The sequence below is a fragment of the Desmodus rotundus genome, chromosome 5 (assembly GCF_022682495.2).
Source record: "Desmodus rotundus isolate HL8 chromosome 5, HLdesRot8A.1, whole genome shotgun sequence".
Taxonomy (NCBI): domain Eukaryota; kingdom Metazoa; phylum Chordata; class Mammalia; order Chiroptera; family Phyllostomidae; genus Desmodus; species Desmodus rotundus.
Window position 1 is genome coordinate 126,134,678 of NC_071391.1, and position 288,358 is coordinate 126,423,035.

Sequence of the window (288,358 nt, forward strand, 5' to 3'; positions counted from 1 at the left end):
ATTTCTCTCTCTCTCTTTCTTTCCTTTCCTCTCTCTCTCTCTAAAGTCATTAAATTTAAAAAAGTTTAAATAAAAATTTGAAGGACAAATAAAGAGCTTCCAAGACAAGAAAAAGCTAAAGGAGTTTATTACCACCAAACCAATAATACAAGAACAGTTAAAGGATCTTGAAGAAGAAACACAGAAACACAGTTAAAAGAGTAAAATAGCAATAAATATGTAACTATCGTTAATAACTTTAAATGTAAATGGCTTAAGTGCTCCAATCAAAAGACATAGGGTAGCTGAATGGATAAGAAGACATGACTCATATATATGCTGTCTACAAGACACCCACCTCAGAATGAAAGATACAGACTAAAAGTAAAGGGATGGAAAAAGATATTTCATGCAAATGGAAATGAAAAGAGAAGCTGAAATAGTAATAGTTACATCTGACAAAACAGACTTTAAAACAAAGGCTATAGTAAGACGTGAAGAAGGACAATATATAATGATAAAAGGAACAATCCAACAAGAGGATATAACCCTTGTAAACATTTATGCACCTAACATAGGAGGACCAAAATACATAAAGCAAATCTTGATGGACATAAAGGGAGGGATCAGCAGTGTTACAGTCATAGCTGAGGATTTAACATCCCATTGACATCAGTGGATAGATCTTCCAGGCAGAAAATCAGAAAAATCATTTACGGCAGGAAACAACAGCCGTAAATGACACACTAGATCAGATGGATTTACTTGATATCTTCAGAGAATTTCATCCTGAAGCAGCAGAATATACATTCTTTTCAAGTGCACATGCAACATTTTCTAGGATAGACCACATTAGGATAAAACAAGTCTCAATAAATTTAAGAAGGTTAAGATCACATCAGGCATCTTCTTTGACCATAATAATATGAAACTAGAAATCAATCACAAGAAAAAAAAGCTGAAAAACACACAAAGTCATAAAGACTAAATAACATGCTACTAAACAATGAATGGGTTAACAATGACATCAAGAAAGAAATCAAAATATACCTTGTAACAAATGAAAATGAGAACACAACAACCCAAAATGTAAGGGACACAGCAAAAGCAGTCCTGAGAGGGAAATTTATAGCATTACAGGCCTACCTCAAAACACAAGAAAAATCTCAAATAAACAATCTAACTTTACACTTAAAGGAACTAGAAAAAGAACAACAATCAAAGCCCAAAGTGAGTAGAGGAAAGGAGATAATAAAGATCAGAGCAGAAATGAATGAAATAGAGTCTAAAAAACACAAAAGATCAATGAAACCAAAAACTGGTCCTTGGAAAAAATAAACAAGATTGACAAACATTTATCCATATTCATGAAGAGAAAAAGAGAGCCCCGGCCAGATAGCTCAGTTGGTTAGAGCATCGTCCTGATACATCAAGGTTGTGAGTTTGCTCTCCGGTCAGGGCAGGTACAAGAAGCAACCAATGAATGCATAAGTGGAACAACAAATTGTTATTTCTCTCTCTCTCCCTTCCTCTCTTTATCTAATAATCAATTTTTTAAAAAGGAAAAAAAATACAGGAACCAAAAAAATAAAATCAGAAATAAGAGAAGTAACAACAGACTCCACAGAAATACAAAGGATGGTAAAAAAAAAAACAAAACCCCAAAACATTACTCACAACTATACGCCAACACATTGGACAGTCTGGACGAAGTCGATACATTCCTAGAAAGACACCATCTTCCAAATGCAATCAGGAAGAAGCAGAAGTTCTGAGTAGACTGAGTACAACTAATCAAATTGAAGCAGTGATTTAAAATCTCCAAGAAACAAAAGTCCTGAACTGGATGATTACACAGGTGAATTTTGCCAAACATTCAAAGAACTAACATCTATCTTTCTCAAACTATTACAAAAAAAATTCAAGAGGAAGGAAGACGCCCAAGCTCATTTTATGAGGCCAACATTATCCTAATTCCAAAACCAGATAAAGACACTACAAAGAAAGAAAATTATAGGCCCATAACCTTGATGAACACCGATGCTAAAATCCTCAACAAAATTTTAGGAAACCAGATCCAGCAATACATTTAAAAGATTACACATACTACCCCCCCCAAATAAATAAAAGATTATACATCATGATCAAGTGGGCTTAATTACAAGCATGCAAAGTTGGTATAATATCTGCATATCAATACATGTGACATGCCATATAAATAAAGTGAAGGATAAAAATCACACACATAATCAAATCAAGAGATGCAGAAAAAGCATTTGATATAAGCCAGTATCCATTTATGATAAAAACTCTCAGCAGTGGGAACAGAGGGAACATATCTCAACATAATAAAGGCCATATATGACACACCCAAAGCAAATATCATACTCAAGAGACAAAAACTAAAAGCATTTCGCCTTAAAATCAGGAACAAGTAATATTCAACATAGTATTGGAAGTCCTAGCCACAGCGACCAGACAATAAGAAGAAATAAAAGGTGTCTAAATTGGAAAGGAAGAAGTAAAACGGTCTTTATTTGCAGATGACAGGATGCTGTAGCTAGTGAACCCTCCAGGTTTCACCAAAAACCACTAGAACAATTATATGAATCCAGTAAAGTAGCAGGATACAAAATAGATATCCAGAAATCAGTTGCATTTTTATACACCAGTGATGAACTGTCAGGGAAACCAAGAGAACAATCCCATTTACAATTACATCAAATAAAAAACAAATCTAGGAATCAATTTAACCAAGTATGTAAAAGACTTCCTCGGTGCCTCAGATAGGCTCTGGCAGCTGTCACAGGCACTGTGACCGTGAGTGACACTGCTCAAGGACACACGGTGATTAGGTGGAAGGTGGCACCATCGGCGGGAACATATGCTTTTTAATTATCTACAGATCGCAACTGCAGAAATGATACTTACGTTCTGTCAAAGGTAAGGGATGATTAATATTTCTCTTTTTACTTGGCAGAACAGTGCTCAAATTTGTGGTAATAACAGTACCTTGTCTTCATATGCGCTCTCCTTCCAGAGATGGCTCCAATTTATCTTTCAACTTGGCTGCAAGAAGGGAAAAGTTGTGATGGTGGGCAAAATCAACACACCCCATTCGACAGAGGGTTAAACGGAGATCAGAGACAGAAAGTCATCAAAAGTCCAACACTTACCCAGTGGTCAAGCCAGAGAGATTCTAATTGCCCTTCGAAGACTCTGCTTGTTAACGTAATAACTCTGAGCTGTCATAATGGACTTTTCCATGTCTGAACCCAGTGAAATCTACTTGCTCCTTGTGTCCCATGATGAGGACCAGGGAGCCACCATGGCTCATCCCTCCACACAGCATCTCAGGATCCCAGAGTGCCCCACCAGGTGGCTCCAACAAGTGCCTGGAGGCCTGCTGCCCCTCCACATTCAGCGGGCAATGAGCACAAAGCAAGGGCGTGCAGGACAGGTGGATGGACGGTATCAGAAAGGCCAGGGAGGAGCCGCTCACAGCTGGTCCCACCTCTGCCCAGAGAGGCTCAGAAATGCAGAACAGCACGAACAGAGTGTGTCTCGAACCCGGGACAGCACAGCCACCCTCCTGTCCCCATATCTGTGCAGCCGACTCCACCCCCCTCCTTCAGGGAGAATATCCAGAGGGAAGAATAAAACAAAATCGCTCATGCCAACAACATAGCACTTCAAAGGACTGTGAGTAGAGAAAACACTGTCCACTGATTCCTAAAGAAAGTTTACTTGCTGTTCAGACTCACTTCCTTCCTTCCTTCCTTTTTTAGTTCTTAAAGAAAGAAAATGCGTCGTTCTGGATCCACCAAGCTGGAGCAGGTCCATGGCCAGGTAGCCCCCACTGATGACAACCGCGAGCTCAGGACAGAAGAGAGAAGCCGGTGTCCGCAGATTCTGGAAGGAAGCAGCGATGGACAGACTGGAGGTGGAAGTCAGAACTGGACGAATGACCAGCATGGCGGTGACCTGATTGGTCTTCCCACCTTGATCTCAGCTCTGTCCTGAAGACGGTGAGGCTCAGCACAGCTCCATGGGCAGGCGGGGAATGATGCAGAGAGGACTGGACTAGGGGCCCTGCTGCTACCCTGAAGCTGCAGCCATGGCCGGGATGTAAGCTCCTAAAATGCTGAGGAAAAATGTATCTCTGGCGAAGATCTGGGGAAATGGGCCCCTGTACTTCACAATTTGGGGGTGATTCTGCTTATTTTTTCTGTTTTTTATCTCTTGCCAGTTTGCCCTGAAAACCACCCAGTTATGGAAGCTTCAACACAGTGCATGGGGGGAGAGGAGATTCTGAGAGAAACCAGAGCTTCTAGCCAAAGGACCGGGAAGGTGGCAGAGACTCCAGGAGAAGCCGGGCTGAGAGTGCAGCTGAGCCCACAAGGAGCACAGCCAGGAACGAGCATCGGCTCTGGTCACACTGGTGCTGAGGTCACCCCCACAGACGCTGAGACAGAACTGCGGTCTGACCTTACCGTTCTCACAGACTGAAACTGGTCTCTCAACCTCTGCCATGCAGTGTTGGGAAGACAGGCTATGGAGCGCCATTCAGTAAGGAGTAAAGACAGCCATCGCTAGCTTCATCTGAAGTTTGGAGGGACAAAGTAATTGATTGAATTTGAATAGGCAAGGGGGGGGGGTGGCCAGAGCTCCGGAGCCCCAGCCCGCAGACCCAGCACGCTCTAGATTTTAGTTCTGAGAACGAGTTAATTTTTCGCAAATATACCTGTTTTTCTTTTGCATTTTCAGTTTTTCCCTATGTTTTCTGTGTTAAAGACTGAATTTCTTGTCTGAAAGGTGAACCTAAGTAAAGAGCAGCCCGCAGCCCTCAGCGTGTGGAGTGGGGGTGGGAATGCTAATTCAGCGTGAGTTCCATTGCGGGCACAGGCCCAGCCGGACCTCAGAGTCCCCGGGACACCAGGCTTGGTTTTGTGCCTTTAACTGGGTGTGTCAGGAGGGTCTGCCTGTGCCCGCTGATGGCCCACCAGTCCTCCCGGTTCAGATGGTAAATGTGGCCATGCTGTGACCCATCCATGCCCCCACAATATAATCAGGCTGTGGCATCCTGCTTTTCAGCCACATGGGCTTCACTTAACTCATCCCTGTCAGTACTTCTGAGAGGCTTAAGCAGAAAAGTAAGTTAATCTAACTTATGTTTATAATCACTTAGGTTTTTTTTTTAAGATTTCAAACTACTGAAAAGTAGAGAAAATAGTCAAATGAACACCCATGCACTAATACCCATACTCAACAGCTAACAAGTTTTTGTCTGTCATCAGTCTCTTTCTTTGGTTTGCTGACGTCGTGTTCTTTTACTCCTACAGACTTCCATGTGCATCTCCAAAAATGTGGTCGTTTTTACAATAACATGATGTCATTATTTCACCTGTATTAAAGGCAAGAGTGCTCTCCCTTGGTATCACAGAACAGCGAGTTTGTCATAAAATTTCCTGGATGGTCTGAAACATGTTTGTTTAACATCTAATGTGTTTTAATCGGGATCCAGAGAAGATGTAGTCAATAGATTTGGTTATTCTGTGACTTACATGTAAAACAATGAACTTAACCACCATGTTGAGAATAGACTGCAGCAGGACGAGGCAGGGCCAGAAAACCAATTCCAAGGTCATAGCTCTGATCCAGTTGAGAGATGGTGGGACTTGGACCAGCATAGCAGAGGAGGTGGTGAAACATGGTGGATTCTGTGTATGTGTTAAAGATGATGCTCACAGCGTTTGCTGATGGATCAGATTTGTAGCATGAGAGCGAGGGATCCCAGCTTGGGCATAAAGATGATTTTAAAGTGCGAACATTTGAAATCTTGTCTGAATTTCCCTTAACTTACTAGAGCAGATAAAAAGACCAAGGTCTGCCGCAGGAAGGGACACCAAAGCCTCTGTGAGGGTCCTCAGGGCCACAGGGATTGAGGCTGGAAGACCCTCTGGATCCAGACAGGCTCGTGCAGCAGTGCGCTTTGGGAACAATGGGGACACGCGTTACTGAGATTTCATAGTGGACAGAGCTCAGCCAGGGAGGCCCGCGTGGGGTGCTGTGAGGTGGGGGCCCGCAGCCGTGGGCAAGCCCTGTTGGTCTGCGGGACTGCCCTCAACAGCAGCACTGAGTAGCATTTGTAATCACCTGAGACACAGAAGCCTCTAGAGGAAGATAATGGATTTTCTGCTAATAAGGGAAAGTGAGAACTGGAAAGATTGATTTGAAAACCAGAGTCAATCAAGGAGATGTAATCGTATTTGCACCTCGCCCTTATGAACAGATCACATAGGTTTCAAAAGAGTCTGAAGATGACATATGAGGGACGGTCTCATTCACCACAGCCCCAAGGTCAGCATCTCCTGAAAATTACAATCAATTTTAAATAATCTCCAAACAAGCCTCTCTTTTCCCTCCCTGACCATCTTCAGGGTGTTGCCTCCGTCCATCACTTTCCCGCAATCTTGTTCAGCATTCCAGGTGGAGTCTCTTCAGGCACAGCCAGGGTTGCAAACAGGCACAGAATGACCATTCTGGACCAGACTCTGCCATGCCTGCCCCCCTAAGCAATCTAATCACCTTAGGTCTGTGAGTTTGGAAGCGTTAGGGAAGGTCTCAGAGACACCAGATGAATGAGGCATATTAAACCTGTTTGGTCTCTGGAGACAGAAACCTGCTCTGAACAGTAAATGCATGGACCTGTCAGTCTCACAGGCATCCTGAGACCGGGAAACATGCAGCCAGAAAGCCCTCCTGGGCCCTGGTACAGGGACATTAGGAACCAAGGCTTTCCCCTCCATCCCCCAGGGAGCCATGTGGACTTGGAGAGCCTGCACCATCCTTTGGCTCTCTGCTTTCTGTGGTTTCTCTGCTCCTCATTGACTTCACATTGCTGTGACTTTGACATCCCATAAACTGTGAGTGGGAACAGCTCCAAGGAAGAGGCATGAGCTGGGTGATCACCTTTCTGCAGTGGGAAACTCTGTACCCGCAGGCAGGTTCTCTAGGGTAAGTAATCTGGATTGGGGACAGGTTCTGTGCCAGCTCCCAGCTGGTAGTCTTCTGCATGTATTTTGAGGGCACTTGGGAACTCCCTCCTCCAGAAATTCTACAATTAGAGCCTCTTTTGTGTTAAGCCTTCTACAGGCAAGGCCTTGGTGCAAGGAAGGAGCAGAGATGGACAGGAAACCCTCCTGAGGAACAGCAATGAAAGGAATGTTTTTTTAAATTTTATTTACTTTTAGAGAGAGGAGAAGGGAGGGAGATAGGGAGCAAAACCTCAATTAGTTGCCCCCTCATACGCCCCCAACTGGAGGCCTAGCCCACAACCCAAGCATGTGCCCTGATGAAGAATCAAACTGGAGACCCTTCAGTTTGCAAGCCAACACCCAATCCACTGAGCCACACCAGTCAGGGCAGGTATTGTGTGATAATTCACATAAGAGGATCTCACTCTGTAAAAGTGTTTGTTGGAGGGAGATGAATTGACAAGTGTCCGAACTATGATGAGCGCCATCTGAAGTGTAGGCTGACTAAAAGCTGTGGCCCTGGGCTAGAGAGGTCAGAGTAAGTCGAGTTCCTGGAAGAAGTTGAACTAGAGCTTGCAGGTCAATGAGGAGGAGACTTGGATATGCCTAGGGAGAAAGGGGGGCACTGAAGAGGGGAACTGACCCCCATGGCATTTAACACCCAGCTTCAAAACAAGATTTAAAGATTTAAGAACAAGATTAATTCCAATATAAAAAAGGACATGTGCTAAAGATTTTTTACTCTATTTTTTAATGATGAAAGAAGTAAGATGTTAAGGCAGAGAGGGGCAGGAGATGGGTGTGGCTATAAAGAGGCAAAATGAGGAATTTCGGGAGTGGTGGATCTGTTCTGCATCGTGATTGTATCAGTGTCGATATCCTGGCTGCGACAGAGCACTGCAGTTTTGCAGGAAGTTACCTTTAGGGGAAACCGGGTAAAGAGTATATAGAATCATTATTATTTCTTACAATAGCATGTGAATCTACAGTTATCTCCATATGAAGTTGGGCATTTATAGACAATTTAATAAATGTTATATATGAAAATTGGTTAATGTCCTGTGGGGCAATAAATAATAACCTTTGTGGTTATTTTTGCTCCTGTATGTAAATCATATGCACAAACCTTCAGGTTACTATGCAACTTCATAGACTATGGGCCCTTAATGAGTAGTAAATAGCAAAGCCAGACAATGGCATATTCCCCTTAAAAATTAATCTTTAAAAGAACATGTTACCATCAGGGATGAAAACCTTTTCTTAGGAAAACTCTTCAGGGGACTGTGAGTTAAACTGGGAAATGGCACATTTAGAAGAAAAAAGACATTTTCATGTATGTATGTGGGAGTTCATAAAAAAATGACTCAGAAGGTTCTAAGGACTTGGGCTTATATACCATCTTAATAGGGGAAGTGAGTGAGGAAAAAGGGCCTAATGGGAAAACAAATGACTTTTAGGAAAGATAAATAGGCCCACAAGGGAATAGATAGGCGATATGAAAGCTTTGCGACAATGACTGTCTCGGGGATTTCTTGTCCCTGATCACAGAACTCCTGGAGGAGGGGATTTATAACAGCTGAATTATTTTGAGAGCCTCTGCTTTTAGGCAGATAAGGGGAGTTCAGAAAAAAATAACTTCACAGTCATCTTCTTGGCCTTATATAACTTTAGAATAATATATATGGTCTTCCCAGAAGGTATCCAGCCATGTAATATGAAAAATAGAGATATTTATTGAAGAAGAGAAAAGATACAAAAACACTGTACATAGGACGATGACGTCTCAGTCCCCTTCAAAGTAGACATCTTGGGACCTCACACAGTTCTCCCAATTGCCATCAGCTGCCCTGTTGTATTTTCCGGAATCTCATTGACAGTCTGAAAAATCTCTTCCGTTTCAAAAGTGATTTTAGTTTTTGGAAAAGCAAAAAGCTTCAGGGTGCCAAATCTGGGCTGTGGGAGAGCTGAGTCACCTGGGTGATTTGATGTTTCACAAAAAAACTCTGCACGAGATGTGATGCATGAGTGGGCGTGTTGTCGTGATGAAGCTGCCAATCACCAGTTGCCCATAGCTGCGGCCTTCTGAATCATCTGAATAATCTCTGCAGAGGAATGTTCAAGCTCAATGCAAAATTTGATAGAGATTCATTGCTCTACTTGCTCAGTTATTTTGAATGTGATGGCCACACAGCACACATGCTCACTCAATGGCATCACTGCTCCCCACTGACTAGTACAGTGAAGTCATCATTGTTCACACATGTGCATTCCAGTCCGCGCTCCTTGGCTGCCAGGTTACATCGATGTTGCACAAACCGTTCTTGTTATATTAACAATGGTTGGACTTTTTTTGGACAAAACTCATATACACACACACATACATATACACATATATACAGCAGTCCCCCTTGTCCATGGTTTCAGCTACCCAAGATCCAAAAATATTAAATGGAAAGTTCCTGAAATAGTCTGTAAGTTTTAAATTGTGGGCCACTTTGAGTCGCCTTATGAAATCTTCAGCCATTCTCTCCACCCCACCTGCGATGTGAATCATCCCTTTGTCCAGCGTATCCACGCTGCACACTGTCCCTGCCCCGGGGTCACTTAGCAGCCATCTCGGTTATCAGATTATGAATATCAAGGTACTGCAGTGCGCTGTCGCAGAAAGAAACCAAGAGAAAAGAATCCCATTTACTACAGCAACAAAAATAAACAAAGTACCTAGGAATAAACTTAACCGAGAAGGTAAAAGACCTGTACTTGGAAAACTACAGAACACTGAAGAAAGAAATTGAGGAAGACACAAATAAATGGAAGCACCTACCGTGTTCAGGGACTGAAAGACTTAACAACATTAAAATGTCCATACGACCCAAAGCAAACCATAGATTCAATGCAATTCCTATTAAAATACCAATGGCTATTTCTCAGATCCAGAACAAATAGTTCAGAAATTTGTATGGAACCAAAAAGGATCCCGACTAGCCACAGTAATCTGGAGAAAAAAGAACAAAGTTGTAGGGAACACAATACCTGATATCAAACCTTATTACAAGTCCACTGTAATCAAAACAGTCTGGTACTGGCATAAAAACAGACACAGATCAATGGAACAGAACAGAGAGCCCAGAAATAAACCCATGTCTGTGTGATCAGTTAATATTTGACAAAGAGGGCATGAACATACAATGGAGTAAAAATAGCCTCTTCAATAAATGGTGCTGGGAGAACTGGACTGGTACATGCGAAAAAATGAAACTAGACACCAACTTACACCGTACACCAGAAGAAACTCAAAATGGACAAGAGACTTAAACACAGCCATGACACCATAAAAGTCCTAGAGGAGAATATAGGCAGGAAAATTTCAGATATCCCATGTAGCAATATTTTTAATGAAATATCTCCTAGGGCAAGGGAAATAAAGGGAAAAAAATAAACAAATTGAACTACATCAAATTAAGAAGCTTCTGCAAGGCTAAAGAAACAATCATCAAAATGAAAAGGGAACTGACTCTATGGGAGAACATACTTGCCAATGATACCTCGGACAAGGGTTTGATCCAGAAGAACTCACACAACTCAACACCAGGAAGACAAACAATCCAATCAAAAAATGAGCAGAGGGCCTGAATAGACACCTCTTCAAGGAGGACATACAGAGGGCCCACAGACAGGAAAAAATGCTCGACATCACTAGCCATCATAGAGATGGAAATCAAAACCACGGTGATACAGCACCTCATACCAGTCAAAATGACTGTCATCAATAAATCAACAAATAACAAGTGCTGGCAAGGATGGGGACAAAAGGGGACCTTAGTGCACTGTTGGTGGGAATGCAGGCTGGTGCAGCCACTGTGGAAAACAGTATGGAATTTCCTCAAAAAATTAAAAATGGAACTGCCTTATGACCCAGCGATTCCACTGCTAGGATTACACCCTAAGAATCTCAAAACACCGATTCAAAAGAACTAACCCACTCGGATGTTTATAGCAGCACATTTACAATAGCCAAGTGCTGAAAACAGCCTAAGGGCCCAACAGTAGATGAGTGGATTAAAAAACTGATTCATCTGCACAGTGGGATACTATACAGCAGAAAGAAAGAAGGAATTCCTACCCTTTGCAAGAGCATGGATGGACTGAAGACTGTTATGCTAGGTGAAATAAGCCAGTCAGTGAAAGACAAATACCATGTGATCTCACTTATAAGAGGAATCTAATGAACAAAATAAACTAATAAGCAGAACAGAACCAGAGACATGGAAACAGGGAACAGACTGACAGCTGCCTGAAGAAAGGGGGTGGTGGGGAGGGAATGGTGATAAAAAGGGAAGGGACTAGTCAAAAAACCTGAATGAGTGACCCATGGCCATGGAAAATGGGGTGGGGATGGACTGTGGGAGCAGGGAATGGAGCCGGATGGAGGAGGGCAAAGGGGAGAAAATTGGGACAACTGTAATAGAATAAACAAGAATAAAACAAAAAAAGGTATCACAGTGACTGTATTCAAGTAACTCTCATTTTACTTAATAATGGCCCCAAAGTACAAAAGTAGTAATACTGGAAATTTGGACATGCCAAGGAGAAGCCATAAAGTATATGTCTGTATAGGAAACAACATAGCATATATATGCATATATATATATATATACACATATATATATATATGTGTGTGTGTGTGTGTGTGTGTATATATATATATAGTTCAGTATTACCTGCAGTTCTAGGCAACCACTGGGGTTGTTGGAACATATCACTTCAGATAAGTGCATTTGGGTTTCCTAGAATTCCAACTTCCAGGACCACCAACCTCCCTCACAAGCCTAGTTATTCTAGATCTACCCCTGGCCCCCATGATGTCCAGCACTCCCTCCCACCCGCATTCATCACGCTGCTATAATGTTCTCCCTGAGTTCAACTGAGGAGGGTTCAACAGGCAACCCTCCTCAGTTGAACTGTATCTGGTGGTGGGACTGGGTACCAACAGTCCTCTCTACACACATCTTGTATGCTTGGGAAAGAGAAACTGAAACCCTTTTCACTTAGTCTCTCAAAAGGAAAGTAATACCAATCCAGCAAGATATCATGCATTGCTCAACTCCCATTGGGAAAATTACTACATAGAAATCATTCCCTCATTTCACTCCCTCCCTTCCTTCCTCCCACCCTCCCTCCCTGCCTCCCTTGACCTCTCAGGAAAGCCTGCTAGGCTCTCCATCCTGCCCTGCGTGACCCTGGGATCCTCACCACTTCTTCCCAGGATTGCCCACACAGTCAGCTCTCCCCAGCATCTAAGTCAGAGCCCACTCACTGGCTTCTGGGCATCCCAGCCTTGAAATCAAAGAGAATCTGTTAGAAAAATTAATGTGTCCAATAACTGCTGCCTGTATTTTTATTAGAACAAACTCACTCAGAAGTGGGGAAGCTGTCCCTGCGGGCAGCTTTTCCAGACAAGCATACTGTCTTCGTCTTGTTTCTGAGATTAAAGTGACTTCTTTATTAGAAAGACGTGCCCTGGCTGGTGTTGCTCAGTGAGTTGATCACTGGCTTATGAACTGGTAGGTTGCTGGTTCAATTCCTGGTCAGGGCACATACCCAGGTTGTGGGCCAGGTCCCCAGTTGGAGGCAAGCAAGAGACAACCAAGTGGCAACCGATCGATGTTTCTCTCCCTCTCTTTTTCTCCCCCTTTCCCTCTCTTTAAAAATTAAGTAAATAATTTTTTTTTAAAGAAGTGATTCCAGTAGAGGATTTTCTTCCTCTGGCACTACTGATATCCAAAAGGCCTCAGTTTCCCCACATCTGACCCTCTCCGACTTTGGAAGGAAAAGAGGGCTTGGATGGGAGGTTCAATGGCTGGCCTCCTTCTGGCTACATTCTGGGGGACTGGCCTGGGTTCCGTGCATTCAGGGGCACAGCATCCTCCCTGGAGGCAAAGAGCAAAGTCCCTTTATCTCCTTGGTCTTATTTCACCTTCTGGGAAATGTGGCAGCTGGATGAGAGGGTCTCAGAGATGGGGCTCTCATATTCAGTGATTGGGACAGAAGCAGAGGCAGGAACTAAAATGACAAAGCAGAAATCCAAGTGACCTTTTGGAGCACTCAAAGGTAGACCAGTGAGCAGGAATTACTGCTGGCCTGGTGACAGGCACCATCATGTGGCTGGGGAAGGTTGGGTGCTCAGATGAGGGACCTAATTTCTGCACTGCCCTGGAAGAGATGAGAAAGCCCATCCTCTCCTACCACCTCCATATCCAGCTCCTCACCAGCATGCAGCGGTGTAGCGCAGACAAGTCCTTTTCCTTGCTTTAACGATCTAGTTTACTGCAGAAGTATAAAATATTCATGCTGAGAAAGGCCCGGGAAGCATCAGCAAATGCTTCCCAGGGGGTTATTTGTGCCAGGGGCTTGAATTTATGGGGAAAATTAACTGCATTTTCCTCTGAGAAGCAATGCTGGGAGAAGCAGGACATGACTCTCAAGAGGACACAATGCCCAAGAGAACTTCGAAGCAGTGGAAGCCCTAAGGAAGGGCTTGGGGAGGGGCCAGCTGAGGGCCAGAGGGTGGGGCTGTGGCCCCAGTAGACAGGTCTTCTGAGATCACATTTTGTAGTAACTTGGAGGATCCAGGACATAAGTGGGAGGTTGCTGCCCCTAAAGGGGTTAACCTGCCAGCTGAACCAGAAGGAGGCAAGAATTAAGTAATTAATTTAATTTAATTTAATTTAAGGTGTCCCTTCTTTGCTGGTGTCCACCCCTCAGCGCCCCCACCTGGAGAAGGAGCAATGGGGAGGAACAGAATCCAGCTAGTTCACTGCTTTTACAACATGTCATGGAAATACCACTGATGGAGCTTCTAAGGGCACTGGCCAGACTCAGAGTAGATCCCTTGTAGAATTTACCAACTGTGGTCAGTGCCACAAAAGCTGCTGGAACCTACCTTTTTTTTTTCTTTCATTTTAAAAATGCAGGTGTAATTTGCATATAGTAAAATTCACTCCTTTTAATGTATAGTGTTGTGAGTTTGGGCTACAGTCATTCACCACAATCAAAATATAGAATAGTTTCATCAGCCACAAAACGTTCACTGTTTCCCTTCTCAGCCAGCCAGTCCCTGGCAACCACTGATCTGTTTCTGTTCCTATGCTTTTGCCTTTTCCCAAATGTCACATAAGTGGAAGCCTCCTGTATGTAGCCTTAACCCGGCCTCTTTCACCAACACAAGGCAACTGAGATTCAGCCATGCCGTTCCATACATCAATCGTTCACTCCTTTTTATTGCTGAATAGCATTTCATTGTATGGATGCACCCATTTTACTCATTTACGCGCCTCTTGAGCGGCCCTTGGGTTGTCTCCAGTTTCTAGCAATTATGAATAAAGCTGTTATAAACAGATTTCCATTTCTCTTGGGTAAATACCTGTGAGTGGGTTTTTCGGGTAGTATGATAAAATGTTTAACTTTCTACAAAACTGCCAAATTGTTTTCTGCAAAGGCTGTGTTATTTGGCCTGCCCACCGGCAGTGTAGGAGAGTTTCGGTTGCTTTGCATCCCCACCAGAACTTGGGTTTGTTGGGCTTTTAATTTTAGTCACTCTAGTAGGTGTAGCGGATCTCGTTGTGGTTTAAAATTTCATTTCCCTAATGACTAATTATGTTAAACATTTTTGCATGGTTTTTTTTTTTTTTGCCATTCATGTATCATCTTTGGGGAAGTGTCTGTTCAAATACTTTACCCATTTTTAAAAGTTGAGTTGACTGGGTTTTTAAAAATTGTTATTGAGTTTTATGAGTTCTTTATATATTCTAGATTCAAGTCTTTTATCAGATATGTTTTGCAAACATTCTCTCCCAGCTTGTAGACTGTCTTTTTATTCTTTTAACAGTGTCTTTTGAAGAACAGAAGTTATTAATTTTTATAAAGTCTAGGTTATTAATTTTTTCTTTTATCAATTATGCTTTTAGTGTCATATGCAAGAAATCCCAGCCTAACCCAAGGCCACCATGTTTTCTCCTAGTTTTACAGTTTTGTTTTACATTTATGCCTAGAACCACCTTGAGCTCATTTTTACAGGCTACAGAGTATGGATAGAGGGTTATTTTTTTCCATGTGGATATCTAATTGTTCTGGCACCACTTCTTGAAAAGCCCACATTTTCTCTGTTGAACTATCTCTGCATCTTTGCCAAAGTCAATAGACCATCCACATGTGCATCCGCTTCTGGACTCCCATCCGCACCTGCGTGACTCTCCTTTCTCCGTGCCACCCTGTCCTGACCACTACGGCTTCTGGTGAACCCGGAAAGCAGGTAGTGTCCGTTCTCCAGTGTTGCTCTTTGTCAACATTGTTGGGCTGTTTTCTTTCACCTTTCCATATAACTTTAAAATCAGCTTGTAAACACCACTTTTCTCTGAGGAACCCACAGGTTTGCAGGGGCTGCCTGGTCCGGATCCACACCACTGTTCATGATTTATCAGGACATGGTTCTGCCCTGGCTGCAGTGGCTCAGTGGCTGAGCGCTGGCCTGAGAACCAGAGGTCACCGGTTCCATTCCCAGTCGGGGCACTTGCCTGAGTCGTGGGCTAGGTCCCCAGTTGGTGGCACACGAGAGGCAACCAATCAATGTTTCTTTCACATATCAATGTTTCTCTCCCTGTCTTTCTCCCTCTCTCTAAAAAATAAGATCTTCGGGAAAAGACATAGTCCTAGTGTAGGGTGACGGTTTGTGTAAGACCCTGAGACCAGACTGCTCAGATTCTAGCTCCAGTGCTTGCTAGAACGTGGGAAGTTTACTTGACATCCCTGTGCTTCAATTTTCTTTTCTATAAAAACGGAGAAAATGGTGATACCTACTTCATAGGGTTTTTTTGTGAGGGCCATGCTAACATGTGGAAAACAGAACAGTACCCAGCACACAGTAAGCCCTTGGTAAGTGTTAGCTATTATTTATTAGTTTTACTTATCTCAATCTTTCCCCTTCTCTCCACACTCCCACTAACACTCCACAACCACTGAAGTACTGATTTTTCTTTCAAGGGTCCTTCTCAAGCTTTTGAGCCTTTTGATAGCCAGCTTCTCACATGGCCATGGCCCTCTGGAAGTTCAGTGTATAGATCCTCTTTGATGTTTCCTCTCATTATGACATTCTGCAGGAAGTCTGCTTTGTGAGCCCTGCACTTTGGCTAGGAGTAAAAGGCCAGGCTGAGCTCTGCTTACTGTGTCCCAGGCCACCCAGACTAAAGGCCAAGCCAGTTATGATCCCCACCATGGCCAGCAAGCAAGGCCCGTGCCTCCCCTACTGCACTGGTTCCATTCTTCCTCCATCAGCCTGGCATATCCCCAAGGGCAGGAACTTGATCTGTCTGGTTCCATCAGGGCCTTCACAACAGTGGAAATGGCTTCCCCCATAGGACCAGGAGTTGCTGGAGGTAAAATCTCAGTGTCCCTGAACTATCACAGACCCCCCCTGCAGGGTATACATACCTTTCCCACTGGAACGGGGTGGCTGAAGGCGGGGAGGGGGGGTATATTGATTTCTATGCTGAATACCTTTTTTACTAAATATTTTAATGATTTTTACAATCATAGTTGTAAAATAGATTGCCTTCTTTAACAGAACTTAACTTAACTTTTTCTTGATAATTCAAAGCCAAAAGCATGTGCACCGACGACTGTGCAGTGATGTCCTCACTGGGGCCGTTTAAGGCGCGCAGGCTGCTTACACCCTGCCCTGTGTCTCCCGTGCATTCCTATGGATTAAGGGCATGGGCTTCCTCCTCTGTCAACACTTACCTGTTTCAAGGCCCACTCCTTTCTTTCTTGAAGCTGAGAAATGAGCCTGAATACTAGCACGATTCCATTATTAATGGCAATAACAATGAGAAAGAGAAAAACAGCCCCTGAGAGCCAAGCACTGGCCTGAGCTAGGCAGTGGAGGTCTGCTGTTGAACAGAACACTCTCACAGAATATCCAATCGGACCAGACCACTCTGTGAGCTGAGTCGGGGCTTGACAACCCACGAGACTGCCATCCACCTGCAATCATGTCTAAACATGGACCACACAAGGGTATGGTCCAAACCACAAAAACATCCTTCCTGTTTGTCTGGTACAAATGACTGTTACTTCTTTGCCAATTATAGCTTTTACTTCACTTCATTCCTCCCATTTTCTAGGTGAGAAATGTTAGGCTTCCCAATGACAGAATTACCTCCACTCTCTGATACTATCTTATTCAGAGCAAAGCCTGCTTCTCTGAACACTCCTTAAAGCCATCTAACACAAATCCTTAATAAGCCTTTAGGAGACAGTACTACAAGGTGTGAGACACACTGCCTTACTTCAAAGAGGTGGATCCCAGTAGAATTCCAAGAATGACAGCAGGGCCATTAGGAAGCTTTCTGTGTCCCTCATGTCCCAACCCTTCCTAGAAACCTGGTTATTTGTGAATCTGTATATAGTTTGGATCAACACAAAATCAGTTAGGAACATGATCACTCCCTCTTGTGCCCCGCCCCCCCCCCCCCCCCCCCCCCGCTCCAGATTATCCTGAAAGAGGGATATGCTCAGTTCTTCTTATTGCATTAAGAACAAAGAAATTAAGTGTTCAAAAAATTATTGGTAGAACAATGTCTGCCAGCAGAAACTGTTTCAATAACAGCCCAGATAGAGTGCACAGACAAAGCGGTTGAGACGTCTACAGGTTTAGCTTCAGCAAGTGCTCCTAGCTATTTAGAAGACATAAAAATGATCTTTGCAATGAGCAAACAGTGTTTTATTTCCATAGGGGGAGTATTTCTCATTTAAATCATTTCATTTCCTTTATGAAACAGGAAGCAGATGTCTCACACTTTTGGAAGGTCATAGCCATTCAAAAATACATCTCAGTGTAAATGCAAGGCTATTCGGTTCATTATAGTTAAAAGTTTGAAATTTGGGCTCATGTGTTAAATCTAAGAAAAGAGAATTGATAGTCCAGACGATGTGCTTCCTTCCAGTTTTCTGTTCCGAGGGTCGTCCAGACTGTGTACTTAGGGCTCTTTCAAGCAGAAAAGAAGTATGCATTTCATGCCGAGTTGCAGATGGGAGTAAGCCAGGACCTCCAGCAGGGGGCGCTGCCCGCTCTTCCTTCCCTTACTGTCTGAGGACCTCGGTGGGTCAGGAAGAAGCCCAAACTGAAGCCCAGGGGAATTTTCCATTCTCCTACAGGCTGTATTCCTAACTGCTATCCTTTAATGCCCCGCATCTGTCTGTGAGAGGAGGAAATAACTATCTTCTCCTATATGGCAGTGTTTTCTTTTTCATTCTTTATTGAGCTATCATTAAGTTATGGTATTCTGTGGGGAAATTACTTTAATCTCTTCGGAGGTGTCTTACAAGCCCCTGAAGGTGATTCAAGTACATCCAGGCAATAATTTCACTACTGAATCAGAGAATAAGCTGCTGGGGAAAACTCATTTGCTGTTTCACTTGAGTGTCCCTCTCTCCAGAGGCTGCCCTCAGCTGAAAGGCCCGGCCGACAGGCGCGGCCTCCTGCTGCGTCCCAACAGCTGCATCCGCATTGTGCTTCCACTGGCTGACTCCTAATTCCTGCCACGGTCTTAACCGCCGGCCGCCCAAGGCTCTGGAGGACCGCAGGGGAGCGTGAGACCCCCTTCAGGGGGTTCTGCAATTAAAGACAAAAGAAAATCCTTCAAGAATTAAAGTGGAAAAATATCTTTTATTTTCTGCCCTTCTAGGTTTTCTGCTGGGTCTTTGTAACAAAAGACAGCTTAACAAGAGAAAAGCACACGCATTTATTTAGTGTAAATTTTAAGAGACAAAGGAGTCTTCCTAAGGCAATAAAGACCTGAAATAACAGTCAATTTGCGTTTTTATGCTAGGTTCGAGGTAGAGTTGAAAGTCAAGGAAAGCCCTGGTTGGTGTGGCTAGGTAGGGTGAGTGCTGGTCTGGAAGACAAAAGGTTGCGGGTTCAATTCCCATTCAGGGCACATGCCTGTGTTGAGGGCCAGATCCCTCTGTGAGAGTGCGTGAGAGGCAACCGATGTTTCTTTCCCCATCTCCCTCCCTCCTCCCCTCTAAAAAAATTAATTTAAAAATCTATTTTAAAAATGCCATTGGAAAATAGGATAGGACAAAGGTAGGACCTAAGAGTAGTAAACTGGAGATAAGGGTTTGGAGGTAATGATTTGGAGATAAGGCCTGCCCTGCTCTGGAGATAAGGATGCCCCTTGTTTCCAGGTAGAGGGAGGGTACCTCTCTCAGGAGGGTTTTATGTCCTGCTTCATGGAAGGTCAGAGAGTCCCTCCTGCAGTTGCTAATTCTTAGATTCCACCAGCTTAAAATATTCAATATACCAAAGTGCCATATTTTGGGGTGTCCTGAACCCCATCAGGATTGCAGGCAGTGAGGCCGATACTCTGCAGCAGGAGAGACCGCTCCAGGCATCAGCGCAGTCTCCCTCACTCTCTCATTTTGGTTTGCTTTCCTGCTTCCAGTCCTGGTGAGCTCAGCCTTAACTTTCTGCATACACAAAGCTGCCACACTCTTTTTTGCAGGTTTTCCACCCATCCGACCTTCCAGAAATTTCTCCCACACAGATGTTGGCTGAACAGAACTGCTGGAAACACAGGGCTTCCTACTACAGATTCTGCCGGCAGCTGGACTCTTGTCTTCAGGACTTTTCCTAGTCTCAGTTTCCCCATCTGTGAAATGGAAACAATCAATCACATGGTGGGCTAGCCTGTCGTCCTTGCAGTCCTGAAGGGAGCCAGGATATTTCCAAAAGGTGGGCAAAGACTCTTTGTAAACTTTTTCCTTGAGGCCTGAGAATTTAACCATATACTCCTGGAAATAATGATTCATGTACTCTATTTTCCCATTTTTTGAATGAATGAATGGATGGATGGTAAGTGGCCTAAGGTCAAACTATGGAGTCTCTGCTTCATTAACCTGACCCAGTCGAATCTCAGATCATGAGAGCTGGAAGAGAACTCAAGGACCATATAGTCCAGAGATTCTCAACTGCTCTCACAATCCTTTACTGAGCTTTTAAAAAGTACGGTGCCTGGGCCCCACCCCCAAACTAATTATATCGGGCTCTTTGCTGGGAGAGCCACAGCTGCCTTTTGTCAAAGTTCCCCAGGTGACGTCACTGTCCTCCCAGAATCAAGCACCAATGGTCTGGTCCAACATGCTCTAAACATGGATAAGACGAGCTGTGGAGGTGATGTGAGTCCAACCGAAGCCTCACAGGAATGGGATTGTGTGGCTTGTGGCCGCCAGGCAGAGGCTAGGGGCACACCGGGAGTAGAACAGAGAACTGCAGGAGGTCAGTTTGTCAACCAGTTCTTTGTTTTTTAAATCCTCACCCGAGGACATTTTCTCATTGTTTTTAAAGACAGAGGGAGAGAGAGAAGCATGGATGTCAGAGAGAAACATCGATCAGTTGCCTCCCGCACACTCCAGACAGGGGATCAAACCTGCAACCCAGGCATGCGCCCTGGCAGGGGACGCTACTGGTTACAGGACATCACTCCAACCGACTGAGCCACCCCAGCCAGGCAGTCAATCAGTTTTGAATACCTGGTGTACCAAGCTCTGGACTAAGTACTAGGGTTAAAAGAACCCAAAAATAAATTCCTTTTACTTCTCCCAAGGAGCAGCGTGTTTGTGGATGGACTTGACAACACATCCATCGCTGGAGAAAGGGGGAAGTGGGCCTTATGCTCAAAAACGTTCATTGGAGGATTATTCACAATAGTGAAAACCTGAAAATGGTGGTCTGGTTGTAGAATTCTTAAGTAAAAACTAGGTTTTATCTACTTGATGGAAGTTTAAAGCCATGAAGTAAAGCTTAGTTTTCCCAGGAGATTTATTATCACAAGGAAATGTCCTCATTATAAGTGGAAAGTCTGTATAAGATATGCCCTCGTACATAGGCTATGGTCACAGGCTATATGTGTAAGTGAAAGCCTAGAGGGAAACATTCCAAATGTTAACAGGTATCGAGAACAGGGTACTTCCTCTTTCTTACTTTTTCCTTCCTTTTCAATCATTTTTAAATGAGCCAGGCCACGGAGTTGGAACTCCCTGGCTGGGTGAACAGTGGGGACCATTCCTTGCCTCTGGCCCTTCAGAGTGCCCTGCAGTTTGAATGACATTAACCCAGGGATCCTCACCTGCAGGCATGGGAGCAGAGAGACCTCCCAGGGACCTCCCAGTGGGTTAACTGGAAAGTCAGCTGTTAAAAAACAGAACCCAAGTCTCTGTTCTGTTTATTCTACTCTGGATTTTGGTGGATTTGCACAGTCTGAACACCTTGGCAGACCTGGTACAAGGGAGGCTGTGCTGATGGGTTCTGCACGTTCTGGGGAGCTGGGCCTGCCCTGGAGGCCTGAAGCTTGCTCCCCATCCTCCTCAGCCCGTCACGCAGGAATGGAGACCCATGAACAACCAACCTTACTAACCACTGCTGGCTTGGTGTTGCCCAATCAAATCCATTTTATTCAAATAAATTAAAATTTTTTAACATGCCTCATTTTATTTTTTAACAGTTTGAAACCTCAACAGTTTACTACCCAAGACTTTTCAAAATCGTTGCCTTCAAATCCTAGCCATGCTGTACCCATCATTTCTAAACTATTACAATGCAATCCTCACTCAATTCTAATCGAGTCCTCACATAGAAATACCCACCTCACCCAGCCTTTGCCCTCCCTCCTCCATGCTCCTAAGACTCTGGCAGTGTTCTGTCTCCCCACAGTGAGAACAAACTTAATTTGGTATTCAAGATCATTTTTGTGTAGAAGCCTTCCATGGCTGGGAGCTGGAGGAAAACTTTTGTAGGAAAAGGTGGAAGCAAACTAAGGAAATTATTGATTGGCTAGGGCTGTTGGTTGGTTGTTCTTAGGTTCCCATTCCACACCTTGAGGCATTTACAGGCTTAGATTTTGGTTTGATTACGCAGGCTTCCTCAGTATTAGAACCACCTCAGTCTAATGGCTTCCTTGTTTATTTATTCGACTTAACACTATTGAAGAGTTGAACAGTGTGATGTCCATTTAAATCAGAGTTCCTCCACCTCAGCACTTTGACATTTGGGGCTGCCCTGTGCAATGTAGGATATTTAACATCATTCCTGGCCTCTACTCACCAGATGCTAAAAGCCCTCCCCACCCACAGTCATGAAAACCAAAAATGTCTCTTGCATTGCTAAATGTCTCCTGGGGGATATTTAAATTTAAATGACTCTTTCAGGAAGTTCTTAGCATCAACAATAAAGTTATTTGCAACTTTTATCCTCCTTGGCTAGAGTTTCCTGTAACAGTAAAGGCTGATAAAGACAGTGGAAGAGTAAACTCATGTTAGTGTAGACTGTAAGTCTAGGGGTGTAGAGGGTTTGACTTCTGACCCCTAACCTCCAGCCTCTTGCATTCTCCTGTTTGTTTACAGTCAGCTTTTAGCTAGAAGATATTACATCTGTAGAGTCAAGAATCGGTGGCACGTAAGGAATGAAGAGAAAACATGCCAAGGTTTATTGAGCCCTTACCTGAACACCGGAGATTTCACTTTATCCCATGAAGTGCCATTACCCATTTTGTAGACTGAAAAACTGAGGCTCGGAAAAGTGAAAAGAATTGCTCCTGTCACTCAGTGAATGGTGAGGTTGGAATCTGAGTGCAAGGGTCTGCCTCTAAACCTAGTTGCCGGATTGAATTAAACTTTGTGTGGGACAAGGGGCTGGCCGCTGACCTGTTGGGAGGAGCACAGGCCAGGAGTCGAGGGAGCGTTGCCAAGAGAGGAGGTGGGGTGAAGCCCGGCCGCGATGTCTCTGGTTTGAGCGCCTGGAGAGCAGTGACCCCTGGTGGCCGCGCGGCACGCTGCAGCCACAGCCAGTCCAGCCGCTGCACTAGAACAGGGCTTCAGGGGCGAACATTTGTTCTCAGTTCTGATACTTACCCAAGAACAGACAGGGGTCCTACCAGGGACTGAGGGAAGGAAGCATGAAGGCGAGCCAGGATCAGAGCCACCGAGGCGCTTTTTCAAGCATATAGTTGCACTGGAAGTCCATTCTCGGGCTGCGTCAGACACTTTATCGCCCCCAGGCGGCTGATCTGCAAAGAGCAGATCCTGAAGCCCCTTAAACTTAGAGGACCAAAGGAAGGACTGCTGAAATCTGTGCCTTCCTGTCCTCTGCTTCTCCACCGGGCTTCCTGGCTCCTCTGCCCACTCCAACGAGTGGGGAGTCAAATCCAAACTGAGGGGGGCACTAGAGGGAAATTCCTTATTAAAATCAGCAGAAGCCCTGGCTAGTTTGGCGCAGTGGTTTGAGTGCTGGCCTGAAAACCAAAGGCTCGCGGGTTTGATTCCCAGTCAGGGCACATGCCTGGATTGCAGGCCAGGTCCCCAGTAGGGAGTGCGTGAGAGGAACCACACATTGATGTTTCTCTCCTTTTTTCTCCCTTCCCTTCTCTCTAAAAATAAATGAATAAATAAAATCTGTTTAAAAAATCAGCAGAAGTGTGTGCCTAGGGTGGAGTCCTATAATTACCTTTGTGTGAATCTGCTTTTTTAGATTTCTTTAGTGTCATACAGACTCCACATGTCCCCTTGGGGGACTCATTCCTACCCCAGACTTCCTCTGCGCCCTACGCCGTGCCAGGATATGTCAGTGCTGAGGGCTGCCAACGATCCACTTGCCGCCTGCTTTCCCGGGTGACGAAGAGACAAGACTGAACACCCAGCCACACAGCAGGTGTGTCTTCCACCCCGAGCCCCAAGGAGACCTCCCTGCTGGCCATTTCCTCTGAGAGATGCAGAGGCCAGAATGACTTGGGAAGGTGTTGAGGTGTCTCCCTAGGGGCCCCTTTCACATTCTTTGGAAAATAGGGATGCCCATTATACATGGGTAGTACTAATTCTGTATCTATCTAAATAGATACAGAATTAATTTTTTTAAGTTCTTTTATTTATGCTTATGTGTTAAAAGTGTAACTCTAGAAAGCAATAACAATATCCGTATGCAGAATAATATCCTTTATGATGCAAAAAACAAGCATCTAAATATAAATAAATAATTTAATTTAAAAATTAAAAGATTTTTTTCCTGACAGTTTGAGCCAAAAGCATGGGTGCGCATTATACATGGCAAAATATAGTACATGGTCAAGCAATTTATAGCCATCCAGTAAATTCTATCTTCTCTAAACCAAGGACACTTAAAGGTAAATGTACACTTCTCCCCAACCAGAGGGTAAATAACTTAAATCACCCTATTCAGGGAGATAGACAGCAGAAATCCAGTTAGTGCCATTTGTGCTAACCATAGCCAAGGACGGATGGAGTTCAGGGAATAAATCTCATTTTTGGCACATCAGCATAAAACTAATGAGTATCCTATTGAGATCTTCCCCTAAGACCTCCCTAAACACCCAGACTTTAAAAACCCAACACAACAACAACCAAAAAAAAAGGAAGAACCCAAAGCTCCCCCCTCTCTCTCTCTTTCACGCTCAGGGCTTTCTCTTCCCTCACAGATGTATGTCTCCTAAATCCTAAGGGTCTCCACAAGACTTGCAACCAGGGGAGCAATGGGCGGTGATAGCTCGTCCTGCGCTAACCCCCTGAACCTATCTCCAAGGCCCCCTTTTCTCTGACTTCTCAGAGAGCCAAATCAGCCCAGCCTAGACTCTCTCCTGCTGCTTCTTCTCTCCTCGGCCTCTCCTCGTGTCATTGTCCCCAGCTTTAATCTCACCTGGACTTGTGTAAGAACCCACACACTCCCAGCTGGCCTTAGGGAGACCTGCTAAGGGCCAGGTCCCCTTTCCAGTAACAGCCCAGAACTCATCCTGCACTCATTTATGGCCCAGGCTCTACAGGACTTAGGAGAGCCCACACTCAGTGCCTCACTGCCTGTTTTTCTCCCTCCCTCCATATTCCCTTTCCATCCTGCCCTGTGCATGGGGCTGACGGCTTCACCAGGCCTCCCTTGTCCTCTGGCTGCAGATTGGGTTCAGCCAGAGGGGTAAGAGGGTTGCTCCCCACATCCTCACTGCTGGTCTGAGGGTTGGTAGGGGCTGTGTTTCTGCACCTGAGGCCACAACTTTATGGAAAACCTCTCCTACAGCCACAATCTCCCCCAGTTCTGGTACGGGCTCTTTTCCTTGCCCTTTCAGGGCTAAGGGGTAAAGTAAGGAGAGGGTGCTTAGTTAACCAGTAACCAGGAGAGAACAATGAGCCTTTTTAAAATGCCTTACTTCGAAAAACCATGGGGGCAGTCACGTTTATCTTCCAGAGCTTCAACACTAAAGATCAGTGATTATAGAAAACAGTGCCTGTTCTTTCTACATCCTGATAAAAATCACCTCAGAGTAATTTAATTATTTCCAAACCCTATCCCCAGACTCCCCGACGCCAGGGGGCACAACGACCCAACCTTATCTTCCCTATACATTTACTGTAAAACTGCTCACTGTTGCACCATATGTACCTTAATGGAAACTTCTAACGCACCAGATGTACAGGGGCTGGCAGAAGGAAGGCTTTTTTGAGTGTGGTTGGTAGGGTATGTGAATGTCTCACATGAGATGAACAGCAGTTTGAACATTTCACTTAAAATGTCACATGGTGTGCTTGAGTGTGATATTGTTATGTTACAGAATTACATGCTTATGATTTGGTAATAAAAGATTTTGTAATAAAAAACCAGCATTGTTTGTGCTGGACCCTGTATATTAGGTTTACTTCTCTGCCTCTGCAAGCACCCCAACTTTTCCGAAAGTGGAGCCACTATTTCAAGTTTTCTTGAAACTCTGCTCTCGGGCTATAGTTGTCAGGTGCCAAAAAAACCTTTCTACTATTTTCAGAGATTCGGGTTCTTTTTGTTGACAGAGGGTAGTGGCTCGAGAAGAAACTTTTCCTCCACCCTCTTATGTTAAGTTCCTGAGGGCTTGCAAATTAAATTTGAAAAAGACAGGAAAACAGTCACACAATTTGTGTTAATATTTATAGGCACAGAAGTTCACAGAAAAGAAACATGTGGGGTTCAGAACAAGCCACCCAAACATGTGCTTCTGTGGTCTGGATTGTTTTGAGCTAACGGCAATTTTAGTTTCAGGCTGAAGAGAACTTGAATTTGACCTAGAAGAACTTGAATGCCTTACCCATAATAAGGAATCATTAGAAATAACCTTTTTTATCTGCCTATATGACAGGGGAAACTCATCTGCTCTCCTTAGCATCACTCTATGGCCCTTTGAAGTCCCCAAGGCAATTTACCTCATCCCTAGCTCAGAATGTCTCACATCCCTAGATCCTCCTTCCTGTTGGGAACCGCCCTGCCTGGTTTCAGAAGCTATAACTCCCCATGGTTAAGGCTGAGTTAGAGTTGGGAGCATAAGCCACTAGGAGACAAAGCTTATCTCCCTGGCAGGTGTGCCATCTCTGCCCACTTCACCCTCCTTGGCCTTGAGCTTGACCAGTTAACCAATGATGGGTAACATTCCTCAAGGGAAGATCAACCTCAGATAGGCATTGGTCACCAGGAATAAGCCCACAGGGAAGGAATCAGGGGGCTATAGAAAAAGGGGGTGATGGACCCTAGCCCCTCGGCTTTGAAATAGCCTGAGTCCTCATTCTGCCTGCAAGAAGTCTCCTAATCTCTTGGCTGCCTTACTTCCCCTGCCTGACTTAAGCCTGAAGCAGTAACAGAGGGCAGTGCAGTCCTGTGCTGGGAGGGGCAGATTCCCTGGGGAATCAGGCCTAAGAAAAAATGCATACAGTCCTGTGAAACCTACTTAATTTATACCCATACCCTCAGCTTAAAAGATAAGGGTCCAGACCTGAGATGAGTCTGGCGCCCAAAGTTTTATAGCCCTTTAACTAATTGACCGTAACTCAGAATAAGCCCTCAAAGTTCTCTGTAAGTTATGTATTGTTTGACCCTTACTGCCTGACAATGATTGATGAGCTTTATCTGTTGTATTCCTGTGCAAAATGAAGCTAATAAAAGCCCATGGAGGGAAAGGCTCCGGGCCCTTCTCCCTTGAGAGATCGGCCACCTCTCCTCCCCAAGCAGATCATGTCTTGGTAGACTTATTCTTCATCCGTGGCGGACACGGGGCTCAGAAATAAAGCTCCGCGACACCTTCCTACCCCTGAACCTCTCCAGCACGTCTCTGACTCGCATTCACATATGTGAGATTTCCATACACATATAAGTATTAAATTTGGTTATTTTCTCTTGCTAATCTGTCTCATATCTGTGTGAGTATTAGACCAACCAGAGAGAACCTTGAGGGTAGAAGAAAGTGTGTTTCTCCCCCACAAACAAAACTCAAAGAAGTGTTCAACTCAGGGTCTTATACACCATTTTAACAAAGGAAAGAGGACTTGGGCCTGAAGGGATGATGAAGTATGGGAAAGTGACTAGGAAATATGTGGGGGAAACTAGTAGAAGATAAGGGCTATTTTAGTAGGTTTTGTTTAATGAGAATTCATCTTAGTGCTAACTCCCTGTCTCTGGGGATAAGAGTCTCTTTTCCCGGTGCCAGACGGGGGACACCTTCACAAGGAGTATGTGTAGCCTTTCAGGCAGATGAGAGCAGGGCAGACAACTCTTTCTGTACCTGTGGATGTTCAACTGCCTTCAGCTCAAAATAATCCTTATGCTCACGTGGTATATTTTGGGATGGCACGTCCTGATGACCCTTCACTTCTCACTGTGGCTTGCCCTTGTGTGCTCTGTCATCGTCCATTGTTGATTTCGATTAACCCAGACCGTGGTGAATGTTGTAAATAGTCTCTTGTTTGTCTTATTAGACTGGTAGAGTGCCAAGGCCAGTCTGTGATTTCCAGCCCTGCTCCCCTCTTCACATGCAGGCCCGAGGATGTGCTGGCATACAGTAGGAAACGCGGGATGATAAGACCCTCAAGGCCTCTCAGCCTAGAGCAGCAGAGAGACCAGAACAGGTCGGTAGGCTATGGTGGGAGCTTGCAGAGCCAGCCACCCAGCCCGGCCTGGAGCATCAAGGGGGCTTCCTGAAGACAAGGCGGGCGAGCTGAACGGAGGAAAGCAGACAATGCAGGGGACAGCGGCAGCATACACGTGAGTGCAGAGATGTCACGTGAGGGGCACTGAAGTTTTGTAACCCCCAAATATGCCTTTTGGGATATTGATTTTAAGCTGGTTATTTTTAAGAAATAAGAGACTCAGAAAGAACCCATGACCTTCCCTCTTACCCGACTATAGGAATTCGAATAGGAAAACCTGCTTAAATGAAGGGAGCACCATCACCTTAGTGTCAGAATACAAACCAAATGCAGCAGACAGGGGGAGGTCAGCAGAGCCTGTTTGTTGGGCTCCCCTCTGTGTTCCACTGTTTCTGGGTAGCATGGCAAGAATTTGTTTGCCACGTGCTTACTCCCTCATCTATCTGTAAAGTACCTGCATTCCCTTGGAAATCCCAGATCCCTGCCTCTCTCTTTGTCCAGAATGGTATATGAGCTTCAATGCATCCTCCGTCTCCTATTCTTAGGGCACCCCCACGTGATGTCTGCAATCAATCTTAGACATTTTCTCCTGTTAATCTGTCCACGTTAACTTGATTATTAGCCCAGTCAGAAGAACTTAGAAAGGCAGGGGGGAAATTGTTTTTTTGACTCCCACACATTCCTTAGGCACCGAAATGAAGGTGCCTGAATGCAGGGTGATTGTTTGGCATGCCCCGAGCTGACGGTGTGCCCTTCCGAGTCCTGCTCTCTGGCACCTCTGGTCTGGCTGAGGAACAGCAGCATCCATGACAGAAGGGCCCGTCTTGGAAGGACCCGAGTGACCCCCAGGCAGTCAGTGCCGAGGATGTGTGTGCTGTGTGTGCTGGCGGGCAGGCTCGGCCGTGCCCGTTCTCCCACCTTCCAGTGCTGTACAGGTGAGTTTCTTCTCCCACCTTTGTTCTCTGGGGACCAGCAGAAAGGTGTCCTTTCCGTCTTAGCATCTGAGCAGACTTGAAAGGCCGCCCTCATGAGACTGTGGCTGGTTTTCGATCGGGGCCAGGCTGGCTGCCTGGAGAATGGCTGAGGAGGAGGAAGGCCAGAGGCTGGCTCAGGCCAGGTGGACCCCTCTCACAAGCCCTCCCTCAGCTTCCCACTGGCCTCCCTCTCAGGGGGCTTGGAGAAAGCACCAGGGCCATCTCCCCTACTGGAGGCCCGGGGCTGGGCAAATCCCACCCATGCCTCCCTCTCTCCTCTTCTCCCAGCCTGATGAAATCCTGTCAGAGCCTCACAGAGAGCAGCTTAAAAAGGCAAAGGGAGCCCTGGCTGGTGTGGTTCAGTGGACTGAGTGCCAGCCAGTGAACCAAAAGTTTGCTGCTGGTTCAATTTCCAGTCGGGTCACATGCCTGGGTTTCGGCCAGGTCCCCAGTTGGGGCGTGTGAGAGGCAACTGATTGATGTATCTTTCCCTCTCTTTCTCCCTCCCTTCCCCTCTCTCTAATAATAAGTAAGTAAAATCTTTATTTTTTTTTTTAAAGGGAAAGACAGGTGTAGAGGGAAGGCAGGGAGGGATCTGCTCCCTACTTTGCCCTCTAGCTCGAGGCAGGACCCCAGACCACTTCAGGGGAGTGTGGTGGGCAGAACGTCCCACACCCTGTGTTATGTCCCCCCTTGAGTGTGGGCAGAGCCTGTGAACGTGACAGAACATCACTCCTGTGATTAGGTTGCTGCTCAGCTGACTTTGAATTAGCCAGAAGGAAGACCACCCATGATGGGCATGACCTAATCAGGTGAGCCCTTTTACAGAAAGCAACAGGTCAGAGACACATTCTCTTGCTGGCCTCAAGAAGGAAGCAAGCTGCCAGGTGTGAGAGGGTCTATGGAGGGGGCATGTGGCGAGGACCCGGGGCAGCCGCTAGGAGCTAAGAGTGAGCCCTGGCCAACAGCCAGCAAGAAGGCAGGGACTTCAGTCCTACTACTGTGGGAACTGAATTCTGCCAACAATCTGCGCTTGGAAGGGGACCCTGAATTACAGGTGGGATCACAGCCCTGGCTGACACCTTGCCCTCAGAGGCAGAGCCCCTGCCCAGAGGAGACAGCTAACCGACCTAGGCTCTTCACAGAGACCGTGAGATAATAAGTTTGTGTTTTTTTAAAGCTGCTAAGTGTGTGGTAATTTGTTATGCAGCAACAGGGAAGTCGTACAGGCAGTGTCTACAGGCCTTACCATCATCCTGGGTACCTCCATTTTGGAACATTCCCACTAACCCTTGGCTTTCTTCTTAACCAGAAAGAACAAGAGAGCTAACAACCCACAGAAAGCTCCCCCCTCACATGGCACGTGCTAAAAGGGAGATCCCTGCAGCCCCAGAAATCTCCCGTGTCTCTTGCCTTGCTCTAGTACCAAATATTCACCAGCACTCATGCAGCCAACAAATATTCATGGAGTTATCTATTGTCACAGTAATGCTGTATAATATAATAAATTATACAAAAAAGTTAGTGAGCTAAAGGAATTACTAGTTATTGTTATTTGAGAGTCTATAGGCTGGCTTTTTGGTTCTTCGATCTCGGGGGGCTTATTTATGAGCCCAAAGGCAGCTGTGGGTCAGGTGAGTGGCTCTGCTGCTCTTGGCGGGCTCCCTTGCACATCTGAGGGGCAGCTGGCTGTGGATGGCCTCTGCCAGGCTGACTCGGATCTTCTCTGCATTCCTCTCACATCCCTTCAGCACAGACAGCGGGGCGTATTGTCATGGCAATGGCAGGAGCCAAGAAAGAATAAGCCCAATTGTTCAGGAGAGCAAGGGGGAGTGCCTGTGTGCTTTCCAAACCTCTGCTTGCAGTCCTGTTTGCTAATACCCATTGGCCAAAGCCAGGCACACGGCGATCCCTGAAACAAAGCGCGAGGGGCCTATACACTTTCCAGAAGAAAGGAGGCGCTGATGCAATCAACTTGCCACAAGGGCCAGATCACACAGACATTGTTCTGGGCTCTGCAATGGGAAAGAGGCTTTGAACATGGCTGCAGTATGGTGAGCAAGGAAAGGGGGGGGCAGGAAATGAGATTGGAGAAGTGGCAGGACCAGCGATAGGAAATGGGGGTTGTATTCCAAGTGTGATTGGGAATCCACATGCAGCCAACAAATATTCATGGAGTTATCTATTGTCACAGTAGAAAAGTGAGGAAAGTGGTAATGGGGGTGAGGGTGACAACATGATCTGATTGTGATTGTGCTTTTTAAAAGGTCACTTTGACTGTTACATAGAGAATCCATGAATATTGGGGAGATAAGTTAGCAGGGGGATACTAGGAGTAGTAGAGAGAAGGGAGAGGACAGTTTTGAGCTTTGTTTGGGGTGGAGCTGGCAGAAATTGCTGAGGCTTTGGTTGTGGAGAGTAAGTGAGGAGGAGGTATCAAAGTTTCTGGTTTGAGCATCTTGGGACCAGAGAGGTACCACTTACAAGGGTAGAGAAGAGGCAGAGGACAGGCTGGGAGGAGGGGTCAGGAGTTCAGCTTTGAATATACAGCCATGCGCAGCCTAAAGACGTTTCAGTCAACAGCGGACCACATGTGACACTGGTCCCACACGATTCTAAGGGAGCTGGAGAATTCCTATCACGTGTTCATGGCAATCCTGGCGTAAACCAACCTGCCGTGCTGCCAGCTCTGTAACAGCAGAACACATACCATTATGAACAGTATGTAATACCTGATAATGATAATAAATGTTACTGGTTTATGTATTTATATACTATACTTTTTTATAGTGTGCGCTCTACTTATTAAAAAACGTTTGTCATAAACCAGTATGCCGTATTTGGCCGGCAGCAGCCTCACATACCTCACTTTTACCATGTTTCTTGATTGCATCATTTTCTCTTGTGCCTGGTGTAAACTTGTGTTGCTTTGTACAGTAACACGCTATATGGGCTTGTAGCCTAGGAGCAAGAGGATATACCATGTGGCCCAGGTGTGTAGTGGGCTGTACCTTCTAGTCTGTGATGTCCGCACAATGATGAAATAGCCGAGCGATACATTTCTTAGAATGTATCCCAAGTGTTGAGCGACATATGACTGTATGAAGTGTGAGATGCTCGTGAGACACCCAGGCTATTGGGCATTTGGGTCTAGAACTGCAGAAGGAAGACTTGCCCTGAGGTTGGGTCTTGCAAGAGAGAACACTGGTTGGGTGGAGAGGAATTTCTCACTTAACGGATTGTGGGTGCTGGAGGCAGGGGTCTTGAAAGTCTCCATGAGCAAGCTGTCATCTCGGTAAGTCAACTGCTTAGTTAATTTACAATCTTGTCTTTTTAGGAGCTGACAATTCCTGGAGCAAGCAGCTAAATTATTTCTGCTTGGCCCTAGTATTATTTAACACAGGGGCAGGAAAGTATGTTCACTCAGTTCTCATCATTCACTGAGAGGCCTCAGGCAAGTGACTTTAAAAAAAAAAATAGGTAACTATTCTGCCGGGCAGTTCTGAGTGCTTTAGGGCTATTAACTCGTTTAATTTTTACAAGTCCCCCACGAGACAGGTACTGTTATTTGTGAGACAGGTACTGTTGTTTGCCTTGTGTTACAGAAGTGCCTCTCTCAGGCACAGACTAAGTAGCCTGTCTGAGGTCACACAGCTGGCGAATGGTAATAAATCTAGTCCCCGGCCTCCAAACTCTTAATCTTCCTCTTGTTTAGCTGCTTAACTTCTCAGCTTTCCCTTACAGACAATGAGAGGGTTGGCCTAGATGATAAAGGCTGGGAGTTGGGGGGAGGGGGAGATAGTAAAGCAAGAATCATTCACGACACTTTTTGAAGATGGTAAGACAGACTTTATTCAAGAGGGGCTATTACAATGGGGTTTTGTAGTAGGCGAGAGAGATTGTGCTCGAATGTGAACACAATAAGAAAAAGTAAGGATTTATAGCCCAGGCTTAGGAGGGTCCGCGGGGTCAGTGGATAGAAAATTACCAAGAGGCAGGGTAATTCTTTGTTAAAATGACCTAACAGGATTTTTGCTGAAGGCAAGCCAGAGTGAAAAGATATCAGGGGTGGTCGGACGACAGCGTGTGTGTGTTTGCGTGTGTGTTGGGGTGGGGGGTTCACTAAACTAACGCATTAGGATTCTTGGCAAAAGTGGAAAGTGGACAATGCAGAGATAAACTGGAAACCCCAAAGTCGAGGCCTAGTAAAGAAGAGAGTTCAGAGGAGTCTGACTGAGTCTGCTCAAGGAAAGAATCTTTGTTAGGAGGACCTCTTCCTCTACCATCTTTAGAGAGTGGGGCCAGTGGCTGCCTGGCAGTCAGCTCACAACCCCCCCCCCAAAAAAAAAGATAGGGAGTGGGCTGCTACCTCCTTGCTTAAATGAAAGTGATGTTGAGTTGAATTTTGAAGATGAAGACGCAATAGAGAACTCTGGGCTTGCAGGAAGATGAAGAGCATGGAACCATTCAGAAATAAAGATCTCAGATTTCCCTAAAGATGGACTAAAAACTGAAGCAGAGGCAAAAGTAAATGCATATGAAGACTATCTTTCTGGAATTCCCTTATATATACGGAATAAATTTCAAGAGTTGCATAAAAAACACTCTGTCCCTGACTGGTATGCTCAGTTGGTTGGCTCAGTTGAGTCGTCCTATAAAGCAAAAGGTCGATGGTTTGATTTCCAATCAGGACATGTGCTTGGGTTGCACGTAGGAGAGGCAACAGAATGATATTTCTCTCCCTCCCTTTCTCTCTCCCTTCCCCTCTCTCTAAAAATAGTAAATAAAATCTTAAAAACACTCTGAATGTCAAGATTTGCACAGGAAAAAAAAAAAGAAGAAGAAAATGCTCCAGAAAAGGTAAACTGAAGAATGAAGAATAATCTCATAGTGAACAGTCAGTCCTCAAGTGAAACCTAGTGAAAGGAACTTTTTCAGTATTCTGAAGTCAATGACAGGTTTGAATGCCCCGTTAAAAAGAAGAAAAAAAAAATGAGAACTTGGGCCTTGAAAAGAGCATAAACCAGGCTGTGGAAGAGTGGAATATCTAGCTACCCAAGAGCTTGGTATAAAAATCACCAAAGCGATTGCTGCGGTAACTTTGTAAAAGCCAAAACGGAAGCTGAAAATTCACAGGTTGCTCAGAAAAAGAAGAAACTTGCATGGGGATTTGAAGCAAAGAAGAGATGAGAAACCCAAGGCAACATGGGATATATGTAACTTGCCAGAGTTCTTCAAGATATTTGCATCATTACTTGAGTTTTTACTTGAGTCTTCAATTGCTCAATTTACTGAAAAGATTTTCCTGCTTATGTTACATATGTTGGTGGGGGAAAAAAGCATAAAATCTGGGAGTTGGTTATCAAATCTTTTCAATCTTTTTCTAAAGAATTCATCTTATTAACATGAATAAAATGAAGTGTTCTGTTATTTGTACAAGGAATCTAAGCATACATACAGAGAAAAAAGATGGGATTCTATTTATTTATTTATTCATACAGTGTGGGGTAAAAGGCTTATAGCTATTTATATGGAAAATAATAAAATAATTAATAAGTAATACAAGAATAAAATGTTTCATGTATTTACAACTATAAACCTACTTTTGTCCCACCCTGTATAGATCTGCAATATAAAATCAATTTTACATTTTTAATTTTTTTAATTATTGATTGTTAGTGAGAAAGAGGAAGGGAGAAAGGAAGAGGGAGAAAGAAACATCGATTTGTTGTTCCACTTATTTATGCACTCATTGGTTGATTCTTGATTTTATTTATTTATTTTTTGAGAGAGTGGAAAGGAGTGAGAGAGAGGAAGAGAAATATTGATGTGAGAGACACACCAATCTGTTGCCTCTCACACGCCCACAACTGGGGGCCTGGCTGGCAATGCAGACCTGTGCCCTGACTGGGACTGGGAATTGACCTTTTGGTTTTCAGGATGACGCCCAACCCACAGAGCCACACCAGCCAGGGCCATTGGTTAATTCTTGTTTGTACCCTGACCAGACCCAAACCTGCAACCGCAGTGTATCAGGATGACACTATAACCAACTGAGCTACCTGGCCAGGGCCTGGAATTGTGTTTTTAAGACTGACATTTGTCCGTAACAGATTAGTCGTCATTGCTTAGCCTTTTGGCTACGATGAAGTGTAATGGATTAGGCATAGTGCAAGAAAATCTCAATCAACATTGGCTTCGCAAATGACTTTATTTTAATGTTATAAAAGTAATTTTTGGTTCTTTATGGGATGCAATGGAGTCAATACAGTCACATAATAAAAGTAACTGATTAATTTTTGTGTACCTTCAGATAAAAATATTACAGTAAAAAAGGGAAGGAGAGAGAATGAGGCCTGCAAATTAAACTGACAAAAAACAGATCAGCAAGAGAAGAGACAGTTTATTTATAGGTGGATCACACATGCCCGTGGGAGTGCTCGTCTGACTTAGGGGGCTTATCTAACTGAGCAGGGAAAGGGGAGGGGAGACCCCTTCCTATGGGAAGAGCAGATAGGTTTCTTCAGGGAAGACAAGCAGGTTTGGGGAGAACAAAAGGGAGATAAGAATGTTTGGGATAATGTTTGTTTATGTAGGCACATGTGGTCTCTCCATCTTCAGAGCCATAAAATATCCTTTGACAGAGGATTTATGGTACATTTGCTCTTGGTTTTTCTCCTGGGAGCAGGCCCACCCCAAAAGAAGGAATTTATGACAGTCCTCACTTGTCAGAAGTTTCTGGTTTTAGTTAGATAAGAGAAGCTTTGAGAAGGCATCTATCTGCTTCTGTCGAATCTCAAATGTCTTCAGCTTAAAATAATCTTTATACCAATTCTGAGGTTCCAGGGTGAGTTTCCATAGGGCTGATCCAGTTCCATCATTCTTTGGTTTACAGTGAAATGGCAAATGACAACCTGTGACATGTCACAAGGATCAAATGCATGCCACAGCTGCTGGGGCCACAGCTATCACCCCATAGCTTGGGGTCTGTGACCTGAAGAGCTGTTCTCTGAGACTGTCCTGATGAGAGGGAATTGCGTGTTCGTGGTGCGGGGAAGTGAGTGAGAGCTTTGCAAGGGCAGAAACAGCATAGGGAGGGAAGGGATTTATGTGTATTGGGCACACATTATATGCTTTCCATCCTGCTGATAATTGTGGTACCAGTTCAAAGATCATGCATCTGATGCTTCAAAAGGCCAAAACTCAAAATGTCAGAGTTTGGAATAGGGAAAGTTTTTTGATCAAGAAGGCGCCAACTGAGAAGATTGGAGCCCTCATTCTCAAATCCATCTTAAGAAAGTATAGAGTTCAGGCTTCTCTTATGTCAAGGGAAGGAAAAATGGGAAGGGCGGTTTTGTGAAAACTCAAACTTCAAACAGAATTCCTCTAATGATTAGCACATCTAAAGAAGGAGCTAATAGCCTGATGGCCATGGGAACAGTGCAGGCCTGAGTACAATGGAGTCAGAGAGGCTGAGCCTTTCACTCTGTTCGCAGCACTGTGAGGTAGGTATGTATTAGTTCATCGCCGTTTATCAGATTGGGCAACCAAGGTGCAAGTGCAAGTAATTTACCCAGGTTGCCAGAATTTGTAGGTGAGGACGTCAGGATTGAAACCAGGTCTGTATGGCTTCAAGGTAGGGATGATCCCAGTACGGTGAAGGTAAAAGGCAGGAATGCAGTTGGGAAGAGAGCCTGAAGCCAGACCTTGGAGATTAGAGGCTGAGACCATATTCCACATGAAAGGGCTACTCTAGTAATTAGAAAAGCACCTGGCAGTTCTACGCAGGATGTCTCTGGAAGCCAGAGAAATGCTGGTGCTAGCTCTCTCTATACTGGTGCTGATTATGGTCGGGGATAATGTGGAAATTTCCAAGAAAGCTAGCTACAAGTCAGAGAGGAAGGCTGGGAGTCTGGGAGGGGAGTCCCTCCAGCCTGTGGAAGCCCGCTGGCCTATCTCGCCTCCCTCCAGGTAGTCTAGGCCCCGTGGGTTCCCAGAGTCACTCAGAGCCCCCACCACACCTTGAGCACTTGGCAGGGTACACAGGCCCCTTTGACTTCTGTCCTTTTGCTGCTGGAAAGACAGGCTGTGGCTGGCATCTCCTACCTGGCTGCCACACAGTCCCTCCCCTCCTTATTTCTCAGGACTGAGAAAGTAAAAATTAGCAAGGAGTGAAAAGTTAAAAATGTGCCCTGCCATTCACTGGGCTGAGATAACAAAGATAAAGCCAGCTGCAATGTAAAACAGGAAACACTATTTTCTCCCAAGGACAAGCTGCAGCTGCAAAGTGGTATCAGCATCAGAAACCTGCAAGAAATTTTATGAGTTTATTTGAGCCAAACTGATAATTGCTGGGAAGCAAAACCTCAACAGATTGAGAAAATGCTCCAGAAAATGGTGGTTCTGCACCTTATTTTATACATTTCAATCAAAAAAGAAGATGTAAGTGGGTTACATGAAATCCATTGGTGATAGATTAGACAAGCAGGAGAAAGCAAAAATGGGGGACCTCTGACACTGGATAAAAAGTAAAATGATAGACATGTGCTTCTTTTACATGGGCAGGTACAGCATAGTTAACAGTCAACAATTAACACAGTACCAATAACAACCAGGGGATGTGTGGTCTCCCTTTGGGGTGGTGCTTGTGCCCAATGGGGTCTGGGAAAAGGAAACTACCCTGATATTCCAAAGGTATGTTATCTAGATGCAAAAAGACAGCAGACAGGCTCAATCAAGGTAATGACTGACTTTTGTCAGGGAAGATTCTGGTCTGGGACTTGACTGACCACCAGGATCTGCTTTTCGTTAGAAAGTTTTCAACTGCGGACCATCGGATGTGGTTACTTTAGGTCTGTCTCTGAGCTTGTCAAGGCCGCCACGCAGGCCTCCCCTGAGCTTGTCAGGTTTAGTGTGTGGCCCCTTTTCATCCACATAGGTCTGAGGACTACTGCTTTCTTTCTTTCTTTAATTTACATTTTTATTAAATTTATTGGGGTGACATTTGTTAATAAAATTATATAGGTTTCAAGTGTGTAATTCTATAATACATCGTCCGTATATTATATTGTGAGTTTACCTCCTACTGCTTTCTTTACTGAGAAATCTGGTTCTCTAAAATCATAGACAAACAAAAACTTTGCTGTTTGAAACTGTATTAGCAGTAATGAAATAACCCACTACCCTACTCTTGCTTGGAGCCCCTAACTCACTTTACACAGAGAAGCAGCTTTGAATTACGACGCAGGCGGACAAACAGTAGATAAGGGATTTTTGGACACTCCATTCCACACCCATCTTAACTTTGCGGTTTCTCAGGAAATGGGGCCTTGGGTTCACTTTGCGATCTAGATTTGACTACACACAGCTTTGCTTTGAACCCTGTCCCAAAGCACATAGCAGCCTTTTCTTTTGTTTTTCTTTGTTCGGTTTTCCTTTGTTTGGATAGATGCCCCATGGTTCCTCCTGTGCTACCGAGTCTGCTTCCTTGCAACTGGCCAAAAAAACCTGACTTTGTCAGACAGTAAGCTTCTCCCTGGTGATTAAAGGCTGTTTGGGCTAGGACAGGACCCTCATAAAACGCCTTTTTCCAGACTTGACTTTATCTCCCAAGGCCCAAGAAAAAGGCAAAGATTGTTGTGTCAGCCTGTTCCCTGGACGGATGGAGGAGTGCCGAGCGCTGCATACTTCTGGACACCTGCAGAGTTTTCTTTATATAACTCTGTTCCATTTATCTGGTGTTCGTGGTGGGGCAGGCATTGGGCTGAGGCTTTACAATGCCATTTCACTCAATCCTCATCACAGCTAGGTGAAGAAACTGAGGCACAAGGAGGGGTTAAAAATCTTGCCCAACAGTCATGCAGTTAGGAAGCAGCTCAGCTGGGATTTCAACACATGAAGTCCGGGTACAGAGTTTGAGGACAGAATCTGAGTACAGAGCTCTTAACCACTAGGCCAGAGGCTCCTAAACCTAAACCTCTGGTGCTCTTAATCTTACAGAACTTTCTTCACTAAACTCCAGGCCAAAAGGAATACTTCTCAGTTCCATTTAAGTTTTACATCCATATAGCTTAACAAGCATTTATGTCCTAATAATTTACTGTCTGGAAAAAAATACATATAAATTAAAACAAAAATATAGTATCTTTATTCCATTCTTAAATATCCCATCCAGAGTGTCAGCTGATGGTCATTGATACCAATTCAATGCCAACAGGAATCTCTGATTTGGGGTGCGGTAAAGAAGGAAACTTCATCCAGTGAAAACAGCTCAATTGTGATATAGCTTGGCTGTGGAACAGCACTGTGAGGTTGCCCTGGGGCAAGGTGGCCCTGCTCTGCTGTGCTTCACCTGCTTCAGTAAGCTGTTCTGCCCTGTTCCACACCCGTCTGTCTGCTCTGGTCTGCTGAGGCTTCTTTGGTGTTTCAGCTCCAGCAGGGGAAACACAGTTTTCTATCCTTGGTGGAAAGGGAAAGTGCACACTCCCTGAGCCAAGGGGAAGCTGATGTATGTAGACAGAATGCTGCCTCTGGCCCCTGATTGGTCCATTCTCATTTAAATGAGGACTCCTAATCCTTGAAGTGTGATGGGTCCAAAAAGCACTGTCCTGATTGGTCAGCACGGAATAGCTCTGATTGGTCAGTACAGATGCTGGTGGGTCTTTTATAAGGGCTAACTCAGGTGGCAGGAACATAGTACAGGCAGGCAGTTTACTGCAGGCTTCTCCCTAAAGCATGAATCACGTGAGACACCCCTCTTTAAAAATGCTGCTAGGCTCTTTTAGAACAAAGTTAGCCACCAGGAACCCTTCTATCTTCTTTCTCAGCATTCATAATAGTAATGGGATGTGTGTGCTGATTGGGCACTGCCAACTTCTCAAACTTTGGACTCTTTTGGATACCACCACCTTCATTCCATATTAAGTTTTCTCATGGTACTTGCTTTTTATCACAGAAAACACCAAAAGTTCAGCTTCATAAGGATTGTTTTGTGGGGACCCATTCAGAACCCTAGAGTTTGTATAGAGATTATTTTAATCTGAAGACATTTAAGATTTAACAGAGCTTCCTTTATTTGACTAAAAGCAGCAACTCTGAGAAATGAGGATGCCATAAATTCCCTCTCTAGAGGAGTTTCATGATCCCAAAGAAGATAGAAAGTCCATTCATACCTGCATAAATAATTATCACAAACTGTTCTCCTAAAAACCCATTTGTCTTTCCTTTAAAAGAAAAAGATTTATTTATTTTTAGAGATAGAGGAAGGGAGGGAGAAAGAGAGGGAGAGAAAACTGATGTGTGACAGACACAGAGCGGTTGCCTCTCGCATGTCCGCAACCAGGAACCTGACCCGCAACCCAGGCATGTGCCCTGACCTGGAATCCAACTGGCAACCTTTGGGTTTGCAGTCCAGTGTTCAACCCACCAAGCCACACCAGCCAGGGCCACTTGTCTTTCCTAAAGAAACCTATTCATCCTTCCAATAGCAGCCTTTTCTTCCCCATCTCTTCCGTGCACTAAGTCGGATATAGAGGCCCCAAATTCTAACCATCCCTTTGAGTTACCCATCACTGGGCACTCCTGCATGTACTGGTGTTGCATTCCAAAATAAACGTCCTTTTCTTTCACTAATCTCTCTTTTGTCAGTTTAAATTGTGAACTCCCCAAAGTGAACCTAAGCGGGTAGACGAAATGCTTTTTCCTCCTCATCAATGTCATCAACACTGTGAACGACCTTTCATTAATAGTTTTCCCACAAATGTTGATGAGTTTCCCTTGAAATGTAAATATACCCTATAGTGCCTCTGTGAATTTACTCTAGTTCACTGGAGTGCCTTGGTGCTCAGTTTGGAAACCAAGGTACTAGCCTCAATCCCGTCAAAGTGATGTAACTTAATCTGTGGGCTTGCTGGGACGGGCATACCTTAACTGCGTCTTTTATCAGCAGTCTCCGTCTTCTCTGGACGTGCCTGTCTGGTTCATGGCTGTGTCCCCTGTGCCAACATCAGGGCCTGGCACAACTAAGAACTCAGTTGAAGGAGGTGTCACCTGAGCTTAGGGAGCACAGGTGCTGCTCACACATTGTTAACTCCTGAGGGATAGTTCACCCTCCCCCACTCAGGGGTCATCCCAGAGTAAGTGTGTCCAGACCTTTGGATATAGATACTACTATTTCCTGATCTTCTGGCTCTTTTTCCCTAGACCTTATGGAGACCATATTCACCCTATTTCCTCACTCTTTCTTTTATGTAGCGAACAATACAGCTGCATTAGGTTACTGTTTATTATACTACAGTCTGTTCTTAACACAACAGTCTGCATTAGATTAGGTCACACTTCTGCTCAAAACTTGCAACTGCTCCCCAGCTTACTCCGAGTCAAAGCTAAAAGTCCATAAGGGCTCGGATGACCTGACCTTGACTTTATTCTCTGAACTCCTGTCCTGCTGCTCCCCCCAGCTCATCCTCTTGCAGCCATTTGGGCCTTCCTGCAGTTCTCAAACCCAGGATGTTTGCTCTTCACTTAGGAGTTGTTTCCTCTGCCTGGAAGGCTCTTCCCTCAGACATGTGGAAATGGTTAGGACCACCCAAATGGGACAAGCAAAGGCCAATTACTCAGAGCATGCTACAGCAAGGGAGTCAGCCACCATCATTTGTGTTTGGCGGTGACTCAAAGGCATTGCTGCAGGGGTTGCTGTTTGGTTCCCTGGATGGGTTGCTACAGATATGGCTGACTTCCTGAGCTGGTTGCTGCAAACTGAAGCCAAAGCACCTAGCAGCAACCAGTCCAGAAATAACTGGTCAATGACTGGTCAGCTCGGCTTCTCTATTTTTTGATCCCACTTGAAACTCAGAACCAATCAGAGAAAGCTAAATATGCTCCCCAAGCCAATCACAGAATATGTTCTGCTTCTAGTTAGCCCACCTCCACCTTTTCCATGCCAACTACCTCCAATTAGGGCACACCTGAAGCCTTCCCTTTGTTCACTATGAAGCTTACCCGCTCCTCTGCCTGCCTTTAAGTCTCTGCCAAATGCAAATGATAGTAGCTGACTCCCTTGCTGTAGCAAGCCTTAAATAAGTATCTTGTTCTGTTCATTCTTATGTGGGTGTTCTTCACGTGTACCTATACTCAGTACATACCTTCTGGAGATGGCTGGGTGTTCCCGTCTACCAAGGGGTTGGGTGTTTGATGTGTTAACCGAAGAAGAGGGTCAGGCTGTAATAAAGAACAAAAAGCATTTATTTGAGCAAAAGGATTGCAACCTGAGAAATGCCAACTCAGGTGGCAACCTGTGGGGTAACTCAGGATGTGGCCCCTCCACAACCTCAGAGAACAGGTGGCTGCCTGGCCAGCAGCCATAAAGAATGAGGAAAACAGTCTGTATCTGCATGGAACAGCCCCTGCATCTCAAGGCTCCTGTGTTTACCACAAAAGTGTAGAATTTTCACCTGCGACTCCCTCCCTAACCCTGTAAGTAACATCAAAGCTGAAGGCAGCGTGCAGTCGTTTTTCTCCCACCGATATGTGCACTCCCTGTAACGTAAGTAATAAACAGCGCGTCCGCATATGCTGGTCCTCTGGGTGGTTTTTTCGGAATATCACGAACACCAGTACAGCTCCCCGGTTTGGAACTCCTGCGTTATACAACCTAAACAGCATTCTGGAGAGGACAAAGAAAGGCAGGGTTTATAAAGCCCAAACCCACAAAATGTAATTCTTTCATGCAAAAAAAAAAAAAAAAAAAAAAAAAAAAACCCAAACCGGATAGCAGGGCCCTGGCTGGCTTGTGAACTGAAAGGTTTTCCGTTGGATTCCTGGTCAGGCCAGGTCCCCGGTTGGGGGCATGAGAGAGGCAGCCAATTGATGTTTCTCTCACACATCGATGTTTCTCTCCCTCTTTTTCTCTCCCTTCCCTTGTGTCTAAAAATAAGTAAATAAAATCTAACAACAACAACAAAAAAGGATAGCAGGGGTTGGTTAGTCCCAATATACAAATGAAGAGGGGCTCCAACTATAGGGAAGAAAGTAAAGTCCACATATGTCCACCGACAGTTGTTCCAGGATGTTCACGCATTTGAGCTAAGTTTAGCAACAGAAATAGCAACTTAATGGCAGTGCTGAGAACTGAGGCACATGGGTGTGCACGGGCCCTGCTTCTCAAATAGCTTCCTGACTATTTTAAGTGATTCCCTTAGCAATGTTTATCCATTTTATTTTCTGCATTATCAGATGATGCTAAGATGTGTAACTTGTTACTTGTCTAATTCTTTAATAAGGTACGTCAGGGGCATCTGTCAACAGAAGAAAAGTTCAAATCTGTAACAATTTTTATGAGTTTATTTGAGCCAAACTGACAATTGCCCGAAGCAAACCTCTACATATTGAGAACATGCTCCGGAGTGGCAGTTTTGCACCTTATTTTATACATACAATCAAAGGAGGAGGCATAAGGGGGTTCCATGAAATTAATTAGCGATAGATTAGGGAGGTGGGAGAAAGTGAAGTGGGGAATCTTTGGGATGGATAAGAAGTAAAACAAATAGACACATCCTTCTTTTACATAGGCAGTTATAAAGTAGTTAACAGTTGACAATTAACATGATAGCAATCATAATGAGGGGCTCTGCTCTCTCCTGCTTTGGTGAGAGATTGTGCCCTTCCGGGTCTGGAAAAAGGAAATTACCCTGACATTCCAAAGGTATGTTATCTAGATGCAAAAAGACAACAGACAGGCTCAGTTAAGGTAAAGACTGACCTTTGCCAAAAAAGATACCCATCCAGGACATGACTACCTGCCATACTTGCTTTTAATTAGAAAGTTTCAAATTTAGATCATCCCACGTGGTTACTTTCAGCCTCTGAGTTTGTGAGGCCGCCATGCAGGCCTCCCCTGAGCTTGTCAGGTTTAGTATGTGGCCCCTTTTTCGTTCACACATCTAACTATAGCCTTCAAAATCTGGCCCAAGGTTGGTATTGTCCTTATGACTGATGAGGGAAAAAAGGTTCAAAGAAGAAAAATTACTAGGTTATCTGGCTGGTGGGGTGGGATTAGGACCTAGGCCCCCATTACCCCAAAACACGGGCTTGCAACCTTTGTCCTATAACTGGCTTATTCCCTCAGAGCCTCCATTTCCTTTTTGTAAAACAAGAATATCATATTAAGTTGAACCAAATGAAATAGTAATTTTGCATTTCAGAAAAGGTTCCATATTGGCAATTTCATGCAGTTCAACCTAATTCATGAAGCTTAAATAAAATGATGTGAAATAAAAGGAAATCTAACATTTGTCAGTAACACAGGACTTCAGGAACAGTGTCCCAGAATTTACTGCTAAATTCCCTACACCATCATTTACTAGCTGATCTTGGGCAAATTACTTGAGCCATCTGTGCCAACAATTCCTAATCTGTAATTCTGAAACCCAAAAAGCTCCAAAAACCTAAAGTTTTGTGGCAGACTCACTTGGCAGCAAATTTTGACCTGAGCTGACCTGAACCTAATCATAATCTATATTGTTAAAAAGGAACTACAACCTCAAAATGCAATCACTTGTGTTAAGCTCCACTTAAGCATACCAAGGCTTAATACCTAACCTAATTTCAGCCTTCCCCAGGAATGTAATTTTAACACACTAGTCTGGAATCTCCTGGTCAGCAAAATGAGGTAATCCTCCTAATAGACCCTATTGTTCCCCAAAGAAGGTAAATAATCCTCAACTTCATTAATGATTTCTTTTTCTCACTGCCTCTGTGCCCTTAAAAACCTTCCCCTTTCTGTAGCCCTCTGGAGCTTTCTGCTTGCTAGGAGGCATGCTGCTCAATGTATGAATCATTCAATAAAGCCAATTAAATCTTTAAAATGTACTCAGTTGAATTCTTGTTACCAGTATTTATTCCATTTAGTGTGAATAAGCATGTTTTGCTGCAGCGATGTTTGACTTCAGAGTGTTGCCCAGACTCTTGGAGTGTCATATATATACCTTTCAAATATATCTTTCAAATACATTTGAAACAAACCTGATCTTATTATTTGCTTAACAAAAGAAAAGCGTGTGACAGAACACGGCTTCTCCTAACAAACTGAAGAGCTGATCTTATACAGGTAATTACCAAAATACAGCTGTTGCTGACTGGGGCTGGTTTCCAGGATTCTGGATTCCATAGTTATTTACTTACAACTTGGAATTAGGGCCAAAGGATGGCCAGCCTTCTAATTTCCTTTTACGCACACCCTGTTATTCTTCTAAAATCGGAAAAAATCCTTCATTCTGACGCCCAAAAGGTTCAAATAAGCCTATGGGCTTCAGCCCTGGCTGGTGTGGCTCAGTGGATCAAGCTCCGGCCTGCGAACTGAAAGGTGGTGGGTTTGATTTCCCGTGGGGCACTTGTCTAGGTTGAGGGACAGGGCCCTGGTTGGGGGTCTCCGAGGGTTAGTCAACTGATGTTTCTCTCTCCCTTCCCCTCTCTGGAAATAGATAAAATCTTTAAAAAAAGACTGTCGACCTAAGTATTTACCTCTTATGTTGAGAGGATTTAATTAATCTATATAAAATGATTGAATTATTGCCTGGCGAAGGGTAGTTGGCAGGTTTTTATCATAAACTCGTGAAGGACCTGCCACTTAACATTCATTCAGCACATATTTGTCAAGTGCCTCTGTGCAACGCTTTGGGAATACAACGTGAACAGGAGACCTGATCTCCTGCAGACAAAAGTTTGGGTCCATAATTTTTAGATTCCTTGGCAGAAGGTGTCCAACCGCAGGATTTTTCCAGCAGGCGCTGGCTGGAAGGCATTTCCCTGCAGGGGTCTCCATCCGCGGCTCTTCGGTTTGTCTCTAGGACCACAGACACTCACGCCTCCACGCGGTGCAACCACTCAGCACACAGGTCCCGCCCCGCGCTCGCAGTCACTACGACCACCCTCTCCCCTTTCGGAGCCCGAGCGCTTTTCCGGACCCGCAGCGCCGCAGCTGCGCCCGGCTTCCGGCCGAGGAGTTCCGGTCCCGACAAGCCCCCCGCATCTGCGCACCAAGCCCACGGCTGTTCCCGCCAGGGGGGCAGCCCCGACGGCCGCACGGCTCCGCGGCCCGACCCCTCCCCTTCCCCAGGCCGCCGGGATCCTGGGGGGCGGGGCCGGGCGCGCGCGGCTGAGACACCGCCCGCGCACTTCGAGGGGCCTGCCGATTGGCGGCCGGGCCAGTATTCCTCCGGCGCGTCGCGCGCCTCCCCCCAGATTTCCCGCCAGCGGGCGCCGCGCGGTCGGTCCTGTGCTGCTGGTCGCTCGGTCCGATAGAGCGGTTGGGCCTTGCCGCCTGTCGCTATGTCGCGACAGAGCACGCTGTACAGCTTCTTCCCCAAGTCTCCAGCGGCGCTGAATAATACCAACAAGGCCCGGGTCAAGGCCTCAGGTGAAGGCGGCGCTGCCGCTGCCACCAGGGCCTCCCCTTCCCCCAGCGGGGATGCGGCCTGGAGCGAGGACGGACCCGGGCCCGGGCCGTTGGCGAGCTCAGCGTCGCCGCCCGAGGCGAGGGACCTCAACGGAGGGCTACAGAGGTCGACTGCATCTGCGGTCCCCTCCAGGTAGCGGGGTGGGGTGTGGGGGTCAAAGGCAGGAGCACGGCGGCGGGACGCACGGAGCCCGAGGCACAGAGGCTTGTCTCGGGGGACTGGAGTGTGTGCGGCCAGGCCCTGGGCTTGGAGGAGCTGGGTTGCACACTTGGCTTGAAAGAATGTCGGGGCTGAGTTTATAGCATTGGGGGTGTAGACTGTAAACAACGCAGGAGGAAATAGACTGCAGGAGGAAGGGGGGAGGGGAGACTCGCAGAGTTGGGAGGAAGAGGAGATGCATTTTGCTAGGTTGGAGGGCTGGGTGGAGGAGAGAAAGTGCAAGCCGCTCGCGGTTCGTTCGGGGAAGAAAGGGGAGATGAGAGCACTGTGGATGGGGCGGAGAGAAAGGAGATTTGCTCGATTCTTGCGGGGTGCGTACCCAGGGAGGGGGAGGGGTGGCGGGAAAAAGTGCCTGCGGGAGGATGAACGCTGGCATCCTGGTGGGTGTGGGTGCGCGGCTTCCCAGGATGCCAGAAGAATGGGTGCCAGGAGAAGGTTCCTCCTTGAAAGCCGAGATAGTGAGTTAGGGCTCCAGTAGACGTTCGGGAAACTTTGGATATGAAGCTCCAACGCCGAGTCGCTTTGGGGGGCGGTGGGCCCTCGGCCTAGGTTTTGCGTTCTGCAGTTGGGAGTGGGGTGGACCTCTGACTGAGAGCGCCGGGGAGTGTGTCACCCCGCTAGACGTGCGGGCCTGATTGGTCCCAGTGAGGATTGCGAGTTGCAGGGGCGGGGTTGGGGGGGGCGTTGCAGAAAGTGCTGGGACCTCCTGGGTCATCCCCCAGGTTGATAGCTGTACACCAAAACAAGTGAAAAATTGGGAATCTTTTGATTTTGATAAGTGGAAGTTTGTGTCGAGTTGAATAAAATGTCATTTCATGGAAAACACCATTTCTGACGGTTCCACAGGAGAGTGGAGCATCCTAATTTTTCCGGAGTGGAGAGTGAGTCCTCTAAGTGCTTGATGCGACTCTGGGCAGGGATATAAAAACGCAGTTGTGGGGAAGCCTGCCTGCACGTGTACTGTTTTCCGGGCAATTTTTGCTATTCCAGTGCTTAGCTGCCTTTTTGTCCGAGTAGAGATGAGATTTTGAAAAGCTAGCATTTACTGTATTGTCGCGGAACTTTATCTCCGCGCCCCGCGTCCTCCCTGGATGAAGAATAAGTCTACCAAGACTTGGTCTGCTTGGGGAGGAGAGGTGGCCGAGCTCCCAAAGGAGAAGGGCCGGGAGCCTTTTCCTCCATGGGCTTTTATTAGCTTCATTTTGCACAGGAATACAACAGATAAAGCTCATCAATCATTGTCAGGCAGCAAGGGTCAAACAATACATAATTTACAGAGAACTTTGAGGGCTTATTCTGAGTTACGGTCAATTAGTTAAAGGGCTATAAAACTTTGGGCGCCAGACTTATCTCAGGTCTGGACCCTTATCTTTTAAGCTGAGGGTATGGGTATAAATTAAGTAGGTTTCACAGGACTGTATGCATTTTTTCTTAGGCCTGATTCCCCAGGGAATCTGCCCCTCCCAGCACAGGACTGCACTGCCCTCTGTTACTGCTTCAGGCTTAAGTCAGGCAGGGGAAGTAAGGCAGCCAAGATATTAGGAGACTTCTTGCAGACAGAATGAGGACTCAGGCTATTTCAAAGCCGAGGGGCGAGGGTCCGTCACCCCCTTTTTTATAGCCCCCTGAGTCCTTCCCTGTGGGCCTTAATCCTGGTGACCAATGCTTGTCTTAGGTCATCCCTCCCTTGAGGAATCTTACCCGTCATTGGCTAACTGGTCAAGCTCAAGGCCAAGGAGGGTGAAGTGGGCAGAGATGGCACACCTGCCAGGGAGATAAGCTTTGTCTCCTTAGTGGCTTAAGGTCCCAACTCTGACTCAGCCTCAACCGTGGGGGGGTTACAGCTTCTGAAACCAGGCAGGGCGGTTCCCAACACTGTATCCCAGGTGTTGAATTGGGCACAGTGTGTAAGGGTAGCTGTGTGAAAGGATGAAGAAATAGAGGTTCAGAAAATACAGAGAACTCCCAAGATCAGAGAGTTGGTTAGTGGTTCTGAGTAGTTGATTTGAAATGTCCTGTGTTATAGGTGTTCTACAGATTTTTCAAGTCCAAGTGCAATTATAATGTTACCCTCGTTTAAGCGACCTTCTAAGGCTGTTTATATAGTTGTGTGAAGAGTAGCAGGATGTGCCTACCCAGAATATGCCTCTTCGGCATAAAGATTATTTTGAGCTGAGAAATTATTTTTGAGAAACAGCTGACGAAATAGAAACTCTTAACACTGTAGTAGTTATCTTCTGTATAGGAAATACACATTTGTAAAGGAAATCTCCATTTGTAAGGGTGTCTCCCTCTCTGTATCACAAAGAGAGGGATGACTCTTAAACTACAAGAAATGTATTAATGGAGAAGGTACTGACCTAAATCTGCACAACAACCACACCGTTGGTAACTTTTCTTTTCCTGGTAACTTCCCCTCCATCTTTCTTCTGTCTTTAGCTGCAGGTGATATTTAAGGTGATGGTGACTTAGGCTGTCTCAGGGAGCTACTCAGTTTTCCTTAGTATGTCCCATGTGTACAGGAGGTATGCTTGTTAATAGGCTTTTGTTTGCTTTTTTTCTTATTAATCTTTTATTACAGAAGGTCTCAGCCAAGAACTGAGAGGGGTAGAGGGAAAAATCCCCCCCCCCCCCCATGCATCTTCCCTAACAGACTTTTTATGGTGAGAGATAAGTACATGGTGTTATAATGTGTACTTGAACGTGGGTTGATTTTTCCTGCATCTATGCTAAACAGACACATTTGTTGTATGGTTGTGCTTTGTATTGAGTAGGGAGCATATGCTATTTTTTTTTCAAATTATAAGAGAAAGTTTATTTACAAAGTTAACAGGTAGTGAGTAAGCTGGGCTGTATAGGCCCAGGTAGCACATTTCAGAGGCAGAAGAAGGGTCCTTGGAGTTTAGGAGAAAGGCAGAGGTAACATGCCTGAGGGGAAGAAGAGAGGGAAGGGAAAGGCATGGGCTTATAACCCAGAGGGAGAAAGCCTATTTGTTTTTTTGAGGTTTGACCTCAGGAGACCTGTAAAAGCATAGCATTATTTACACATGACCTACTATGGGGACCATTTCCAGAGTATTCGAGAAAGATGGGCATTTCATACTAGGCTTCTTTGTTTATTTTTAAAATTGATTTGAGAGAGAGAGAAACATCAATTTGTTGTTCCACTTGTTTTATACATTCATTGGTTGATTTTTTAAAGAGATTTTATTTATTTTTAAACAGAGGGGAACGGGAAGGAAAGAAACATTAATGTGTGGTTGCCTCTTGCAGGCCCACTGGGGGCCTGGCCCGCAACCCAGGCATGTGCTGATTGGGAATCGAACCAGCGACCTTTTGGTTCGCAGGTCCAAGCTCAATCCACTGAGCTACACCAGCCAGACATTTTTAGATTTTTGTGTGTGCCCTGACTGGGGATCAAACCCACGATCTTGGCCTGTCAGGAGGATGCTCTAACCAGCTGACCTACCCAGCCAGGGCCTAGCTCAGTCGGTTAGTTAGAGCGTCCTCCGCGGTGCTTCATTTTGATACTAGGCTTCTAAAGAAACTCTTCAGCACCTGTGTATTGAGCCTTGATTCATCCTTCATTCAGCAAATGTTCACATACCTGTTCTGCCAGGTACAGTGTTAGGCATTGTGGGTCCTGGATATGATAGTGAACAGGGCAAGCAAAAAGGCAGTAATAGAGCAGGAGCAGAGTGTATGAGTTCTGTGTGCTTTGGGACTAGGAGGGGGCATGTATTGATCAGGGTAGCCTTTCAGCCCTCTACGCTGAGACTCAGAGGATGTATAAGAGTTAGCCAGTTACAGTGCTCATGAGGGTGAGGGAGGGGATATTAGGAAGTCAATTTAGGAAGAGGAAGGTCCTGCAAGTTGTGGCTAGAGAGGAAAGACGGTGGAAGCCATGGAGAAGGTATGCAGGGATGCAGTTGTGAACAGGCTGATGGGCCACAAAGACATTTTGACTTCTGAGGGTCAGATGAAAGCGGTAAAAGGCATTGAGGCCCTGGCTGGTGTGGCTCAGTGGATTGAGCATCAGCCTGTGAACCAAAAGGTCACTGGTTCGATTCCTAGTCAGGACACATGCCTGGGTTTCGGGCCAGGTCCCTAGTTGGGGGCATGTGAGAGGCAGAAACGGTCTATGCTGCTCTCACACACAGATGTTTCTCTACCCCTCTATCCCTCCATTCCCCTCTCTCTAAAAATAAATAAATAAAATCTTTTAAAAAATGACATTGAGCATTGTTTTTTTCCCTCCATTTTATTTTTTCAAATTTATTTTTCAGAAATTGAACATCTTAATATTTAGGTTTCCTCTTGTGCTCAAGTGTTAAGTGTTTTGCCTGTTTTTTCCTAATTCTTTGTCAGTCCTGTGAGATGCAAAAAGTCTTTCTCCATCCTGGGTTGTCTTTTTGTTCAGGTTATGAGATCTTTTGAAATGAAGTTACTGATTGTCATGTTGAATTTGTCAGCCTTGTTCTCTATGGCTAATGCTTCTGTAGATTTTATTAAGAAATTCATAGGGCAGACCGATGCTTTAGAACCAAGTGTGGTGTTTGGTGGGGGAGACCACTCAGGAGCCTGCCGTGGAAACGGAGAGCAGATGGGGGTGAGGGCAGTGGGGATAGAGAGGATTTAGAAGAGGCTGAAAGAGGCCCACGTGGTAGAGGAGGCAGGTGTTGATGAAAATTTGGAGTAGGGCAGATGAAAGCAAGAGGAGTCAAGATGAGGTCAGTTTGAAGTAAATGTGCCCTGGGCCTGCTTTTCAGAATTTGTTTTTTCTGTCATTTATGAAGATCATGATCGACAAAGCTGTGAGCAAGACTTCTGACTACTTAAATCTGGCTTTTAAAAACAAATCACGGCCAGTTCCTTTTTCATAACCTCATTCTGATAACTGCTGATTGTGGGTAATGACATTCATAGATCAGAAGTGCCACGGCAGACCTGACAAGTTTTGAGTCTTTAGTTAAGGTAACTCTCTGCCCTAGCTGTAGGTGCAGTTCCTGAGAATTTTCAGAGTTAAACATTTATAGCAATATTTTGTTCCAAGTTCTATTACGCTAATATAGGTACTTGTAAGAGAAAAGCATTCAAGCTTTTAAAAAAGTATGATTGTGAACTCATAGTTTCACAGACCTAACTCATTTTAATTGATATAATTAAAACAGGTATTTTAAAAAGATGCTTAACTTATAATTGGGTCAGTGGGAGCCTTTTTTAAGTTGGCTTGTAGGACTTTTTAATATTTACTACCTTAGAACTTTTGAAAACGTTCTTTTATTCTGATGACAGTTCTCAATTTTCCCAGCTTCAAGGCATGGACTTAAGCTGTTCTCCAAAGAACCCTGGTTGCTAATACTGTTTAGGAAATACAGTATTAGAGGCTAGTTTGGTTAATTATTTTAATAGTCACCTTAGATCTAGTGTATAAGTGATGGGAAACACTACTTAGGGATGAAGCTGAAGCTTTGAAAGCAGGGTATAGGGGCAGAGACAGGTAGGTGGATGGGTATGATGGGAGCCTTGGAGTTACTCGCTCTGATGACTTCTCTCTTTTTTTCGTTAGTACTGAATTTAGTTAGTGGAGGGTAGGGGAAGTCTGCTCTAGTGGTCCACCTTGAAAGGTGTAAGTAAGCACAGACATTGGTAGTTTGGTTTGAAGAGTGTTTGTGTATCTGTGGTGACTCAGTGTTTACATACACTAGTTTTTGTTGGACAAACCCAGTTTATCTTTTATTGTTTAGAAGCAAATTGTAGCAATGATTCTGGTATCTATTGATTATTTTTTAAAAAGTAGGTAGCTAAAAATGTTGATTATAAATTTGGGCACAATAAGTAATGGACACCAAGGTTATAGAAAAGAGAAAAAATAATATGATTTTTAAAGCAAAACTTGATAGTCTCAATGCATGTTTAGCTTTACTGAGTCACTTATTTTTGGTTGTATGAAGCCTTTTACATTTGTTTTTCTGAGCTGTCAGATTTTATTTTTTTTCACTGTCTTTAAAATCCCAATATGTCAGACATTTAGGGTATATTAAAGTTTTAAAACACTTGCAAAGACATAATTGAATAAATAAAGATATCATGATACAAGTCCAATATTTATTTTGCCATTTCAGCTTGAGCTTTAGGGAAGAGCCAATGTATTTTACATTATAATTAATATAATACTTAGATGTATTATATTAATACATCTTTTTGGCCCAGATACATACACGTTTTTAAGATTTCATTTATTTATAGAGGGGAAGGGAGGGAAAAGGGAGGGAAACATTGATGTGCCAGAGAAAAAACTCATAGGTTGCCTCTCTTATGAGCTGCGTCCTGGTTGATCCTGTAACCCTGGCGTGTGCCCTGGCTGCCCTGACCGGGAATCCAACCGGCCACCTTTGGCTTTGCCAGACGATGCTCAACCAACTGAGCTGCACAGGCCAGGGCAGGCCCAGATATTTTCGAATTGGATTTCCATTTACATGGGGCTAGATGCTCCTCATCAATATTAACACGTTTCTTAGTTATATGAAGAATGAAATATGTTAAGATTGTCAGGAAATGTAGCCAAATATTAAAATACAGTGAAGTTAATATGACGGTTAAAAGAAAGCTTGATGTAGAGCCAGTTGTATATGTCATGTTATTTTATGATTGTTTCGCTTTTACAAAGACCAATGTATGAAAGATGGAAGATAATTATAGCACATTCCAACTGTCATTCCACGCTTACATTATATTTGCATATTTTAAAATACAGTAGCGTTGGCAGAAAAAGTTTGGAATTGTTGCATGGATGTATTTATTCCTTTTACTTTGGCCTTTGGAAACTGCACAACTACTAGAGATAAAATTTTAAAATTACCTTTAAAGAATTAGAGTTTGCACACAAAAATTAATAAGTTGAAAAAGTTTTTTGTTAGCATTAAGTGAAGAAAAATTTTAATGAGAAATGCTCACAATTTTTAGTTGCTCAGTTCTCTTTGTGGCTTGAAACCAGTGTTTTCTAGGCCAGAATTTTTAGCTACTTTTTCTTAAAGCCTTTTAGCATTGGAGGGAAACCATGTCTAAATTTTTTAGTCTCCGCATTTTATAGTATACTGCCAATTCTTAACAGCAGAGAAGTTCAGTTATGTGGGAGACTCTGTAAGTGTAAGGTTGTATTTAGGGTAAGGTGGTGTTGAAAAATAATTTTTGTTAAAACAGTTCAGTTTATAACATTTTAGTTTTACAGATGAATTTATTTTAAAACTAAAATGATTGTAATTAGCTTTTTACAATTTTTTTTCCCCTCTCGTGATCATGCACATTTGCCTTTCAAATAAATTTAAAGACATTAAAATTTAAAGTTGGTTGTTTGGAAAGGGATGTCTTTTAATCATTTGTAAGACCTTTGAACAGTGTTTTACAATTTGTACTATATTTGTAGAAATGACAAGTTTTAACGTAACAGCAGTCTTAGAAAGCTCGAGTTTTTTCCTTTGGGATAAAACTAGGATGATTAACTTACTCGTGTTAAAACTACTATTTTATTACATGGTACAGTTAGAGATAGAAAACAAAGAATATCTCCCCCATGTGTCTTCCGGATCTCAGAAACTTGAGTTACTGTTAAATGAGCACAGAGAGGGACTTCAGGAGGCACGTGTGGCTTGCTGACATTTGTTTGCTCAAGAATTTCTATCTATTCGTTTAATTTCCCTGGGAGCCTCTAAAACAACTTAGACTCTTGTAAATGCTCTGTTGCCTCCTACCAGCCAAAATAGTGTTTCACTGGGTTTGGGGCATCTTGCTCCCTTGAACTTCAGATAATGGCACCAACCTGTGCCTTCTTATCAAAGTCTCTGATGCAGTAACTCCATTCTTGAGAATCTGTAACCTCTGTGGACATAGATGTAATGAAATGCCTGGTGTCCAGTTGAGCCCTTCTTTGTTCTTTCAATCTGTATAACTCAGCTTACACAGACAAGAAAAAGTTACCTTCAGTTGTACAAACCAAGACCACTTTGTCAATCCCCATACTGGCTAGCATCTAGAGAGATTAATAATTTCAATACACGGGGAGGAACTGTCCCAAACTGGCCAGTGATGGCGTTAGAGCGTCACTGAACACACCAAAACCTTACTTGAGTCTCCATCTCAAGGGATTTAATTGCCTTAAAGAAGGGCAGCCAGGCTCGACATATGAGTTTGTTTCTCTACCTGTCCCCCTTCACAAAGATCTGCCTTGGCCAACACACAGTTTGAAGCCTGATGTCTCAAGACTATATAGCCAGAAATATGCTTCCTTAACTTTGTGTGTATTTGCTCTGTTTAGCCAAATTCCAAAAGTTCAGACTCAGAACATATAGTATGTTTATGTAAATAAAGGTTATTTCCCTCCTTTAGTAACAGAAGTAAAAAAGTAACAGCTTTAGGGGTGCTCTCAGCTACTTAAGTACAGACAAAACTTGTGGTTTTCTGAGACCAGTGTGATAGGCTTTGTGGCTACTTGGCTAGTGCCCGAGTTTAAGGGAAAGCCTGCTTGACAGTAGGGAGGCTTGTAAACACACCATTCTGCACAGTGATGCACAGCGATAGGGGTCTTTGTCTCTTGTTAATTAATGGGTCTGTTAGTAAGGAAGAAGCTGTGGTAAGAAGTTTGAATTGTGCAGACAGAGCTTTCTGTTTGAAGATGACCTTCACCGTGAGCTTGGCTGCAGTGTTTCCAAATTTGTAAAGGTTACTGTAGATTTCTGTTAAGTCCAGAAAGACTGTAATTAACCATAAAGGCCCTTGAGACAAACACCAGCCAAAGTCACACTCTGGTTCTTGTTTCTTTTGTAATTGTCTAGGCTAGGGGTTTCTACCTCACATATTTTGAAGAAAGGAATGCTTTAATTTCATGATTAGGTCTGAATAAAATGGCCTCATTTGACTAATAATGATCACTTTTCTAAAATGCCTAAAATATTGTTTGTAATGTACTTATTTTGGTAGTTATTCACTGAAAAAACCTCTAAGCAGGCTTTAAAATCATGCTATATGGTACCCACACAGGGTGTATCAGCTTTGTGGACTCTTCTGTAGTCTGTTAGCTAGATTCTTCTACCCTTGCCCTTCCCCTCCCCTTTTCTCCTCTCCCTTTCTCAGGAGGCCTGCAGGGCTAAACCAGGTTTTGTGAAGATTGAATCTGTTTTGATTCTGTAGGCATATGCACTCGTACTTGGTATTTTTCGGGGGGGCACTTACCTGTTGACATGAAGTTTTTCATGAAACCAGATTTTTAGGAGCAGGGGAGTAGTAGTGGGCTAGGCAGCTTTAGTAGTGTTTGGAATGTAGAGGGGCTTAACTGGAGAGCACAAGCAAAGTCTAATGAGGTAATATTTAATATAATTAGCAAGTTACATAGTTGCTATATTTGCTATTTTACTAATAAGTACTGTGGTTAGAGCCACTTCCCGATATGTACAGTGTTGGAGTACAGGCGTGATTTGTAACTTGGAGAGCAGTGTGCAAGCCTGTACCTTTATCTGCAATCAGTCTTCTACCAGAATTTTGCCATATTTTTTAAGCTTTGAAAGATTCTGAGAAAGTTTCTCACCTTAATACTAGAATTCATTATATTTGTTAGTTTACATGTTGTGATATCTGCTTATGTCTAAAAAATAACTGGAAAATCTGGTTTAAAAAAATCATCAATTCTGGAATGTGCTTGGAAACTTCAGAGGGGTCTTAACACCTTCGTTGGAATTGTTTATTCATAGGTAATTACCTTCAATGCAGCTTAACGGAGTATTAACCAAGTTGTGTTTCCTTTTGGCAACAGTTCTTGTGACTTCTCACCAGGTGATTTGGTTTGGGCCAAGATGGAGGGTTACCCCTGGTGGCCTTGCCTGGTTTACAACCACCCTTTTGATGGAACATTCATCCGTGAGAAAGGGAAGTCTGCCCGGGTTCATGTACAATTTTTTGATGACAGCCCAACCAGGGGCTGGGTTAGCAGAAGGCTATTAAAGCCATATACAGGTAAGAGCCACTTCCCAGGAGTGGGTGGGTAGAGTGTGTGTGTGTGTGTGTGTGTGTGTATGCACGAGAATGAGAGCCTGCACACTTGTGCATAAGTGTCAGCGTTTTCCATGCAGTGAAATTAAGTGTATTTACTTCACCAGGTTGCAGGAGTGGTAGGGTGAAAGTTTTAGTGTGGATAAAGGATAAGGTAGGTGCGTCTAGTCTTTAATTAGTTTCTTGTGTAGAGTGGAATTTTTGTGTCCTCTGAGTGACTTACAGCAATATCATGCCCTAAAAGGAAAAATGATTTCATAATTTGATTTTACGACTTAGACCAAAATACCAAATTCAGACATGAAAAGGGTCAATTAAACAGTGTGCCCATCTTAGAGGATCGAAAAGAAGTGCAGCGCCACCAGGATGCGTAGCATGCAGATGAGCAGCGTTCTCCAGGGCAGTTAGAGATGTGTACTTAGCTGGCCTTCAGAATCCTCACCTACGAGCACATCCGAGTTCACTTTCATAGCAGACTTGTGGAACTTTAACTGTCTCTTCCCAGGTGCAGCTGTATTTATCGCAGCGGACTACAGTAATATGTGTAGCTTCACTTAGGGGAGGTGCGCACACCCTGTTAATCTCTTGAATTCTGTAGAGCATGTACAGTATGGTTGCGTAATACAGTGACTGTATACACTCAAGCATGACCATGTCCATATACGTCATCCTCAGACTTTTCAAGCTAGGACATGATTGAACTCAGTGTTTTAGAATCAGCACAAAGGGTCATTTTCTCAGGAATATCTGGGACTCATGCCTTTTGGTCTTAGTGTTTATCCTGCAGGGTGGGGGTGGGGGAGGGCTCACTGAAGAAAATTAAGTCTACATGGAAACCTAAAGTGCAAGAAGGGAAGATAATCAGGAAATTTGGTTCTGTCTTCTCTACCATTTTGCTGTGTGATCTTGGCCAAAGTAATTTATTTCTGATGTTTACTCACATAAAACGAGTGAGTTGGACTAGATGATGAATGAGGTCTTTTTCCATGAGTAATTTTGAGATTCTAAACACAGCTTTGGCAAAATGACTTCAAAAAGAGATCAAAAAGCTTCTGTGTGTATTATTTTCTAAAGTCATTCCTGTGCATATAGCTCTTTTCCTTTAAATTTCCAAATTGTTGCAAAACATACGTGTGAGTAAATCAGAGAGGCATGAATAAAATAAAGTCCTTTTTGTGTGGGGGGGCTGTCCTTAGAATTGTATAGTAGAGGATTGCATTGCAGTCTGTTGGGAATGATTTTGGTTGTTGTAATTTGTTGCAGCTTTTTAGAGAAATGGGAAATGGCAGCCTTATTTTAGGCAGTCCATAAAAGTTGCTAAGTCCTTGGAAACTTAGGACGTCCTGTTAGTTTCAGTATACAGAAGGAGGAAATAATGTGAAGTTTGGATTGGTTCAATTTAGGCAGATTCAGGTTTGCTTTCCAATTACAGTTATATCTGGGCAGAAGAAAACAGACATTTCTAGTTGTAACTCCTGGAAAAGAACTAAACAATTTTGTAGCATTAGACTAGTGATCTTCTGCATCTACTTTTTTGCTCAGTGGATAGAAGTGTCATAATATTATAGCTTTTTAATATATTTTATTTATTTTTAGAGAGGGGAAAGGAGGGAGAAGAGGAGGGAGAGACACATCGATGTGTGAGAGAAACATTGATGGTTGCCTCTCACATGCCAACTGGGGACCTGGCCTGCAACCCAGGCATGTGCCCTGGCTGGGAATTAAAGTGGCAACCTTTTTTAGTCCACAGGCTGGCACTCAACCCCCTGTGCCACACAGCCAGGGCTATTACAGTTTTTTAAACTGAAACAAATAAAGGAAGAGTTTTACTTTAAAGCAGAGCTACTGTTTTGAAAAAAAATGAACACATTCAAAGTCTGAACTGGGTTACCCTCACAAAATGTTAGGGTCCCTTACTTTAGAGTTATTTTTTAATATAACCTTACTGCCTTGGGGCCATTAGATATTTCTAATATCATAGCTTCATTTAACCGACAGTATAGTCCCGAAGTAGTTTTTTTGAAAAAAAGGATCTGAAAACAAACCCCTTGACATCTCACGCCTCACCCCCAAGAGGTATATGCCTTACCTGTTTGTTTAGGGCTACAGTCCCTGGTCATCAGAAGAAGAGAGACGGTGGTTCAAGGAGGTAAAATAGGTAATTTCAGTTACACTGGTTGTTTTACCCTGAAGGTTCCTTCCTTATGGGCTTTATTGATCTATCCATATGAATTTAATACTTGATTGTTGCCATTCTTGTTCATTTGGGCAAGTGCTGTAGTTGAACCAACTATCCAGCCAGTGGTTCTTATTTATAAGTGTGTATTTTTAGGTTCAAAATCAAAGGAAGCCCAGAAAGGAGGTCATTTTTACAGTGCGAAGCCTGAAATTCTCAGAGCAATGCAACGTGCAGATGAAGCCTTGAATAAAGACAAGACTAAGAGGCTTGAATTGGCAGTGTGTGATGAGCCCTCAGAACCAGAGGAGGAAGAAATGGAGGTGAGACATTGCAAACAGTTATTTCTGCTAGTAAAGTGATGGAAAAAAAGGGAGGGGGCATGTTAAAGTGATATTCTCGTTTTACATCTGTATATACTTTGGTATACTCATACACATGTGCTTTTTGTTTTGTTTTTTAATTTTTATAAGAGTTATATAACCTTGAAATGTTAATGGTCATTATTTGAGTGAATTAAGTCCTGTTAAGGAAGTGAACAAATAATTTGTTCATTTTAAAACAGTTTGTCCATTTAAAACATTTTCTAATAGAGGAAATTAATGAGGTATATGCTTAACAGATTCATGTATAAGCTTGGTTTTATGTTTTATTTTATTGTCTTATAAATGAGGGAAAAAGTGAGTTAATGTAATGGGTATTTTAAGAGAAATGAAAGAAAAAAGATTTTAATTTTAATTTTGAGGTTGTGACCAAGGGGGTCATGACATTAATCAGGCTTAGAACTGGATGGTAACTACAGTGATTATGTAGCCTTCACACGTGAGAGAGGCCCATGATAAGTAGATGTGCCTTGTCCAAGAAGATACAGTTGGTTTGTGAAAGATCAAGAACTAGAATTGGTAAAGATTAACTTACAGCTTTATTATACTGAAGAATATAAAAAATGGTAAACTTAGTAAATGTGTTTTCTGTAGAAGAGGTACCCTGGAAGATAACAGAGGGAGATTTAAAGGTTTTATTTCTACAGCTGTAATAATGAATACATCACCTATGTGTATTTGTGGTATGTGGTAATGCTTCATCTCTATTGGATAGGATAGAACTGTCAGGACAGAATTACTAATCTTTAATGTGATACTTGTTTTAATGTTAGGTGAAACTGAAATTGATACGCCTTGAGAAAAAGTCATTTCTCATTTTTGAAGGTTGATTTTTCTTTCAGTATATGAAGTCTCAGCATACTGAGAGGTATTCCAGAGCAATACTGTAAATTTCCGAATTTTGCTTTGTTTTTAAATGCTCTTTCCTTGCCTGACAGGTAGGTGCAACTTATGCATCAGATAAGAGTGAAGAAGACAATGAAATTGAGAGTGAAGAGGAAGTACCACCTAAGGTGCACGGATCTAGGCGAAGCAGCCGTCAAATTAAAAAACGAAGAGTCATTTCAGACTCTGAGAGCGACATCAGTGGCTCTGATGTGGAATTCAAGCCAGATACTAAGGAAGAAGGAAGCAGTGATGAAATAAGCAGTGGATTGGGGGATAGTGACAGTGAAAGCCTACACAGCTCTGTCAAAGTTGCTGCAAAGCGGAAGAGAATGGTGACTGGAAATGGTTCCCTCAAAAGGAAAAGTGCAAGGAAGGAAATGCCCCCAGTCACCAAACGAGCAACTAGCATTTCATCTGAAACCAAGAGTGCTTTGTGTGCTTTCTCTGCCCCTCAAAATTCTGAATCCCAAGCCCACATTAGTGGAGGATGTGATGATAGTAGTCGTCCCACTGTCTGGTATCACGAAACTTTAGAATGGCTTAAGGAGGAAAAGAGAAGAGATGTGCACAGGAGGCGACCCGATCATCCTGATTTTGATGCATCTACACTCTATGTGCCTGAGGATTTCCTTAATTCCTGTACTCCTGGGATGAGGAAGTGGTGGCAGATTAAGTCTCAGAACTTTGATCTTGTCATATTTTATAAGGTGGGGAAGTTTTATGAGCTGTATCACATGGATGCTCTTACTGGAGTCAATGAATTGGGGCTGGTATTCATGAAAGGCAACTGGGCCCATTCTGGTTTCCCTGAAATTGCATTTGGCCGATACTCAGATTCTCTGGTCCAGAAGGGCTATAAAGTAGCACGAGTGGAACAGACTGAAACCCCGGAAATGATGGAGGCAAGATGCCGAAAGATGGCGCATATATGTAAGCATGATAAAGTGGTGAGGAGAGAGATTTGTAGGGTCATTACTAAGGGCACACAGACATACAGTGTGCTGGAAGGTGATCCCTCTGAGAACTACAGTAAATACCTTCTTAGCCTCAAAGAAAAAGAGGATGATAGTTCTGGCCACACTCGAGTGTATGGTGTATGCTTTGTTGATGCCTCACTGGGGAAGTTTTTCATAGGCCAGTTTTCAGATGATCGCCATTGTTCCAGGTTTAGGACACTAGTGGCACATTACCCTCCAGTACAAGTCTTGTTTGAGAAAGGAAATCTCTCAACAGAAACTAAGATGATTCTGAAGGGTTCATTATCTTCTTCTCTTCAGGAAGCTCTGATACCAGGCTCCCAGTTTTGGGATGCAGCCAAAACTTTGAGAACTCTCCTTGAAGAACGATATTTTACAGAAAAGTTAAATGAGGACAGTGGGGTGATGTTACCCCAGGTGCTTAAGGGTATGACTTCAGAGTCTGATTCTATTGGGTTGACACCAGGAGAGAAGAGTGAATTGGCCCTCTCTGCTCTAGGTGGCTGTGTCTTCTACCTCAAAAAATGCCTTATCGATCAGGAGCTTTTATCAATGGCTAATTTTGAAGAATATATTCCCTTGGATTCGGACCTGGTCAATGCTACAAGACCTGGTGCTGTTTTTTCTAAAGCCAGTCAACGAATGGTGCTAGATTCTGTGACATTAAACAACTTGGAGATTTTTCTGAATGGAACAAACGGTTCTACTGAAGGTACTCTGCTAGAGAAGATTGACACTTGCCATACTCCATTTGGTAAGCGGCTCCTAAAGCAATGGCTGTGTGCCCCACTGTGTAACCCTTTTGCTATCAATGATCGTCTGGACGCTATTGAAGATCTAATGGTTGTGCCTGACAAAATCCCTGAGCTTGCAGACCTTCTAAAGAAGCTTCCAGACCTTGAGAGACTACTGAGTAAAATTCATAATGTTGGCTCTCCCTTGAAGAGCCAGAACCACCCAGATAGCAGGGCTATAATGTACGAAGAAACTACATACAGCAAAAAAAAGATTATTGATTTTCTTTCTGCTCTGGAAGGATTCAAAGTAATATGTAAAATTATAGCGATTATGGAAGAAGTCATTGATGACTTTAAGTCTAAAATCCTTAAGCAGGTCATTACTCTGCAGACGAAAAATCCTGAAGGCCGTTTTCCAGATTTAACTGTAGAACTGAACCGATGGGATACAGCCTTTGACCATGAAAAGGCTCGAAAGACTGGACTGATTACTCCCAAAGCAGGATTTGACTCTGATTATGACCAAGCTCTTGCTGACATAAAAGAAAATGAGCAGAGCCTCTTGGAATACTTGGAGAAACAGCGCAGTCGAATTGGCTGTAGGACCATAGTCTACTGGGGAATTGGTAGGAACCGTTACCAGTTGGAAATTCCAGAGAATTTCATCACCCATAATTTGCCAGAAGAATATGAACTGAAGTCCACCAAGAAGGGCTGTAAACGATACTGGACCAAAACTATTGAGAAGAAGCTGGCTAATCTGATAAATGCTGAAGAACGGAGAGATGTATCACTGAAGGATTGCATGAGGCGACTATTCTATAACTTTGATAAAAATTACAAGAACTGGCAGGCTGCTGTAGAGTGCATTGCAGTGTTGGGTAAGATTTTCAACAAGCTTGCTCCTAAGGCTTTGGTTAGTAATGTCCTGTGTTCCAGTTGTGCATATCCCTTAACACAAGTAACAGGGTTATGTGTGTTTTGACAAGTATGGAATATACTTGCCGCCTCATGAGGCAAAATAAAATGAATAGGTTGCCCATAGTCATGTAAGTCATTCACTGGAAACGTCATTGTTAGTAAGTAGCCTTCTGGCCTTCCTTCAGTCTTAAATAATTGAATAAAAGATTAATAAAAATAAGAACTTTAAATGAGACAAATTCCAAATGAATTTTTAGTATTTGAAGAATACAGTTTTTGATATCCCATTTTTTTGTTTAAAAAAAGGGACCCGTCACTTGAGGTTTTTACATAACTTGTATAACCTCTGTAGTTTTTATATTTCAGTGAATCTTTACATGCCTGTTTCAAGATATTTTAAATTTTCCCTTACTTTTAGCTGAAATTGTCACTTTCATCCCTGCAATTGATTTCTAAGAGCCCTGATTTATGTATTTGTAATTTATAACCTTTTCAGTTTCATTAATTTTTCTTTATATTTCAAGGCTGTTTTACAGCTTAGGGTTTTGTGGGGGTTTTTTGTTTGTTTAATATTTTATTTACAGAGAGAGGGGAAGGGAAGGAGAGAGGGAGAGAAACATCAATGTGTGGTTGCCTTTCACACACCCCCTACTGGGGACCTGGCCTGCAACCCAGGCATGTGCCCTGACCGGGAATTGAACCAGTGACCCCTTGGTTCCTAGGCCAGCGCTCATTCAACTGAGCCACACCAGCCAGGGCCTTTTTTTTTTTTTTTTTTTTTTTTTTTAAATGTAGCTACCACAGTTTACCCAACATTTGTAACCCAAATCGTGCTATCCAAATTTGTAACATAATTGTGGTCTGAACCTCAACTGTCCAGAAAAGCATCTTTATGTATTGTGAGTGCCACATTTTTTGCTTAAGCCAGTACAGCAAACAATTTGGTGGGTATATTAAAATCCTCCCTCAGCAGTGTTCAAAACTGGTGAATTTATTTTCCTCTTAAGCTTGTGTCTATTGTCAGAATGTTCTGCTTCTCCCAGGAAGTGTTAGTTAGCTTCAGAATTATGTTGTATAATGAAACCACATATAACACTTAGGGCTAATGACTCATTTACAGTTAATGAAAGCACTGTATTTTGCAATTAATGATAATGTCACTAATTAAAATGCCTACTGTATCTGTCAAAAAAGGAAGAACACCACACCACCTCCACTTAAAAAGCATTTTTGGAAAAGATTTTATAGAAGTTGGGTCTTTGAGATTATTAAGAAACTTCAAAAATGATGAAACCTCACTTTTTTTCTTCTCTTTAACAGATGTCTTATTGTGCTTGGCTAACTACAGTCGAGGGGGTGATGGTCCTATGTGTCGTCCAGTAATTCTGTTACCAAAAGACGACGCTCCTGTCTTCTTAGACCTTAAAGGATCACGCCATCCCTGCATCACAAAGACTTTTTTTGGAGCAGAGTTTATTCCCAATGACATTGTAATAGGCTGTGAGGAAGAAGAGGAGGAAAATGGCAACGCTTATTGTGTGCTTGTTACTGGACCTAATATGGGGGGCAAGTCTACACTCATGAGACAGGTAAACTCTAAAAGCTTTGTTACAGAAAGTCACTTGTAATAGTTTAAGAGTGAATGTTTTATGCATTTAGACCATCCTTTTCCAAACAGCACATGAACTATACAGGATACAGTCTGTCACTTAAGGAATGAAAGGGAACTCTTAAATTTATAAAATTGGTAATTGTATTTTTCTAATCAAGTATCTGTCTGGTGTTAAGGGAGGAATATGTTAAAAAGGCAAGGAAGGTTTCAGGTCATGATTTCTTTTCTTTTTTTTTTTTTGAAGATTTTATTTTAGAGAGGAAGGGGGGAAGGTAGAGAAACAGCAGTGTGTGGTTGCTGTTTGCACGCCCCCTACTGGGGACCTGGCCTGCAACTCAGGTATGTGCCCTGACTGGGAATCAGTTGGTGGCCTTTTGGTTTGCAGGCTGGCACTCAATCCACTGAGCCACACCTGCTAGGGCTCATGATTTCCTTACAAGCTTTTTGACTTCATACTCTGAAGGCAGATATATTCATAACAAAAATAATGTAAATGTTGCAGGTTGTCTTTCAATTAGGCTCATTTGTAGGAACTCTTACACAAAAGAGCTATGGCAGAGTTATTCATCTGGAAAAGCAAAATCCATGATCTCCAGGAACTGTTGACAACTGCTTTTAGGGAAGACAATGAATGTATTTTGTGTTCTCTTTATACCAGAAATTGGTCTATGTGAGTTTTACATTTTTAATGGGTTGTAGGAAAAAAGGCCAGTCATGTGAGAAAGACATTGAGCCATTGACAGAAATGTTGGCTGACTCTCCCACACTTCTGTACTATATATTATACAAAGTTCACCAGATTTACTAACTAGAGAGAGGCAGCATAATGCAGTATTATGGCTCTCAACTTACAAAAATATGGAATGCTTCATGAATTTGCATGTCATTCTTGTGTAAGGGCCATGCTTAAGCTTCGCTGTATTGTTCCAATGTTAGTATCTGTGTTGTTAAAATCACCTACAGAGCTCAACAAAAATGTAGAATGGCATTCTCTGAAATGAATCCATTTGGACTGGAATTGGATCTAGGCACCCAAATGATTTTACTGTATAGCCAGGGTTGAGAATCAGTAGTGTAATGGGTTAGTACACAGGCTGAGATTTTAAAACAAGTTAGGGCCTAAGTCTCTTGCCTTCTAAACCTCCCTTTTCCTACTTAGGATTGTGAAGGTTTTTTTTAAAGTGTCTGATTGTACCTACATAATGGTTCTTAAGAAAGATTAATGTTTGGCTTAGGTTATTGTCTGTCTTCTGTATGTATATGTATCTATGATATTCTTTAACACCAGTCATAAAAGACTTTTTCATCCCTTATCACACAGGCCGGCCTATTAGCTGTATTGGCCCAGATGGGTTGTTATGTACCTGCGGAAGTGTGCAGGCTCACACCAATTGATAGAGTGTTTACTAGACTTGGTGCCTCAGACAGAATAATGTCAGGTGAGGCTTTTTTTTCTGCATTAGGCTTTATTATTTGATTTTTCGGTGTTATGTGAAGCAAAATGCTCTCAGGCATTTGAAAACACTAGGAAATTCTTAAAGTATTATAAGTATCTCTGTAATGACATTTAACCTTTTGTACAACTGGGCAGCTCATGATAAATGCAAATAATAGGAACCTATAAGATGAATTTACTGTTGTAATAGGATTCTTTAAATGACTGCCCATTTGTGATTTTTTTTTTTTAAGGTGAAAGTACATTTTTTGTTGAATTGAGTGAAACTGCCAGTATACTTACACATGCAACAGCACATTCTCTGGTGCTTGTGGATGAATTAGGTAAGACAGTAAAATTTCCATTTGAAGGCTATCTTTAGAACAAATTATTAAAAAGAGAATATGAATAGACTCAACTTTGTGCCATAGACCCACAGTTGGTAATAATGTGAAAAGTGTTTGATTACTAAATTTCTTAATCCTATTCAAATTTGGTTGCTATAATGTGGGGATGATGAGTACCTAGGGAGAATAGGAAGTGCTGAAGATCAGTGGTACTTGAGCAGTAGTCTTAAAAAGGAATGTACCCCCACTCCTATTTGACTAAATGACCTAATTTTTATCTTGAGGACATACCCATTGATTTTAGAGAAGGGGAAAAGGGAGGGAAAGACAGGAAACACCAGATTAGTTGCATACAGACCAGGGACTGAACCTGCAAGCTAAGTAAGTTATGTGCCCTGACCAGGAATTGAACCCACAACTTTTTGGTTTGTGGGACAATGCTCCAACTGGACCACACTGGCCAGGGCCAGAGAATACTTGTAACTGATGTTGTATCCTGTTTTTTGAGCAAGGTGTACATCCTTTTTAGGGAGATACTAATTTATTCATGTTTTATTACTTTCACAGGAAGAGGTACTGCAACATTTGATGGGACAGCAATAGCAAGTGCAGTTGTTAAAGAACTTGCTGAGAATATCAAGTGTCGTACATTGTTTTCTACCCACTACCATTCGTTAGTTGATGACTATTCTCAAAATGTTGCAGTGCGCCTGGGACACATGGTATGTGCAGATTGCTCATTCGGAAGTTGGTTAGGTTTTTGAGATAATCAAATTGGGTACTTGCAGAGTTAGCACATGAATATAACTAATATTTCTCATTTTTAGGCATGCATGGTAGAAAATGAATGTGAGGATCCCAGTCAAGAGACTATTACTTTCCTTTATAAATTCATTAAGGGAGCGTGTCCTAAAAGCTACGGCTTTAATGCAGCAAGGCTTGCTAATCTTCCAGAGGAGGTTATTCAAAAGGGACATAGAAAAGCAAGAGAATTTGAGAAGATAACTAATTCACTGCGATTATTTCGGTAATTATAAATGGTTTTGTCATGCAGCTGACCTTATTTAAAAGAGTAAAGTGGGATAGATGATGCACTTTGAAAAACGTGAACTAAAACTCTTTTTTTTTTTTTTTTTTTTTTAATTTTAAGGGAAGTTTGCCTGGCTAGTGAAAGGTCGACTGTAGATGCTGAAGCTGTCCATAAGTTGTTGACTATGATTGAGGAATTATAGACTACATCAGAAGCCTTGTTTTTGACAAAGGTGGTAAATTCAGACAACATTATGATCTAATAAACTTTATTTTTTAAAAATGACCATTTTTCCATTTTCTTTCTAGGAAATTAAACCCTTTTAATTCTTATCTACCTTCTACATAATGGTTATTGAATACTTCACAATATATTAAGTCTAGATGTTATGGTACATGCATACACTTTCAGGCTGTTTTATACCCACTGTCACCAATACACATAAATGGGGGAGGGAAGCTATGAAACTGTATAGGGCTGTATATATACTTGTCTCAGCTTAATGCAGGAAATTGTTTTAATTTCCAGCAGTTTATCTAAACTGTTCAAAAAAAAACTTATGAACAGAGTTCAAATACAGGACTGTTTTGAAGAGACTTTCTAAAGTGTACTTTAAAACATAGTAGTTTTTACCTTTCACAAAACTGAGTTACAAGAATACTTTTGTTTTACAGTGCATCCCTTCCTAGGAAGTCTCATTAAAACACTCACTTTTCTAGGGGTGATTCTGAACGCTGCACAGGGAAGGGAAGGAAATAATAGTCTTAACTTTTCTTAAAGGATACCAGAAACATTGCTGGATATAATTTAAGGTTAGTGTTTTCTCTTTCATAGAAAGAACGTACATCCTGGGACATGAGTACATTACAGCGAGTCTAGGTGTGCTAACAAAACAGGGCACGTTCAAGTACAGTAAGATTCTGCTTGAAATTAAAAAAAAAACAAACTACATGAGATTAAAGCATTAAAATCATATTTCTCAATCTGAATACATGTTAAAAAAATCAAAAGAAATGCAGAAGTGCTAGCTCACATTTTTACCATATTACAAAAAGCAATTGGTACCCATGTCCATAAAGGCAGCAACAAAGCTGCTTGTTGTCTATTGAAGAGTTCTACTGCAAATTGGACTGCATTCAATGCTAGCTGTAAAAACACCAGCTTTTTTTCAGAAGTTGGTATCTGTACAAAATTGCAGCTTATTTTTTCTTCACTTCTGTCCCTTCAAGTCTTTACACAGTAATGCTAAAACACCCAGCTTTGAGATCCTGAGTCAATATATTGCCACTTTCTTTTTGGTAGCTTCAGCTTCATAGTGTCAACTGACCTCGTGTATCCATTTTTAATACAGTCTCTTCCTGTAGCATGGGCAAATATTTTAAATCTTCTTCCAAAAATGTTTTAAGTTATGTTAAATGGCAGAACTTTTTCTTTAGGTAAGGAATTCAGTTGTGCTGCAATGTATTAGATTCTATAGGTGGAGCAGAGTCATATAGTGTATCTGTATCATGTGTAGGCTCACCAGCTAATGTACAAGGATTAGACAGTGTTCCAGCACCACAGTCACAGAAAAACCTGAAGCAAAATGAAAACCCAAAAATTAGAAAGGGAAGGGATAATTGGGCAATAGAGCAGACAAGAAGGGGGGGGTGTGGGGGGGTAGTAATTGGGTAATTGAGCAGGCACGTATGCTACATACCTATCATGTCTAATAAATTCTACATCATGTCCCTGATGGCACTTCTTAATGCAGTTCACACATATGGCATTTCGATCTGTGGTGTTACAAGTGTGACATCTAAAAAGCAAAAGTTTATATTATTTTTCTTGAACATGTTATTCAAAGTAACTATTTTACTATCAAGCATTACTAAAACAATTATGGGGAGAGGAGAGCCAAAACTTAGTAACTGGGATGTATGGGAATACATCAGTGTCTTGTACTTTCCCCCCATATTTATCATCTCAAACACAGGATCCTCCAGTAGACTGATCATAGAACTACATGTGGACAAATTATAAAATTTTGTCTTTCCACTGGCAAATACCCAATTTACTGTCTTACCTTACACATGCAAGGGGTGGGGGTGGGGGGGGCGGGAATCTAAAAGCTGTAGCCAGTATAGGGGGAAAAAAACATCTCCCCCTTTTTCCAGACTCAAATAAATTAGAAATATACCTGTAGAAATCATGCATGGGGTAGCTGGTATAGCTTGATATTTTATATAAACATTGACCTCTACTAACAGCCTTTTCTATGGCATCTTGATTGTTCATTATTTTGTTATCTGCAATTAAAAAAAAGTAAAATTCTAGAGGAGAAAAACATAGGGTTATTCTAACATAAGAGGCTAACCAATGAAGTAAATAAGGATAGAAATGGGTTTTCCTTCTGTTGTGAGGTAACCCAATTAGAACTGAAGTCAAAACAAAACTGAAAATAATTCTTGAGTTCTTGCTTAACTTTGTAGAGTGACAGAAGAAAACAAGTTACCTAAAGAGCAGTGGCTTTTGATTATCTTTTCATAGCACATTTTGTGTGTTTATGGGCAAAATGTAGGCGCCAACATACCTTTCATTGTCACATTAACACCAGATGCTAAAAATAAGCCTCCAAACCGGTTGTTAAAAATCTGATTGCCTTCTAGTGTTGCAGTCGCATGATTTGTAATTTCAATACCTAAAATAAAATTGAAAGCAGATATATCACTTCATACAGTTTCTTAAATGAAACTTGAAATAAAGTGAACTACTTCTTTTATATCAAATGTATATTAACTAGGGAATAAAGTGCAAATGTTGACTTGAATGACTAACTTTCACTTCCACTGTTAATCCACTATACTGGCATGATACAAGATGGTTCATAGTTTACTACTATTATATTTCTTTGCAAACTAAGAAGAGGATAGTGCCTAGAAACATGTTTAGGTAACAGCTGGTTTATATATTGAAAAGGAGCTACATGATTATTTGGAATATTAAAAGTAATTGTCTTCATTAGCAAAAAAAGGTAAAATGTATATGCATGATACTTGGATTTCACTTAAGATTTTAAAAAATGTGTGTATGAGGCCAGAGGCTTGAATTTATCTGTATTCCTAATGATAGTAGTACAAAGCCTGCATTTTATTCTATCCCAGTTAATGTTTCGTAAGTTTTTCTTAGAGTGGAAGAATCCATAACTTGGATTAAATACTCGTAACTATTAATAGGCATTCAGCCACTTTTGCAGCACACATGGCACCTTTAGTTATTAAGCAAAACAGAATATACTAAAACCCAACAACCTATAAATAACAAAATACAAACCTGCAGCAAATCCGTCAAATATTCTGTTTTTCCTTAAGACTGGATGACTGTTGGTGCTGATGAGAACACCTGCTTGAGCATTCCTGAAAATATCATTTTCTTCAAGGAGACCTATAATAAAATATTTCCTTAGATGAAGGCTAATGCATATAACAATTTGGGGTGGTATTGAAGTGTTTTTTTTTTTTTTTTAAAGTTTCTTATTCAGTTGCATTGTGAAATTCAAAGGATTAATTTTTCAGCTGCAAAGGAAGTTCATTAGCAATTCAGGTATTTAAAATAGGGGAATTAGTCAAAAATTGCAGGTGACCATTCTAACCAATAAACTGAAGTTTCATGGTTACAGGGACCATATCTAGTTTACCCTCCATTGTATCCCCTGTGCCTGGCATATAGTTGATTCCCACTGAACAATGCTGAATTAATTCCTTTGAAACATTTTTAGAACCTTTGTATCCTACCCTCAAGTTTTACTTGAAGTCCTGATTATGTCTGGCCATTATTACTATAATGATTCCTTGATCAATTTCCTTTACTCCAGTCTCTCAACTCTTACCATATCCCTTCTCTGCTAAAGAAACTTTCATAATAACATTTTAAATTAACATGCAATCTAAAGCCTTTCAAAATATTCCACAAGGTACTTCGTTGTCTCATTACATTTACCTATACTCTTAGTATTTTTATTCTTAATGTGTTGATTTTATTTCTTCTTCCTGGAATGTCCTGTACTCTTTCTTCCTCACGTCATTTCCTCTGGGAAGTTTTCAGTTTCCCTCCATCAAATGTATTATTCTTTCTTCTGGCAGTTTACTACTAAAAGTCAGCCAAGGAATCAGACTTTGGGCCTTCCAATACTGACTCTCACTAGCACTGAGTGGGCAAATAACTTACCTTGTCATTGTCTCAGTTTCCTTATCTATAAACTGGCATATCACCTACCACATACAGTTACTGTGAGAATTAAGTCAATGTATGTAAAAGTACATAGCAGTAAATAAGTATTAGCTAATATCAATACTATAAAACTTACTCATGTACGGTGAATTATAGTTAGTTGTTAACTAGTGTTTCTCTGCTCTGTGAAGATGTGAAACATGTTTTTGTTTTTGTAGGGATTTGATCCATCTGGTATTTCACAGTACTGACCACTAACCTCCTCAAGTACTTTTGCTAAGGTCTAGTCCAAACTCCATATACTACACACAGAAAGCCTCTTATGTATGATTAGGGCCCTGCTCCTTCTCCAGCCTGAACTTCAGTACCTCTTGCCTTACTAAACCACTTTGTTTCATTTAGACTTGCTTACAATGTGCCATTCCATTAGACTAAACTTTCTGGATGCAGTACTGTTTTACTCACCATTGTATCTTTAGCACCTGTATCAGTGGTTGGTACAGAGGTGTTCAATTAGTAGTAAAAAATTAAAGAGTGAAAGAATTATGCTTTCTACACCTAGAATGGCCTGCTTCCCCCATGTTCTCCACTCCCATTTTCCAGTGAATACTCATTTTTCAAGACAGCTTAAGAATGATTTTACTCCATGAATCTTTTCTCAATACCTTACAAATAAAACTGCCATTTTGTATTGTTTCCTCATTATATCTTGTAAAGATTCCTATCAGAGATATGTTCATTGAATTACTAGATTATTACATAAACTACTGGAGACTATGTCATTAATAGAATCATGATTGCTTGGTTGCAGTAGTGAAGTTTGTTGATTAAATCTTGGTATGTTAGAGTAATAACTAGCTATCCTTCCATTCCATATAAGATAAGTACACAATGTTGGGTTACTGACATTTCAGGAATGGTGATAAATTTGCACTAGTCATTCTTTCCCATTCTCTCTTTATGAACATTAATTTGCAAAGGGCAGGGACTGTGGAACTTTTGCCTCATTACAAAGTGTGTTGACCTTTATGGATACCAAACCCAGCACACCTTAGCTTCATCTATTCCATTCTCCAACAAACAGTTCTAAACAGGTACAAAGCAATACTTAGCTATTACAGACATTTTAATATATTTACAGACCAATTTTTTACACCTAGTTCTACAACTTGACTTTGAAGTTTATTATATCACTCTTCTGAATAACGAAAAGTCCAGAGAGGCTAAACAAACTCTGCTACCTTAAAAAAGTCTTACAACAGGCACAATCAAGGTGGCTACAGAAGGAAAAGAAAAATTCAGTGAACATCTGTATACTTTAACTTTAGGCACTAATCATCTAAACCATCTTGAAGACTTTATAAAAAAAACATTGAGATTTAGTCATTTATAACATGTTAATCGGCAATGTCATTGACTGTTAAAGATATGGAAGAAGAATAATGGAAAACTGGGGTTTTGACTAATGCAAAATTAACAACAATACCTCGACCCCCATTAAATATACAGATGCCACCATCTCTTCCATCATGGATTTTATTTCTTCTTAGTGTAGGGTTACTATCTGTTTTAATCCAGACTCCAGCCATTGCATTGTCAAATATTTCATTGTCTTCTATACAGCCTAGACCTGTAAGTGCAAAAATTTAGGTTATGTTATTTAGAAAGTATGTTACTAAAAGACAATTAGCACTGAGAAAAAGATGATAGATTACACATACCAGAATTATAAACTAGGATTCCACCATTCTGTCCTCCCCAGATTTTGTTGCGCCTAATTTTGGGGTTGCTTCCAGTCCTATGGGTAGAATAGAAAACAATGCCATTTTAAGTGTTTCCACTTCCACATCCCATGTTAGATTAGGTACCAGTGGAAAAATCCACATTAATCATTGTAACAAGGACATAATGGAGTCCTTCAAAATGCTCTATATTAAACCAATCAATAAACTGGTTTAATAGAGCTTAATTCTATTCCCCACAGAACAGTTATGTTATTACTACATTTTCTTAACATGTAAACTAAATGGAGGGGGTAAGATTAAATTACTGTTATGTACTTGTCTCATGTAAAATGAAGGGTTGAATTGAATTATATGATTAGGACTACTAGAGTTCCAAAAACTTATAATACAGGAAACGGGGGTGTGAAAAACTCTTAATTTTACAGAAATAGCATAAAAACATGAGCTCCCATTTATGGGTGCCTACAATATGCCAGGCACAGCTCACAAATATTTTTATATAGCTTTCTACTATCCCAGTATGGTCGAGTACATTGAATGTTATCCTCAGCTAGTCCAAAAAAAGTTATAGTCTGACAATTTAAACCAAGAGTATGATAGAGTGTGAATATATATACAAAAAAAGATTGAACATTGAATAACGAGAATTTCGCCTACATACCCTACATATTGCCTACTCCCTCCCAAAAGAAAGCCAAATGTGAAAACATTTACCTTATTTGAACCCCTGAATACATATGATTATAGATATCATTGTCTTCTAGCACTCCATGTCCATTGTCATAAAAATAAACACCAACCTAAAATTTAAAAAAAAAATTTTTTTTCAAATGACAAAAGTGTTTACAAAACAATTATTCCCATACAGGAGTCCAAGCAAATCTTACCTGCTTGCCACTGTGTATCCTGTTTCTTCTCAGTACTGGAGTGCTGCCAGTTGTTACCCACACCCCAGCCAGAGTATTACTATAAACTTCATTCTCTTCTATTACACCTTGGCCTTTCTCGTGCTAAATAAAAGTTACACTGATTACAATATATATTTTACATAAGAAGTTTATAGTACATTCCCCTCTCTAAAGACAGTTTTAACAACAAAAAAAAATTTAATTTTTGTTCTTCACGTGGGACAAGGACACAATGATACATTTTTATGTGGCCTCTAAGTTTAGGTCCCCAAAGTTTTTATACTATTCTTTATGTGGTTTTGTACTTCTAAGTCTACTATAGTAAGAGTAGTATCATGCAATTTTTTTAACAAAAGAATTTATTTCTTTCTAAGATAATACAGCAAACTAAAGATCTCTCATTTAGTAAGTTAATATTTATTTCAAACTTTTCACTGGTAAAAATCACTTCAAAATGACATGGTCTCAGATTGCTAAAATTTTTATTTTTACCAGAAGATTTAAGACAAGAATATTTCCAGAACTGCAAATAAAAATTAGAGTCACATCTGTCATTACCTAGAGCTTTCAGAAATTAGGATCCTATTATTTTCTTATATGAACCAGTTGTAACAGTTTCAGATACCATGGTAACAGAAGATATATGTAGGTTTTAAAATTTTGTAAGGTGCTGAATTATGTTTCAACATAAATTCATGTGAAAATTGTTTTTTTCCTCTGGAAAATTTCAGAGATTCATCTAGTAGTCACACTGGCAAAATTCCAGTGCAACAAATACGACTCAGACTGACAATCAGTTGTTGTTATAAGCTTAGCCAATGTTGCCAATTATAATTAAAAACTTTAATAAAAAGATTCATCTCATGCCTAGATTTAGTCCATTGATAGACTAATCAATAATTTTTATTGTGTATAGACTAATTTTATAGAACTCCATACACACAATAAAATTAAACATCATTTATATATACTGGCAGGGAAAACAAGAGTCTTATTCACTGTCTAAATAGTAAAGACAGTCACAAATTCATACTCCAAAAAATTGGCCTACCTCAAGCTAGACATAATTCTGCTCCCTCCCTCATTCTCCCCTGGTTTTGATGTATGAGATTCCAGAACTGTATTTATTAACTTACCACATAAATCCCACCATGTTGGCCATCATGAATTTTGTTATGTCGAACAATTGGACAACTGTTTGTCCTAATCTGAATTCCTGCTAATGCATTTCCTATTTAAAAGTAAAAGTTACATTGTCAACATATGGAACCTAGTGAAACATAGTAAAGTTTCACATTATGTAGTAATTAAAATTCCTACTAGAATTTAATAAAAGCACAAATCTGTGAAATATGTAATATTTAGAAAGATACTTCTGGGAACTAAGTGTAAAAAGATGCAAAAGACTGTAGGCAGTATAGGTTATAGTGGTTAAGGGTAGAGACTCTTGGCCAGGCTGCATAGTTTTAAGTCCCAGGAAATTCTACCTAATTCCTGTGTGACTCTGAGTAAGTTATTTAACCTCTCTATACCTTTGTTTCCTGATCACTAAGTGGGGATATTTAATAGTACCTACTTCACAGGGCTGATATGAATATTATATGACTTAATTTAGGTAAGGTGCTCAGAATAGTACCCAGCACTGAGTTTTATATAATTACTGTCAGGTGTTAGCAAACGAGAGTCTAGGAATGTATTAGTGTCTAGCACATAGAAATCCAATAGGTTGCTGAATTAATACCTCGAAAGTTTTAATGAGGATTAAGTATTTTCCCTTTTTCTAGTTAGTATCAAACTACCATGGGGATAATTGTTAAACAATGGAGTGAATTTAAGGGAATAGTAGATGATCCTTGAGATTATTTATCTACCTTATTTATATTTTCATTCCTGGTATCTGGCATAGTATCAGGTACATAGTAGGTATTTAGTAAATGTTAAGTGATTATTACAGAATAATCTTTAATGAGAATTAAAAAGTGACTCAGTTGTACTTAGTTTCAAACTGTTCTATTTTGCTAATGTGAGGAAGACAGGTCAAACTCAAAAATTTTATGGAACAAAACCACATGCTTACCATAAATGTCATTTCCTTCAATAAGGCCTCGTCCATCACCAAAGATGTAAACTCCTCCTTGATTTCCATTAAATATAGAATTTCCCCTATAATTAAGTAAAATAATAAAAATAAGCAGCTATTCAGCAAAGTTTACTTGTTTTATCCAATTAATTGTAAAACCACTCATGGTGGTATGATCTTGGGAAATTATTTAACTTCTATGGTCCTCAGTTTCCTAATCCATCAAATGAGAGACTCAGGGCCCTCCCTGGCTGCTGTGGCTCAGTGGATTGAGTGCCAGCCTGTGAACCAAAAGATCACTGGTTTGATTGCCAGCCAGGGCACATGCCTGGCTTGTGGGCTAGGTCCCCAGTTGGGGGCATGCGAGGGGCAACCACACACTGACATTTCCCTCCCTCTCTCTTTCCCTTCCCCTCCCTCTCTAAAAATAAATACAATAACCTTAAAAAAAAATAAAACTCCTCTCAAAACAGTTCACACATGCCAAAAAAACTTTTTTAAAGCTGATCTAGACACATTTGCTGAATATTAACAAGATGGAAAATCCATACTCTAATAAAACCAATGGAAATAAAATTTGACAATTAAAAATACTTCATGGTCTTTAGTTAAATTACAATAGTTCTAGTCAACATTCTTAAGCAATGCCTTTAAGACTGGATCTGTCTGTTTCCTCATTGTGGCCAGAGGGAGAGGCAGAAACTTTAAAAAAAAAAAACAACATTTCAGGTATTTATTTTTAGAGAGAGGTGAAGGGAGGGAGAAAGACATGGAAAGAAACATCAATGTGAAAAATATTGATTGGTAGCCTCTTGCACGCACCCCGATGGGGAACTGAACCTGCAACCCAGGCACACGCCCCTACCAGGAATCTAACCAGCGACTGAATTCAAACAGCCACCTTGACCTTTCACTTTGTGGGACAATGCCCAACTAACTGAGCCACACTGGTCAGGGGTCTGGGTGAGTGGCAGAAACTATTAAAGAAAAAGTCACAGCTTGAAGTTTTGACTTTTTTTGTTATTCTTGGTCTGTCTGTTCAAGAATCTTTGAAATAGTTTGCTGAGTTATTCTATTGGCTGGACTCTCAGGGAAAAAAGAGATAGGTCATTCTGGTTCCAGACCTTTTACTCATCTATAATGCATTTTGATGAATTTAAAGTTAAAATCTCGTAACTGTAACAGAATAAACAATTAAAAAAATTAAAAAATAAAGTCAAAACCACAGCATTTAGAATGTCCATAAAGTAATACTGACGATGGCTCAGATCATTAATAAAAAATGAACTGAACACACACACAAAATAAATGCAATAGCTATGTTCATTCAGATACAGACTTTTTATTAGGAAATGTTATTTTATAGCAGTTAGGTACCTAGGAAAACCAGGAAGAGTTAAAGCTAAGTATTCTGACTTTTCTTTTTTTATTTGAGTCTTCACTTGAGGATATGACCATTGATTTTAGAGAGAATAAAGAGTGGGGAGGGAGAGGGAGAAACATCAATAGGTTGCCATCTGTACATGCCCCGACCTGGGATTGAACCCACAACCTAGGTATATGCCCTGACCGGGGATCAAACCTGCAACCCTTTGGTGCACAGGATGATGCTCCAACCAACCAAGCCACCATCCAGCCAGGGCTTGACTTTTTTTTATAACATAAAACAAAAAAAGTAATTTCTATTCATAATATACATAAATACCTTATTGTTGGGTCACTATTTGAGGTAATCCATACACCTGCAAAGTTGTTTGCATAGATTTTATTCTCTATGAATTGTCCTCTTCCTTTTTCGTGGACATATATTCCTCCTGTCTGCCCATGATGAATTTCACATCGAACCACTGTGGGATTAGCATAGGCTTTTACCTCAAAGCCTGCTATCCTGTTTCTGTGTATGTTGCAACTTTCAAAGTAACCCTGAAAAATACAGAAATCAAACCTGTAGCTAAGACTACTTTCCAAAAAGAAAACACTAAAAAACTTTTTAATGTACACCTCAAAATTAAGAATCAGAGATGTTTAAGAGTAAGAATAAAACAGATATACACTAAATTTCAAATGACAAACATGGAAGGAAATGTTTTAATTTTAGTACAACAGAACTACATACAAATCCCCTAATTAGTCTCAACATATTCAATGCCAGGAAAACAAAAATACAGAAAGATTTATTCAATAAATGCAAATAAATACCATTACCTAAAAAGTATATATATTCTTCAACAAAATATTTGTGAATATTAAAAAAAATAAATCCTTGTAACCTCAAAAATGTCCCAAGAAACCAGCTTCTAAAAAAGTTGATCTAGGAATATAATTAGAGACTACAGAAAGACAAAAAACCAAACAAACAAACAAAACACCCCAACCTAATAGTGAACTGGCTACAAAAATTGTTTTCGAAGACTATGCTCATGGTATAAATACTATTACGTTAAATGAAAAGAACAGTATATACTTCAAGGTAGTGTACATTAAGTATGATCTCAATTTTATTCAAAGAAAACAACTTGAAGGATTAAATAAAAATATGAGGGCATTATCATCTGAGTAGTGGCATTATGGATGATTTTTGTATCCTTTGTACTTCTCTGAAGTTCTTAAATTTTCTATAGTGGACATGTTTTGCTCATTTTATAATAAGAATAAAAGTACTCTAATACTGACGTTTTAAGTCTAAGACTCAATCAAGGTTAAATATTAAAAGAAAAAAGATACTGTGGCACTCAGTAGCCAAATTGTGACATCCATCCATCCATCCATGCTCACTTCTTGCTAAAACTTCCACGTACCGACCTATATTATTTATATGTCTTATCTGTTCATACGTGATCATAATCTCCTGAAGAGAAGAACTATCCAACTATACAAGACTTTGTACATAGCAAGCACTCAAGTAGGATTTGACAAATCTTTTGCCATAGAAATCTAGCAGTTTAAAACAGGATGTAATTCTGAATACTCTAGTATACTGCATGTTTAACTCTTTAAGAACATGGACCTCTGATCATTAACAATCAGAAGTAGTTTTCAGGTTTCATTTTCCAGAGGTAAGGTGGAAATTATCTATCATTTACCACTTTACATTTGCATTATAATATTATTCGTTTTTTTTTTTTAAATTGGGAGTTTCTTCATAAAAATTTTTCCTTCTCTGATTTATACCAAATAAATGGACACTGGATGAATTTATACCAACTATTATGGCAAAACAGAGCACCAAAGAAACAAAAACCAATTTAAAGAGGCAAAACTAAAAGAACTCAATGTTCTATTGAAGTAATTAAACATTCTTTTCTGCTGCATTTATCACTGAGAAGGGAGCTCAACTAGTCTCTCAGTCTCTCTCTGCCTAAAGTTAAATGACAAACCTGACTGGTAAACCTGGGAAAGAATAAACAGGGTATGCTCAATTCAGCTTCACCCTTTTCCTCATGGAAGTGAGCTACCCTTAGGTAGTGAGCCTTCTGCAGCTACTCAAATACTGTGTCTGTGACTAAGTGTGTAAGCCTATTTAACTTTGGGGTTCAGGTGAACAAACTCAGTTTGGTTCTCATTCTAAGTTACACCTTCCAACTTAACCTTTAAGAGTAACAAAGATAATTATGTCAGCCTCCTCTTGCTACTTCATGGCTTTATTTCTTAATTGGTTCACAATGTGACAAAGAAAGGTGAGCTCTTTTGGGGGCTTTCATGGAAAATTCCAATTAACAGGCCACTGTCATGTCCTGACTATCCTAGCTAAACATACAGTAGTACCACAAGTATACTTTGCTATATATTGACCAAACGTTATCAAATGTGAGAATGCTTTTTCTCTATTTTCTTTAGGTTTTAATTTTGTACAATAAGAGAGTCAACTAGATCAACAAGTTTATTTAGGCAAACAGCTGACCACTCTTTATTTTCCCTTACCCAGAGGCCTATACTTGAAATTCTCTTAGCGGACTTGTTGATCTACCTCCATATTTTAAAATAAAGACTTATATTGCTGTATCTTGAGTTTTTAGATTTAGGTATTATCTACTGAATTCCTGTTATGGAAGATGAGAATTTAACTCTCCTACATTTCTATCTCTCATCATACACATTCACATACTGTATTTTTCCCATGTACTAACGTCATCATTTGGGTTAGATTAGTGTGCTATTCAGAGCTGAACAACTTTTAATTTTCCCTGAAGTTAGTTATCATCTTGTTCTTTTTCTTTGCTTAAATCTCGTGATAATCTATCCTAAACTTGCTACCAGTTGTTTAAATTACCTCTTCTTTACATTAGATTTATCAATTTATCTTCCTAAATATAAGCAGGTTTTATCATCTGCTCTAATCTGGACTGGTTGCCCTGGTCATAGGCACAAGGTCATTTATCATATTTAATTCAGATTATGCTTAAAAACGTCCCCTAGTTCTGTCAACGATGGAGTCTGTAATCTCTATCTTTTGTTTTAAGGTAACTTTCAAGAGAAGAATGCAGCAAAAAAAAATTTTTCCTTCATGTATTAAAACCAGAATTCTCTACAATACTACAACTGTGATTTTATTACATTTAGAAAGAACTAACAAACTTACAGTTTTATAATTTTACAAGGATACATCTCTTTAGTATTATTCTGGGTTAAAGGGCTCACTTAATATAAATCTGCCTTAAAATACATTTTAACGAAATCTATCTGTTTTTGTTGGGGTGCCTTTAGTGCAAAATGGTCTAATATAGAACTGTAGGTAGAATTTAGACAGAATTCTACTTTGCCTTTTAAATGCAAACCACAGAAGTTCCAACATCTATGCAAAACTCCAAAGACTTAAATTTTACCCCATATTATGTGATTTATGTCCCTACTAGAAGAAACTAGATTGCTAATGGCTTCTTTGTATGTAAAATAAAAGCTCATTAACTTCTTGGCACAAGCATTTCTAAATTTTTGCTACACACATTACTTAAAATTATCATTCTATCAAGTTAAAAACACTGATATAAAAATAAAAGATGAGACTAAGCACTTTTTATTTAAAAATTTTTTGAAAAAGTATTCTTTATGAAACGACAGTAAAAGGCACTCAAGTGTTTCTCTTAAAACTCTCCACACCCAAACAAAGAAAAAAAAAAGGAGGAAGAAAAAATATGCTATCTTCGCTGAAATAAACTTCTATAACCCCAAAATATCATCTATAAAAACGCTTGCTAAATACTGTGAAATCTGGATAAGGAAGAGCAAGGTGCTAAGAGCACAAATGTTACCTTAAAAACCTTCAGCAAGGTAGTTTCTCCTAAGTAACTGAAGGTTCTAATAAGCCTACCTAATGATCTACTAAAGTGATGAAATCTAGTGGCATGAACAGAACACAGGAGAAGGAAACAGAGAATTATTTTCATAGAAATAGGCACAAGAAGTAAATCTGAAGAAGAAAACCCACTACATCATATGCAATTTCTGTCCTATAAAACTTAAGTTTCCTATCTAAGGAAGACTATCCAAAGTAAAGTGAGAGGAGAGAGGACAGCCAGGTTTTAGCATAGAGAATCTGTCATCTGTCCATGTGTCATAAGTTAAATTCATAAATTTAGAATGTCTCAAAAATTTTATACTAATTTGGTGTTATGTCATTTTAATTTTATTGAATAAAATAACACTCTGTAATATATTTAATATTAAACAGAGATAATTAGAGAACTGTGAACATTGACAGAAAAATTATTTTCAGTAGTGAGATTGGCATTGTGATTATGTGAAACATAGAAAAAAGAAAGAATCCTTATCTTTTAAAGATACATGTTAAAATATTTACAGATGGGATAATGATGTCAGGATTTACTTAAAAATAATCCAGAGAATAAAGAGGAGAATTAAAGAGTGAGGAGGTACTGATGAAACAAAGTTGGCCATGAATTGATGATAGTTGTTGAAGGTGGAGGATGGGCACGTGGGGATTCATTATGTACATTAGGAGGATTCCATAAAACAAAAATACATTTAAAAATTACAGACAAAAACCAACTGGAAACAAAACAGAAAAAGAGACAAAGGTATGGAGACAGTGAAGAACACAGATTTAAAGAAATCATACAAATCTTAAAGGAAAAGAACAACAATTTAAGTAATAGGAAAGAAAGTAACATATGGAACAGAAATAAAAGAACATACTTATTTTTAAAAAGTTTTTATTTATTTTTAGAGAGAGGGGAAGGGAGGGTGAAAGAGATGGAGAGAAACATTAATGCGCAAGAGAAACTTCAATCAATTGCCGCTCACACACTCCCAACTTTAGAGCATGTGCCCTGACCAGGAATCAAACTGGTGAACTTTCAGTTCACAGGCTGGCACTTAATCCACTGAGCCACACCAGCCAGGGTGTAGACAGTCTTCTATAATTAATTCTTATGAATAAGGAAATTGAAATTCTAAGTATGTCATAGACAAGGAAAAACTATTTCAGAACAAAAAAATTATATAATTAAATAGGATATATTGGAAGAGGACAATACAAAAAATAGTTCAACTGTTTATTTTGTTATTCTCTGAAGTTCTATAGAAAAGTCAAATTTTAAAAAAGGTTATCTTTAGTGGTGTCATCCTACCAAACATGGGCTGCAACACAAAGACAAGCAAAAAAATATAATTAAGTCCTCACTTAAAGTGGTTGGTTGATGGGTTCTTGGAAACTTCAATTTTAAACAAAACAATGCACAAAGGAACCAATTTAACCATCAGATACTTGAAATAAGCAAGTTACTGTATTTTGTGATGTATAATGCACACTTTTTTGTGCAAATTTTTGAGGGAAAAAATAGGATGAGCATTATACATAGCAAAATATGGTAAGTTCCTATATGTATTTTTGGTCACAAAAACATCACCAAATTTCTAAATAAAGACACAAAACACATCAGACATTGAAGTAAAGGTGAGCAACACATACATTTAAGGAAGATTAATAAATATAGGATAATTATTTTCCAACCTGCTTATTCCAGTTCACAGTCACAGGTGGCTGGAGCCTATCTGTAGCTCATGGAACAAGGAGGAACCAAACCTGGACAGGATGTGCTTCCATCTCAGGGCACATACATGATTTTTTTTAATTAAAGATTTTATTTATGCCCTGGCTGGTGTGGCTCAGTGGATTGAGTGCCAGCCTGCGAACCAAAGGGTTGCCAGTTTGATTCCTAGTCAGGGCACATGCTGGGCTGTGGGCCAGGTCCCCATTTGGGAGTACACAAGAGGCAACAACATATTGATGTTGCTCTCCCTCTTTCCTCCCTCCCATCCCCTCTCTCTGGAAATAAATAAAATATATTTTCAAACATTTTATTTATTTATTTCCAGAGAGAGAGAGGACAGGAGGGAGAAAGAGAGGGAGGGAAACATGGATCGGCTGCTTCTCACATGCCCCTAACTGGGTACTTGGCCTGCAATCCAGGCATGAGGGCACACTCGTAATTTGGACACCAATTAACCTAATGTGAACATCTTTGGAATGTGGAAGGAAACCAGAGTACCAGGAGAAAAATGCGTGCAGATAAGGGGAGAATATTTTGTGCAAACTCCATATAGACAGTGGACCCAGCCTAGAATGCTTTTTTCTCATCAACATTATAAGAAAATGTTATTCAGGGACCTGTCATACTTGGAATGGAAGAATATTTTACCAAAGGACTTTAAAGGACTGTGCTGCTATACTAAAACATATGGTAGTCCCAAGATATATTTATTTTGATCCTTCCCTTAAAAGTCTCTATTAATTCTTAATGCCTAGAGTTGTTAAAAAAAGTTATAAAAAAGACTTTTGGTCAAGATGAAGGCATAGGTAGACACGCTTTGCCTCCTCATGCAACCACAAACAGAATCACAGCTACCTCAAAACAAGTAACACCCAGAACTGTCAGAGAAATGAACTGTATGGGAGTCTGACAAGGATTTAAATAAGCAAATTCACCCAGAGGGACAGGAAGGGAAGAGACGTGGAGACAGGTGGAGAGGCAGGGAGATGCGGCGGTGGAATGGGCATTCCCACATTCACATGTGGTAGATAAAAATCAGGAGAGATACCTTGGGAGAGAGCAACCCCAGCCCCAAGACAGACAGCACAGCTGGAAAGATAACTCCCCATAACTTCTGGCTGTAAACACCAGTAGGGGTTGGGGCAGCAGAAGAAACTGCCGCATTTTTAGGAGACTCTGCATGGTCTTAGAACTTACGCAAACCCAACCACGCTGGGATTCAGCACCAGCAACAGCTTGAAGGGTGCCAGTTGCATATAGGAAGTGGGTGAAGTGACTGGAAAGGGGCGAGAGCCAGGCAAACCTTCAGAAGCCAGGCAGTGGCATTATCCCCTTTCCAAGCCCTCTCCCAACACAGAACCAAAAAGTGTTGAAAAGCATGTTCCCCCAACTCTGGCAATTACTTAAGGCTCCACCCCCACACAATTTACAGGTGCCTTTTCTACAATAGGCCATGCTACTAAGACAGGGAGTCAAAGCAGCTCTACCTGATACATAGAAACAAACACAGGGAGGCTGCCAAATTGAGGAGACAGAGAAATACAGCCCAAATGAACGTAAGAACAAAATCCCAGAAAAAGAACTAAACAAATTGGAGATAACCAACCTATAAGATGCAGAGTTCAAAACACTGGTGGATTAGGATGCTCAAAGAACTCACTGAATATGGCAACAACATAAAGGAAGAAATGAAGATTACACCAAGTGAAATAAAGAAAAATCTACAGGGAACCAACAGTGAAAGGGGAGGAAGCTGGGATTTAAATCAATGATTTGTAACACAAGGAAGAACTAAGCATTCATCCAGAACAGCAAGAAGAAACAATTCAAAAAAGAATAGTACAAGAAACCTCTCAGTCATCTCCAAATGTACCAACATCTGAATCATAGGTATGCCTGAAGAGGAAGAGTAAGACATTGAAAACGTATTTGAAAAAATAATGAAAGAAAAACTTCCTTAATTTGGTGAAGGAAATAGACATACAAGTCCAGGAAGCACACAGAGTCCCAAACAAGTTGGACCCAAAGAGGACCACACCAAGACACATCATAATTAAAATGCCAAAAGTTACAGATAAAGAGAATCTTAAAAGCAGTAAGAGAAACGCAGAGAGTTACCTACAAAAGAGTTCCCATAGGACTACCAGCTGGTTTCTCAAAAGAAACCTTACAGGCAAGAAGGGATTGGCAGAAAGTATTCAAAGTGATGAAAAGAAAGGACTTACAACCTAGATTACTCTATCCAGCAAAGCTAGCATTCAGAATGGAAGGGCAGATAAAGTGCTTCCCAGACAAGGTAAAGCTAAAGGAGTCCATCATTGCCAAGCCATTATTACATGAAATGTTAAAGGGAAATAAAAGAAAAAGATCAAAATTATGAGCATTAAAATGGCAACAAATCGCAACTATCAACAACTGAATCTAAAAAGCAAACAAAAGAAACAAAACAGAACAGGAATAGAACCATAGATATGGAGATCACTTGGAGGGTTATCAACTGGGAGGGGGAAGGGAGGCAAAAGGGAGAGGATTGGGGGAAATGGTTCAGGGATTAAAAAGCATAACTGGTAGATACAAAATAGACAGGGGGATGTTAAGAATAGTATAGGAAATGGAGAAGCCCAAGAACTTACATGTACCACCCATGGACATGAACTAAGGGGGGATTTCTGGAGGGAAGGGTGGTAATGCGTGGAGGGGACCAAAGGGGAAAAAATTGGGATTTTTTTAAAAAAGATTTTTTTTTTTTATTTTTAGACAAAGGGGAAGGGAGGGAGAAAAAGAGGGAGAGAAACTTCAATGTGTGGTTGCCTCTCATGTGCCTGCTACTGGAGACCTGGCCTGTAACCCAGGCATGTGCCCTGACTGGGAATTGAACCAGTGACCCTTTGGTTCATGGGCCGGTGCTCAATTCACTGAGCCACACCAGCCAGGGTGGGACAACTGTTAATAGCATAATCAATAAAATATATTTTTAAAAAGTTATAAAAAATGAATTGTGTCAGGGATGTATATAAATAATTATGAACTTTAGTACGTAATCATCAGGATAGGTATTTTAAAAATGAGGAAATTACTCAGGTTAAAATTATCTTGGTACCTCGAATCATTTGTGAATGAAAATAGTGGCAAGCATAAATTTGATACTTTAATGTATGTAACTCTGGGGCAGTGTAAAGGCACCACAGGCAAAGAAATTGTAGTATAGAATAGTTCCATTACAAAATAAGAGACCATTTAGGAACTATAGCCCATCCTCCACGCCTTTGCCCAGACTTCCCAATTCCCACCTCCTTGGAGAAAACACCTACAGTTTGCAACAAAATGTATCTTTAGTTTTAGAGAGAGGGGAAGGAAGGGGGAAAGAGAGGGAGAGAAACATCAACTCTTTGCCTCTTGCAAGCCCCTAACTGGGGAACTGGCCCAAAACCCAGGTATGTGCCCTGACCGGGGATTGAACTAGTGACCTTTCGGTTCACAGGCTGGGGCTCAGCTCAATCCACTAAGCCACACCAGCCAGGGAAAAATGTCAGTATCTTTATTCCAGCTGGAGAAGGGCAAATGGTCATCTCCACTCTGCTTTCTTATCAACCAGCCCATGCTACAACCCAAGTTGTAAACAAATTGTTTTTCTCAGGTTACAGCTATCCCAGGAATAATGATGAATTGATAGTCTGAAATTATTTAGGTCTATCTAATCAGAACTTGATAAAAGGGTATACTCCTCATAGTCTAGTTCAGTTTTAAAAAAAAGAGTTCTGCAAATGATGAAAAAAAAAGAATTTCCTTTGCTAACTGATTTGTGTATGTGAATCCAACATTCCCAAGTTGCGTGACTAATGTCATACTATACCAACAAAACTTCACCTCCCCCTCTCCCATCTCTGACTCATCAGAAAATGTTGTATTAGGACTTGAAAATTACCTCAATGAAAATTAGACATTAAATGAAAATAATACCTGAATAGACACCCAAGAACATATTTTAAACAGTAGCCTAAGAGCTTAAAAAGTCTGTCTCTAGAAAATTGTGTAAAATGATATATATAGTAGTACTTAAAACATATCATCCATAAAGATGCCTAGTTAACTGTTGCGTAAGTTTTAGAATTTATATATTATCACTGTATCTCTTACTAAAAGTTCTGCCAGTTAAAAAAATTTTTAAACAGGAGTAAAATGGAAGTCAAACTAATGATAAAACCATTACTTCTCAAAGTACAGTCTACAAACAACCTGTATTAAACTTACTTATGATGCTTATTAAAAATGCATATCCTGGGCCTGATCCTTGAAAATTCTGATTTATAATGTGTGGGTGATTTTTATACAAACTTACATTTGAGAACTACTAGATCAGACATTTAATCCTCTCAAATGTCATATCAATTCCCTATGGACTCCATCTTTTCTATATGATTATAGAATGAGATCCATGAATGTACAGAATAAATATTGCATATTGATTTTAAAATGTAATGCTGAAATGAAATCTCTCTTAAACCTATACCCTGCAATTCAGATAGTTTGGTGGTTATAAAATGTTGAAATCTATTTGAAATTTAACTGATTTGAGGTCAGTTTTTCTTAATAGAAAAGCTTTTCTTAATTTTATTCTTAATAGAATAAATGTTCTTACCATGCCATGATCAAATGTGAACACACCAACATCACGTCCATGATGAATATGATTCCGTCTAATAATTGGGTTTCCATGATTTTTAACCCAAATCCCAGCTAAAGCATTATTGGAAATTTCATTATCCTCATATATTCCCTATAACAATTAATCAGAAATAAACATTATTTAAGCCTCAAAAAATATTTTAAAAGAATAAAAGCACAAGATTAAAAAAAATACCTGGGCATGATCTGTTATATAAAGTCCAACATTTTCACAGTCGCTGATATTACAGTGCTTGATAGTGGGACATGCTCCTTGACCACTAACACATACTGCAGAGCCAACTGTAAAAAAACCCAAATTTATTTAAAAACCTATTGGGCAACAACATAGTGATTCATTTTATAATAAAACATAAAGGAAACACTAACCTGTACATGTACTTCGGATGATACAGTGATCAATAATAGGACTACAATTTACTGTAATTTCTAAGCAGTGGTGTGCATTGTGGTGTTGAGCAGATTTGTCATCAGGGTTAAACTAAAAAACAGAAATTTTGTTAACTAAACAATCACTGCTTTAATGATTTGAAATCTTAAAAGTTAAATCTTAACATTATTTTAAATCTTAAAAGTTTCTTACCCTTATTGTCATATATCCAACATAAGCATCTTCAGAACCTTCCATAAAAACAAAGGTTGAATCTCTAGTGTTTTCAATTATAACTTTGTCTGCTACTTTTCCAGGTGCTGTGGAGAAGATATTTAGAGCATATTACCTTTATTAGACAGATGAAATAGAAATTAAAAAAAAATTTTAAAAAATATACTTTAAAAAATACAGTACAAATACTTTGCTACAAAATAGTAATACAGTAGAACACTTTATTATTTCTAAGGTGAGTATCTTTTTTTAACAGAGAACTTTTAAAAATCATTAATATTGAGTAGGGAGGACAAATACTCATTTTACTGATAACTGTTTAACTGGCTTTTACTAAAGGCAGTCATATTTAAGGTAGATATTATTTAATTATCATACTTAAATCCATGTATAATAATACTTCTAATAATATTCAGCTACAAATAATATTTACTATTGAAAGAAATCTCTTTATTTAAACTTATTTCTAAAACTGGCCTTTAGAAAGTAATGAAAATCCCTAGGCAGAAATTTTCTGCACCTCCTACCCCCTTTTTTATGGTGGAAATGGGTGAGGGAAGAAGGGGCAGCAAATGCAAATTTTATGAACAAGCCATCTTAAAATGGTCTATATACCGCATCAGGGTGTCAAACTCATTTTCACCGGGGGGCCACACCAGCCTTGCAGTTGCCTTCAAAGGGGGAGTACTTAGATTTATACAGTCCTAGAATTATTTCAGCCCTTTGAAGGCAACCAAGAGGCTGATATGGCCCATGGTGAAAATGAGTTTGACACCCCTGTATATCCTTTAAAAAATCAGAGATAGCATTGAGTCTTCAAATGACTGATCAGTGCTCAACACATATTTTATTACATTTATTCACAGAATCTCAAGCTAAAGACAGCTTTTATATAGTACAAAACTACTTAAGATAAAACAAACATTTGTTTTTCCTTAATGAAAAACTTAAGGCAGTTGAACCAAGCATTGACATCAAGAAACATATATATCTTAAAAATAAATAGCTAACCTCCATAATTTCTGAAGTCCGTATTTTCATTTGTCATTATAAAATATGCATGATATTTAATTCTTATTTTTTCCTCCCATTAAGGTATTATCAAGGTTCACCTAAATTTTAAGTCACTAACATTTAATAAACCCATTATGTAAGTAAAATATTAAAATTCTGATAACAGTGCATTTCAAAATACCTGCACCAATCATAGTAATTGGAGATTCAATATATATCCATTCATCAGTATATATTCCCGAATGAACAAAGATAAGTCCATCAAAATGAGCTTCTTGTACCCCACCAAGGGCATCTTCAATTGTATCATAATACTAAAAAAAATAAAAAATAAAAAGTGTCAGTATAGAACTAAAAGATTACCATTTTAAGTCCTATAAAAACACACATCAAACTCACCAACATATTTTCTCTTCCTTTATATCTTGCAGGGTTACTGTAGAAATGTTCAGCAAATCCTGGCTTTACATGTGCACCTTTATACTAAATGTAAAAACAAAACAAAACAAAATCATATTCTAAATTAATTTAGTATGCTTGTGTGAATACTTAAAAAATGATCAATTACTGCAACTAATTTTCTTTTGCATAGTGCAATATAAAATCTGGAACAGCTTATGACTTAGTAATATCCATTAAGAAAAAACAAGGTTTCTCAATCTCAGCACTACTGATACCATGGGACAGTTTTTTGTTTTGAGGGCTGTCCTGTGCATTGTAGAACATTTAGCAGCATTCCTGGTCTCTACCCATTAGCTACCAGTAGCATACTCTTCTCCAGTTGTGACAAATAAAAATGTCTCCAGAAGTTGTCAAATGTCCCTTATGGAGCAAAAGCACCTTAGCTGAAAACCATTAGTAAAGGACTATATGAAACTAAGCTAAATGTGAAACTTTAAAACAACTACTGAACACTAATAATTTAAATAAAAGTTCAAACAGATCCATAGAAAGTATAACTGCTCTCAGGCTACTGATGTTACTGCCACTGTTTAAATCATTAATAAATGTCATTAGTAAAATTGTAGAATATTTTGTTGGTTGATAAATGGTCACTGGCTTGAAACCTAATCTTGAGATTAAAATTTTTTAAAAACTTAATTTTATTTGCTGTCTGGTTAATTGTCTGTCTTTGTCCAGTGATACATGTTCCTCTGTAGTTATCTATTACTTCATCAGGGTCATTATACCTGTTGTTATGAGTGTGGCAAAATGTTTTATCTCAGTAAGTCATGGAATACCTGGAACATTCCCTGTTTTCACAAGGTTCACAAGAAAGGTTTGCATGACAATAGAAATATTTCCCTGCGTCAGTTTAAATTTTTTAAAAAGGAAATTTTATTTACAAATATATAATATATATAAACCAATTTTTAAATTTATACATCATACCAACTGCTGGAAACTCTCTTTCCAAGGATTTGGATGTTCATATTCTTCTGGATTAATCTGGTAGAATTTGCCAGGTTCAGGATGCATCATAGGGCGGGTATATTCAAATACTTCCATATATAATCGTTTCCTGAAGGTGGGTAGGAAATTGAAGAGTTCTTCATAAAATGTCTTTTAAATAATTACAAAAAATTATTCGAGGACTCAAAATAGTTTACCCTTAGCACCATACAAGCTGTTGCAAAATATAGAAATGTATAAAGAAAGGAGATAACCTATACTTTCAATATATTCATTAATGGTTTACTATATCACCTTCCAGTCTTTTAATCTACGGTTAGTTTTATATATTACAGTTGTGATTTATATAGCACACAAAAACAAAATTTTGTATTCTGCTCTTTTCACTTTTTTATAACATACCATTTCCCCATGCTATTATAAACTGTAAAGGTCACTGTTCATGACTATACCTCAATCCTCCCCAAGAAGACATTACTTTGTGTTCACTTAGTCCATTTCCTTATTGCTAGACATAATTTCTAATTTCTCCTCATTATTAACTATGCCATTATAAAAATTATGTACAGAAGGCAAAAAAAAAAATTTCAGAAGTGGAATTTTCAGAAGTGGCTATGAATACAACTGTCCAAGTATTTTCCAAAAGTGATGTATAAAACCCACATTCTCACTAAATATCTGCTGTTTTAAATTAGACTTAGTTCTGATTTTAAAAAGCAATTAAATAACAAACATTTCACACAATCACACAGTTGGTATTAACTGATACACAGTGGAGAAAGTACTTCATTTATTATTTTATATATACTAAGTTGACACCTCACATTTGTGATAAACAGGTAACTTAGAATTTATAAGCAATCTAATTTTGTTCCAATTTAATTGTAATCACCAACTTACACTTCACCTTCTCTATCATCTTTAGTATTTTGGGTAGCAAATAATATATCTCAAGGTAATAAATAAATTTTCACTTACCACAAAATTGGATCATTGGCAAGCTCACTGAAGCGTTTACACACACAAGCTGCTCTACAAAGATCCTGTTCCAGCAAGTAAGAGAAGATTTTTAGAACTACTTCATCTGGCAGTTTCTCCTGAAGATACTGTTCAGCAGGTGCTGCTATAAAGAGATTAGAAAATAAAATATAAACAGTCTACTACTTATAATGTTAGCAATGACTTTTCCCATTTTTAAAAAAGCATCATTTTGCCCTGGCTGGTGTGGCTCGGTGGATTGAGTGCCAGCCTGTGAACCAAAGGGTCACGGGTTCAATTCCTAGTCAGGGCACATGCCTGGGTTGCAGGCCAGGTCCCCAGTAGGGGGTGTGTGAAAGGTAACCACACATTGATGCTTCTCTCCAGAGACTCTCTTTCTCCCTCCCTTCCCCTCTCTCTAAAAAATAATAAATGTTTAAAAAGAAAAAGTATCATTTTCATTTTATCTAATGAATAGCTTTTATTTTGTGATGACAATCATTTTATAAACACTTTCCTTTCATAGATGACACATTTATTTTCTTTTATCTTGACTTAAGTATTCTCTTTTAGCTATTATGTACCATTTTGGAAACTGGTGAAAATAAATATATAAAAGGTATTTTTATAATATAACAAAGTCACAGAGTGAGAGGCCAGAGCTGTTTCACATTTATTCTATAATAATCACTTTCTCAATCCCAAATGTAATACTAAAGTATATTTAATTTAAATAATTTTGGTATCAAACAGAATTTAAAAATAATTATTGGACCATATCCCTTAGTTTTCCCATAAGAAATACCTGCCAGATCTTGTGATTTTCCAGATACTCTTGCACGTTTTGCACGATGACCAAAGTTTTCTGTAGCTGAAGTTGAGGCACCCTTCAAAAACAAAATGAAAACCAAGCAAATATTTTTACCATACAAAATCATTACTTCTAAAAAATGATGACATTCCTTTTTTTGTTTGTTTCCTAACAATTCTTTCATTACAAAAAGAAAAGCAGTTACATTTAATTTACCTCCATACTGCTCTTTGTAGGACACGCTGTTCTTTTCGGCAAAAGAGTTTTTCTACGAAGTTGGTAAGGACTGTTTTGTGCACCAGGACCTGATTCTTCTGCAACCATATCTGCAGGTACATCATCATCTGTTATAAACAAAAGCAATATAAAAAATGACACTGAAAAAATCTCTATGAAAACCATAAACTTCTAAAAAACCTAAATTTGGGGGGGGGTAATGTAACTTTTATATAAAATTCAAGCTAACTGGATAATAACCATCTGAAAGAAATATTGGTTTCCTACTGTATTTCTTATTTCAAAATAGATCCCAAAATATGCCATATATTTAAATATAAAAAAGGAAACAAAATTATTAGAAGAAAAACAAAAATAGTATTTTTTATAATGTTAAAGTAGAGAAGCTCCTTTAAGGTTATAATACAAAAGTTGGAAGGCATTAAAAAGGTGAGAAGGATGTTCACTTGATGAGGGGCTTGCCCAAGAGGGATGGGGAAGGACAGTCTGGTGAGGTATGTCAGAGTTGAAGTGGGGAAAGGAGGATGTCCATCAGGAGGGACAGCCTGGTATGGGATATCAAGATACCATGCAGGATGAAAAGAGTGTCCACACAGAGTGTGGTCTGGCACAGTGTACTGGAACTCAAAAGAGGAGAAAGAAGAAAGTCTGCATGGAGGGCAGGGTAGCTTAGAATGAAGAGTAAGACAGAGCAAGGAGAGAAGAGTTATCGCACAGCAGAGGGGATGGTAGACCTGGAAGACTGGTTACGTGCAGTAAAGGAATTGATCAAATAATTATGTAAGATAATGGAAGCCAGATACTTTCAGTCAGACAAGAGAGTTAAAATATAAAAAGAGAGAAAACTAGAATAAACTCCATGTTGTTAGACCAGAATTGAAGGTATCAACATGGAACTCATGATTTTTAATAGTTACAGAAATAAATGTAAACATAAATGTTTGGATGCATGTATGCATATATGTTCCTTAGCTGTGTCCACTGAGAGTGAGCCTAGAAGCAGTGACATTCCAATACCAATGAGCATGAGTAACATTTGGAGCTTGGTTTCTGAATAACACCTTCTATAGAAGAAATACTGTACTTTACGGTATATCTATAATGCACACTTTTTTGCCCAAATTTTTTAGGGAAAAATAAGGATGAGCATTATACATGGGTATAATGATTACATACCATGGGTATAATAATGGGCATAATAATCCTGTGTGTAATGCACACAAAAACATGGGTGTGCATTATACCCAGGGTGCATTACACACGGCAAATTACAGTAGTCTCCTTGGAGAAATGGCTGATTCCAAGTTGGAGGAAATATAAGATGAGCCTGGAGTATCTTGTGGTAGATACAGAAAGTGCTTAAAGAATGATGAAGACATGGCAAAAAACCACAGACATAGGCCCGAATGATCACCCACTAACAAAATTATGTTGGAGCATCAAAATTCATGATAGTAAAGGGATTAACACACTAAGTGAACAGCAACCCATAAACTCATACTGCTATAAATAAATACATAAAGAAATTGGAAGTTCGATAAGGAATGGGATGTTTAAAATACCTTCCCCACAAAAACTTCAGTAGAAAGGGAAAAACAGTAACTATGATAGAGATGCCAATCAGACAGTGCCTTAATCAAGTGATCATTATCATTAATAGGACAAACTGAAATAGTGTGTCACTTGATAGCATACCAGATCACTGCATCACATCTATGATATTCCTAAAAAACACGCATAACCTAAATCTAAGTGCGGGGAAACATCAGAAAGCCAAATTTGTTCTTTGTTTTGAATCATCCTCGAAATTGTCAAAGTCATAGAAGTCAAGGAAAATCTGAGGAACTACTCCAGACTGAAGTATACTAAAGAGATACAGCAGATACTGAAGAGACACGGCAAATAAATGGCAACATGTGGTTCTGAACTGGGTCCTTTTGCTAACAGGTTGCTATTAGGACCAATATTGAAACTTCAATGGAGGTCTAATGATTAGAAGACAGTAATGTGTTGATATTAATTTTCTGATTTTCATAGCCATAGTATGGTTATTTAGGAGAATACCCTTGTTTGTAGGAAATACAGACAAAAAAATTAGGAGGTGACAGGACAACAGGCTGTCAACTTACTCTGGCAAGGATCAGGAGAATAAACTTTGTTCTGTACCACTAACTCTTCTCTAAGTTTGGATTGTTATAAAAAGAGCTAATACATTTGAGTAATATATAAAAAATTTAAAAGCTCAACTTAGAAAATAAACACCATGAATAGTCAAAAGAGGCAACACTATTAGGAAAAAAAATACCTGCAACACATGTCACAAAAGAGTAATTTCCTTATATCTGAGTGTCTACAAATCAATAGGAAAAGACCAATAATTCAATAGAAATTTGGGCCAAGGCAAGGGCAATTCAGAATTAAGAAACTAGACATGAAGTGTTCTAATAGAAACTATGAAATATTTTTTATATAGCAATTATCAAAGACCAAAAGTTTGATCACATACTAGTATTATGAAAGGATAACATGAAGGAAAAAGTTCATAATTGCTCTAAGAAGAGCAATTTGGCAAAAGCTAATATTACTTAGCAATTCCATTTTAAGGAACTGATTTTGCAGCTTTATCCACACATGTGGGCAAAGTAGTATGCACCAAGATTTTTACTGCATATTGTTTCTAGAACTAAAAGATAACAATCAAATGTTCAATAAGGGTTTGTTAAATAAATTATGGTCTAGCTATATAACAGACTATTATGTGGTCATGACAAAATATAAAGCAGTTTTATATAGATGGGTAAGAAACTATCTTTAATATATTAAGTTTAAGAATGGGAATATACAGAACAATGTGTTTAGTGTGTGTGTGGTTTCAGGCTATATATACATATTCTTACATGTGTATATATTTACTAAAATATAAACTCCATGACGGTAGGGAGCCAACCATTGGCTAAAGGTAGAATAATTTGAGCACAATAAAGAACTGGAATGAACTAAAAGATATATGTTTAAATCCGTGCGTTTATAAAGATCCTTAAAAAAAAAGGTTACTTTCAAAGATGCTAGTGAAAACCAACTCATCATTTTGAAAATTGAAAAATAATCACATATGTATTTTTCTTTCCTCATATCAAATGAAACAGGTAACCAAGTATGAGATGAGGAGAACCTTCTCTACAGAAACAGTCTAGCAATAAATAAGAAAAGTAGAAATAAAAACTGGATTTAACCACTGAATACCAATAGTTCCATAATATCACAAAAAAAGAACAACAATCAGACATTATATACTTCCTGATGAAAGAACATGCCACTACCTATGAAGTTTTGACAAAAATACTAAATTTGAATCTGATCAAGCCTGTAAGAAACTCTACAAGGTCAAACTATACCGTTTTATCAACAAATAAATTGCATGGTAAAAACAGGAGAAAAATTAGCAAAACTAATGCATACTATTTAATAATGTACACTTTGTTATTAAAATTTTTAAAAGGTGAAAAAATGGCCCTGGCTGGCATGACTCAGTTGTTTGAGCATCTTCCTGCAGAGCTAAGAGGTACCAGTTCAGTTCGTGGGGCAGGGCATGTGCCTGGGATGCTGGCCTGGTCCTTAGTTGGGTTGTGTGTGAGAGACGACAAGGTCTGTCGTCTCTCCCTCCTTCTCCCTATTTCCCTACCTTCCCCTCTCTCTGAAACAAGCGAGCAAACAAACAAACAAACAAATAAAATCTTTCAAGAAAGCCAGAAAATGATTATCATATAAATGCTTTTTGTGGGAAGGACAGGATTATGACTGGAGTGGAGCACGTAAAAGGCTTCCACAGTGGTTGGCAAAGTTCTATTTATTGACCTGTTGGTATTACAATACCAATCTTAGTAATAATTGTAAACTTTAATAATGGAATAAGCTATGTATTTCTTTTATGTGAGTTTCTTAACTTGGCTATATTTTATAACAGAGGGTTTTTAAAAGATGAGGGATTTTAAGGGCATACCGTTAAAAAACGGGTTTTTCTAAGAGCAGTTCTTGGGCAAATTAACATTTTTAAGCCTAAATTTTCTCAACTATTAAAGATAACAGTACCTGGCTGTTGAAAGGATATAAAAATAACATATGCAAAACACCTGTCCGCATTATGCCTGGCTCACATTAAGTGTTCAATAAATGTTTTAGCAATTATTTCATTTAAATAATATTCTATTAACATTACTTTTAAACAAAACTTGGATAAGTTTTCTATGTACTACAATGTAGTCGGAAAATACAGCCAATGTGACATGCCTGGGTATTTGTGGCGTCATTCCTTTGTAGTTTAACATGTGGTTACATTTCGGTAAGTGTTTCATGGTGCTTGAAAGAGACATCTACGTTGTTTTTTACAGTAAAGTATAAATATATCTAAAATATCAAGTCTGTTAATTGTGTGTTCAAATATTCTATACTTTTACTTTTGTTGGTGGTGGCAGCAATGGTGGTTTCATTTGTCTTTTGTCCTTTGAAGGAAATTTCCTATAAAACTTCCCACTTTATCTGTAGGTAGTCCATTTATTTTTAGTATGTACATTTTTGCTTTTATTATACTTTGATGTTATTTGGAAATACAGGTTCAAGATTACTATTTCTTCCTGGTGAATTACTCTTTTCATCATTATGCTTAATAATGCTTTTAACTTAAAAATCTGTTTTCGGCTGATAATATTTTCCTAACAATTTTTAGTTTTGTTTTATATCAGCCTAGCACTTTTTTAACCCTGTATTTTCACCTTTTACTTTCAGGTCATTGCCATTTTAAGTTTAGTTCTTCTTAGTCACTTATTTCTAAATTTTCTTTTCTTTTCAGCCAAAGCAAGAATATCTGTCTAATAATCTATTTGACCCATCAAACACCAATTTCTATGATTACACTTTTAACTTCAAAGTTGCTTTGGGTTTCTTTTCCAAGGTTTTTTTTTTTAAATACTGGTCTATCACTTTACTACACTTCATTTCCTTTTTTATTCTTTTAATCATTTTATACACTTATTTTGTATTCTTTTAGATTGTTTTATAATTGGACACTTTTTAAAATCTAAGCACAATTAGAGACATTGCTTCAGGTTCTAGGCTGTATGCCGCAGTTTTAGTGCTAGCTGTATTTTGGCAAGGTCCAAGGCCCCATTTCCTATCCCTGTATGTGCACTAAAATTCCACCCCAGATCCACTAGGACATATAATCAGGACCTAACGGTCTTTGTGCTATTTTATACAGCAGTATCACCTCTCTTTCACTGCTTTGATTTCTCTCATTCCTGCGAGTGGGAATTTCCTTCACTTCTTTCTTTCCTTAAGAGTTTAGCTATGCACTTACAGTTTTGCTCGTTTTGCTTTACATTTCTATATTTGTAGTGTGTATGCATGTGGGGGTGATATCTCTATCAGCTTGGTTTATCATGCTGCGAGTAGTCAGTCAGTGAGCCAGTCAGTTTCTACAACACTCCAAAGTACATTCTCAAACTTTTCATCCCATTCAACCCTTTCTCTCACCCCCCTCCAACTCCTGTTTAAAATCTATAGACATTATTATTAGATACCCACCCACCTCAGAATTCTCTTTTCCTTCTCACCATCAACACAACAAGTATTAAAGATTGAAAAGTAAGGAATTCAGAGGTAATAGCAGGAAAGAGAAGGTGTTGGTTAATTCAGCTATAAACTGAAGTTCCCACCAAATACATGAAGCTACATGATTTGAATCTCGTAATGTCACAGTAACCTCAACTTCCCATTCATAAAAACTGTTCTAAAGAATTCAAAGCTCAGTTATAAAATAGTTGTATCAAACTCTTATTTGTGCTGAGGTAAAGAATCTGTGCTAAATTTCCATACAGTTCTCATAGTAAGTTACCACTGACTGTAAGGTACTATGCTAGAAGGTTTTTACAAAAGGGTCATTCTGAAAAGATCACTTGTAAGAAGCAAAGAAAAAAGTTAAATAAAATCTCTAGTCATTAGTGTTCTCATCGTTTGAACTCCTGTAGAGTACTGTATATATACACCATACATTCTTTACCATACCATAGCTGCCTTATTTACCATTTTGTTGTTATTTACCATTTTGGTATATGCCTTATTTTCCTAATAAAATCATAAGCTCCGAGGGCAAGGCCCCTCCCTCTTTTATATTCTTCCTCAGAGTCTAGCTCATTGCCCAATAAGTATTTATTTATTTTTGACTTTTTAGTTGTTATTTTTCCCATTACCATTTATCTCTCTTGTACCCTCTTCCACTTCCACTCACCCCTCCCCCCCACAATCACCACACTATTGTCCATGCCCAGGAGTCCTTTTTCTTGTTTGCTGGATCCCTCCCTCTCCTGACCCCTCACCCCCAGAGTTGTCAGTTTGCTATCTCTGAGTGTGTCTCTATTTTGCTTGTTAGTTCAGTTTGTTCATTAGATTCCATATATGAATGAAATCATATAGTATTTATCTTTTTCTGACCCAAGTATTTAAATGTTGATTCTCATCTATGAAGGCCATTTAATTTTACTCAATTCAAAGAATTTTCCCCAGAAAACACCAGTAGTGGTGGGTTGTGATGACTTACAAACTACTTTACAGAAAGCAAAAACCCAGACAGGAACTACTTCACTTCTACCTACCTCTAAGTCCACAAATTCAATTACATGTATGTACATACATGATTTTTTGTTCCTTTACAAAATTATGGAAAAGTGTTCCCCAAGATCGATTTGGTACATATGAAGTGAACAGAAAATATCTGTTAAATAATCAATGATAGCTTATTTGGCTCCAAACCAAGAATCGAGAAATGATGAAGTATTACTTATGTCTTGTTCCAACAGCAAAGTCTATAAACAAGCCCTTGAAATAATGTTTTATTAAAAATTTGAACTTTATAGCTTTCACTTTTACATGTAATATTAGAATGCTAATATTTAGATGTCAAACTAATTCATGACTAATAAAAATAACTGAACATCAAAATATTCAATTTCAACCATAAGTTATAGAAAAATTAATTTTCAGTTGGGAAAAATGTTCTAGACCAGGTATCTCCAATAAAAACAGGATGTGAGCCATATTTTGTAATTTTTAAGTTTTTAGTAGCTAAATAAATTTTAATATAATTTAACTCAACCTATATAAATTCAACATGTAATTAATATAAAATCATGAGATATATTTTTTCCTACTAAATTTTTGAAATCGCTATGTATTTTTAACACAGCATGCCTAAAATTCAGACAAGACATATTTCAAATGCTCAATAGCCACATGTGGCTACTGGCTACCCTAAATGGACTGACTATACATGCACACACATAGTTATTAAATTCTTATCGATCCCCTTAAATAAAAAGTACCACGTACTTTAAATGGATATTATACACATATATACATATGCCAAAATTTATTTTAGATTTGACTATAAATTCTATAAAAACACACTAGAGTTTTCATTATTACTAGGAACTACAGTGGAAAGCAAAGGCTTCTGGAGAATAAAACCATGCTTCCTTGACAAAAAAAAATTTTTTTTTGAAATCTTTGATATTCAATAGCATTGAAAATTTATATTAGGATTCATTTCAACAAAAGAGGACACTTAATTCTACACATTCTGAGGCTACAGGATACCTTAATTTTTACATACCTTTATACCTATCTTAAAGATTCACAAAAGACTATACTACTGACTGGCTGAGGCTTAAAGTCTATACACATTAGGGTATAGAGTAATCTGAAGTTAGAGGGTAGTTTATGGAATTTAATTTACAGAAGTTTTACCCGCCCCCAAATATACATATTCCATATTACTTACCCATAACTACAGATCAGACTGGAAACTTAGGCAAATCTGTGCTAGTAACTGTGCTTAGAAACAGCTCCCAGTCTCACGGTGTAAAGAACCACACTTGGCAACTGTTTCTAACACAGCTGGGAACTACCACAACCTTTTCCCAACTACTAAAAATATTCACAAATGAACTGAAATCAAGACAAACATTTATTTTACATTTAAATATTTTACTAAAAGCTTAAATATTTTACTTTAAAGATTTACTTACAAGATTTTAAGGTGGGGTTTCCAGAAGTCATTTTAAAAATCTGCTTTATAAAAGCCTGACTTGTGATCAGACGCTTCTAATTGTTATATAGTTATACACTTTAAAAAATTTAATTATCCAGGAGACTGTTCTGTATTTCCATTAACGTATTCAGTTATTATTAATACACACATGCACTTATGCATACACACTTCTGCTGAATTTTCACCACAACATGAACTACAAGGATTATTTAAGATTGGTCAAAGAAAATTTGTTTATACTGACCACTGAATAGTCTTTAGAAGCTAAATCTCTGATATTATGAAGAACTATACTGGAATCTCAAATAAGGCTTCAAATTTAAACAAATTCATTCTAAATTGCTTTAAAGTGTGTTTAACAAATACATACTCAATGAATAAAGAGTAAAAGAATGAATGTGCCACACACTGTATGAGATAAACAGAACAACCAAACAATATTGTATTTGCCCTCCAAGAGCCTGGGAGAGACATAATACAGTCAATAGTAATACAGTATGTCACATATTGCAATAGTAATAAACAGAAGGTAATATGGGAACATACGGGAACATCTAATCCAATCTTAGATGATACTGGCATCTGAGTGAAGATTTCTTCAAGAAAGCCCAAGCTGAGATGAACAACAACTGGGAGTTAGTCAAGCAGGAGTAGTAGCGTGTGTGGATCTGAAGGTGTTCACCTCCAACACAGGTCTCAAGGAACTGTAAGTTGCTCTGTATGGTTGAATCATGTAGCAGAGGCCAGATTATAAAGGGTACTATAAACACTTTGAAGAATCTAGAGAATCTAAAGAATTTAGATTTTTTATCTTGAAGGCCAAGGATAGCCAATGAGTTTTAAATAGAACAGTGACAAATTTTGATTTGTGTTTTAGGAAGATTACCTAAACAGTGTAAAAATGGTTGAAAATGTATGATGGCACTGGGAAATCATTTAGGAGATTATGGCACTTATATATAACTGAGATAAACATGGCTTGAAATGAACTATGGTAATAGAAATGGACAAATGGTGTAGATTTGAGGTTTAGTCACAAGTTAAATTCATTAAACTTGGTGACTGAATATATATATGAGTGGGAGCGGAGATCAGGATGGAGCCAGGAATATTAGTCTGCACAATCCAATGGGTGATGGTACCATGTATATTAAGGTGAGACCTTTGTGGGCAAGACAGAGAGGGGGAGGGGGAAAAAGATGAGTTCAGGTTTGGATTTTTAGTTCTGAGGTACCTGTGGGACATTCAAGTGGAGATTCTTAACAAAACTAACTAAATATATGATCTCAAGTTCCAGTGAATGATATTGATAGAAGAATTAGAGAATTTTGTCACTCTGAAAATACACTGTATTAGGAATGGAGGGTAGAAAAGTGTAGATTAGCTCTAATCATTTACATATAGTACATATTGATGTTTCATGGTAGCGGTGCCATCCAACCCCTCAAGAAACAGCCAAATAATGTAAAAAAGTTTTTTTATCTGTTGATGTCAAAATTATCAATACTGCATATAAAAATGTCTGTAGGTACCAGAATTGACAAGAATTCATAACTCTAGCTTGATGAGAATAATAAAAAGAAAACCAACTACTAATTCAAGGATTAACAACCCTTGGGAATAGTTGAGCTTCATTTTCATTCTTTCCTGCTACACTATCTCATTCTGTTCTCCTAGGACATCCCCCCGACCCCACTGCTTTCAGGGAAAGAAGGAATATAAAATAACTTCACCACAAAGTGGAACATTTATTTTTCCTTTTTAATTTTATTATTTTTTTATTGTTGTTCAAGTACAATTGTCTACATTTTCACCACCCCCATCCCCACCTCCCACCCTCAAACCCATCCCGTTTGGCTTTGTCCATGTGTCCTTCATACGTGCTCCTTGACACCCCCCCCCCCAATTACCCCTCTCCACCCTCCTCTCTGATTACTGTCAAATTGTTCTTTATTTCAACGTCTCTGGTTGTGTTTTGATTGCTTGTTTTGTTGATTAGGTTTCACTTATAGGTAAGATCATATGTGAGATCATAGGTAAGATCGTATATCTCTTTCACCGCTTGGCTTGTTTCACTTAGCATAATGCTCTCCAGTTCCATCCATGCTGTTGCAAAAGGTAAGAATTCCTTCTTTTTTACTGCTGCCTAGTATTCCATTGTGTAAATGTACCATAGTTTTTCGAGCCATTCATTTGTTGATGGGCGTTTAGGTTGCTTCCAGCACTCGGCTATCGTAAATTGTGCTGCTATGAACATTGGGGTGTGTAGGTTCTTTTGAATTGGTGTTTCAGGATTCTTAGGGTATAATCCCACCAGTGGTATTGCTGGGTCAAAAGGTAGTTCCATTTTTAGTTTTCTGAGGCAATTAGATACTGTTTTCCACAGTGGCTTCACCAGTCTGTATTCCCACCAACAGTGCACTAGGGTTCCCTTTCCACAACCTCTCCAACACCTGTTGTTTGCAGATTTGTTTATGTTGGCCATTCTGACTGGTATGAAGTGGTATCTCATTGTGGTTTTAATTTGCATCTCTCTGATAGCTAGTGATGCTGAGCATCTTTTCATATGTCTCTGGGCCCTCTGTATGTCCTCCTTGGAGAAGTGTCTGTTCAGGTCCTTTGCCCATTTTTTAATTGGGTTGTTTGTCTCCCTAAAAAAATAAAACTCGACCACCAACTTACACCATACACAAAAATAAATTCAAGGTGGATAAAGGACTTAAATTAAGTCATGACACCATAAAAGTCTTTCAGGAGAATGTAGGCAGGAAAGTCTCAGATATTCCATGCAGCAATATTTTCACCAATATGTCCCCGTATCTGAGGAAAAGAAATAGAAGTCTGTGGCTCAGGTAGCCCCTGGTTCTTCCCAGTAATGGTTCCCAGCACCTTCAGCTGTGTCGCCAGGATCTCCAGTTCTTAATACAAACCCACGTGGCACCTTCTCATGGCTCACCAGCAACAATCCTTTCACCCCTTTCCTTCCCACAATGTCTTTCCTGCATTCTTCCAAACTGCTAAGAGAGAGTTCTGCATTGCTGCTACATCTTGGTTTCCAGCTTCCTAAACTGCATGGTGAAGGGAGCCCCAAAATTACGTGGTTCTCCCCCAAAATGCATGGTTCCACATCTTGCAAAAAAAACGTGTTTCCTCCAACCTCAAGACCGTGTGGTTCCGATACCAAAGTGGAACATTTTAAAATTCTTTCTTAGAGTCTCATATTTCTACCTCCAGTTTTACATTTTCACTATTTCCTAAAGTGAGAAAATTCACAAAATAATTACTCTTTTCTACTTTATCAAAAAGAAAGTTAGCAACTTTTTAATAAATTTTAAGTATTTTTAAGTTTGACTGAATGACAACGTAATTCAAAAGCAGCATTACATCTAAAGTAGAAGCTGATATTACCAGAGTATCAAGTGCATCATTAACTCAAGATCAGAATAATCATGGACCCATATCAACAATTAAGACAAACCTAATTCTAAGTTAATCTAAGATTCATAGAAGTCATTTGCTAGTCACTATAAACAGTCACTGAGGGACCTGATCTAGTAGGGAAGCTAGGCAGGGGTGTCCAGCCCACAGCCTGTGGGCCACATGCAGCCCAATGCAAAATTGCAAATTTACTTAAAACCTTTTTTTTTGCTCATCAATTTTCATAATGTTTGTGTATTTAATGTGTGGCCCAAGACAACTCTTCTTCCAGTATGGCCAAGAGACACCAAAAGGTTGGACACCCAAATGAGGCAATAGTTTCATACTAAAGACATATAATATACAAGGTGTTAGGAAAGTATCCAACAGGAGACACAAATGAACATATGCATAGGGTTTAAAAGAAAACAATTTCGCTTGTCCCTAATTTTATTTTCACATAAAATTTAGAAAATTTTAGAAATTCCTTTTATTAGTTCAGTTTTAGGGGGAAGAAAAGCCAAGACTAGGAGGAGGGTAGAGCATGAAGATCAAAATGAGAATAACCCTTACAAATGTTAAAATGCTTAAACTCTGACGTGACTTCATCTCAGAAACTATGTTTTGAAGGAAGGAAAATGCACAGAGAGAGCAGGGTGGGAAAGAGGGAAGTGGGGAGGCTGAGCATCATCAGTTTTTTTTCTCTCTTAGTTCCATAGTGAGACCATAATTTCTGGAAATGCATGATTTCTGGTAACATTTTAGAGATCAACAGATCACCTGACAAGAAAAATATTATTAATATGTTTTACTGAGGCCCATTAAGGTTCAGTTAAATGTTGAAGGTCAGAAAGCTAGTAAGTGGTAGCAAAACAATTTTTAGGTCAATGGACTCTAAGTACAACATTTTTATTTACTTATTTTTAACAAAGAGTCTAAAAAAAGTTTACTATATAATCAACACAAATGATGGTGGTGACAGAATTGGAATAACAGTAGTACTACTACTGCTACTGCTTGCTACTGCTACTACTAGTATACCTAAAAACTGAAAACTTAAAAGTGCAGGCACTAGTGTTTCAAGGATTTTATATATGTATTAACTCATTGAATCCTTGTATATGCTCTATGAGGAATGTATTATTATTCCTATTTTACAGATGAGGAAACTAGGCAGAAAGGTTAAGTGTCTTGCCCAAGGTCACACAGTATTAAGTAGCAGAGGCAGTCTAGCTCCAGACCACCACACTCTTAACCACTGTGCTATCTAAATATAAAAAAGGCAAAAGATTTATATGATCCGAAGGGAAACCAGTGTATAAGTGCTATCTAAATATAAAAGAATACCAGGAAGTGGTACATATATGACTTTAGGAAATGTTTACAGAATTAAAAAAAATCGAATCATACTTTTTCATGTCTTTCTTTTACTCAATGTTAATGAGTTAACATTTTATACAAAACAACAAAAATCTCTTTAGATATTTTTGTATTATAAATATTAATAATATTTGGAGACCAAGGACATAAAAAGAAGCAATGTAGAGGAAGCTACTCCCTAATAAAGCATGGTAGAGACTACAACAGAAAAGGGAGCTGTCAAGTTCCCTCAAAGCCTCAGAGAAGCTTTAAGCTCTGAAAATCTAAGTACAAAAAAGGATAACAGTAATATGTGGATCTGAAAACAATGGCATTCACTGTAGATCAATAAAAGGAAGTCAAATCTCCTTATCAAACTATGAAACAAGAGTGAAGGTAGGATAAAGAAATTTCCAGATATGCTGAGACTTACAAAGTTAACTCCTATAGAACCTTACAAAGTCACTCAAGGAAATACTTCAACAAAAATAGGGAGTAAATATACAAAGAGGAAGATTTGGAATGTAGTAATTAATGATATCATCATAGAAAAACAACAAAAGGAAGAAATTCCAAGGTAAAGGGTGTGAAGCAGGCCTATAAACTGGAACAAGGCTCCAGAGGGCTGTAGGAATATAATTTCCTGGGGGAAGGAAAAAAATCAATGGGTTATATAGACTAGAGAGTTTATAAAAACTTGAGGAAATGATAAAGGCAATATATGAAATGTATAAAAGAATCCATCAAAACAATTAGGAATAATCTCTTTCGAGTGACCTAGGAATATTAGGTAGTAGAGAAGTAGAATCTAGAATGTACTTAGTTCTACAGAGAAAATATCTCCATATTCATAATAACATGAACACATTATTTTTCAACATCTAGAATCAACTTACATACAAATCACTGAAAAAATCTCATTAATATACATGTTATTAACATTGATAATGAAAATGTAGAATTGAAACCAACAGTTTAGTGGTGAAAGGCAAGAACCATGGTATCCTCATCTTACAAAGAAGCAAATCTATATTCATAGTTGAGGAAATATAAAATTAAGCTTTAAATATGTGCTTTAAAATTATATTGGGATGAGGTAGGTGGAGGGAATGCTGTAAGTAAACTATCACAGGAGAAATCAAGAAATCAACAATGTTTACATTTGATAGAGAAATAGCAGGATAAGCTTTGGGCAGCGAAATAGACACCATGCTATTTATGCACAGAAATTCATCTACTTTACTCAAAGTTAACTGCCCAGAATTCATTATCTTAACTCGGCACATAGTTCTTTTAATTAGGGCATCAGATTTCCAAGTCTCCAAATTGGAAATTTTGTTATCTGAAGATTACAAAATCAGTATATAATCGCCCCAGTCAACAAAGAACATGCCATTTGTTTGGAGAGAAAAGACATATGGTAATTAAGGAGCAAAACAGTATCTATCTATCAATCAATCAATCATGCTATGCTACAGTACTAGAGCATGTGAGACAATTAGAGACTACAAATATAGTTTATATTCAAATATATTTTATGAATATAAAATGTTACCTCTGTAGTGCAAACAGTTCATATAAAAACTATAGAAAAGCAATCAAAATAAAAGTAAATGTAGTTCAGAATTACAGGGGAAGATTTTATAGAATGGACAGAAATGGGGCTTGAGGATAAGATATGAGCAGACTATGAAAGATGAAAAACTAGGTGTTCAGAAAAAAGCCACACAAAAATCACACACAAAAAAGGTAAGGAGTTCAGTGAATCTGTCTTATACAGGAGCTTTCATGGGAAGTCATAGGAGGCTAAAGGAGGAGGTCTTCAGGAATTCACAGGCACTGAATGATTTTTTTAGACAAGATATTTCTTACTACCAAAATTACAAGGAGACAGACTTAGCGGTTGCAAATATAGGAAGCATAAGGCAGCTCTAGCAGACTTTTTAAAAAGTCCATTATTTTTGTATTTTTTATGTGTAAAGAGAAAAATACACATACTTATGTCAATCTACCTACAAGTTTTACTGAAGTAAATAAAATATCACATTAAAGAACAGCAGATGGCGCCAAAATATTTATTTTCCACCACTGCCTTGGGTCATATAAATCATTAACTGAAACCAAAAGGAAAAACTCGTCATATTAGAACTGAAGAGTATTAAAAAAAATACAATTATCCAGGTTTTCGTGTGGTATATCCACAGAGTGATGTCAATAACAATGACCTACAGCATGAATACCTACTGAAAAATACAGGACTGCATCAAATACAAAAAACAACTATTGGAAGTACTTTTGGTTTTACTAAAAATTTAACTATAGTTCTTACAAGAGTTATTAGTTTAGAAAAAGTATTAGTATCTACAAAATTAAAGGAATTGATATCAATATTTACATAATAAACTCTTAATGACACTAACAAAACTGATCAGCAATAAGTAATTAAAAATACCCTTCACAGAAATGTATTTTTCCCTTCTTGATTCTAAGATGAAAAAGGCGAACACTACCACAGTAAAATATACACACTGATCTCAAGATTATCCAGAGCTGAAAATGTGAAAATGTAAAATTTTAAAAAATTGAGCGTTTGGAGAACACTTGTGTCAACATCAATGGCTCACTTAAAAAAAAACTGTATGGCTTACTCTTTTTATTGAATTTATTGGAATGACATTGGTTAATAAAATTATATAGGTTTCCGGTGCACAATTTTACAATACGTCATCTGTATACTGTATACTGTGTGTTCACCACCCCAGGTCAAGTCTCCTTCCATCAGCATTTATCCCTCCTATACCCTCTTCTATCTCCCTCGACCTCCCTTTTCCTCTGTGTCTATAGGGTATTTTTTTTTAATTTTTGCTTAATCCCTTCATCTTTTCTACCTAACCCTGCAACACCCTTTCCTCCCTCCCTCCGACAACTGTCCGTCTGTTCTCTGAGTCTATTCTGTTATTTATTTTTTTTACTTGTCTTTCTCTGACTGGCTTATTTCACTTAGCATAATGCTTTTCAGGTCCATCCATGCTGTCGCAAAGGATAAGACTTCCTTCTTTTTTAACAGCCAAGTAGCATTCAATTGTGTAAATGTACCACAGCTTTTTATTTATTTTTTATTTATTTTTTTAATCCACTGATCTACTGATGGACACCTGGGCTGTTTCCAAATCTTGGCTATTATAGATAGTGTTGCAATGAACACAGGGGTGCATATATCCTTTCAAACTAGTCTGGGTTAGGTCAAGATTAAACTAATTTGCACTGATTGAGGTGGCAGGGTGGGGGGAATGGCAATATTTAGAAGTGATAGGTGCTAGATGATTTACACAGAAAAAATAGTATATTTTCATAAATTCATCAACAAATGACACCTCAAAAAAGACTGTGGTTCAATCACTTGTGTACAAACAGCTAGAGCTTTACTGTGTAGCCCTCAAAGTGTTTTTATAGCAATTTTTTCAGGATAGCTGAGGGTTTTATACCCCTTTTAAGCACAAAAACAGAATTTTAATCATTCTAGTTGAAAATATTTCTGAAGTAAATTTAGCCTTTAAAAGAATATCCTTAAAATAAGATAACCTTTTCTTGATTATAAGGATAGTCATTAGGATCGTGAAATTAATCTACTGTTTTGTGATACGATGAGACCCTGAGGACTCATTTACCAGTACAAAGCTATTTTCTGGAGTAAGTTGTCCGAAACCATGGGTTTCTTGTGTTACTATTGCAGTTTATGGACTTTCCCTCTCCCTTTTTTGCTGTCATGTTGTTAGCTGTCACTTCTAGCTGTCCAGGAGGAGCCTGACTATAGACTCCTCTTTTCTCTGATAAGCCAAAGAAATAGCATACCAGGTTATCTGTTTTAAAAATAAGGGTAAAATGGCACCAAAAAGGAGCTTAGGAGACTTTTCCAAGAATAAAGGACATGGGTTTTAGAACTACGTGGCTCTGAAGTCTTTATTGCTCTTGCTTCTTAGCGTTAAGACAAATGACATTGCTGGACAGCTTTATTCCAAATAGTTTAAAATACTTTTTAACATTGTGCTCTGAGTGGTTAAAACTCATGTGCCTGACAGCACACAACTAAATGATCTCTAACAGCAGCTATGACTTTAGAAATTGGCTATATTTCACATGATTGGTTAATACATTTTAATGACGATTACAAATATAAGTTTTCAATCTTATCTTTAACATTTATTTTACCCTGGAGCCTTAACCAAGGTTAAGCAAAACTGCAGCCTCTTAAGCAGAAATGAAGAAGTTAAAACAAACTGTCCTTTGTTCCACTGAATAATGGGGGGAAAAAAGGTTTTTTCCCTTCTCTATTATTTTTTGAACTGGGAAGTATAGCAGTGTTCAAACCTAGTTGTGCACTGCATCACCTGCAGACTTTGTAAAAACACACTGTGATTGACTTTGTAATATCTACCCACCACTTATGAATATTCTGGCTATTTATGGTAATTCTACTCAAGGATGAGCAGGCTTAAACCAATTTGGCCCAAGGAGATACAAGAAGTAGCTTGCTTTTTTGGCTTCTGGGTTAGAGAGGGAAGTCCTTCTCTCTTTTCTCCTACTAAATACAAACAATAAATGCTGCATTATTTATGGTAGGCAGCCATTCTAGGCCCTTGAGGGGAATTAACTTGAGACAAAACTTGTCATGTGAGATAAGTTTTCTTATTGTGTAAGCCAGTCTGAATCAGATTTAAGCTACTCAACACCCAAAAGCATCTTGAATTTTGAAAAAGATCCACTGTTAACAACATACAACCAGGGTTGAAAGCCAGTGGACTAGACAAATAATAATCTAAAATTCAAAAGGAATTTTAGATTAAATTTTAAAGCACTTAAAAGAACTTGAAAAAGAACAACAAAAAAGCCCAAAGTGAGTAGAAAGAAGGAAATAATTAAGATCAGAGCAGAAATAAACAAAATAGTCTAAAAAACACACAAAAGATCAATGAATCCAAGAGCTGGCTCTTTGAAAAGATAAACAAGATTGACAAAGCTTTATTTGACTCATCAAGAAAAACACAAAGAGGACCCAAATAAATAAAATCAGAGATAGAAACTGACACCAAAGAAGTACAAAGGATTATAAGAAAATATTATGGACTGTATGCCAACAAATTGGACAACCTAATACAAAATGGATAAATTCCTAGAAACACACAATCTTCACAAATTAAATCAGGAAGAATCAGAGAATCTGAATAAACAGATTACGCCTAGTGAAATTGAAACAGTAATCATAAAAAAAAAAAAACCAAAACCTCCCAACAAACAAAACCCCTAAACCAGATGGTTCACAAGTGAAATTTTACTAAACATTACGAGAAGGACTAACTCTTCTCCTTCTGAAACTATTCCAAAAAATTCAAGAGGAGGGAAGACTACCAAACTCATTTTACGAGGCCAGCATTACCCTAATTACAAAACTAGATAAAGACACTACAAAAAAAGAAAATCATAGGCCAATATCACTGATGGACACAGATGCTAAAATCCTCAACGAAATTTTAGCAAACTGAACACTGTGATACATTAAAAAAAAAAATCACACATCATAATCAAGTGGGATTTATTCCAGAAATGCAAGGTTGGTACAACATTTGCAAATCAGTAAATGTGATCCACTACGTAAACAAAAGGAAGGATAAAAACCACATGACCATATCAATGATGTAGAGAAAGAATGATAAAATCAAGCACCCACTTATATGATCAAAACTCTCAGCACAGTGGGAATAGAGGGAACATACCTAAACTTATTAAGAACATATATGACAAACCCACTGCCAACATCATACTCAATAGGCAAAAACTACAAGTGTTCCCCTTAAGTTGGGATGTCCACTTTCCCCTCTTATTGAACATAGTACTGGAAGTCCTACTCACAGCAATCAGACAAGAAGAAATAAAAGGCATCCAACTTGGAAAGGAAGAAGTAAAACTGTTATCTGCATATGACATGATATTGTACATAGAGAACCCTAGAGATTCTACCAAGAAAGTACCAGCACTGAAAAATGAATTTAGTAAAGTAGCTAGATGCAAAATTAATATACAGAAATCAGTTGCATTTTTATATGCCAATAATGAATTATCAGAAAGGGAAATTAAGAAAACAATGCCATTCACAATTGCTTCAAAAAGAATAAAATACCTAGGTATAAATTTAACGAAGGATGTAAAAGACCTGTACTTGGAAAATTGTAAGACACTGAAGAAAGAAATTGCAAAAAGATACAAATTAGTGAAAACAGACACTGTGTTTATGGATAGGAAGAATTAACAGCATTAAAATGTCCATACTGCCCAAAGCAATCTATAGATTCAATGCAATTTCTATCAAGATACCAATGACGTATTTTATAGAACTAGAAAAAATATTTCAGAAATTTATATGGAACCACAAAAGACCTTGCATAGCAACAGTGATCTTGAGAAAAAAAGAACAAAGTTGGAGGAATCACGCTACCTAATATCAAACTATACAAGGCCATAGTAATCAAAACAGCCTGGTACTGTCATAAAAACAGACACAAATCAATGGAATAGAACAGAGAGTTCAGAAATAAACCCACATCTTTATAGTCAATTATTATCCAACAAAGGAAACAAGCACATACAATGGACTATAAAGACAGTTTATTCAATAAATGGTGTTGGGAAAACTGGGCAGATACATGCAGAAAAACAAAACTAGACCACCTTCTTACACTACACACAAGAATAAATTCAAAATGGATTAAAGACTTAAATGTAACTCTTCTCATTTATTTTGCCGACAATATTTTAAAGTATTAACCTAACGCTTTCAGTTTGTGGTACGTAAGAGTTCGATAAACACCCATAAATAAACAATTCAAAACAAAAATTGATTATATCTTTGTTACATCGTTGTGACAGAAATTGTTATATACCCCAAATCTATTTGCCTCTTCATCTGACAGACTCTATAGACTTTTAGTTGAGCAGAAGACCATCTAGAATACAGCCTGCACATTTCTCAGCCTCCCTAACAGCTGAGCTGGCCATCTGACCAGGTTTTGGTCAATGGGATATAAGAAATGTCTTGGTATGACTTCTGAGACAGGTTCTAAAGGGAAGAAAGACAGCCCTTCTTCACCCTTTCTGCTTCCTGCTAAGTACAATGTTGGAACAGGAGCAAATATTTTGACCCATAAAATAAAAGCCATATGCTTAAGGATAGTGCAGTAATTGAAAAGGAGCCTAGGACCCTAATGTCACACATAGTAGTGCCTTCAAACTAACCTTATATGCTTACCTCTAGACTTTTATCACAAGAGAGAAAAATAAACTTCTACCTTTTTAAACAACTGTTGCTTTAGGTTTCATGTCACTCTCACTAATCTAATTTTAAATAATAATCACACAGAGCAAAAACATTCTATGCATTTGTATAAGAATCTTAAATACATTTTAGACATTAGTGGAAACATGAGCTATGAGAGTCAATAGAACTTGTTCAAATCCCAGCTCTGCTACTTAGCTATATGACTTTGGGCAGATTACTTCGCCTCACTCTCCACAGCTGTAAAATGGCAGAAAAATATTTGCTTCTTAGAATTATTATTGGGATTAAATATAATAAAGAGGGAAAATGAGAAAACAAAGGAAAACAAATGTCAGCAAAGAGGTAGGAAAAGTATTAGCTGGGAAAAGGAAATCAAAATAATATTTCAGGCACTTCCAGTCAAGATGGCGGCATGGGCAGACATGGTTTGCTGCGTCCCACAACCTCATCAAATTTACAACTAAAACACAGAATCACCATTACTCAGAACTGTCAAATATCGGGTTGAATGGAAGTCTGACAACTCTGGAATTAAAGAAACTATCTCCATCCAGACTGGTAGGAGGGGTGCAGATGCCGAAAGGGCTGGTTCCTCACTCACGTGTGGTGGATAAAAATTAGGGAGGGATATCGTGGGAGTGAGGACTCCCAGTCCCATACCAGGCCTCCCAGTCCAGGGTTCCAGTGCTAAGAAGATAAGCTCCCACAACTTCTGGTTGAAAAAAACCAGTGGGGATTGAGTTGGTAGAAGAAACTGCTGGAGCCCCAAGCAGTCCCTCAAAGAACCCACACATAGGCTTACCTACTCAGACTCACTCCCTTGAGCTCCAGCACCAGGGTAACAGCTTGAAAGGCACTAAGTATCTGCCATCAAGGCAAGCAGAGGTCACTGTCCCTTTTCTAAGCCCTCCCCTCACAGAGCTGGCAAGCTGAAGCCATATCTGAGACTCCATCAAACTGGTTAACACTGTTTGACCTGCCTTGGAGATCTCCAGAGACTCAGCCCCACCTAATTTACAGACTCACCCAAGATGCTTTTCCATAAGAATGGCTGATCTTGATTCCTAAATCCTCTCAAACAAGCAACAGCTGGCTTCAGTGAGCCCCAGGCCAGGCACTAGCAGCAGCCAGCCTAGATTCACATCTTGGCTTCACCTGGGAATCTCTATGACTATCACAAGTAGCAGCCATCTGATATTGCTTTATAGCTCAGGCAGGGTGGTAAAACACACGTCGAGGCTGACCTTGGTCTGCACCACCTGGGAAAACCCAGGGCCAGCGCACCTAGTGGACAGCTACAGACCACATCAGAGCACCACCATCCTGCCCCTGCTCAGCTGATCCTCCACAGATGGCAGAGGTTGGTGGTCAATGGTCACAGCCAATCCTTGCAGCTGACCATCTTGGGTAAATCCCTCCCACTGATCTACCAACAGCAACCAAGGCTCAACTACAAGAGGAGGGTGTACTCAGTCCACAAAAAGGGTACACACCTCAAGTACCCAATTTGGATAGCAGGGAAGGTTGTGGACCCTATAGGACACCTACTACATTAGGCCACACTACCGAGGCATGGAGTCAAAGCAGCTCTACCTAATACACAGAAACAAACACAAGGAGGCTGCAAAAGTGAGCAGACAAAGAAACAGGGTGCTAATGAAAGAACACATAAAAACTCCAGAAAAAGAGCTATACAACATGGAGATAAGCAATCTATAAGATGCAAAGATGAAAACACTGGTTATAAGGATGCTTAAGGAAGTTACTGAAGACCTCAACAGCATAAAAAAGATCCAATCAGAAATGACGGTTATACTAATTGAAATAAAAGAACAATTTACAGGGAAACGACAGTACAGTGGATGAAGATGAAGATCAAATCAATGATTTGGAACAGAAGGAAGCAAAATACAACCAATCAGAAGAAGAAGAAAAAAGAATCCAAAGAAAAATGAGCATAGTATAAGCAGCCTCTGGGACAACCTCAAGTGGTCCAACACTTGCATCATAGGGGTGCCAGAAGCAGAAGAGAACGGAGCAAGAAATTGGAAATCTACTTGGAAAATGAAAGAAAACTTTTCCAGGAAATAGACTTTTCTAGGTGAAGGAAATAGGCATACAAGTCCAGGAAGCACAGAGTTCCAAACAAGATGGATGCAAAGAGGCCCACTGCAAGACATATCATAATTAAAATGTCGAAGGTTAAAGATAAAGAATCTTAAAAGCAGCAAGAGAAAAGAAGGTAGTTACCCAGTAGGAAGTTCCTATAAGACTGTTAGCTTATTTCTCAAAAGAAACTTTACAGGATAGAAGGGACTGGCAAGAAATACTCAAACTCATGAAAAGCAGGGACCTACAACCAAGATTGCTTTACCCAGCAAAGATACCATTTAGAATCGTAGGGCAGATAAAGAGCTTTCCAGACAAGAAAAAACTAAAGGAGCCCATCACCACTGAACCATTATTATATGAAATGTTAAAGGGACTTATTTAAGGAAAAGATAAAAACTATGAACAATAAAATGGCAAAAAAACTTATCAAAAATTGAATCTACAAAACACAAACAAGAGGAGACAGAATCATGGATACAGAGAGTGTTTTGATGGTTGTTAGATGGGAGGGGGATGTGGGGGAATGGGTGAAGAGGGAGAGGATTAAAAAGTACAAATAGGTAGTTATAGAGTAGACACAGGGATGTAAAGTATAGTATAGTAAATAGGGTAGCCAAAGAACTCATACACATGACCGAAGGACATGAACAATGCTGAGGGTTTTACCTGGGGGACGAGGGGGTGCTGGGTGGAGGGAGGGCAAAGAGGGCAAAATCAGAACAACTGTAGTAACATAATCAATAAAATATAATAAAACATGGTTATTTTAAAACCTAAAAATAATGTACATAGTGGGTTGGCCAAAAAGTTCATTTAGTTTTTTCCATACAATGGCTCTCTCTAGCAGTGCTTAGGTGTCTTTAACTTCATTTAAAACAATTTTGTTGGACTGTATTGTGACAGCTGTCATCAGTGTGCACTTTATTAAAAAAACTTTATTAAAATTGATGAATTTTTGTGCAGCCATTTTAGTCATGATGGAAGAAACTATACAACATTTTTAGTGTATTATGATTTATTATTTCAAGAAAGGTAAAAATGCGAAAAAAGATTTGTGCAGTGTATGGAGAAGGTGCTGTGACTGATCAAAAGTGTCAAAAGTGTTTTTGCAAAGTTTCTTGGCACTACTGACATTTTGGCCAAATAATTCTTTGCTGTGGGAATATCATGCACTGGATGATGTTTAGCAGCACACCTGGCCTGTACCCAGTAGAAGTCAAAAGCAGGAGATGGCTGACATACTCAAAATACCCAAATCAATAAAAGTTATTGGTGAAAATGAAAAATGTGTCTTTATTTTATGGAAAAAACGAAACAAACTCTCTGGCCAACCCAATAGTAGGTAATTCAAACACATTCTTTATTTTATCTTTTATAACATAACATCTGTAAAATAAGGGTACTGTAATACATGACATCTATGGGTTCTTCTGCATCTAAGATTATCTCATACAACTGTGTTATGTCAGAAATATCTATTATCTATCTAGCAAGTTTGCCTCAAAACTGAGTTCCAAGCCACTCACAAAGACATACACACATACCCCCTGCTCCAGTAACAAGCAGAATTTGCCATAAGCCTTGATTATCTTCTGACTCTCTTAATGTACATAATATTGTGCTGATTCTACAAAGTGTTTCATGATCTGGTGTATCTTGTGTGTATTCTCAGAGTAGCAATTTATAAGGATCAAGGCTTTCAATGACACAACTTATAAATGAGAGTTTAACTTTAAAGACTAAAAATCTTCTACTATACATTTTGTTTAATATAGATGTCTTTAATTGTCTTTTATTTAGTTAATTACTGATTTAATTAATTAGTTTATTGGTACATTGTAGTATCAGTCAGATAGGCTAGGTTAAATTGCAGCAATGAACAATTAAAAAATATCTAGCTTCGTCCTGGCCAGGCATCTCTGTTGGTTGAGGCGTCATCCCATGCACCTAAAAGACTGCAGGTTTGATTCCTGGTCAGGGCACATACCTAGATTGCTGGTTCAATCCTGGGTCAGGGTGTGTATGAGAGGCAGATGTTTGATGTTTCTTTCTCTCTCTACCACCCCCCTCTCTAAAATCAAACATATCCTTGGGTGAAGATTAAAAAAAAATTTAAAACAGTCTCCAGGTTCAAACAACAAAGATTTACTTCTTGCTCACTTTGCCTGTCTATCACTGGTTGGTGAAGAGCTCTGCTCTCTAAAATTATTCTCTGGAATTCAGACTTATGGAGCAACTATTCTCTGAAATACTGTTATGGCAGCAGAAGAAAAGAGGGCTCTGGAAGGTCTCATACTGGCCATTAAATGACTGGCCTGGAAGTGACACATTCATTTCCAACTATTTAGCAAGAACTGTACACACAGCCCAGTGACAGAGGGGCCAGGAAGTACCAGATGGGGAAGAGCCAAAAATATTTACTAAGTATAAATGAGTACCCCAAGTGGCCATCCTGACACAGAAAGATGTTAAATAAATGTTTTTTAGTGATATAGATTTGAGAAATCATTAATTCTAATAGTCACGTCATCACTTAACAAAATTAGGAACTTAAAAAACTTCACTGAATTCATCAACATTCTTCTTGTAGAAAGTACTAAACTCTAGGGGAAGGCATATTAAATGCTTTGAGTAAGTCAGAAGAATTGATAATATATATCTGTATCTATCTGTATCTATGTAGACAGATATAGATACATACATAAACATATTCTTCTGAAGACACTACAGATCAGGGAAAGAGAGATGGCAATGCTAGCCCAAATTCAAGGATTTTTAAAGAACCATTTTGTTTATCCTAATTAGTGTTAGCTTCCCATGCCACAAGGAATTAGAAACAATTTTTAAAAAGCCTTTGCATATGGGCCAATAAGTTAGCAAGGTCACATAGTTAAAGGCCTACAAAGGTCACAGGTAAAGAAAGTGAGAGAGTGAAACAGTAAGAAATGGTGGAGGATGCAGAGAACTGCAGTTTATGGCTCATGTAACCCTCACACAATGCTAAACTGTAGCCAGCTCTTGGAATTCAAGCCGGTGCTATCAGGTGACATAAAATGTTAAAGGAACCTAGGAATCAAAATTATGTGAAATTTCACATTTAAAATGCTGGGAACTAACTGAATTTATTTTTTACAAACACTGTGCAGAATAAAACATTCTACTGACCAGATCAGTCTGTTGGCTGTAAATGTGAAACCTTGGGCTAGGCAAAGTCAAAGACCTTTTGTGCACATATCTTTTGGAAAGCTGCCTGATTCTTGACTGTTGTCTCAGAAGCATCTTAGAAAAATAACTCCTTACTTTAAGGGGGGTGGGAATATTGAGGTAAAAATTAGGAGTCTGACAGAACAGACCTAAAATATTTTATACAATTCTGCTTTTAAAGTTATTTAAAATACATTAATATGAAAGTTAGTATAAGAAAATTTTTTTAGCAGAAACTCCTAAAGTACTATTTTAATGAAATCAAAGCATGAGAGTTTAGTTCTTTTGCAGAGATTAAACAAAAGTAATTTATATCCAAATAGATCTCCCAAAATCCAATGAAAGAGTTCAGATTTTTCTTAACTGTTGTCCTTCAAATACAGTGGTATACTATGGAACCCTAATAGACATGACTAAGGGTTTTTTATTGGAGTGCACACATTTTGTTGTTAAAGCTATAGATATTCTACAGTTCACCTTAATAATGACTGATAGGAATGGATTTGCAAGATTGCTTACCTGGGATAAGTCTTTCTATATGAAATTCACATGACTTTTGCTTCATTTAGCACTGTGTTCAAATTAAACTTAACTCTTAGACATTTGCTCATCATAACTTTAGAACCATACTTTTGTGCCACAAAATTTAATTAATAAGCCAGGGAAATAGCTTTTTTCTTCCTTTAATCCTTCTGAGATATAAAAGTAAAATTGCTCTATGTAAACAAATAAATTATACATGGGCAGCTTTTGAATTTCATGCTTTACTAAGAAACACAACTTCCATACATTTATATTTATTGTATGCATTTATCTAAATTATACAAGTGGTTATATTAGATTAAAAACGTATTATATTTATATTCCATATATTTGTATTATCATCCCCGGATACAAATTTCAACTTTTTAAACTTGAACTGATAAAGACTGAGTTATTACAAGATCTTGCTGTCCAGTAAGTCCATTTTAGCAGTTTTCATCATACTTTCTGTACAAAAGTATTTATTTATTGAATTATTTTATAGTAGAGATCTTCTCATTGTTCTTAGGGAAAATGTAAATGCCAAAGAGACTGAAGTAGAACAGGGAAGGAAAAAAAGAGAGGAGACTTTTCTATTTAATGTATGAATAATTATTAGTAGTAATTATTACTCTGTCCTCTTTATCTGATTTTTCATAGCATTTATCGTTTACCTTACACTAGACTGTAAACTCCATGAAAAAAGGATTCTGATTTATACACTGCTATGCCATTGATGCCTAGTTCCTGGTAGATGGTAGATGCTCAGTATCTGCTCAATGAGTATGTTAAAATATTTTCTTCCCTTAATTTGTTTAAAGTGACAGGTTACATTAAGTGGTTTTCTGGTATTAAACCAACTTTGTATTTCTGGAATTAATACCATTTCATTACTATAAGCTGGGTTTAACTAGCTAATGTTTTAAGATTTTGGCATCCTTGTTCCTAAGATCTTTTCCTACACTGTCATTAGTTACTTTGGGTGTCAAATATTTTTGTATTATTTCACTAACATATATAGTATAAATGCTCTAGAAATACTTGTTGAATGATTAGTCTTTTAAAATGCCCAACTCTTTTTTCTATTTTTTTGTAACTATGTAAAATTTAGGGGGTTTGGTGTATTTTTTGGTGGGTAGTTGGTACAGGGGAATTTGGTTTTGTTTTCTACTTAGCATTTACTGGTAATTTATTAGTATTATTTATTTCTAAAATTAATTTTGACAATTACAACTTTCTAAAAAAATGGTTCATGTTATCTGGGATTCAAATTTATTGGCATGATGTATTCATTGAACTATCATAGGATTCTTAAAATTCTTACCCTATCATTGGTTCTATTTCTTTTTGTCTTAATATTGCTTATTTATATCTTTTTTCCTCTATTACTCGTTAGAAGTTTGTCTATTAGTCTATGCATTCATCTAATTATTTCATTAATTTTTACTTTTATTGCTTTTGTCTTTAGCTTTATTCTTGTTTTCTAGCTCCAAGAGTTGAAGATTTCATCACTTTACATTCAATCTTTTATCAGTAATTTTAAGGCATCAACTGTCTGTTCACCATAAAACTTGCAACCAGTAAGTTCTGACATGTAGTGTGTATGTGTCAAAGGATTCTAAATATGTTGTAATTTCTAAAATGGTTTTCTCTTATAAGTTATCTACGTAGTTTTCAAATGTAATTTTAAAACACACCATTGCTGATTTCTCATTTAGTTGAAGTTCAAGAATATGCTCTAAATGATAGAGTCCATGAAATCTGATGAAACTTCCACTGTGACTTAATACAAATTTAACTTTTGTAACTTAAATTTTACTTAATTGAAAATAATGTATATGCCCTACTTGTATGTGTGTGTGTACATATTTTTTTAAATCAAGCCTGCCAACTGTATTGTTTAATCTTTTATATCCTAATTTTGTGACGTATGACTATTACTGTGGACTTGTCCATTTTTCTATGCTTTTTGGATTAGTATTTTTCTTCACATATTTTAAGGGTATTATACTTTACTTCATATATGATTGGCAGTGTGCCTCAGTAATGATTTGTGTTTTAAATTTTTAAAAAGACTTTATTTATTTATTTTTAGAGAGAAGGGAAGGGAAGGAGAAAGAGAGGAAGAGAAACATCAATGTGTGGTTGCCTCTCATGTGTCGCCCACTGGGAACCTGGCCCACAACCCAGGCATGTGCCCTGACTGGGAATCGAACCAGTGACCCTTTGGTTCGCAGCACGCACAAAACCCACTGAGCTACACCAGCCAGGGCTGATTTCTAAGGTAGAAGTAATTTTTCAATAGTTTCTCCTCATAAATGTGACAACATTACTCAAGTGTCTTTCAGGTTTGTTTTTGAGAAGTTCAATGACATTCTGACTCCAGATCATTGGTATGACTCCCCCCCAAATCTTTTAGGTTTTTCTCTTTATCCCTGATGTCCTGAAACTTCATCATATCCACAATGTAAGTCTTTCATTATTCACTGTCATGAATGCTTGGTGGGCCACCTCAGTTTGCATGCAAATTTATGGCCTTAGGTTTTGAGAAATTTTCTTGAAATACTTGTTTAAATTACTTCCTCTCCCTTGTATTTTTCTGGAACTCCTTGTTCTTGAGAGCTGGACCTTCCAGACTGACAGTTCTCTGCTTTTCTTATCCATATTCTATATTGTTGGTCTTTTGATTCTAGTGTCTGGGAAACTTCCGCAACTTTTAACAATTCTATTTGTATAAATTCTTGTTATATTTATTTTCCATTTTCATTCTCTATATACAAAGACAACTATTATAAATATCATGAATCTTTTATCACAAAACAAGTATCAATATTTTTTTAAAGATTTTTAAAAAGATTTTATTTATTTTTAGACATAGGGGAAGGCAGGGAGAAACAGAGGGAGAGAAACATCAATGTGTGGTTGCCTCTTGTGTGTCCTCAACTGAGGACTTGGCCTGCAACCCAGGCATGTGCCATGACTGGGAATCGAACCAGTGACCCTTTGGTTGCAGGCCAGCATTCAATCCACTGAGCCACACCAGCAAGGACTTTAAAAGATTTTATTTCTTTACTTTTTAGAGAGAGGGGAGGGAGAAAGAGAGGGAGTGAAGTATCAGTGTGCAAGAGAAACATCAATCAATTGCCTCTCACATGTCCCCATCTGGGGAACCTGGCCCGCAACCCAGGCATGTGCCCTGAGTGGGAATCGAATCTACAACCTTTTGGTTCACAGGCCGGCACTCAATCCACTGAACCACACCAGCCAAGGCGAGTTAGTTCTTACAGATGGTTTGATGAAGGATCTTGATCACCTTTCCCCTTCACAAGATATCACACTGGTCCATTATACTGACTGGACCTAGTGAGCTAGAAACAGCAACAATAGCAACTACTCTACACTTACTGGTAAAATATGTACGTGCCAGGAAGTGGGAAATAAATCTGACAAAAATTCAGGTGTGTTTAACTTTAGTGAAATTTCTACAGAGTTCAGTGGTGCGGGAATGTTGAGGTAACACCTTCCAAGGTGAATGGTAAGTTTTTGCATCTGGCTTCTCCTACAATTAAATAAACACACACACATACACACACACACACAGCCTAGTTGGCCTCTTTGGATTTTGGAGGCAGTATTCTTCATTTGGGTGTATTACGCTGGCTCATTTACTAAATATTCCAAAAAGCTGCTAGTGAGATCTTGAACAAGGGTAGGCTCTGTAATAGCTCCTATCTACTGTGTAAGCTGCTCTGACATGGGTTATACGATCCAATAGATCCAATGGTGCTTAAAGTAGCAGAGAGGGATGCTGTTTGGAACCTCTGCAGGCTTCTATAGGAGAACTGCAGCACAGGCGTGTAGACATTTGGAGTGAAACCCTGACTTCCTTTGCAGATAACTATTCTCCTTTTAAGAACCACCTCTTGACCTGCTATACTGGGCCTTAGTAGAGACTGAACACTTAACTATGGGTTTTCAAGTCACCACGCGACCTGAGCTGATCACAAATTGGGTGTTATCTGATACACCAAGCCATAAAGTTGGGTGTATACAGTAGCATTCCATCATTAAATGGAACTGGTATATATGAGACTGGTCCAAAGCAGGTCCTGAAGACCCAAGTTAAGTTACATGAAGATGTGGCCCAAATGTCCATGGTCCTTAACCCTGCCACACTACCTTTTCTCTCCCAGCCTGTACCTACAGGCTCATGGGTGGTTCCCTACAATTAGTTGACAGAGGAAGAGAAAACTCAGGCTTGGTTTACAGATGGTTCTGCATGATATGCAGGCACAACCTGAGAGTGGACAGCTGTGGTACTACAGCCTCTTTCTGGGACATCTGTGAAGGATAGTAGTGAAAAAAAAAAATCTTCCCTGTGGGCTGAAATTCAAGCAGTGCACCAGGTTGTTTATTCTGCTTGAAAGGAAAAATTGCCAGACATTCGATTATATACCAATTCATCAGCTATGGTCCATAGTTTGACTAGATCAGTGATTTTCAATTGCTGTGCTGCAGTAGGCACACTGACACGCTGCAAGAATTTTTAAAACATGCAATACCTGACTATTTAGTCAGGGGTACTGACTTCTTTTCCCTTGGACTGTCAAATAAAAAAATGACAACAGCCAACACAATAGTGTGAATGAATCCAAATTATACCTATTTTGTTGTCAGATTGGCAAAAAATAATATATTTTTTGGTATGCCACACAAATTTAGTAATTAGTTCATCTGTACCATGAGATGAACAAGGTTGAAAATTGTTGGGCTAGATGGTCAGGGACTTGGAAGGAACATGATTGGAAAATTGCTGACAGGGAAGCCTAAGAAGCAGGTATGCAGACAGACCTCTCTGAATGTATGAAAAACATAAGATATGTGCCCCATCTCTATGCCCACCAAAAAGTGACCTCATCAGAGGACAATGTGAGTAATCAAGTGGATAGGATGGCTATTCAGCGAGTACCAGCCAGCCTCTTTTCCCAGCCACCTCTGTCATAGCCCAACGGGCTCATAAACTAAGTGGTCATGGTATAAGGATGATAATTATACATGGGTTCAGCAACATGGATTTACAATCACCAAGGCCAGCTTGGCTACAGCCATTGTTAACTGCCCAATCTGCTAGTAGCAGAGATCAACACCAAATCCCCTATAAGGCACCATTCCCCAGGGTGATCAGCCTGGTAGCAGGCTGACTCCACTGGATCTACTCTCATCATGGAAGGGGCAGCATTTGTTCTTACTGGCATACACTTACTCTGGGTACAGATTTGCCTTCCTTGCATGCATGCAATGCTTCTGCCTAAACTGCCATTTGTGGATTTACAGAATGCCTCAACCACCCTCAAGGTATTCATAGAGCATTATTTTTGATCAAGGGAATTCACTGAAGTACAGCAATAGACCCATGCTCATGTAATTTACTGGTCGTACCATGTGCCCTACTGTCCTGAAGCAGTTCACCTGACAATGGTGGGATGGCCTTTTACGACTCAGTTACAGAACCAGCTGGATGGCAATACCTTACAAGGCTAGGACAAAGTTCTCCAGATGGCTGTATATGCTCTGAATGAGCATCTAATATATGGTGCTGTTTCTCCAATAGCAGGATTCACAAATCCAGGAATTAAGGAGTGTAAATGCAAGTGGCAACCCTCACTATTACCCCTAGTGATCCACTAGCAAAATTTTTGCTTCAGGTCCCTAAGGCCCCATGCTCTATTGGCCTAGAGGTCTTAGTTCCAAAGGTAGGAATGCATATCTCAGGAGACATAAGAATGATTCCACTAAACTGAAGTTAAAACTGCCACCTGGACATTTTGGACTCTTCATGCCTCTGAATCAACAGGTAAAGAAGGGAGTTACTGTACTGCTGGTATTATAGAACCAAGGGGAGGCTGGACTGTTACTGCACAATGAAGGTAAAGAAGAGTATATCCAAAATACAGGGGACCCCCAAGGCCATCTCTTAGAATTACCATGACCTCATATTAAAATTATTGGAAAACTACAACAACCTAATTCAGGGAGGACTACTTAATGGCCCAGACCCTTCAGGATGAAAGTCTGGGTCACTATACCAAGTAAAGAACCATGATCAGCTAGCTGAGTTGCTTCCTGAAGGCAAAGGTACTACAGAATGGGTAGTCAATTAATGTAGTTATAAATACCAGGTATGACATGTGACCAGTTACAAAAGCCAAAACTGAAATTGTCATGAATTATTTCTTTTTTATTTTGTTATGAATATGTATCCATTGCATGTTTTTCTTCCCTCTCTGATCCTCTTATCATTTAACATAGTATGTACTGACTTTATCATAGTATAAAACTATACATAAAAATAACATCATAATATTTAAGTTATTGGGATATCAAGAAGAGTAAACATCATCTAAAGACTTTGTATCCTCCTCTGGGAAAAGGGTTTGTGTGTTTTGATAGTTGTATCATGTTAGGTGGAAGTATGACCTTGTTATTGTCTTTATTTGGAAACTAAAAATGATTTAAGGAAATATTTATGGTGTCAGTTTGACAAGAGGTGAACTTGTGATGGCAGATTGGTGTGCTACAGCTGCAAGCCAAGCAATGCCAAGGATTAATGGCCACTAACATAATCTAGGAATAGGAAAGGAAGGATTCTACCCAGAGTCTACCCATGAGAATAATTCTCATGGCCCTGCTCACACATTGATTCTGAACTTCTAGCCTCCAAAACTGTGAGTTAATAAATTTGTTTTAAACCACGCAGTTTAGTGCTTGGTTATGGAAGCCCTAGGAAACTCATACAATGTACATTTACAAATTTTACCTATCTACACTCAGACTGGTATATGGGATACCTAGATTGCTTCCATCTTTCTGCTGCTACAAATAATATACTTCAAAGAACATCCATGTGCATATCCCCTGTTAAACTTGTACAAATACACCTTGAGATATATGTCTAGAAACAAAAATATTGGGTCATGAGACATTCGTATTCTTAACCTAAATACCACTAAACTGAACTTCAGAATGACTGCAGAGTATACACTCCTGTAACATTTATAGTTATTCAGTGTAGTAGTATTACAAAACCCACAAATTCTTTGATACTCTGTCTTTGTGAGTGAAGCCTATTCCTCTTCCCTTAACTTTGGCTGGACTTAGTGACTTGCTTCTAAAGAACAGAAAGTGACAATATGCAGTATAGGAGAAGAGGTCATAAAAGGCACAGTGGCTTCCTGTTTGACCCCTCTTGGATACTTGCGGTGGGGGGAAGCTGGATGCCATGTGTCTTAAGCTTAGGCTGCTGTAACAAAATACTATTGCTGAGTAGCTTACAGCAACAGAAATTTATTTGATAGTTGTGTAGGCTGAAGTCCAAGATCCTAATGCCAGCATGATTGGGTTCTGGTTGAGGGCCCTCTCCTGGGTTGCAGACAGCTGACTTTTTCCTGTATTCGTACAAGGAAAAAAAAAGAGTGAACGGATTCTCTGGCCTCTTCTTATAATGGCACTAATCCCACTCATGAGGGCTCCACTCTAGTCACCTAATCACTTCTCAAAGGCTCCATTTACAAATACCATAACATTGGGGATTATAGTTCAACAATATACTTTCAACATATAAACTTTGGGGGAGGAGGAGGGAATCATTCCATTCTGTGAGTAACTCCATGTCATTAGGAGTAGCCTTATGAATCAACTCAAGCAGCCCTGTGGATAGGCCCATGCAGTGGAAAACTAAGACCTCTGCCAACAACCAGCAAGGAACTGAATGAGTCCTGCAATCTTAGAAGCAGAGGTTCCAGCCCCAGTCAAACCTTCAAATAACTGCAGCCCTGGCTGACAACTTGACTGCAACCTCATGAGAGACCTTGAGGTAGAACTACCCAGTTAAACTGCTACCAGATTCTCGATCTTCAGCATCTGTGAGACAATAAATGTTTAAGAATAAAATAGGAACACAGAAAGTGTCAGTGTCAATAATGAAACCATAAGCCTATGGTTTTAGATAGGTTAGTTTCCCCAGAAACTACTCTTATAACTTCCTCCATGAAAGACATAAATCCATAAATCTATAAATCAAGGAGGCAAAGAGGGTTAAACCTTGGGGTTTTCAACTTTTAATATGCAGGTTTTCCATTTAATCATCATCTTAGGTTCAAAGGCCCCACCCTCATCTGTATGTATTTGGTATATTTTCTCCCATAAAAAAACCTTCAGCTTTTTGTCTTGATGGTAAAGAGGCAAAACACCTAGTAGCATAAGACACAGGAAGGGAGCTGAAGTCTAATCACACTTTTTAAAGTCTTACTACCAGAGTGAGACTCTTAGTTTTTTGCCTTGTCCTACACTCAGCTTTCACAGTCCTTGGGGGTGGTTTGGCATGATTTGGCTTGTTTCTTGGATATGCCAAGTTGGCTACCACCCATTTATTTTTCAGTTGCCAAAAACTTTGGTTCTTTTCCCCTTTTGTTTATTGTAGGTTTATGCCTTTTTAAAATTATTTGCTGTAACATTATAGTGTTTCAGAGGAAACAAAGATAAACATGAGTTCAATTCACCACATGTCCATCCCTTTACCTTTAATCTGTATTCCTTCACTTTGAGTATACCTCTTGTATGTAGCAGTTGACTTTTTTTTAAAACAACAACAACAACAACAACAACACTCTATTATAACTGTTAAACACCCATACTCAATTAATTGTAATTAATTTAATATTTGTAATTAATTACATTTCTACCTTTTGGGTTTATTTAAAATATTTTTTAAAAGATGTTACTTACTTACTTTTAGAGAGGGGAAGGGAGGGAGAAAGAGAGGGGGAAAACCATCAATTATCTGCCTCTTGCATGCCCCCAACTGGGGCATTGGCCTAAAACCCAGGCATGTGCCCTGACCGGGGATCGAACTGGTGACCTTTTGGTTCACAGGCTGGCACTCAATCCACTGAGCCACACCAGCCAGGGATACTTTTTTGTTTTATTATTACATTTATTCTGCTTTTTCTTTATGTCATACTCTCCCCTTGCTTTTTCTTTTCTCATACTTTAACCCTTAATGTACCATTTATCATCTGAGTCCAATGGACTAGTTCTTTAAAATAAAATCTCAGGTCATTTAAATTATTTATATAAGATTGAAGGAATAGTGAAAGACAACCTCATTAGAAATTTTAGTAAGAATTTAAACATAGCAAACCTCTTTGCTCAAAGTAACTGTTTACAAACATCATAAGAGAGGAAGGAACACGGTCACGGCTGTTTTCAGCAAAAGGGCATGACCTAGGCTTATGATGCAAAATATTCCTATTGAATGATTAACTGAAGGAGATTACCATAGTTCTTTTTGTCTTTCATCAGAAATATATTGTGCAGTCATCAGAAATATATTGTGTGTTCACTAACTCTGAGGTCTGAGAAAATTCATACAGGATTTGATTATCTCAAGACTCATAGTCTGAGATTTAATGTACATGATCAATTTTGCTATCATATTTATAGAGTATAGAGTGGTAATATCTAATAGAACTTTCTGCAATGATTTATGTATGAAAGCCATAGTGAAGTGATGCTAACAGTTATACTCCCTCTATGTAACCAATTCATGGTGAGTGTGATGGAACTAAATTTTAAATTTCATTAATTAATTTTAATTAATTTAAATATAAATAGTCACATGTACTAAGTGGCTTACTATGTTGGACAGCTCCGGTCTACATTGCTAATTCTTTTTGCATTTATTTTCTGATCTGTATGTCTCTCATCATCTTTTATACTGTTTCAAAAGAGGGTACAACACTTGAGAAATGCAATTTAAAAATTGAAAAATGACTATTTCACTATTGCATCTTCCTTCTAGGAGATTCTATCATTCTTGCTTAATTTTAATCTTTTTTTTTTCCAGCATAGTAGAATATAATCAATGGTAATGATAAAATTCCTAAAATTAAATACCATAATATTTCAAGATACAGGAAACCTAAGATCACTAAGACCCCAATAATGCACCTTTTAGATTTATAAAAAAGGTCTGGTGGACTGATGGTAATTGCAAGAATAATAATAAAAAAACCTACAAATTTTCTGTTCTTTGAAGATCTCTAAGAAAGAGTAAGTAAAAACACCAACCCTTATAAGTAGAACTGTTGAAAAAGAAAAACAAAAAACTAAAATTACTCCAACTGATCCTGACGGTACACTGAGGGTTAAGCTTTCTTCACTTTTAAATTTCAGTACTGTTGGCCAGGAAGCCATTGATTTTATTTTCATTCTCTCCATGGTCACCCTTAGGCTAAAAAACAAACAGATGGAGCACCAGCACACATGCACTGACTGCTTACATGCACTGAGTACTGTTCTAATAGCTTTGTATGTATTTCACTTAATCCTCACAACACTATGAGGAGGTATTCCTTTCACCCTCATTTACAGATAATGAAATTTAGGTACAAGAAGGTGAAATAACGGTAATGTTACATAGCTAGTAAGGGCTGAACTAGGATTCCATCCAGGTAGTCTAGCTGCAGAGTCAAGAAAATAATATTTATAGTTTTCTAAGATGCCCTAAAGTAAGGCAGTAAGTATCTCTGTATTCACTTTTTGTGAACAATATTAGAATTCTTGGCTCAATGTAATTGTTCCCTTTCTTCCAACTTTCTTGTTATTCTCTAATATTTTAGTTCCACCATTAAAAATATTATACCTATTTACAATCAATAGTAATCCCTGTTTAGTAACATTTTTAAAACCAAGTATTTGCTCATGATGTATTCTTTTATCCACTTCTTTCTCTAGTTTACTGTTTTCCCACTCAAGTACATCCTTTGATTCTTGTATTAAGTTTTTATAAGTGATGACCTCTCAGTTTTTGTGTCTATCCCCTCACTTTGGGCCTCATTTTTGCTAATAATTTAAAAGGGTACAGAATTCAGGGAAAAGTTACATTCCTTCTACATTTTGAGGACAGAATATCCTGTTATTTTCTGGAAATTACTGTTCCAGTAAACACACTGTTAGTATAACTGATGTTTTGGTGTAGGCACTTTGCCTTTTTATCATTTTAATGAACTGTATTTTTTTATGTTCAGCAATTCCATTATTGAGCATTTAGAAGGGTTTTTTTTTTTTTTTTTTTGGTATTTATCCTGTTAAGCTATTGATCAGCAATGTACAATTTCAATATGGAAACATAGGTTTTACTTCAATTCTGAAAAGCTTAATCACTCTCTCATTAAATATTGTTTCTGTGCTACTCCAATCTGTCCTAAAATTTATTTTGGACATACGTTTGAATCTCTCAGGCTATGTTCAATATTCACTTTCATTTCTTTCATTTCTCTCTTGCTACTACATTCTGGATGAATTCAGTATTATGTTCCAAATAACTAAAATTCTTTATTGACTGTTCAGTCTAGTACATCTCATCTACTGAACTCAGTTAAATGATTTCTGTGTTCTCTTCTGATATCCATTTGTTAATTAACATTTACTTAATTTTGGCTTTCTTTTATGACTATTATTACTTCCTGTATCTCCTTGAGGATCTTAAATATACTTAGTCATTTTAAGACTGTTTTTCATAGACTAAAAATTCACTTAAGTGAGAATATCAATTATCCCCCCTTACTCCCACACACAAAAGGAACCATACTACAAACACTACTATGATTTCCTTTTTTCCCACTAAGCAGAGATATTTCCGTATTAGTACAAAGAGCATTTTATTTTTTTAAATGGTATTGACCAGGTTTTTTTCCCCCAAGCGTTAGATTTTTTTGTGTGTTCTTGAATTTTTGCTTGCTATTTCATCATAAGTCAATGCTGTGTGTGAGTGTGTGGGGGGACTTTTGGGCACGTTTATGTGCTTACCTCACTCTAGTTTTTATTTGCTATCATCTCACCACCCCCAGAAAGAGGCTTCTAATTGCTACAGATGGCTCTTCCTGGAGATCCAGTCAATAAGCCATGGGTATGTCTGCCCAGATCTTATCCAGGAGGTTTTCATTGTTTCCTTCCACCTCTGTGAACATGCAATTTATATATATTTAGTCCCTACCTAACATACTGTTTTTGTCCAAGTTCAAAGATGCTTTATCTTTGTTTTATCTTTAAGAATAAATACATTTTTATTTTGGAAAATAGTATCCAATCACCTTCCACAGGTATTTCAGTTGCATTCTCAAAAGCAATGTATGAGGACAGCCTTTACCCACAAGACTATGTTATCCAACTTTTATGTTTTTGCCTAAGAGGTAAACTGTATCATTTTGGTTTGATTTGAATTTCTCTTACTATGAATGAGGTCAGCAACTTCTCTATGTTTATAAGCCATTTCAATTTAATTTTTTGTAAATTATCCATTTATATCTATGCCCACTTTTTACTGGATTGCAGAATCTTTTTAAATTGAGTTTCCAGGATATTCTTTATGATATAAATTGCAGGTAAGTTTTTATACGTATTTTGATTTTACCAATATGGTTTTTGACACTGAGCGCTTTTTAAAAATTGTGGTAGCCCTTACTGGTGTGGTTCAGTTGGTTGGGCGTTGTCCTATAAAGCAAAATGTTGCTGGTTAGATTCCTGGTCAGGGGACATGCAAGGGGCAACCAATCAATGTTTTTTCCTCACATTGATGTTTTTCTCCCTTGCCCTTTCCCTTCCTCTACCCTCTCTAAAAATAAATAAATAAAATGTTTAAAAAAAAAACCCTGGTGAAACACACATGGAACTTACCACCTTAATAATTTTTAAGCATACAATGTAGTAGTATTAATTATAAGCAAATTGTCGAGCAGCGGATCTCTAGAACTTCACCTTGAAAACAAACTTCACCTTGAATTCAAACTTTAATACCTACTGAACAGTAAACTCCCCTTTTCCTTCTCCTCCTTGCCCCGTGGCACCCACCACTCTACTTTCTATGAATGTGACTACTTTCAAAACTTCATGTAAGTAGAGTTATGCAGCATTTGGCTTTTTGTGAATGGCTTATTTCACTCAGCATAATGTCCTCAAGGTCCATCTATGTTGTATGCCCACTGTATGTACATATCACATTTTCTTCATCCATTCAGAATTCTTTTTTAATGTAGTAAATTTATCCATTCATTTATAAATACTGGAGTCAGTTTAAAATATCTTCCTCACACAAACATTAAAAAACAAACTCCTTTAATGTTTTCTTCTACTACTTTCATGGCTTTATTTTTCATTAATCCATTTGTATTATGTGTGAAATACAGATCCAACTTCTTTCATATGGCTATCCAGCTGTCCCCAGAGTGAATCAGCTGATCTTTTCACTACTGATTGGAGATGTTACCTTAATAATATTATATTTTTATTATATTCTTACATGTGTTTGAAACTATTTCTGGGCTTTCTATTCTGTTTCACTGATCCATGTGTCTGTTGGCTGGTATCATGTTGTTTTATATATTATATCTTAATATCTGTCAAGGCTAGTTCACCCTCAGTACTCTTCATTTTTCAGTTTTCTTGGCTAGTCTTGTTTACTTTTTCTTTATTAACTTTGGAATTAGTATGTCTGGTTTCTTTATTAACTTTTGGAATTAGTATGTCTTAATTGAGGTAAATTACCTCAATTAAGAACTATTACGGTGTTATTCTTCGTATCCAGAAAACATAGTATGTCTTTTTATTTGTTCAAGGCTTGCTTTATATTTTGTAATTAAATATTTCCTACTACTGATGTTTCCATTATTCCTCATACTTTCTGTAAATTTCTGCTTAGCCTAGATTGCTGCTGTTGATATACAGATACTCACAGCTGTTGTACTTTCATCATACTCTTAAGTAAGTGCCCATCTTTACCTATTGCTTGTTAGTGTGAACTCCACCTGTACATTAAGATCAGGATACCCTAAATTCTGCTCACTTTGCCCATCTTCTAAAACGTTAACCTTTCACAATCATTTTGTTGTAGGTATACACATTGCATAAACCTTGAGTCTAATCTATCTTTTTTCTTTTAAAGATGAGTTAAGTCTCTATCTTTTTTCTTTTAAAGATGAGTTAAGTCTTATTTACGTTTTTTTTATATGAAAGATATGCTTGGTCTTAGTACTGACATGTTTTGTTATGAATGTGGCTGTCAGTATTCTTTTGCGATACAATGTTTTCTTTTTGAAAGCTTTATAGTTCTTTCAATACTTAGTAAGACATATTTTTGTTCTGGTAGTTACACTTATAACTTAGCAGAATTCCCCTAGATTTCCATCTCTTTACATAACTATTAGTTCCTTATTATGAACAATGTCAAAATTAACAAGTTTCCTCTTCCTCCCCCTACCCAATTTAATCAATAGTGTTATCTTTAGGGCTTCCTTTGGAGTGTTAAATATGCTTATACTTCTATTATTTGATTTGTGATTTTTACATATCTTTTAAGTACCAGTAATTACAATGAGGTATAATCTATAAACTTCCTTCTTTCAAATTTTATTAGGTTTTACCACTTCTACATCACCAGGGTCAAAATATTATGTTCTATCATCATGATCTCTATGTTTATTTTAGCTTTTAGGACTATAAATATACATACACATATATATTCTATCTCTATATAGATATATCTATACAGATATAGACAGACTATGTAGAGTCTCCACCTATATATATCTATATATAATCTAAGTTTACTACCAATCCTTTCCTCAAATGTGTCTCAGTTGGCCAAAGTTTATACTTTAGTATTTTCCTCCAGAAGTGCTCATGTAAACAATATTCCCTGAGTTCTGTTTGTTATCTTTTATACTTGAAGAGTGGCATGACTGGATATGAAGTCCCTGGCTCCCACTTTAATTCTTTATCTTGTAAATACTGCTCTACTGATTTCCAGTATTGAGTATTGTGGAGAAATCTGAGGCCAGCCTGGTATCAACCCCTTATAAAGGATTTTGTGCAGGGGATGAGGAGGGTGGTTGGGTGACCAAAAGAATCTTTGTAAATCTTTATGACCATTCTGGTTAGTTTCCCCTTGCACAGATGCCCTTTCAATATATAAATTTTAGTTCAATAACATTTTAATTGTACTAATAACAATTTGTTGTTGCACTGAACTGCTAAAGGGGTTTCACTTTTAAGTGTGTTGGATCTATTGCCTTTTGTATTATTTTCTAAAACTTAAAAAAATCTTTAGTTCCATTTTCATTTTGTCCATTTTTCTTATTTTTCTCCTTATGTCCCTTATTGTGCTTTCCTCAGGTCTAGTATGTTCCTTGGGATCCTTCCAATTTCATCTGCATTTTTGCTCAGTTAAAAAAAAATTATCTTCTCTCATTTTATTTTCTCTTGTTACCTTGCCATCTCTTCCCAGATTTCCTGCATTTTTGCTTCGTGTTCTCCTTTCACAGAGAATGAATGTTTTCCCAACTCTAAATCAAGTGTATGGTGCAATTTTGGGTCACAATTTTCATGTGCTCTGTAGGGACATTTTTCTAACGAGTGACTTCCAATGTCATTTGAAAGTTTTGCTATTGCTGTTATTTTCTTTTATATTTTTCATCATAAAATAAGTTGGATTTTTCCTGAAGCAGCTATTTACTGGTGTTGAGAGGCTTCACAGTCCAGAGACGACTCCTTTGATGCCACATAGAGAATACAGAGAAAAGCTGGTAGGAACCAGCTTTACGTATGGCTCTGTGTGCATGTTAGCTCTGCTTTTTCAAATCAGGGATTTCTGTCACTAATCCTGCCATTATAAACAAGAGATTTAGATTTTGAACTTCAAGGTGAACACCTCGCTCAGAAGCATATTTAAGCTCACAGCTTCCTCCCCTTCTCAGATGCTTTTTGATAGCCCTTAAATAAAATTTAGAGCCTACATATTATGTCTTTCAATTCACTGAAAATGAGAAGTTGAGACATTTTTTTCCCTTATTACTTTTAAAATGACTTATAAGAGGGGAAAGACACAGACTTATGCAGCTATATTCATGCTAAAAGTCTTATAAATTGTGTGTGCTTGTTTAATCTATCACTGTTGTCTTTCAGAGGGTGGAGAATCTCAATACTGGAACTCATAGCAGCCATCCTGATGACTTCTCCTTACAGTATAACAGAGAAAAATTAGAGGTAAGCTCCCTGTCAGTCAATAAAGAAATAATAAAATAAACTCAAGTACATATATAACATGTATTATGTACCATTGAGAATCATTTTCCAAGAATATATGCATATGCATTTCTAGTGAGAAAACAGTAACATGTTAAGGGAAAATATATAATTATATCTATAGTATGATTCTAATGAAAGTATTGTATATAACTTTACATGTTTCTATAAATTACATTTACAGCAAAAGAAATGGCATAGTTTCTTTAGTTTGGTTGTTGCTAATTTTCAATTTCTTTTTCTGCCTTCCTGAACTTTCAAAATTTTCTTGGGAAACCCATAACTGATATTTATTACTTCTGCCTTCCAAAAGCAAGTAATTACAGTGCAATTGGGAATCATTTTTATTCAACAAATATTTCCTAAAAATAAGTATTTTATAAACTTATACATGGAGATAATACTAATATAGCATAATATGTAATTCAAACTTTATTCAGATTGTTTTTTTTTCAGAAAGACATGGATTCTAACCCTACAGTTGCCATTTACTAGCTCTTGTGAGTTGTTTAAATTCCCTAAACTTCTGTATCCTCGTATGTAAAATGGGTATATTACCTACATATGGGAGATTCTGTAAGAATAAAATGAGTGTTTAGTTTCTACCTAGAACAGAGTGATCAATAAATGTGGCTATAAATATTCCAACTACTAAAGAATAATTATAATAATTATAATTATTACAGAAATTCCTTGTGTTTCTTTCCCATGGATATCTAGATACCTTAACTGGTACTTTAATTGCTTACAAAATATTTTCTTGTTATGCTTAATATATAATATATAAATTATACATCATCTCTGTTGTATATTACAAGTCCGCACACTAATAGTAGATAGCTATTAATAAGAAAAATATATTTCTGGTGAGTTTTCAGAAACTTCATTGCCAAACAGTATTATAAACAAAACATTTAGGACCCAGAACAAGATGAGCTTACAGTATAAAGTATTATCAAATAGTTACTGATAATCATTCACACATTAAGCATAAATGGACCTACCAACAACTGTAAATGATAGCAAGTATTTAAGGTTGGGATATGGGGTAGCTACCAAGAAATCATGGGGGCACAAAAGGAAGTGACTAAATACTGAAATCAGGCAACAACTGAACGCACAATTTTACATCAGTGTCAAAAAACAACTACACACACACGTGTATATATATACAGAATAGCAATGTGTGTGGTTCATTCAAAAACATATAGATGATTATGTCAAAAGAAAAACCATATAAAAGAAAAACAGGTAGCCAGAGTGTAGAAGGCTTTGAATTCCAGACAAAGAATTTAGATTATTCCAGAAGTGGTAAAGCCTTGAAGACTGAAGAGTGCCTAAATTCAACCTTAATTTCCTTTTTGAAAAAGAAACACTGACATAAAATGAACTGAGAGATGAATAGAACATGATGACAGAGTGAAAATTCTGTCCCGGTAACTCTTCCAATGCCCTTTGTCTGGCCCATTTCCTCTTACTAAGAATATCCTCCCACCCCCCTTTCCTCTATCTGTGACATACTCATTCTCCAAGATCTAGTTTAAGTATCCCTTTTCTCTGGAAGTCTTTCCAAACCATTTCATCATCCCTTAGACTAGTTTCCCCTCAATTCTTAAGTATTTCATTTATTCACTCAGTCAATAACATTTTATCTCACATATTAAGATTTTTTAAAAATGGCAACATTTATCAAACTAAAGTGCAAATATCCCTTTGACTTAATAACTCACTTTTTATGAAGGTATTACTGAAACCGTGACATAAACATATTTGTACAAAGATGTTCACTGCAGTCCTATAATAGCACACACTAAAAGGGCCTAAACATTAATCAATAGAGGTACATTTCATATAAATCATGGCCTGACTGGTGTGGCTAGGTTGGCTGGACATTATTTCGCAGAGCAAAAGGTCGCCAGTTCGATTCCGTGTCAGGGCACATGCCTGGGTTGTGGTTTTGGCCCCTCAGTCAGGTCATGTATGAGAGGCAACCTATATATGTTTCTATTTCATACTGATGCTTCTCTCCCTCTAAAATATATACATATATTTATATAAATAAATCATGGTACATTCATATAATGGACTATTCTGTAACTGCAAAAAAGGAGGTAACTTTACATTTATACTGATATAGAAAAATGCCCTGGATATATTTAAGTAAAAACTTAATTTACAAATTAATACATATAGTTTTTTTTGAGTGAAAAAAGTTACGTGTATTTACATACACATGCATTAAAAAATTCAAAAAGTAAACACACAGTTGAGAGTTATATTTGGGGCATAAGACAGGAGAAGAAGAACTGACTTCATTTTTATGTACTTCTGTATTCATTAATTCACTTCTCAATCATTAAAAAATTTCAAGAGTACCAGGTACTCATGATTTATACCATTCGCTTGGCACTTACACATTAAATATCTTTTAAGGGAATATATGATATATTATGTTCCTGTTTAACCCCACTGAACCATAAATATCTTGAAGGCAAGTTCTTACTTTCCCACAGGAACCACAACACCCTAGAACTGAATGTTTATAGATCTACATGTATATGTAAAACTATTTTAAAAAGAAGTGAACAGGTTCACATCTAATTTATGACAGTGGTAGTTTCTGAGAACAGTCAAAGTGAGTAGAATGAGTAAGTTTTAGCTCAATAATTAATGTTTTACCTCTAAAATGTTTTTCATAAAAACTGTATATTAATCATTTGTATGTTAGATAAGGTGCCATTTTTTTCTTCCATTCTGTCATTTACATTAACTTTATTAGCACCTGTGAAGTCAATTTCTTGATCATTCTTCAATGAATTTTTTTTTTTATTTCTTTTGTCCTTGCTTAGGAAAAAGCACTTTCTCCTAATTCTTTTAGGATTTTTAAAAACCACTGAGTTCTTATTTGGAGAACATTATGCTAAGTAAAATAAGCCAGTTTCAGAAAAACAAATAAATGCTAAATGATTCTACTTACATGAGGTATCTAAAATAATCAAATTTATAGAGGTAGCGTAGAATGGTGGTTGCCAGAGGCTGGGGAGGAAGGGGAAATGGGGAGTTGTTATTTAAGGGGCATAAAGATCCAGTTATGTAAGATAAGTTCTCGAGATCTGATATACAATATATCACATATAGGTAACATTTTATACTCTTAAATATTGTACTTAAATGTTGTACTCTTTTACATATTCTTACTACAATAAGAAAATTAAAAAATGTTGAGCTCTTTAATCACTCAGAATGTATTTATTGGTACTGAAGAAAGTAGGAAACTAACTGAATATTTTTGCAAATGAATAACTGGTAGTCACAATTATCACTCTTTGATTGGTAAATCATTTCCTCATTACTCTGAAATACTACCCTTATCATAAATGGACACTTGAATTCACAGTGGAGAAGAACTTTGCTTTACCTCTTCAAAAACATTAACCAGTTTTTAAGCATCTGAAATCAGTAACCCTGGGAATCTATCATCAACATGGTTCACCTTACACTGTGTAACTGCTTTATTTTCAACCACTCAAAGCTAAACAAAATGAAATAAATCAAGTCAATTAAAAAGAAACAAACTGTAATTTTACTTGCATATATTTTTTTAGTAAGACAAGTATTCTAAAAAAATTTTTTGTTTGGTTCAAATAAGGTTACAGAAACTGTTACCAGATAAATAGTTCCAACCAATCACTAAGAGGAAAAACGAACAGAATGATAAAAAAATTTGTAACAAGAACAGACAACTGATTGGGAGTCAAGAGACCTGGGTTCTAATTCCAACCACCCTCCTTGAGTAAGTGAATAAACCTCAAAGACTACAGTACTAGTTCCAACATTCTGTAATTTCTAATTATCATCTCTAAGATAATTAAAATATCTAATACTAATAACCAAAAAAGAGAAAGTATATAGTCTTCCTTAGTGATGTTTTATAATTAACCAGATATTCTTTATACAGTCTAAATTACCATACTAATAATTTAAATTCATTTTCTCCAGCTATCTTCTGAGCATAATGAAAAACAACTGAGCAACATTTTTCTTTTGATAATTACTTTCAACCATGTGAAAGGTATGTTCATCCTTTAGCTTGCCCCTCTTTAGAATATAACACTCAAATTTTTCCAATAGGTATGCTTGCCCAACCGTTTTAACATTTTCAAGTCTTATTGCTATGATACAATATCATGTGTTTACATGGGCACACACACTTTAGGATGATTCATTTAACTACAGTCCATATTGCTTGCTGCTATACTTAGTTCTGGCTAAACATTTCTAAGTGATTACTCATTTTTTTTGTTGTTGTTATTTCTACAAAGATTAAAGCACATTTGCTTTTTTTTTTTTTTAAACTGACTATTCAAAGTAATTTGACTTTCATTCTTGGTTAGCCTCATACCATTTTTAAAAATTATTATTTATGATCTTAGTTTTTCAGGTAATTAACCTCATACCATTTAAAAAAATCTATGCAGTTGATATGCTTAGTCACTTAAATTAGTAAATATATGAACAAAACCACATCCAGGGTAGTTGAAGGGAAACAGAAACAACTATTCACTAAATGCCTATTTGCAAATGGTTAGTACTATTTTTATAAGTTGTAGCTTCCACATAACACAAGTTTCAAAATTTCTGCCAACTGTTACAACACCGATATGACTACTTCAAAAAAGAATACTAAAAGCTTTATTTACATATGGCTATGTTGCTCTTGTTGTTTCCTATTCAGCTACCAAAAGTCACTGTTTCAGAAAAATACTTTAAATACACGTGTAATCAGTTCTTCATAAAACTATCTAGGATTACTATCCAGAATCTACACTTAAAGACTCATTTGCCCTAAACCATATCAGTAGTCCCTATTTTAAAAACAAAATGAAAAAACCAAACAGTTCACCTCTTTCAATAAAGGTTTTTGTGTACTTGCTAATAGAAAAATGCTTGTTGCCATTTGGTTTAGGTTTATAAAGATTCTGTAAGATGATCAGAAGACTAGTTGAGTGTGGGGTTAATTAACTTCAAATGTAATCACTAAATCTAAGTTACAAAAGCCCAAAATTTTTTGAAAATCATTGCTAGGTTCTTATTATTCCCAAGCACAACAGAGTCCACAATCTAAATTGTCTTAGAATATAGTAATTATAAAGGGAGGGGCGTACTTTCTTTACTGATAATGATGAAACAATTTCCTTTAGCAATCTGTTTCAACTTAATAAATTGATAGTCATTAATTTCTTTAGAGCTAATTCTAGTTTTATGAAAAGGAAAATATCCCCATATAATACTATCAAATAGACCTGAGTCCATACCACACCAAGGTACAGAAGAAAGAGCCACCTGTTGCAATCAAATAAATTTCTTTTTTCTAATTATCCAGTTTTTTGCACACTGAATTTCCATCTCCCATCATTCAGCCAGGTATGTAATTAAAATACTATTTGTACTTACTACCATCATCTACAGTCACAAACTTATCCTAGAAAGACAGAATCATTGGCTCAAAGTTCAAATATCAAATTTTGTTTTTAATTCTGATGTTATGATCATCAATTACTCTCATTACCTATAAGTTATAGTGCCATTTATTATCCTAAAGTTACTGTGAATACAAACTAAAAATTTCCATAAATAAGCACTTAAAACACAGTTAACACTGAAAAATGGAAAGTTTTAAGCTTTTATTCAAATTTAAAATGACCTATGTGGGGACTATAGCATCAAACCAAGCAATAATGAATTCACATAATAATCAAAACTACTAAATTCTTTTAAAAAATACAAACCTCCCTCTTTCCAGATTTCATGTAGCATTTGAAATACAAAGAAATGTAGAAATAGTAACAAAAAAATCACCTCACCTCCACCAATCCAAGATTCTACGCTAACATTTCACCGAAAATCTTTAGATACTTGACAAAATCAAGAGTGCATATTCAGTTCCATTGTTTTTGTGTTATCAATGCATGTCTATGATCAATATGTGGCATTTTTCTAGCCCTCTAAAATCACAGCCCCTGTACAAGCTCATTACATCCAAATCTCCCAGCTCAGTTTTCACAGCTTTCAAAATTTCAGCTAAGAGGTTCTCAAATCAAATGACTCAGAAATAGAGGACAGGTTCCCTGTGAAATGTAGCAACAGAGATACTGAGACAGAATCAGAAAAATTCCTAAAGAAAACCTGAGAATTACAATTACTTCTCTGCAACTGAAGAGTTTAGATTCTAGCAACATATAATCTAATATAACTTAGGTCTGTCCTCCTACTTCGTTTCTGAATATAAGTGCAAAACGGTGAACACAATGAAGAAGGATGACACTGTGAAAACAAGATGAATGACCCCAACTCTGCAGGTAATTTCCTTCACTAGGCACGTATTTCTTTCTTAATCACTTATATATAAACGTGCTATAATTTAGCTTAATCTTTGAGCTGCAACAAGTTTCTAAGCATGGCACAAAGGTAATACAACAAATGTTTAAAGGGTAGAACATATACTAGACAGCAGGGGGTTTCAACAAACCATCTTAATAATAGCATTTCACAGAAAACTCTAACAGACTGGTCTTGCGAGCAGCCTAAGAATAAGGTTATAAACCAACCAATCTTTGTCTGTCTCTCAGAAGGCAATGAAACTATCAACCCATTATTTGCAACTCACCTTGATCTTAAAAGTTATTTAAAATTCAACCTCTATCTCAACTATAAGTTCCAAAAGGCAAGACGTATGTCTATATAGTAACACCTAACAAATTCAGATCTCACCATTTTATGCTGGTAACTCAAATGATACAGGGTTTTAGAGCATTTCAGTGTCACCATATTCAAAATCCCCTCATTTAGATGAAATTAAGACACCACTCTAGAAAAGAGGAAAAAATGCCACTGAAAAAGCTCTGGCTCCTTATACTCAAACTTTACAGCAACATTTACTGAATGTGGCTGTGTGTTTAAGATGGAAAAGAAGGTGGCAGTCTCTTCCACACTGCTTGTTATGGGCAAGAAAGAACTATTAGCCCTAGCACTGGACTGCTAAAAGCTGAAACAGCATACATGAAATAATGAAATCTAAGACTATCTATATCATCGGTTTCAAGCAAGTAGTTCCTTAAGAAGAGTTTCATCTGTCATTCTCAGGGCATCCTTGTGTCATAGGGGATATAAGCCTGCCACTTTAACACAAGCTTTCACTTGAGAAAAATTTACTATGCTGTCAGAGGCACTTTTATATCTTCCTATACGTCGCTAACCCTATCTGGTCAAGGACTAGAAAAACAACTTTGAGAGCAAAATGTACCCCAATTTTTCTGTGAAAGTTTTATAGTTTTAAAGTAATTTGAATGTAAGGTAATAAAAAATAAAGATGTGCAGAGTAAAAGAAATAAAAAGATACAACCAACCACACAATAGCAAAATATTTTCCAAGTTGTAAATTGTTAAAAGGATAAGCTTAAATATAGTAGAAACAGGGTTCCAAACTGAAATGAAGGAACAAAAATATTTATGGCAGTAGCAAAAAGAAACAACAGTTTTTTTTGGGAATGAAAGCTCAGAATTACATATTGAAGTCCAAGGTGTTTTCTAAAATTCCTAAATATAAAAGAGATTGCCCCCCTCCTCAAAATAACTCAACCTATGATCTTTGGTAAAAATTAAAATATACAAAGCTAATGGGTAAACTTCCTAACACGGGGCTGTTAAAAGATGCAAGAGTAGACATACCAAAGACTTAAGAAAAACACCAATATTTGAAATAAAATCAGTTGTTTTAGCAACATAATATGAGAAGCTATGTTAATATCTGTCTTAGAGCTGTTTCATCTTTCATTTCTTGTAAAGTAAATGAAAATTTTGCCTTTGGGAAGAAATAAGCAATGGTAGGGGATGTGTTAATGCATTCTCTACACTAAATGTTATATATAAAATGCTCATAGCAATACTGTTCCTGACAGCCAAATATGAAAATTCTATGTCTATCAACTGTAGAATGGATAAACTGGAGTATTAAACAACAACAAAAGTGAACGAACTATTGCTACAAGCAACAACATGGGTAGAACTCACACAAGAATACATACTGGGTGATCACATTTACTTCAGGTTCAAAAACAGGTAAAACTAATCCAAGCTCTTAGAAAAACAGGGTTGGGGTCTGTGACTGGGAAGGGTGGAGGGAGTATGCTGGTAGTGTTTTATTTCTTGATCTAGGTATTACTGATTACACAGATGTGTTCACTTTGTGAAAAAGTCATAAAGCTGTGTACACCAATGATTTGTGTACTTGTACACTTTCATTACAACCTAAGTTAAAAAAGACAAAATTTATTTCCACAATACAACTACATATTTATATGTAGTACATACACACACAGATATAGAAATAATTATATGTAGACTGTTTCTAATTCAAATGACCACTACTAATTTAAATGACCTGTAATACTGGCAGCTCCTCCTACCTGCTTGAATTCTTTCTCTTCTCTCCATTCCAACACTTACCCAAAATTAGTCTTTTGAAAAAATAAATAAATAAATAAACTTTAAGGAAAATTTTAGGTTCAGAAGATTAGGAAAAACAATAAATGTGTAAGGTAAGTGATTTCTGCAAGAATCTCCTACTTTCTCCCTCTCCTGACATGCTTATTTTGCCTCTTAGGAAGTACTCCTACCAAAAAGTCCTTGTCCAAATCACTAATTTCTCTTATCTTTCACTGGGCCTAAAATACCAAAACCTGACTGAGTACGCAGTTTCTTATAAATTCGAATTCATCTGAAAGGATTATGAAGATATCAGTCATTTGTACACAACTCTGAATTAGTTCTGTGGCTACTTTTAATATATAGATAACCTTCTATATGTGAAGAATGATGAATGAGTCCACCATTTCTTTTACCGTATGATCACTCTGCCAAAAATATTAGATTTCGAAATATAATGTCTTCACACATCCTTATTTCTTTCAAACAAGTTTTTTTTCATCTTTTTCCTCTGCCATAATACAAACCTGGAATGACTCCTACTTTTCATTTGTTAAATTTTACTAACTTCTAATTTCCCTTAAAGCCTGTTGTTCTTTTTTCAAAAAGATATGATGAATTATGTGTGAAGAAACAATTACTAGTAACATTATATACTGTATACCAGCACTGTCTATCTCAAAATATAACAGGTGAATAAAAAAGTCATGCTCTTTTTTCCTCTTCCCCACTCCCTTTCTTCTGCAGTGTTAGATTATCATAAAGCCATGTCTCATATGTGATATCTACTATGTTACAGACCCATAGTACACTATGGGTGCAAAATCATACTTGAATGTAAAAAAGAATTTTCAGAGCTAAACCCAGAGTTGGCAAACCAGCAAAGGCTAAACTGATTCCAGTCAGGTATCAATATACTGTACTAAAAAACCAACGCCACAGGTTGAACCCATTTAGCAGCCAGTTAATTTCACACTAAGGAAAATGTTTCAACAAAGATTTTGACACAACCCGAATCTACCATCTGGAAAATGAGTGTTGTGGTATATACTACGGGAAAATAGTAAAACTAAGATTATCACTGTTACCAGGAAAATAACTCAAAAATATATTGTTACTCCATTTTTATGATTAAATAATTTGAGCTTTGAGAAACTAGAAAAATGGGCTCTCTTCACAAAATACATGAATAACACCTCTTCTCTCACGAGATGGGGAAGTATTCCATAATGTTTTTTAAGGCTCAGCCACCAATTGAGAGAATAGCATGTCTTTTTTCTCCTTGAAACACAGTCACACAATTCTCTATCTGTTAGAAGGGCAGAACATTTGACAATTGTAGTTTTAGAAATTGGGAGAGTAAGCAACTAACATATAGAACTTATATTTGCTTTAACATGCTATCTTATTTTGGGTGTTTTAAAATAAAAAAAACACAATTCATTCATTTTCAAAGTAAATATTTTCTATATTTCCTTCAACTAAAATAAATTATGTAAAGAAGTTAGTTGGTTTCATTTCCTTATTTTCTAAGGATTAAGTTTAAGCACATATCTTATATTAACTAGACCTATACAAAAACCCCAACCTATGTATGTAGATACCAAGTTATGGTGAGAAAAGAACTAGTCCACAAACATGTCAAAATTACTGCTGAAATCCAACTTAACTCACTTTTTCCCCCCTTTCTGAAACCATCCAGTTTATAACTATGAGCTAAAATGACCTAACACCCTTTATTCATGACTTATGAGTAATTCAAGGGAAATCTACCCTTCTTTGTACAATGAGTGCTTAGTGATCTCATCAACAAGCTGAAAAAACATGCTGGCCAATTGGTGCAAACTTTTCTGCAGACAAATCTACACAAGAGGTAAAATTATGATCAGAAGGTTAACGTAGAAAAAGTGAAACCAGATGATTTAACAATAAAGGCATTAGACTACAGGATCAGTCTTCAACAAGATAGATGGGATAGGATAGGAGACAGATGTGCTGCAAGGGTTATTTCCTCCCCTGAAAGTGATAGAGACATTATGCCAAATGTATTTCGCTATCTCCCCTTGTTTATGGAAAAACCAGGTGACATAAATCAGTTTTCAAATTCTTCTGTTACTTACTATGCATGTTCACTCTGTGTATGTCCATCTTATGGAATTGTTAAGGGTTAAATGAGATAGTACATAAGAAAGTGTCTGGCACAGACTCTAGTATACATAAGCAGGAATAGTCAATGTTTATCATTATTCCATTTCTTCTGTTTCCTTATTCTTTCTTTGAAGAATATTTCAGTTCATCAGATTTAAGATTAGTGATTTACAAGTCACCTAGATTGCACTTTGGGGGATGCCAGAAACTCTTTAATGACTAACACACATTTTATCTCTTGGATTTAGTTTTATATACAGCTGACTCCATTCCTTACTATTAATATTTAAGAGAACTGCCATTTAATTGAGTAGCTATCATGTGCTGGACACATTACTATCTCTTATCCTCACAATTTTTCCGTAAGAAAGTGTTATCATCCTCATTTAAAAGATAATTATGTAAGGCTCCATGAGGTTATTGCTTGCTCCATGTCCAACAGCTCTTTAGTGGTATAGCCAGGATTAGAACCCCCGTCTAACTCTTGAGCTCCTTCCATCATACTACCCAAGTATCTCATTCCTTGTATTTTACTTCTTTATAGTTTTATTTTCAGAGGGTAACAACTGTATTTTGGGGGTACCATACTAGCAATCTCAATATTAACCACAATTCTCTGGAAGACAAGAGTGCAATTAAAAGGCTGATAAAGTAGTGAAATGTAAAGTCTAAAACAGAATAACCCTTCAGAGACCAATGGGACAAGATAGACAAAATATAAGAGTAACTTTTTAGTAATAAATGGGGAACAATAAGAGAACATAAGTTGAAATAACTCATTATTATAGATCATTTAATTTCAAAGTTAAAACAAATGTGAAAAAAATTAAGAAATATTCACTACCCTTGAATTATGCCAAATCTAAGTCCAGGGGTTCTCACTAACAAGTCAAGATCTACAGGTGGTTCTTGCCTTACCTGGTTTTCAAGCTTGCTGGCCTTTCCTTGGGTTTGTCAGAATTTCCAGTAAAGAAAGAGAAAAGTAGTACATGCTCAACCTTAGGCCTAATTAGCAGAACTTGGACATCACTATTGTCATTATCCCATTTCTGTTCCTCAAATATTTCTAAATTTTGAGAAAAGAGCTCCCTCAACTCTCCAGTAGAAGAATTTTTCTTCTTATGGGATGTAAATATTTTGAAGATTCAGCCACCTGATTGGTGAACAGTAACCCACAGTACTTAATTCCTAAACAGGAAAAATCATTTTTCTTGTCCAGAACTCTTCTATCTAGAAAGGCTGAAGAAGTTCCTTATTACATAAGTAGCAGGAAAATCTGAAGGTAAAATATCATGGGCCAGAGCAATCCCACAGAAAGTATAATTAGCATGCATGACTAGAACACTAAGGAGTTTCCTGGCTGCTGCATATTATAAATTATGCATATTATAATTTATAAATTATTCCTAATATTCATTAGGAATATTTTATGTAATACCATACTACTGAATTATTTCCAAAAATTCAGTTAAAATAATCTTTAATTTCAGAATCATAGATGATATTTTTATCCCACAAATACATATGGGATTAAAGAGAATGATTAAGTTTTTACTCTTTACAATTATTTCAGACTAGAAATTAATAGCAAAATCCATTAATATAATGTATTTATTAAGTCTCTTGAACTATAATCACTTAAAAATTTCAGCACTTCAAAACAATCTTATGAATTTTCCAATAATTAGAACAAAAATTACACCTATTTTCAAAAACTTCCACATCAAGATTATTTTCAGATGTCAGATTCATATTTTATTAACACATAATAAATCAGAAATTAATAGTGATTGATTCCAGGTAGGAGAATCTGCTAGCTGAGGGTAGGTATATGCATTTATTATTTATTCAAAGTAATCAATTTTAAAACTAACAACTGAAAGTACTCAGAATACAAAGCACTTCCGCAGACTTGTAAGTTTCCTCATAGGAAAAAAGACTACCAACCAACTAGGTATCAAGATAAATTAAGCAGAACAAGCTGCAAAAGCTAAAATCCTTTTAGCATTTTAAAAGAAAAATATAAAATATTCAACTCCACACTACTTTCAGTTTCATTAACTCTGAAATACATTATCAAAGTGTCCCTATGTGGAACACAAATTATTTTCCATTAGCTTAAAGTGGTATGTGAAATCCTAAACTAAGGAATTGAAATTAAATGACTAAAAAAACTAATGATTAGTGGACTCTTAGTGTAAGAAATTCTTCCCCATGGACATCTTTGAAAAATCCTCATAAGATTACACTCTATGAGGTTGTTTCTTTCTCCTTCAAACATTGGCCATTACATGTAACTGTGTTTGTGTGTGTTGTTTAAGGATATGTCAAGGAAGTTTTCAGACCAATTAACCTGTAGGCAAAAAAGCAACGAAAAACCAGTTCTGACAGAATTTTTGTTGAAAAATATACTATCTTGTATTTTATTACCACTAAAGAGCCAAAAGCCCATCCTTTATGTAAAATAAATAAGTGATTTTATATAGAGATTGAATTAACTTGTCTTAAAACAGTGAGTCCCACTTCTTCAATTCCCTACCTGGAAGGGTGTCTAATACACTATTATGTAACTCTATCCAAGACTCTAATGCAAGAATTACATATCCATTAAGAGTTAGTAAAACCACACACACACACACACACACACACACACACACACACACTCTGTTAGCTGTAGTTCCTTAATTACCTTGTCAAAATTATGAAACCTAGCAAATTCTTAAACAACAAAAAAAACCCTCCTATCTAAACCAGAAATAGTAGACACTTTGCAAGCTCCATAAAACTTTTAAAATAAAAAGTATTCTTCTTGGCTAACTTCTCATCATTATGTGAACTGTACACTTAAAAATGTAATCACACCAATTTTCAAAGAATGACATTTTTACATAAAGTTAGCAAAGTATTTTTAGTATTTCAATTCATCTTTGTTTTCTTCATTCTGAGGCCATTTATTTGTTCCCTAAAAGATCCATAGCATTTTCCCTAAAGACTAATCAGCAAGTTCTTTTCCCCACTGTGCCAACACAGAATCTCCAGAACAATTTCTACTAGTTGTGCAACAAAGCAACAATTCTACAGTGATTCTGATTTACCATTTGGTCAGGTACATACTGAAATTTTGATTCATGAACACCTTAGTCAGTTTATGGACATCAATGAAAAGAAAACTGACACTCTAGCATGTGACTACCAACCACCACCAAGTCAACTTACTTCAAAAGGGAACAGGCTTTATTAGCTAATAATTTCAAACAAATGAAGAAAAGTGTCCAAGATAAAAGTACCTCAACGAAGTCTGAAATTACACACAAACTGTGAAAAAGAGATTAAAAAAAAAAAAAACATTTAGAAACACACAATGGGACTGAGTTAAGTTTGGCTGAAAGAATGTGATTCAGTGCTAATGTTGTGAACAAATCAGTACATCTTGAAAAAGCTTTACATCCGGCAGTAAAATATTTTGCTAGGATTTCAATCCAGTGTCATTTTCTCAAAAACAAACAAACAAACCAACAAACCAAAAACCAAATAAAACTTGTCAATTCTCTTATTTATAGTGCCAATTCTGGAAGGAGACTTGAATATTATTTGAATGGAACACAAGACAACCCTGATATGCAAACGTGAAAGGAAATGATGAAACTACAAACATTTTTAATTTTTAAAAAATGGTAAATGTATCAAAGAATCATTAAAACACACTTACCAATACTGTTGCACAAGACCTCTACCTAGCTTGAAACATCACATTCTTGTAAGCAACATAGAGAAAACTGCTTTCTCAAGGACTATCTGAAACAGTGACTGGTGAAAACCCTTTAAAGTATTTTTCAGATCATCATCTCCCTCTTTCATTTGTTAAGTATTTTGATGAAGTAAAACAATGAAACAGTTTTTAAGGAAAGAATGTATAATTTAAAAAAGGCATTTAATCTCAATTACCTTAGTCAAAGGAGGTGTGACAAGCAACGCATGTAAAATTAACCTTAATCCGCCAACGAAAACACGCAAAATGTCTCCTAACAATTCCCCTCCTTCTAAAAACAACAACCGTACACGTAAATATGGTACTGACCTCCACCCCACTGAGAGCAGCTAATTAATAAGGAGAGTAGTTACGCTTGGAGACCAAGGTGCAACACCACACCTCAAAAACCTCCCAAAATAAGCACATCGTCAAAGTAGAACTGAACATTATTTTTGCTAAAGCAAGAATCCAACCCCCGGGAGCCTCAGCCCTTAGACAATGGTGGTTACCAGACAGAGCTGCACAGTTGGGTCTAAATGACACATTTCACTAGGCCTTGGACACAACACACACACGCACACACGCACACACACGGCCAGTTGTAAGGAAGGGGCGTTTCAAACCCCGCTAGGAGATGGAGGATAGCAAGGCGGTGTGGGGGGTTCGCTAGGAGGGGGCAGGCGAGAGGGGTGTTGATAGAACGTTAAGGGTAACTGCACTGCACGCGCGGGAGGGGGCTGGAAATGGCCGATGGATTCTATATTTATTTATTTAAAGGTCTTCATTTAACGGGTCCTTCCAGGGGTTCTGTAACTAAAGCCAAACTGCGCAGCAAACATTGTAGGGTTGGGAGAGGAGTTGCTGCTCCCCCTACCCCGTGACTGGGTGGTGGTGGGGGGAGAACAAGTTCCCCGGCCAACACCACGGACCACTCCGATTCCCCCTCTCCCCTCCTCCACAGGAAGGGGGAGGCTAAGAGAGAAAAGGGGGAAAACAAGTTCCCCAGCCAACCCCACCGCCCGATCACTCCCAGTTGTTTCCCCCACCTACCCTCAGAAAGGGGGAGGCTATAAACCGTGGAAGGCAGCAAAAAAGGAAGAAATCCCACCCTTCGCCCCCCACCCCCCCAGCCACCAAGAGACTCCTGCGGGGTCCGTGAGCAAACCGGGAAGCCCAAGGGATGGGTGGGGGTAGAGGGTGCCGAGCCCCGAAAGCAAACAAAGCGCGGCCTGAGCGAGAGCCCGGGCAAGTAGGGAAGCCGCGGCTTTTCCTGCCGGCCGGGGCCCGAGTCGGGCTGACACTGCGGCACTCGGGGACCCGCCTCCGCTCAGCCTCCATCTCCCACCCTCGGGGCGTTCCGGCCGCCCCCCGCTCACCCCGGCCTCCCTCCCCGCGGGTCCCCAACGGGCGGGCGCCCGAGCCGACGGGCTGCGGGGAGGGAGCGCGGCCTTACCCCGCTCGCCGGCGTTGTTCCGCTCCTGGGGCAGCGGCGGAGGCGGCGGTGGCGGCGGCGGAGGCTGCTGCTGCTGCTGCGGCGGCGGCGGAGGCTGCTGCTGCGGCTGCTGCTGCTGGAGCGGCTGCTGGGCCGGCTGCGGCGGAGGCTGCTGCTGCTGCTGCACCGGGCGCGGCCGCGACACTCGCCTGGGTCTCCGGTTGGCGGCTCGGACGGAGTTCATTTGCCGGGCTGAGGTGGCGGCGTTGGCGGAGGGACACACACGCACACGCACAGCGAGCTCCGAAGCAGGAGCAGGGGGTGGGGGGAAGGGGGAGGAAGGAAAGGGAGCGAGGGGAAGGGGAGACGGTAAGGGTGGAGGGGGCGAGGGAGCCCCCGAGTCCAGAGAAAGGCCCGCGGAGACAGCGAGCGAGCGAGGCCGGGCGGCGGGCCTGACGCACGGGGAAGGCCGAGGCCGCCGGGCGGGGCGGCCGCGAGGGACGGAGACAGAGAGACGGGCAGAGCGAGAGAAAGAAAGAAAGGGCGTCCGCCCGCCCAGGGATCCCGAGGCGAAGCGCGGCGTCGGTGGCTGAGGAGACAGACCCCGGTCCCGCCGACTCCCGAGCGGCGACTCCGGCGGCAGGGGTAGTGGGCGGGCGGGTGAGAAAGGGAGAAGGAGAAGAGAGGGAGAGAAGGGAGGGAGGGAGGGAGCAGGGGGCGCCCGGCTTCTTTTTTTTTCCTCTTCCTCCCCCCCACACCCCCTGAAAAAGATTTCTGAGAGGAATTTTTTCTCTCTTTCTTCGGCCTCTTCTCTCTCCTCCCCCCCTTCTCTCCTCGGCGAAGGGGAAATGAGTGTGAAAGGAGGAGATGGGGGAAAAAGAGGCGTCGTCGTTCCTCCTCCTTAAAGGAACCTTTCCTCCTCCTCCTCAGCCCCGTCGCAGCGGCTACTGCTGCTGCTCCGTGGCAGGAGGAGCCATTGACACCACCGGAGCCTCCACTCGCCCAGTCGGTCCCTCCCCGTCGGGGGCTGGCCAGGGCCGCGGGGGAGGGCCACGGGGCGACCGGGAGGGAGGGCCACGGGGCGGTAGGGGGGAGGGGTAGGTGGGCGGGGAGGAGAGGGGCGGGGATTCCGGCCAAGAAGCCAATGGGAGGCGCTTACACAACCTTCGGGCCAATGGGACCTTCCCTCTTATCGCGAAGTCCCTTCTTCAACGCCCTGTTTCCTCTCTCGGGTTTCCTCCCTCCCCCGCTAAGGAGGGAGAAGAAGGAAAGAGGGAGTGTGGTGGGGCGGGTGATAATGGGGAGGTATCAGGGCATATAATAGAGCAGGGGTGGGCGAAGGGAGCGCTAGTGCGTAGTGACGATTCTAGGAGAAGAGGTGCTCGGAGGAAAGGGCGGGGGCTGCTGATGTAATGGGGAGAAGTGATTAATCCTTCGGTTCGCCGTTTCAGCTTCCCTCAACCCCCACCTGCACCCGATTTTTTAAGCGGAAAAAAAAAAGTGGAGCGAAGGAGCCGATCTTTGGTAACTTGGGTTTTCTGTGGTAGGTAGGTTCAAAGTCTGAGCTGTAGGGAGCGCTAGAGATTCTGTGCCCTTTAGCCGAGCTGAGGTATTTGCAAACCTTGGCGATCCAGTTTAAGCACGGTAACAGAAGTTTGGAGACGGTTTCTAATCGTAGTCGAAGAGGAGTCATCTGTGTCTTGAAAAGGTTTTGATTAATAGGCAGTTTACTTTTTGGAGACGTGGTCTGTGTAATGTTCAGAGAAATATGTGACAAAAGGTGAGAAGTAAATGTTTACGTTTGTTTTTGTGATTAAAAATTTTTTTACATCCCACAAACTCAAAGGAGAAGGAAAAAAAAAAACAAAGGAATTATCCTTTGTATCTGGTCCCCTCAGCATAATCTCTCCTCAAGGAAAACGTGTTTTTATTACCTAGCTGTTTTGATGACCGAAAAATTACCCTTACTCAATTTTCTCTGCTCTCTCGTATCATTTTATGGACGTGGTAAAACTGGCAGTTTACCTGACTCCAGTTTTCAGATCTTTGGGTGATTTCTCTCTCTTTAGAATTTGATCAGTTTTTGCCTACGTTCGAGATAATTAAGCGGTTACAAGGTATGATAAAGTAGGCCTGGGAGGGAGTATTTTGAGAGGAAGGAGAGGAGATGTGAGCCAGTCCTGTGGGATGGCTATGAATGTGGCCTAACACAAAATCGTAAATTTACTTAAAACCTTTTTTTTTGTTAATCAGTTTTCATTAGTGTTTGTGTATTTAATGTGTGCCCCAAGACTACTCTTCTTCCAGTGTGGTCCAGAGACTCCCAAGAGTTGGACACTCCTGGGTGTTTGAGTCCCTAATTTGATATGTTACTCTAGGCAAATTACCTTTATGGACATGGAGAGGGGGGTGCACTTTTTAATAAGGAGAGATTTTGGATTATATAATCCTGTTTTCAGTTTTTAAAACTATTTTAATTTTCGGGTAATGACTCTTTGGTCCTGAAGATGGAGACTGCTTAGATCTAAGTTTCCTTCTCCAAAAGTATCTGAGGAGGAGGGCTATTAGAAAACAACTGAGGAACTCTGGGTTTTTATGATTGTTAGCTAGGTGCAGATGGGTACAATTGTAGATTTGGTCCAAATGTAGGGGAGAAAAGGGAAAGTATACATATAAGTAGATTTAGAAAACTTATTTAACAAGCACCTATTGATTCCTTCTATGTATTATTATATAAGGTTCTATAGGAAATACTAACAAATAAAAGTCAAAATCTCCAAGACTCTTTTGGTATGACAGATTTACTTCATTAATTCAGATGTACAAAGAAAACAGAGCTTATTTTCTATAAATTTTAAACTGAATCCCCACATTATCTAATTTTTTAAAAACATAAATGCTGAGTCTTTTAGATTTTACTTTCCCACTTCACTCTCATTCCAAGATATGTATGGGGGTCAAGGGTTGCTAAATGAGGTATAGATGGAGTGTCTTTCACATTTTTGGCACCTTAGATTTCTAAGTCATTACGACAGTTCTTTGGCATGCAGCAGTAAGATGCCTTGTTTCAACAAAACCAATATATTAAGACAGTTTTTTGATAGGTGGAAGTAAAATGTCTTGAGAAAACGAGTGCTTTTTTCTAATTCACACAGTGACTAGTGGGTTTGTAGCATCCCTAAGGGATGGGGAAGCTTACTTGGCATGAGGGATGGGCCTGAGTCAATTGTGCCAGTCCCTGTGTTGTCCAATGGCATGGAATGGCTGGTATAGTCTGAAAACAGAGGTGAAGCTAGTCATTTCTGTCCTTTACAGATGTTACACTGATTCTTCTGCTGAAGTCCATACCTGAGCCATTTACCCTATACACTACAACCTCTGTACTGACCCCAGGTCTCTGCGGGTCCATTGATTCTCACTGCACCACTCTGTCGTCCAATGAGACATATGGGAACTTCTGGATTCCGTGAACACCACCTGTAAGCCTTGATAAGACAGGAGCCATGCTTTGGACTCTTCTATTGAGCCACCTTCCTCCACCAGTGTTGCATTATTCTCCCCACATCATATTGAGCATGCTTTCAAGCTGAAAGCAGAGTGAACTCACAGGCATATGCAGAGAAGCAAACCACTATGCCCAGTTTTCTTGGAATTCCCCATATCTAGGTGAACACTTCAACTATATACCTCCAATTCTATGTTTTACCTTGAGAAAGATGGAAAGTAAACTGGGTCTGATACCTCTTTCATTGTCCCCTTTTCTTCTTTCCATCATGCCTCAGGACTACGAGATTGATTTTTCTCGTTCTGGTACTTTGTCAGCATTCCTTATGTACCATATCCTCCTCATTCTTGTTATGGCCTCTCCTCTCTGCTCCCTTTCTTGGAACCTTGATGGAGTGCTTGAGATATTAGTTTAACAGTAGTGGAACATCTATTGGGAGATATTTAAAAACCCTGTTCTATCTCCATACAACTAACTGGTTTCTACATATTCTTAGTTTATCTTACTAGAATAAATGTTAGAATACTCTTTGTGCGAAAGTGTTCAGAGCCATCTTAAAGTAGAATTGTGGAACTTAAGAGTTGTTAGAACAGGCGTTGGAGATCATTTAATTCTCATTTCTGTATATGACAGACTGGGAAACTAAAGTTCAAAGAGCTGAGGTGACAAAACCAAATCCCATAACTATTTAGTAGCAAAGTTACTGCTTGCCAGTCCAATGCCCTTTCTATTCACAAGTGTTATAGACTCCTAATTCTTCTAGTGAAAATCCAAAATATTCCAGGTGGTTTTATTCATCGCCAAGTCCACCTGTGTTAGCACGTAATCCTGTAAATTAGCTGTCATAGAATTTATGTGTGAGAGAAAACAGGAGAAAACCTTAAAGGGAATTTTTATTTGGGGTAGGCGTCTCCCAGAATGATTTCAGTATACACTTTGCATAATTTCAGAGGACTAAATTCCCTTAGGGTTTGCTCTCTCTTCAAGAACATTTGTGTTTGTTTTTCTCAACTAATTACTGGTGCTTAACAGGTTCGTGTACTTAAAATTATTTGTTTATAAAACCTATCACAATAGGAGTGTGGAAAAAATAAGCCCTTTGATCATTTTAATACCTGGCAGGTGATATTTACTGTGATTTTTAAATGATAATTTTTACAATTTCAAAGATTCAGCTTTCCTTTCCTCTGTCATTCCATCATCTAGTCCCAAGCTGTCAGCACTCAGTCAGTTATATAAGACACCTCAAAGCTGCTCACTCCTTTTATGTCATTTAGGAAGTTAGTTTGATCTGAATATGGTTTTCCTGAAGGAATAACCAGCTATGTTTAAAATATCCATGTGAGTATGAATGACTTATCTCACTAAGCTGCAAGAATTCATTCTTTAGTACATACTCAGATAATATTTTATCAGTTAGGCAGTGAAAATTAACTTGGAACTAAGGATTTAAATTTAATGTATATGTGGGAAAACCTGGTAAGCATGTAGTCCATGATACTCATAATAGAGGTTATCTTTAAAGAATTATAGAATCGAACTTTAATAACCTTCCCTGTTGAATAATAGACACATAGCACTATTAAAATAAATTAATTATGTTCAAGATAGAGGATGGGCTGTGATAGACAGCTATAAATCTTTACTTTTGCTTTTTAAAGGCAGGACCCAATTTCTAAGCATTTTGAGGAGATTGGACCAAACAAACAAAACAAAAAAGTATATTATATTGTGGGAAAACTGGTAGGCGAACAGAAGACCAGGTGTCAGAGTAGAAGACCAAGGGGGAGCTCTGCCACTTACTGGCTGTCTGACTTGGGGCAAATTACTTAGTCTCTCTGTGTTGCAGTTTCTGTATCTATAAAATGGGGGTGATAATAGTTCTAGTTTAATGGGATTTTTGTGATGTTTAAGTAAATTAATACCTATAAAATGCTTAGAACAGTGTTTGGTGCATAGTAGGCATTCAGTAAACTGTTACCCATTTTTGTTATTGCCATTGGTATTATTCCAGGCCTTACTTGATTATCAAAGTTACACAGACATTACATGTAAGGAAGCAGGTATGGCTTTTGTTATAAGGAAATATGCCTAGAAAATGAATGGTATTAGAAAAATTTTAAAAAGGTACTGGGAAGACAACAGCAAAGGACAGAGGCAGAACAACAATAGTTAGAGATCAGGAGTGGGCTGAAACTGATGGGAGAAGGCCTGCTGTGCAGGATTTCTCCACTCAAGCCATACAGGGGTGGGCAGAAGTAGGCTAACAGTTGTAAGTACGTGACACACAGTTTCTTCTTATATTTTATTTATTAATAATTGTATTATTTGTCTTATTATTTTATATCCTTATGATTTATCTTTTAGGTAATGATGGCTGGTAATTTAACCAATGACCAACAAAAGTGAATACTTAAACAAAACCTACTTTTGCTTACCCCTGTATCTGAACTGAAGATCTTGTGGCAGATGCAAAATACAGTGATATTTTTTCACTATGGGAGCCTCTCAAGGGAGAGTCTAAGGAGTAGGTCAGGAAACAAATTCATAGGCTGAGAAAGAAAGAGAAGGAAAGAATGAAAGAGGAAAAAAAAGTAGCAGGTTAAAATTTAAAAACTCACTTGGGCCTCCTTGAAAGGAATAGGAATGACAGAAAGATGTAGTATGTAGTACAGGAGCAGAGAAAGAAATGGCAGAAAGTAATGCACAAAGTAGCAGAAGTTTCTGGACGACTGATGAATCCAAAAGCTAAAGGAAGTGGAATTTTAGGGGAGGAGCACATGTTAGAGGACATAGTAGACCCCTCTATGATGCTGAGATTATGGCCTTTGGAAGCATCCATAAAGCTTCAGATTCAGAAATCTTTTGAGAGTGATAATCCAGCTAAGATACATTTCAGGAAAGAGGATCTTGGAAGCAGGGTTACTAGACCTAAGGAGTTTTAGAGGAGGAAAGAGTGATAGTGGCTATGTCATAAAGTTTAAAACGTTTTGGGTTCCTGGTAGAGATGGACAAATACCCAGAGGAGATCAGCTGCAAAACTACAGGTATGGACTGCTGTGCCATGGAGTGCTGTGTTCATACATGGAAAAGGAAGCTCTATGACTTGACAGAGACCAGGCTCATTTTAACACTGGGCTGGCTTCCAGGCCTGAAACACCAGACTCAAAAGAGAAATGGAAATAGAAGTGTTCAAAACATGGGAAAGATACCAAAAGAAAGAAGGAAGAGTTGGATGTAATCTAGATGTTGGAGAAACTACCACTGAAAACCTCCTCATGTCTCTTTGTACCTAATTGGGCATTATGCCTATTCTTGAGTTAATCTCTGGCAAAAGTGAGGGGATTCCTCTTAGACCAATCAGACTTGCCTCTGTAGCTTCAGATGTGGTCAGGTGGATGGAGGAAATGTGGGTCTCTAGAAAAAAATTAGTTTTTGGAGGGCACAAAGAGGAATATGTTTTGTAGGAAGTCAACTATGTCCTTATTAAAAGCAATTATGTCCTATGCCATGGTTAACCTCTTGATGAGAAATTTATCCCATCTGAATTTAAATTTACATAGTTGGAAAACATGTTATAATAGACATCCTGGCAAGGCTGGAACAAACAAACAAAAAGATGTTCTCTTTTCCTCTTTTGTTCCCTGTGCATTATTCCCTTTCCCCCAGATAATACCAGGTGTGTTGCAGTCTCTGATAGGGTCTGTGTACTGGGCTCTAGGAACATCATTTTGTTTGCACAATGCTGTTACTGCAGGATTCATATTTGCTTCAACATTTATGGTATACTAGAGATTTGGATGGATTGCTTCAATTTTGAAGGTACCGAAGAGGTGCGATGGCTGATGAAGAAACCCAAACCTCAGGGTGTTTCAGACAGGGCATTTTCTGACAGGAACTGAGAAAATCAGGAAATTAGGGAAAATAGTAATTGGACTTTAAGGTCTTTGGAGTTTATAGTAGGAAGAGAAATTCATCTTGAACTTGGGAAGGGCTTCATATTGTTCCATTTTCAGTGATTCTTTGTGTTTTATTTGGAGTTTTTAAGAAGTTATCTCCTTTGTTGACCAATTTTGGACAATATGACTAGATTTCAGATGGGAAATAAACTGGGGAGTGACTATTTGGTTAAGGTTGCCGTGTGGTCTTGAAGTTAAATTAATGACCTGCTATGACCTGTTACAGAAAGTCTTAGAGGATCAGCTTACCTGTGCATCTCAGTGGTCCCAGGAAGTTACAGTGAGGAGCAGGGATATCATCTAAGGGAGTTGATAATCTCTTCTAGTTGGACAACCTTTCCTGTTAAAAAGAAAATAAATAATGAGGTGTGTGTATGTGTGTATATGCGTGTTGGGGGGTTCAGCTTCTCTCCCTGCATTTCTGCCAGAGCTCATGAAGGAGGAAACATCCACCCAAGCTTCTACCTATATTTACTCTCTTGTTAGATCCTCCTCATAGAAGAAGTGACTAGTCTGGTTAGAGTCTGTAGAGGCTCACTAGAGAGAGATTATAGCATTGAAAGACACTTAATTTTCATTTCTTACAGGTTCTAATACCTGCTTTTTCATTTCCTACCCTTAGGAGCAGCAGGCTGTTTTGCACATATTCTTTCCATGTGGTAAGCAAATGGAGACATGGGGTGGGGGTTAGGGTTAGTCCTCCCCCCTCTCTCCGTTCCTAACTCTGTGGGTCTGGCAGGCCAACATCATCCTGGCCCTGGTCAAGGAAGTAGATTTAAGCTCAGCTATTAATACATCTCTATATGAGTCTTATTCTTATCTTCACTCTTACTCTTCTCTCATCTGGCACACTTGAGTGGGTCACAGGATTTACATTTGGGGCTGGAAAGCAAGAAGCCTCACCTAGACGTCCTGGCCTCCATCCAGTCTTGACCCAAGCTTCACTTTAAGTTTGGACATTTGCTTGGTTACTAATAAAATGCTGCTGGCATTCTCTTTGGGGCATAGATACAGGTGTGCATGATCCCCAGGTAAGCTGGTCAGGAGAAGAGGTGAGGCAGGATTTGAGTTTGGAATTCTCCAAGTTTATAACACCATTGTTTAGGGACATATGCTCATTTCCTACATTTTAAAGCCATGAACATGTCTTAAAAGAGGTTGTCTAGCTCAGATATTCCCACAAGAAAAATAAAGAACAATAACTTAAGAAAAAAGTAAAAGCTGTTTTTGTGACATATAAACCAAAAAAAAACTTGTAAGTATATCTTAAGATTTTGTAGATGTAATTTACTTCTATGCTTTGTGACTAACTAATGCTATTCAGGTAATAAGTAATATAAAAAAAAACGTGAAATGAAAGACAGTTCCAAATAAGGGGACATATTGTTATATTCAATATATGTAATAAATTCTTTATTTTAACCATGAAAATCTATACATTTTTTATTAATAGAAAATGAATTTTTTTCTGCCCTCAGCTTTTTAAAGAATATTGGTTTGAAGGGGTGCCAGATTACTGCTTTTCTCAGGGCTCCCACATGATTTCAGCCGATCCTCTCTCAGTTTTTCACTCTATTATTTACCTAATGTTGCCTAATTTGTGCCATCCACTGCCCAGCCCTCAATTCCATGGCTCCTTCTGAGAAGATAAGCTATTGCAAGGAGTGGTGGGGGTAGAGAGGAGGACAAGGGTAAAATCTGAAAAGATGAGAGGATGCCACCAACACATCTACTGGTATGGCCAGATCAGAACACTGACAAGACCAGATCCTGGTGAGGATGTGGAGCCACAAGAACTCTCATTTGTTGCTGATGGGCATAAAATGGTGTGGCCATTTTAGAAGACAGTTTGGAGATTTTTTACAAAACTGAACATACTCTTATCACATAATTCAGCAATCACACCCCTTGGTATTTACCCAAAGGGGTTGAAAACTTACGTCCATGCAAAAACCTGCACATGGAAGTTTACAGCAGCTTTATACGTAATTGCCAAAGTCTGGAAACAACTACGGTGCCCTTCAGTATGTGAATGAATAAAGTACAGTATTATTTATTGTACAATAAATAATAATGGAATATTATTTAGCACTAAATATGGAATGAATAAAGTGTGGTACAATAAATAATAATGGAATACTAATTAATAATGGAATGTTATTGAGCTATCAAGCCATGAAAAGACATAGAGGAAACTTAAATGCATGTTACTGAGTGCAAGCAAATCTGAAAAGGCTGCAATACCATATAGAGTCCAACTATGTGACATTCTGGAAAAAGCAAAATTATGACAACAGTAAAACAGTGGTTGCCAGGTGTTAGGGTGATGGAGGGATGAATAGGCAGAGCACTAAAGATTTCTAGGGGAGAGAAACAATTCTGTAGGATGCCGTAATAGTGGATTCATGTCATTAGACATTTATCCAGACCCACAGAATGTACAACACCAAAAGTGAACTCTAATGTAAACTGTGGACTTTGGGTGGTAATGATGTGTCAATGTTGGTTCAACAATTGTAACAAATGTACTACTCTGGTGGGGGATGTTTATAATGGGGGAGGCTAGGTATGTGGAGGCAGGGGGTATATGGGAAATATCTGTATTTTGTGCTCAATTTTGATGTGAACCTAAAACTGCTTTAAAGAAATAAAGTTTACTAAAATGCACAAACACAAAGCAAATATTTTTTTAGGAAAAAATTTTCAGTTTTTTATATTTTATTTTACAAAAAAATATATTGTGAAATAGACTGTCCACACATGTGATGGGCATTCACTCCCCAAATGCTGCTCTAGAGTGGGAAGGGCGATAAGCCTCACGCGTGTGTCAACCATGTCAAATGACTGGCTGTGTGGAGCTCCTGCCCTTGTCATATTTCTATTCAGTATGCAATAAATCATTAAGGTCAGCACTTAGATTTATATATTAAAAAATTGTTGAGAAAATGTTAGTATTTTTGTTCACTACACAGCTGGAGAAGGGGCCTTGGTGTGGAGGTCCAGATGTTTGGGTGTGAAAACATCGAGGAGTCTTAATCCATTCCTATAACTTCTCCTCCCCCGCTTTAAGACAACCTCTGACACTGTAAAAATTCACTTACGGAAATTGAAAATTAGGGAACAGATCCTTTTGTAAAACTAAAACCCTCCAAGCTACTACTTACCTAGGATTGCAAATGAAAGGAGTCAGACTTTTTAAAACAAACAGATCAACAGATTAAACACCCTCTAGAGTTCTAATAGCCCTAGTTAAAAACCCTTAGTTAAAAAGTAAACAATTAAGAGATTCTCATCAAAGGTGGATAGCTTTTAGCATAGAAGCTTGTAATTTTTTTAAGGAAACACTACTTGGAATCCATCTTGTCCCAACAAGAAGGTAATAGAGCTTTCCAGTCATTAAAGGCCTCATTTAGAGGACCAGGCCCCACCACAGAATGTGTCTCTTGATATGGATCAACTTTATTATGTGACTTAACTTTGATGAACACTTAACATAAAATTGAGGATATTTTTGGTTTTATTTAACCTTTTAAAAATATATATATTTTCTTGAATATGCCATTACAGTTGTCCTAATTTTTTCCCCTTTTCCCCCTCTGCCTGGTACCCCTCTTCCCTCCAGTAATCCCCCCCTTAGTTCATGTCCATGGGTTGCGCATATATGTTCTTTGGCTTCTCCATTTCCTATTCTATGCTTAACATCCCCCTGTCTATTTTGTACCTACCAATTATGCTTTTTAATCTCTGCACCTTTCGCCCCCATTCTCTACCTTCCTCCTCCCAGCTGATAACCCTCCAAATCATCTCCATATCTATGATTCTGTTCCTGTTCTGGTTGTTTGCTTAGTTTGTTTTTTTAGATTCAGCTATTGATAGTTGTGAATTTGTTGCTATTTTAATTGTTCATAATTTTAATCTTTTTCTTAAATAAGTCCCTTCAACATTTCAGGTAATAATGGCTTGGCCATGATGAACTCCTTTAACTTTACCTTGTCGGGAAGCACTTTAGCTGCCCTTCCATTCTAAAAGCTAGCTTTTCTGGGTAGACTAATGTAGGTTGTATGTCCCTGCTTTTCATCACTTTGAATACTTTTTGCTAGCCCCTTCTTGTCTGTAAAGTTTCTTTTGAGAAATCCGCTGATAGTCTTATGGGAACTCCTTTTTAGGTAACCCTCTGCATTTTAAGATTCTCTCTTTGTCTTTAACCTTTGGCATTTTAATTATGATGTGTCTTGGTGTGTTCCTCTTTGGGTCCAACTTGTTTAGGACTCTCTGTGCTTCCTGGACTTGTATGTCTATTTCCTTTGCCAGATTTGGGAAGTTTGGGGAAGTTTTCTTAGGTTGTTATTAGTCTTCATGTTAAAATCCTTAGGGAAAGTAAGTGGTCAGGGCTGTTTGCCTACAATCCAGGGCAGTATGCGCAAATACAGCCAGATATTCTTGCAATCTCCACTGATGAGCCTTTTCCAAATCCTACTTATTGATCCTAAATGGCTTTCCCTCTCCCTCTTGACTCCAACCTCTAGTGTCCCACCATTGATGACTTGGATTCTGATCACTTTTTGTTTCTTGCCTGGTTTTCTGTTTGCTGGATCTGTACCTTCCAAGATCTTAATCTCTATGTTGTGGACCCTGGACCAATATTTCCTGTTTTCTTGCTTGCAATTATTAAATAATTGGCACTACAATAAAGTAGAAATAAGACGGGCTTTGCAGTCAGGTAGACTTGGGTTTAAATCCTGACTATCCCACTAATTGGTGGTCTGATTTAAGTAATACAGTCCTCTGAGAATCTGTTTCCTTTTTGGTAAAATGAAGATATTGATACCCACCTCAGAATATGGTTGTGACTGGAAATAGTGGTAATGGTTGCACAACATTGTGCCACTGAATTGTACCCTTAAAGTATTAAAATGGAAATTTTATGTATATTTTACACAATTAAAACAGAAAAAGATGGTTGTGAGAATTGATTTTTATACAACACCTATTACAATACCTGGCACATAGTAGGCTCTCAATAAAAAGTAGCTATATAGCATAAAATATTTTATGTTGCAAATAACAAAAAAGCACAACTTAAACTGGTTTAAATACTAAGAGAATGTACTGGTTCATAACATTTAAAAGTCCAAGCCTGAGTCCTGAATGGGCTCAGGGCTCAGTTGGAGCATCGTCCTGATACTCCAAGGTTGTGGGTTCCATCCCCAATCACGGCACATACAAGAAGCAACCAATGAATGCATAAATAAGTGGAAAAAATCGATTTTCTCTCTCTCTCAAATCATAAATTTTAAAACTTTAAAAAAATTTCAAGCCTGAGATAGGAGAGGCTTTTGGGTTAGTTTATATCACTGATTCTTTCTCTAGATCTTCAGTCACTAAGGGTTCAGTTTCTTTCCATCTTTCTACTCTGCTTTTTGCAATGTCAACTTTATCCTAAAGCTGGCAACTCTCATGATCAGAAGGTGGCTGCCAGCAGCTCCAGACAGTACATGTTCCCTCATCCACACCCAGAGAGAATGGCTTGGTCCCAGAAATCCAGCAAATATCCTGATATTTATTTGCTTAAATCACATGTGTGCCATTGGAACCAAAAGGTGTACATGGGAAGATGGAAAGTGATGATTGCCTTAAACTAACCAGGCAGTGGTCACCTTCTCTTGGAGCACATGGACTACATGGGGTGGGGTGGAAAATGAAGGTACTGTAGAGGAGAGAAGGCAGGGCTAAGACATGAGGAGGCAACCAACGAAAGTCTATTTTCATAGCTATTATCATTATTATTGGCTTTCTTGGCCCTTAGCCCTTGGCTCTTAGCTAGTTCTTTGGAAATCATTGAAAAATAAAAACTAAGCTCTTATTTGAATAAGTGTATTCTTTCTAGCAAAGGAAGATCAATAAGTATAAAGCCAAGTTTAATTTAACTGCCTGTGAGGCATCTGGAACAACAGCCAAACAAGCAGCAAAATGCACTGAATAGAGGTTTCACAGGATTGAATGCCAGGGATGGAGGAGAGCGAGGAGGAAGCTAGAAAGATGGTGACTTCCTACAGTGCCAAAGCCAGAAGGGTGAGGTTAGTTACTGGCCTCTCCTTTACTGGAGCCAAGTTAGAAGCCAGGACAAAGGGACCAGTTAACAAGGGGAGGAGGGGACATTCCCCAAAGCAGAGTTGACAGAAGAAAAACCTGATTAAAACCTGATCTTGGCTGCTCTGCCTGCTCCTTTGCAGCATGTTCATCTATGATATTCCTCTTTCTCTTTTTGACCCAGTGCCTATCTAGTGACTCACCAATTTCCGCCAATTTTATTTCTGTCCCTTCTGCCAAAAAGGCTCTTCCGCATTCCTTTGCTGTACTTCAATTAACTAATTCCTACTTATTGGTTGAGACTTTAAATTCTGTGTTTTCTTTCCAGGAAGATCTTCCAGTAACCACTGCTGGTACCACCTCCCACCCCAAGACACACACCACAGCCTGATTTAAGTAATCCTGTTTGGTACCCCCTACCTGTAATCAATACCTAGGAGTCTAGCCTTGGCTGTGTACCTCAGTTGGTTAAAGCATTATCCCAGTATGCCATGGTTGTGGGTTTGATCCTCACTCAGGGTACATGTAAGAATAAACCAATGAATGCATAAATAAGTGGGAAAAAATTGATGTTTCTCTCTCCCTCTTCCTCTGTCTCTCTCTAAAATCAATAATTAAAAAACAAATACCCAGTAGCCTAAAGATTTGTTTACTTGTCTGGACCCAATCCCTGTTGATGCCCCCACCCCCACCAAATTAAAGCTTCTGAAGACCAGGGATTTTCTCATAGTCATGTTTGGTTCCATGACACCCAGCCCAGTGCCTGGCACTTACTAGGAGCTCAATGAATGAAGGAGGCATTTCCTTTGGTTACTATCTGATATTCTCTTGCCCTGCTTAAGAAATAGAGCAACGGGTAAAAACCAAAGTGTTCTCCTTACCTAAAAAGGAGTTGGGAATGAGGAATAGAGACCCATTAAAGATGTTGCAGTTTGCACCCACGTAGGCTTTGGAAATGCGGAGGACAGAATCAAAACTTCCTAGAAGGCCCTGGATGCCTCTTTTTCTTTTCTATTCTCTGTCTTCAAACACTGTTCCTATTCCCAAATTGTTAAAGGATATTTATTTTCCCTATTGAGTCACGTAGTTTGCAGTTTTTATGTTGTTGTTTTCCGGTCAGAGAATCAGGATGCGATTATTACTTGCAAGTGACCATTATAATAGTTCAAGCTTACAAATGCTGGTTATTGGCATTTACAGAGTGAAGCAAATCACCTGAACTAAATACCAGGTGCTCAGTAAAGTTACTGTAATACTGTAATACCTCATTCCTAGTTACAAAGAGCTCATATGACCTTTATGTAGGGAATTTGTTTTCTGTTTAATTTATTTTCCCATTCTGAAACAGACATTCATCCATTATAGGAAAGGAGCCAATTATTGGGTAAACACAGTAACACCTAATGACTCTACCCTCTGGTATTTAGTTTCAAAACATTTTGCATTTCTTCACAATTAAATTAAAAAATATTTTGACATTACACTAAAATGAGATTAAATACAATTTTAAATCTTCCAGGAGGTATAACACTGAGCCTGTTTCTCAAAAGGCTAACTGAAAGTTCTTGTGCTTTGACTGGTCATTAGGTTTTGACAATAAACTAAAGGAAGAGGTAACAGAAGTGAGGGCTCACCTTAAGAACTTCTTATAGGTTTCTGGTTATTTAGGACTATTTGGAGACAGTATCATGATGTAATGTGTCTTCATGCCTCACGCCTGCATGACCCCTGACTGCATTAAAGCCCCCTTATCCCCACTCGTGTATCCTCCCTGCTAGGTCCTCATCTCTCATGTTATGTCTTTATGACCAGAACTGAGGGCTACCATGCTACTTCTACATAATTTGCCCACATATACAACTTTTTTTTGATTGTGTCTTCCCCTTGGCCTCCCGTAGGAATTATAATAACTTTCTTTTTTTAAATTTATTTTATTTTATTTTTAAATTACTTTATTGTTGTTCAATTACAGTTGTCTGCATTTTCTCCCCACCACTCTATTATAACTTTCTTAATTCTGAAGTACACTTTCGTTTTTAAAAAATTTTTATTTATTTATTTTTTCAGAGAGGAATAGGGAGCAAGAGAGAAAGAGAAGCATCAATGTGTGAGAGAGAGACATCAGTTTGCCGCTCACATGCATCCCAACTGGGGACCAGCCTGCAACTCAGGTGTGTGCTCTGACTGGGAATTGAACCGGAGACCTTTCCTTTGTGGGACCACGCTCAACCAACTAAGCCATGCCTGTCAGGGCTGAAGTACACTTTTAAAATGCTATTTTAGTGTTTTCTCAATTCTAAAGCATATTGTCCCCCTTTGGTGTTTCTGAAATTTGAATTAATTTTAGAGCCTTTATTTTTTTTTCCCTAAGAACATGTTTATTACATTTTTAGTCAATTCTACAGTCTAAACGTTCTCAGAGTGAAGAATGTGGTATGAACATACTTTACTGGAGATAAGTCTTTTCAAGATTCAGAAAATGTTGCTGTATTAGGAGATTTGAGCTGTCAGACTGTTAATTCAAACAAAGAACTTTTGGGTAGGAATACGAGGGGAACCAAAAAACCCCCCTGGAGTTATCTTCCGGAGAGCAAGCCCCTTGTAGTACAGGCTTCCCCCACTAGGTGGGTGTTCTGGGAACCCATCTGTATCAGTGTACTAGCTGGTGTTCTTGTGAGAGGCTGCATTTGGCTTCAGTGAATTCTGTTGAGGACTCCTTCAATGCACACATTTACCCATTTCATGAGGGGTGATTTGTGAGCGCACCTGCCCACACCATGCTGAGTGTTCAGCAGTTTTAGACCAAAAACCTCATGGTCCCCATTCCCCACCCTTCTTATTTACCCATTCTTGCCCCAGGTGACTTGTTCTTGTTTGCCCTGATGAAAAAGTCCTCAAAGGGAAACATTTTCCCCATGTGGAAGAGGTGAAAAAAGGAACAGCTGAAGAACTGAAAGGCGTCAAAATCGTTGAGTTCAAAAACTGTTTTGAGTGGTGGGAAAAAGTCTTGATAGATGTATCACATCAAAGAGTGAGTATTTTGAAGGTGACTGAAGTTTAAACATGTAAGAATAAATACACACTTTTTAATAAATAAATTACATTTTTGGATCCCCCCTCATATATAAATAGTTTAGACAAAACAAAATAATTGTTAGGTGGTTATCTTGATTAACTGTTGTCTAGATAATTATCTTAATTCTACCCCTTTGCATTTCTAGTTTGAAGACTGGATACAAAGGAAATATGAAGCTATATGTCTCCATCATATAGAAGATAGGGGATCTTAAGCTTTCTCTCTATACAAATTGTCTTAAAGCCTAATATTTATATTGAATAAGAGGTTGGGATTACAAACAGAATTCTCTACAGAACATCCTTGACATGAATGACCAGTTATTTCAAACTAACCTAAGGTCTTCCCTGAAAAGATTGTAACTTGATCTCATCTGTTTTTGCTAAAGAGATGATGGCTTTTTTGATCACTGGTCTGTGGACAGGGGCAGAAAGTCAACACAACCATGAACACATGTAGTTCCTACCTTAGGTAAAATGTTCAGAGATATCTGAAGCCCATTTGTGATGTCCAGCAAAATTACACAATATTTTCTAAAATATCTGCATAAATTTTAAAAAATGAAAAAATATTTTCTACTATAGACCACAATTCCTTATTTCAGGATCATCTATTGTTTCATTTAACTATCCTAGTGCATCTCACTCTTATATCTAAATTAAATGTAACTGCTCTAACTTTATTTACTTATAAAATTATATTTTATTGATTATGCTATTACAGTTGTTCCAATTTTTCCCCCTTTGCCTTATTTCCTCAGGCAATCCCCACACCATTGTCCATGGATCATGCATATATGTTCTTTGGCTACCCCATTTCCTATACTGTACTTTACATCCTCCTGACTATTCTGTAACTACCAATTTGTACTTAATCCCTTCACTTTTTTCGCCTATCCCCCTGACCCCCCTCCCATCTGGCAACCATAAAAATGTTCTCTGTGTCTATGATTCTGTTTCTGTTTTGCTTCTTTATTTTGCTTTTTAGATTCAATTGTTGATAGATATGTATTTATTGCCATTTTATTGTTTATATTTTTGATCTTCTTCCTCTAAAGAAGACCTTTTAACATTTCATATAATACTGGTTTGGTGGTAATCAACTCCTTTAGCTTTTTCTTGTCTGGGAACTCTTTATCTGTCCTTTGATTCTAAATGATAGCTTTACTGGATAGGGTAATCTTGGTTGTAGATCCTTGCTTTTCATCACTTTGAATATTTCTTGCCAGTCCCTTCTGGCCTGCAAAGCTTCTTTTGAGAAATCAGCTGACAGTCTTATGGGGGCTTCCTTGTAGGTAACTTTTTTTCTCTTGCTACTTTTAAGATTCTCTCTTTGTCTTTAACTTTTGGCATTTTAATTGTGACATGTCTTGGTGTGGCCCTCTTTGGGTTCATTGTGTTTGGGACTCTCTGCATTCCCTGGACTTGTATGTCTATATACTTCACCAAGTTAGGGAAGTTTTTGTCATTATTTTTTCAAATAGGTTTCCAATTTCTTGCACTCTTTCCTCCTTCTGGCAACCCCACGATGCAAATGTTGGTATGCTTGAAGTTGTCTCAGAGGCTTCTCACGCTGGGGAGAATATTTTGGGGGATTCTTTTTTCTTCTTGCTGTTCTGATTGGTTATTTTTTGCTTCCTTATACTCTGAATTGATGCTTTGATTCTTGGCTTCATTCACTCCACTGTTGATTCCTTGTAAACTGTTCTTTTTTAAAACTGTGTATTCTTTGTTTCTGACTGGATCTTATTTATGCTGTTGAGGATCCCACTAAGTCCCTTGAGCATCCTTATGACCAGTGTTTTGAATTCTGCATCTAGTAGATTGCTTGTGTCCATTTTGTTTAGTTCTTTTTCTGAAGTTTTTGTCTGTATTTTCATTTGGACCATGTTTCTTTGTCTCCTCATTTTGGCAGCCCTCTCTGTGTTTGTCTAAAATTATTTAAATGGCATCTTCATTGTTATCCCAGAGTGTCTGTGAGGTCAAATTTGATGTGTTTATTCTGAGTCAGATTCAGAGCATATTGTATATAATCTTTGAATCACTCCAGAGAATGCTGTTGCTATTGTCAGAATTGAGGGGTTGTCTTTTAGGAACATGTTGGGAGATAATTTGTATGCAATAAATTTGTATGCATTTGTGTTTGTGATATGCAGGGCCCTCTGAAGTACAGGGCTCAGGGCAAGGGCCCCTCTTGCCTGAATCTAAGCATGGCATTGCAGACCAGTAATAAATGTGTGTATTAATAATACCTTATAACATGCATATGCTACATTTTTTGAATTGCTTCCACATCTATGATTTCTTTTCATCTTCACAATAACCTATGGACTAGATGGAGCAATTAGAGATGAGAGAGGTCTAGAGAGGTTAAGTGATTTATCTAAAATTACCCATCTAATTAGTGGTAGATCTAAGAGTAGCACTTAGGTCTCCATACACAGCTCTTCCTGTTGTATTCTGCTGTACCATGCTGCCTTCTAAATGTTTCCAAAACAAAGAGACCTGAAAGTAGGACACATTGCATCCCAGCATTTTTCATTCCTTAAAATTGTTTGGATAAAGAACAGGGACTAAATATGGGACAATGAATTTTTTAAAAAGCCATATGCTCTTTTATATCTGTTAAGTCCACATGGGGCCAATATATATTTATTGACCAATGTTTCAGAAACTAGAGATTTATCTTCTTCCAGGCAAAGGTTCACTTGAGTTATGTAGAGTAAATCTTCCAAAGGGTGAGGATCATATTCCTTAATCTACTCATAAGGTACTAAATACAACTCTGGGAACATAAACTTTGGAAGCATCTTCTAAGAGCCAGGGTTTTTTGGAATGCTTACATCTTAGTGCAATACAGCATCTAGAAGTACAAAACATTAGTATGAAAATGAGTATAACCCTCTTTTAATCATAAAGCCAGATTTTTTGCGATTCTCCTGTACAGTTTGCTTAGGACTGCCCTGGTGCCTCTGCCCTCTGTTCATATAGACCCAAGATGTCAAGTGCTTACTAAAATCCTTTTTTCCTCTGCACTTGTTAAAACTTTGTATTTAGGCTGCATCTTACAGTCAATGATATCTTAGATGGAATAGAACAGAGTAAACTGTTAATGATCAGTACTTCTGGTGAGTTCTGTATTGCTTGCACTTTTTACGATAAGAATGAATTATTTTTATAATGAAAACAAGTTTAAAAATTTTTAGACACAAAATCCTATGTGAGTATACAACTTATTTCTTAGTACTAAAAAAATACCAAGAATGTAGTAACAATAAGTAACATTTCATAAGGTTTTCATATTCATAATGGATTTTATAAGCCCCTACATGTTAGCAATTGGCTTGGTACTCCTGAGATATTCCTCACAGCCGTTTTCCTGTGAATTATCCATAAGGGAAGCACTCCCAGAGTTCCCTGGTTCTCACCATATTATATTGTAATTGTCTGTTTACTTGGTTATTTTTTTTCCACCAGTGGGAGGGCTCCTTGAGGGCAGGAAGTGTGCCCATTCATTTTTGTGTCTTCAGCACCTAACATAGTGTGGAGACTACCAAGTTTGTAAACTAAATGACCAAATGAAAGACCTGTAGGCATTCAATATTTTTTTAATGTTATTTCCACCTACATAATTTAACAGTTTGCATCTGGAGTGAGTGATTATTCTCTGCTAGAAAATGGCTTGTTTATCTTTTCTCTGTGGATAGTGAATGAAAAAGCACAAGCAGGAAGTGTTATTTTAAAAAAAGTGATTCTATATTCTCCCCTCAGATATATAGAACTTTTCTTTCTGTTGTAAAATCTGTTAATCTTCTTAAATTCTGTGTAAGTAGGTAAAGAAAATCACTTCCCAATTTGCTACTAAATTAAATATATTACTGAGACAAGCTGTAGGTAGGGGAAGTTTAAAATATATATGTATGTGTATATGTGTGTGTGTGTATACTATATATTTACTACTTAAAGTGGAAGAAAAAAAAGCTGCCTATTAAAATCTTATCTTTAAATTGTTAGTATCATGTTAATATAGAGGAAGTCTGTTTGGGAGAGTGTTCTTAGTTCCTGAAGTTCCATGACGAAAAATTGAACATACTGTTTTAAAGGATCTGATACATGAATAAAAATAAAAATATTTGGTAACTTGTGGAATAGGAGAAAAAATTTGCACATCTGACAAGGGAATAATATCCAGAATATATAAAGAACACCTACAACTCAACAACAACCCAAAACCCAAACAACCCAATTAAAACACAGGCAAAGTACTTGAATAGACATTTCTCCAAAGAAGAAAGCAGAAAGCCAATAGAAACAAAAAAGATGCTCAGCATCTCTAATTGTTAGGAAAATGCAAATCAAAAACACAATGAGATAACACTTCACAACCATTAGGATAGCACATATACACATATGAAAAAAATATATAAAGTAACAAGTATTGATGAGGATGTGGGAGAAATTAGAACCCTAGTGCATTGTTCATAGGAGTGTGAAATGATGCAGTCTTTGTGGAAAACAGTTTGGAAGTTCCTAAAATAATTAAACAGAAAATTACCATATGATCCAGGAATTCCACTACTCAGTGTCTACCCAAAAGAATTGAAAGCAGGGACTCAGACAGATAGTTGTACACCTATGTTCACAGCAGCATTAGTCACAACAGCCAAAAGGGGGAAACAATCCAAATGTCCTCTAACAGGTGAATAGATAAACAAGATATGGTTTATGTATACAATGGAATATTATGCAGTCTTAAAAAGAAAGGAATTTCTGATACATGCTACAACATGGATGGACCTTGAAAATGTTGTACATGTGAAATAAACCATACAGAAAAGGACAAATATTGAATGATTCACTTGTATGAGGTACTTAGAGCAGTCAAATTCATAAAGACAGAAAATGGAGGGGTTGTTGCCAGAGGTTGGGGAGAGGGAGGAATGGGGAGTTAGTGTTTAATGGTTAGAGTTTCAGTTTGGTAAGATGAAAAATATCTAGAGATGCATAGTGGTGATGATTGTATATGTACCTAATGCCACTGAACTGTACACCTAAAATGGTTAAAATGGTAAATTTTATGTGTATATTTTACCACAATTAAAAAAATCAACATTTATTTAGCACTTTTTAAAATGCACTTTTACTTGCAATATTTTATTTGTTCTTCACAACAACCCTGACAGATATGCGGGGGAGTTATTATTATACTCATTTTATAGATAAGGAAATGAAAGCTCGTATGGTTTGAGTAAAAAGCCAAGGCACACAAAACTAATAAGTGGTAGGGTCAGAATTAGGACTGAGAACCTTAGTACAGTGCTCTTTCTTGTGTATCAAACTGCCTTTCACAGAATGGTCCCTGGACCCTGACAATTGACAGTGACATTGAATTCACTGGCAAATGCCCAACTTTCAATTGGAGTGCACATGTGAAGCCTGATTCCAAACAGCAGTCTTGAAAGGGCTTTCTGGAGAATGTGGGCAAAACAACAGGCTCAGAAACCATTAAAAACATGTACCGTTCCCCCATCACAACAATAACATTGTGAAGGGCAAGACAGGAATAGGAGAACTGAAGCAATCTCCAGGAAATGCTCAATAGCCATGTGTTAATTTATTATCATAGCTCTAGTTCCTTTCTAAACAATTTTTAAGGGACAATTCCTTGTTAGACTGGAATTTTTATCTCATCAAATATTCCTTAAAGTTCATTTGTAGGCTATAAGATGATTCTTGAGAATGTTTTTATTGTGGCTTAAAAGGAGCTTTATAGTTGCCATGGAATATAATTTGAACTATATCTAATAGCCTCTTTGAAAAATAGTTATGATTTAAAAAAATATAGAGACATGAAGAATAACAAAACAGGCTTTTATCATACAACTGTGTGTTTGCATTGTTAATTCAGCCTCATAAAATCTTTCCAGTAAATTAATTACAGCTACGAATCAGAAGGGACCATAAATCCAAAACTGCAGAGGAGTCACAGCCAGCTGTTCTTTAAAAACGGAATGCTGATCTTTATTTTTAAGTATTCAACAAACAGTCCTGAAGCACATAGCAAGAATCTTAATAATATATTGTTGGCAGACTATGAAATTTTGTTTTGCATACTGAAAAAGAATTTGTTAGGTAATATTAATGTATTCTCATGTTTCGAGGTTATATTTATGGCAGGCTGAAACTTAAAATTTGGTGGTGATAAAAAGTTTGGAAATTTAAAATATAATAATTAGAGACAAAAGAATCTTCAAAATTAAAAAAAGTTTTTAAAAATTTTATTTATTTATTTTTTAGAGAGAGGGCAAGGGAAGGAGAAAGAATGGGCAGGAAACATCCATGTGCAAGAGAAACATCAATTGGCTGCCTCTCACATGCCCCTAACTGGGGACCTAGCCTGCAACCTAAGTGTATGCCCTGACTGGAATTGAACCAGTGACCCTTTGGTTCACAGGCTGGTACTCAACTCATTGAATATCAGCCAGGGCTACGCATTTATTTTAATCATTTAAAAATTTTTTCAATTACAGCTGCTATACAGTATTATATTAGTTTCAGGTGTACACACCATGATTTGACATTTATATAACTTACCAAGTGATCATCCTGATAAATCTTGTACCCATCTGACATCTTACATAGTTATTAGAATATTATTGACTATATTTCTTATGCTGTATTTTACATCCCCATGACTATTCTGTTACTACAAATTTGTACTTCTTAATCCCTTTCTCTTTTCACTCCATCCCACAAACTCCCTTCATTCTGGCAATCAAAATATTCTCTGTATCTATGATTCTGTTTCTGTGCTGCTTGTTTGTTTGTTTATTTATTTATTTAGATTCAGTTGTTGGTAGGTATGTATTTATTGCTATTTGGTTTTTATTGCTATTTTTTATCTTTTTCCCCCTTTGTCCTTCACCTCCTTCTCCTTTCTCCTTCTTCTTCCCCTTACCTTTCCTCCTCCTCTTTTTCTTCTTTTCCTCCCCCTCCTCATTCTTCTTCTTCCCCTTCTTTTTCATCTCCTTCTTCTCCTTCCTCTTCCCCTTCCCTTTCCACTTCCTTTTTCTCCTTCTCCTCCTTCTTCTTCTTGACCCTTGAACATTTCATATAATACTGGTTTGGTGGTGATAAACTCCGTTAGCTTTTTGTTGTCTGGGAAGCTCTTTATCTGTCCTTCCATTCTAAATGATAGCTTTTCTAGGTAGAGTAATATTGGCTGTAGGTCTGTACTTTTCATCACTTTGAATATTTCTTGCCAATTCTTTCTGGCCTGCAAAGCTTCTTTTGAGAAATAAGCAGACAGTCTTATGGGCATTCCCTTGTAGGTAACTAACTTCTTTCTTGTTGCTTTTAAGATTTTCTCTCTGTCTTTAACCTTTTGTATTTTAATTGTGATGTGTCTTGGTGTGGTCCTCTTTGGTTTCATCTTGTTTGGGACTGTCTGCACTTCTGGACTTGTGTATCTGTTTCCTTCACCAAATTGGAGAAGTTTTTTGTCACTATTTTTCAAATAGGTTTTCAATTTCTTGTGCTCTCTCTTCTCTTTCCAGCACCCCATTATGTGAATGTTGGTACTGTTGAAATTTCCCCAGAGGCTCCTTGCACTATTCCCATTTTGGGGGGATTCTATTTTCTTTTTGCTGTTCTGATTCAGTATATTTTGCTTCCTTATACTCCAAATTGCTGCTTTGATTTTCAGTTTCATCTACTTTACTCTTGATTTCCTATAAATTATTCCTTATTTTAGTTAGTGTATCCTTCATTTCTGATTGGTTCTTTTTTATGGTTTCCATGTCCTTTTTTATGCTGTTGAAGTTCTCTCTAAGTTCAACTACTTTTTCATTAAGTTCACGAGCATCCTTATAATCAGTGTTTTGAGCTCTGCATCTAGTAGATTGCTTGTCTCCATTTTGTTTAGTTATTTTTTTTTTTTGAGTTTTATTTTGTTCTTACATTTGAGACATGTTTCTTTGTCTCCTCATTTTGGCAGCCTCCCTGTGTTTGTTTCTATGTATTAGGTAGAGCTGCTACATCTCCCAGGCTTGGTAGAGTGGCCTAATGTGGTAGGTGTCCTGTAGGGTCCAGTGGCACAGCCTCCCCATTCACTCAAGCTGGGTATGTGAGGTGTGCCCTCTGTGTGGGCTGAGTACACCCTTCTCTTGTAGTTGAGCCTTGATTGCTGTTGGCAGGTCAATGGGAGGGATTTACCCCCAGGCTGATCAGCTACAAGGACTGGCTGCAACCACTGTGGAGGGTCAGCTCTGCAGGGGCCCATCCCATGGAGTAGGACTTATTTCATTAGGGCTCTGTTGCCCACTGAGTCCGCCTCTTGAGTATGTCACTTGTGGGGGTGGTTGAGTGGTACTTTGATATGGTCTGAAGCTGTCCACTGGGTGCGCTAGCTCTGGGGCCTCCAAGGAGGTGCAGGTCAAGATTAGCTGTTGTCTGTGTTCTACCTGGGGCCACCCAGCATGAGCTACAGAGTGATCTTCAGCTGGGTGCTACTTGTACTGGGTTTGCCCAGGAGAGGCCAAGGAGAGGCCAAGGTTTGAAACAAAGCCAACTGCCGCTAGTTCTGGGCATGGGGCCACTTAGCAAGAGGTATGAAGCATGCTGAGGTCAGATGCTGTTAGTTTGAGAGATTTTAGGAAAGACTGAAGCATGAGCAAAAATAGGCCATTCATGTTGAAAAGCCACTAGAAACATCTTGGGTCGGCTGGCAAGTTGGTAGGGCAGGGTCTCAGGGAATCATCAGGGCTGGGCAAACGGTAATAGCCAGGTTGATGAAGATTCAGATAGGCTCTGGCCTGCCAGCTCTGTCTTGATATAGCTTCTTTATATCTTTAGTTGTAGGACATCAGCTAGATTTCAGGCAGTTCTGAATGATGGTTGTTCTGCAGTTTATTTGTATTTTTGATGTCACTTCAAAACTATTTTTTAAAGTAAAAAATTTTATTGTATTTTTCCCATTACTATTTAACCCCTATATACCTCCTCCCTGAAATTTAAATAGTGATATTCTTGGGGTTTGTCCAACCCATATGACCATTTTTCTCCTTTTTAGTATTTTCCATTTTTTCTACAATGAGCATCTCTTACACCTACAATGCAATAAAATAAAATTTATTTTTAAAAATATGTATGTATGTATGTATGTATGTATGTATTGGGGAAGGGAGGGAGAAAGAGAGGGACAGAGATATTGATGTGAGAGGGAAACATTGATGGGTTTCCTCCTGTACATGCCCCAACTGGGGACCAAATCCACAACCTAGGCATGTGCATTGACTGAGAATTGAACCAATGAACTTTCACTTTGTGGGATGATGTCCAACCAAGTGAGCCACACCAGTCAGGGCAATAGAATTTATTTTAAAATAATGGTAATTAGAGAATCTTGCAGGCCAAGTCACTGGGCAGTTGTCTTTTTTAATTAAAATTACCTGAAAGGAACCAAAAGATAAACAGTTGGTTTGCCAGCTTTCAAATTGGTAAATATATTAGTTCCATTTTATAGAAGAGTGAAGCCCAATACAGTTAAGGGATTGGGCTAAGTTCACTCAGCTAGTAAGCAATAGGAGAACAAGTAAACCTGACCTTCTGCCCTGCTAGTAGGGAGGTAGTTTGGTGGGGAGGATTGGTAGTTCATTTTACTATACAACTTATATTCTGCCTTGTGATTCTGAGTGGATGGGAGCACTTTAAACTCAAATATTGGTTTATTTCTTCTTTGACAGTGTTACATATAATTAAAGAAGCTCTTATATTAGAAAAATATGGTTTATTTGCTCTGAAGCAACATTTTTTGTATTTCCTTTTATCTTTATTGTATTTTTTCCATCACCATTTAGTCCCTTTATACTCCCCTCCCTCCATCAATCACCACACTGTTGTCCATGTCCCTGAGTCCATTTTCCTTTTTGCTCAATCCCTCCATCCCCTAACCTACCCCCACCAACAGATGCCATTCTGTTCCCCATCTATGAGTCTATACCCAATTCCCTTGTTAGTTCAGTTTGTTCATTAGATTCCATAGGAGTGAAATCATATGACATTTGTCTTTCTCTGACTAGTTTATTTAATTTAGCATAATGTTCTCCAGATCCATCCATACTGTTACAAAGGGAAAAATTTTCTTCTTTTTTATGGCCAAGTAGTACTCCATTGTGTAAATGTCCCATAGTTGTTTTATCCACGCATCTATTGATGGACACTTGGGCCAGTCCTGAAGCAACTTTTGTATTAATGATTTAATATCTTAATTCATGGATAGCAAATAAATCATGCCTACAACCACAGTGAGTTTCCATGTGTTGTAAAATTAAAGGATCATTACATATTGTCATCCGTGTGTGCAGGTCTACAGTACCTATCATCAAGGCTGTTAAGGCCTCATTTGTCCCCTTCCTTCTCATGGTTTAGCTATTGCTAAATCCTGTGATTTTTGGTCTCAGTTTTGATTATAAATCCCTCTTCCTTAAAGTTGCTGCTAGTTCCCTTTATATAACCCACCAAATCAATAATGATACCTACCATTTATTGAATGCATACCATGTATCAGTCACTTTATACCCAATATTTCTAATTCATGATGTAAACTCTGACTACTTGTGCAATTTCATTTTCTACTAGTCTGACTACCCTATATTCTAGCTCCGAAGAAGTCAAATGATAGCCTGTGGACTAAATCTGGCCTGATGCTAGTTTTTGCGTGGCCTGTGAGCTAAGATGGCTTTTGTATATTTAAATGGGTGAAAAGAATCAAAAGGTGAGTGAAATTTGTGACATACGAAAATTATATTAGATTCAACTTCCAGTGTCCACGAAGAAATTTTCACTCGAACATCGCCACTCTCATTATTCATTTAAGTGTTGTTTATGGCTGCTTTCATGCCATGATGGCGGCATTGAGTCACTGCGACAGGGGCAGTAGGACCCCCAAAGTCTAAAACAGTTACCTGGCTTTTTACAGAAACGCTTGCCAACACCTGTTCCAGCTCAACTAAACTAATTTCTGTCCTTACCCTCCTGTCGTCACACAGGTTTCCCCCCTGTCTGGAATGCTTTCTTTTTTCTTTCTTTATTCCTCTTTGTTTTCTTTTATATCCGCGCTCTCTTTAGCTTATTTTATCCAAACACAGTGTTTTATTTAATCTATATGCTGATGATGCCCATATTTATATGTCCACATCCAACCTATCTGCCTTTAACTCTAGACTTAATTACATATCATGAACATCTCAGAACTAACGTGTTTGAAGTTGAACTCGAGATATAACCCCCTAAACCAATCCCTTCCACTCTGCCCCATTTCAGCCGATGGCAATTCTATCCTTGTAGTCGGTCAGGCCAAGAAAAATTTTGGTGCTTTTCTGACTCCTTTGTCTCACATTTCACATCCAATTGGTCAGCAAGTTCTTTTGGCCCAACCTTCAAAATATATCCAGAATCTGGCCATTTCTCACCACCCTGGTCCAAAACCACCATCTTTCATCTGGACCGTTGCAATGACCTCTCAGTTGGTCTTGTACTCTTGCCCCTGTAAACATATCATGCAGTGGTCATGTCAGATCATGTTACTCCTTTCTCAGAGCCTTCCAATGATTTTCTTTCCAAAGTCTGCCCTCCTTATCAATTGTCTCTTCAATCTCATTTCCCAGTACTGTTCCCCTCGCTCACACTACTTGAGGGACACTAACCTTGCTCTTCCTCAAATGCTCCAGGGACTTGTCTACTTCAGGGCCTTTGTGCTTGCTGTTCCCTCTGCCTTGCCATCCCATGGCATTCTGGGGGGTTGTTCTCATACTTTCGTTAGATGTTAAAAGTCACCTTCTCAGTGAGACTTTCCATGGCCTTCTCATTTAGTTTCCTTTTTTTTTCTTTTTTTTTGTTTTTTATTAATATATTTATTGATTATGCTATTACAGTTGTCCCATTACCCCCCCACTCCACTCCATCCTGCCCACCCCCTCCCTCCCACATTCCCCCCCTATAGTTCATGTCCATGGGTCATACTTATAAGTTCTTTGGCTTCTACATTTCCTACACTATTCTTACCCTCCCCCTGTCTATTTTCCACCTATCATCTATGCTACTTATTCTCTGTACCTTTCCCCCCCTCTCCCCCTCCCCCTCCCCTATTGACAACCCTCCATGTGATCTCCATTTCTGTGGTTCTGTTTCTGTTCTAGTTGTTTGCTTAGTTTTCTTTTGTTTTGGTTTTAGGTGTGTTCGTTAATAACTGTGAGTTTGCTGTCATTTTTACTGTTCCTATTTTTGATCTTCTTTTTCTTAGGTAACTCCCTTTAACATTTCATATAATAAGGGCTTGGTGATGATGAACTTCTTTAACTTGACCTTATCTGAGAAGCACTTTATCTGCCCTTCCATTCTAAATGATAGCTTTGCTGGATACAGTAATCTTGGATGTAGGTCCTTGTGTTTAATCTTGGGTAATGTAATTATGATGTGCCTTGGTGTGTTCCTCCTTGGGTCCAGCTTCTTTGGGACTCTCTGAGCTTCCTGGACTTCCTAAAAGTCTATTTCCTTTGCCAGATTAGGGAAGTTCTCCTTCATTATTTGTTCAAATACGTTTTCAATTTTTTGTTCTTCCTCTTCTCTTTCTGGCACCCCTATAATTCGGATGTTGGAACGTTTCAAGATGTCCTGGAGGTTCCTAAGCCTCTCCTCATTTTTCCGAATTCTTGTTTCTTCATTCTTTTCTAGTTGGATGTTTCTTTCTTCCTTCTGGTCCACACTGTTGATTTGAGTCCCAGTTTCCTTCACATCACTATTGGTTCCCTGTACATTTTCCTTTGTTTCTCTTAGCATAGGCTTCATTTTTTCATCTGATTTTCGAACAGATTCAACCAATTCTGTGAGCGTCTTGATAACCAGTGTTTTGAACTGTGCATCCAATAGGTTGGCTATCTCTTCGTCGCTTAGTTGTATTTTTTCTGGAGCTATGAAGTGTTCTGTCATTTGGGCCATTTTTTTTTTTTGTCTTGGTGCATCTGTTACTTATAGGGGCAGAGCCTTAGGTGTTCACGGGGCGGGGTAATGCTGGTCGCTGTGCTGTGATGCTGTATGTGGGGGAGGGACTGGGAGGGAGCAGTGGTGCCCGCTCCACTCTCCACCGGATTCCAATCTTTCACTCCGCTACCCACAATCAAACTGGGCCCCGCTGGTGCTGGTTCCTGAGTGGGTGGGCCTGTGCACGCTCTAGGCCCCTATGGGTCTCTCCAACGACCTCTCCCGTGAGGCTGGGAGTCTCTCCTGCTGCCGCCCCAACCCCCGTGGGCGTTTTCAATCAGAGGTCTGAGGCTTTATTTCCCTGCGCTGGAGCCCTGGGTTGCATGGTCTGCTTCGCTCCCCTCCATTAGTCCCGGTTTATCTGTGCTCGAATATGGGGCCGCAGGGTGCTGCCCGCTGCTCTGCCTGCCCCGTTCTCCACCACTCTGAGTCTGGCCCTCTCGGTTTATCTGTGCACGAATGTGGGGCCGCAGGGTCTGCCAGTGGTCAGACCGCCTGTGCCATTTGTCCCACACTCCGCCAGTCTCGGTCCCGCCATGGCAACGCGAGTCCTCTCTGCCCCAGCTGCCCGTCTCTGCCCCTCCTACCGGTCTGGATGAATGTTTATTTTTTATTTCCTTGGTGTCGGACCCCCTTGCCATTCGATTCTCTGTCAGTTCTGGTTGTGCGAGGAGGCGCAATGTGTCCACCTATGCCGCCATCTTCGTTCTCCCTCATTTACAGTTTCAAATCTGCATTTGTGGTTTCAGTTTTCTTCCTTGGCACAGTAGTTTTTACTAGTTACATAAATAACTCATTATTTAGTTATCTTTATTATTGTCCATATAAGAATGTAAGGTCATGAGGACAGGGATTTTCATCTGTTTTGTTCACTACTATATTCCCAGTACCTAGAACACTGCCTGACACACGGAGAGTGCCATAAGTACTTGTGGCATGAGTGCATGAATGAAAACATCCAGCTCAAGGGCCTCTTCCATACAACCTTTCCTGCAGCACTTAACCTGGGTGCTCTGGGTCCTCCTAGGCTAGCGAACATCTATTACTGCACTTGCTACAGTGCAGAACAATGATTTGTTTGACATATGTTTTTCCTACTAAACTGAGATTGATTCATTTTTGTGTCCCTGTGCCTAGCAAAGCTCCTCGCACATAACAAACACTCATTTAATGTTTCCTAAGTGAATGAATAATTGTTCAACATTAAAAAATACTCTTTACTTTTCGAGAAGATATTTCTCAGATCTGTTTAAATAGTGAATCATAGATACTTGAATTGGAATTGGATTAAAAACTCACAGAATTATTTAGGATCATGCTTGTTTTAGATTCTGAAACCACTGGAGGCAAGCTGTGGGTTTTATTGAGGCCCTAGAGCCATACCACAGAGCGTGTTACCTAAGCTTCCTGGTGAGCAATCAAGGTGCGTTGCCTTGTCTGATGGTGTCCTGGCTACCCAGCTTGCTTATGCCATAAGTTAAGACTATTGGTGTGTGGAGAACATCCTTAGTTTTGTTTGTCTTCAATCAAGACCTGTAAGACCTGCTAATTGGTGAAGTAGAAAGGATCTTTAATCACTGTTAGAATGAAAAAAAATGCCCTTATTGTTTTCCTGTCTCTAAACTTTTCCCATCTGTGTCTAGGGAACAGTCACAAGTCACCTAAGTAAAAATCTTTCAGTTGTTATTTAAAAACAAGTATTTACTGGGAGATCATTGACTTCAGTCTGGCTGCTGCAGAAGGAGCTGATGATGAGGGTGAGGGTGAGGGTGATGCTGGATTTGGAGGAAGGTTGTGCAAGGAGGGAAGCCTGCAAAGAAAGCCTGACCTCATCCTGAGATTTCTAGTCTGGATCACTTGTAAATTAAATTGGGATTATACATTGATCATTTTGCATTCTTTTCCTAGTGATTTTGTGTACCCTTTGTTAAACAAAGAATTTTAACTTCCAGTGCTGAAAGTCCCTCTTTTTAAAAAAAATGTGTTTATTAGGCCATTGCTAGTGTGAAAAGACCAGGTCCTGGGGCATAAAGTCTGAACCACCAGCAACATGGCTAGGTGGAAAGATAATAACATATTCATGTCTAGGAGTTGTTGAGCATTTTCATGCACCAAGTTGGTGGTGGAGGCAGGGGAGAGATGCAAGCATTTTTGGAAGAATTTAATGGTAGCCATGGACAAAGAGGGTAGGAGAAGCTGAATTGGGGCCAGCTCTAGGAGAGGACCAAAGTCCACAAGGAACAACTGTCCCCTCCTGTGGATTAACTGTGGGCAGTGGATTGGAAAAATTTATGTGTAAATAAGAAGTAATAGTCAAGTACTGGAAGCAACCTAAGTGCCCATCAGCAAACAAGTGGATCCAAAAACTATGGTATATTTACACAATGGAATTCTACGTAGCAGAGAGAAAGAAGGAGCTTATACCCTTTGCAACAGCATGGATGGAACTGGAGAGCATTATGTTAAGTGAAATAAGCCAGACGGTGAGGGACAAATACCATATGATCTCACCTTTAACTGGAATATAATAAATAGAAAAAAAAAGGGAAACAAAATATAACCAGAGACATTGAAGTTAAGAACAATCTAACAATGGACAGGGGGGAGTGGGGAGGGGACAGTGAGGAGAGGGGATTACAGGAACCACTATAAAGGACACAGACAAAATCAAGGGGAAGGGTGGAAGTGGGGGAGGGATGGGGGTTTGGGTGGGGTGGGGTGGAGGGATGGGGAGAAAAGCCACACAACTGTAATTGAATAACAAAAAATTAAAATTAAAAAAAAAAAAGAAGTAGAGGCACCTGGGGTCACCTGGGGTCAGGATAGCAGTGGCTTCTGGGTTTCAATGGCACCTGGCTAGTCTCTCTTCAGAAATAGCCACCTGGAAGTTAATCCTAAATTCCAACAGATACACTGTACAGGAATGTGAACGGTCTTTTGTTGGAGGTGGTCCACAGCAACTAACAGGCTAATTGTTCTGTCTCTCTTACTCTCCTGATGTTGTAATCTAATTTAGAACATCTCCAAATATTTTTATTGTCAATTTCCTTTTGAGTCTGACTTATGCAGGTAAGGTGGCAAAGGCATTAGCTCCAATTTACAATGTACTGGTGGAGAAAGTGAGAGTGAGAGGTGGAGTGACTTGCCTAAAGTCAGTGACTAGTCCGGACAAGAACTCAGGTACCTGTTCAATGCTCTTTCTACTGGCCCTTTCTTCCAAACTATCTACTTGCTTCAAGGTATTTTTTTTTAATTGCAAGTGTATAGGGAGAGAACTGAAAATGTTTGAGGTGGCAGTGACATGGAGTGTCTGCTTTATGCTCAGCACCGAAGTAGATACAAAGAAATAGAAAATACTGTCCTTGCCCATGAGAAATGTATAGCCCCACTGGGGGAAAGAAAATGTAAACAAACCAAAAAATAAACAGTATCATAAAGTGAAAAACATCAGGTTACAAAAGTTTGTATGCTAAAAATATTTGTACACCTTTATTCATTTTTACTTATTTGCTAAAAGCATAACATCTAATAAGGACACTGATCTACTCAGAAGCAAGAGCATGTGGCTTCTTTGCTTTCCTGACTGATTTAATCTCACACACTCATACCCTTTCACGTTATCTCAATGTTTTCCAGATTAAATAGTCTTTTAACAGTCTATTTTGGTTTAAAATGTTCTCTCATAGGTAAATATTAATCAATTCAAAATTCAATTCCCTAACAAGGCTGTTTCTCCCCTCACCATCCTCCTTCCCATGATGGTGTCTTATGCATGGGGGTACTCACCCGTCCTTATGGCACTGGGTGGGGGGCTGGTTTCCACTGTAGGACAGCTGGTCTGGTTGATGTACACTAGCTGCTCCCCAACTAATGCTCATCTAATTTTTGGACTTCCCCTGGAGGGATTCCTTCTACATCACAAGGGAGCCAAGACCACTTTGGGATTGCTGTTCTGCTTAGTTTGTCTAGTCACATTTCATTGTTGTTCTGCTATTGCTCAACCTCCAACACATACTAGTGTGGGACCTCCCTGAGCTGCAGTTTCTTCCTAGGTTTCTTTTGGGAGGCAGGAGAAAGGCTCCCTTGCCTTCAGCTTACCCTTCCAACTGTTCAATATGCTTTGCCCTCCAGAAATTCAGTCCAGAGAGTAGTGGTCCAGAATATAGCTCTCTGACTGTCTGCTTCTGCTTCCCCTATTTCCTTCTTTTTTCCCATAATTCCCTGAGCAAAGTTTCTTCTCCTGCCTCCTCCTGGGCCCTTGCCCCCTGCTCAAGTACACTTTCCTCATACTGAGATTTCTCAACTCCTGGGTTTTAGCAAAACTGTGTGATTTAGTTGACTGGCTCTGTCTTGTCTTGTGTTAATAAAAAATAAAATTATTTAAAAATCCTTTTCTTTGTTCTCAAATTTGGGCTTTCAAAACTTTTTCTTTTAATATTTTATTTATTTTTAGAGAGGGGGAAGGGAGGGAGAAAGAGAGGGGGAGAATCATCAGTTGCAACCCAGGCATGTGCCCTGACCAGGAATTGAACCAGTGATCTTTTGCTTTGTGGGATGATGCTCAACCAAGTGAGACACACGGGTCAGGGCTTGAAACTCTTAATGTCTGATCAAAAATCTTATTTTAGAAATGAAAACTGAATATTGGCTCTTTCCACTTTTTATATTCCTGCTGTAAGAACTCTAAAGGTTTAAAGAAAAAGGGTGCTTCGTACAGAACGTGGGGTGGTGACGTGCAAGGAAGTGCAAAAGAGAAAAACACATTAATATAGTTTCAAAATATTTTCCCTGTTGTACATTCATAGAAAAATAATCTGGAAAAATATTCACCAGAATGTTAGTAATGATCCTCTTCCAGTGGTGGTTTTTCAAGTTATTCTATTCTTTATGTCCTCTTTTCAGAATTTTTAAAAACATGCATATGTATTATTTTTGTAAGTGGAAAAGCCAATGGAAAGATTTGTTGGAGTGAAGGACAAGTTAAACAGCATAGAACTATACATACAAAAAATATCTCAAGGCTGTACCCCCAAATTAGCTACCAAATAATTTATTTAACCACAGTTGTGAGTAATCCTTTCTGAGTCACATTTTTCTTTCTTCTTCTTTTGTTAATTGAAGTGTAATTTCATATATCATAAATCCACCCTTTTAAAGAATACAATTCAATGGTTTTTAGTATATTCACAAGTTGTACAATTCTCATCACTATCTAATTCTAAAACATTTTCATCACCCCATACCCATATACAGTCACTCTCCATTCCCCTTCCCTCAGCCACTGGTAACCATGAACATTTTTCTCTCTGTAGATTTGTCTGTTCTTGACATTCATGTAAATAGAATCACATGAAATGTGGCCTTTTATGTTTGGTTTTATCTACTTATCATATTTTCAAGGTTCATTTATAATGAGTCATATTTTTCTCTATCTCTTTCTATGAAAAGATTTCCCTCACTGTTGTAATAAAGCTTATACTGGTCCCTCAACCTTTGCTGTGCAGCCCATGTAATGCAAAAAAGTCAGGCTAGATCTTGCTCCAAAGTTGCATTACCCATTCTATAGGCTCAGTGGAATAGAAAATTAATCGTAATTAAACACCAAAAATTTTGTATTTGGCATATATAGGATGGGAGTGGAGTTGGGGGAAAAGCAGGGATGGGTTAGGCTCAATGACTTAGCTTCCTTGGAATCTAAGTTATATATTATTAACAGCTTATGGGGAAAGTAGCCCCAGTGCATGCTAATGATTGTAAATAGATTTGACTCTGTATTTTGTTGTGGGTAATAAACTTCCTCAGGTGGACATGAATGATATCGGATATATAAAATGTGTGTATCCTCTTGAATCTTTCTTACTTCATCATATTTTTTAGTAGTCCTAGATATTGGTCATGTCTTTAAGTAGGAATGAAGGCCAAGACTGGGATCCTCAATCCTGGAGTTTCTCATATTCCTACAGTATAAGAACACAAAGGTCACTCCAAATCGGTAGTCTTTAATTTTTTTTTTTTTCTGGTGGGTGGCGGGGGAGGAGGAGGGTAACATATTTAGTCCTTTGAATCTCTCATCAGAACTATGGACCCTTTTCTGAAAAATGTTAGTTATAATTACTAAGGGTATCTAAGTCCCTTGAATCATCCAAAGTGTCCACAGTGTCTTAGTTAGCTTGGGCTCCTATCTCAAAATACCATAGACTAGGTGGCTTAAACTACAAACATTTACTTTTCACAGTTCTGCATGGAGGCTTGAAAGTCCAAGACCAAGGTGCCAGCAGATTTGGTGCATGGTGAGGGCCTTCTTTCTATTTTGAAGATGGCCACCATATTGCTATGTCCTTACATTGGGAAGCGAGAGCTCTCTGGTGTCTCTTCTCATAAGGGCACTAATCCCATCATGTAGGCTCCACTCTTATGACCTAATCTAAGTCTAATAACCTACCAAGTACTCCACCTCCAAATACCATCACACTAAGGATTAAGGCTGCAACATATGAATTTTGGAGGGACACAAGTATTTAGTTCACACCATAGAGATCATCCCCACATTGAGCATCTTATTCAGAAGATTCCCCTCTTTATTACTCATTAGGGTTTCAGCCTCAGCCTCCAATCTTGTTTCCTGCTCTGATGAACTGAGTGGGACAACATAGCCTTTACAGACCTCTTGGCCCTCTAGACAAGCCTTCTGAACCCTACTCTTAAGTGCAGGAGGCACTCCTAGGTGAGATACACCATCCAGATGAAGTAAAGAGGAAGAAATGTGTGAATAACAAGAAAGATGAGAGTTTTGACATCGCCCCCTTATGTGTTTCCCCACGTTATGTTCCACATGTATCCTTGATTTCATCCCTGTTCCTCCTCATAGTTTCTGTCCCTTTGGAGTGGAGTGAGGTGGGTAAAAGTGTTAGTTCTTTAGTGTGGGTTGGAGAAAAGCTCTTACTAAACTGCGGATGCCTCCAACTAAATTCATGAATAAATTGAGCACAGATTCAGGGTCAGCAAGTAGGAAGTGACTGTGGAGGACAAGAGGAAACATCTGGAAAGCATGGTTTTGAACTTGAGCAGCAGATCTTTCTCAGTGGACAGCTCAAATCTTTGAATTACCTCTGTTTTGGGGTCTGGCAAAGCTCAAATTTCTTAATCTTTAAAGCACAAGTTAAACATTTGGTGTTGTTACAGGGAAGAGATGAAGGCATTTTCTCAAATAATAAAAGAGAAAGAACCTCAGCTGGATGGCTCAGTTGGTTGGAGCATCATCTTGTACACCAAGGGGTTGTGGATTTGATTCTAGCCCAGAGAAGAATATGCAGGTTCATATCATCTGCAGGAGTCTCAGGCTGGGTCCAAATCACCAACTGACCTTGTCCTGAGTAACACTTAGCAGGATTGAAAACTTCAAATGGACTCTGATGTTGAAAGGTGCTATTTTAAACTACCACATATTATTTTTAATATACATAAACATAAGAGTGCCTATCAATATAAAATCTCTCTTTAATCCACCCCAAGAGGAGTAGTCAGGAAAAATGGTGATCTACATTTTGCTAAGTTTAATGTTTTCTCTGCAGTCCTCATCTTGTTTGAACCAACACAGTTTATTATTAATCTTCTTGAAATATTTTTTGTATTCAACTTCGGGGATATTCTAGTTGTCTGGTTTCCTCCTACGTCATAGGCTGTTCTTCCCCTAGTTCCTTTATGGTTTCACCTCACCATCCTAAGTCTAGACACTTGGTATATTTGTTAAAAATACTGATGCTTAGCTCCTACCCCAAGAAATTTTCATTCTATTTGGTTGGAGCACAGACATATTTTTAAAAGATTGTTAAGATGATAAATTTTGTTATGTGCACTTTAACACAATTTAAAAAATATTTTTAAAGCACCTTAGGTGATTCTTACTAGCAGCCAGGATAGAAAATTCTGATTTATCTGTTGACATTACTCAAATTCATATCGTTTTACCTCTCCCATGAATGCTAGAGTCATCTATTCAACTGAAAGCTTGACATCTCTACTTGGACGTCTAACAGGCTTCTCAAACTTAGCTGGACAATGAACAAATTTTTTATTCCTCCACCTCACACCTCCTCCTCCCATAATCCTCCCCCAAATTATTGGAATCATCGTTGACTCTTCTCTTCCTCTCACATTTCACACCCAAAACATCAACAAATCTTGTTGGCTATGCTTTCAGAATATATCCAGAATCTGACAATCTTTCACTACCTCCGCTACTACTAACCTAATCCAAGCCACCATCATCTCCCACCTGGATTACTGCAGTAGCTTCCCAATTGGTCCCTCTGCCTCTGCTCTCACCCTTAAACACTATTTGTAAAACTTAAAACAGATAACATTATTCCTCTGTGTCACATCCTTCAACTGGCTTCTCTTCTCACTCAGAGCAAAACTCAAAGTCCTTAAAATCTGCCCGTCAACCTTTATCTTTCTCATCTCACCATGTTCTGCCTGCTCTCCGTGCTGCAGGTACTCTGCCCTGACTAGCATGCCCCCATAGCAGGGCTTTTGCTCTTCCTGCAGCCTCCGAGGCTTCTATTGGTTAGCTTGTCTGAAATCATATAACTAAGTGGCTGAGCTGGGATTCCAACCCACCTCTGGTTCTAAATCCAACGCTTTTACTTATTGTACCATGTGGCCTCTCTACTGTAAACTGTATTCATTCAATCATTCAAGAAGTGCTGTTTTAGGTGTTGAGGATATAGCCAACAGGAAAAAGCCCCTAACTTTGTGAACCTCACATTCTAACTGGGAGAGATTAAAAAATAAATTCAAAACGTGTTGTAGTTTGTCAGATGGTGTTCAGTGTTACAGAGAAAAATCAAGCATGTCAAGAGAGATAGAAAATTCAGAGCAGGAGCTGCTATTTTATTAATGTCTTTTATTACTGTGGTCAGGAAGGCCCCACAGTAAAGCAATATTCAAACACAGACCTGAGCAGAGAAGGAAGTGTGGGAATAAGCCACAGGGATAGAAAAGGGAAAAGAATTCAAGTTAGAGGGAAGCCAAAGGAGTCCACATTTTAAATTTTAAATTATTTTCAATCTAATTAGCAACAGACTGAAATATTTGTAAGTAACTATTTTTTACCTGTGTTTTGAATATTTTTTGAAGTGGTATGAATGGCTTACTCTTGCTCAGTTGTGACTAAGCATTGATGGGGGGTGCAAGCTTGCAATGGAAACAAAGTATCTCTGGCCTACAGAAGCATATGTCACGTATGGGCTCTGGAGTCAGATCACATGTATAAAAATGCCAGCCCTATTGTATGGACTATTTATATAATCTAGGACAGTTTACTACCCTGATCACTGGTTGATTTTCACCAGTGTCACCTATGCTTTGTCTGTTCTGATTGGTTGGCCATATCAGTTGTTAATTATTATATTTATTGTTATATTAGTTAATATTATTTTTATCTAAATTAAGGGTTAGCAAACAATGGCCTACAGACCAAACCAAGGCCCCACCATCTCTACAATCTTTGTAAATAAATTTTTCCTGGGCCATGGCCATGCCCATTCATTTATATTCTGTCTATGGCTGTTTTCACACTACCAAGCCAAAGTTCATTAGTGGAGATGGACAGGCCCTGTCCATCTGAAAGAACAAGTTTGGTAACTCCCGGCCTAAATGGAGATGGAATTCTGCTTCAGCTTTATTGAAACATGGTCTAAATAGCTCTGGTTTGTACCAAATATTAACTATTTCAATCAGTTTGTCATAGTCAAGAAAGGAGTGGTACTCTGCCAGTCTTCTCAAGACAGTTGCTAGGGAATCTACTTGGAAGTGAAGAAACTTCCTTCCCAATCTCAAGATAAGGATGTTGAGGATAGTGGTCCCTAGTGAGTTCTGAAATCAAATTTCCAGAAATAAGAAGCCATATATGGATCCATGACATTTAGGTATACAATGAGATTCATTACCGTGTCCACTTTTTGTTTTCCCCTTGCTCTCTAGTATCCTCTCCTGGTGTCAGCCCTTACCTTGCAATACTGGACCAAGGCAGGGGACAGAGAAGTGTTTCCAGGAAAGGTGGAGGAAGAAGATGTTTTCCTGGCCAACTTGAATGGGGCTCCAGGTCAGATTTACTCTTGAGAGCATCTGGGTCTTTCAAAAAGTTATTTGGGCCTTATTTTTGATTTTGCTTCTTTAGGATAAGTGCTTTAGGCATTTTAGTATTTTTAAAAAGAGTTAATTAATTTCACCCCCATTTCTTTAAAGAGTGAACATAATTCCAAGCCCTGAAATAAATCAGGATGAGCCCAAAGGAAATCAGACAGTGTTCACAAAATAGTAGAGGTCAAAAACCAAAACACAAGAGGTTCATGTTCTCCTTTCTATTCTTCTTTAGTTTGGTTTGGCTTTTATTGGAATTTGTGTGTGAAAAAGTTGAGAGGGTAACTGAATTCTTGGTAATGGCATCATTTTACTTGGGAAACATGCAGCAGAGTAAGAGGGAATGGAGTCAATAAATGTAATTAATTGATCAATGCTGACTGAATACCTACTATGCACAAAACATTTAATATGGGCTCAAAGAGTTTTTAAACCTACATGCAAAGCTGTACTGACTCTGTATCCATAATTCAGCTCTTAAAAATCATGACTTCAGTATTTCGAAAAGAGAATCTTGAAATGTTCATTAGTTAATATTTATTTGGTTTCAGAAGAGAGCCAAATGTATTTTCCTCTTATTTAGGATATGATTAACTAAACACCTTTATCCTTGTTTGCAAATATTCTTGTAATCTTGGTTTTCCAGGAAAGATCTGATAAGAAATCAGAAATCAGTTGTTCCTTAGAGCAGATCAATTGTTTCAGAGAAGTTGAAAGAGAGAGATATATGACTCCCTGGTGCAATGGTGGAAGTGGTACGTGTTGTGCCTTTGCCTAGACTAGAAGACAGGTCAACTGACAGAGCCCAGGAGAGCTGAGAGCTGAGCGGCTAGGCCAGGGTGAGGTTTTAACACCATCTTTGGAAAGCCTTTGGCTCTCTCTGCAGAGTCAGTGCAAGATGACTTCTCAGTCTTGAAGGACCCTGAGTGGATGTCTCTGCCAGGCATTACCTCCTTGCCTCCCATTTCCCTAGTTTTTTCCTTTCCAAAATACTATGGTTTTTAATCCTTACCCCAACTTTATCCTTATTGAGAAAAAATTCACTTATCCTGTTGGAAGAAGAAAGAAGATATAAAAGGTGTGTTTTTGAAGGGCTGTACACTTGATATTATCGTGCCTGTATTCTGGTTGTGTTATGGGTTCTGTACCTTCTTCCTGCTCCTTCCGTTTTCCTTCTCAGCCCTATTTATTGAGATTGGATCGCAGCAGAACATGTAACTTCTTAATGTTAAAACTAGCCCTGGAGAGGAGGCCTGGTAAAGTCATTCATGCTAAGGTAAAAATTAGTATTAATCTTTAAGAGTATTTGCATTTTATCTCAGGAAAACATCAAAAGGCGAAACAACAGGTTTTAAGCGGTAGATGGGAAATTCATTCCCCTGCACAATTAAAATAAGTCTACAAAGGCTGCAGTTTATTGTGTTTCCTCTCAAATATGAGATTGAATGTGGATATATGAATATAATTTAACATAGTTTTAAGAAGAAGGAAAAAAGCTGTTGCCATTGGAACTGGATTACTCTACCTTTTTCAAAAGCTAGAGATTTAGAGTCAAACAGTAGAGCCAAAGAAGATAATCATCTTTTAGCAGAAGAAGATATCAATCCCTTTTGGCTTTCCTCCAAGGATATGTGAACAGGACATTAAGTGGCTGAAAAGCCAGTTTTCAATGTTTCATGACTGCAATCAGTCCTATGCATTAATGTTGGGGAAAGACTAATTTATGAATACTTTCATATTAAGGCAAGCAGCATTGTGACTCTGGGTTTTTCTTCTTCTTCTTCTCCTTCCTCTTCTTCCTCTCCTCCTTCTCCTTCTTCTTATAGGAGGAGATGAGATATTTTGTTTTAGTTAATGTTTTTGTTTTTGTTTTTAAAATGATGAAAAAGAAAATGCTTCACTGGCACAGAGCAAAGTTTCTCACAAAACTCTCTTTGGCCATGGACTAAGTACAACACGCACGGTGCCAGAGGGGTTTTATGGCTTCCCCTTGTTTCCCCTGCAAAGAGAAAAACTGACCAAAGGAGCAAAAAAAGGCTAGAATGAAAACCACATTTCTGCCTTGGTTGGGCTTCTCCTCTGACTAAATAATCACTACAAGGGTTTGATTTTGTCAAAAAGAAGTCAAATAACTAAACTACCTTCTTTCTACCTGCGTTTCCAGAAGACATTAAACAGGGAATTCTGTGAGTTGAAATGCCACTGCTGTATTGGTCAAGCATATTAATAAACCTGACTGATTTGTTCAGTAGCTCCCAGGCAGCCTCCTGTGAACCACAGGGTGAGGCAGTTCTTCTGAAAACCAGGGTATTGCCCTGTCCCAGCAAGCTCTGGATTACCTGAGTGCTGACCATTATGGAACAGGGGGATTCTGGAGGGCAGTCAGACTCAGTTCCAGTCCTTGGAACCCAGGCCTTGAAACCTAAATCCTTCTAATGCTAACACAGCAATTTACTCTGTTAATTGGGTAATCAATCACCTGCTGAGAGAAATCAGATGAAATATGGGTACTCTCCCCCCACCCCCAAGAAGGGAAACTGACCCATGAAGCCAGGATTCAGGGAAGTGAGCAAATACCTTCTTAGAATTCTCATTTTCCTAATTTTAAGCAAGACTGATTCCTCCTTGTGCTCCCTGAACCTTAACTTCCTAATCTAGAAAGTGAGGAGGATTATTGATTATTTTATAGAAAAAAGATCTTTATTGTTGTGGTTCCACACCCTCCATATTGTGAATATAAACATTACATTTAAACTTAATGGGGATTGGGAAAAACTTTGTAAGATTAAAAATAGGGTGGGGGATCACAGAATAATCAAATTCACTTTTTAAGAATTTAATACTCCTCTAAGTCAAGAAAAACTATAAATAATATCAAAAATCAAATGACAAAAGGAAAAATAGTCACATTATGTTATAAGGATTAATATGCTTTACTGATAAGGAATTCTTAAATAGACATAATAAAAAATTTCAAATATCCCATTATAAAAATGGTCAAAATGATCTTGAAAAACAAGCTATAGTAACAAAGACATTGTGATATTAGTGCAAGAATACGCAAACCAGTGCCTGCTTCTGCAGCACATATACTAAAATTAAAACAGTACAGAGAAGATTAGCATGGTCCCTGCAAAGGATGACATGCAAATTAAAAAGGAATGCAAAAGCCAATCAACCAATCAATAGAACAGAATGAAGAAAGAGAACCACATATATACAGTCCCCTGATTAATGATAGCCAATAAATATTGTAAAGCAGAGGGCAAAAGACAGTTTTTCTATTAAATGGTATTGGGCAAATGGACTACCTGCATGGAATAAAATGTATTTGGAACCCCACTTCACACCATACAAAAATCAATTCTAAATGGATTACAGATTTAAATATGAAAGAGAAAACAACAAAATTTTGAAGGAAAACATAGAAGACTATCCTCATGAACTTGGATTGGGCAAAGATTATTTCAATAGGCACAAAAAGCATTAACCATTAAAGAAAAAAATTAAGTGGGCCATGTTAAAATAAAAAACTTCTGTTCATCTGAAGATACCACTTATTATTTTTTAAATCATATTTTATTGTTTATGCTATTAGAGTTGCCCCCAAATTTCCCCCTTTGTCTCCCTTCACCCAGCTGCCTCAGGCAATCCTCACACTGTTGTCCATGTCCATGGGTCCTACATATATGTTCTTTGGTTACTCTGTTCCCAATGCTGCACTTTACATCCTCATGACTATTCTGTGACTACCAATTTGTACTTCTTAATCCCTTCACCTTTTTCACCCGTCCCCCAACCATCCTCCCATCTGTCAAACATCAAAATGTTCTCTGTATCTATGAGTCTATTTCTGTTCTGCTTGTTTATTTTGCTTTTTATATTCAATTATTGATAGATATGTATTTATTGCCATTTTATTGTTCATATTTTTTATCTACTTCTTAAAGAAGATCTCTTAAAATTTCATATGATACTGGTTTGGTGATGATGAACACCTTTAGCTTTTTCTTGTCTGGGAAGCTCTTTATCTCTCCTTCGATTCTAAATATTAGCTTAGCTGGGTAGAGTAATCTTGGTTGTAGGTCCTTGCTTTTCATCACTTTGAATATTTCTTGCCACTCCTTTCTGGCCTGCAAAGTTTCTTTTGAGAAATCAGCTGACAGTCTTATGAGGGCTCCCTTGTAGGTAACTTTTCTCTTATTACTTTTGAGATTCTCTCTTTTTATTTAAACTTTGGCATTTTAATTGTGATGTGTCTTGGTGTGGTCCCCTTTGGGTCCAACTTGTTTGGGACTCTCTGTGCTTCCTGGACTTGTATGTCTATTTCCTTCATCAAGTTAGGGAAGTTTTTTGTCATTATTTTTTCAAATGGGCTTTCAGTTTCTTGCACTCTCTCTTTTCCTTCTGGGAACCTAAGATGAAAATGTTGGTATGCTTAAAGTTGTCCCAGAGACTCTTTAAACTATCCTCATTTTAAAAATTATTTTCTCTTCTTGCTGTTCTGGTTGGTAGTTTTTTCTTCCTTATGTTCCAAATTGGTGATTTGATTCTTGGCATCATCCACTCCACTGTTGATTCCTTGTACATTATTCTTTATTTCAATTAGTGTATCCTTTGTTTATGACTGGATATTTTTTATGCTGTTGAGGTCCTCACTAAGTTCCTTGAGCATCCTTATAACCAGTGTTTAGAACTGTGCATCTGGTAGATTGCTTGTCTCCATTTGTTTAGTTATTTTTCTGGGGTTTTGTTCTATTCTTTCATTTGAGCCATGTTTCTTTGTTTCCTCATTTTTGGAGCCTCCCTGTGTTTGTTTTTATGTATTAGATAGAGCTACTATGTCTCCCAGGCTTGATAGAGTGGCTTAATGTAGTAGGTATCATGTAGGGTCCAGTGGCACAGCCTCTTCTATTACCCAAGCTGGGTATGTGAGGTGTGCCCACTGTGTGGGCTGAGTACATCCTCATCTTGTAGTTGAGACTTGATTGCTGTTGGCATGTCCAAGGTCAGCCACCACCTGTGTTCTGTTCAGGGTCATGTAGCATGAGCTACAAAGCAATCTGTAGATGGTTGCTACTTGTGCTTGGCTTAGAGGTGCCTGGGAGAGGACTGTGCTGTGAACCAAGGCCAGCTGCTGCTATTGCCAGACTGGGGCAACTTAGCAAGAGGTATGGGGCTCACTGAAACCAAATGCTCCTTGTTTGAGAGAATTTAGGAAAATCTGAAGCATGCATGGGCCAAGTCAAGCCATTCATATGGAAATGCCACTGTAGACAGCGTGGGTGGGCCTGAAAGTTGGGTAGGGCGGGGTCTCAGGGAATCACTACAGTGGGGCAAACAGTGTGAGCCAGGTTGATGGAGTCTCAGATATGGGCTCTGTGGGTGGAGGCTCAGCAAAGGAACAATAGTCTGTGCCAGCACTTCTCTCTGGGAGAAAGCTGTCCCCCCAGCTTTTGCTGTGATGCCAGACAATTCAGTTTCTGCCCGTATGTCTCTGATGACTTCCAATCTGTTGCCCTGGCACTGGAACTCAGAGGGAGTGATTCTGAGTAAGTCTGTGCATGGGCCAAGAGGAACTGCCTGGGATTCCAGCAATTTCTGTCTTCCACAGCCTCAATCCCTGCTGCTTTTTACAGCCAGAAGTTATGGAGACTTATCTTCCTGGCACTGGAACCCTGGACTGGAGGGCTTGGGGTGGGGCTGGGACCCATCACTCCTGAGATTTCCCTTCTGATTTGTATCTGCCACGTGTGGGTCTGGAACTAGCCCATTCTGCATCTCTGCCCCTCCCAGAAGTTTTGGTGTGGTTTCTTTTTTAATTCTGTAGTTGTAGGACTTCCATTCAGCTCAATTTCTGATGGTCCTGAATGGTGGCTGTTCTATAGTTAAGTTGTAATTTTGATGTGATTATGTGAGGAAGCGATCCGTGCTTACCTATGCTGCCATCATGACCAGAAGTCTGAAATACCATTTAGTGACTGAAAAGGGAACACACACAGAATGGAAAAAGATATTTGCATACATATATCCAACTTAATGGGTAGAAAAAAGAGCAAAGTTTGAATAGGCACTTCACAAAGAACATATCTAAATGACCAATAAATAAAAATAAACCCAATATTAGTCATTAGGAAAATTCAAATTAAAACCATAATGAAATACTGTTACACACCCACCAGAATGGCTAAATTAAAAAAAATCTGATAATAGTAACTGTTGACAAGGATATGAGGCAACTGTAAATCTCATACATTGTTGATGGGATGTAAAGTGGTATGACCATTTTGGAAAACTGACAGTATCTATTAGTGATTTATTAGTCATGATTCAATGTTAGGTGAAAAGTATAGAATAGAAAATCATTTACACTGCTCACTCCCAGTATGTATGTACTTCCATTCATATATATAATACATAAAACAAGAAAGAAAATATAAGGTCAACTGCTCATTTCTGTGACATGGAATTACACAGCATTTACATTTTCTTCTTTCTACATTTTTCTATGTTAGTCTCAGTCATAGCTTTGAACCTATCATTAAATAAGACTCCATACCTTTTGGTCCCCAGGAGAATTATATTAGGACCAAATGTTGATTTTTACTGAAGATTTTGTAGGAGAGACAGAGGACAGTTTTATACTGTACAGTTCATAGCACCTCATATATTGTACTTCCCTCATTTGTGCCTTGTGATGGCTAATTTTAATCTGTCAATATGATGGGGCTGTGAAATATGGAAATACCTAGTCAACATTATTTCTAGGTATGTTTGTGGGGGTGTTTCTGGAGATTAGCATTTGAATTGGTAGACTGGGTAAAGCAGATTGCCCTCCCCAATCTGTGTGGGCATCATCTAATCCATCTAATCTTGAATAAGACAAAAAGGTGGAGGAAGAAAAAATTCCTTCTCCGCCCATTTGAGCTAAGGTATCACTCTTCTGCCCTCAGGCTGGAACTTACTCCGTTGACTGTCTGGTTCTTGAGACTTTGGACTAAAATTTATAGCATCATTTCTTCCGGTTCTCAGGCCTTTGAACTTGGACTATAACTACACGACCAGCTTTCATGGGTCTCCAGCTTGCAGATGGCAGATTGTAGGATTTTTTAGCCTCTGTAATTGTGTGAGCCAATTCCTCATAATAAATTTCTCTCTATATATGATTTTTTTCTGAGTCCACAATCAACTGTTTCATCTAGTTATTGATTAATGTTATGTAAGGCTATATATCCTATTGCTTCTATTTTGTCCTGGAGAATGCTGACTAATACACGCCTCATCTCAATTCTTTCCAGCTACAAGCCAAATAAGGTTTCCTTCTCTGGGTAGCATCTGGACAAGCTTCTTTCTGGTTACCTCAATTTGAGATCTTCCCCATCCCAGGCCTCTAAATATCTTACCCTTTCCGATACAGAAGAATTCATTTCTCCAAATATGTATACATCAATCATCTACTCAGCAAGAACAAACACAAATTATCACATGTAATTTTAAAGTTTTCTACAATAAGATCATATTACTTTCAGAATCAGAAAATTCTGAAATACTCATAGCAACTCAGTAGGAGGAAATTTTTCTCTAGGTAGCAGCAGTAATAATGAAACCATGTAATCTGCTAGATGAAATCCCATTGGTTAAAATTAACCTTAGGGCCAGAAAATCCTCAACCTAAAAAAATCTGCATATCAGCACAAAATTATCTGATATTTTGAGTTATCTGTGCAGCATCTCCATTTGGTGAGGGAAGAGATCGAAGATTTAGTATTGGCCTTATATAACATTGGTCAATAACTACAGGAAAGAGTTCATTCAGGACTCAGAGAAAATAGTGTCATGAGCAAACATAAGATTTAGGTGGTTTGACACTCATCTCTACTCACCTGTATAACTTTTTAGTAGCAGCATAATTATCTTCCTAAAGTCACTCTGAACTAATGCAGAATGAGGTTATACCCCATCCATGCATGCCTTTCCCATGTTCCACTCACTATCTTAGGAGCTAGGGTGCAGCAGTAAAAAAAGGTGCACAAGGCCTTTCTTTTATGGAGCATATGAGGAAGAGAAAGTGTAACAGAGGGGATATTTAAAATAATATTGTCATGTGTATTGCTATATTCTCTAAAGCTTGCTGCCATGGGACTTCCACCCACTGAAGCAGTATGTTTCAGAGCTTCAGGAAAAGGATGAATACCTGCTTTTAAAAAAGTTATTACTTAGCCTTTCCTCCCCTAGCAAGAAAATTGTGGTGAAAACCTAGTGTCATCAAAAGAAAAGACTTTCTAAATTACTTGACATATCAATGATTAAGACTGAAGTACTATTTTTTCCATAATGCAAAGAATACCTTTACCCCAAACTTGTTGCCTAGGGGAAGGAGCCCAAAGAACATCAGTGCCAGCATGTTGGGAAGTGAAGGAGAGGGAGAGTGGCTGGGAGCTTCAGTGGACTTGATGAAGAATGGGGGATAAAATGGAGGCCCAGTAGATAGGGACATTAGGACCAGTAGCACATAGTTGGGACCTGGGCTGTAGTTATGGATATCGGCATACCAATCATAATAGACAGGGTTGGCTTTCCTTCATCTATTTCCAGTCCAGGAAACTGTCTGGTCTAATCACTTCACAAACAATACCAGTGAGAAGCTAAAGACCACTGAATGGATCCCAGTATGCTTCCAGTGCCACGTGGTCATGTAAGTGATACTTCTCCTCTTGTGTTGTCATTCATCACCTTACAAGGGAACAGAGGGAGGGGAAATAAATCTGAAATATTGAAGAATTTATCCCTAAAAGATAGAACATTTACCAAAAGAACCCTGGCTAGGAGAGGTTTGACCCTAAGTACCTTCACCCTTCTCGACCTGACCCTGGAAAAGTGATCTTGGTTGGGTCCACTGTGCTCTTGATGTTCTCCTCTGTCGCCTTTCTCAGGATATGCCCTAAACTTAAAAATGTCCTCTCTTTATACCTGACTATTATTCTCAAGTAAAATTCTGGAGAAAGATCCAAGATGGGAGCTCAGTAGGTGGCAGTTACATTCACCTCCTCCCAGGACCAAACTGGAATTACAACTAAAATCAACCTGAATAGCCAAATGAACACTCGCTGAACAGAAGTCTTATAACAAAGGATGTACAGAAGAAGTCACATCAAGACTGGTTGGAAGGGCAGGCATGCAAAAAGGGCTAGCTCTGCTCCTTCCAGAATCTCAGCTACAAAGGTTTCCCCTGAGGAGTGAGGGGTTTCAACTCCATGCTGGGCTCCCCAGCCCAGAGCACAAGAGCTGGGAAGATGCATCCACATAACATCCGACTGTGAAAATCAGTGGGCTTCTGTATACCAGGGAGAGACAAGAGTCTGCTAGAAACCCAGGCACCCTCTTAGAGGCTGATGCACAAAATCTCATTTGCAGCCACTCACCCTGGGCTCCAGAGGAGGGAGGGCAAGTGGACAAGAGTTGTATGAGATAGACTGAGTTGTGTGAACTCCCTGGAGTCCAGCTTCAGGGAGGGAGCTGAAATGATGGATGCTAGGGTTCCTGTGCTGAATTCTTCTCCTACACCACAGACACCATCTTTTTTGGGTTGAGCAGTCCTATCCATATAGCATCAACCTGGAGGAATGCAATAGCTCCACCCTCTGGATTTCCTGTCATCTGCCCTGTGGAGCTCACTGCCTGCAGAGGAGTCAGCTGCCTGGGCTCAGGGTGTAGATGTTGGGCAGATTCAGAGGGTGTCAGTGACTGAATTGTGTGGCTGGAGGGTGAGGACCATTCCTCCCACATTCCCACAAGCCTGACCATCATCTCCTCCTCAGGGGATATCCATTAGCCTCACCCTCCTGACTTCTGGCTATCCCAACCTCCTGAGCTCAGTCTCCCTGGAAGGTCTAGGCAGAATCTGGGGCACACTGAGTTGTGTGGCTCTAGGAGGGAGCCATTTTCCCCTTGCACACACAACTGGTGCATAGCCTTCCCTTCGCATGGCCAAATCTTAGTTTGTTTGGGTGTGTAAACCCTGCTGGCCTAGTCCTGATGACTCCCTGAGACCCTGCCCCAACACAAAGGTCTGCAGCTAGCCTAGGTGTATCCTGGGACTTTTGCTGAGTGGCCTCAGACCAAGCACTAGCACCAAGTTTGAACCTGTATCAATCTGGTGAGTACTCGCCCCTACCTGGTGACTCACTGAGAACCTACCTCATGTAACTCATGTACTGTCAAGAGGATCTTTCAGTGGCTGAGCTTCACAGGCAGCCAACAGGCAAAGGCATGCAGAGGTGGATCTTGGCATGCCTTGGGCCTTTTGCTGACCTATCCCTTGGCTCAGTGCTTGTGGAAGCTGACCTTGGTGTGTAGCTTGGCCCTGCTCATGCACATTCAGGCCCAGCAGAGGCAGCCACAAATTCTGGATTGCTTTGTAGCTCCAAACAAGTTACCCAAGGCTAGTCACAGGTTGCGTGTGACATTGATCTGTACCTTCATCCTTCCCAAGAGGCTCCAGAACCAATATACCCAGTGGCTAGTTTTAGACAACATCAGAGCAGGATCCAATTAGATCCACAAGTGGCACATCCAAAGGGAGATCTCAAAAGACACCACACTCTGCTGAGGCAAATTCCACTTCATGAGTCCCACAGGATACCTACCACATAAAGCCACCCTACCAAGACTAAAAGACAGAGGAGATCTTACCTAATACACAGGAGCAAACACAGAGAGACAGCCAAAATGGTAAGACAAAGAAACATGCCCCAAAAGAAAGAACAATAGAAATTCCCAGAAAAAGAACTAAATAAAATGGAGGCAAGCAATCTACCAGTTGTAGAGTTCAAAACAATGGTATAAGGATGCTAAAGGAACTTAGGGGGAAATGGATAAACTCAGTGAGAACTTAAACCAAGTGAAAGTAAGTATGAAAAAGGACACAGAAACCATAAAAAGAATCAGTCAGAGATGAAAAATACAGTATCTAAAATGAAGAATACACTAGAAGGAGTAAACGGTTGGATGAAGCAGAAGATTGAGTCAGTGATTTAGAAGACAAGATAGCAGAAAATACCCAATCAGAGCAACAAAAAGAAAAAAATTTAAGAAATGAGGATAGCTTAAGGGACCTTTGGGACACCATGAACATAACAACATCTGCATCATAGGGGTACCATAAGGAGAACAAGAGAGCAAGGGATTGAGAACCTATTTGAAGAAGTGACTGAAAATTTCCTTATTGTAGTGAAGTAAAAAGACACACAAGTGCAGGAAGCACTGAGAATCCCAAACAAGATGAACCCAAACAGGCCCACAATGAGACACATCATAATTATAATGGCAGTGGTTAAAAAAGAGACAGAGAATTTTAAAAGCAGCAAGAGAAAGACAGTTACCCACAATGGAACTCCCATAATACTCTCAGCTGATTTTTCAATGGAAACATTTCGGACCAGAAGGTATTGTCATGAAATAATCAAAGTGGTGAAAAGCAAGGACCTACAACCAAGACTATTTTGCCCAGCAAGGCCATAATTTAAAATTGAAGGAGAAATTAAGAGCTTCCCAGAAAAGAAAAATCTAAAAGAATTAATTACCACCAAACCAGTGTTATAAGAAATATTAAATGGTCTTCTTTAAGAAGAAAAAGGAAAAAAAAAGAGGAACATAGTTATAAGGAATAAAATAGCAATAAATATATTGCTATCAATAGTCAGTTTATATGTAAATGGCTTAAATCCACCAATCAAGACCTGTACTCAGAAAACTACACAACACTGAAGAAAGAAATTAAGGAAGATACAAACAAATGGAAACATATACTGTTAATGGATCAGAAGAATTAACATCATCAAAATGTCCATACTCCCCAAAGCAATTTATAGATTCAGTGCAATACCTATTAAAGTACCAATGGCATATTTCACAGATATAGAACAAACACTTCAAAATTTTATATGGAACCATAAATGACCCCGAATAGCTGCACCAATTTTGAGAAAGAAGAACAAAGTAGGAGGAATCACAAATACCTGATATCAAGCTGTATTACAAGGCACTGTAATCAAAATAGCCTGGTACTGGCATAAGAACAGACACACAGACCAATGGAACAGAATAGAGAGCCCAGAAATAAACCAAAGTCTCTACGGTCAATTAATATTTGAAAAAGAGGGAAGCAGCATAAAATGGAGCAAAAATAGCCTCTTCAACAAATGGTGTTGGGAGAGCTGGACAGATACATGCAAAAAAAAGAAACTTGATCACCAACTTACACCGTACACAAAAATAAATCCAAGGTGGATAAAAGACTTAAATATAAGTCATGACACCATAAAAGTCCTTCAGGAGAACATAGGCAGGAAAATCTCAGATATTCCACCCAGGAATATTTTCATTGGTATGTCCCCTAGAGCAAGGGACATAAAGGAAAGAATAAACAAATGGGACCTCATCCAAATCAAAAGCTTCTGCATGGCTAAAGAAAACAGCATTAAAATGAAAAGAGAACCAACCATATGGGAAAACATATTTGCCAATGATACCTCAGACAAGGGTTTGATCTCTAAAATATATAGAGAACTCACAGGACTCCACTCTAAAAAGACAAGCAACCCAATTAAAAAATGGGCAAAGGACTTGAACAGACGCTTCTCTAAGGGGGACATACAGAGGGTCCAGAGACATATGAAAAGATTCTCAGCATCACTAGCCATCAGCAAGATGCAAATTAAAACCACAATGAGATACCACTTCACACTAGTCAGAGTGGCCATCATCAACAAATCAACAAACAAGTGTTGGAGAGGTTGTGGAGAAAAGGGAACCCTAGTGCACTGTTGGTGGGATTGCAGACTGGTGAAGCCACTGTGGAAAACAGTATGGAATTTCCTCAGAAAACTGAAAATGGAACTGTCTTTTGACCCAGCAATTCTGCTGCTGGGATTATACCCTAAGAGCCCTGAAACACCAATCCAAAAGCAACTATGCACCTCAATGTTCATAGCAGCACAATTTACAATAGCCAAGTACTGGAAGCAACCTAAGTGCCCATCAGTAAATGAATGGATCAAAAAACCATGGTACATTTATGTGATGGAATACTATGCAGCAGAAAGAAAGAAGGAGCTCCTACCCTTTGCAGCAGCATGGATGGAACTGGAAAGCATTATGCTAAGTGAAATAAGCCAAGCGGTGAAGGACAAATACCATATGATCTCACCTTTAACTGGAACCTAATCAACAAAACAAACAAGTAAGCAAAATATAACCAAAGACATTGAAATTAGGAACAGGCAGGCAGTAACCAGAAGGGAGAGGGGAAGGGATAATGGGGGGAAAAGGTGAAGGGTTTACAGGAATAACTATAAAGGACATGTGGACAATAACAAGGGGCGCTGGAAACAGGGGAAGGAGGTGGGGAAAGCTGGGGTGATGAGGAGGGGTGGGGGGAAAAGGCAGAAAACTGTACTTGAACAATAATAAAAATCAAAAGTACTTAAAAAAATAAATCCACCAATCAAAAGACATAGGGTAGCTGAATGAATAAGAAACCAAGACCCATACACATGCTGTCCACAAGAGACCCACCTCAGAACAAAAAACATACAGAGACTAAAAGTAAAGGGATGAAAAGAAATTTCATGCAAGTGGAAATTTAAAAAGGTGGGGTAGCAATACTTAACATATTTTGCTATGTATAACATGCACTTTTTTGCCTGATTTTTGAGGGAAAAGTAAGGATGTGCATTATACATGGGTAGTATGAGTTCCATATATATATATACATATGCACATATATATATGTTTTTCATTCTTTTATTTATGCTTATGCATTGAAAGCATAACTCTAGAAAGCAATAACAATATCTGTATGCAAAATATGGTATATGATAATCAGTTTTGTTTCTAAATATAAATAAATAATTGAATTAAAAAATTAAAATGAAAGATTTTTTTCCCTGAAAGTTGGGGCCAAAAATGTGGGTGCATACTATACATGGGAGTGCATTATGCACAGCAAAATATGGCATATTAGACAAAATAGACTTTATTTTATTTTATATTTTTATTGAGAGAGAGACATTAATTTGTTGTTCCACTTATTTATACATTCATTGGCTGATTCTTGTATGTGCCCTGACCAGAGATTGAGCCCTCAGCCTTGGTGTATTGGGATGATCCTTTAACCAACTGAATTATCTGGCCAGGGCCCAGAAAAAATAAACTTTAAAACAAAGGCTATATAAGAGGCAAGGACACTACATAAAGGTAAAGGGTTCAAGCGAAATTCTCATTTTTTGGCTCTGATCTCAGCCTACAGTCAAATAAATTAATATTGATTAATTTACAAAGGAATTAATTAACAAAGGAAAAAATAGCCAGTAAGTTATTTTGCAATGTTATAATTTTGTTAAATATTAAAAAATTATATATATACAAAAAGGCTGGATAACGGTTAAACTTAATCATGGCAAAACCAAATATTATGAGAATGAAAAGAAGAATTAAGAGATATTAAATAAAAATGACCCCATGATAGGTGTTCTTATACAACTGTGTGAATTAACTAAAAATCATCTAATTCTGTGTCTTCCAATGGTAGCCATTAGCCCCATGTAGCTGCTAAATTAAAATTTATTAAAATGATAATACTACAAAGTTAGGGTTATGAAAACAATGTGGTACTGGCATAAGAAGATGAAATAATCTTTTCAATAAATGGTGCTGGGACAACTGGATAGCCACATACAAAAAAAAAGGGGTCCATGAAGTTGGACCCCTCCCCCATATCATACACAAATATTAAATCAAAATAGATCAAAGACCTACATATAAGAGCTAAAATAATAACACTCTTCAAACAAAACAGAGGGGCAAATATTCATGACCTTGGATCCAGCAATAGAGTTTTAGATATGACATCAAAAGTACAAGTAACAAAAGAGAAAATAGATAAATTGGGCATCATACAAATTTAAAACTTTTGTGTATCAAAGGACACAGTTAAGAAAGTAAAGAGGCAATCAAGGGAATGAAAGAAAATATTTGCAAATCATATATCTTATAACAGTCCAGTATCCAGAATAGAATAAGAACACTTGCAACCCAGTAACAAAAGACAAACAACCCAATTCCAAAATGGGCAAAGGGCCAAATAGAAACTTTGCCAAAGAAGATACACAAGTGGCCAAAAAGCATATGAATGGTGCTTAATATTATTAGTTATCAGAGAAATGCAAATCAAAACCACAACAAGGGACTACTTCACGTCCACTAGGATGGCTATAATTTAAAAAGAAAAGAAAAATAACAAGTGTTGGCAAGGATGTTGACCAGTTGGAACCCTTGTACACTGCTTGTGGGAAAGTAAACTAGTATAGTACTGTGAAACAGTTTGGCAGTTTCTCAAAAAGTTAAACACAGAATTACCACGTGACCAAGCAAGTTCATTCCTAGGTATATATACCTCAAAGAGTTGAAAACAGATATTCAAACAAAAGTTGGTATGAATGTTCATAGCAACATCACATACAATAACCAATAGGTGGAAACAACACAAATGTCCATCAACTGATGAACGGATAAACAAAATGTGGTATATTCACTTAAAAAATGGAGTTTTGACATGTTACAACATGGGTGAACCTTGAAAACATTATGCTAAGTGAAAGAAGTCAGACACAAAAGGTCACATATTGTATAACTCTGTTTATGTAAAATATCCAGAAGAGGCAAATTCCAAGAGACAGAGAGAAAGCTGATTAGAGGTTGCCAATAGCTGGGGGAAAGGGGATAGTGGAGGGTTACTGCTTGATAAGTTGGGGTTTCCTTTTGGAGTAATTAAAATATTTTGGAATTAGAGATGGTTATATAATATTGTGAATGTAATAAAGACCAGTGAGTTGTATACCTTAAAATGATTAAAATGGTAAATTTTACATCATGTGAATTTTACCTCAATAAAAAAATATACAAAGTAAGAAATACATTTCTTGGGTTACACTAGCCACATTTTGGGTGCTCAGCAGCCACGTGTGGCTATTGCTACTGATTGGACTTTGCATATTATAGAACATTTCAACATGCACAAAATTCTACTGGACAGTGCTGATATAACTGTACACTTACAATGGGTAAGTTTATGGCATGCGAATTATCCTTTGGTAAAGAGACAGGGCAATTTGAAAAGAAACATTCCAAAGGCAAATATAGATCTTGTCAAAGAACCAGCTTTTGGTTTCACTGATTTTCTCTACTGTTTCTCTCTCTTCAATCTCAATGATTTCTGCTCCAGTATATATATAAAATGGCTTGCTTTTGGTTTATATTGTTTTTCTTTCTCAAGTACCTGAAGGTAGAGGATTACATGATTAACTTTAGATTTTTCTACTTTTCTAGTATTTGAGTTTAATGCTGTAAATTTCCTTCTTAGCCTTGGTTCCCTGTAACCTGCAAATTTTGATAAGTTGTATTTTTATTTAGTTCAAACTATTTAAAACATTTTTGAGACATTCTTTGAGCAATGTGTTATTTAGAAGTATGTTATTTAACCTCCAAATTTTGGGGGATTTCCACGTATCTTTCTGTTATCGATTTCTATTTAATTTCATTGTGTTTTGAGAGCATATGTTATGATTTTTGTTCTTTTAAATTTGTTAACATGAGTTTTATGGCCCAGACGTGGTCTATCCTGGTGAATGTCCCATGTAAACTTGGGAAGAATGTATATTCTGCTGTTGTTGGATGAAGTATTATATAAGTTTCAATTACATCCAGTTGAATGATGATGCTATTCAGTTCAACCATCCTTACTGATTTTCTGCCTATTGAATCTGCAGTTACTAATAGAGGGGCATTCAAAGCTTCAGTCATAATAGTGGATTCGTCTATTTCTCCTTGCAATTGTATCAGTTTTTGCCTCACTTATTTTGGTACTCTGTTGTTTGGCATGTACACATTCAGAATTGTTGTGTTTCTTGGAAAATTGGCTCTTTTGTCATTAATAATTTTCTTGATATTATTGATATTTATATTAAAATATTAGTATTAGTCATATTGATATTGCCATGATAATTTTCCTTGTTCTGAAGTTGGCTTTGTCTGAAATTAATACGGTTACTTTAGCTTTCTTTTGATTAGTGTTATCATGGTATATGGCTCTCTATCCCTTTTCTTTTCATCTGTATATATCTTTATATTCAAAGTGGGCTTCTTATAGACCATATATTATTTTTATCCACTCTCTCAGTGTCTGTCTTTTAATTAGTGTATTTAGAACATTCACATTTAAAATGGCTACTAACATAATTGGATTGATATTTACCATATTAGCAACCGCTTTCTATTCACTCCATTTTTTCTTTGCTTTTTGTCTTTCTTTACTTTTCTGACTTTGCTGTTTTTAATTGGAATTTCATATGATTTGATTTTCTCTGAGCACATTTATTACACCTCTTAAAATTTTTTTAATATTTGCCCTAGAGTTTGCAATATACATTTACAACTAATCTAAGCCTATTTTAAAATAACCTTGTATTGTTCCACAGGTAGGAAATGACATAACAGAGTATACCCAATTGTGCCCTTATCCCTTATAAAAATGCTGTCATCCAATACATTATTGCTATTGTGGTTTTTAGCAAGCAGTTATCTATTAGATCAATTAAGGATAACAAAAATATAAGATTTTATTTTATCCTCATTAGTTTCTTCTATAACATTCTTCTTTTTAAAATGTAGATCCAAATATCTTATCTATATGATTTTTCTTTTCTCTGAAAAATTTCTTTTAATATTTCTTATAAGGGCTTACTGGTGATAATTTCCTTTTCATTTGTTTGCCTGAAAAAGTCTATTTCTCCTTCACCTTTGCAGGATAATTTCACTCCACACAAAATTCTAGTTTGGTGTTTTTTTTTTTCTTTCAACACTTTAAATCTCCTCTTGCTTGCATGGTTTTTAAGAAGTCTGTTGTAATTCTTATTTTTGGTCCTCTATAATTAAGGTGTTTTTTTTCCCCTCTGGGGTTTTTGGGTTTTTTGGGGTTTTTTTAGGATTTTCTCTTTTAAAGGCAAGCATCAGATAGATTTGTCTAAATAAAAAAATAATAAAATTTTATATGATTAAGAAAAACAAAGCAAAATGAATGCTACAAACAATGATAAAGACAAAAGAAAAATTGGAAAAATACTTACAATTGTGGACAAAGTGTTAATAGTCTTAACAGATGAAGAATTATTTTCAATAAATAAAATAAATCTAAATGTTGTAAAAGAAAAATGGGCAAAGAAATGAAAAGGATATTCAAGAAGAATAAATGAAAATGGCCAATAAACACATAATAGAAAATCTTTGGTAATTCAAAATGAAATTATTTCAAGGAGGAGCTATATTTTTAACATTTCAGACTAGTAAAGGTTAAAACAACAGTTTCTTGCATATGGGGGAAGGGTACTGTCACAGTCAGCCTATGGCATGTATATTGTTGTGTATTTGGAGGGTAATTTAGCAGATTTTATTAAAGTTCTTCAAAACATCAATTTCATTTGATTTATCAACTTCACTTCTAGAAATTTATCCTCAGAAAATAATTGGACAAATATACAAAGATAAATGTATAAAGATGTTTATCATGGTAGTGTTTTTGTAATAGTGAAAAATTGGCAATAGCCTGAATGTCCAAAAAGTGTTTTTTAAGTTGATTTATGAGAGATGAGAAACACGAGAGAAAAAGCCAGTTTGAAATAAGCAAACAAGTTTTTATAATAAAGACTTGTCTTCTTAAATGGCAGTGTCTTTCACAGATAGAGGGAGGAGCAGAATGCGGTGTGACAACTTGTACTTATGCCACCCTCACCCCTCTGAAGACCCAGAAGTTTGCACTTCTGACAAGGTGGAGCTTAATTCCTTGGTTCCACAAACAAACTCTTTGTCCTTCTTTAAATTATCCATCATTTCCTTTGACGACTGGAAATGTAGTTCCTTCATTCAAAAACATCCATTTGAGGCAATGAGAGAGGGTCTCCACCTGCATCAGTCTGTCCTTGAGAAACTGATAACAGCAGAATGTTACTTCTCTGGGCATAGAAGTTGCGGAAGGGAAATCAGAGATTTTAGTAGGTACTCAGTAAGTCCTTGGATGCAGCCCACATGACATCAGCACTCCCATTTTTATCCTGGTTCCCTTAAATAGAACCGACTACCTATAGAAGCAGGGTCTAAAAACTCAGGGCAAAGCCTATATACCTGAAATTTTCCCATTATAACTTCTAATTTTGTTCTGCCTCTACTCCTCATGGGTGTCATATTCCCCAATCTTCTGACTTTGATTTAGCTACAAACTTTGGCTTGTCCATCTGACTTCAGGTGCCTGTGGCTTTGGAGACCATTTTCAGGCAAGCCTCTCCAGCCTGGTTGGACCATCTGGACTCTTGACATTTCCTCCCCTGCATTAACCAGGGAAATTAGAATGTGTTACTGCCATTTTCCTCCCCAGTCTTGGTGGGTCCACATACTCCAACCTATCTTCTCCACCTCAGGGTGGAGGGATCAGAAACAAAGGGATACAGTTACTAGATCAAAGAATGTTAGAGTTAGAAGGGACAATTTTCACTGTTTAGCTAAAGAAGCCTCATTTGAGGTGAAATGACTTGCTCATGGCCACACAGCTAATTGCACTGTAATGTGGCACCTAGGTACAAGGATGAGCCTTCTTATTTTTATTACCAATTCCTATGATTCCATAGGAAGATGACATTCTATTTGATCTATGGATTAGGCAGGTGTGATTCAGCCTAAATGGAAATGGACCACAGGTCTAGCCCATGTCTTTGTTACTCCTATATGAAGGAAGAAAACGTCCCATTTTTTGCCAGAGCTCTCTGCTACATGCTTGACTGGCTTTCCTTCTGGGGAGAAGGACTCAGGCCTAGTGGGGTCCCAGCCTAGAAGTTGATGCCTGGGGTGGCCAGGAGCAGAAAGAGGCAGAATGAAAGTGCAGACACGTTTCTGAGAGGGTGCTCAGGGTCCAGCCAGCAGAAGCCCCATCTCTTTATGAAAGGGAGGCAGAACCCAAAGGTCAAAGGCCAGGTAAACACAGGAACAGATTGTGGTTGTTGAGTCCGGGGATTGTGGAGACAAGGATTTGACAGATGGAAAACGGGAATTGAGGTGAGAGGAGCTAGTTGGTGAATGGATAAGAAAGGCTGGAGTACAAACTCATTTATGGGTAATGACTGAAAGTGTGGGGTGAGTTGACCTAATTAAAAACTATAGAGGGAAAGCCACATGTGAGAAACCACCTAGCTGTAACCTCCCACTTGTAGACAGAAAATGCAGTAAGACGTGATGACCCAATTGAATGTGTCATAGAGTTCGCTTTTGCAGACAGTTACATAAAGGCTTTACAGCCAGTGGGGAAAAAAGGTTCTCCAGACTTCTTCCCACTACTGTCCCAGCCACAATGCCCTAGAGAGGTGTAGGCACAAGTTCCCCACTAATCCCTAAGGCAATATACATCTCATCATTCTTTCTGACTCAACCCTGGAAAATCTCATTATTTTTCCTGAAATCAGATTCCCTAAATATATGTGCTGCCAGTGTTAAGTCACCCTACTCCAACCCCTGGAGTTAGCTTTGAGTTTCATTCATTCGTTCATTCATTTATTGATCAGATATTATTGAGTCCTTACTACATCATGGACACTGTGTGAGGTTCCAGGATACCCAGTAGTCAATAAACAGACTGATATTTGCCTCATGGGATGTACAGTCAAGCATTCACCAAATCTTACTACCTCTACCTTCACAATGACAGTCATATTTATAACCCTTTTTCTACCCCCAGTCCTGTTCAGTTTTCCAGCACTCTGTACCAGAACTTTTTCAGTAGACTCCCGTCCTCCTGTTTGCATTATTTCCTGCACTCGAATCCATTCTGTATTCCATTCATTCCTAAATATGATAGAGCATCAGAAACACATGAGATTTACAAACATAGATACCTAGACCCCAAACCAGTGGAATAAGAAAGGTGGTAGGCCCCAAAAATCTCTATATTTTTTAAAACTAACTCTGTGGTTCTGATGTGTAGCCAGGTTTGGGAACCACTGCTATATGTCCTTAGCAAATCCAATTCCAACTGTTCAAAATTCTTCAAGAATTCTCATTGTCTACAGAATAAACTAAAATATTAGCCTGGCATACAATATTCCAGCCCATCTATCCCAATTTTCTTTTACTAAAATTCCAGACTATTTATGTAACCTTGAGAAAAATCACTTAAATTGGCAAGTACAAAATCAAGGACACAGTCTTTATTAGTTTTCCTGTGCTACAAAAACTCTTTTGTAACTGCATGTAAAAAACTTCGAAGTAAGAATGCATTTACTTCCTTCTCCAAATACAGTTTAGGTGGTGAGTCTTGTCCACCACCCTCTGTTCCTTTCCTCTCCTGTTTCCCTTTCCCACTGCTTCGTGGGTGTCTTCCCAATCTTTTTCTCATTTAAATTGTCATACTCACACTTGCTAAAGCAAACTAGATTATTTTTGTGTTGGTAGCCACAAAATAATGTTTGTTGTAAAGAATTTTAATTATGAGAAAAACACAATAAAAAGTGAAAGTGCCCCTCCCCCTTCCACTCTAAGACCCTCCCCCCTTGTAGATGACCCCTATTAACAGTTCAGTGATGCAAACCTCTTAAACATTTCTTACATTTCACTTTCTATAGGAGTTTTGCATCTGCTCTTTGGATTGGTCCTACCTTCCCAACCACATCTGTCTCTGTGTTGGCTCAGATCAGGTTTTTCCACTGGCTCCAGCATCCCTGTCTTGCAACCCAGTTGAGGGTGCACAGAACAACTGCTCCTCCCCCACTACCCTCTTTCTGACTACAAGAAGCTGGTCAACTAGTCATGTCATGCACTATTATTTCCCTGACTTCCTTTCAAAGAGTATTTTAGTTGCCATTAAAGCCCTTCTCTCTGCTGTCACCTATTTTGGGGTCCTTTGTCACTTTTAGTATCTGCAGCACATAGTTTTCTGCAGTACATTTTACCTACATGCAGAGAAGGTGGTTGACTACATGAGATTGTTTCTTGAGTCCTAGAAAGATTTCTTTCCTGTCACTTCTCTCAAATACTTCCTCTGCCAGAGGCCAAGGTTTGGAATCCCTCCAACAATATTTTTGTAACAGCTTTATTGATATATAATTCCCATATTATAACTTTCAAGTGTACAGTTCCAGCTCTGGCTGGGTGGCTCAGTTAGCTGGACCATCTTCAGTACACCAAAAGGTTGTGGGATTGATTTCCAGTCAGGGCACTTACTTAGGCTGTGAGTTTGACCTGCAGTCTGGGCGCATATGGGAGGCAACCGACAGATGTCCCCCACCTTCCCTCCCACCTCTCTCTCTTCCCCTCCCTCATTCCTCTAAAGTCATAAATATATCCTCAGATTTAAAAAAGTGTACAGCTCCATGGTTTTTAGCATATACACAAACTTGTTCAACCATGAGTATGATAAATTTTAGAGCATTTTTATCACCCCCCAAAAGAACCCCATGCCAATTAGTAGCTACTCCTCATTTCCTCCCAACCCTCCCAATCCTAGACAACCACTCATCAGATTTCTCTCTTTGTGGATCTGCCTCTTTTGGATACTTCACATAAATGTGAAATCATACAGTGTGTGTGTGACTGGCGTATTTCATTCTTTTTTATTGCTGGGTAATAATCATTATATGAATAAATCACATTTTATTTACCCACTCATCAGTTGATTGACATTTGGATTGTTTTCACTTTTTAGCTATTATAAATAATGCTATAAACATAATGTACAAATTTTTGTGTGGACATATGTTTTCATTTCTCTTGGTTATGTACTGAGGGGTGAAATTGCTAGATCATAAGGTAACTATGATCAACTTTCTGAGGAGCTGTGCAACTATTTTTCAACATGGTTGTACCACTTCACAGGCTCAAGAGTGGTGTATCAGGGTTTCAATTTCTCCACACTTTACCAACACTTGGTAATTTTTAGTAGTTGCCCCAGCGGGTATGAACTGATATCTCAATGTATATTTGATTTTGATTTATTTAATGCTTAATGATATTGAGTATCTTTTCATGTGTTTTTTGGCCATTATAATACATTCTTTGGGGACATGTCTATTCAGATCTTTTGTCCACTTTTAATTGAATTATTTGTTTTTTATTTAGTTGTAGAAGTTCTTTATATATCCTATCTAGACAAAAATCACTTGTAAGATATGATTTGCAAAATTTTCTTTCATTCTGTCAGTTGTCTTTTTACTTCCTTGATGGTTTCCTTTGAAACACACAAGTTTTAATTTTGATGATGTCCAGTTTATCTATTTTTTTCTTTGGTTGCTCCGCTTTTGGTGTCACATGCAAGAAACCATTGGCAAATCCACAGTCAAGGAGATATACACCTATTTTTCCTCCTAAGAATTTTATACTTTCAGCTCTTATATGCAGATCTTTGATTCATTTTGAGTTAATTTTTAGATATGGTGTAAGGTAGGATTCCAACTTCATTCTTTTGCATGTGGATATTCAATTGTCCCAGCACCATTTGTTGAAGAGATTGTTTTTCCCCACTAAATTGTCTTGGTACCCCTCCAACAATTAAAAAACCCAGAACACCATAAAATTCTATATTTTCAGAGTTGGATATTCAATTGTCTTAGCTCCATTTGTTGAAGAGATTGTTTTTCCCCACTAAATTGTCTTGGTACCCCTCCAACAATTAAAAAAGACAGAACACCATAAAATTCTATATTTTCAGAGTTGAAAGGAACTTTAGGAATCTGTTCTGGTCAGACTTCTTGGTTGCAGACTACAGAATGAATTTCAGCTATTTTAATAGGAAAATAATTTACTGAATATTAAATCATAGTTGGAAAGAAAGAGGCAGAGGCTTCAGGTCAGAAGTTCTCAAACTTGGTGGCATGTTAGAATTACTTCAGAGCTAATGCTTGTGTTACACCCCATGTCTTAAACCACACTGTGGGAGTAGAATCCAGGCATTGGTGTTTTTTTAAAAACATTCTCAGGTGAGTTCAAAATGCACGGCCAAGATTGAGAATCATACTCTAGACTGAGCCTCTAGGAATAACATCTAGAACCACACTGGTGAACTTGCTGCTGACACAGACCTCAGAATAACACAGCCTCTACCTTTATCTGCAAGCTGCAACACCACTGACAACCCCAGAAACACACTGCCTCTAATGTCACCCGTACTAGCAAAAATTAACTCCTAGTGCTCAGGCTGTTTCCTTAGAATGGCTCTTATTGGAAGTCTCACATAGCTGTATCTGAGTGATAGAACCTGTCACATGCTCACATCTTAGCAGCAAAGGAATCTGGGAAAACAGTCTATTTGGATTTTTCAATTAGAAGGTGAGATTCACAATGTAGAGAACTATTAAAATGTGATGAGTACGTTAAAAAAAAAATAGAGCAGCCAAGAAAGGTAAATGTCCATTACAAGGTGAATTGTTTGGTTACAGATCTGGAATGCATCGAAGTCACCTGGGGGAACTTTGCAATAATAAAGTTTCTCAGGCCACGCTCTTGGTGAAGCTGATTTAGTAGGTCCATGTGGGTTCTAGATTTTGGCAGGTTTAATGTATGTCCCCTAATCAGAAGCCTTTTACTTTCAGAGATGAGGCTTAATCCACACATATCTCCAAGGAAACAACAGAGTGACATAGACTCACACTAAAGTGTAAGTGACTAATAGAGCTTCCGACTAGTATTTTAATCACAGGAATGGTGAACAGAAGGAGAGCAGAAAAGAGGTGTAGGCTAGCAAGTGTTAGGACTGTAGTGTTTTTTGATCTTCTAGGTTGGCCATCATCCACTCTTGGGAGAGCTGTATAGAAAAGTCATTTTCAATATTTGAAGACGTTTGTCAGATAAAAGTAATTGCTTACTATTTTCATAATTAAAACAACTGCAAGTAAAGCTAGGTAAAATCTCCCAGGCTGGTGGGGGTGAGAAGAAGGTAATGATTTCCAAATTGAGTACATGTGGAAGCTGTCAGAGTCTCTGTGGGAGTGTGTTTATGAGATTTTTATATTAATTTAAAGAAGGCATAGTTCAAAATGGACGGGTAAGTCTGCCCTAAACCCACTGAATCTCCTTTTTTGGGGAAGACAGGTCGTGGATTCAAAACAAAGTAGCAGGGGAGCCCTCCGATTGTCACATACTCCAAAAGCTGCCCCTTGTGCCCAGCAATGAATTACCTCTTCCAAAAGATTATAATTTTAAAGTACTCCCTCGAGTCTTCACCATACAATTTTTACAAATTACTGGAGCCACCCGGCAGTAGCCCAGGTGACCACTGACTCTTATTTAACGTGCTGTATATTCACCACGTCTTGGGTCAGGGCTACTTCCAATCACACCTTCCCGGAAAGCACATGGCTTTTTATCAACAGCTTGATTTACGACCAGCAAAAATCCATAGCCCTCCGTGACCCTTCTAAAAAGCCTACCTTTCATAGCGTGTCCTCTTCAGAGGGAATAAAACACCCTCATTTCTTCTATCAGAGCATTGGCTAAAAACACTAGTTGGATCAGTGCTTTATGTGAGAGAGGCTTGTGTTCAGGGAGAAAGGCCCTGAAGATAGAGAGCTGATTTCACAATATGGCTGAGAGCAATATGTAACAGCCTGCTCTCTGCAGGGAAAATGGGAATCGGAATTTGTACACATTCATAAAGGCAACCTTAGGCAAGTAAGGTTCAGCATGTTCTGAACCTTCCTGGTTCTCATAACCTCTCTCTCTGTTTTCATAACCTCATGACTATAATGTCACAAGAGTAGGGGCAGAGGAGGGAAGATTGGCCAGAAGAATAAATCAATTAGGTGTTTAATTTGCCGGGGAAAAAATCCCTAGCAATCTGATAGGTCGTTGCCAACATCTATTAAACTGAATCTTTAAGACAGAAAAATAGTTACCTACTGTATGGGATTTCCTCTGTGTTTGGCTAACTGTAAGATGGGAAGATAGCAGGGAATCATAATTGAAAGTAATCCAAATAAAATCTCCTCTATCACTCATGGCTGCTTGATAAATCTCACATTATACTCAACAAATCAGTGTTAATTGCAGAACTGGGGTGCAAGAAGGCTTTATTTTACATAGCTGAAACAGGAGCCATGATGAATTAACTTTTAATTGCTTGAGAATAGATAGGGAATTTGAACAAGTACCTCCTGCAGTTGGGAGCAGGACATCAAAGTGGAAAGCTGGTTTCCTACAGCAGCAGGACAAAGAAAAGGAGAAGCCATCACTCCTGCGTACTCCTGACTGTTGCTCTGAGAGCTATGAGGTTCAGGTGACTTGTGACCAATCCTGTTCCCTCAGAAACAGAGGAGGGGAGCTGCCACTTTTGGATAAACTTTCAGTAGCATTATAGCACCTCTCAGGTATAGAAATGCAAGTACAGCATTATAGGAGACCCTGTAAAATGTCAGGAAGGATGGATTGGCAAAGACCGAAATGGATGCTAACACTCACTTTGGAAAGATGAAGTGACACAGGCATTTTCATACAGTGTTGGGGGAGAATGAATTGCTAGAGTCTTTCTGGGCGCTTATGCAGTTTTATCAAAACTTTAGATGTGCATTTCCTTTGACCCAGAAATTCCACTTCTAGGAGTTTCTTGGACAACTTAACAAAGATGTATGTACCAGGATGTTCCTGTCAATGTTTTCATAGTAGGAAACTACCTAAGTAGAGAATATTTAAGTAAATTACAGTGCATCGATACAAAGCCATACTATGTAAGCATTACAAATGATGCATGGAAAAGGTATACAAAAAAAGTGTTAGAAGAACCTTCCCCTGGATGGAAACAAATTTGGGAAGCCTTCCTTGCCCTTCAGTAAATGCAAAGTAAAGCTGTTTTCCTTCAATATTAGGGCTCCAGCTATGAGGCACCTATGACTGGGGATAAAGAAAGGTATTTGTTGCAACTTTACCATTTAGAGGAGAAGCCTTGAGTAATTAACTTTCAACCCATGAAGCCACGAGGCCATTAGAGAGTTTTGCTGAGGGAAGACTTTCTAGAGATTCTGTGTTTAACGAAGGTTTAGAGTACTTTGCTAGCTGTGATGTATTAAAGTTATTCATAGAACACATGTTTGTGCAATTAACAAATGAATGACACGGGTGCTTTGTAGAGGTAGAAAGGACAAGAGAAACCATCTAAAATCTCATTGTACAAATGGGGTGCTCAAAGTCAGCAGCTGCAGACTCACAGCTAGAGGAGGGTACACACAGCTGGTAAGTTGTTAGATCTAGGACTAGAGCCCAGGGCTCCTGATCAGTGCGCTCAATACTCTAAGGTCCACTGTGACTTTACAAAATCAAGATCTGTGATTCCCTTCCATTTCCAGGAAGGGATGGTCCTCAAGTTTTGTAAGGGCTGTTTGGATGCAATCGCTAACTATTGGTAGACTACTGTTTAAAGCTGTGGTTTAACTTGGAGCTGCTGATAACTACAGTATTTGATACATGGGTTGTGCCCAGTAGATGCTTGGCCACTGGTAACCAGGATGAGGACGCTGTTTCTTCTGCCCTAGGAAGGGACACACTCAGTGTCTCCTACCCCATGTCCAGGTGCCCTGTGACTATAGTGACTGATGGGGTCAGTCAGGATGGGGCTGTTGTTTACAGTTGAAGAAGCACAATTTTCTCTTTCCTCCTGAAGGACCTTCCTACAGGAAAGTTGTGGACTGTGTGGTTTTAGACTCCTTTTGTGTTCTTTTCTAGGATTCCTCCTCTCCACCTGCTGCTTTTCCTTCTCCCTGTTTCCTCTTCCCATGCTTGCCCAAAACCTCTCAGTCACCTATCCTATGTCCATGTTGAAAGACCATAAATGGTATTAAATAAATGTATGGTTTCTAGCCACATTAAATAGTGTTTCATTGTGTAAAATTTCAAACATACACAAAAGTAGCAATAATGTCCATGTCCCCATTGCTTAGCCTCATCATTGTCAAAATTTTGCTAATCTTGTTTCAGCTATACTCCCTCTCAACATTTTTTCTGAGTACTTAAAAGTACATCCCAGATATCATATTATTTCACTCATAAAAACTCTAGAACAGTGGTCCCCAACCTTTTTGGCACCAGGGACTAGTTTCTTGGAAGACAATTTTTGCACGGATAGGTGGAGGGGGGTATGGTTTCAGGATGACTCAAGTGCATTACACTGAAGCTCACCTCCTGTTGTGCAGCCAGGTTCCTAACAGGTACCGATCCATGGTCCAGGGGTTGGGGACCCCTGCTTCAGAATGAATCTCTGAAAAGGAATTGTTAAAAAAACAATCATTATGCCATTGGTCCACAAAAATAACAATAATTTCTTAATACCATCTAACAATTCATATCCAAGCTTCCTTAATTGCCTCAAAAAGGTACTTTTATAATTGCTTCAATTGACTTAGAATCAAAACAAGGGCTATACGTTTTATCTGTTCAGTGTATTTTCCAAGTCTCTTTTTTAAAAAAAAATCTATCTGCTTGTCTATTCATTTATCTATCTATCTACCCATCTATTTATTTATTGTGGTAAAATTCACATAGCATGAAATTAATCATTTTAAAGTGAACAATCAGTGACAGTTAGTGGAGTCACGGTGTTGTGCAGCCACCACCTCTGTCTAGTCCTAAAACATTTTCATAATCCCAAAAGGAAACCTTGAACCCCATCAGTTGTTCTTCATTCTCACCTCCTACTGGCACTTGGCAGCTGCCAATCTGCATTCTATCTCTAAGGATTTATCTGTTTTGACTATTTCATAAAATGGAATCATGCGATATGTGACCTTTTGTGTCTGGCTTTTCCTCTTAGCATTAATGTTTTTGAGATTCATTCAAAAACGTTATATCATGTATCAGTACTTTATTTCTTTTTATGGCTCAATAATATTCCATTGTATGAATATATCACCATTTGTTTATCCATTCACTTGTTGATGACTGTTTGGGCTTTTTCACTTTTTGGCTATCGTGAACAGTGCTGCTATGGACATGTGAGTGCATATATTTGTTTGAGTGCCAGTTTTCAGTTCTTTGGGGTATATATCCAGAGGTAGAATTGTTGGGTCATATGGTAAATTTATGTTTAACATTGTGAGGAACTGTCAAACTGGTTTCCACAGAGGCTGCACCATTTTCTATTCCCACCAGCAATATATAAAAGTTTCAACTTTTCCACATTTTTTTTAATCCTCATCTGAAGACATTTTTTATTGCTTTTAGAGAGGTAGGAAGGGTGAGAGGAAAGGAGAGAGAGAAAAATGGATGTGAGAGAGAAGCATCAATCGGTTGCCTCCTCTACACACCCAGATGGGGGATCCTACTTTCCCGGACCAGTGGATCATATATGCCCGAACTGGGGATTGAACCCATAACCTAGGCATGTGCCCTGACTGGGAATGGTACCCGCAGCTTCTTGGTTATGGGACAATGTTCCAACCAACTGAGCCACACCAGCCAGGGTTTTTCCACATCTTGACAGTACTCGTTATTTTCTACATTTTTTATTGCAGCCATCTTCATTGGTGTGAAGTGGCATCTCACTGTGGTTTTGATTTGCATTTCCCTAATGACTAATGATGTTGAGCGTTATTTCATGTGCTTCTTGGTCATTTGTACACTCAATTTGAAGAAATGTCTACTTAAGTCCTTTGCTCAGTTTTAAATTGGGCTGTTTGTCTTTTTGGTATTGTTGTCTTTTTAAATCTAATAGTTTCCCTACCATCCTTTCCCTTTTCATGCTTATTTATTTGTTAAAAAAAACTGGTTCATTTGTCTTGTGTAATTTCCTTCATTCTGTATTTTGCTGACCATTTCCACATGACATAATTTAACTTGTTTCTCTAGCTCTTTATTTCCTGTAAGCAGCTACTTTAGAACTAGAGGCTTGCTTGAATTTATTTTTCAAGGTAGAGAAACTTCACAGGTGGTCCTATGCTCTTCCTACTGTACTACATTAAGAAGCACATGATGTCTAGTTGCCCACTTTTTAATTATCAAACTATATATTGAGGAACTCTGAAGTTCTGTGGGGTTACTTAAGTGGCTCTTCAAATGTTTAATTCAAATTTCATTAAAAAATATACAATTGACTATTGCTTTTCTGGATTTTTTCAGATTTAGAGGAAGCCATGTAGGTGAGCTCCAGCTCTCCACCCAGCTTCAGCCAGTTACTCTGCCTTTTACATATCAGGGTCCTAATGCTTTTTCATTAGAAAAGGTATTATGTTAATTTAAAACATATAAAATAAAAATGATAATATAATCAACCCCTTCTAAAATGTTAGGTGATTATGTGATCCTTTCAAGAGAGATTCACAGTCGGCCCTCGGGATCCTTGCATTTTGATTTCAGGAATTCCACCAACCACGGATAAAAAATATTTGAAAAAAAAAGTTAAGTTGTTGCTAACACATACTATGTAATTAGGCCTACGATGACTGTGTCTGTACTGAACATGTACAGACTTTTATTTTCTTTCATTATTCCTAAACAATACAACTGTTTACTTTACATTGCATTAGGTATTATAAATAATCTAGAGATGATTTAAAGTGTATGGGAGGGTGTGCATAGATTATATACATATAAGGGATTTGAGTATCTGTGGATTTTGGTATCCACTGGGGGTCCTGGAACCAATGCCCCTGTGGATACTAAGGGATGGCTCTATGTCATAACTGGGGGCTCTGGGCTTCTGGCTCTGGAAGTCAGAAAGGCCTTAAGAATCCATGGGGAAAAAGAATTCTTAATGGATGCAATGAGCACACCTGGTGGGAGAAAAAGTGGAGTCTTTCTAGTGTCCGTCAAACCAAACAACAGAAACTGCTATAATCTCCCCAAACCCATGGCTGCCTCCCATCAATTCATATGTCCTTGCCTCATTAAATGAAATTGATTTTTGAATAATAGCAACTTGCACTTTAAAGTCAAGCCCAAAGCTTTATGAGAGGACTATGGTCCAAAATGGAAAGTGTGTGAAGTGGGAATAGCTAGTGAGAACCTCTGGTGTAGTATACAGATGCCCTTCAGGTGTCTTTTGCTGGAAAGACCTTTAATTCTGATCACAAGAAAAGATCCTCCATCTTTCTGACACAGAATACGCACACTCTCTGTGATACTTTAAATCAACACCTGATCATCCAGCAGACTCTTTTTCCTGGTATTCCATTAAAATTGAGCTTCTCTCTATAACTGAATGTTGAACACATCAAGATGATGGATAATCCCTTATCCCCAGGATTTTGGAGGCAAAATCTTTAGTCTTCTAGTGACTAAAAGGCGATTTATGAACCTTTCCCTAAATTCTAGTTTTATCCTCAAGTGTGTGCCTTTTAATCATCAGAGAGTTATAAAGTCTGCCTTCTTGGAACTAGGTATAGCAGGGTGGACACAAAGCTGGATCCCATTGCAGGCAGATGGATAGAGCACTGAACCCCCCATACTTCCTCTGAAATGAGAAGACTCCAGTTCTAATTCCTCTGCTCTGCAGTATCGTTTCTGGAGTAGAAGATTTTGCCAATAGAACAAACGCTCTAGCCAGAGTCTGTCTGTGCCATCCTTACCGCCGCCACCGCCATCATCATGATGCTTATATTCCAACAGAATTTTGGAAGAGAGGGGCAATTTACTAACTCCCTTGACCTTTTGAAGCCGAGAAACAAGGGCTGTAGAAGCAAAGGAAGATAAAACAACGAGTTAAAGGTTCAGATCAGCTGCTTGCCTCACAAAATCCAAATTTACTGTAGAAACTTAATTATCTGATTGTCCACACATGAATTGTCCATAAAGATTTTGGTGAAATCTTACCAGCTTTTATCCAGATTAATAAAAAGAGGTATATACAATAAACATGAATTTTTAGGCAGACATGTCAAGGTTTATTCGCTTCAAAGCTCTTACCCCAAATTTGTCCCCAACTAATAGGTTTCAGAGTGATGATTGCAAGCCAAGACAGAGATACTGTTAGAAGGAGGGCTGGCCCCAAGCACACACAGAAAATGAGGCTGCATAAGAGGCCTTCAAGGGGACTTCCTCCCTGTTCATCAGGCTGCATTCCTTATGATACAGAAATCATACTATGTGTACAAATTTAGATATAAGATATTCATGGTGAGCAACTGGAGAGAAGCTAAATGTTCAACAGGGAAGACAGGAAAGTATAATTCAATGTTGAAACATTAAAAAGGATGCTGCATGAAGTTGATTGATATGGGAAGATACTCTTGATAAGTTAGTTGAAAAATAAGGTGGGAAAAATTTTATGTATTTATAATTTTTCTTTTTAGTTTTGGATATTTTATTCTTTTAAAAAATTATTTTATTGTTGTTCAACTACAGTTGTCTGCATTTACCCCTGCCCCACTCCCCCTCCACCCCATCTATCTCCACTTCCCTCCCCTGCTTCCACCCCCACCCCTGCCTTGGTTTTGTCCATGTGTCCTTTATAGTTGTTCCTGAAAACCCTTCCCCGCACTATCCCTTCCCACCTCCCCTCTGGTTACTGTCAGATTGTTCTTAATTTCAATGTCTCTGGTTATATTTTGCTTGCTTGTTTGTTTTGGAAGTTTTATTCCTGAAGAAATTATGTATGCCTTATTTGGGAAGAGAAAGGGGGTTTTATTCTAAGCTTTTTAATATATTTGCATGGATTGGCGTATCAGGCCAGTTCACTGTGGAAGGCACAGGCATTTTGAACCAACGGGAATGAGGCAGATTAAGAAAGTCTCAACTTGGGAAGAAGAGGGGAAGAACAAGCCTAGGCCACATTGGAGCAGTCCAAGTGCTAGGAAAATTGGGGAGATGACAGATGGGATAAGTAAATGAAGGCATGATTTGATGTACCAAACTCCAAGCTTTGAATTTGGTTTAAGTACCTTTAAAATGAGGGTGGGTGAAATAATGTCAGTCTCTAGGCCAAGCTGACATGAGGTGGGATAGGAGAGAGAGATCTCGTGATGTTTCTGTCTTACTTGTTGCTTTGACCTCTATCTACTTTCTTCACCTACTTGGTTCTGGGTAGGAAGACTTGATGGTTCTCTCCTGCATATCCCAAAGCTCAGGAGTTCAAATAGGGAGGGGGTGAGAATGGGGACACCACATATGTGGATCCTTTTTTCAAGTGTCAGTTCACTGCCCTAAATGCACTGCCCCAGGTAAAAACACAGGTTAGGATTCAGAGCCCAACATCAAAGATAGGGTGCTTTGTTTCAACAGGTTAAAAAGCATCTCATGGTATCACTACAAATATATCCGAAAGGTGTTGGCAACTTCAAAGGGATTCATTAAGAGATCTTCTCATTAAAGCCCCTTCAAGTTGACTAAACTGCGCAAAGGTACTTTTATACAAGCAGGCCCAGTAGGCATTTTAATAAAGACCTGTTAGATAACTGGACCAGTAGAGCCCTGTTAAAGGCCTGGAATGGAGAGCAGTTTGTTGTGATGCATCGCCGAGGGCAAGTTTCCTAACCCTTCACCTCAGTTTCCTCTTTAAAAATCAGCCTTCCAGGGACATTGAGAGGATTAAATATTGTTTATGAACAAACTCATTAATGTTAATTCCTTTATAGGTAAAGCAAAATGCTCACAATAACCATCTGAACTAATATCTGTGATTCTTGCTTTAGGATTCCAGGTTCTTCCCAAGTGAATCATGACTTAAAAAAGGCAATAGAAGAGGAAGGTTAAACTCAACCCACCCCTGGAGATTCAGAAAGAACAAAATGGTGGGATGTTGAAGGAAAGAGGCTGTTGGAAGGTCCGAAATTGAATAAGAATCAAAAGAAATATTCTCTCACCTCCCTAATGTACAAATGATCTCACTTGGTTTTAAGAAGTGAAACCTACCAGGTCTGGTTAGAATTTTGAAGCTTTCAGAAAGGTTGCTCAAAAAAGATTTTTTAAAAAAGGGAAAGAGCCATTGTTAGACAGATGAAGTAACATACATACACTTCAATATTAAATCCTGGACAAAAAAATCCACCATGATTACAATCTAGTCCAGAGTCCAGTTTAGTCAAATATTTTGTTCATGCTTTTTAAAACTCAGTGGCGAGTACATAAAAATGTCTGCAACCCAGATGAGGTTGTTAAATTCTTTCGTAAGAACAAGACAGAAAAGAGAAGTGATTTACTGGAGTATGTTGCCAAGTTTGTTTTTTATTTTTATTTTTGCTCTTCTAATCCCCAAACCCACAGCAGCCTGTCTAGTTGAATCTTGATTTGTTTTTGTCTCATATGAATGTGAACATCCATCCTCCCAGCAGAAATGGTAAATAGCTGTACACATCTATGGCATGAAGTGGTCATAAATAACTTTCATTTATGGGGCTGGTGGGAGGGCAACCTTTGTGCTTAGAGAACAGCCTGCAGCAACACTGTTCTGTGAAGTTTTCTGTAACTAAGGAAGCAAAAACATTGATTCCTGTTGTTTAAAATTATAATTTTAAAATAATACAAACATAATAAAAAGAAATTACTATATCATAAATGGTATAAATGAAAAAACTATGTTTGCCGCAGTGGTAACCACTTTAAATGATCAGTTTTAGGCCACACAAATCATGCATGAACACTTTCCTATAAAAATTTCAAAGCATACAGATAAAGCTAGAGTCTCTCTTGACTATCACCCCAATTGCATTCCGCCTTCTTAAAGGTAACCACCATTGTTAACAGTGGTGGGTTTGGTTTTTTGTTTGTTTGTTTTTGTTTTGTTTTTTAATTTTTTATTGTTATTCAATTACAGTTGTGTGCCTTTTCTCCCCATCCTGTTTTTAGATCTTCGTAGTCTTTATGAGTATGCTTGCTTGGGTTTTTATTTTACACAAATGGCACATCACATTTATTATCCAGGGACTTACTTTTTTGACTTAATAATAAGTCCTAGATATCTTTCCATGTGAATGCATATATTTCTATTTTACTTCTTTAAACTGTTGTATAATATGACTGTGCCATGGTTTATTTATGTACAATGAGTATTCAGCTATTTTCAATTTTTCACTACTATAACACAGAGCTGAACATCATTGTCCCTACTTTCTGGTGCACATGTGGAAGTGTTTCTCTGGAATAGATAGGAAGTATTCGTTTTTAGTCACTTCTATTTTTACTTCTGCTGTTCATCACGATCAGTCAAAATAATATGCTAATTATTTATTTCTTGATTTACCAAATTTAGATCTTATCAATTGACTCCTTACTATGAAAGATGGGGAATTTAACTCACTTGTATGAACTTTCACCTCCCCTCTACTTGCAAATTTTCTTAGTTATAGTTTTATCATTGGCTTTCTATTGATTACTTTTACAACTTCATATAACACTCTTAAAAGTCTAGTTCTTTTTTCTTTTTTTATTATTGTATTTTTCCATTACCATTTATTCCCCTTATAGTCCCCTCCCCACCACAATTACCACCCTGTTGTTCATGTCCATGAGTCCTTTTTCCTTTTTGCTGGATCCCTCCACTCCCTAACACCCTTCCCCACCCCCCACCATAGCTGTCAGCCTGCTCTCCATTTATGAGTCTGTCTCTATTTTGCTTGTTATTTCAGTTTGCTCATTAGATCCCACATATGAGTGAAAACATATGGTATCAATATTTGTGTTTTTCTGATGGTTTATTTCACTTAGCATAATGTTTTCCAGGTCCATCCATGCTGTCACAAAGGGTAAAATTTTCTTCTTCTTCTTCTTTTTTTTTTTTTTTTACGGCTGAGTAGCATTCCACTGTGTGAATGTCCCGTAGTTGTTTTATCCACTCATCTACTGATGGCCACTTGGGCTGCTTCCATATTTTGGTGATTGTAAATAACACTGCAATAAATTTAGCTAGTTTTATAATGAAACTTGCATTCTGAATATATACAGTCCTCTATGGAAAATTCCAGAGAAAAAAAAGGAATGTGGTCCCCACCCTTGAAGAGTTCCTAGTCTAAGGAATGGCCAATATTTTCACTCTGTGGTGCTTTATATATGGCAAGAGTTTAATGGATATCTTTTGGATAAATAATTGAATAACCTTTGGTCTTGAAGAAGACATGGCTTCTCCTCTCAGGGAATACTCAAAGAGCAATAAAATATATATTACATAAACAAGTACTGAGTACATTTAATCACAATCCACTCATATGATAAATTCATTCACCCAATACTTATTACTCATTAACTATATGAAAAAATTGTGTTAAGATGTTTAACAAGATATAGTTCTTGCCTTCAAGGGGTTACCAGGATGTCCAAGCTTTTGGCATCTCTGGGCCACACTGGAAAAAGAGTTGTCTTGGGCCACACATTAAATACATTGTGACACATAATCACAAAAACATCTCATAATGTTTTAAGTAAATTTACAATTTTGCGTTAGGCTACATTCATAGCCATCCTGAGCCTCCTGTGGCCCACAGGCCGCAGGTTGGACACCCCTGGTAGTATATAAGATTCATATACAGAGCTAAATACATTAGAGAGTGGATGTTACTGACCAATTTTCCAAGTTGCCTCATTATCATGTCTCATAACATTCTCTCTGGTTATCATCTGTCTCTCATGATTGTCTGTAGCAATGTTTATTTCCAAGGTAATAATAATAATAAATCATGTGGACTTTGAAAAAAAAATGGAGCCAGACATGACTCCCTACCTCCCTAGGCAAACCCATAGATTTAATCTCTCTGTAGGCAAATGAACTTTCCAGAGAATACACATTGTTCCCAGTGACATTCTAGCCCTAGCTATTTACTGACTTCTTTTCTTTGTGAGAGAAACATATAAGTACATACCTATGGGGAAATTGCAAAGTTCTTTTACTTACGAATTCTACCATTACCCCAAACTCAGTATGTTATATTTTTGGGAGGTTGAGAATGGCATGGAGAAAAAAAACCTTTGAAGCTAGACAAACATGATTCTAAATCTCTGTTAATCTTAACTAGGTAAGTGACCATGGGCATGCTAACTTAACCTCTCTGAGTCTGTTACCTCTTATATCAAATGAAAGTAATAGTATTGTGTCAGAAACTGCTAATTCTTTCTCCAAATTTAGCCTATCCTTTACCATAGTAATAGAATTTTTAGATGATTGTGAAGTTGCTGAGTTAGAACAAGCCTTCCTTGGCCATATGAATAAATTCTGATTAAAAGGGTGGGGGCCAGTAAGTATTTAACTGGCTCTACACACACACACACAGAGTGTGTGTATAGGTAAATATGTACATTTATCATAAATTTTACTGACAGTAAAGATACAAAATTTACAAATAACAATAGAATATATAGTACCCTATCATAAGTTCTATGTAGCCAATTGAATCTTACAGAATGCTTTGGTTGATTGTTTCTGAAATCTTAAATCTATATGCAATTTATGATCACCCTTCAACCATGATTTGACAAATGGAGTTCCATTTCAATTCACTAACTTTTTTTCAGATATTTTTGTTATCATTTAATTTGAAATGTAATCTACTATTAAACTATTTTTCATCCTCATATAAATTATATTCATTAAACTGAAATCTCTTTCAACTTTAGCACTGCATGTCTCAGAACCTCCCTCATTTGTCAATGAGGTAAGTGACTTCTGTGCTGAATTGGGAAATAGTTTTCAAATATGAGAAGAATATTTCCTTAATGTTTGGTGTTATCATAATGTGATAGACACAGACATGCCACACTTTTCACTTTAATCTGCATTTTTAACATTTCTCTCCATCACTTTCTTAAGTTTAGACACATAAAAGAAATAATAAATCAAGCCCTGACTTTAGTTAGCAATTGCTGATTTCCATGGTGTAAATATTCTCATCATGACTGAGTTCAAACTACCAGCATGAGGCCATTGAAAACAAAGTTGGGAGGAAATATGCAGTGTTTCTACTATATGAACACAATAGATATAATTTCATGTTATGGTTATTTGGAATTCTCTGAATTGTCTATTTATATTTTCTTACTATTCTTACCATATTCTTTCTCTCTCCCACTTGTAAGAACCCTTTGTATGTTGTCAGTCATATGAATCACCTATCAATAGAAGGTAAGCTCAATGGATACAGGAATAGTGTTTAGACAAATAACCAAATAGTAAATCAAACCCCAACTTGTAGCATTTGCTGAATATTTTATTTGACATGGCACATGGTAGTACCTATTGCACAAAAGGTGTTCAACTAAATATTTGTTAAATGGGTGAATATGTTACAAATATTTCCTCAGATTATAACCTATCTTCTTATTTTATTTATACTTATGATTTTTGCTATAGAAAAATATTGTTTGTTGTCAAATATGTTTGTCTTTTTACTTATTGAATCTGAGTTTTCTGTCCTAATTAAGAAGGCCTCTTTCCTCCCAAGGGTGATTATTCTCCTAAATTTTTCTAAAAGTTTTATTTTTTGATTACGTTTAAATCTGGAATCCATCTGGGATTTATTTTTGTATATGACATGCATTTCTTCCAGATGGCTAGCCCATTGTGCCACTTCTGGGAATAAATTTTTTTTTTCCTGCTAAACCGAAATGCTACCTTTATGGTACATTAAGTTCCCATGCATGCTGGACTCCATTTCTGATTTTCTAATTTGTTCTATTATCTCTTTGCCTACTTCTGGATCTTTATGATACTCTTTTGCTATACTGACTTTTTAGTAATTATAATATAATAGCAGAGCACAGTTATAATATTTACTGTAGTATACCGTTCCAAGCAATTTAGATTTAATCCTCACAAAAACCCTATGGGTTAGGTACTGTTAATATCCTCATTTCACTGATGATGAAATTAAGGGGCAGAGAGTTTATGGAACATGTTTTACCCCCTCCCACCAATAGCACAGACAGGGTATGAACTCCAGAGCCATGTTCTTAACCATTAGGCAAAACTCTCTCTCTGTGTAGCATACAACCCTTTACTATTCTTCGTAAAAATAATTTTCTTAGCCATTCTTTGTACTTATTCTTCCAGTCTTCTTTAAAATAATTTTATTCAGTTCTCAAAAAAAAAACAAAAAAAAACCCCTCTTTATTGGGATTCTAATTAGAATGCATTAACTTTATTTATTAATTCTGGGAGACCTGTTTTATGAATTAAGACTCCCATGGGAGAGAACCAAGATGGCGGCGTAGGTAGACACACTGCGCCTCCTCGCACAACCAGAACCGACAGAGAATCGAACAGCAAGGGGGACCAACACCAAGGAAACAGAAAATAATCATTCATCCAGACTGATAAACCGGACGAACGGCGGGCAGAGAAGCAGACCGCTGCGCAACCCAGGGCTCCAGCTCGGGGAAATAAAGCCTCAAACCTCTGATTGAAAGCGCCCCTGGGGGTTGGGGCGGCAGGAGAGACTCCCAGCCTCACAGGAGAGGTTGTTGGAGAGACCCACAGGGGCCTAGAGTGTGCACAGGCCCACTTACTCGGGAACCAGCACCAGAGGGGCCCAGTTTGATTGTGGGTAGCGGAGTGAAAGACTGAAATCCGGAGGAGAGTGAAGCGGGCGCCATTGCTCCCTCTCGGCCCCTCCCCCACGTACAGCATCACAGCGCAGCGACCAGCATTACCCCGCCCCGGTGAACACCTAAGGCTCCTCCCCTTAAAGTAACAGACGCGCCAAGACAAACAAACAAAAAAAATGGCCCAAATGACAGAACACTTCAAAGCTCCAGAAAAAATACAACTAAGCGACGAAGAGATAGCCAACCTATCGGATGCACAGTTCAAAGCACTGGTTATCAATATGCTCACAGACTTGGTTGAATCTATTCGAAAAACAGATGAAAAAATGAAGCCTATGCTAAGAGAAACAAAGGAAAATGTTCAGGGAACCAATAGTGATGAGAAGGAAACTGGGACTCAAATCAATGGTATGGACCAGAAGGAAGAAACAAACATTCAACCAGAAAAGAATGAAGAAACAAGAACTTGGAAAAATGAGGAGAGGCTTAGGAACCTCCAGGACATGTTTAAACGTTCCAACATCCGAATTATAGGGGTGCCAGAAGGAGAAGAGGAAGAACAAAAAATTGAAAACTTATTTGAACAAATAATGGAGAACTTCCCCAGTCTGGCAAAGGAAATAGACTTCCGGGAAGTCCAGGAAGCTCAGAGAGTCCCAAAGAAGCTGGACCCAAGGAGGAACACAACAAGACACATCATAATTACATTACCCAAGATTAAACGCAAGGACCTACGTCCAAGATTACTGTATCCAGCAAAGCTATCATTTAGAATGGAAGGGAGGATAAAGTGCTTCTCAGATAAGGTCAAGTTGAAGAGGCTCATCATCACCAAGCCCTTATTATATGAAATGTTAAAGGGAGTTACCTAAGAAAAAGATCAAAAATAGGAACAGTAAAAATGACAGCAAACTCACAGTTATTAACGACCACACCTAAAACAAAAACGAGAGCAAACTAGGCAAACAACTAGAACATGAGGGTTGTCAATAAGGGAGTGGGAGGGGGAGAGGGGGGTAAAGGTACAGAGAATAAGTAGCATAGATGATAGGTGGAAAATAGACAGGGGGAGGGTAAAAATAGTGTAGGAAATGTAGAAGCCAAAGAACTTATAAGTATGACCCATGGACATGAACTATGGGGGGGGAATGTGGGAGGGAGGGGGTGGGCAGGATGGAGTGGAGTGGGGGGGGAATGGGACAACTGTAATAGCATAATCAATAAATATATTAAAAAAAAAAGACTCCCATGTAGAAATATAATATTTTCTGTTTGTTCAGTTCTCATGTCATGTAGTCTTCAAGATTTTATAGCCTTCTTTTACATAGGTCTGGTCTTATAAAATTTTATCCCAAGTATTTTATGTTTGCCATTGTTATGTGTGAAATTTTTCCGTATGCTTGAAAGAATAGGGGAACACCTATTGACATTTTTGTTTGTGTGTTCTGTATGTAGTGTTCAGTCATCTTATTAAATTCTTTATTAATTCTTCAGTCTTTTTCGTCACTTGAATTTTCCAGAAACACAATTATGTCCCTTGCAAGCTGAGATAGTACTGTTCTCTCTCGCTCCCTTCCTTCCTCCTCCCTCCTTCTTCCCTCTCTTCCCTAACCTACATTTTACTTACCCAGTGTTAAAATTAATATAGAAAAGAAGAATAAATTATTGATTCTTTCTCTTATTTACTAGCTTTCAAGATAATGAATTAATTTCCTATAATTCTCTGGAGGTGATCAAATTGGTGTTTACCAGTTTTTAAAAAGCTATGGTAAAATAGACATAAATTTACTATTAGTACAGTACATTCGAAATGCTGTGCAACCATCACCACTGTCTAGTTCCAGAACATTTTTATCATCCCCAAAGGAACCTCCTTACTCATTAAACAGTCACTCCCCTTTTCTCCTATCCTATAGTCCCTAGGGACCACTAATCTTTCTGTCTCTATGGATTTACCTATTCTGGATATTTTAATATAAATGAAATCATAAAATATTTGACCTTTTGTATCTGGCTTGCTTAATTTAAAAAAATATTATAAATGCATGGATTTAAATATATTTGATAGGTTCCAATAAATTATAATTATTACTTTTTTAAAGCTCAATTTTTCTTTTTTGGTCAATATGAGCCTCCTCAAGTTAACTTCTGGGTTCTTTTGACATCAGTGTACTATTCCTTATTTAGTATTACAGGATATTCTAGGCTTATCCTGTACATTTCTTGCTGCAGATCTAGAATCGGCCATTTCTCTAAGAAACAGAGGTTTCTTTTATTTATTTTTAAAATATATTTTATTGATTATGCTATTATAATTGTACCAGTTTTTCCCTCTTTGCCCCCTCCACCCAGTATCACCTTTCCCTCCAGCAATACCCCCTTAGTTCATGTCCATGGGTCGTGCATATATGTCCTTTACCTTCTCCATTTCCTATACTGTTCTTAACATCCCCCTGTCTATTCTGTACCTACCAATATGTGCTTCTTAATCCCTGTGCTGTTTCCCCCATTCTCCCCCTTACCCCTCCCAGCTGATAACCCTCCAAATGATCTCCATATCTCCATGATTCTGTTTCTGTTCTGCTTGTTTGCTTAGTTCAGATTTTTAGATTCACTTGTCGATAGTTGTGAATTTATTGCCATTTTAATATTCATAGTTTTGCTCTTCTTTTTCTTAAGTCCCTTGAACATTTCATATAAAATAATGACTTCATGATGATGAACTCCTTTAGCTTTACCTTGTCTGGGAAGCACTTTATCTGCCCTTCCATTCTAAATAATAGCTTTGCTGGATAGAGTAATCTAGGTTGTAGGTCCATGCTTTTCATCACTTTGAATAGTTCTTGCCATTTTCTTCTACCCTGCAAAGTTTCTTTTGAGTTATCAGCTGACAGTCTTATGGGGACTGCTTTGTAGGTAGCTATCTGTTTTTCTCTTGCTGCTTTTAAGATTCTTTCTTTATCTTTAACCCTTGGCATTTTATTTTATTTATTTATTTATTATTTATTTATTTTTTCTAATTTTATTGTTGCCCAAGTACAGTTCTCTACCTTTTCCCCCCAACCCCAGCCTAACCTCCAGCCCTCCCCACCTCCCTCCCATATCCATCCCCCCTCCATTATTGTCCATGTGTCCTTTATAATTGTTCTTACAAACCTTTCATCCTTTTCCCCTGAAATTCCCTCCCCTTTCCTCTCTGGTCACTGTCCGCCTGTTTTTAATTTCAGTGTCTTTGGTTATATTTTGGTTGTTTGTTTGTTTTGTTGATTAGGTTCCTATTAAAGGTGAGATCATATGGTATTTGTCTTTCACCGCCTGGCTTATATCTCTTAGCATAATGCTTTCCATATTTTTAAAATTTTTAAAAAAGATTTCATTCATATATTTTTAGACAGAGGGGAAGGGAGGCAGAAAGAGAGGGAGAGAAACATCACTGTGTGGTAGCTTCCTACATGTCCCCCACCTGGGACATGGTGGGCAACCCAGGCATGTGCCCTGACTGGGAATTGAACTGGCAACCCTTTGCTTTGCAGGCCAGCACTCAATCCAGTGCGTCACACCAGCCAGGGCAACTTTTGGCATTTTAATTTTGATGTGTTTTGGTGTGGTCCTCTTTGTGTCCATCTTATTTGGGACTCTCTGTGCTTCCTGGACTTGTCTATTTCCCTAACTGAATTAGGGAAGTTTTCTTTCCTTATTTTTTCAAATAAGTTTTCATTTTTTTTGCTCTTTATCTTCTTCTGGCACCATTATGATGCAAATGTTGGAGCGCTTGAAGTTGTCACAGAGGCTGCTTATGGTATTATTATTCTTTAGGATTCTTTTTTCTTCTTCTTGTTCTGATTGGTGGTTTTTTTCTTTCTTATGTTCCAAATCATTGATTTGATTCTTGGCTTCATCCATTCTGCTGTTGTTTCCCTTTAAATTGTTCTTTTTTTTCAATTAGTGTGTCCTTTGTTTCTTTTTATTTTTTAATTGTTGTTCAAGCACAGTTGTCTCCATTTTTTCCCCACCAATCTCCCCCACCCAACCCACTCCCATCTTCCACTCTCAATACTACCCCCTTTAATTTTGTTCATGTGTCCTTTATAGATGTTCCTTGATGACCCTTCCCCCTTTTTTTCCCTTTATTCCTCTCCCCCCTCCTCTCTGGTTACTGTCAGTTTGTTCTTTATTTCCAAGTCTCTGATCCTATTTTGCTTGCTTATTTGTTTTGTTGATTAGGTTCCACTTATAGGTGAGATCATATGGTATCTGTCTTTCACTGCCTGGCTTATTTCACTTAGCATAATGCTCTCCTGTTCCATCCATGCTGTTGCAAAGGGTAGGAGTTCCTTCTTTCTTTCTACTGTGTAATATTCCATTGTGTAAATGTACCATAGTTTTTTGATCCATTCATTTACTGACAGGCACTTAGGTTGCTTCCAGTACTTGGCTATCGTAAATTGTGCTGCTATGAACATTGGGATGCACAGGTTCTTTTGAATTGCTGTTTCAGGATTCTTAGGGTATAGTCCCAGCAGTGGAATTGCTGGGTCAAAAGGCAGTTCCATTTTTAGTTTTTTGAGGAAATTCCACACTGTTTTCCACAGTGGCTTTACCAGTCTGCATTCCCACCAACGGTGTATGAGGGTTCTCTTTTCTCCACAACCCCTCCAACATTTGTTGTTTGTTGATTTGTTGATGATGGCCATTCTGACTGGTGTGAAGTGGTATCTCATTGTGGTTTTAATCTGCATATCTCTGATGGTTAGTGATGCTGAGCATCCTTTAATATGTCTCTGGACCCTCTGTATGTCCTCTTTGAAGAAGTGTCTGTTCAGGTCCTTTGCCCATTTTTAAATTGGATTGTTGTCTTCCCAGAGTGGAGATCTTGTGAGTTCTTTATATATTTTGGAGATCAAACCTTCATCTGAGATATCATCGGCAAATATATTTTCCCATATGGCTACTTCCCTTTTGATTTTGCTAATGTTTTCTGTAGTCGTGCAGAGCCTTTTTATTTTGGTGAAGTCCCATTTGTTTATTCTTTCCTTTATGTCCCCTTCTCTAGGGGACATATCAGTGAAAATATTGCTGGGTGGAATATCTGAGATTTTCTTGCCTATGTTCTCCTGAAGGACTTTTATGGTGTTGTGATTTATATTTAAGTCTTTTATCCATCTTTTTTTGCTGTTTTTTGTTTTTTTAATATATTTTATTGATCATTACATTTGCCCCATTCCCCCCTTCACACCACTCCATCCTGCACACCCCTTGCCTCCCACATTCCCTCCCTATAGTTCATGTCCATGGGTCATACATATAAATTCTTTGGCTTCTACATTTCCTATACTATTCTTACCCTCCCCTTGTCTATTTTCTACCTACCATTTATGCTACTTATTCTCTGTACCTTCCCCCCCCCCCTCCCACTCCCTTATTGACAGCCCTCCATGTGATCTCCATTTCTGTGGTTCTGTTCCTGTTCTAGTTGTTTGCTTAGTTTGCTTTTGTTTTTGTTTTAGGTGTGGTTGTTAATAACTGTGACTTTGCTGTCATTTTTACTGTTCATATTTTTTATCTTCTTTTTCTTAGATAAATCCCTTTAATATTTCATATAATAAGGGCTTGGTGATGATGAACTCCTTTAACTTTAACCTTATCTGGGAAGCACTTTATCTTCCCTTCCATTCTAAATGAGAACTTTGCTGGATAGAGCAATCTTGGATGTAGGTCTTTGCCTTTCATGACTTGGAATCCTTTCCAGCACCTTCTTGCCTGTAAGGTCTCTTTGGAGAAATCAGCTGACAGTCTTATGGGAACTCGTTTGTAGGTAACTGAGTCCTTTTCTCTTGCTGCTTCTAAGATTCTCTCCTTCTCTTTAATCTTAGGTAATGTAATTATGATGTGCCTTGGTGTGTTCCTCCTTGGGTCCAGCTTCTTTGGGACTCTCTGAGCTTCCTGGACTTCCTGAAAGTCTATGTCCTTTGCCAGATGAGGGAAGTTCTCCTTCATTATTTGTTCAAATAAGTTTTCAATTTTTTGTTCTTCCTCTTCTCCTTCTGGCACCCCTATAATTTGGATGTTGGAACGTTTAAACATGTCCTGGAGGTTCCTAAGCCTCTCCTCATTTTTCCGAATTCTTGTTTCTTCATTCTTTTCTGGTTGAATGTTTCTTTCTTCCTTCTGGTCCACACCATTGATGTGAGTTCCAGTTTTCTTCCCATCACTATTGGTTCCCTGTACATTTTCCTTTGTTTCTCTTAGCATAGCCTTCATTTTTTCATCTAATTTATGACCAAATTCAACCATTTCTGTGAGCTTCCTGATTACCAGTGTTTTGAACTGTGCATCTGATAGGTTGGCTAACTCTTCGTGGCTTAGTTGTATTTTTTCTGGAATTTTGATCTGTTCTTTCATTTGGGCCATTTTTTTTTGTCTTGGCACACCTGTTAAGGGGCGGAGCCTTAGGTATTCACCAGGGCAAGGTACCGCTCGTTGCTGCACTGTGATGCTGTATGTGCGGGAGGGGTCTGATAGGGAGCAATGGCTCTTGCTCCATTCTCTGTCACTCCCTCTGCTACCCACATTTAAATTGGGCCCTTCTGGTGCTGCTTCCTGAGTAGGTGGGTTTGTGTAATGTTCTAGGACCCTATGGGTCTCTCCAAGGAACTCTCCTGTGAGGTTGGGAGTTTTTCCCGCTGCCACCTCAACCCCCACAGGTGTTTTCAATCAGTGGTTTGAGTCTTTATTTCTCTGAGCTGGAACTCTGGGTTGTACAGTCTGTCGCCTGGTCCACCAGCTGCTGCCTCACCGGCCAGCTGCAGCTTTGCCCACCATGCTCCACAATCTGCCACCTTGCTGGGTCCACCAGCTGCTGCCTTGCCACGAGTCCTCTCTGTCCAGCTGCCCATCTCCACCCCTCCTACCGTTCTGGATGAATGTGTCTTCTTTATCTCCTTGGTTGTCAGACTTCCATATAGTTCGATTTCCTGTCAGTTCTGGTTGATTTTTGTTTTTAAATTGTTGTTGTCCTTCTTTTGGTTGTGCAAGGAGACACAGTGTGTCTACCTACGCCTCCATCTTGGTTGGAAGTTGTCTTTATCCATCTTGAGTTTATTTTTGTGTATGGTGTAAGTTAGTGGTCGAGTTTCATTTTTTGTATGTAGCTGTACAGCTCTCCCAACACCATTTGTTGAAGAGGCTATTTTTACTCCATTTTATGCTTGTGCCCCCTTTGTCAAATATTAATTGGCCATAGAGACATGAGTTTATTTCTGAAATGCATTTTTCTGCATTTTCTAATGTTTGCAGACTGTATTCACTTAAAATTTTAAAAAATATATTATTTCTCCTTTTATTTTAAATATTCATTTTTACATCTAATTTTGTATTTGTAATTTTATATTATTTTTGTTAAATAATAATCACCCTCCCCCCCTCAACACACACACAAATTTATATGCTTTAGGCCTCACCAAACTTGTCTGCCTAGACTTGTACTAATTCCAGTTGCCTTCCTTCTCATTCAGATACCTGGTATTCCTCTACCAGCTTCTTTCTTTTTTTAAAATTAAATTTATTGGGGTGACATTGGTTAATAAGATAGATTTCAAGTGTACCTTTTTATGATATATGAGCTGTATATTGCATTGTATGCTCACCACCCAAAGTCACTTCTTCCATCACCATATATTTGACCCCCTTTACCCTTTACTTCCCTCACCTCCCTTCCCTATGGTAATCACCATACTGTTGTCTGTATCTATGAGTTCTTGTTTGTTTGTTTTTCTTGTTTGTTCATTTGTTACTTTCAGTTTTACATCCCGCTTATGAGTGAAAGAATATGGTTCTTAACTTTTTCTGTCTGTTTGGCTTAACATATTCTCAAGGTCCATGCATGTTGTTGCAAATGGCAGAAATAAACCCACATGTATGTGGACAAATAATTTTTGATAAAGGAGCCAAAAACATACAACAGAGAAAAGAAATCTTTTTCAATAAACAGTGCTGGGAAAATTGGAAAGCTACATGTAAAAGAATAAAACTACACTACAATTTGTCCCCATACACAAAAATTAACTCAAAATGTATCAGAGACCTAAATATAAGAACTGAAGTGATAAATTACATATTAGAAAACATAGGTACTAAACTTATGGACCTATGGGAGATTATATGAATTTGATCCTAAAGGCAAAGGAAGTAAAGGCAAAAATAAATTAATGGGACTAAATCAAACTGAAAAGCTTCTGCACAGAAAAAGAAACTGAAAACAAAACAAAAAGGCAACCAACCAAATGGGAGAAGTTATTTTCAAACAACAGCTCTGACAAGGGGTTAATATCTAAAATATATAAAGAACTCATACAACTATACCAGCTTATTTCTTGACGTGTAATGATGGTGCTTTCCATATAGTATGTAAAGACAGGTTTCCCAAGGGATCTGAAGCTGAAGATAAGACCAATTTCTAGATTTCTTAGCGTGTCCCCAAGCATTTCTAAAAATGATAGAATGCAAAATGGTTTCTGGGCCATTTGGCACCCATTTGGAACAGTAATATCAAATTGGATCACTACCTTGCTCTTTGTGTCTGATATATTCCAGATGGATAAAAGATTGAAACATAAAAAAATAAAGTCATAAAATACAAAGGAAAATTCCAAAAATATCAATGTGGGAAAGGCTTTTTAAGTTTGATACAAATCCCAGAAGTCATAAAAGAAAGGATTGATAATTTTAATGAATAAAAATGAAAAAATTCTGCTTGCCAAGAAATAATAAAGTAGAAGACAAACAACAAATTGAGGGGGGAAAAAACTACTTGTATCACATATCCCATGGGGCTTCTTTTCTTTTCTTTTTTTTAAAGATTTTATTTATATATTTTTAGAGAAAGGGGAAGGGAGGGAGCAAGAGAAGGAAAGAGACATCAATGTGTGGTTGCCTCTCATGCATCCCCAACTGGGGACCTGGCTGCAGCTCAGGCATGTGACCTGACTGGGAATCGAACCAGTGACCCTTTGGTTCTCAGGCCAGTGCTCAATCCACTGAGCCACAGCAGCCAGGGCAGGGTTTATTTTCTTAATATAAAAAGAGTTCTTATACATCAATAAGAAAATGGATTAGCAATATAAAAATAGGCAAAGTATATTAACAGCTGGTTTATAAAAAAGAAATACAGGTGACTTGTGAACATATGAAAAGTTGGTCAATCACACTTATAATAAAAGAAATGCAAATTAAAACTGACAATCAGATTGGCAAAGATCCAAAGGTTTGTAGCACCTTGTGTAGGTGAAGATATTAGGAAGCAGTCAGTTGTTGGTGCAAGGGTAAACTGGCACAACTTCTGGAAAGGGCAGATTAAACATGACATCATAACTTCATTTGTAGAAATTAATCCTGTAGATGTATCTCCATTTTTAAGTTGTCTCATTTTGAAAGGCAGTCACTCTAGCATTGTTTCCAATAGCAAAAATGTTGGAAGCAACCTAAATGTTTGTCAAAAAGGGACTGGTTAAATACATAATGGTACATCCATCAGTGGAATATGATGAAGCCATAAAAAAGAAGAAAGCAGTTCTATGCAGATGTAAAACCACCTTAAAGATGCATCATTGAAAATGCAATGTTTAGGGTGAGTGGGACATTGACATTTAAATGGGTACATTTAATGCTTATGTTTTCATGGACTAGCTCTAAAAGATAGTGGTTGCCTCCCGATAGATGGGTGGAAGGACTTACTTTTCACTACATATCATTTTGCACTTTTTGAATATTCTTTCATGTACTTATATTACTTTATAAAATGCTACAGTTATTTATTAAAAGTAAAAGCTGTTCTGTAACTTAACTAGTAAATATTCAAGAATTGATAGTTGTTGTTTTTTTTTCCCTGAAGACACATTACTGAAAATAAGATTATTATTCTAACAGTGATCTGTGAACGGTTGCTAAGGAGTTATTAACTATTATTTGTATTTATAGATTGCTTTTATCATTTTTATAACTTAAGGTCCTAAAGATTGATAATTGAAACATATTGAGCCAAATATATAGCATCTTGTCATTAGCAAGATAAACACGGCCTTCTAGATGGGGTCTCTCAGAAATTCAGAGAGGCTCTATTTTTTTCCCCTCTCTTTTGTTCTTTTACTTATTTATTTTTTGAGGCTCTTTGTATATAAACAAATAAAAAGTTCCAAAATGGCGTTACAAATTTGTAGTGTGTTTTAAATGTTTACATTAAATCTAGTGAAATGTCGTATTTGTGTTATTCACATAAAATCTGAAATATTAATGTACAGGGCACCACAGGCAGAACAGGAGATAGATGAAAGTTTTATAACGAATGCCATCCTCTTTTAGCCACTGTGTATCTCTGGTAGTGGATGGTTGACTTCCTTTGATGATAACATCAAACATCTGAAGCTCTTCATGAATGTGATAACCAGCCAAATGGCAGGCCACACCCCAGCCCCAACGATAAGCCCTATGCTGTGGAGTAAGGCAGAATAAAAGACAACCTCCTCTAACGGGCTGCAAAACTTAGGCACATTTCTCTCTTCCACTTGTTCAGCATTTCTAACTTGCCGGTGACAAGGAGGCAGCATCTGTGCCTTGTGTCTTCCTCTCAGTTGGTGTGACGCAGTCTTCAGTACTCATCTGGGCAGGTTGCTACTCTGGGGCCTGGATAACACCCTTATAATGAGGGAAAACAGAATCCATTCACATTTCCCTGTATCATGGGGAGCCAGTTCAGCCCAGTTAAAATCAAGAAATGATACAGTTAAAAGACTTTTCAAGAATCAGAAAATAGCTCCTAAGTGGGATCTTCAGTTGGACACCAAAGAGAAATGGCCCATTTTCCCCCCCTGGTTGAGTGAGTTTTTGCTGCTGACCTGTAAATTCACACTATTTCAAAGTTACTGGCTGGGAAATTAATGGAACCTGAACTTGGAATTTTTTTCTTCGTTACCTTATGTGTGATGCCTTATTTAAAATAATTCAGTCTCAAAGTGAATTTCTAGCAAATGGTGCTCTGGCTGCTATTAAATTTATTGATGGTGAATCCATCATCTCTGCTTTTTATGTATGATGTCGCTGATGTGGTGATCTTTTTTAAAGCTCCATGGTGAGACTTTTCTTGAAATTCACCCCTTCCATTTGCCCCATAGTGCTGTAAGTGACTTCAGGTTAAGATACTGCTTCACAAATTAATTTACCATGTTGATATTTCATGACAAAATTTTGCAAAACCATTAAGTAAACCACAGTTATTATATATATATTGGGATGTTTTTGATGTGCTAAGATTTTATATAAATTTGTTATTTATCTTGATGAAAGCCAGATAAATAAATGCTCCTATTGTGCCTAATAACTCAACTCTTTGCTTTCACAAGGCCAGAGCAAGGCTGAAAGGAAATTCATCTCAAAGCTATTAAGAAAAGCCAGATAGAAGGAGAGCATAAAAATGATATGAACTATGGTGAGAGAGACAGACCCTCTTCCAGACTGCTCTATATCATCCCAGCAACACAGATGGAACAAAGATTTAGAGTTCCAAACAAAACTCAAAAATAGAAAGAAATGATGTGGGATGGTCTGAGAAAGGTATCAATCTATCCTGTGTTCATAGTGACAAAGGGAGGAAATCTTTGGGCAAAAAACTCTTCAGCAGCCTAAACTAGAAATAGCATTTCCCACCTGCAGACAGCAACCATGCCCCCCATTTGAATATGCCTCAAAAGCAGCCCTGTTTCCATTGCCCTGTTTCCTGCCCAGGCATGCAGGGGGACAAAACAAAGAAAGTGAAGAAACCACCCGGGTGCCTCCTTCCTGATACTTGGGGGACTGGGTAGTTCTAACTTTCAAGTTATCACTGAAGCTCCTGGTGGCCAGACTACAAAGAAATTCTGACAAGCCATTTGGACCTTGAGGGTTTCCTCTAATAACCCACCTTGGGTGGTGACCTTTCTTTTTAAGTCCCTACAACTGCACAGCCCAGAGCTTGATGCCATGCTACCTCCTGTACCATCTGTTAGACGCCCACATGTCTTATCTTTCCATCACGTTGGAGGACCTTGTGAATTTCTGAAAAACGTAGGTTTTCATTCCCATCTACCTAATGCAATTTTCTCAGCTGCAATGTTTACCTCATTTTTCTGGGTCCAAGTCCTGTCCATCCCTCAAAGTGCCACTAACGCTATTTCCAGTCAGAGAAAACTTCTGTAGCAGCATCAGTCATTCCTTGTGACCACCTACATTCTATGTTTTCAGAATCACCCTTATAAGACACACTTTCCCCTGCAACCCTGAAAATGCTGGATTCTCACTTTCCCAGGCTCTATTGTAGCTAGGGTATGAGCACGTAACTAAGGCTTTCCCATTGAAACTCCCCCACCCCAAGCTAGCCCTGAGAAGAAGCAGGGACTGTGCAGAATCTGTTCTGGTGGCTAGTGGGGGCTGTAGCGGCAGCAGATAATCTGGTTCCCGGAGGCAGTAATGGCTGTGGTCCCTGCAGCAGAGTTCTGTGTTAGTCGTATCCTTAGGGCAAGCAACACAGTCTGTTCCCAGCAACACTGTTTGTGATGTCTTTTGCATTCCGGTTGCCTGGAAAATTTGGAGCATTGCTTCTGCTTCTAAGCCTAGTTCTGCAGCCTCCCAGAGTTTCTGTAACCCATCCCCTTTATCTTTAAAAAACCATTTTATCAAAATTTTATTCACATACCTTACAATTCACCCATTTAAAGCATACAATTCAGTGTTTTAAAGTAAGTTCACAGGACTGTGCAATGATTACCACAATCAACTGAGAATATTTTTGTCTTTGAAAAAGAAATCTTGTAACCCATTAGCAGTCACTTTCCAATCTTTCCCCTACTCCCAGTTGTAGGCGGCCATGAGTCTATTTTATGTCTCTGTAGATTTGCCTATTCTGGGCATTTCATATAAATGAAGTCATATAATATGTGAGGTTTTTTGGTGATTGGCTTCTTTCACTTAGTATGTTTCCAAGGTTGATCCGTGTTGTAACACATATTGGCAATCCATTCCTTTTTATTGTTAAATAATATCCCATTGTATAGCCACCCCACATTTTATTTATCCACTCATCTGTTGGTGGACATTTGGGTTGTTTCTACTTTCTGGTTATTATGAATCATGCCTCTGTGAACATTCATGTGCAAGTTTTTGTGAAGATGAAGATCTTCACTTCACTTGGGTACATGTACCTAGGAGTGGAATTTCTGGTATGGTAACTATGAGTGACCTTTTGAGAAACTGCCAAACTGTTTTCTAGAGTGACTGCACCATTTTGCAATGTGTGAGTGTTCAAATTTCTCCACATCTTTGCCAAACAATCTTTGTTAATACCTGTCTTTTTGATTATAGCCATTTTAGTGAGTGTAAAGTAATATCTTGTGTTTTTGCTGACTGCCTGTTAAATAAATTCTTTCTGCTTAAATCTAGTTTCTTGCAACTAGAACCCTGACCGATCCATTCCTTATTTAGCCCACACTGGCCTGTTCTATCTCTGAATTGTACTACACAACAGAGCAGTTATTCATTCCCCGCTTGTAAGATGCTTTTCTCCTTTACTGGGGTGAAGCTACTGGAGGTCATGAAGTCCATTAATTATTCGTGTCTCTCCCATATCGCCTAGCCTGGAGCTCAGCATTTATGAGGCTTTAAGCACATACTTGTGAACTGAAAGATTGTTGATTGGTTCATTAACACAGTTCCTTGCTTATCATGCAGTTCTGGAAATGTCTTTCATTCTTTCATTAAGAGGACTCAACCATGGAGATACGAAGCAGCTGCTGGCGACATGAATTTTGAAAACTGGCCAGATTTGGGTTTTGATTCTATCTCTGCTGATTACTAGCTGTGGAACCCAAGAGCCAGTTAATTAACCTCTCTGAGCGTTGGCTTTCCTATTTACCAAAGAAATAAAAGCAGGTACCTCAGATAAGTGTTATGAGGATTCAACTATATTCTGTTGGTAAAACAACAGAACAGTGGTACATGGAAGTTGCTCAATAAATATTAGTTTCCTCTGCATCCCCAACTCCCCCTGCAACACCCAGCCCAGAAATCTCACTTAGAGGCAAATTTTTGTTATGTTTGCTATTTTTTGTTATATGAATATAACAATTTTTTTGTTATATTTGCTTTATCAGGGAGATGGAGCAAGAGTGCTCCTTATAAGATTTAAGTAATGTTCTTGCAAATGAGTGTTATGTTGAGGCGGTAAGGAATTGGAAATCAGGGAAGTGGGAATGACATTATCAAAACTCAATTTAGAGAGCACAGAACTGTTGATTTTAGAGGTCAGATATGAAGTTGCCACTGAGAAGGAATGAACAGGATGCAAGGGATGCCTGGGCTCTGCTGTTTACATGTCCTGTTTCCCCAGAGGACCCTTTTTTTGGTCTATGACCACATAGGCACAGAATTTTTGTGAAGCAAAGTTGATGTTTATTTCAGATGACCTATTTCTAGGGGCATTCTGAAATCTGATTGGAAGAAGTCATGTGTACACCACAGGCTGAAGGATTAAACATGGGGGAGGTTGGCATGAATGTTGGCGTGTTATGGGAAGATCATTGTCTGTGGCAGCTGTCTTTATCCATAGTACATTTAAAGAACACTTCTATTCTGGAGGGCTTAAAACTGAGTGAAACTTTTTGTAACACTGTTGTGAGGGGGTTGAGTTGACATTTACATGATGAACTGATGGGAGTTTGATCTGATTTTGAATGAACCTTACCTGAAGGACAAAATAACTTGCCACTTACTTAGTGTTAATTTTTTCTTTATCCTTTACTAGGTGATTTAAATTCCATTAGCAGGGGTCAAAGTCCTGCTACAGATTCCTCACTGAGAGCTCAGATACCAAATAAATATGAAAGGGTTAACAGATTGCTACTTTTATTAATGTGTAAATTACTGGATGCATGGCCTTTGTGAGAGTGAATCTTAGTAATGAGCTGAGGGAAATGATTATGAGAGAAACACATTCCTAAACAAGACACACTATAAAGAAGAAAATGGCAGGCAAAGTGGGGCGGCTGAAAACACAAATTAACTTCTTGGTTTCCCCAAAGCCAGTCCTATTTGGCTTCATTCATTTATTCAATAACAATTTAGGTTCTATGCTGGGAACTTGGATGACAAGGCAGGGCCTTTATTGTGAAGATACTTTATGCTGTGTACAGATCTGTACCTAATCTACTTCCATTAGCTTGGATCCTGGAGCTCAGGATCTTGAATTCTAGTCTAACTCAGCTTAGCTGTAGCCAACCTATAGGCTCATGAGAATGAGAATAAGGGACTGTTATTGTAAGCCTCTGATTTGGAAGTTAAGTTTGTTACACAGTATCACTGTGGCCAATAGCTGACTAGTATAGCATGATAAGTTTGAATTTTCCTTTAAGAGCACTAGGGAGTCACTAAAAAATTTTAATCAAGGGAGAGCTTGATAACCTTTGAATTTTAGAATGATCTCTTTGGTTACAATGGACCCATAGGTGGCCATTGCTCTGTTAGCTTGGATGCTAGAATAAGATTCATGGAGTTATATTCAAACCCTAAGTAGATGCTGGCTCAGAGATAATGAGAGCTAAGATGAGCATAACTGACCAACCTGTAGCATGAAGTCCAAAGAATGAATTAAAGACTGGTCTCCAGGAGACCAGCAATGAGACTGTTGCAATAATGTAAGTTTGAACTTGCAAGGGAGAAAAGGTTATTTAGGTGGTAGAACTGATTGGTCTTGGTGATTGTTTAATTGCATGTGAAAGTTGGAGAAGAGGAAGGTTAAGGGTGACTTGGTCCACAGGGTAGATGAGCATGCCGTTCACACAAAAGAAAGAACATATTTGTTTCAGGGAAGGATGATAGCAAAGGCAGACAGGTAGTTTCCTTAAAAACATATGGAGACTTCCAGTCAAGATGGCAGTGTAGGCAGACATGGCTTGCCTCTTCACACACCCACATAAAAATTTAAACTGAAATATAGAAGAACCATCACCCAGAACCATCAGAAATCGAATTGAATGGAAGTCTGAAAACTATGGAATTAAAGAAACCACATCCATCCAGACTGGTAGGAGGGGCACAGATGCAGGGTGAGCTGGTCCCACATCTACATGTGGTAGATAAATATTCAAGAGGGATATCTTGAGAGTGAGGAGATCTGGGCCTACACCAGGCCCTCCAGCCCAGGGTTCCAGTGCTAAGAAGATAAGTCCCCACAACTTCTGGCTATAAAAACCAGCAGGGTTTTGAGTCTGTGGAAGAAACTACTGTAGCCCCAAGCAGTTCCTCTTAAAGAACCTACACATGGACTTGCCTACTCAGATTTACTCCCTCTGAGCTCCAGCACCAGGGTAGCAGCTTGAAAGGCACCAGTGGTATACAGGGAGAAACTGAAGTGTCTGGCATCAAGACAAGCAGAGGCCGTTGTCCCTTTTCTAAACCCTCCCCCACAGAGCCGGCAAGCTGGTGCCATATCTGAGACTATATCAATCTGGCTAACACTGTTTGACCTGCCTTGGAGATCCCCAAAGACTCTGCCCTACCCAACTTACAGGCCCACCCAAGGTGCTTTTCTATATGAATGTCTAGCCTTGGCTCATGCTGCACAACTTCCTAAATCCTCTCAAACAAGCAACAGCTGGCTTCAGTGAGCCCCAGGCCAGGCACTAGCAGAAGCCAGCTTAGATTCACAGCTTGGCTTCACCTGGGTATCTGCAAGCCCAGCACAAGTACCAGCCATCTCAGATTGCTTTATAGCTCATGCAGGGTGGCCCTGGGCAAAACACACGTGGGGGCTGACCTTGGTCTGCACAACCTGGGAAACCTCAAGGCTAGTCCATCCAGTGACAGCTACAGACCATGTTGGAGCACCACCACCCTGCCCCTGCACAGCTGATCTTCCACGGAAAGCAGAGGTTGGTGGTCAATAGTCACAGCCAGTCCTTGCAGCTGACTGGCCTGGGTAAATCCCTCCCTTTGATCTGCCAACAGCAACCAAGGCTCAGCTACAAGAGGAGGGTGTACTCAGGCCACACAAAGGGTGCACCTCGAGTAGCTAGCTTGGATGATAGGGGAGGCTGTGCCACTGGACCCTGTAGGATACCCAGACATAGAGTCAAAGCAACTCTGCCTAATACATAGAAACAAACACAGGGAAGCTGCCAAAGTGAGGAGACAAAGAAAGAAGGCCCAAATGAAAGAACATCAAAACTCCAGAAAAAGAGCTATACAACATGGAGATAAGCAATCTATGCAGAGATGCAGAGATCAAAACACTGGTTATAAGGATGCTCAAGGAAGTTAGTGAGGACCTCAACAGCATAAAAAGATCCAGTCAGAAATGAAGGATACACTAGTTGAAGTAAAGAACAATTTACAGGGAAACAACAATAGAGTGAATAAAGCTGAGATTCAAATCAATGATTTGGAACATAATGGAGCAAAAACATATCAGAACAACAAGAAGAAAAAATAGTCCAAAAAAATGAGGATAGTATAAGCAGCCTCTGGGACAACTTCAAGAGGTCCAACATTTGCATCATAGGGGTGCCAGAAAGAGAAGAAAAAGAGCAAGAAATTGGAAATCTACTTGGAAAAATAGTGAAAGAAAACTTCCCTAATTTGGTCAAGGAAAAGGACATGCAAGTTCAGGAAGCACAGAGAGTCTCAATTATGATGGATGCAAAGAGGCTCACTCCAAGACATACCATAATTAAAAGTCCAAAGGTTAAAGATAAAGACAGACTCTTAAAAGCAGCAGGAGAAAAGCAGTTACCTACAGGGAAGTCCCCATAAGGCTGTCAGGTGATTTCTCAAAAGAAACTTTGCAGGCTAGAAGGGATTGACAAGTAATAATCAAAGTCATGAAAACGAGGGACCTAAAGCCAAGGTTGTTCTACCCAGGAAAGCTATCATTTAGAATCAAAGGGCAGATAAAGAGCTTCCCACACAAGAAAAAACCAAAGGAGTTCATCATCACCAAACCATTATTATATGAAATGTTACAGGGTCTTATTTAAGAAAAAGAAGATCAAACTATGAACAATATATAGCAAAAAAACCCCATATCTATCAACCATTGAATCTAAAAATCAAACTAAGCAAACAAGAATTGATGGTTGCCAGATGGGAGGGTGGTAGGGGAGAATGGGTGAAGAGGTGAGGGGATTCAGAAGTACAAATAGGTAATATGGGATAGCCATGGGGATGTAAAGTACAGTATAACAAATGGAGTAGCCAAAGAACTTACATGCATGACCTATGGACATGAACAATGGTAGGGGGATTGCTTGAGGGAGTGAGGGGTGCTAGGTGGAGGGTGGCAAAGGGGGAAAAATCAGGACAACTGTAATAGCAAATCAATAAAATATAATTTAAGAAAACTGAATTTGTGTGTCCAAGTTATGTCCAGGAGATATTTAGATATTCACATCTGGAGAAAGAGTGATATTGTTGGAAACATGCAGTTGGCTGTCATCAGAAAACAGCAGTAAAAGGAGCCCAATGAATATATGAACGTTTCCCAGGAGATTATGTGGTTTGAAAGCAATTTTGTTGAGATTGTTTCTATATTGAAACACACACACATGTGAAAAGACACACACATATTTTCCTCAGCTAAGTGGGAGGCAAAGTCATTTACTATGAGTTCTGAGGGTGGTGATAGCATCGGGGGTTTGAGGAGATTGGTGATAGTGAAATCTACAGTGCTGTATGATTGATTATCCTCAGAGGAGCTGGGTATTCAAGGTGCAGGAACCCTGAAGGCAGGAAGTTGGCTTGCACCATTTGGAGTTTCACCAGCTATGTTCAGCAGAAAATAAGCAAGAGTGGGTAGAGTGAGAATCAGAAAAAGAATTTGATTGACGGATCACGGATGGATCTTCTTCACGATGTTGGGAGAGAGTTAAGGGGAAAGTCTAGATTTATAAATACACAAATTAGAGCAGTAGCTTTAAGTCAATTTAATCTAACCAAGTTTTTTTTCAAGTCCCTACTGCATATTTAATTTTACAACTGACAAATTCATATCAAATTTTAAATGATGAAGTCAAACAATAAATCAGTGAAAACTTATTTTTCATCCAATTTTCAAAACTATGTCATTTTTTGTAAAGTGAGGCACACCTGAAAAAAAGATTTTACAGTAAATTTATATTTAAAAGACATTTATGTCACATAATTTAAAAAAAACCAATAACAATAACAACCTTCTCATCTGCCAGCATAGCAGATAGATGAGTATTGTCAGCTCCATATTGCAGGTGGGGAACTAAAGCATGGTGAGACTGAATCATTTCTTCAAGGGATTTTTGTATTCCAGAGCATCGCAGTGTTTGAGTATGTGGTATATCATGTAAACTTCCAAAGAAGAACAGTGAACAAATAAGCTATCATTTATTAATATTTATAGAGCCCTTGTGTCATGCTCAGCCTATGGCAAATGCTGTAAATTTTTAAAATGAAGATATGCAATGTACATTCCTGGACTTAAAAATCCTATAATCTGGTTAGAGAGACCAAACCTCAACATACTAAAAGATTACAAAGAATATTAGAGATAAATAACAACTTGAGACAATGACAGGAAAAATTCTGAGGCACGTGTGAGGTGACCAGTGAGTGGAATAGACAATAACTTGGAAGCTAGAGGAAAGAAAAGGTCAGAATGGGCTGGAGTTGACAGAGAAGACTTCATATAGGGATGGGAATTTGACTAAACCTTAAGGAATGAGTAGTGGTTGAAAAGTCACCATTATCGTTACCATCATGCTTACGGAAGAGCACTTGTATAAATATGAACCCTCACAAGTCACCATTTGAGAGAACACTGTCAGACAGAGGTCTAAAAAGAATTCCCTGTGAGCAAGCATCAAGAGACAGGGAAGATGCAAGAAAATGCACTAAAGACTAACTTTACTGAAATCCCATTTTTCTCCTGAGATCTGACTCTGTGGGATTAGATTGAGTTTCTTTAGGATTCTCCCTGCCTTATATCTTACCTGTGACTACAGTCTCTGCATTGTCACATGGGTAATCTCTCCAGCTGTCCCAGTTCTCAGTGCTCTATTATGCTTTGTTCCTCCATGAAGTAAAAGAGAGCTCCTTCCCAAACTTTGCTGGTTTTCCAGAATGTTCCAGAATGGGGTTGGCAAACATTTTGGCCTGGATAGAATGATGACTAGGCAGGGTGTTGCTACTTTTCATTTCTCAGTTAGAAAGCTGGTGGTCAAGGGCTCTGAGAATACACAGTTTAGTGTTCCTACCCTATCTGAAGACTGAGAGCCAGTTGATGGGGATAGAAAGATCATTGAATAGTGGCTGTAAATAGAGCCTCAACTCTCACTGGGTACCTTGCAGGCAGCAGACTCACATTGGAATAACTCTTCAAAAATGGGTCCTTAACATCTGGGACTTGAATCCAGCAGACTCTGAATTTATGTATTACCTTACAGGTTTCCCCAAATACACACCCACACCTGTTTTATCCTTCCATACAAAAGTCTTATTCTCTTATTTTCTCCTACAATGAGGTTAGATGATCCATAAAGAAGAGCTTATTTGTTCATTAAACGGAAGCATTCAGCAATCCAAAGCTCTATATTTAGAATCTCAGTCGACTTTTGGTCAAGATGAGGACTAAGAAAATGTGGGAAATCCTCTTTCCACCCCTAACACATAAAATTGCTAGATTATTCCCTGCCTGGTGTGGCTCAGTGGATTGAGTGCCAGCCTGCAAACCAAAATGTCGCTGGTTTGTTTCCCAGTTGGGGCACATGCCTGGGTTGTGGGCAGAGTCCCCAGTGGGAGGAACACAAGAGGTAACCACACACTGATGTTTCTCTCCCTTTCTCCTTCCTTTCCCCTCTCTCTAAAAATAAATAAAATCTTTAAAAAAATTGCTAGATACTAAAAACATTTTTTAAAAAGTATATAGCTAAGCTCATAAGCAACAAATAGAAATTGCCAGGTGTTAGAAATTAAGAGAGATTCCACAGAGGCGAGTGATAATTATGACTTATGAGCAATCCCAGCACCTGCAGGTATGGATTTTAACATCTGGAAAGGATGGTGGTTAAGCCTTTAGATCTCCTGCGCGTGGAGGTAAGCTGCAGTTAGTCTCCCTACAGAGCACGTTGGGCCATAAATGTCAAAAGGGTCAGCTAGGAAAAATAAAGATCCTTATCCGGTGCTGTCTAGGCAGGCTCAAATACTCACAATAACCTCATCACATAGAAGCCCTGTGCCAAAAATCTAAACTAATTATTTGTGTGGAATCAGTGTATCCTAGTGAACCCCCAGCAAAGGCAGCTATGGAAAAGCTTGGGGTCTTATCCACAACCCAGGACACAATGTAAAAGGGACTTTAAGTATGCTTTAAAATGTTCAAAAAAAAAAAAAAAGAGGTGAAGGATCAGAGCTTTTAAAATAAGAACAGGACATACTTTTTTGAAAAGGAGAGATTTGAAAAAGAATCCTGTAGCATTGTATATTGTTATCTTCCATAATCGTTTCACATGGATGGCCACAATATTTCCCATCTCACATACTTTTCTCTTATACCGTGTTCTTCATACTCCTCTACCAAGAATTGGGTTCTATGTCTCCTCCTTTGATAGACACAATTGTGACTGACTTCATAAGTGCTGCTGTGTGACTTCAGAGGCTACATCAGAAACGTGAGGCAGTTTTGGCCTCGCTGACTGGATCACTTGTGCTGGTGTCCTGAGCTGCCTGCCATGTTAGTTCACCTGCCTAGGAGTTGTCAGGCATGAGGAAGCCAAATTAGCCTATGTGGCGACAACATGTAGAGGTCCTGTGACTACATAAAGAAAGAAAAGTGTCTGGCTCTCTACAACTTCTCCATCCCTCTGCTGTTTCAGCTCTAACCACTGGCTGACTGCAGCTGCATAAAAGACCCTAAGCCAGAACCTCTAACTGAGCCCTTTCTGAGTTCCCAATGCACAAAATCATGAGCAAAACAGATTGTTTTAAACTGCTAAATTCTGAGATAATTTGTTAGATAGCAGTAAATAACAGGAATATACAGAAACTCTAGAAGTTAAAATACTGAAAAAAATTATTGGGGAATATTGGATTAAGTAGTAATTTAGATTAGCTAAAGGGAAAATTACAGAATTAGAAAATATATGTAAAGAAATCATACAGAATGCAGAACACAGAAAGAAAAGACAGAAAATAGGGAAATTAGGACACATGGAGATTGAAGCAAGAAGTTACACAGTATGCTCAGTAGGGAAATAAAATAGATTGAGAAAAGAGGAGAGCAAATACTTGAAGAGATAATGGCTAAAAAAAAAATTCCAGAATTGAAGAAAGACATGAATCCTCGGGTAGAAATACTACAAATGAATTGAGTAGAATAAATAAAAACAAATCCAAATCTAGACACAGTGAAGTAAAAATATAGAAAGTCAAGGTAAAAGAAAAAAACCTTAAAACTTCAAGACAGAAAAGACAGATTATCTATTGGGGTAAGCCATGTGAAATGTCAATCAATTGTAGATCACAAATGATTGAGTAGAAATTCTGCTTCTGCCTGTAAAGAATGAACTGCTATGAGAATTATCTTATCTCTAATTAGTTAGAGAGCAAGACAATATGTATTAACCCAAATGTCCACCAGTTTTTGGACAGATAAACAGATTGTAATTTACTCACACAGTGAAATATTAGGCAGCAATAAAAAGGAACAAATAAAATAAAAAGGAAAAACCAATAAATACAATAACATAAATGAAATCCAAAAGCATTATGCTAAATGAAAGAAGCAAGATACAAAAGATCATATGCTATATGATTCCATGCATGTGAAATTCTAGAAAATTCAATCTAATCTATAGTGACTAAACAGACTAGTGGTGACCGGGAGTGGGAGGAGGGGACAGATTATGAAGGGTCATGAGGGAATATTTTTGGCCATTGGAAATCTTTAATATCTTGGTTGTGATGATGGTTACATTAATGTATAGTTGCCAAAACTCATTTATTTATATACTTAAAATTTGGTAAATTTTATTGTTTATATACTTACCTCACTAAAACATGGTTGAATACCGGAAATTTCATATGGTTCAATATAATATAAAGACAGAATGATATAGTCTATTCATCAGTAACAGTAGATACTGAAAGACCATAATTAATATTTTTAAAGCTGAAAGGAAAAATTAATATCAACCTGGGAGTCTTTAGTTAAATCAGTGTCTTTGGTATGCATCAGAATCACCTGGAAGGTTCATGAAAACATGGGTCACAGAGACCGCCCCAGAGTTTCTGATGCAGTAGCTCTTAGGTGGGCTGAAAATGTACTTTTCTAACAAGTTCTTATGTATTTCAGATTCTACTATTATAGGGGTTATAGTTGAGAACCACCAAGCTTAACCATTACATGAATGACAATGAAGAAAGGAAAATTTCAGCCTTACAATAGCTAAGAGAGTTTAGCATCTACAAACCTACCCGAGAAAACTAGTACCATCTTTCAACACAAAGCAGACCAAATCCAAAAGGGCTAATGGTGGCAGGAAGCACTTCTTTAAATATTACTGACATATCTTCCTCCTCAAATTGCCAAAACACTGTTTTCTGGAGGATTCTCTTTTATTCCATCCTGAGGAAGTTTCCTTCCCACTTGCCAAGAATATGTTGAATGATTTCTTACTACAGTTAAAAAGCAGAGGGGAAAGGAAGATTTGTTGTCCTACCTTTAATAGATTAAATTCTTTTTCTGCTACAGATGTAAGAAGCTGTTAACTGTCAGTAGGAAAGACCAATCAGGGTACATGTTATAAAGGCCAGGTTTTTTATGTAGTGGCAAAATAAGATGGAGTGATAGAAGTGGTTCATCTTCTGTGAAGCAAGCATAGGGGTGCGTTTTTCTCTAGAGAATCTAAAAACAATTATAAAACCATGTTAAAGTAGATATAATTTTTATCATCACTAAGTGCCAGCAATTCTAAATAATGTCAATGTTAAATACTCTTCCCCAATAAAATCTTTTGTTGGGCTAAGTTCTAATTCTCTCTTAAATTTTAGTAATACATGTAAACTTCAAATTGGCACAATTTATTACATATCCCTTGTAAATACTGCATTCTAAATGGAAGTTAATATGAAGAATTCCCAGTTCTATGATGGGCTTCCAATGTATTCAGATTTAGCCACATGCTTTTGTTTCAAGAGTAAGTTAGTAATGATTCAGAATCATTTGAGTTTTCTCTCTGCCTCTAACCCCAGGGGTATTACATATTCTCATATTTAAATAATAGGCTAGAAATAAATGCCAATACCATAGTGATTATAAAAACAAAGAAACAGAACACATATTACTAAAATTCCATCTTTCTATGTGACCACTTAGGCTTTTTAATTGTGTTTGAAATTTAAAATAAAGTACAATGTAAAATTTAAGGTGTAATATTTTTGTTTAGTAAGTGCAAACTTTAGTTCATTCAAAATATTTTTTACTGAATATTAATGTCTTTAAAATTGAAATTTCTTTTTAGTTGTTATTTTTTCTGATAAAAAACTTTATTATTCATTATTATAGTATGCTAATTGTAAATATGTTTCTTATCTTTGACTCCAAAAATACATTATAATTAAAAAGTATTACTCTATTACTAATTTTAATGCATTATAATATTTATATTTTATTGGCATATACACCACTAAAACCACACACATTTAAATAAAAGAAAAATTCCATTGTTGTTTGTTCATTTCTGGCCATCATAATTATTTGTCTAATTTTATGATTATTACTAAAAATACTTTTGTTGTAGAAAGGAGGGAGTGTTAAGAATGATCTGCTCTGGTGTTGGCAGGTAGTAGTGTGTGTTTCTTCCAGAATGATCCTGTCCTGTGGAGGCTTGTCCTAAGTCTTTCAGCAAAGAGAACAGAAAAATGGAAAGATGTTAAACTTTTTGGTCCTAACAAACTGTCATAATTGAGAAAGCACCCCTTTAACTCCAAGTATTATGGGGTGGGGAGGTTGGTAGTGATGAAGTGGGAAACTGAGAGCTGATGTTGAAGCAATAATGGTGACGTGGGAGGACCGGCCCCTGTACAGAGAATAAAAACAGGAAACTCATAAAAACTGAATAAACCCCATTTTTAAATGGGGAATTGATCAGATACGAGCATAAACCATCTATGATCTCCAGAAGGTAGGAAACAGAGAAGGCTGGAGGGGAATCAAATATTATTCCACTTGTTTAAGCCTACAATTACCACCAAACAGATGTGGCTTCAGTAAACAAAGCTTGCCTTGGCTTGAGAGTAATCTTCCCTGAGTGCAGTCCCATTATAAGTCAATAATATTTTGAGTAGCAGTAGTACAAAGGATATATTGTATTTAGCAGTGTGTGTGTGTGTGTGTGTGTATGTATCTGCCTTAAAAAAAAGTAAGAAAGAAATTAGGTAAGGAGATTAGCAGGGTCAGCCCTGGACTAAATTATGAAGTTGATGAAGTTTAATTTCTGTATCTGGCTTCATTCTGGTTCTTTAAACCTCTACTTCATGTCTACCTTCTTTTCACAAGCCACCCAGGGTCATTCTGTTCTCTCTGAAGGATCCTCTATCAAAATATTTTTTATACTAAGATCTAAGAGCTTAAAAACAGCCAAATGTGATCTCATCTGGTGTACTGACTTTTTTTTTAACCTAAGCTTTTTATTTTGTGATGATTATAGATTCACACACAGTGTAAGAAATAAAACAGAAATCCCATTTACCCTCTACCCAGTTTCCCCAATGATAACATCTTGTGAAACTAGAGTACCAAATCATAATCATATTATTAAAATTATTATTCAAGATACAGAACATTTCCATCACCACAAATATTCCTCATGTTGTCCTTTCACAGCTCCATCTCCTTCTCTTTCACCCCCTACCCCCTTCCTCAACTCTTCTTAACACTTCCTTAACTCCTGGCAACCACAAATCCATTCTACATTTTTATAATTTTGTCATGTCAGGAATGTTACATAAATAAAATCACAGAGTACGTAACCTTTAGGGATTGGCTTTTTTCACTCAGAGTACTTCTCTGGAGATTCATCCAAGTTGTTGCATTAATCAATAGTTCAACCCAAGTGCCCATCAGTAGATGAGTGGTTTAAAAAGTTGTGGTACACATATATGTGTACAATGAAATATTACCCAGCCATAAAAAATAAATCTTACTATGTGCAACAGCATGCATGGACCTAGAGGGTGTTATGCTAAGTGAAATAAGTCAGAGAAAGACAAATACCATATGATTTCACTTAGATGTGGAATCTAAAGAACAAAATAAAGGAACAAACCAATTTGAAACAGACTTACAGATACAAAAACAGACTGATGGTTGCCAGAGGGGACAGGGTTGGAGGACTGGCTGAAAAAGGCAAAGGGATTGAGAACTACAAATTGGTAGTTACAAAATAGTCACAGGGATGTAAAGTACAACATAAAGAATATAGTCCATAATATTGTAATAACTATGTAGGTGTTGGAAAAATCGGGGGAACACCTGTTAAAGTATGATTGTCTAACCACTATGCTGTACAGCTGAAACTAATACAAATATTAAATGTAAACTGTAATTGAAAAATAAATAAATGAAAGAATGTACTATCTTCAAAAAAATAGTTCATTCCTTCTGATTGCTGGTAGTAGTCCGTGATATGAAGGTACCACATCTATATTTTGTTTAACCATTTATCCATTGAAGGCCATTTGTGTTCTTCCACTTTTTGACTATCATAAATAAAGATGCTGTAAGTATTCATGTGCAAGTTTTGTGTGAGCATAAATTTTCATTTCTCTGGTATTGTAAATGCCCATACAATTGCTTAGCTGGTATTGTAGTTACATGATTTAAAAAAAAGAAAAAGAAATTGCCAAATTATATTCCAGAGTAGCTGTACCATTTTGCCATATTATCACTATTTTTTGTTTTAGCTATTCTGTTAGGTATGTAATGATATCTCTTTGTGGTTTTAATTTGTACTTCCCTAATGGAAGTAAAACATCTTTTGATGTATTGTGTGCCATCTATATATTCTTTTTAGTGACATTTCTGTTCAGGTCTTTTGCCCATTTTCTAAATGGATTGTTTGTTTGTTTTTTTAAAGCTCTTTATATATTACAGATACTGGTCCTTTGTGAGATAACATGTTTTGTAAATAATTTCTTCAAGACTGTAGCTTGGCTTTTCATCTTCTTAACAGGGTCTTTCACAAAGAAAAAGTTTTCCATTTTTATGAAGTCCCATTTATAAACTTTTCCTTTTCTGGACTGTGTGCTTTGAGCAGCCTGGGAAGGGGCCATGTTGTTGTCTAAAACTTTTTCATCTTCCTGGTCCTTGGCTAGAGAGAGCAAGTTTTTGTTGGGAGTTTTTACATCTGCTCTGGTAGGCATTCCATATTGCCATCTTTTTTAGCATTCGGTTTGAGGTATATGAGGCAAAAAAAAAAAAAAATTCAGGGAAGTCACCACCATGTCATTTCTCGGGTCCTGAGGTCCCTAGCCAGTTTACCTTCTTTCTACCATTCAGAGTTTTTATATTTTTATATAGTGTCCAGAGTTTTTAGTTGTACTTAGTGAAAGCATAGGGAAAAGTGTGCCTACTCCATCTTCCTCAAAGCAGAAGTCCTGTACTTTTTATTAAGGATTTAGGAATAAAGTCTGATAAAAAATATGGGGCATCATATTTTTATTTTTATTTATTTATTTTGATAGTAAGGTCAATCTTGTTAAAGTATGAGAACACAGTCACTTTAAAGTAAAAAACAGATTTACTGACCTGGGTATCCATATACAGGACTCACAATGTAATTTAACATAAGTCAAACCACAAATAAATGGGAAAATGTGTATATTAATACAGGTTAAGGATGATTGTCTTTCAGGAAAGGTTGAATCAACTTAAATACAGGGTGGGGCAAAAGTAGGTTTATAGTTGTTTATGTGGAAAATAATATGATAATTAATAATAATACAAGAATAAACTGTTTCACATACAATTGTAAACCTACTTTTGCCCCACCTTGTATGTACTAAAGGAAATAGTGATAGGGGCATCATGGGCAATTCTTTTTCTTGGAATCAATCTGAAAAATCTGCCTAAAGAAATGATGTTTCAGGAATTGCTTTACAATATGGGGAAAGGGTTGGCCAATTGGATGGTGAAAAAATGCAAGGTGTAATATCTTCCAATGCGTTATGGTTTTCATCTCTAAAGCTTCATTTATGTTTTTATGTTTTCTACTAATCTCCTCATTTTGTTTATGTTTTTTTTCCCTACCTTCTTAAACGAATGGAGCATTTTTATAACAACTGTTCTCTGTGGAAAAGGTGCAGAGTGGAAAATGGATTGTGGAACAGCTTTGAGTTGAGTCGAGGGAAGTGATTGGGATGTAAAAGATGAGAGAAAGAAGGTAAAATCAGAGTCTTGGAATTTCCGAGATAGAAGAAACTCGGAGATCATTTAGTCCTATCTCCTCATTGCAAATGGTAATGGCAAGGTGCTGAGGAGTGTACACACAGAGGGCCACAGTGCTCATTGCACATATATATGTGTGTGTGTGTGTGTGTGTGTGTGTGTGTATATATATATATAGCAGAATCATTTGAGAGTATTTTATAGACATAATACCATTTGTCTATATATTTTAGTTTGTCTTTTCTAAGAAAATTTATATTATCTTATATAATTCCCAGATAGTCATCAAGTTCAACAATTTAACAGTGATACAATACTATTATCTAGTATGCAGTATATATTCAAATTTTTACCAATTTCCCCAACAATGTCCTTTATTTTCCTCTGATCCACTATCCAATCCAGGATCAGGTGTTGCATTTAGGTGTCACATCTCTCTAGTCTTCTTTAGTCTGGAGCAACTTCTTAACCTTTCTTTGTCTTCCATGGCATTGATATTTTTGAAAAGAATGAATGAGTACACGTTTCATAGAATACCCTCTGTTAGGGTTGTTTCCTCATGGTTACATTCAAGTTATACATTTTTGGCATGAGTACTATTAAATATATCATGTTCTCTCTCTTTTTTAAGATTTTATTTATTTATTTTTAGAGAGAGGGGAAGGGAAGGAGAAAGAGGGAGAGAAACATCAATGTGTGGTTGCCTCTCAGGCGACCCTTGCTGGGGACCTGGCCTATAACCCAGGCACGTGCCCTGACTGGAAATCAAACTGACAACCTTTGGTTTGGAGGCCCGTGCTCAGTCTACTGAGCTACACCAGCCGGGGCATGTTCTCTTTTATTTCTTTGTTTGTTTGTTTATTTATGTCGTTGTTCAAGCACAGTCGTCTCCATTTCCCCCCCATGTATCCCTATCTCCCACCCTTGATCCTACCCTCTTTTGGCTTTGTCTGTGTGTCCTTTATACATGTTCCTTGACAACCTTTTCCCTTCTTTACCTCATCATCACCTTCCCCCTTCCCCTCTGGTTACTGCCAGTTTGTCTTTATTTCACTGTCTCTGGTTATATTTTGCCTGCTTGTTTGTTTTGTTGATTATATTCCACTTATAGGAGAGATCATATGGTATTTGTCTTTCACCACCTGGCTTAGTTCACTTAGCATGATGCTCTCCTAAGAATCCTGAAATACCAATTCAAAGGAACCTATGCACCCCAATGTTCATAGCAGCACAATTTACAATAGCCAAGTGCTGGAAGCAACCTAAGCGCCCATCAGTAAATGAGTGGATCAAAAACTGTGGTACATTTATACAATGGAACACTACGCAGCAGAAAGAAAGAAGGAGCTTTACCCTTCACTACAGCATGGATCGTGTTCTCTTTTAGTATATCACATCAGGAAGTGCATAATGTCAATTTGTCTTAAGGATTATGATGTTTGCTAACTTGGTCAAAGTGATGTCCACCTTATTTTTCAACCCACAAGTACTATATCTCACTTTGTAATTAATGAGTAATAATTTCTGGTACTCTTTATTCACTTTTGTAGAACTACATTTTTATTTTATCATTTGCCATCCACCTGAATGATTTCCCTTATCCTTCTGTAGGAAATATCTGCTCTACTATAACTGTCTAAGCTTTGTTTGTCTAAATATGCCTTTATTTGACTTTTTTTTTGAAATGTATTTTTTCTGGTTAAAGAATTCTAGATTTTCAGTTTCCTTTCAGTAAAAAAGTAAAGAGGTGGAGAACAGCTGTTGTCTTCCAGATTGCCTGGTTTTGATGAGAGCCATGCTATCATTCTTATCTTGTTTCCACCTTGTATCATATTTTCCTCTGAATTTACAAGTTTATCTTCATCACTAGTTTTCAGTCATTTATGATTCAAATTGGCATGGTTATCTTTAGGCTTATTTGGTTGCTTGAAATGATAGCTTAGGTGATTGATTTTAGATCTTTCTGCCTTTTAATATGAGTAATTAAAGCCATAAATTTCCCTCTAAGCACTGCTTTATCTATATGCAGTAAATTTTAATATGCTGTGCTTTCATTCAACTTAAGATGTTTTCTATGGCCCTGGCTTGTGTGGCTCAGTGGATTGAGCGCAGGTCTGTGAACCAAAGGGTTGCCGGTTCAATTCCCAGTCAGGGCACATGCCTGTTCCAAGTCCACAGCAGGGGAAGCTCAAGAGGGAACCACACATTGATGTTTCTCTCCCTCTCTTTCTCCTTCCCTTCCTCTCTGTAAAAATAAATTTTAAAAAATGAAGATATTTTCCAAATTCTTTTATTATTTCTTTTTTGATCCATAAATCATTTAAAAGTATTTTGTTTATTTTGTAAATTTTTCTAAGTTCCTTAAATTTTGTTGATGAATTCTAACTTAATTCTGTGTGGTAAGAGAATGTACTTGAAACAATTTCAATCTTTTAAAATTTATTGAAACTTGTTCTATGCTCCAACATATGTCTATCCTGGAGAATGTTCCGTGGGTACTTGAAAAAAAATGTCTATTTTGCTGTTTTCAGGTGTAGTGTTCTATAAATGACAGTTACATTAAGTTGGTTGTATTGTTAAAGTCTTCTATACTTTTACTTGTTTACTAACCAGTTTTTTCAATTACTGAGAAAGGAGTGTTGAAGTTTCCAACTATAACTGATGAATTGTGTATTTCTCTTTTTAATTTTGCCAGTTTTTGTCTCATGTATTTTAGGTCTCTGTTGTTAGGTATATATAGACTTTTTTATTTCTTTTCACTGATGTATTAACTGCTGTTTTATTGTCATAAAATTTCCTCTTTCTTTGCTAGTAGGGTTTCTTATCTGAATGCTTATTTTGTCTAATGTTATATGGCCACCCCAGAATTCCTTCTTGCTCAGGGGAGGTTAGTCTTTGTTCTATTAAGAACTTCAACTGATTTGGATAAGGTCTACCCATATTATGGCTCACAGTGCTTTACTTAAAATTCTTTGATTTAAATGTTAACCTCATTAAAAAAAAAAAAAAACATTTTCACGGAAACATCCAGAATAATGTTTGACAAAATGTGGGCACTCTGGTGACAGATTTTGGTGCCTGGCCAAGTTGACACAAAATTAACAATCACACCATACTTTTACTTTCAATCCTTGTGTCTTTGAATCTAAACTTTGTCCCTTACAGCTGGATCTTGCTTTTTCATCCAGTCCGACACTTTGTTTTTTATTTTAGGCTGAAATTTTTTTTCAAGACCTTTTTTAAAATTTATTTTTCAATTATAGTTGACATACAATATTATATTAGCTTCAGGTGTACAACATAGTGATTAGGCATTAATATACCTTATAAAGAGATACTCTCTGCTTTTTGACTGGAGTGTTTATCTGTTCACACTTAACATAATATTTGACATGGTTGGATTTACATATATGCCACTTTGATATCTGTCTTCAGTATGTCTCATGGCTTTTTTGTTCCTGTGTTACCCCTTTATTGTCTTTTTTTTAGTGTCAAACATTAGTATACCATTTTAATTCCTCTTGATTTTTAAACACTATTTTTAAAGAGTTTTGCTATTGTTGTTGCTCTATGGATAATAGTGTATATCGTAAATACCACAATCTACCTCATTTAATTCCAGGAAAACATAGTAACTTTGCTCCAATATAACTCCATTTCCACCTCCTTCCTTCATGCTATTGTTGTCATATATTTTAATATGTGGGTTATAAACCCAGTAATATAGTGTTATAATTATTGTTTTATGCAATCATATATTTAAAGAAATTAAGAGAACAGAAAATGTATTTATTTATAAACTGTGTAGTGTACATTTACAAATATGTTTCTTATATATTACATTTATTTATCATTTCTATGCTTTTCCTCTCTTCCTGTGAGTTTGACTTACCATCTGGTATAATTTTTTTTCGGCCTCAAGGACTTCTTTTGGAGTATCTTGTATATAGGTAGACTAGTAGCACATTCTTTGAGTTTTTGATCATCTGGAAATGTCTTTACTTTTAGTATGATGGATATAGAATTCTTGATTAAAAGATTTTTCTTTCAACATTTTGAATATGTTACTCTACTGCCTTCTGGCCTCTATTATTTCTGATGAGAAGTCAGCTATTATTCACATTTTTGTTTCCTTTTTCATGATGAGTCATTTTTCTTTTACTGATTTCAAGATTGTCTTTTTTTCTTTTTGGCTTTCAACTTTTTAACTATCATGTGTCTAGGAGTAGATCTCTTTATCATACTTGGGGGTTGTTGAAATTCCTGGATTTGAAGATTAATGTGTATCATCAAATTTGGAGAATTTTTAGCTATTATTTCTTCAAATGTTTTTCTCTGACTCTCTCTTCATCTTCTGGTGCTTATACTAGTTGATGCTGTCTCACATGTCTTTGAGGCTCTGTTCATTTTCTTCATTCTTTTTTTCTCTCTATTCTTCATATTGGAAAATTTCTATTAATCTATATGCAAGTTCATTGATTTGCTTTTCTGCCAACTCAAATCTGCTGTTGAGCCCATTTAGGGGATTTTTTATTTTAGTTATTGTACTTTTGAATTCCAGGATTTCTACTTGGTTCTTTTTTTACAGCTTCTATTTCTTTATTGAGATTCCTCATTTATTGGACATTTTCATATTTATTTTAGTTCTTTGAACATAGTTTTCTTTAATTATTTGAATATATTTATAATAGCATTCTTGAAATGTTTGCTCAATACAATATCTGGCCCATAGAGTAAGTTTTTAATGACTAATTTTTTAAAATGGGAGTTACACTTTGTTTCTTTTTTTGCATTCCTCATAATTTTTGGTTGATAATTGGGCATTTTCAGTGATATCTTATAGCAGCTCTGTATTTTGATTTTCCCCTCTGATTTCTTTTTTCTTTCATTTGAGTGGTCTTAAATGGTAGAATTTTTCTCCCTGCTTAAGTTGCAGGCCACTGCTGATGTCTCTGCCCAGAGTTTTATTCTTATTTCCATTTTTCACCCTGGACTACGATAGGCCATCCTGTGTCAATATAGCCTAGTAGTCAGCCAATGATTAAATGGAGATATTGCTCAAACACCTTGAGTCCATAGGCTTTGACCAACACTCTGCTGACCTATCTATATGTAGATTGAGGAGTGAATGCATTCAAAGTTTAGTCAGTTTTTAAGCGTGCTTAGGCTTTTACTTTCCAATGGGCCTTCTTGGGTCCCCTCTATGCATGTGTGTAGTTTCCTAGTCAGGTGCTCATCTAGCCTTACTGGCTCTGAGATTGGCTCTGTCAATTTCCTATGGCTCTATCATTCCAGGATTTCCTTGTTAAATTTCTGCCTGATCTGGCTGCTTGCCCCAACTGTGATCTCAAACTTAGGCTAGCAGAACTGTTGGTTTTACCTTTACATTTCCTACCCAAGTTTCTTCCTCTCCTTCTTCCTCCCGTCCTCCTCCTCCTCCTGTCCTTTCCTCTCCCCCTCCCCTGCATCCTCCTTCTTCTTTATAAACTGACTGCTGTTGTGGCTTTTTCTTCTTGCCACAAGTCTCATCTACCCTCTCTGGCAATGAAGCTACTAGTTTTTACAACCAGCCTTACTTTTTAAAACTGTCATTTTTCAGCAATCAGTGTGGAGAGTGGGAAGATGGGAGTAGACCAGGCAATAAGGGTACAGATTCCTTCTGGATTTTGTTCTGGTGCACAGTTAAGTTACTTGGGACCTTTTGGCTTATTTCGAGGCTTGCCTTTAAGCTTTGTTAGAGCAGGCCTAGAGTAGCTTTTAATCTAGGGCTAATTTAGCGCTACTACTAAAGACTTTTTTTTAGGACTCTACCCAATGTCCCATGTATTATGAGGTATTTCTACTCTGGCTGGTAGTTACAAGAACTATTCCCAGACCTGTGAATTGTTTTGCCTACTTCCTTAGGTGGTTCTTTCCCTGAACTAGGGTAGATTTCTCTTACTCGTGCATATATCAGTACTCAGCCGGAGACTTGATAGGATCCCTCTGAAGATTTTTGGATCTCTCTCTCTCTTCTCTAGTACTCTGTTCCACAAATTCTAGCCCCCTTACTTCCCAAGCTAGATCTCTATCTCTGCAACTCTTGGAGAGCTGTTTGGTTTATCAAAATGTACTGGCAACTCCTTCCAGACAATTAGCTTATGCAATTGTAGATCGTACATTGTTTGTTTCTATTCTCTCAGCAATCATAGTCCTGTAGTACCTGTCTGAAAATTGTTGTTTTATATATTTTTGTTCATTTTTCTAATTGCTCAGGGAAAGAGGATAGATCTCATTTCTGTTATTGCATCTTGGCTGAAAGTGAAAGCTGAAGGCTTTTAATCAAGGAAGAGAAGTGATTTTATTCATGACTTAAGATTACTATGGTGGCTTTGTAGAAATGAATTATGTGGGAATAAGATTGGAGGAAGAGAAATCAGTTAGGAGATTTTAGTAGTTGTCTAGGGCAAGATGAAATTTGTGTGATCTAAAGAAGTTATGGTTATTGAAATTTCTAAGAGTAGATTTTAAATGTAACCTGGACATAAAATGGATATAAGATATGCAGATTGTTTGGATGTGGGAGATGAAGGAAAATAAGAAAAGAAGAATGAGTCCGCACTAGCAAACCCAGCTAGTTTTCATTCCCTTTATCCTTTTTGAAACCCATAACTTGGCTTCTCATTCTGCCCTTACCACTCTGCCCTTTGAGTGCAATCTTGTTCCTGTTTCTTGCTTCCTTGTTTGAAAACAGAAACTTAATGGTCATCCAGCAACTATGGAAAAGAGAATCTATTGGTTATGTACCTGGCAGGCACTGAAGACCCATTAGAGATAACTTATTCAGTGGCCCATGTCAAAGAAGTCCAAAGAGCAGAAGAGGACTTGAGAGAACCAAGTCAAGCAGGATGTATAAGACCCACAGTTCTAATTCAATTGGCAATAATACTAGCAAACAAATGAAGATCCAAAACAGGTTTTATAGAGCAGAATTCTTCCGTCAGTTGGGGGAAGCCCAGAACCACAGAGTTGGCCCTATCCTGGGGCTGACAGTCATAGCAAGCATACCTTTCCTACATGTGAGGGGTTGTCCTGTTTATCTCAGAAGACTATGGCATATGTTCAAAAAAAAAAAGAGTAATTCCCAGACATTTAGCTGAAGGCTTTGTCATGTGAGATCCTAGAGCATGGGGGCCAAAAAGTCCGTGAAGATTTAAACCTCTTTGTGCCAATGCTACAAATGAAATAACCTAGTCACCCCTGTGGACTGGGCAAAAGTCTAGAGATGAGAAGGACTGGCTGAGTCTGGGAGTCTCTGGACTCATTTTGCAGGTCTTCTAGTGCCTGCAGTTAAACACTGAATTATTCTGTAACAGCTTTGTGATATCTGAGTGTTTGAATCTTTAATTAATTAGACTATTCTATTCATTTCCTAGGGGCTATGTTTACAAAGTATCACAAACTAGGTGGCTCAACAATGGAAATGTATAGCCTCATAGATCTGGAGGCTAAGAGTTCAAAATCAAGGTGTTGTCAGGGCCACGATCCCTTTTATCAATAGAAAGACTATTCAGGGACTGATATATTTACTTTATTGGGCCAGTTATAAGATACTCTCAAATGGAAGACCATATTTTTCTGTGAGATCTGGAGGGGAGAATCCTTCCTTGCCTCTTCTAGCTTCTGGTGTTTTCTTGAAATCCTTGGTTCCCTTGGCTTGTAGAAGCATCCCTCTAAACTTTTCCTTTGTTGTCACATGGCTGTCTTCTTTCTGTGTGGCTTAGTCTTTGTGTTTATTTTCCTCTTCTTATAAGTACACCAGTCATATCGGATTAAAGGCTCACCCTACCACAGTATGAATTCGTCTAAACCAACTGCATTTGCAATTACCCTATTTACAAATAAAGTCACATTTTGAAGTACAGGGTGTTAGGACTTCAACGTATCTTCAGAGGGTCCAATATTCAACCCATAAGAAACATTATTAAGGAAGGAGACTATGTCTTATCCTTTTTTCACTCCAAGGAAACATACCTAAGGGTAATCTTTGGAGGAATATGAAAAAAATGAGGGACTCTGAGTTAAAAAGGAATGACACTGAGAGGTTCAAAGTGGCACAGGTGTAGGAGGACACTGAACTAGTCCCTTCCCATGAGCAAACTGAAATATACATGTATATAGAGAACAACTACTCCTGAGAGAAAACTGAGGGCTGAATAAACAGTTTCTGAGCAACAACCAAGAGAAAGAGACCAAACAGAGAAGGTTGCAAAATTGTGGGAAGACTACAGGATCTGTGGAAATTCTCTGGACCAGAGGGGCTGGTGAGCGCCATTGTTAATGTCTGCCACCACTTTGATAGGGTGGGCAGCAACTTTATTTGGGTGCTTTGGTCTACCTGCAAGATCACCACAGTGCATTTTCAGCCACACTGCCCAGAGTTCATTTCATCTCTGAACAAAGAGCAAGCAGGATCAACAAGGCATCACCACATGCACCTGTCCTCCCTGCCTGGAGCTGCTCCAGCCCTGTAAGCATTCCCCAGTCATTGTAAGTGCCTGCCTGGCTCCACCACCCTGCCAAAACTACCCAACACACACAGTCTACACAAAGGTTACTTCTACACAAGACCACTTTCTGTACAACAAATGAAAGAGAGAGACAATATAGAGAAGGTTGGGAGCTACAAGAGCTCTCTGGGAAATTGGGGAATTTTATAGGGTCAGAGTTACTGATGAATGCCATTGTATATGTCCCCTTCCACCTCTGTATAGTGTGAGTGGGAGCTCTATTCAGGTGCTCTGGCCTATCTGCAATGTTGCTGTAGTGCGTTCCCAGACCTATTGCCCAAGCCCATTTCAGCGTTGAGGAAAGAGCAAGCAGGATCAACAGAACCCTACTTCACAAACCTGGCCTCTTGCTCAGAGCTGTTCCAGCTTGGTAGGCCAGTGCCCTGGACACCATAGGCTCCAACACACCTGCCAAACCACTCGACACACACAGAGGCTGCTTCTACCCAAGGCCACTTCTTCAAGAGTAGGACAGGTAGCTATTTTATTTCATATAAACAAATATAGAAATTCAAACAATATGAAAAGACAGAAGAATATCTCTCAAATGAAGGAACAAAAATAAATTCCCCAGGAAAATAATCCTAAAGAAACAGAGACAAGGAGAACCAAGATGGCGGCATAGGTAGACACACTGCGCCTCCTGTCACAACCAGAACTGACAGAAAATCGAACGGCAAGGAAGTCCGACACCAAGGAAAGAAAAAATAAACATTCATCCAGACTGGTAGGAGGGGCGGAGATGGGCAGCCGGGGCAGAGAGGACTCGCGTTGCCATGGTGGGACCCAGACTGGCAGAGTATGGGACGAACGGGGCAGGCAGTCTGACCACTGGCAGACCCTGCGGCCCCACATTCGCGCAGATAAACCGAGAGGGCCCGACTGAGAGTGGCGGAGAAGGGGGCAGGCAGAGCAGTGGGCAGCACCCCATGGCCCCACATTCGAGCACAGATAAACCGGACAAACGGCGGGGAGCAAAGCAGACCACGCAACCCAGGGCTCCAGCACAGGGAAATAAAGCCTCAAACCTCAGATTGAAAACGCCTGTGGGGGTTGGGGAGGCAGCAGGAGAGACTCCCAGCCTCACAGGAGAGGTTGTTGGAGAGACCCACAGGGGCCTAGGGCGTGCACAAGCACACCCACTCAGGAACCAGCACCAGCGGGGCCCAGTTTGATTGTGGGTAGCGGAGTGAAAGACTGAAATCCGGTGGAGAGGGGAGTGGGCGCCATTGCTCCCTCTCAGCCCCTCCCCCACATCCAGCGTCACAGCACAGCGACCAGCATTACCCCGCCCTGGTGAACACCTAAGACTCCGCCCATTTAAGTAATAGCCACGCCAAGACAAAAAAAAAAAAAAAAAAAAGGCCCAAATGACAGAACACTTCATAGCTCCAGAAAAAATACAACTAAGCGAGGAAGAGATAGCCAACCTATCGGATGCACAGTTCAAAACACTGGTTACCAAGACACTCACAGAATTGGTTGAATCTGTCCGAAAATCAGATGAAAAAATGAATCCTATGCTAAGAGAAACAAAGGAAAATGTACAGGGAACCAATAGTGATGCGAAGGAAACTGGGACTCAAATCAACAGTGTGGACCAGAAGGAAGAAAGAAACATTTAGCCAGAAAAGAATGAAGAAACAAGAATTTGGAAAAATGAGGAGAGGCTTAGGAACCTCCAGGACATCTTGAAACATTCCAACATCTGAATTATAGGGGTGCCAGAAGGAGAAGAGGAAGAACAAAAAATTGAAAACTTATTTGAACAAATAATGAAGGAGAACTTCCCTAATCTGGCAAAGGAAATAGACTTTCAGGAAGTCCAGGAAGCTCAGAGAGTCCCAAAGAAGCTGGACCCAAGGAGGAACACACCAAGGCACATCATAATTACATTACCCAAGATTAAAGAGAAGGAGAGAATCTTAGAAGCAGCAAGAGAAAAGGAGACAGTTACCTACAAAGGAGTTCCCATAAGACTGTCAGCTGATTTCTCCAAAGAGATCTTACAGGCAAGAAGGGGCTGGCAAGAAGTATTCCAAGTCATGAAAGGCAAGGGCCTACATCCAAGATTACTGTATCCAGCAAAGCTATCATTTAGAATGGAAGGGAAGATAAAGTGCTTCTCAGATAAGGTCAAGTTAAAGAAGTTCATCATCACCAAGCCCTTATTATATGAAATGTTAAAGGGAGTTACCTAAGAAAAAGAAGATCAAAAATAGGAACAGTAAATATGACAGCAAACCCACAGTTATTAACGACCACACCTAAAACAAAAACAAAAGCAGACTAAGCAAACAACTAGAACAGGAACAGAACCACAGAAATGGACATCACATGGAGGGTTATCAAGAGGGGAGTGGGAGGGGGAGGGGGGGAAGGTACAGAGAATAAGTAGCATAGATGATAGGTGGAAAATAGACAGGGGGAGGGTAAGAATAGTGTAGGAAATGTAGAAGCCAAAGAACTTACAAGTATGATACATGGACATGAACTATAGGGGGGGAATGTGGGAGGGAGGGGTGGGCAGGATGGAGTGGAGTTAGGGGGGAAATGGGACAACTGTAATAGCATAATCAATAAATATATTAAAAAATAAAAAAAAAGAAACAGAGACAAGTAATTTATCTGATAATTAATTCAAAGAAATGGTCATAAGGATGCTCACCAAACTTGAACTTAGTGGAATACAAGAACTTAGGAAGAATTTCACTAAAGAGTTAGAAAGTATAATAAAGAACCAAGCAGAGCACTGACCAGTGTGGCTCAGTTGTTTGGCATCATTCTGTAGAGCAAAAGGCTGCCAGTTTGATTCCCAGTCAGAGCACATGCCTGGGTTGTGATCCCCAGCTGCAGTGCCTTTGAGAGGCAACTGATCAATGTTTCTCTCTCACATCGGTGTTTCTCTCCCTTCCGCTTCTCTGAAAAATAAACGAATAAAATCTTTAAAAGAAAAACAACCAAGCAAAGCTGAAGAGTACCGTCAGTGAAAGGAAAAATACATCAGAAGGAATGAACAGCAGATTAGTTAATACAGAAGAATGGATTAATGATGTGGAAATCAATCAGAACAGCAAAAAGAAAAAAGAATTTTAAAAATGAGAATAGTTTAAGAACCTCTATAATAACATCAAACACATAAACATTTGTATTATAGGAATCCCAGTAGAAGAAGAGAGAGAGAAAGGAATAGGAACTTTATTTAAAAAAATAATGGTTGAAAACTTTAGCCATAGTAGAAATGAAAAGAAAGCTGGAATAGCAATACTCATCTCAGATAAAATAGACTTTAAAACAAAAAATGTAAAGACAAACACACAAAGAAGCACATGACATAGTATAAGGGGGTCAATGCAAGAAGAGAATATAACAATCATAAGTACCTACGCACCTAACGTAGGAGCACCTACATAAATAAAGCAAATGTTAATGGATATAAAGGGAGAAATTCACGGCAATACAATAATAGTAGGGCATTCCACTGCACCACTGTTAGGGCCATCCATTATGTCATGAGGGTGACAGCCATCAACACTGCAGACCACAGACTAGGCAACCCTCCGGATCTCTGTATGGTTCCAGAGAGTTCTCTAACCAAGGATCAGTGCTGCATCTGTCGAGCAATGTTGGCAATCTCATTGAGAGTGTGGTTAATGTATGTGTGTGTGTGGGGAGGTTGTTTTTGGGGGTTTTTTTTTTGCTTCTTTCTGTCTCTTGGCAGTTCTTTCAGGGCTTTGACGATCAGTGCAGAGGCAGAAGGTGCGCGCCTGTCTGTTCTGAAAGGTCAGTTTCATTGTAGTCCTCAGACTCTTCAATCACTGGTTGCTTTGGCAATGTCATCACCAAATGTTTTCAGAGACAGACCCAGGGGGTTGATCTTGGATACCAGGGCAGACATGAAACCAACTTTGCCACTGGAGTACCTCATTTATATTACTGATCTCAGTGCGGTCGAACTTCAGTGGTGTGGTGGAGGCAGCTGATGTCAGATGAACCAGATTCAGGAGGACCAAAGAAAGTTGTACCTAAGTCTCCTCCAAGCCAAAAGCCAAAAGTGTAGCAGGGGATTTTAATACCCTACTCGCATAAATAGATAGATCATCCAGACAAAAAATGAAAAGGAAATAATGGCCTTAAATGTCACATTAGACCAGATTGACTTAATGGATATTTATAGGACATTTATTCCACAAATTGCAGAACACTCTTTTTATTTCAAGTGTACATGGAACATTCTCCAAGATCACATACTAGGCTGCAAAACAAGTCTCAGTAAATTCAAGAAGATTGAAATCATATCAAGCATCTTTTCCAACCACAATGGCATGAAACTAGAAATCAACTACAGAAAACTAGAAAAACCACAAATAAGTGGGGACTAAAGAATATACTACTAAACAATTAATGGATCAAATGATATATCAAAAATGACATTGAGACAAATGAAAATGAAAATGAAATGTTTTAAAATTTATGGGATGAAACAAAAGCTAAGAGGGAAGCTCATAGCTATATAGGCCTATCTCAAGAGCCAAGAAAAATCCCATAAACAACCTAACTTTACACCTAAATAAACTAGAAAAAGAAGAACAAACAAACCCAAAACAAAGTAAATATAAAGAAGAAAATAAGATCAGAGCAGAAATAAACAAAATAAAAACAGAAACTTAAAAATAATAGAAAAGATCAATGAAACCGAGAGCTGGTTATTTGAAAAGATAAACATGAAATAAAGTCATAAATGAAAGAGAAGTTATAACCAATGCTGTAGAAATACAAATAATCAGTAAACAACACTACAAACAGTTATATAACAACAAACTAGATAATCTAGAATAAATAGATTAATCTAGACAGAAGATGATTGGACTTTGAGTGATGGGCCTGCAATGCAAGGTACAGAGCATGTATCATTGACGTATGAACCTGAAACCTATGTAATCTTATTAACCAATGTCACCCTGATAAATTTAATTGATTTAAAAAGCACAATGAGGTATCAACAAGGTGGCAGTGTAAGCAGACATGGCTCACCTCTTCATACAACCACATCAAAATTACAACTAAAATATAGAACAATCATCGCTCAGGAACATCAGAAATCAAGCTAATTGGAAGTCTGACAACTATGAAATTGAGTTGAATGGAAGTTTGACAACTACGGAATTAAAGAAACCACATCCATCCACATTAGTAGGAAGGGTGCAGACGTGGAATGGGATGGTCTCACACACACATGGGTAAAAATTCAGGAGGGATATCTTGGGAGTGAGGAGTCCCAGACCCACACCAGGTCCCCCAGCCCAGGGTTTCAGTGCTAAGAAGATACGTATCCACAACTTCTGGCTGCAAAAACCAATGGGGATTGAGGTGGTGGAAGAAACTGCTAGAGCCCCAAGCAGTTCCTGTTAACCCACACATGGACTCACCTACTCAGCTCATTCCCTCTGAGCTCCAGCACCAGGGTAGCAACTTGAAAGGCACCAGTGGTATACAGGGAGAAACTGAAGTATCTGGCATCAAGGTGAGCAGAGGCCATTGTCCCTTTTCTAAACTATCCCTGAACAGAGCCGGCAAGCTGGTGCCATACTGATACTACATCAACCTGGTCAACACTGTTTGACTTGCCTTGGAGATCCCCAGAGACTCTGCCCCACCAAATTTATTGACCCACCCAAGCTGCTTTTCCAGAAGAATGGCTGATCTTGATTCCTAAATCCTCTCAAACAAGCAACAGCTGGCTTCAGTGAGCCCCAGGCCAGGCACTAGCAGTAGCTGGCTTAGAGACACAGCTTGGCTTTACCTGGGAATCTCTAACCCAGCACAAGTAGCAGCCATCTCAGATTCCTTTACAATCAGGTAGGGTGCCCCAGGGAAAAACACAGGTGGGGGCTGACCTTGGTCTGCACAACCTGGGAAACCTCAGGGCCAGCACACCCAGTAGACAACCACAGAACACATAGGAGCACCACCAACCTGCACCTGCACAGCTGATCTTCCACGGACAGCAGAGGTTGGTGGTCAATGGTCACAGCCAGTCCTTATAGCTGACTGGCCTGGGTAAGTCCCTCCCTTTGATCTGCCAACAGCAGCTAAAGCTCAATTACAAGAGAAGGGTGTACTCAGCCTACACAAAGGGTGCACCTCGAGTACCCAGCTTGGGTGAGGGGGAGGCTGTGCCACTGGTACCTATAGGACACCTACTACATTAGGCCACACTACCCAGACACAGAGTCAAAGCAGCTCTATCTAATACGTAGAAACAAACACAGGGAGGCTTCCAAAGTGAGGAGACAAAGAAACATGGTCCAAATAAAAGAACAGATCAAAACTTCAGAAAAAGAGCCAAACGAAATGGAGATAAGCAATCTATCAGATGCAGAGTTCAAAACACTGGTTATAAATATGCTCAAGGAACTTAGTGAGGACCTTAGCAGCAAAAAAAGACCCAGTCAGAAGCAAAGAATACACTAATTAAAATAAAGAACAATCTACAGAGAAGTAACAGTAGGGTGGATGAAGCCGAGAATCAAATCAATTATTTGGAACGTAAGAAAGCAAAAAACAACCATGTAGAACAAGAAGAAAAAAGAATCCCCAAAAACCAAAAATGAAGATAGTATAAACAGCTTCTGGGACAACTTCAAGAGGCCCAACATTCACCTCATGGGTGCCACAATGAAAAGAGAAAGAGCAAAAAATTGGAAATCTATCATAAAAAGTAGTGAAAGAAAACTTTCCTAATTTGGTGAAGGTAGACATACAAGTTCAGGAAGCACAGGGAGTCCAAATGATGATGGATGCAAAGAGGCCCACTCCAAGACACGTCATAATTAAAAGGCCAAAGGTTTAAAATAAAGAGAGACTCTTAAAAGCAGCAAGAGAAAAGAAGTTAGTTACCAGATAAGAGGTGGGAAGGGGAGAATGGGTGAAGAGGTGAGGGGATTAAAAAGTACAAATAGGTAGTTACAGAATAGCAATGGGATGTAAAGTACAGTATAGGAAATGGAGTAGCCAAAGAACTTATATACAGGACCCATGGACATGAACAATGGTGGGGGGATTGTCTGAAGGATTAGGGGGCACTGGGTGGAGAGGGGCAAAAGGGGAAAAAGTACAACTGTAGTAAGTATAATCAATAAAATATAAGTAAAAAAACACAATGAGATATCACCTCAGATTTGTCAGAATGGCTATCATCAATAAATCCACAAACAACAAGTGCTGGCGAGTATGTGGAGAAAAGGGAACTCTAGTGCACTAGTGATGGGAATGCATATTGGTGCAGCCAGTGTGGAAAATAGTATGGAGAGTCCTCCAAAAATTAAAAAGACCCTGCAATTCCACTTCTGAGTATTTATCTGAAGAAAACAAACACACTAATTTGAAAAGATATGTGTACATACGATATTCATTGCAGCATTACTTCCAATAGCCAAAAGATGGAAGCAACCTAGGTGTTTATCAATCGATTAATGATAAAGAAGATATGTATACACACACGATGGAATATTACTCATCCATAAAAAGAATAAAATCTTGCCAGTGCAACAATATGGGTGGACCTAGAGGGTATTATACTAAATGAAATAAGTCAGAAAAAGAAAGATGAATACTTTGTGATTTCAGTTATATGTGTAATCTGAAAACAGCAAAAGTAACAACTAAACAAAACAGAACAGAAACAGATTCGTAGAGAACAAGCTGATGGTTGCCGAAGGGGAGGATGATGAAGGGATGGGGAAAAAATAAAGTTACTGGCAAACTGCCTTTTCTGAATTTCACAATTCCTGAAGCTGACGTTTGTCCTAAGGACCTCTCTTTCTTTTACGGGGGATCACTTTAGTGAATTCTTTTGGTTATCCAAGGAAAGACAAGTACCCATTCTTTTTGGGGGATGAGTGGGGAGCCCTGATTATAAGTAAGAAAATAAATAAATGAATAAATGAATGAATGAATGAATAAGACACATCATGTAAGGCAGAAAAATATTTAATTTTAATGAAGTAATATTTTGATATTAATTGATATGTATTCTCCCATAATTCCTTCCTTTAACCTTGTGGCTCTTCCTCCATTCTTGAGGTATGGATTGCCTTAGGGAAGGTTGTTACAGAAAAGTCAGAGAACAAGAGTAAAATATTGTCTTTTGAGTTTTAAAAGCTTAGGTCCAGGAAGAAGAAAAAAGGATTTAGAATATATTTTGTTAATTAAACTAGTTCTTTTTCTCTCCCTCCTTTCCACCTGGGGTTAGATAAAGTCTACAAAACTAAGGGAGGAAGATGAGGAGTATCTGAGAGGAAGTAAAACATTATTGGTTCCTGAACAGGAGTCCTGTGGCTGGAACCTAGGGTCAGTTCCTGGGGGCAGTAAAGGAAATTAAACCTTCCCCAGGTAACTATAGGGATATAGGAAAAGAAGAAGGTTGTATCTTACTTCCAGGAAGGTTGCAAGACTTGTCTGATTTTCCTGTTTAGATGTGATAGAAGTGCAGCTGAGTATTTCCTGTATTTCTGTTTCTTGTATGTCTTGTATGTCTGAGCCAGCCTGGAGGGGTCTGTGGTCAAGCACAAGGGGCTAGGAATGTCTTTAAGATGGGGGAAGCAACTTAATGATGGACATCTCAATAGCTGTATGTTAGGGTCCCCTTCTCCTTTCTTATTCCCCAGACCTCAAGTCAACCGTAAGTATGAGTCCCTAAATTGATGCAGTAGGATTTTACACCTACGTGAAATAAGGCTCATAAAATAATATTTGTTGTTAAAAAGTAAAGTTTATTTCTTCCAATCCTTAATTTGTGGCCTGAGATTTATTTCAGCTACATGAAGAAAAGGATCATTCTAAATGTGCAAGTTGCTTCTTATTTGTAGGTGGGCAGTGGGAACTGAAACTGTTCTCTGGGCAGCCAGGTACTCCCAAGTGTGACCTCGGCATTTTCCCAGACTACAGAAATTACTGCTGAAATCTCAATGATTGGGCCTCTGGGAAGGAGGGGAAGGGAAGTGGAAGGAGTGGGTGGAATGGGGGTGTGTAATTAAACCAGTCAAGTTATATTTTAAACTTCGAATGTATTGTTCTGAGAGTGAATCTGGCCCTTTTAGAGGGGAAGTTCTGAGTAGCTCTGAAACTTGATGTACCCAGCTGTTGCTAGGAAACAAGTGTGCTTAAATTGTATCAATGTCACCAGCTCCTGCTCAGAAGGCAAAATGTACAGGAAAGATGTAAAATCATCAGAAAGGAAGAGACAGTTCAGTGTGATAGGCCATGGGTTATCATTGAACATGATCTCATCTCTGAAAAAATGTAATTTCATGTTTCAGGGTGTTTCAAAACTGGTCCAATAAGGCAAATATGCCAGTTCCTGAATAGTCTTTCTCGTTGATGAAAGAGAAGTGAAGAGAAAAGTTGGAAGAAAGAGAAGAGAAAAAAATGAGCAGAAATGATCTGGAATAAACTGACCTCATTAAAGGACATTTTAGAGAGGAGGAGAGAGTCAGAATGAGTCTTTGGAATTACACTGAGATTTGAGCATCAGTTTTGCCACTAACAAATGCAAAGGACCTGGGGCAAGTTTTTTCACCACTCTATGCCTTGAGTTTCCAATCTGTACAACAGGATGTGTTGTGTGAAGACCTCATGAACATTGCTATTCTGGCTTTTAATGTATAATTCTAAATTGTTCATAATATTCATTTTTATTTCAATAACCCAATGTGGTTGACAGTCTCTAATATGGTCCCCAATAATCCCCACTTCCTGGTATTCACACCTTTCTGTAATCCCTTCCACTTGAGTGGGGGTTGGACCCAGTGAGTTGCTTCTAATGAATATAATATGGCAGAGACAGTGGGAAAACACTTTCTGTATTCAGTTACAAAATGACTGTGGTTTCTGTCTTTGGTTAATTCTTTCTCTTTCTCTCTTTCTCTCCCTTTCTCCTTCTCTCAGATAGCTTACACTGAGGGAAGTGTGCTGCCATAATGTGGGCAGCTCTATGGACATGCTCATGCAGTATGGTGAGGACCAGAGGACTTCAGTGTAACAACCCAGAGAAACTGAAGCATGCCAGCAACCAGGTGAGTGAGCTTGGGAGTGGGTCCTTCACTGTCCGTCAGGTCTTGAAATGGCTATAGCCCCAGGCCACACCTTGGCTGCAATCTCATGAAAGACCTTAAGCTAGTGGTACCCAGCTAAACCACTCCAAGATTCGTGACCCATGGAAACTGTAAGATAATAAATATTTGTTGTTTTCAGCTTCTGTATTTTAGAATAAGTTGTTATGCAGCAATATGTAACTAATACATGGCTCAAGTCCATCTCACACTGGGCCCAGTGCATTCTCAAACCCACTTTGTGGTTATTTTCCCAATTCCAGAATAGACAAACTCAGCAACTGGCAGAATCCCTACAGTACAGTGGTTTTCTGACACATGGAATGCAGACTGTTATGGAAGGAAAGACCAAGTGGAAGCCTATATCTACCTAGAAAAACAGTAAACCAAAAGCAACACTGCATTCTTGGAAGAATTGCAGAGATCAGTGCCACTTGAAAGGACTTGAAAGATCGCAGGGTTGGGATTTGACCAGAATGACAGTGGACTACCAAAAGCTTAATCAGGTGGTGACTTCAATTGTAGTTTCTTTTCCACATGTGGTTTTGTTGCTGGAGCAAATCAGCACATTCTGGCACATAGCTATTAATCTGGAAAATGCTTTTATCTTTGTATCTGTTGGTGAAGACCATCAGAGGCAGATGGCTTTCATCTGGCAAGGCGGCAAGACACTCTTGCTGTGTAAGATGCCCCTTATTGATATTTAGTCTGAGAGGACCTTGACTGCTCTTCTTTTCCATAGGTCATCACCCTGGTCCATTACATTAACAGTATTATGCTTATTGGACATGGTAGGAAGAAAGTAGCAACTACTCTAGACACATTGCTAAGATATTTGTTTGCCAGAGAGTGGGAGTAAAATTCCACAGAATTTCAAGGACCTGCCACTTTGATGAAAGTTCTAGGGGTCCAATTATATAGGATATGAAGAGATTTCTTTTCTAAGGTGAAAAGCAAGTTGTTGCATCTTGATTCCTCCTATTATTAAGAAAGAAGTGCAATGCCTACTGGGCCTCTTTGGATTTTGGAGGCAACATGTATCTCATTTGGTCATCTACTTTGACCCATTTACTAAGTGACCTGAAAAGCTGCCTGTTTTGAGTGAATCCCAGAGTAGGTTCTGCAACAGGTCAAGCTGCTCTGCAAGCTGTTCTGCTAATTGGGCCATATGACTCAGAAGATATGATGGTACTTCAAGTATTAATGGTGCATAGATAGGGATGCTGTTTGGAGCCTTTGGCAGGCCCCTATCCCATAGGTGAATCACAGCACAAACTCTTAGAATTTTTTGGCAAAGTCATGTCATCCTCTGAGATAACTATTATCTTTTTTAAAAACAACTTTTGGCTTATTACTGTGCCTTAACAGAGATGGAATGCTTGACCTTGAGCTACCAAGTTACCATATGAACTGAGCTGCCCATTTTGAACTGAGTATTTTCTGACCCACCAAGCCATTACGTTGGGCATGTACAGCAGTATTTCATCATCAGAAGGAAGTGGTGTCTATGAGATTGGACTTAAGCAGGTCTTGAAGGCACAAGTAGATTGCATGAGGAAGTAGCCTAGATGTACATGCCCCTTACTCCTGCTACATTTCCTTCTTTCTCTCAATCATACCTATTGGATGCTGATTTGCCTTTATTGCTTGTCTGCTTGCAATTCTTTTGGCAAAACTATCAGTGGTGAACTGAATGAATACTATATCTAAAACATGCTACTCAACACAGTATACCTTTTGGCTAAGGAATCACTTCATAACGAATAAAGTGGGGCAATGGGCTCGTGCTCATGGAATTACCCATAAATCTTACCATATTACCCATAAATCTGAAGCAGTTGATGTAAGAGAATGGTGTAATCATCCATTAAAGTCTCAGTTATGGCACCAGGTAGGCAGCAATGCCTTGGAGGGCTGAAGCAGGTCCTCCAGATTGTGTTAAATGCTTTAAATCAATATCCATTTTATTGTTTCCCCCATAGCAGGATTCACAAGTTTAGGAATCAAGGGGGTAGAAATGAAAGCTGTTGCTCATATTGTTATCCCTCATGATTCACTAGTACACTTTTTGTTTCCCATCCCCACAACTTTAGGCTCTCCTGCTCTAGAAGTCTTAGTTCCACAAGGAGCAATGCTTTCACCAGTGGGCTCAACAATGATACCACTGAACTGGAAGTTGAAACTGCTACCTGGACACTCAGGGCTCCTAAAGCCACTGAATCAACAGGCAAAGAAGGGATTTACTGTACTGTTTTTGGTAATTGATGTTGACTGTCAAGGGGAAATTGAGTTGCTATCACGCAATGAGTATGTCTGGAACGCAGGAGATCCTCTAGGGCAAATTTTATTACACCCGTATTTTGTGAATATTAAGTCAGTGGAAAACTACAACAATCTCCAATTCAGGCAGGACTGCTAGTGGCCCAGACCCTTCAGGAATAAGATTAGAAACCAGAAAAGAACTACAACTACTTGCAGAAAAGAGGAATATAAGAGTTATGAGTATTTTTTCCTTATTTTGCACATGTTTGCATATATATTAATCAAAAATATTTCATTTCTTCCTCCTCTTTCATTTCCTTATCTAATATAAGATGTGCTAAGTGAAGTAACATATCTCAGTATCTAATCTATAAAATATCCAAGGGTGATGTGTGAATTAGATAAGAGGAGAATAAAAATCACTCAAATCAAAAAGAGGATATTCAAAAATTCTCCTTTGGTGAAAAGATTAACATTGGGGTTGGCAACCTATGGCCCAAGACCTGGCTATCTGTTTTCATAAGTAATGTTTTATTAGAACACAGCCACATTCATTCAGTTACATATTGTCTATGGCTGCTTTCATGCTACAATGCTGGCACTGAATAGTTGTAACAAAAACCATGTGGTATGCAAAACCTAATGTATTTGCTATCTGGCCCTTTCAGGAAGTTTTCTGAGCCCCGGGTTAGCATGTTTCTGGCTATATGGGCATAGGTGTATTATGTTAGGCAGAAGCATGATTTTGTTATGATCTTTATTTGAAGATTAAAAACGGAGATATACATGGGTGCCAAGTTGACAAAGGATGGGTTAGGGTGGCTTTGCAAGGTGTCACCTCGGTTAGGCTGAACTATATTTCCCAGGATTCTATTCCTTGTACGTTTGTCGATAGGCTAGGTCATAAGAGAGATTCTCATGGGCAATTTGGAGTGTAAGTGAAGCAATAGCCATTTTGTTACTAACTGGCTTTCCTTGTTGGTGTGGGACAATGGCCAAGACTGGAACTGCCCTGTCTTCTCCAGGATCCTCTTTCAGCTTCTTTTACTCCTCAGTCAGAGGAGTTATTAGATGTCCTCATTTCTGTTGTAATGTTCACTATTGGCTGCTAACATGCACTCAGTGTGTGTGTGTGCTTGTGTGTGTGTGTTTAGCTCTGTGACAAAGAGCCCAGGCTTCTGCGTGATTGAGGTCAGAGGCAAGATGACACAGGTTTTAGCCTGTCCTCATAAGTTACAACTTGTGTTTGTGGGTTCCAACTTTACATCCTGACTGCCTGCCCTGAGGACTTCAAGTTTCAGTATCAGACGCAATGACTACAGCCTTACAGATACTGCTTTTCCAAAATTGATTTGAGAGAGAGAGAAGAAGGGAGGGAGGGAGGGAGGGGGGAGAGAGAGAGAGAGAGAGAGAGACTTCGAATTGATTTGTTGTTCCACTTATTTATACATTCATTGGTTACTTCTTCTATGTGCCCTGACCAGAGATGGAACCCACAACCTTGGTGTATCAGGACGACACTTTAACCAACTGAGCTACTCCACCAGGGCCTCAGCCTTACAGATATTGTTTAATCAACTACCAAGAGTGCGTAAGGTCAATCTCTCTGTGTATGTGGATAACAAGATAGACAGATATTTCCTAGGGGATCAACCTAACTAAACCCCGACTGATACATCTAATAATCATTTATAAAGGTGTTTAAAATTTTGAAGTAGGTAATTATTTATTTATTTATTTATTTAGCTATCCTTCTGTTGCTAGTTTAAGTCATTTTGCATTTGGTCATCAAAGGTGCTTGTATGAATACTGTTTTGTTTTAAACGAACAAGCAAAGTATAGCCAAAGACATTGAAATTGAGAACAGGCTGACAGTGATCAGAGGGGAGATGGGAGGGGATAATGGGGGAAAAGGGTGAAGGGTTTAGAGGAACAATTATAAAGGACATATGGACAATAATGGGGGGGTAGAAATGGGGGAGGGAGGCAGGGTGGGCTGCGGTGGGGGGGGAAAAGGCAGAAAACTGTACTTGAAAACACTAAAATAATTTTTTAAAATACTGTTTTGTTTTGTTTTGTTTTGTTTTGAGTATGTGAAGATTGTCTTTATGATCTAATACGTGGTCAAATGTAACTGTTTCCACATATGTTTCAGAACAATGTGTAATCTCTGTTTAGTGAAAAGTTCTATATAACTTGTTAGTATGTTATATAAATTCTCAATATACTCAGTTAAGTTTTGTCTATTTGATCCATTTCAGAGAGAGGTATGTTAACATCTAATATGATAATGGCCCTATCAATTTCTTCTTGTATCCCTAGCATTTTTGCTTTATACATTTTTGAGACTATATTTTAGGTGCATAAAAGTTCATGACTGATATAGTTTCCTGATGAACTGTATATTTTATCAAAATCAATTACCCATTTTATCTCTTTTAATGATTTTATACCATATTAATATTTGCCATTACTACTTAATTAGTAATTGAGATAATATAAAGTGCTTAGTTTCATGCCTGAGCAATAATATGTAGGCAATAAATGGTAGCTGCTGCTATCATTATCATTGTAATAATTATTATTCTATTTCCCACTATGTGAAGGTTGTCTGGTTTCTTTGGAGGGAAAGAAGGGGAGAAAGGACCGAAGGACTCCTGACTAAGAAAAAGAGCAACTGCCTCTCAGACACTGCATAGTGATGGTTAGGGCTTCTTCTCCTCTGAATAAGGTGATGGAAACTCCAGGGAAGAGAGGCCTCAGGCTTGGACAAATCACCAGGAAGGCTGCCAAGAGAGCTCTCCTAAGCAGCCAAGAGAATATAACAGAAACAGATTTTCTTGTTGGATTTTGGCCTTTCTGCTTTTGAGGCCCAGCTGAAACTAAGAAGAAAAAAAAGCAAAACAAGGTCAGACCCTGTAGTAGAGGTGTTCCTGTGGTTGGAAGATCAAAATGATCACTTCAGAAATCCTCTTGGATTTTGGGTCATATAGGCCAGTAAGAACAATGTCCACAACAATGATGATTCTCCATCCTCAGTGGAATTCTTAGCTCTGTCAAATTTCTCTAAGGTTTTGGGCTCACTACCCCACTCCCCACACCTATATCTCAGGTCTGCCCTGTAGTTGGGCCCATCTCTGTTTTATTAGATGTCCTCGTTCCTGTTGTGAGGTTCACTATTAATTGCTAACATGCGCTCCATGTGTGTGAGCTTTGTGTGTGTGTGTGTGTGTGTCTATTTTTGGAATCCAAAAATCAGGGTAAGCTTGCTAACTGACCTTTTGAATGCTTAAAACCCCTTCACCCTAAATCCCTTTCTCCACCTGTCTGAAATTATTCACTCCTCTTTACCTTGCTGCCTGAAATTCATAGAATCATAAAAAGTTAAAGCTTGAAGGTGCCCGAGAGATTAATTAGTCCAAGCTTCTCATTTCACTGAAGAGGGAAGTGGAGTTCAGAGAGGTGAAGTGATTTGCCCCAAATCACACAGTTAGTGGAAGGCAGGGGGGACTAGAACTCATCTCAGAGCAATTGTGTTAGGAATGAGATTTGATGGTAGGATGGTTGCAAGGGGGAGGTAATTTGGGTTTTCAAGATGCTGGGTATCAGGATAAGCCTGAGCAGAATATCAGGAAGAGGTTGCTTTGGGCAGCAAGGAGTGTCCAGGGGTGCATGGGAGAAAGTGGGTTCTAGCAGGTAGGAATGGATGAAATGGAACAGGCATACAGTCTTTGTTCTGGCCTTACTACTAACCACACAACATACTTTGAATAATAAATTCCAAGTACAACAGAACACAGCAAAAATAATTATAATTTTTATTTATATAGTGTTAAAAACCCTTTCATAACATACCATCTCATGTAAGCTCACTCCGTGAGAAAATAGATAAACTACCTCTGGAAGTACTAGATATTCTGGTTGTATATCACCTCTACGCCCCCTTCCTAAGAGAATCACAACTTTGTTCAGGTTTCTCTGTTCTCCCTGACATCTGTGTGCCTTGAGGAGGATGACCACACCTCCAAGTTCAAACGACAAGCTTGATTGACTTAAGGGTAATTCCATCTCCTTGGCAGTGACTCATTTGGGAACGGGCATGCTAATTAGGCCACTGACGTGTTTGTGGGGTGGGGGTGGGGAGGGCTGTGTAGTGTTCAGGAAAGCCTTTTTTTACTCTTCTGGGAGAACACTGGGGCCTCTTTTCCTTTCACTCTGTGTGGGAATGTAGATTCATGCAGTTCTGATCACTACAGGATCACCAGGCAAGCCAGCTTCAAGATGAAGCTGACGGAAGACAGCAAACCAGAGAAGTGGAAAGAATCTGTCTTTCAGGATCTCATTGAGTTGCTAGAGAACCAAACTTAAACCTTGTCTTACTTTTGACTTCTGTTGTGCTCACTTTGGAAGCACATATACTAAAATTAGACCTTTGATTGAGCCACTTTGGGGTACCTTTCTATTATTACCTATAGTTGAAAGCATCTTACAGCAAGGAAGGGGATGAACCTCACGGCTGAGAATAAATTCAGCTTATCTCTGTGGGGAGTGACTCTGATCGTCTTTCTGGTACATTTAAATACCTCTCTTTTTAATAAATACAAAGCACAATATTTTTCTCATAAAGCCATCATTCCTGTATGGCTTCTAAAGGATACCAACTTTGAGCCAAACCAACTGTGCTCAAATTCTGGCTCCATACTTTCCAGCATGTGACCTTAGGTAAGTTAATTAGATTTTCCGTGCCTCAGTGTGCTCCACTGCAATACTAGGTTAGTAATAATGCCTATCATATGGAGTTGTTGAGAGGATTAAATAAATTAATATATGTAGAAAGCTTAGAAGTGTGCCTTTATAGTAAGACTCACAACATTTTAATGTTTTTACTGGGAAAGTAGAAAGAACATTGCACATATTATTATCAGTAATATATACTACTAATAATATATACTAATGTGGTTCTGGTGTATTTGTTAATATATTACCTACCCTGTGCCAAGCATCTGAGTAGGTACTTTACATATATTTTCTCTAAGTCTAATAATAACACTGTGAAGTAGGATTGATTTACTTCATTTCCAGGTGAGGAAATTGGTCTTCACAGAGGCTAAATGTTGTGACCAAAGTTACATAGCCAGGGACTGCAGAGCCAGGATTTGAACCCAGGTATAATTCCAGACCCCATTTTCTCTGCACTCTACCATGCAGCTTCCCAGAGCACCTCTTAGTAAACCATCTTGGTGGGGGACAATGAATTGAGGGGCAGGAGCAACCTTAAGCAAGAGCAAAAAAAAGAAAGAGTGCAGAACAGAAAGTAAGCCACAGAAGAAATAGAAGTGTTTGGAAATATTGGAGAAAGGCTCAGACCCATATTGAAGCAATCCTCCAAACTCTGTGCCCTTTCCCAAAGCGGACAGAATTGTAATGGAAGACCCAGCGAAGCTTCCTCTGAGTGGTTTTCTTTACACGTACGAGGAGATGGAATTCACTGGTGATTCTTTCAGCCTGCCATTTGAGAATGGAGCAGCAAGGAGTAAGTGAAGGGGTGGAATTAGAATTTCAAATGGCATCTGATTAAATCACTATTGAGTCCACCCCAAGTTATTAACCCCAAGTTGGCTCATTCCTCTAAATCTTGAGCTCCTTCTCAAGTGTGCTATACATTAAGTGCCAGGAATTATTGATCTCTCCTTTTATACAGCTAGCACATTTCCCCACCACTGAAATGGAAAGAAGCAATAAGTGCTGAATAAGATGTTTCTTCTGGAATGACCAATAGTGAACGTATTCTAAAGATGAGGCAGGAGTGATGAGTACCTTTCTGAAAAATGGAGACCTGCTGTAGGAAGACCTGCTCTGGAGGATTTGCTAGGGAATCAGTTTACTGGGGGAGTTCACTCAGGCACTTTCACTGAAATGGAAAATGAGAACGGTATTTGCAAGAATTTAGTAAGGTCTCTAAACTCCTTTTTCCTCAGAGTACATTGTTGCAAAATGTTCCAGATAGCTCTTCATAGCGTCATTTGAAGACCTTGACATACAAGTAAGTCCAAAACAAATCTCTGCCTTCAAAGTTGCATTGGTAATTAAGAGTTACATGATGTTCTTTGCAGAAGTGTTCATTTGGTGAGGAATTGGGGAAAGCTTTTTCATGACAACGTTATTGCAGCCCTTTACAAAAACATGAGTAAATTCTGGCTTCTGTCCTTGGTTAGGTTAACATAATTAGTAGTATGTAAGGTAAGGCTTGAGGCTTAAATCAACTGATAGGAATGGAAGAATGCAAGGCATGACAGAGCCCAACTCTTAGACATAATTGCCAGAGGCAAAGTAACTGTGGTTTCTGAATAGGCCACAGGCAAGAAGGTAATCAGAATGATCTGATCTACAGAGATCTTTGGTCAATTGTTTATGGGAATCCTGGGACTGCAGAGAGGGGAGGCCAGCTAAAACCCTACTTAATTTTTGATTTTTAAAAAGACAGGTCTGGTGAATACGAGTTTGGTTTACATTACCCCCAAGGTGAGTCATAGTAGCACTTCACCCGATTTCTAGCCCTTCATGAATTCACAGTGCAGACCTCGAGTGAAGATGGGCTTAATTTTGCATGAGGGAGGTGTTTACACAAGTGTCACAATCACAAGCTGGGAATCTTTCTTCTTGTGTTTCCCCATGGGTCTGAAACCATTTATGTGGTAAATGTGATCAAGAGAAAGGGAAACACTCAACATACTGAGGGGCTCTTCAACACTGACCCTGGACTTACACTAATTTCTTGGAACCCAGAACACACTAGTATTGAGACTTATGTAGGACAGGTATTACATAGAATTTTGACCTGGTGAACCTCATAGTAGGTTCTGTGGGACCCCAAATTCTCTTCCCATGGCAGTTTACCCATTACCTAAGGACACAAATAGAATTAGACAATGTAAACAGATGGAAGAATTCTTACATTAACTGCTTGACTCAGGGAGTATGGACTATTATAATAGGAAGAGCAAAGTGTAAGCTCTGGAAGCACCCCCTAATTAGCAAAATACTTACAGAAAAGCAATATTACCTCATGACACCTATCACTACCTAGCAATTTATTCTACAATTGTTTGTTTGTATATGGTCTCTTTTCCTCCCTAGAATGTAATTTCCTTGAGGGCAGGTATTTTGCCTGTCCTATTCACTGCTCTATCATTAGTACCTAGAACAATGACTGGCACATAATAGGCACTCAATAAATATCTATTGACTAGATGGATGACTAAATTTCTCAGGGAAATTTCATAAATCAGAGCCATCATCCAAGGTTTGAAAGATACAGGTGTGGTAGCTCCTACCACATTTTTATTTCAGTGAAGGTGGGTGGGTCCTGGAATCATAAAAGTGGACTATCATAAACTTAATCAGCTGGTATCCCCAACTGCAACTTTTGTTTGAAATGCAGTGCTCTTACTGAAGCAGATCAATACCACTGGCACCTGGAAAACAGCTAATAATCTAGCAAATGCTTTTATCCTCCCCATCACCCACACCCGGCTCAACAAATGCGCGCATCTGAGACAGGGTGCTTTTCCTGGGCAAGGACAACAGCACGACTTTACAGCCCTACCTCAGCCATACAGCAGCTTTTAGCTGTGGTACCATAGTCGCTACACTGAACCTTAACCAACTTATTATTTCCTAGGACATCATCCTGGCTGTCATTTGCTCTGCTAATGACATCATGCTTATAAGATGGTGTATTAGTTAACTATTGTTGCAAATCAGATCACCCCAAAATTTAGTGGGTTAAAACATAAATAATTATTTATTTATCATAGTTTTTGTGAATCAAAAAATTCAAATGGGAAAGAGTGGGAAAGGCTCACCGCTGAAGCCTGATGAGTGGGACCTCAGCTGGAACACTTCGAAGGTTCCTTTACTCGTGTGTCTGGCAATTAATACTGGCTGTTAGCTGCTAGGTTCCAAGGGTAAGTGTGAAGAGGTTGGGGTGGGGTGGAGAGAGAAAGAAATTCACTCTTGTGGTGCTTACAGTCTAGCTAAGCAGACAGACACTAAATATCATTTCAGTTGTAATGGCTGCTGTGTGTGTTCAGAGCACATCCCGAGGTGACTTAGTTTTGTCTAAGGAAGACTTCCTTAGGGAAGAGACATTTTAAATTGCAGTTTGGAGAATGATTAAGAATTAGCCAAGTGAGAGGAACAGGTGGTGCAAAGGTCCTGAGGTACCGAGACCATTGAACTTCCAGAGGGGCAGGAATGTTGACAATGAAGGTGATGGTGGAGTGACATGGGTCTGGGAAGCTGGGGAGGGACCGTACTGCCCTGAGTTTCAGAGGCCACATTAAGGATGGGGACCCATATCTACAAGTCCCCAGCAACCATTTTTTTTCTTCAAAAATTGCTGCAGAGAATGGCTGAAAGAAGGACAAAGTAGATGTGGGTGCCCATTTGGGGAAGCACTACAGAAGTCTAACTGGAAAGGTAATGGTGGCAGTGCAGTGAGAGGCCATCAGGAGGAAAACGGATAGCACTTGCGCAGTGACTGTGGGCAGATGACAGAGGACTCAGTGAACACTGTCCGAGGGGCAGTTTTCAGTGGTGATGGTGGGAGGTGTGGGTAGATTATTCATTCTGCTTTAGACATAGGGAGTCCTAGGGACCTGTGAGACATCCAAGCAGAAGTGTCGAGAAGGCCTGGAACTCAGAGAGT

At 38.8% G+C, this 288,358-nt stretch overlaps 2 protein-coding genes, 1 long non-coding RNA gene, 2 other non-coding genes and 1 pseudogene across 6 annotated transcripts; 4 read left to right on the forward strand and 2 right to left on the reverse strand.

The window, feature by feature from the left end:
* The first annotated feature begins 28,875 nt into the window (after positions 1 to 28,875).
* Positions 28,876 to 34,204, forward strand: LOC112298083 (protein FAM204A pseudogene; annotated as a pseudogene).
* An 11,787-nt stretch (positions 34,205 to 45,991) lies between these two features.
* On the forward strand, positions 45,992 to 67,409 carry MSH6 (mutS homolog 6). The gene is made up of 10 exons (XM_024552837.4): positions 45,992 to 46,569; positions 56,462 to 56,661; positions 59,030 to 59,196; positions 60,195 to 62,739; positions 64,100 to 64,368; positions 65,713 to 65,830; positions 66,081 to 66,170; positions 66,741 to 66,895; positions 67,001 to 67,200; positions 67,324 to 67,409. Exons 1-10 carry the CDS (start codon positions 46,310 to 46,312, stop codon positions 67,403 to 67,405), a joined length of 4,086 nt encoding a protein of 1,361 aa, XP_024408605.2. The 5' UTR covers positions 45,992 to 46,309; the 3' UTR covers positions 67,406 to 67,409.
* Positions 65,244 to 65,348, reverse strand: LOC112298217 (U6 spliceosomal RNA). The gene has a single exon (XR_002974123.1). It is a non-coding gene; the product is annotated as a U6 spliceosomal RNA (small nuclear RNA).
* A 45-nt stretch (positions 67,410 to 67,454) lies between the features above and the next one.
* On the reverse strand, positions 67,455 to 151,907 carry FBXO11 (F-box protein 11). 2 transcript variants are annotated; one of them, XM_053925348.2, is made up of 23 exons: positions 150,917 to 151,907; positions 92,878 to 93,005; positions 92,656 to 92,737; positions 91,851 to 91,995; positions 90,852 to 90,981; positions 89,859 to 89,942; positions 89,641 to 89,773; positions 88,425 to 88,531; positions 88,211 to 88,322; positions 88,017 to 88,123; positions 87,795 to 87,932; positions 77,851 to 78,068; positions 76,143 to 76,228; positions 75,202 to 75,296; positions 74,045 to 74,167; positions 73,872 to 73,957; positions 73,134 to 73,210; positions 72,899 to 73,042; positions 70,516 to 70,626; positions 69,776 to 69,883; positions 69,383 to 69,491; positions 68,903 to 69,001; positions 67,455 to 68,778 (listed from the first exon to the last, which is right to left on the reverse strand). In XM_053925348.2, exons 1-23 carry the CDS (start codon positions 151,137 to 151,139, stop codon positions 68,649 to 68,651), a joined length of 2,775 nt encoding a protein of 924 aa, XP_053781323.1. In that variant the 5' UTR covers positions 151,140 to 151,907; the 3' UTR covers positions 67,455 to 68,648. The 2 variants fall into 2 exon arrangements, with proteins under 2 accessions (XP_053781323.1, XP_053781322.1); XM_053925347.2 differs by having other exon boundaries at positions 91,851 to 91,992; positions 150,917 to 151,785.
* Positions 151,908 to 152,224: 317 nt separating this feature from the next.
* On the forward strand, positions 152,225 to 167,474 carry LOC123478948 (uncharacterized). Its single transcript, XR_006654376.3, has 4 exons — positions 152,225 to 152,419; positions 158,982 to 159,018; positions 166,517 to 166,620; positions 167,309 to 167,474. It is a non-coding gene; the product is annotated as an uncharacterized lncRNA (long non-coding RNA).
* Positions 167,475 to 193,773: 26,299 nt separating this feature from the next.
* LOC112298220 (U6 spliceosomal RNA) lies at positions 193,774 to 193,879 on the forward strand. The gene has a single exon (XR_002974125.1). It is a non-coding gene; the product is annotated as a U6 spliceosomal RNA (small nuclear RNA).
* The last annotated feature ends 94,479 nt before the right edge of the window (positions 193,880 to 288,358 follow it).

What these genes read in the sequence shown, in the direction of transcription:
- MSH6 (XM_024552837.4), top strand. Translation starts at nt 46,310, where the DNA reads ATGTCGCGACAGAGCACGCTGTACAGCTTCTTCCCCAAGTCTCCAGCG. An exon ending in GCATCTGCGGTCCCCTCCAG is followed by an intron (nt 46,570 to 56,461) that starts GTAGCGGGGTGG and finishes TTTTGGCAACAG; the next exon opens with TTCTTGTGACTTCTCACCAG. An exon ending in CAGTGCGCCTGGGACACATG is followed by an intron (nt 66,896 to 67,000) that starts GTATGTGCAGAT and finishes TCTCATTTTTAG; the next exon opens with GCATGCATGGTAGAAAATGA.
- FBXO11 (XM_053925348.2), bottom strand. Translation starts at nt 151,139, where the DNA reads ATGAACTCCGTCCGAGCCGCCAACCGGAGACCCAGGCGAGTGTCGCGG. An exon ending in GAACAACGCCGGCGAGCGGG is followed by an intron (nt 93,006 to 150,916) that starts GTAAGGCCGCGC and finishes TGTTTATAACAG; the next exon opens with ATGATGATGTACCTGCAGAT. An exon ending in GGATACACAGTGGCAAGCAG is followed by an intron (nt 73,958 to 74,044) that starts GTAAGATTTGCT and finishes TTTAAATTTTAG; the next exon opens with GTTGGTGTTTATTTTTATGA.